Source organism: Passer domesticus, chromosome 11 (assembly GCF_036417665.1).
Source record: "Passer domesticus isolate bPasDom1 chromosome 11, bPasDom1.hap1, whole genome shotgun sequence".
In the NCBI taxonomy this organism is placed as follows: Eukaryota; Metazoa; Chordata; class Aves; order Passeriformes; family Passeridae; genus Passer; species Passer domesticus.
Window position 1 is genome coordinate 6,282,550 of NC_087484.1, and position 237,996 is coordinate 6,520,545.

General features: G+C 44.0%; 1 protein-coding gene and 1 long non-coding RNA gene across 10 annotated transcripts; one reads left to right on the forward strand and one right to left on the reverse strand.

The window, feature by feature from the left end:
• The first annotated feature begins 71,262 nt into the window (after nucleotides 1-71,262).
• On the forward strand, nucleotides 71,263-207,902 carry LOC135278667 (calcium-activated potassium channel subunit beta-2). 9 transcript variants are annotated; one of them, XM_064385303.1, is made up of 6 exons: nucleotides 113,492-114,117; nucleotides 159,015-159,163; nucleotides 190,576-190,686; nucleotides 196,958-197,128; nucleotides 199,596-199,791; nucleotides 205,810-207,902. In XM_064385303.1, exons 2-6 carry the CDS (start codon nucleotides 159,084-159,086, stop codon nucleotides 206,092-206,094), a joined length of 843 nt encoding a protein of 280 aa, XP_064241373.1. In that variant the 5' UTR covers nucleotides 113,492-114,117; nucleotides 159,015-159,083; the 3' UTR covers nucleotides 206,095-207,902. The 9 variants fall into 9 exon arrangements, with proteins under 9 accessions (XP_064241378.1, XP_064241377.1, XP_064241373.1 ...); XM_064385305.1 differs by lacking the exon at nucleotides 113,492-114,117 and adding an exon at nucleotides 155,863-156,894 and having other exon boundaries at nucleotides 196,979-197,128; XM_064385302.1 differs by lacking the exon at nucleotides 113,492-114,117 and adding an exon at nucleotides 155,865-156,894.
• LOC135278669 (uncharacterized) lies at nucleotides 161,399-164,401 on the reverse strand. The gene is made up of 3 exons (XR_010346125.1): nucleotides 164,278-164,401; nucleotides 163,939-164,015; nucleotides 161,399-162,312 (listed from the first exon to the last, which is right to left on the reverse strand). It is a non-coding gene; the product is annotated as an uncharacterized LOC135278669 (long non-coding RNA).
• Nucleotides 207,903-237,996: the final 30,094 nt, after the last annotated feature.

Below are 237,996 nucleotides of genomic sequence, written 5' to 3' on the forward strand. Positions count from 1 at the left end.
GTAAGAGAACACCTTTCCACTTGCAGCCAAATGTAGCCAAAGAGCTCAGTTTCCCTTACTGCCATGGCCTCTCTCCTGCAGCTCCAAGCTCAATTACATTCCCCTCCCATCTCCTTCCAGCAGCTGCCTCACTTCTCTCTGCTCATCCTCACCCCAAGCATGTGCTGAAGACGAGGTGTTTGGTGTGTTGTACAGCAGGAACACAGCACAGCATAATGGTTCAATATCTACAAATATTTCTACCATATTTCTCTTACCAAAACCTCACAGTCTGGCTGATGCTTACTCCAAGATACAGTGACCCTACCCCACCACTGTGTCCCTTCTGGCACATGCCCCAGCAGAGAGAAATCAGTTTTATTCCACCATACACCCCAGAAATACAGATGCTCAGAGAAATCTTCAGCAATCTTGTCTCTCAGAAATAGCATCTGGCACCAAAACTTCATTCAGAGGGAATTACGAGCTCAGCAGAAAGGCTGAAGTCAGAGCCTCAGAGCTTAGTACGCTCTCTCCACCCAGGAAACCTTTAAATCCAGCATGAGTCTGCCAAGCCCATCACTGAGGGCTTAAATCCTGCTCACAGGTAGCTCTAGGCAGTTATAGCTGCTCTGCTCCTCATTTTAAATATAGATGTATAGGATTTCTCCTTTAAATTTCTGTAACCTATTGATCACAGTGAAACCTGTGAAAGGTAAAAACACAGACCATGGTGGATCCCCAGATAAACCACCTCAGGATGGGCAGGACCAGAGGCTGCAAGAGAAAAGTTGGGGTTTTGGGGATTGTACTTGGAACACAATGGGAGGGTTGCCAGGTTTGCCAGGGTGAGACCAGTCCTGGTGGTGGAGGTCCTGTGGGGTGCATGGAAGTGGCCAAATGCCTTTGGTTCAGGACCTCTAGCACTGTCAGATGAAAGGGAAAAAACCTGCAATATCACAGCCTAATTCCCCACTCTGTGGAGAACATAGGAAAACCAGAGATGACATAGCAGAAACTGCTCATGCAAACCTTCAGTGGGGGCTGCCCTGGGATGCTGCAGCATCCTGGGCTCTCAGCAGGAACCTGGGTGCTGCAAACCTGTGAGCACCAAAACCAGCCAGGGCTCCAGTGCAATAGATATCACAGCTGAGGCTCGGGGGTTTGACTTTTACTCAGACACGTCCAAATTGTTTTGATTCACTGACTTCTGGCTTACCCAAAAGGTAAAGTTTAAAGGTTAAGTGAAACAGCAACAAAACCAAAGCCAAGAAGGATTCTCATTGACTTTTGAACAGGGTGAGGGAGCACTGATTTGCACCAGCCCTCCAGAAAGGGAATAATTGTAAATAAACATCCTCCACACCTTCCTCCCACACATGCAGGCAGACACACTCTAAGCTGCTATCTCACTTCATTCAGCTCCAACAGCTCCCAGTTTCAAGACAATTAACCCTTTTATTATTAGTTCCAATGTATGGCATGCTGGCATTTTGCTTTTCTACCCTGAATCTTCTAGCTCAGGGCAATTAACCTTGCAGGATGAGGAGGGAAGCCTGAAAGGAGATCTCTCAGCACAGAATGGCACTCAGGCAGTCCATCCATCACGCAGGGACACAGGAGCTCAGCTGGGGAAGCAGTGCTGTCCCTTCACTGCATGCAGAGCCAGCACCAACGCAGGCTGGGCTGCAGCCAGGAGCCACTTGTGAGGAGCTGACCAACCTCCAGGGACTCAGGCAGCATCATATGTGCCCCTACAGAGCACTGAACACTTCTGTGGATGCAACACCCCTTTGAACTCTAAAATCCCCACTCCTGACAGCGTTGTCTATTTAGGTCCTTTTAGCCCAAAATAAGCCCTATGGCAATGAGCATTTCTGGGGAATAAAGGAGGCAAACCTGCTTCTCACCTAAGCTCAGCAGAACCTGTCTCTGCATTTCACTTCTCTCTTCATCACTGTTATTGTTCAGAGAGGTGGGGCCATGCAGTCAACGCAGATCTGGGAGATATTTTCCTTCCAAAAGAACACATTACTGCACAGCCACTCCCTGTCCATCCAAGCTGGCTGTCCTGAGCAAGGCTGACCCAGAAACAGCATCAGGGGCTGACAAGCTGCAGATTTCCCTGTGCCACAGAGCTGTCCTGCTGCAGCAAAGAATTTAAGTTTATTTCTCCTGTGGGCTTTTGTTTCCACTTGTACAGCCACAGTGAGGGTGCTGGGCTTGGCTGCAGAGCTGTGGTGCCTGTGTGAGCACAGCTGGGAGCTGAGATGGGGCTAGGGACCAGAAAATGCTGAGCCAGGGTTTTCCCCCCTCTGTGCCATGTGCCACTGGGACCCAGCCTCTCCACGGGGCAGGGAAATGCTCAGCTGCTGTTATGAAACACATGTGAGAATGGGTTTGCTCCACAGCCCAGTTGTGACAGCCTTGACCTGCTTTGGAGGCATCCCGGCTCTCTGCCAGGCTGGTGAATCAAGGCATGCTCAACTGCCAAGTGCACCAAACATCAAAGGAAATGAAGCTGTTCCCATGGAACTCATTTTGCTCTCTGGCCACGAAAACATTTCACTAGAGCTTCCCTTTGAAGAGGCAGGCAGTGAGGTGTAGCAGGATCCCCAGCAGCTCCTCACCTCAGCCAAGCAGGGCTTCACCTCCTCTGCAGTACAGACCAAAATGTCTCAAAATTATTGTGAAAAGTCCTTTGCAAATACAATAGGAATAAATACAAGAGAGGTAAAAATGGCTACAAGAAGGGGAAAGGTAGTAAAAGAATTAAGGCCATTTGCAAATGGTTTGAATTTCCAAATAAATTCCTTGCTGGTTGCCAGCTGTCTGGGTCCTGAAACTTGGCATAACTACAACAGACACTGAACTTGATACAGACATTTGGTTCCCCATATTAATCATGTAGAGTAGAAATAGAATACATCACTTTTGTGTTTGCCTCATCAGCTAAGGCTTTATCCCCATTAGACTTAATGGAAACCTTCCCTTCACTTTCCTTGTGGCCAGTGTTTCAGGTCCAGAGCACAGCTCTGGACTGTGAGGAAAAATCCCAGGCACCTGCATCCTGACAGAGAATTTCCAGCAGTTCAGGCTGATCTCCTGCACAGTCAGGGCTAAAGTGGGCTTTGTCTTTACAGAGAAATCAGACAGAAATCCCAAAAGAGCAAAGGAAAAGGACATCAGAATCAATGAGCTGCTTGTGCTGGAGGGGAGAGCAAGTGGGTGGAGGGAGAGCTGGGGAGCTGTGGGATGGCTGGTGCACCCTGGGCAGTCAGGACATCCCTCTCTCAGGGAGCATTTGCTGGACTGGATTATGTCAAGTGAAGCAAAATGGTCCCATGTGACCCTAAAATGTGTTAAAAGGCCAGTGCACATCACTGTGGTACAGTGAGAAAAACCTTTTTGAGTACTGCCAGCCTTGCCCACTGTGCAAAGCCAGGAGGAGAAGAAGAAGTGACTCATTGCAGCATCTCTCCTTTCTCCTTCAAACACCAAACACACACACAATTACCCTAAAACCAGAAAGTATCAGGGGGTTAGTATAACAATACATGTCTCATGCCAGTATTGTTCTAGAAATGTCTTTTTTCTTTCTTTCAGCTACTCCCACAGGGCAGCAAGCACAATACATGTGCATGCATCTGGTGTGCCACAGACATCACAAAATGAGTCAGGTCCTCAGCTGGTTTTATTCAACTTGGCTGTCCTGATGGTTTTAATATTTATTTTTTTATTATTTCAGTTCTTCCTTCCAAACACTCTCCCATCTCATATTCTGTATGCAACAATAGCACCATAATATCTAATTTTATCATAAGCATCTCTGCAGTATCTCACAAAAGAAAAATAGATGTATAGATGTTGCTGACAAAGCAGCTGTGTCTGACTGGCATTTTGTTTAACAATTCCTGACATCAGATTCCAAATCCTACCTTCGCTTTCCTATATAAAAAGAGTTTCTCCTTCCATTCTGTTTATCTAATACACTAATCCTGAAAGGGTGTTTTTGAATACCTTCATGCTGGGGGTGGATTCTCAGGTTATTCATGGCTGACACATGAGAACAAGTCCCTTCCCCTGTGCTCACAAGTCTGCACATAACATCACTCCCCTGCACCACTGATCATTTTGTCCCATTAAAGTTGCTAGGGTTTATTCTCCTGCTGGATAGAAACTCTTCTGATTTCCAGAAAGTGAGGCTTCTCCTGGAAGTATTAATTCCATGTGTAAAAGGGGGTGTTTTGCTTAAAGTTTTTGTCATTGTTCTGGGGGGGAAAAGCAGTTTTATTTAAAAGATCCCAGATGACTTTGATTTCGGTTTCATGTTGCATTCCCATATCTGGTGGAAGCCATCACCTCCTTTTTCTGACCTAGAGAATTGTGTTGCATCTGGCCATGCTGCTGCAAAGGCCTCACATGTGTTCCATCTTACTGAACAAAACCACTGGATTCTTGCAAAATGTTACATTTTGCTCCATTCAGTGCATCCCGACACAACAACAGTCTTACCAACTCAGATCAAAGATAATTCTAGCCCAAACCCAGTGCCTGCCTTACTGTGACCCAGGAGCAAACAAAGATAGAGGAAAAACTAATTTTTCCTCACTAGACTGTCCTCCCTTCCAAATGTCCGCCACCCAAGGACTTTCTGGATGTTTCCTGTGAAGTCAACAAATAAAGTCCTGAACAAAGAATGCCACATTCCAACTGCATGGAAAGCATCAATTCCATTTGGTGCTCCCCATCTTCATTCTGCTCCAGAGCTTCCCTGCAACCAGTCCCTGCAGAGCAGTGCCAGAAAGAGGGGCTCTTATGGCAAAGTTGCCACATGACTTCATGACTCAGTCTTATGGCAGCATCTCATGACGGAGTTAGGGTGACAACATTCAGTGTGGCCATTTGTCACCCTCTAGAGGTAGCTCCTGCCACCCCTAGCTCCTGACAAGGCCCTGGCAGCTCCCAAGGACAGGAGCTGCTCATTCATAGCCAAAAATTCCAGGTTTGGTCTCCTGGTCCTGCACCCATGCCACTGCAGGGTATTGTTCACAAAGATCTGCCTTCCATGCTCCACACAGCAAATACTGAAACACACTATTCCTCAAGATCCTGTGGAAGAAATCTGCTCTTATGACTACTCCTATCCATTACAAAAATCACAGTGCATGTCCAACTTTTGCCCCCACAAATGAGCTCCCATGGTAATCATAAAATCATCTGATGGTTTCCTGTTAATCTGGAGTGACAGATTTGATTTCTGTATGCAAATACTGGATCTGGGGTGGGGGGAAGCCAAATTATAAACTTTTCCCTATGTATCAATCTATCAGAAGTGTGACAAATAGAAAAAGAACTGAAAAATTCTCCATGAGGTTTATCTTACATGTGAGTGTATAAAAATAGGCCAAAATCCACAGGAGAAGAAGGAAACAAAATCCATTATCATCCTTTTCTTACTTCAGAAACCATTGCAGTGGTGTCTGAAAGCACAGTCCAATGTGTTGGGATCTCTATGAGCACAGAAGGCAAGGACAAGTGTTGGTTTCACATCACTGAGCTAGAGGCTGTGACACCACTTCCTGGGGACCAGCACTGGCCTCCTGCTCCCCATTTGTACAACCCCGATGTGTTTCTCCCATTTATTGGACTTAATTTAAAGGGAGAATCTAGACAGAGCCAAAGATGCTCCTGTTCTTGAGGTCACAATGCACCAAACCTCTCTGCTCTGAGGCAATCCCCAGATGAAGAGCACAGACTCAGCAGAGTCCAGCTCTTGCTCCCAGAGGATTTTTGGTGCCAGCCCATGGCCTGGATCTGCAAAGCCAGCACTTCCAGCATCCAACCCACCAAGGAGCAAACCTCCCACAAAAGCTTTTTCCTCTCCCAAAACCTGTTATGGAATGAAGTGTTTTCCACAATAAAGCCTGGTCAGATGTGCTGCCATGACCTGGGACACATTTCTTGCTTGCCTGTGACCATCCCCAGCCAGTGGGGAAAGGACCAGAGGCTGGCTGGCAGCAGGGTCGTTCTCTCTGCCCCACTTGGCTTTGTCCCACGGAAAACCCTCGTGGGTGGGAGGAACACTGAAAATCAGCTTACCAAAGGGCCACCAGGAACCACTGCAGGTGTGGCCAGAGCAGTTTGCACAAGATGACCACTGCATTATGCAAGTTGAACCGAAATACTGGTCAGAGGCAAATCTGTCAATCTCCTTGTCTTTTCCAGTGTTTCATCAGAAGCTTTCTGCTGCTGGAGAACCATCCAAAGAGTCAGGGCAGCCTTTGGAGTGCAGCAGAATTGCATAACTCCAGCTATCACACACATGTCTGTGCCTGTTTACACAAGAGGGGAGTCTGGTCTTGTGGTTTCAAATAAGCAACCAGCAACTGATTCTGAAAGATTGTTGTTTTATTCTCAACATTCTGAGAAGTCAGGTAAAAAAAAAAACAACCACAAACTCTGGAAATCAGGTGAAGAAATTCTCTGCAAAACCTGCAATTTCTGCAAGAAAAAAAAAATTGTAACACTTGGCTCCAGATCTCACTTTCCCTGGACAGCCAAGTGATAGCACCTTCATTAAATTCAGCAGCACATTTCCACCTGGGAAGAAATGAACCACTATTCCATTTAAAGGGGCAGTAAAAGAAACATGCCTTTCCAATAAATCTTGCACCTCTATTCCCCTCTACCCCATTAAAAAACATAGAGCAAAAAGAAACTCTTAAGCATTCACATATGAGATGTGAAGGTAGAATATTAAGAAGACACAAAGTTGCTTTTTTTTTTTTCCTAATCTCCAAATTAGTAAAAGGATAACTCCTGAACACTGACTGTAATCCAGTGCACTTTCACCTAACCCATTTAAATCCCCAACTCTTCTGAAGTGGCTGGATCTGCATGCTCCTTTTAAAGGGTTGTTTTGAAATGCTGAAGGGTGTTTGTTCCTCTACATGAATAAATTTAATATTTCAGTTGCATATATTCCTTCCCCCCGACATTGTTGTTTGGGATTTGCTTGGGAATCCCAGAAACAAGGAACACTACTTCAGTCAAACTCCTCTGGAAGGGTTTCCCCCATCCAAGCTCTCTGTGCAAAGCCCATTTTGGCATCAGCAGCTCTTTCAAAGGAAGCTCTCACAAAAACTGCATCTCTGCTGGGAGCAGCAGACTGGGCTGTGCTGGGGTGTTAAATAGTTCCATCATTATGCTGTCTAATGCCTTCTTTAGACCAGGCTTGTCAAATATTTTTGACATTATGCATTTCTCTCATACTGACAAAGCTTTGGAGCTCTTGAAGCTTGTCAAACAGCTGAGCTGAGCTTCAAAAGTGAACTGTGAATGGAGGTGCTTATCCTGACAGCCCTGCTGCTCACTCAGGCCAGCTCTCACCTTTCTGCACAGCTGCTCCCTCCAGTTTTTCCTACCACAGGTAACATGTTTGTGTGGTTTTTTACACTTGCAAATATAAAAGCCACAATAAGAATCTCAGTTACAAACATGATGAAAAAGTCAGAAAGGGAAGATACAGCAAAAATGGCACCTCTCCCAGACAGCTGTAGGACAAACGCTCTCTGTTGAACTGCAGTCCAAGATTTGTTTGGCATGATGAATAAGATCTAATGACAGATGATTAGTATCTTAAGAGCAACTCCATTCCTCCTACTTACTCCATGAGTCTAACAGAGCTGACCTTTTCATAATTCCTGGTAATTTTCACATTACATCCTGAAAACACAGCTAAAATGAGTGTGCTGAAGTGCAGTGTGGGACCAGAAGGGACACACCAAGCAGGGAAAAAGTGTGAGCAAAACGTGACAAATTACTAATCCACACCTTCACAGACCAAGTGCAATTTGAGATCCTGAGTGATGTGTGTTTGATGGATTCAGCTGAGCTGTATCAGACAGAATGGGCTATAATCCACTTTAGAACTGTCACACATTAGTTGATAATGCTTAGGAGAGGATTGGTGGGACAGAATGACATGATAACAGAATTACCTCCATTGCCCACCTTGCACAAACCACAGATTGAATTCAGATCAGAACACTGTTCAGGACTGTTCAGGACCTCATCATAACCTTTTTTGTTCAGAAATCACATCTCAGTTTCTTTTTTTTTTTTCTTTTTTTTTCTGGCCTGCCTGACATTTAGAAAACTTTGAAAATAAAAATTGTTTAGGGATGAAAAAGCATCATTCACTTTGAGATTTCTAGTCAAAGGAGGTAAGGAATGAATTTTAAACTAACAAACATTCACTTCAACTAAAAATTTCAGACTTGTAGTTTGATGAATATTGAAATGAAACATCTCAGTCATTCTGCCTTTTTTTTGGTGACAGGTTGGTTGGAGCTTTTATTTCTTACTGAAGTATTATCTGAAGCTTATATTAATTTTCAAAATATGTTGGTTAAAGCAATGTTTCATTTTTCCTCCAAAATTATCTTGAAATTACAACTGCATTTCATGGGGTTTTTACTCCATAGGCATCCTATATTTCCAAGAGGCACATGGGAATAACAAAGTTGAATGTAGGTTGGCAGTGATAGGCCAGAGATGCAAATAACTTTCTATGAATTTCTGTAGCCCTCAGGTTTATGAGAAGGGTGCTGCAGATCCTTTCCTCACACACTTGGAGAGTTCCTTACATGGGCAACTTCGGCTTCCAAATAGCATTGCCCATGTCCAACAAGGACAGCTTGTCCTGCTTGAAAAGACACAAAGCTGTAGCTAAAATAGTTGTGTCAAGAGCAACCAATTGATCAGGTCTGTTTATTTCAGCTTTAGTTGCTGGATCTCTTCCTTCCCATCTGTCTTTGTGAGCATCTCCTCCTTTCCTGTCACTCCCCTACTTTCCTTGGGTTACCTTCACCCATTGCTGGTGGAAATTGGACACAGGAAGAAGGGTTGCTGGCAAAACACAAAATATCACAGGGCAGGGGTCTGTAGAAGAAAAAAAAGACTTTTCTGTAACTACTGTGGTACTCCTTAACCACAGCATTAATCCCAGCCATGCAGCTCATTTCTTCCCCCACTGCTCTCTTGAACTGTTCCCATTTGGATTGAGAGTTTGTCAAAGGATGGATTCTGTTCCTGGTTTGGGAAATGTTAATGCAGGGTGGCCTTAATAAAACAGTGCCAAAGCAGTTCACCTCACATCCTCTGTGCACAGCTGTGAAGGGCCAAGAACATTTTTGGTGGTGTACAAAAATAATGAAGATAGATGTAGTTAATAAATAGGTAAGTTCGTTTTCAGCCCTCTGAGCTCCTCATTTTCTTTCAGCATAAGCCCATTTTTTACAGCTGACTGCTGTGATCTTCCAAGGGATGTGCTGATGTGGCTTGAACCAAGTTAATTTGCTTCCTTTTTCTTTTTTTTTTTCAGGATTTGCAGATGTCATCAAAAATAAACAGTACAAAGAGGGGGGAGAAAGAATAGGCAATGCAGAAACTGATTCAGAAACTAATTAAAATAAAGCATAGTTCTCAAAAACTCTTTAAATTATTCAGATGTCACAATCCAAGGAAAAACTGTTCTTTTCTAAGCATTCTGGTTTTTTTACCTTCCTCCTCCCTGCTGAAATAACTAATCTAATTAAATGTTGAAGCTATCTCCAAGTGAATTCAGGTTAACACAGACATGGCTTGGGAGGCATCCAAAGATCTCCAAGTTATAGCAGTTTTGGAGAGTTAAGTGCTTTTTTTTTTTTTTTTTTTTTTTCTAAAAGTGATGAAACTCAGGACTCAGGAACTGAGGGGTGGGGGACCTGGTACAGCTGCCAATAATCCCTGCCCTTGGTCAAAGTTCCAACAGCACTGTACAATGAAGGGAGCAGGTCCAGCACATCTGGAGACTTGGGCATGGTTTATGGCTCAGGGATTTACAGCCCCTTTCTCTTCACTTGCCATGGGCACAGAGAACAGAGAGGCAAGGAACAGCTTCTGCTGCTGCACCACTCCAGCCCCTCTTTGTCCGTTTGTGTACTCCAAAGAGGATCAGATAAACACTCAAGCACCACTGCCATCACCTTGCAATGGAGGTACCAGGCAGAGGGATGCTTGTTCAGCTTCCAGCCACGACACTCAAACTGCTCTCCTGCCTCATTTGTTTGCAACAAGCAACAGAAATTCCAAATAGATAAAACTGCAGTGGATCAGTGAGCTCTTCAGAGTGAATTCCTAGTACAAAGGGTGTTTCCACCAAGATGGCAACTTTCCAAAGCCTTCTCTTCATTTCACATCTCCCCAGCAGGGAATGCAGCACCCCTAAGAGCAGCAGGGCAGGTCAGCACTCACCCACCATGGCAGGACCCCTTCTCCTGCCAGACCATGGGTACAGCTGAGCTCTGAGCCTTTTATACCCCCAAAAGATCTTCAGTTTTGGGTGCTGAGAAGAGAAAAAATCCTCTACCTTGACCTTTTGTATCTATGTGAATATTTCAGGGAAACACCCAAGGAAATTGCTGTTTCAGGCTGGTTGTGGGGATATTTGTGCTGGCTGAACCTGCTGGCAATGCCTTAAAGACTGCAGCAGATCATAATTCTCACTTAACCTACTTTATATCGCCAGCAATTATCACTGCTGCTGGTGCACTCCTTCCCTAACTTACAGAAAATACCCAAATTCAGTTACTTTGATGCTGCACCTCATTTTCAGCCGTCCCAAGACATAACCTCCAGCCTGGGGCTTCCCCTACCTGAGGAACCACTTCTCCCATCTCTGAGTGCTTTTCTCAGTATTCTTCTTTGTTTATCAAAGTGTGAATCCTCCACCCATTTTTGCCCCCAAACCCAGCCCCTGCCCACAGGTCCTGAGCTTCCCTTGCCCAAGAGCAGAGCTGGGAGCAGTGGTGTCTCCTGCTGCTGTTAATCTGTCATTAGTGTGCCATAAGTCACACAGATATACTGCAACCATTACAGAACCTCAACTGGGTGGAAAAAAAAAAAATTGCTTTACTGTCAACATAAAAACTTTTTTTTATCTTCATTGACAGTTTTATTTAGAAAAATCTCAGCCATATTTTAATTTGGCTCTAATGATATGTCTCAGAAAGCAGCGTCTGTATGTTAAAGTTTACTGCAATAGCAGCTGCTAATTTTCTTTTTTCCACTTTTTGCTTTTGTTTCACAGATATTTTTTAAGAAAGGATGCTTCTGGGGTATTTTTGTTCTTGTGAAAAAGCACATTTTTCTGACAACCTTGCAAACTGGCTAATTGTCAATGGTTGGTAAAGATTCATCCATGTTACCATCATCACTGGAATTTAAAAGGGCATATTTAAATCTTTATCTAGGGGAACACCTACAAATTCACTTCACAGAGAGAATGTTACACTTTTTAATGGAATACCATCCTGCCTTTGCTCTGTGAATATCTACCTCTCAATAACAACAAAACCAATGACTTGAAGTCAAAATTCAGGGGGCTAGGGAAGTACTTTTGTAATCTGTAGTTTCAGTGATCAGTCTGGATGCTGAGAAAGGAGGCATCACTGATGGTATGAAATCCTGTTTTCTGAAAATAAGGAAAAGAAATGAAGGCATCCATGCTTTTGAGCTCATTCTGTGTTTTCTCCTGGTAGGTTAGCCAGATTTTCCTGGTTCATGACCACAATGAATTCATTCATGCACGGGCAGAGTACATAAAACAGCAGCCAAGGCTCTCTATTTAGCCAAAACCTTTCTGCCTTCCATAAAGTATTTCCTTTGGAAATATCAAAGCTTCTGCAGGGCTCAGCTCTGGGATTTTGTGAATCAAAGTTAATAAAAATCCACAGGCTGGTAGAAATCCTTGCTCATAGAAAATGCCTTGCAACAGGCCAGAGCTCTGCTTGTCCCTCCCTCCAGCCACACCAAAGAGCTGCAGCAGTTCCCTGGAAAAGCAGGCTGGAGATGGGGGCATGGAGAGAGTCAGCAGTTTTGGGGTAGTTCCCACCACACCAAGATCCATGAAAAACCCTGAAGTGTATAAAAATTAACCCACTGCCCTCTTTCTTTAAAAGCTATGCGTGGCACCATATTCTTGGTAAAAAAAATTGACAGAAAACCCCCCAAAACAAAAAAAAATACAGGCTGTCAAATAAATACTGTTGGTAAAAGAAGTTCCAGAGGGATTGTGCTGTCTTTGACTAGACATGGACAGCAAGAATGGCAGATGGATTGAACTTCTTCAGAATCTGGCTTTGTTTGTTTTATTTTAAATCGTAACAATATGAAACTGATCTTCCAAAACACTTTCTTTTTTCTTTCTGAAAGATGAAACCCCAGAGCAAGAATATTTGTGCTGGAAAAGAAGTTTCTCAGATGAATAGCTTTGTACAGATGAGGATAGAATTGCCTGAAATAGCTTTGTTTTGAAACAATACATTGTCTCACAGGAATTTTAGACATTCTTTACGAAGGCAGCACTTGGCATTATATTTCATGCCTTTCAAAGTATCTATTTTCATAGGAAATGAAGGAAAGGGATGGGAACGATGTTTTCCACCAAACTGACTTTGTGGTTGTAAGGAAGATGCTTAAGAATGGACAGAAGAAAAAATATTATATCCTATTCATCCCAAAAGGCAACAGGAAAAATAAAGAAACACTCTCTCTAGATTATATGCATGAAGAAAGATTTTCTTTGAAGAAAGTCTTCTCTTTATTGCTGAAAATATATTTCAGCTTGACTGATGAATGTGGGAGAACTGCATAGGTGAAATCAGGAGACCACAGCTGAAAAATATCACACAAGGGTACAACATTCCATCAGCTCAAATATAGTCTCTAGGTTTTCCTAGCAGCTTCTTTTCTGTGTCAGGCATGCTTGTTAAGCCTTTTTTCTTTTTTTTTCCCGGAGAAAATGTCATACAGTATTGTTTGGATATGAGACCTATTTACAATGCCTCCAAAATGTGAAGGGTCTGATTTGGTGGTCTGGTTCATATCCATCTGTCTCTAAGGTCCAAGGTACAAGCTCCAATAGCTTTCCCATAGCCCTGTGGATCCACTGTTGTGGTCTGGATTCATCTTAGAATTCCACCAGGACTCAGATTTCACCTCTGGGTCATCAAGTCAGTCAATCTCCTTGTGCTTCCATCAACTGTTGGAAAGCACCACAAAGAAAATTTGAAAAACCTATCAGGTACACAGAAAATTCTCTTTCTGAGCTGCAAGCCACGCAAATCCATCCTCACACAACACAATGTTTTTTCACTTTGTAGCTTATTCCTGTTCACTACCATCTTGCCAGAGGGCTGGCTCACACCTCAGCCTCCCAGCTTCGTTTTCAGCTGGTAGTTAAATCCATCATTCAAATAATTTTTCATTTGCATATTTCTTCTGAAGAAAGGTCCATTGTGGGCACATTATTACTCACTCTCTATTTCCAGTATAAATTTTAAGTCACCTCTTTGTCCCTTGTGCAGCCCACACACTGACGCAGCATCTTCTCACACTTCTCTCCCACACAGGCAGCTCATGAAATTACACTCCTAAGCCATGAAGGGGATGATGGATGGCTGGCATTTCTCTGTTTCATGCAGGACTGGCTTACTCAGAGGCTGGTAAGAGAAGCTTTAGCTGGCCCAAGCACCATGCAAGATGCACTGGCTGCCTACATACAGATCCTTAATTGCTTAAAGAGTTGACTTCACAAAAAATATTTCTTTGACAGACAGCTCTACAGGCAGCCTTGGGCAAGAAAAAGGTCAAGGAGCAGAGGCAGCTGATTGCCATCTGGAGCTCAACACCACCAATTCCTCATTTGGGTGCTGGAGCTGCCCCAGGAGCACTGCCTGGGGGGGTGTGTGCCAAATCATCAGTAGAAGGTTCCTAGAGGATACAGCTGCTGGAAGAATTCACAGAGAGGTGGAGGAGAGATTTCACCAGGGAATGGGAAAAGTAGAGCTGAATGTGGTATTTGTGCCCTTGTCAGATAACACTAACACACAGTAGTGGAAAAATAGCTGTAGAAATCTGTTTTTCCACTTGTCCCTGCACATCAGTAATTATTTGCAGGAAATCATCCTACTCCAGACACGCTGGTAAAATACAGCCTCAGCCCATCTCACTTTCATGTTGGTTTTTTTCTTTTCCTTGCCAAGGTGTGGAACACGAGGCCAATAAATCTGCCTTGGAAAGGAAAAAAACTATCTCAGAGAAGCTGCTTCATCATCTTCCTTCTGCTTTTCTCTAACAGTCAGTGTGGCAATATCCGCTGAAGTTTAGAAAGCATTATTGTTACAGGATGTGTGGGAACCACAAATACCATTTGAGGCCAAGTTACAGTAAATCCTATTCTTAGTGTCATTAGTGGAAGTGCTTCCTTCTCGTCACAGAAGCAAACAAAATGAGGTCCATTAATTTTTCACTGGTGGAGCAGTAAGGAGGCACTTTAGAAAGGGGGAGGAAGGACTCCAGTCAGGGACCCAAGTGATTGCAGACCTTGGCACATTGCTGAGCCCAGAGGCTGGAAACCAGTTCTGTCTGTGAGGGTCCACACCAGAGTTCTGCTTGTTTCTGTAAAATATCTTAAATACAAGCTCAATTTGAATCTGTAATTATGTTTGTGTGAGCATGATAATAGTTATTAAGGCCAAGTGCTACAATAAGGCAAATCATTACTTCTGCCGTTCCTGGCCACTATCTGCATTACAGAAGAAACACATTTTTCTAATAGTTTGAATATAATAAGACATAAGACAGTAAATATTTAACTTGGTCTTAGCGTTTACACTCCCTGGACTTGGTATTCCCCTGATTTATGCCAAAGTGAAGTAGGTTCAAATCCATCAAAATCAATGGAGTTAAGCTAGGGTAAATCAAGCCCTCTATTACAAAAAATCAATTTTCCATTTGTTTTAATACCATTAATTTAAATGAACTCACTTGATATTCTCATATGTCTGATATGTACATGCAATTTATGCCAGGAGTAATCCTGGGCAAACCTGGGTGCTTAGGGCTGCTCAACCCACTCAGATTTGAATTACTATTTCTAATAAAAGTAGTAACAGGATTTATTTTTTGATCTTTTATACTGAATCCAAGAGCAGGACATCCAGTTAACTTAAAAACAATCTAGTAGACCTCAGCCAATCAAGCATGTTATTGTTGCCCATCTCCTTTATCTCGGGCTCCACCTGCATTTTCATTTTTAACTGCAGACCTATTGGTAGCAGGGCTTTGAAGGCTGGAAAAATTGTCACTCAGAAGTCAAGGGCACAGACCCCACTTCTGAATCTGCCTCCCTGCTTTGGGGGTTAAGTCTGACTGCTCCCTTGGTCTTCCTTGTCAGGGTTCTTGCCTCAAAAAGTCACCAGAGCATGGTTCCAGGTTAACTGGATCCCATATACGATAAAAGAGTGAAAAGGGCTAGATTTCATTTTCTAGTTCTTGAAAAATCCCATATACACTGGCAGTGTCTGAGCTTGAAAATACACTTTGCTAATGCCACTGCAGAAAGGAGACAAGAAAGCATTACAGGAAGAGACAGGGCTAAATAAAAAGTGGTAAGAACCCTCCAGAGAAAAAGGTAATGTTCCAAGGAGAAGATGCTTTCTTTGGTTTTTGATTTCTTTTTGTTTTTCTTTTCTTTTAAAACAAGAGATGCATATGGGGAAAAAAAGTGATCAGCATGGCTTGCTGGCCACTGGGTCAGAGCGAGAAGGGCAGTAGGAAAGGTCATGTTTGCCTCCAGGTCCTGGGCTCAGCTGGGATGGGGGGTTGATTTTCATGGAGCTGAAAGACCTCAGTCACCCTGCTTTTGACCCCTCTGGAAATGTGGAAATTTAGTCCCTAGGCTCATCTCTGATACCTGCTCCCTTGAGCATCAGACCTGAGGAAAGGATCGTGTGGGGAATATTTCTCCTCCACTGGCCCCAGGCAGTTTCTCCAGATGTCTTTTGTCCTGTGGCTCCCATGAGGGCAAGAGCCACGGGATGTCTCATTCCAGGACACACGTGTATATGGAAAGGGACAAAATCTTACACCTAAATCCACATTACTCAAATGGACTTCTTCAAAAAGGTCACTCAGTGCTGCGTACAGGGCACTGACAGGTAACAAGAAGCATTGTCTTTAATAAATAGGAGATCTAGTCCCCAGAAAAGTCCATTCCTTATTGCTTCACAATGTTGTTGTGAAGATTGATAGTCACAATAAAAAAAATCTTGGCGTGTCTGCATTTTCTTACATACATTAGGTAGATTAGCAGGATGCTTCCAGCAGAAGTTCCATAAGCAGAAATAAATTATGGTTTATGTATCTTGTGAGCCGCTGGTATTAGAAGTTTAAATATTTGATCAGACACATACATCTTTACATTTCTTCTCCTTGGCTGATAAGGCAAACAGAGGGTAGCCAACAGGAACTGAAATTAAAACAAAGACCCCCCTTTGAGACATAGCTATGGAGAAAGGGTGAGGCTCTGAAAGGCCGTGCCAAGACCTGAAAAGTTCCTCTTAATGAACCACTATGAATTAAAATTCCCACTGGCTTTATGAGGCACCAGCTAAGCAACGGCACCATAAACAAGGGAGCATGTTTTGGGGGGTGGACCCAGTTCTTTTGGCTGTAAGAAACACTCTGAGCCTGACTTGAAATGTCTTGGCCTCCTGCAGGAAATGTGCCCAAGATTTTGCCAGTGTTAGGACGTGTCAGTGCATCGCTACAAGGACAAGGACACGAGAACAGCAAAGGCAACAAGCAGAGGAGAGGACGGGGAAATTAGTTGTGAGAGACGAGGGAAAAGGGAACAATAAGGAAAGAAGAGCAAATTAAGAAGGAGGGGAATGAAAGCAAATGCAGGAAAGCTGCTGAAAGGGGGCCAAGGAAATCATCCCCACACGACTGTGTGTTCATTTCCATCATTGTTCTGCTCTCAAGTCTTGGTTTCCAGATTGTGCATCACTTCTGGCTGCCCAGAAACCCAGCCCCAGGAGAAACAATGCAGCTGCCTGGGCCAGTGGCCAGGATGCTGTCTGCCTAAGAACATTTTTATTGAACTTGAAATTACAATTCTTTGTTTCTGAAAATGTAACATTTGATATAAACCCAGCGTGCTGACCTATTCCTTTTGAAAACGTAGAAGTCATTTGAGTTTTAGATCCAGCTTTTGATTAAGAAGCTTTTAAGGGAAAACCTCAAAAAGATTCCCATGAAAATTCCAGGCCAAACCCATTTTCTGGCCTTTAATTTCCAATAACCAGGGAGGAAACAACAATAAAAGCAGGGAACAGAGACACTATAAGTAACTTCCACAAGATTATTCATTTTCCTTAATAAGGGTCTTTAACAACTTCTCAACTCATGCAATAGATAAGCAGAAACAAATCAAGAAATTCAATAGAAATAGGAAACAAATGGAAAACTAAGAATAAAAATAATTTGATAAAGAACTTGGTGAAGGGGGAGAAAATGAACTGATTTCTCACTTAACACTGCTGCCTGGGGTTTTTCTGCCCTTCATGGGCCATTTCTTTTGCCTATGTCTTTTTCTATGACAGAAGTATTTGGGTGTTGGTGGAGCTCTCTCTTTTCCTCTGGGGATGAGCTGGTACAATAAGGAGTCCAGTCCCTTTCTGTGTCTCATTCAAAGACACAACTAGAGACCCTTCCATCACTCATGTGTCTGTTCTCTTTGAAGCAGAGATCCTGGAAGGAACTGGCAAAGGGATGCTGCGGGGAATCAGAGTAGGGAACATCTTCTGCTAAAAATATAATACAGACATGGAAGAGATCATAGCAAAAAATGTCTATATCTGGGGTTGGTTCTGTTGCACTTTTAAATTTGGATTGCAGCTCTCCTTTGTGAAAGACCCCCCCAATATGGAGAAGAATCTGGGGTTTTTTTTTGATTTTATGGTTCTCCAATCTTGGCAGGTCTGTTCAGCAGTAGTTCTAGATCTGCAGCAAGGGATGGTGTGATTTGCACTCTTAGATAAGTGCACCTTACAGTATTTCTACACGTTACCTTCCCTGTATTCAACACCATTATTTTAGAATTTAAAAAAAATATCAGAGCTAGGTGATACACTCAAAATTAACAATGACTTAATTAAAACACCACTCTTCTGCTGCCTTTCAGTCTGAGAAAATGCTCCCACTCTTTCATGCCCATCATTCCAGCAATTGCTGGGGCTTTGTTTTAATGATGATAATCTGTTGCAGCTCAGACACAGAACTAACATTTTCCCCCAGACACCCAGTCATTTCTTTCCTTGTGTGTGTGCTTTATTTTTTATGGGGCCAGCTGCTTTGTGATCAGTGAAATGTCAGAAAAATCATCTTACCATAACAAAGCTGAAAATAAAATATTCAAGGAAGCAAACTCCCATGGAAATCTTTAAAGGCCTAACAAGGGAGAATTCTCATCTCTGTGCACACGGGTGACTCACTGAAGTAAATGGGAATTACGTGTCTGCATCAAAGATTTCAGTATGAAGAGCACAGATTTTCTCTCAGCTTTGGCCTTTTGGAATGAACTCACAAACAAGTTTTGATGAAGATTCTAGATAGAGATAGACTTGCTCAGTGATATCAGCCCTGAACCAGAAGGATTTGAGGGAGGTACAGTATCATCCTGTCAGGATTAAGTGCATGCTTAACATATTACGTCCTTAAATGCTTTTTATAAATCGAGTGCTCACATTCAACTGTCCAATTTAGAAATGGAATGAATGACACTTAGGGGTCAATACAGGTGTGTCTTTGCAAATACAGAGGTTAATTGACATAAAGCTTGTTACAACATGGAATATGGAAATAAAAGCTGTTTCTGTAAATATTGCAATTAAACAGAATGTTGTTTTTCTAATTGTTGGAGAAGAAAGCCCCAAATTACCAGGAGGAAAGAAATTAGAGCAAACAGATCTGCAGGAAAATAACCCCATGAAAAATTTACAAAGATGTACTCATGATGCACCAAATTATCCTCTCGGGTTTCATAATTCTGCAAGCGAGTGCAATTAGTTAACGGTGGTGTTGTTATAAAGCTGCACACTGTGGCTGCCTGGCTTTGAAACTGCTCCAGAAACCAAAGGCTGACGCTGAACAACCATTGTGTGTGGGTATTAGGCAACAGGAAATCTGCCTGATGATAACTGAGTTATACCAAGCCCTGCAGCAGCCACTCAGACACTGTGTCCATTTAATCTGCAGATGGCAAAGCAGATACGCCATTCACAGCTGCATGCATGAGGATATGACATCTTTGTCTATATTAATCTCATGGCTGGCTTCACATGACTCATTCAACCTTTTCTTCTATTACATGAAAGGGAAGTTAACTAGCAAGACCTCTGGTGATTTTTAAATAGGTCCAGCCCTGCTGTGATCTACATTTCAAGCAAGAGCTCTTCCCCCTGTTCCTCAAGCTCTCATTCCTTGCAGTTGTGCAACTCCACAAATCCCCCGTTTGTGCCATTAGCTCATTCCCAAAACAACCTCTGTAAAGCACACAGGCTGTGATGCCAAGAATACGACAAGTGGGTCAAATGTACTAAAGCCTGCAGTGGGGGAGACAACCACGGGCAGGCTTTGTTTTCCCAGTTATCAGCAGGGAGATAGAAGACTTCAATATATGAACAACCTTAATTTGAAAAAAGAAAAATCTGCAGTATCTCTGTTCCACAAAGATAAGCTGACAGCCAAGGCAAAACATGGTTATGCCCAGAGGCAGCAGGAGCAGTGTAACAGGCTCCCCTGCTCTCCTCATCCTCTGTGGCAAGATTAGGAAAAACACCATGGGTTTAGCTCCAAGTGGTTCACAGGGGAGCTCTGCTGTTCAGAGTAGCTTGATTTTGAGATCTTGTGCTCTGCTTTTCAATCAATATTCAGAAAAATACATCTTCAAAGTGGAATATCACTGGGGGGAAAATATCACACTTTTCATCATCTTTTCCTGCAAAATGCAAAGAACATTTTCAAGGTCTGAGGATGTCCACACAATAGTACTATTTTCAGTTATTCTAGCTCCTTCCAGCCTCAGAGGAGATTTTGTTTTGAAGAGCAAGAGACATTCCCCTCAGGACTCTCTCCTCAGAGAAATATCTCCTAGAATTAGGCAGGATACTGAAAGTGAGGTGCAGTAGAGAAGCAGAGAAGCTGTCATGGTTGGCAATGGACATATAGACCCCTCAGGGCAGGGGTTAGCTGAGGATACAAAATTATATGGGAAAAAACAAAAGAAAAAATCTTAAAGCATTTTCATGAGGAAAAATAAACATTTTCATGCTAAATTCCTATTTTGAAGTTCAGAGACCACATTTTTTCCATAATAACCTCATTCAGCCTTATGCAAATAAAAATAATTAGAGAAGAGTGAAATATTTTCCCCATAAATGCTTGTCTCATGTGGGCAGAAAGCTCCAGTTGCTTACAGAAAAGCAGAGAATCCAGGGTCCAGCCATAATGACCATGTTTCCAAGATGTTCTTGTTTGCATCTCTCTGCTCCATTAACAGTGTGCTGCCTGCTGAAAGCTGAGGCAAGTAAACTCAGGGAACAAGTTATCTGTAAAAAATAATTTGTGGAGAGAACATCTGCTCCACAGAAGTGGAACCAGGCTCTAATGAAATGTTTTAAACCTCCCAGATTAGTACAAAGAGCTGCAGGCTTCTGTAAAATATATATCGTCTCCACTGTTTCTGCATGTAAAAAGCAAATAAATACTTAATAAACTTTAAAGTATTTGAAGATGTCCAGATTCTTTAGGAAGGTTAAATTAAGCTTTTCAGGGGCTTTTGATGATCAATAGCTAGATCAGCTCTGTGATTGAAGCAGGCTCACTAGCTATGCTTGAGAAGACTTTTAACTTCAAAGATTGATGTGCTTAAGGGATAGTGAAAGAAATTACTTGTTAAAAAAAATAATCTCAGCTCAATCAGTAAACTTTGATGGACAGCTGTGTTGATCTGGGAACTGAATGGCAGCAGCCACATTTGTAAGTTATCAGGTGTTTAAAACACAGGGGAGTAACTAACCTAACCTCTTGCAGACCTGGGAAACAGGAAACCAGTGGATATCCTTGGACTTTGCCAAGTGCATCTAAAGCTGTGCCAGATTTTGGTGGTCAAAAATGCAGAGCTTCCCAGCCCAGACCCCTTGTATGGAACATATATGTGTGTATATATGTTAATGTTTTCCTATTTTCTTAAAAAAGAAGAGCAGAGATGCTGCTGATTATTCCTGAAACTCTCCAGTGACAAGAGCAGTGCTGTCCCATGGCAACCTGTGCTTGCAAACATCTTCACCTCTCCCAACCCCCAGAGCACTGAGTTCAGAGAGCAATTCCCTTTCCTTTAGCAGACCAATGCTTGTGGCACACAGATGAGCAGTGGTGCTTATTCCTTAGGCCAACTGTGCTGTTACATTCTTATGTGCATCAGATGCAAAGTAAGGTGTGATACCAGATTTGGAAATCATGAAAAGGCAAGGGGCTTAGAGGATGACAATAGAGACCACAGCATTAGAAAATTTGTTGGCACTTGTTTGTGCTGCTGGTTCCTCTCAGGAAATGCCACAATGTGGATACAGAGATGGGCACTCACATCTCTGCTAAGCAGGGGCAAAGGTATTTCTGTCAAACCTAGAATTTGACATTTGGCAAGGGGGTAGCCCTGGGTTGAATTCACTGCTTGCAGCTCTGGCTAAAATTATTTGTCATCTTACCAGGAGATAAAGCAGCAGTATTGCCATGAGATAACCACATGGTTATTCTTGTTTGCAAGGAGCTGCTGGGTTCTTACCACCCATCCATTCAAAGTTACTGTGCAGTGTTGCTGAAGATTACCCCAGTCAATAACCTGTCAAACCTGCAGCAAGCCCCTCACCACACAATTCACTATCCCTGGAGGGATACCCAGCAAACAGGAGCTGATCCCTCCTTTGGAAACAGCATATCACTGAAATCTTGTAATATTGCACTAAGAAAAGCAGAAATGCACTTGAAATTGCTTTTCATCCTTTTACAGTGCTGCTCTTACCTCTTCACTCCACTGGTAGGAAATGGACATTGGCAGCCACTGTCAAACCTGACAACAGAATTAACAGCTCTGGTAATTAGCAGGAAAAGCCCCTTGCCAGGCACAAAGCTCAGACTGTAAGGTGATCTAAAGAACTTCTTTCCCCCCCAGGGCCAGAGTAGGAATAAAATCATAAAAATGGTGAATTGCTTAGGATATGAAAAGAGACAGCTGAGCTACAAATTTTAGCTCGGCAGATTGTAGTCAGATGTGCTATAAAGACATGGCTTAACCTGTACCTCAGAGCTTGTTAAAGACAAAGCAGGCGTCTTAGAAACCCAGCAAATTAGATATACTGCAGACAGTTAACAGGAATAAAGGAGGTTAAATGGCCACTAGTCACACTTTCAAAACCAGAGGAGAATTTAGCACACATCTGAGCCACGTGTTTGAACTGGAAAGCATTCCCCTTCAGATAAACAACACTTCTTTGGATTGCAGAAACTGAAAACTCTTCCAGGTAACCTGATGGTGATGATTTTTTTAAATTTCTTTTTTGCTGCAAGGAGGAAATATGGCCTTCTAATCAGCTGCTCTCACAATTAAGAATGAATGAATATCAAAGCAAAACAGGAACATGGAAAAAGTATGGAAATATTCTTGAAAAATGGCAGACTACATATTGACCTAGTCTGCAACTATAACTGAAAGTTACAGTGAAATCCTCTTTCTGAATAGCTATAAAAAATAAATCAGAAAGTTTGCTGGCAAACTAGAAAGGTTTTGTCCATTTGCAGGCTTGAGGGCTACACCATATCGGGGCAGCCTAGAAAAACCCCTTGGAGAATATGCATGGAAAACACAGTGATTTAGCACCAGGATTAACATGACATAGCAAAGCAGCACAATGATACAAACACCTCCCCTCATTTGTAACTAATTAGACTTTGGATAATACTGCAAATCATTATTTGTTCAAATTTTAAACTAACTCATCTTTGTATTTGAAAGCATTATTTTTATGTATGTTAATACCAAGCAAGAGAAGCAATTCTCTGTGTCAGCAGCTACTGTAGAAAATAATCAAGGAGCCGTTGTCCCTTTTGTGCTTCTAATCTAAATATACAGAGAAAGCACTGGGGAAAGGAAATGTTGTTATTCCCACCTTAGAGCTGGAGAATTGAGACAGATAAGAACTGAGCAATTTTCCATCCTTAGAAGGGAAGTCTGTGTCAGAAACTGGGACAGAATGCAAATTTCTACAGCTATTCTCAAAACAGGTTTGTTGGCATAATTGTTTTTCGTCTGCACATGTTGCCAAATTCTGAGAAACGTTTATGGAAAGCAAACCTTAAATATATGTATTCAGCAAAGAGCCCTTTCGTGTTAAGGCAGCGGATGGAGAGAGAGATTCTGTGCAGCTGATTTCAGAAAATGATAAATACTGACAAAAGAAAATGGAAGAGAATGCATGATCCAAGCAAAGGAAACACACTTGTGTCAGATCACGTAAGCCCAAACTGCTGTGCCTGTGTGGAAGGTGATACCCAAACACAGCTGGGTGGTCTCTGGGCAAAATATCAACTCAAGTCACTGAACTCAGCAATGTTACTGCAGAGAGCTAAAAGCATTGTAGTTAAAAGCACTGATTAACAAGGTGAGATCTAGATAGAGGGGGGGGGAAATGACATACAAGTGCATGGGGGTTTTGCTGAGAAGGAAATCCTATAAATTCTGAGTGTCATAAGCTGATAGAAGACAAATATAACAAAGCCACACATACGTTGTTGGTACCCCACTGAAATAAATGGGTTTCCACCCTCTGGTAGAGATAAAATTTCAAGATTGGGTGTGACTAAATTCAAATGCTTTGGGATTTCACTGAGGAAGACAAAATTACAGAGTGATTTTGCTGCAGACCACAGCCACAATACTGATGTAGTTTGACCTTTTATTGAAACCCTCTCCAGAAAAAAAACACACTGTGCTTGATTCCAATGTCCAGATTTGGAACAAATAAAGCTATTTTATTAGGAGCAATTGGGTTAAGTATAGCACTTAAAGATACGTCTCGAAGGATTGCCTACTCACAGCTCTTTTCTGTTTATAGGATAATAATAGTGGGTGGATTTGCAATTAGGGTTGCATTTTCCTAAGATTTTAAATAAAATACTAATATTTATGTGCAACTGCTTCACTGCTCTTTAGAATCCAAGTGGTTTGGATTGGAAGGAATCTTAAAGATCTCTGCCGTGGGCAGGGACACCTTCCACTAGACCAGGTTGCACAGAGCCCCATCCAACCTGGCCTTGAACAATTCCAATGACATGACAATCACAGCAAATGGGTCCATTGCCTCACCACCCTTCGAGTAAAGAATTTCTTCTCATATCTAATCTAATTCTACCATCCTTCAAGCTAAAGCTGTTCCCCCTTGTCGTATCACTTCATGCCCTTATGAAAACCCCTTTCCAGTGTCCTTGCAAGCCCACTTCAGGTGCTGGAAGGCTGCTGGAACATCTCCCCAGAGCCTTTTTAGCTGTGCTATTCCCTGAATGCTTATGATTTTTCATCCCATTAAACAAAAGGAGACCAGGTGGATCCTTTGTGTGTCTGTTCCTGGCAGTGGCTGACTCAGACCCGAGGATGATGGGTGGCTTTGCTCGCCCGCCCGCTGTGCCCTATCAGATCTTCCTTGTGATGACTTTGCCTGATAGACTCAGCAGAGTTCCTCCCAGGATTTATCAGCAAAAGCAATGTCAGAATAAGACCCTGTGCACTTCTGCTACAGCCTGTGGCAAAAACATGATTTCCTATTTGGGAGTTCCTAATCTATCAGACATTAATTAATGGTATAGACTGTAGATAGAGCACAGTTGAACAAACTCGGCAGAGAGGAATCTGAAGCCACTCCAATATCCCGAGGGCTTTTCATAGCTCTGCCCTCCTTACTCAGAAATGTCATTCTCTAAAGTAGGTCTTACATCTTTAGAAGATGAGCGTGGGGAAAAGCTCTCATCTGGGATACAGAGACAGTTTCAGGCAAAATAGCAGGAGTGGCTGCTCTAGTTTGATGAGGGTTTCCTCATTATATTCAGTGCATTTCAAATGTGAGAGTTTGGTTTTGTAATGATATTTCACATCATCTTTGAGCCTCCAGGGGCTGGATGTAGGATTTCAGAAATAAATATATTAGCAGGAACAATTGCATCCTAGGAAAGAAGAAAAAAAAAAAGAAGTTACAGCTTTCCTGATTGATAACTTCAATGTGCCACCTACAAAGGCTTGTGTGTCTCTGCTCTGGAGTTTCCCAGGCTCTGGGGTACTTCAATTAATTGTCATTTATATAGTGCATCCCTTTCTCAGGGGCAATGAAAGCTCTGACTCAGGAGAAAGTCATGAGATCCCTTTCATCACTTGGGAGCAGAACCTGTGACTAAAAAGCATAATATTTCACTAGGGTTTAGTCTCATCTCTGAAGCACATTGTAACAGGCAGCACACTTTGCTGCCTAGTTTTTGTTTGCTGACTTCAGGACTGTACTTCAAAAGCTCCCTGTCCTCCCAATAAAAGTGCTATGCCTGTCTTTTATCATGTCCTTTGTTGTAAGGTTTAGCCCATATTCCCAAATGGAAGATGAAGAGTAGGAAAACTTATTCAGCATGACAAAACAGTCATTGTGTTATAAAAAGTGTAGTGTGTATGTAAGTGAAAATGTTAGAGAGAAAAACTCCTAATAGAGAGCAAACCTACTGAGATATGCTTTTCTTCTAACAGTACCCCTGCCCTAAAACAGAGAAAAGAGAAACAGGAGAGACAGGTAGAAAGGAAAAGGCCCATGCACGTCCAGCTTTAAGGAATCCTGTTGAACAGGGTTGGAGGTATGTGACAGGACATGTGCCTCATCTGCTTCTCATTAATCCTCTACCCTCAGCTCTATAAGCCTCATGTACCAACTTTATTGGGTCAAAGAAAGCAGCTAAAATAATCTTTAAATAAATAAATGTTTTGGACAAAATATTCTGTATTTGTAAGGTGCTTTATTAAAAATGCTTTTCCTTGGCTGATTCCTGCTCATTCAACTAATTATTTTGAGGCATAATAGTCATTTGTAGTTTTATCTTCAGGATACATTTTTGATTGAGTTTCAAAAGGTAAGATTTTAATAGAAAGGCTGTAATCTCAGGATTATTTATGTCTCGCTATGATTAAAAAATTTAGTGTTTGTATGTAGCAAGCTCAGTCTAGTCTTAGTGCTCTTCCTGGTGAGAGTTACACAATACTCATACCTACCTCCTAGGTCTGATTTCCTTAACAGCACTTTGGACTGGATTTGCATCAGCTAATTAGTCATTCCAGAGCAGCACAGCAAGTACCTTTCAATCCTAATCTCTTTTTGTGCAATTTACAGTGGCATTTAGTCAGAGCAGAGCATGAATATCTTGCTATGCTACTCTGAAGAGCTACTCATGCTTCACGTAGTTTTTGTCCCTTAGCAGCCTGGTTTACCTGGGCTCTGATCTGCAGAGCCCTGGCAGGAGGGCACACCCCACCCCAAGCTTCTTGAGAAAGAACAGCTATTGACTCACAGCTGTGAGTCAGATATGGGGAAAAAATATTAAAAATGGCATGATTTCAGGACCATCGGTGGCATTGTTTGTCATAGCTCTCTATGAAGCTGCTTTATCCTTTTTCCCTTCCTTCACAGCTGGCAATTTAAACTGGCCTTTAGTCCCAAAAATCCTCTTATTTATAATCTGGTTGGCCTTAATCTACTAACTCAAGCTCACGCTGAATGATTTGTAAAATGTACAAAGCAATTTTTAGGGGCTCCCACAAGGAATTTTGTTCTAGTTTGTTAATTTTTCTGTATCAGGAGCACAGATCTCTGTGGGTCTGAGCAAGTTAACATCCCTGGTACTCACACACCTATGTTAACCTGAAGTGTCTCCAGCTTAAAGAAATTTATCTCTCTCACTTGCTCATTTTACTACTTGACTTCAATCAAAACTATCTCCACTGAAGTCATTCTAGAGATTTCATTTCTCTACTTAAACACACCATCTATCCTCACTTGTACCACCTCCCTCCTCCTACTCATTTAAATGGGCTGTTATAGCAGGGCAGATTAATGTCACCATCGTCTCCCTTGATTTAAATGGTGTTTGATTATATCTGTCAGGATATACTTCTCTCTAAGTATGTGCTCTTGCCCGATGTGTTAATCTGATGGAGTAAATGGGCCTGGAGACATGGCCTAATCATTGCACAACATTAAATAGTTAAGGCAAGGTTCAGGCCTCCAGGTACAGACTTGCTGTACTGGCAGTCTCTGCAGGCAGAGGAAAAAGTGCCAGGTCTTGATGATATAATGGCCAAAGCACAAAAGAAAAGCATGAGGTAGTCAGAAAATACCACATTTTCTACATTTTTACATCCATCTCTTTCTCTCTTTTTTTTTTTTTTTTTTGAAAGCTGCTTTTCCTGGACCTAAGAAGAAAAATTAGATGTTCACCCTAGAGCCAGTCTCTACACTCTCCTGAGTGAGGACAGACTGTCTCCTCCTTCAGCAGAGACAGCAGCAAGGTGAGGGGAAGGGACACGACCCTGGCAATGGGAAAAGCCCAGGGAAGCAAAGCAAGGTCTCCTGTTTTAGGCCAGACTTAACTGAGGAGATCTGGACTCTCCCTCAGAGCAGCAATTATTTTTGTTGGCACACAGTGTAGGTGGTGCAGTGCAGGCTCCTTCAGGCCTTACCAGTATTCAACCATAATTAGGCACTCTATTTATATCAACTTCATCAGCAAGGTTGTCCAGTCTAAGAGTACATTTCCTATGGGAGAATCTCTGAAAAGGTGGTAGAATTCCATTATTTCCTGAAAACTCCATAAACTTGGGAGTTGGTTTTAGTTCCAAAATAGAAAGCAAATCTTCAATCAGCAGAGGAATGGAACTTCAATATTTTAAACTTTCTACGTTAGTTTTTGCTTAAATAACAGTTGAAATAAGCTTTTGAGACAAATGCTTTCAGATGAGGAAACTCATTAATAAAATATTGAAACAGACTAATGACATTATTGAGGGTCTTTTTGACATTTTTATTCTATCATTTTAATCAAAGTTAAACCAAAGGCATTCTGGTCTAGTTAAAAAAAAATTAAGTAGAGGAAGTTTAGAAAATTCATGCAGAAATTTTTCTGGAAACTTGAGTAGGAACTCAATGCCATTAAAATATACAAGTTTTAAAGAAAACCCCAAAATAAAATTAAAGCCAGAGCAACCCCCACAGTACTTATTTTGGATTACATCTTTTGGGACAAGAGCATTATATTATGAGATTCTCAGCCTCAAAGACACATCCCCTACCACAGCTGTGCTGCACACCTCCATGGCTCTGCTGACTTTCAGGTTACTGCATTTCTCACCTACACAAGAGTTCTTGTCATTACTTCATTTCCCACATCTCAGCCCAGGGTCAAACCCACTGAAAAGCCCCCTACCCAAAACTGTTTCATGCCTGACAGATTCATGCTGTAAATAGGGAAAGAAGGGAATAACATGGAGAATAGGTTTCTTCCTTTAAATGAATACATCACATAAGGATAAAAATCTTCTCTGCCAGAAAAATCTTTCCTCACATTTGTGATAGGTCACAAATGAGGAATTAAAGAAACACTGAGCATGGATGATGACATGAAGGCTTCCTAACAGCAGATGCACTCATTTTTTCCTTAGCTGCAATTTTATGACTAAGCATAATTTATGAGTGATAGTAGAAAGGAAACATAAAGCTATCAGCCTAATGTATGACTGAGGTCCAAAATGCTAAGAGATAAATGCACAGGGAGAGAAGAAAGTCTAGTCTGGGGAGGAATTGTTCTAGAGCTCTCTGGTCAGGGACTTGTTAATCAGTTTTTTGCCAGCTGACTCAGTATCAAGTGTACATACTACAGAAGCAACCACCATAACTTCATGTTTCTCTAGCCCCTCCTTTCTAGATGGATCATTATTTATATACACTTGGCTGTGGGCTACATGTCCCCTACAGGAATTTACAGTCTCATTTTATTCATGATGTTCTGTTACTGCAGTGAAAAGAGCCATTTATATCTAGAGACAGGCAAGCAGTAAGAGTAGCAAACAATGGGGGAGGCAGTGCAAGAAAAAAAAGCAAAAAAAATCAGGATCCCAGAGGTTTTATGTACTGAGAAGTTTGGGATGACTTTCTCTAGCTATAAACATTTACTTCAGGGTGGTGGTTTATCATGTTATACTTTATATCAGTACAAATCCTTCCTGTGCATATTCCCTATGTTCATATTCATTGCTCATATTCATGAACATTGGATTTAGCCTGACCCAGTTTTCCCCCCAGTGTGGGACTGTGGTTATCCATAGGCTCAATATCAAAGGGCACCCACAGCAAGGCACTGCAGGACACTCCATCCCCTGCCCAGCTCTGGTGAACAAGGCAGTCCTGCAGCTGTGGGAGAACAGATGGAGCCGTGTGGCCCACGCTGCAGCTGGGTAAATGCCATCAAGGAGTGATGACCACAGCCAAGGAGGCAGCCCCAAGCCACAGCCAGCTCTGCCTCCCCCCCTAACTGAGCCAGGCCCTCAGCACCCCACAACAACCTCCCTTCTCCACAATCCTTCATGAGTTATGCAGGGGAAGAGGAAGAAGTGATACTCCAAATAGCACAGAGCGTTGAAATTCCCAGCCCTCAACCTCTTGTTTTATGTTTCATTACCCATAACAGCCAGGCTTCCCAAAGACACCTGCAACAGAGCAAGAGTAAAGTGCTTTCCCTGTCTCCTGAAATGAGTTTGTTTGTTTGGGTTTTTTTAACCAAGAGGGTTTATTGATGGTATAAATGTGAGGGAAAGTGCTACTCCTAATTACATCCTTATAAACGAAGGGGGTTTGGGGAAAGCAGGAAAAACACATGGAATTAGAAGGGCTAGAAAGAAGGCTTGAAAGGGTCCCCCTTTCTACAAAGAGAAGCTTAATGGCAACAGGAAAAACATTGAGAGAGAAAATCCTGTAGCAATAGGAGCAGCAGTGATTCACCACGTCTAGAATTAGATCTGTCAGTGTTATGCAAAAGCCCACCCATCCATTTACTATTTTTCATTATCATCATCAGCTCATCCTGGTAAGGGGATACTGGTATTTGCAAGGCTGATACACAGCAATGATTTCTGGTTAACCAATCAGGCTTAGCATCATTTACATTGCTAATCTCACAGAATGCCTCCACAAAGATATTTTACCATCCTGTATTATTTTGTTTACATCTTGTATCCACCCTTTAAACCTTAGTCCTTTCACACACTGGCTGCACAGTTAACCATGCAGGCCCCTGTGTAGCCAGTACTACATCATTAATGCACACATGTAGTTGTGAGCTACTGAAAGGCATAATATTCCCCATGAACATGGCCCTTAGCTATTTTGACAAAATCCACAAAGAAAAAAAAAAAAAGATACCGTAGTTATCCCACAGAAAAAAAAATGTTTTTCAACTAGAATGAGACTTGCCTTCAGCCACAAGCCAAAATATTTTTTCCTGAACTATGTTCTAATGCTGTTCTTTACACAAACATTGATTGTGTATACAAGATAATAAATGTTGGGAGAAAGTTTTTAGAATTGTTCATCTGGAATGAAAGGTGGATGTTTCCTAATCAAAATAACTGTGCATAGAGAAACGAATGAAAGGAAAACAAACCCAGCCATTATCCACACTTGGCCTCACGAACAAAGTGCTAGGCTGAGCCAAGCACTGGTATCAATTTTCTTTGCTTAATGAAAAGGTTTTCCGAGATGTAGTCCTTTCTGCTTCACTGTGGATTGACAATGCATTCTGACCTAATGGAGGCTGATTACTGTTTCCATTATGCAAGGCTGACAGAAGCAATATTTCTTCAAACCACAACCTGTTGTTGAGCACAGAGTTATTGTAGTGTGACTCTGGGCTACAAAGGCCTTTTCATATCACATGTTCCTCATCTTCTTTGAGGCACCACACGTCCTCCCACGTGATGATGGGAAGACCTGTGGGGCTGTCCTGCTGTCACTGCTGGGATATCATTGCTCAGGATTAAAAATAGAACCATGTGGAAGTTTTGGTTCAACATGAAAACCACATGTGACCCATACTTCAATTCTCTAAAGACAAAAAAGCACTAAGCACCACAATTGAGAGATTAACCAAGTGGGAAGTCCTCAGCTCCTCCTCATCTCCCCAAGGCTTAACTGAGCACTACCAGAACTGGCACAAGAAACCACATCCTTCTTGCAAAGCAGCAAAGAAAAATTTAAACTGCAGTACTGTGTATGTCTTGTCCCTGTCCAAGAGCTGTTTCTATTTGGAGGATTTGGGAATTTACCAAAGCAGGGGCAGAGTCTGGGCTGCTCAAGCCAGGCCTGTGCCCAGAGTCATTACACAGCCCTGCCACTGCCTCCTCTCAAAGCCACTCGTGCACTTGGTATTTTGTTTGCATTTGCTGATCACATGCGTCAGTGATCTTTTCACCATCCACATGTCACAGCCTCACAGCTAAGGCCAGTTCTGCCAGGCTCTGATGGCACACTGGATACTCATTTTGCTGGGGGCACCGTGGGCTGCACATCCCAAGGGGAGCTTCACATGTCCCTTCCCTGCACAGCAAGCCAGCCTGGCCAATGCAGGCTGCAGTTAACCCACAGGACTGGGTGAAGAACCAAACCAGCAGGCTGCTGTGCTGGCACCAGCTGCTACACAGCAATGTGTCCTGGGCACCAGGGAGAGTGGGAACTGAGGAAAAGTGATAAGCTTGTGGAAAGGCTTTGAAGAAAAACTCAAGGTGGAAAGCTTGGTACCAGAGGCAGAAGAAAGTGTGTTCAAGGGAAGAGCAAAGAATCCAGCATGGCCCAGGTCTGCGCTGTCACTCAGAGCTGCTCTGAGGCTGCTCAGTGTTTTACATCCCTCTTTCAGCATCAGTGTGCTGGGCAGACACTTCAGGAGAGACCCTCCACAGTGCTTTGCTCTTGCCCATGTGATCAGTGTCACTACAGCTTGTAGGAACCCTCAGTGTCCTCTAAATTAGATGCATCCTTGCTAAACCAGCTGTGAAACACGCTTGTGCCTGCAAAGCCTCAGGAAAAAAGGGAAAAAAAAAAAACCGACAGAAACTGCCACCAGCATGAATAGAAGCTTTTTCCAAAGAATATTAAAGGAGAGCTAACATGGTTTTCACATGCTGGGTGGGGAGGCCTGAGTCAGCTTGAGGAAGTGGCTGTCTCTACACCACCTCAAACCACTCAGCCTCTGAGCGAGTCCTCTCTCAGAGAGAACAAACTAACGCTGGAATACATTCCTTAGGTTTTGGTGTATGCATTTGCTCCCTGTTTGGATTATATTCCCCCCAGTTATCTGCTATCAGAGAGACCTCACAGCAAGAGGCAGAGCACAGCCAGTGCTGGAGGGCATTGCCTGGACCCTGTCCCTGTGTCACGGGCAGCAGAACCCCCCAGTCACAGCTCTCTCCAGCCTCTGCTGACCCTCAGAAGAACAAAACATCTGTGATTGCTTGGAGGATTTCTCCCTACACTTATGCTGTGGCCAGGGCTTCACCTGCCAAATGGTGTGTTGCTGGGTGCTGGGATTTTGTTAAGCTGCTCCCAGAGCAAAACCATTTGTTGCTTTTGAATGAACATCTAGAAGAGTTGTTATTTCAACAAAACCAATCAACCAACCAACAAAAAAAAATCACAAAACAAAACAAAACAAAAAAAAAAAACTAAAACCTCCAACCAATAAAAAGAACCAACCAAAACAAAAGAAAACACATTGCCGCATGTGATTATTCTTCAGTAACATAACTGCTGGCATGGTGCCACCAAAGACACAGCAGCTGAAGGGCAGAACCACATGAAAAGCCAGACACCAATCAATTACCAGACAAAAGTCATTACTTGTGGACTCCTGGTTTTATTTTTCTGGGGACCAAAGGGGATATAAGGCTCTATAGCTCTATGAACTACAGATTTTCACACCAGGTTGGTATTGCAGGTAATCCCCCACTGTTAATTAAAAGACACTGCTGTCCTAAACTTGGCCAACACAAGAAACTCCCACTCTTTTACAGCTCTGCACAGCAAGCAGCCACAGAGAGGACAGCACCTGGCTTTTCCACGGGCCACTTGTCACCTCCCCTGGATGTGTGCAGCCAGGCTCAGCACCCAGGGGTCCAGCTTTGCCTGTCAGTGCAGCCTGAGGTGGAGGGGTTTCCCTAAACACTGCCATCCCCATCCCCTGAGGAGTCACTTAATGGCACCCATAAGCAGCAGCACAATGGCCTGTCTGTGGAGGTTTCCTGCTCAAACTACAGAAGGCAGAGAAGGAAACCAATGAAGTGACCTCTTTAAAATCGAGCAGAACCACGGGTAAAACCACAGCCCTCCCTAGCTCTGTGCCACAGATTTATTCCTGGAGCCACAGACCACAGCATTAAGTTGCTTGACTTCAAAAGCTGTGTGGGTGAATAAGAACAGCAACTCTTTCTAGCTCCCTTTTGCCATGTAAGATAATCCTGGTATATCTCACACATCCTTGAAGCTTCCTGTCATTTGGCTGGCTTTCCTGTATGGGATACTTCTGCTTATCTGTTCACCACCTTTCCTGGTGCTCAGGACAGACAGTTTGGGTTGTGAATTATTCAGAGTGCTGTGCACAGTGAATACGAATTTTGTTTGCCATTCTTGAGGTACTGAGATCCCACATCAGTGTGGTGTAGGAATCAGCTGTGGGCAGATATGGATAGCTGTGCCTTGCCATCACTCTGCAGAGCTGTGCACTCTCCTAAAACTGACTGAGAGTGGCCCATGTAATGCTTTTGTCAAGGAGAAATGTGCTTAAAAACAATTCCATAAGACAGGCAGCCACACTGGTATTTGCATATTTCTATGCTTCATTTAAAAGGATCTGCTATATGTTGTGGCTTATTTTCCAGGCAAGGCTAAGTCTGGAATATATATATATTTTCCTAACTCTTCAATTTGTAGCAATTTCACTCTCCTTCAAGTCCCTCCAGTCTGAGCACTGCTGCTGCAATAAGCTTCCATTTAAAGGAGCAAATAAGTGGCACAGCCCCTTGGAAACTCTTACCACAGGTATTCAGGAAAGAGCTGGCAAGAGCCCTGCTGCAGCTCACAGCCCCCCTGGGGCAAGCACAAGATTGGCACAGTGCAAAGCCAAGCCAAAAAAATTCATAAATGCAGATGAAAAGAAAATTCAGCATAATCCTTTTCCAAAGCCGATCCTTCATGAATCTTGGGGATGCCAGGCTGAGCACGGGCTTGGCTTTCTGCTGACATTCTAATGGCTGATAAGACTTTGGCACACCAGCAGCAGGGAATTAGCTGTGCCTGCAAGACACCTCCAGCTGCATCTCACATAACCCCAGCAGGAAACTTCACTGCCTGAAAGCAGCACTACAGCACCCTCAGAAAATGCTCTGCTCTACCAGGGGAGAACTTTGGGTCATGGAAACAAAAACGTCTCCACGTTTTCTCTGGAGAAACGTGCTGATTATGGCAACAAGGCAAATCAGGAAAGGGTGCAGCAGAAACACAGCGAGCACCTTGTCTGCTGAGTGCCCACAACCCTCCTGCCACACTGACTGCCCACCAGTCTGGGGGGTCCCACCTCCTAAAATCTGACTTTCTTTCATCTCTTTGCAGATTAGGCTGTGGCTCCCAGGTACTGGACACTGCCTGCTCTCTGGTTATGCAGAGGAGCTTCCTCAGCACTTTACAGCAGAAAGGTTTTTTGATTTTTTTTCCTACATCCTGGTTTCAAACAGAGTTTCAGCTTCTAGCCAGGTTTATTTCTAACAATAATAGCCAGATCCTTGTTTGCTGTAGATGATCATCTCCATAGAAAATAAGGATAACACCTGATTGAAGGTTGTGTTTCAGGAAGCAGTATGATCTGACGTCCAACTCAGATCTGATCAGGCCAGGATTTGGAGATCTTTGGGTAGAAATTATGCATTCAAATTTCTGTCAATGTGGTTCTTGACTTTTAACCATAGATTCCTGTGAAAATCCAAGCACTCTTAGACTGCATGATCTTTAATCACATATTATTTTAAATATCTATTACTTGTCATTTCCTCTTTTGGATCTGTGCAGAAACAATTGTAAAGAAGCTCCCCAAAATCAAGTTAGTACAAACCTATGCAAGCCTGTTAGCTTCTAAGTGGCCACGCTGACTTAAATGCAAAGTCTCCAGCTGACTTCATGGGAAGCTGAACCAGGTCAGTAATGAAGGCTGTGAATTCAGATTTGGTTCAGGCACACAGAAGTTCAAAGGCTTGTCTAGATCTGTTGAATAAATGAAATCACCAAGACTTTTGCACTTTGCAAGAGCAAACGCTACCATAAGTCTTGAAAATGAGGATACTGCAAGACAACCCTTCTGACAGTACTCCTGCTACACTGAGAACTGAAACAAGAAAGGCAAAAAAGGAAGCATTTGGTATAGAGGTGAACACAATCTCAAAAAGAGGAATTTTTTCCCCCCTTCCTGGATGCTCATCTTTATTTTGCTTCCTTTCTGCATTGACTCTTTTCATCAAGAGAAACAGTATGCTCCTCTCTGCTTTCTCCTGTGATAGCCTTGCTCCAAATTACAGTCTTAACCACATATATTATTAGTTACATGTCCATGGCAATCAGCTCCTGTCCTCAACAAAAGGCTTCTGCTCCCCTATTAACAACATTTCATTGCTGCATAGATAGATACAGAATGACAAAGGCATATGAAATAATGAACAATTCAATGAAAGCCCCTTGGATTTTCCTATTCTGCCCACAGTACAGGACAAGAATGAGGAGACATTTCATGAAATTAGAAAGGCTGCAAAGGCTGATACAGATTAAAGGGAAGACTTTTCCTCTTTAAACATGGTTTATAACCAGTCTGTGAAATTAACTGCAGCCTACTCAGAGCAGGGGAAGAACAAGATCATATTTTCCATGTCCTTTTTTTTTTAATGTGGAATCTAGTGACATTCATATCATCAAAGCTCGTTTTGAAATAAAGCAGCAAGGAAATATTTTAGTTAAAAGGAAATATGAAACAGGAGGAATTGGTCTGCATAAGGCCGTTGTGGGAACTTTCAGTTTTCTGGCTGGATTAACAATGGGTTTAAGTGGAGGAGGAGGCTTAGAATAAGATGCTTGAAAGACATTCCCCTGGAGGGAAGGGTGAGATGCAGATCCAACAAGCCAAAGCCCTTCAGATGTCTGGGTAGGCTCTGGAGCAGGAGGGGCAGCTCTGTCTGTCCCGCAGTGGGAAGGGTGGCTGGGGCAAGGCAGAACTGCCTTGCTGAGCTGAGGCACAGGGTGAGGATCAGGAACAGGGGACACTGAGCTGGCACTGCCTGGCCAAGAGGGGCTGAGAAGGCAGAGTGTTGAGCCTCTGTCTTCCATTAGCCCTGGCCAGAGGCAGCCAAGCCCTGCACTGCTCCGTGGGCTGCAGTTTGCCAGACAATCCCACCAGTGCCACCTTTATCTCTCGGGAATCTGCACTGTGCCACACGGAGCCCAGCACCTCTAATCAAGAAAATTAAAGGTTGCCTTTCTCTCTGTAAATGTATCAGTGAAATTTATACTCAGATCCACTTGTAAGCTTGTTTCTGTGCTATAAAACCCCAGTGCTAACTTTTGATGTACCTCATGTATCTCCTGAGAGCACCTTCTTCCACCATGGCACAAGCACCTGTCCTGGCTGGTCTCTTTGGGCAGTGGGACAATGCAAACACCATGCTGGACTTCCCCACCAGCTCCTTTTTGTAAGATGGAAATCTCATGGTGAATTACTCAAAGATTCAAAAGCTCATTGCAGTGGCTTAATATCCACTGGCAAAATTAAAAGTGATAAGGGATGTTAATCTTCATGCTCCAGGGTATAAACTAATTACCATCTGGAGTCACAGGAGGAAGCTTTCCTCTATATACTGATACAGCCTTTTACTGTTGCCTGGGAAAATGATGAGTTTGGAAGAGGCTGTTCCTCTCTCCGATGCACTGACCTTTGTCAAAGACTGGATTCTCGGCTAGTGGATCAATGGCTTATTTTGGGATGACATTCCTGTGTTGATATATCACCTTCCATTCAAATTCGTCCATTTGATTTAACATCCATTAGCAAGGTAATGCCCCAGAGCCTTGTATTTGTCAAATTGTTTGTTTACCCTTTTTATTCCGGAGATTAGTGCAATCTTACATGCAAAGTGCAAGTGAACACATTCATGGCTCTGTAACTCTGGTCTGAAAGGTTCCTGCCCTCCCGGTGCCTTTTGGAGGCAGCAGCAGTGGTGACACTGGTACAGACCCAAGCCTTTTATCAATGAGAAGTGTGGCAGGTCTATTTGTTTGAGCCCTTGCTGACACCCACACTCTCTGTAATTCAGTCTGACAGATTGAGGCCATGTTCCAAATCTCACAAAAGAAGCAGAGGCGGGTATTGATTTTTCTGTTATTGTTGGCGATTTGCTGCCTCATTCCTTTAACAAATGAAAAAAAAAAATTAAAAAAATCTACATGTAGTAAACAGGAAGGTCACAGCTGCTGGTTGCAGAGCACAGAGTGCTGCTCCCCCTATTCTTCTCTGTCTCTCTGAATCAATGGGCATGTTCCACAGACCTTGAGCAACAACACTGGATAAATATGAAAAAATGGCCATGGTGCTGCTTACAACCCAGAGTGACTCAGGAGAAGCATCTTTCACACTGTGACTTTGAGTAACGCTCCTGAATCTGGAATCAGAGTAACCCTTGCTTCTGCAGTTTTTCCTGCACCAACTCTGGCGTGGAGAGAGCCTTCAGGTTCAGATGGACACCAGGCCCCTCAGCACACTGTGCCCAGGATTAACTCTAACTCAGGTATCATTTGTGAGGCCCACGCCCAGTGCAGATCCTACACAGATGAGCTGAGCAGTGCTGGCCACATCCCGCACTGCTCCAGGCACCATGAGGTCAGCTCTGCCCGGGGGCATGCCCATCCTGGGCATCTGCTGCATTTGTTTGGCAAGCTGAACATCTTGTAGCACCTTAGACCTGATGTACAAAGATGCTGAGGTACCAATCTCCCATCTAAACCAACAGAACTCAAGCCCTTCCCTAACCTATTCTGTTATTCTGTTTCTGGGAGCTTTCTAATCTCCAAGCATACCAGAGTAAATAAAAAGATAGATGTTTATGCATCTGTTGCTTTTATTATACATAATCCTGAAACGTTCAGGATTTCCCTTTTTACAGCTAATTCAGGACAGAAATTGTGCAGATTCAGGTTTGAACTCCTGGACAGAGTGTGCTTCCAGGTGTGGAAATAATTTGTAGTAATTCTCAGTAATTTATTACCAGTGCCTTCAGATTTCTCCTAGAAGATGCTGAATGCTGCTTTGTGTTTAGCACTGTGTTAAAAAACCCAAACAAATAAAACAACAGACAGTTTTAGTTGCTCAAGTTTAGCTGGTTTTGTTTCTTGGGGAAGTGGGATGACGTGGAAAGGCTGGACTGCTCCCACATATCCTCAGTGGAGCAATAGATACCAAACACAGAACACTTTAATGGTATGTTGATGCCTCTAACATAATTACAAAATATATCAGAGGTTTTTTAGCAGCCTTTCAGACTTTAGGAGCAAGCAGTAATATCTTGGTGCTGTGAGCAGAGCCATTTTCACTATCACAGGGCTCTGACAACCACCTTCCTACGCAGTTTGTCATGCTGAATGTCACTAATACCATCTGAATACTGATACTGTTCATGACTTTTTGTTATGCTGCATGTAAAGATTTTATGTATGTAATTCAGAAAAGGCATTGATAAATAGATATAAATCTTTGGAGAGGCTACTGAAAAACCTCATTTAATATCACACTGATGTCTGTGCTGTGTTAGGCTTCAAAAATATTTTGTACCCTTTTTATGAGCTCAGTGAGATTGCAGTGATTGTTCTTAAAGACGACTGAAAAACACAGCAAACTCCTGGGAGCACTGACATAAATCTGGAGTAACTTTGTTGCTTCTGATGGAGCTACCTGTGCATTACTGGGAGTGTTATTCAGCCTGGGGATTGTATCATACCTGCACTTACCAGTGAGAAGAAATATAGCTGCTTAGCTTATTGCATGTGTTTGCACTTTTCTCTTTGAAATCCTTGGCTTCCTTGCCAAAACAAGTATTTTCCCTTCTCCATGGGAAGTGTTGTGTAGTGCCTTCTTCTGGCACTGGCTCTCAAGGAGCATTTTCTGCTGTCCCAGAGGATGAGAAAGGAGCCAGCAAAGGGGAACCTGCTCCTTCGTGGCTCACTGGTCAGACAGAGGGAAGCTGGACCACCAAAATCAGCAGGAATCCTTATTTCTCTTGCTCCTGTCACTGGCTTGAACTTCTGCAGCCTTGCTCCCACCAGCTGGCTCCGTGAGAGCAGGAGGGCAGGTCCCTCAGTGGCCATTCTGCAGCTCTGGCCTCAGGGCAGCTACAGGCTGGGCAAACATCTGCTCCAGCCAGCAAACACTGGGGGTTTGCTTTCACCACTTACACCCATACCTCTTCTACTGCCCTTTAAAAGTTTTGCATTATTATTTTTACATTTAAAAATAAGTATGATGCTTTCAAGGAGATGAATCTATGCTCCCCGGCAGGATGGACTGCTCTTTGAAAGGCATGAGCTTTACTTGCCACAGAGGCACTGCATTTCTGTTTTGGGCACCCTGGCCTGGAGGTGATAATAGTGTTGCAGCTAAGGATGCTGGCACATCGATGAATGCAGCTCATTATCACTGCTGCAGGCCCAGGAAAGGGAGGGTGAGACTTTGCACTGCTTCCATTAAGGCTGAGCCAAGAGGTCACTGCAGAGGCCGGAGGGGCAGGATCTCACCAGGCTGGAGGAACAGGCAGATAGTCCCAGCACCAATGCCTTCAGCAAATATCAAAGCAGAGAGAGATGGGAGTGAGCATGGAGGCACAGAGAGGTGAAGTGATTGACCCAAGGTCAAAGCAAAGCTGTTTTCCAGAGCTGGAAGCACAGCTCTGCTGAGTCCACCCGTGGAGCTCTGCTGATACCCCGAGCATCTTTGCCATAAGTGAAAGAAATGCCTAATTTGACAGTATTTATATTGTGTACAACTGTAATGGTGAACTTGTCATGGCAAATTTCTTGGTCTTATATGTGATATTACTTCTTCACAATACTCATATTATTAGTAGGAATGCCTTACAAATGCTATTCATGATATACCTGAGGAGCATGATAAATAAAACATAAATGGAACAAACACCCAGGAACATTAATGGAGAAGGCTGTGGGACTTCAGCTACCCTAGGAACTTTTCCATTTTTTCTCACAGAAATTGTTTCCACAGGTATTTTGATTTAAATTGGGCTGAAAGGGAGGAAAAAAGAAAGTTTAATCAGAGGATTGTCAACAAATTACTCGAGTGGTGGGCAGCATCACTACTCACAGTTTTATAAAGTATGTGTCCTTCCTACAGACAAATTGTTCCAGGGCTATCTGGAGAAGGGGAAAGGGAGAATAAAAAAAAAAGACCACTAACAGGTACAGTATTAAATTTTTTACTTTGTTTTGAAAAAAGGAAATTGCTAGGAATTTTTTCTTTGCTGGTGTAAAAACCATAAACTGGTACAAAACAGGATACAATGCAGCATTTACACCTAATTATCACACAATTTTCCTCATTGTTGGGAGCTTATTAGAAAAATGTTAGAAAAGTTGTGCTAACCTAAAGAAGGAAAACCATGGAAACACTTTCTGCTGTAATAGATACAATCACTGATAAAATAGACACAATCACCTATCAATTAAGCAGTTGAAGAGCTGTCAGCTTTGCCTTTTGACTTCTCTATCCAAAATCTTGCCTTTCAGCAAGAAGATCCAGCCAGGGATGAACAAAAAAAAAATTGCTTGTCTTGGTGCAGTGAAAATTTGTCAACCTAAAGAGAGTTTTCCTCCCCAGATTAACTCTTGTGAAGACACGGGAAGAGGTGCAGGATGTCAGAGAGAGGTAACAAAGCCAGCCAGTTCTTTCTGCACACCTTTGCTTTCTCCCTGCCCACACTGCCCTGACAGCAGCATCATTTACAGTGGGAGATGAGCCAAGGGATGGCAGGGCTTGGCAGCTTGGTGAAAGGGGTTTTAGGGTAAGTTTTGCTAAACAAGTGATCCTGAACAGCATTCCTGCACTCACAGTTGCATTGCTGACAAGCTGGTGCCCCCAGCAACCCGGAGGAGTTTGGAAGCAGAGGGTGGCAGAAAGATTCATGTCTGAAACAGTCGCGGTACTGTGATATAATGATGACTGCACAGGTTCTTTTAATCAAAAAATTAGGTTTGTTTGTTCTTTTAAATAAACCACTGATTCAAGTTCAATAGTAAATACCTTCAATACCACAAGTGGCAGAAGAGATGGAGAAAGCTGGCCCAGAATACAAAAAGCATTGTAACTAGAAGCAAATTAAGTGCTTATAAATTGATAGTGTTAAAGTCTGGGGAACAGTAAATGAGGAACACTCCAGTCAGTTATAGAAAGACTTAGATCATTTAGAAGCTAATAGCAAAGACAGTTCAAAGCTGACAAACACAGAATAATGAGGACTTTTAAATATCTAATACTCTCTGTGAATCTTAAAATGCACAGATTAAAAAGGTAGGGAGCTCCAAAGAGACAATCTAAGGGTTGTTTTGGGGTTTTTTTCTGTTCTGGAAATGAAGAACAAAATGCAAGTGTTTCTTGGGAACAAGTATGTTAAGTAAGTGCCCTTACACTGGGGACAAGTTTAGCCAAAACAGTTAAATTGTTTAGTAGGTAGCATAAAACCTAAGGAGAACAGCAAGAATAATTTAGAACAAAATTATTTGAAATCATCAGAAGTAGGCATCCTGGTTAGTTATGTATTCTTTAAAATTGTAATAATCATCTGAATTCCTTTGCAGATATGGCCTTCAGGAAATTAGAAGTCACATTTCATATAGAAGTCAACATACTAAGGAGTTCATTTGCTTAAATCATCCTCTACAGTGAGACTAAGGCCTCTGAGTTGCTTTAGTGTTTGGAAAACACCACTTTGTGCCTCAAACCCAGTCCATAAAAATCACACCCTCCAGTTCACTCTGCCAGACCACATTTCAAATTTAAACACACTCTGTGTGAATGTTCAGAGAGTATCTTTCAAAGTCTACAAGATCTTATTGCTCATAACAGAAACAAGCAGATCTACCATCACTTGGCAGGTGTTTAATTAGGTGTTCTAATGTTTTCTTTTTTCCTAAAATCATGTTTCTTCTGAAATGAGACAGCTGACACGTATCTCCCTGAAGATCCTGGCTCTTATGTGGCTTTTCCAAAAACATAAACACCAGAGTGTCTCCAAAGTAGAGCTATTCCACAAAGGTTAAAAGGTGGAATTTTCACAGAATCTTCTGCCCTGTGAAATTGCACTCTGGAGCTGGCTCACCCCTCTCCAAGCTGACCAGCCTACTCCTACATCACAGAGAGGAGTTCAGTGACATCTCTGAACAGCTCCAGTGCTTCTCTAAAGCACTAAACTGGTCCCAGAATCACAGCCCTCCCTGGCCTCTGAGCTGCAGAAAACACAGCAGCTCCATGCAGCCAAAATAGTGGCTGGTTACCACACATTAAATAACATGGATGAAAACTTTACTGAGCTCCTACAGCACAGCATACAAACTTGGCCAACAAACATCACTAAGCTTTGCTTAATAATCTTGTAGCATTTGGCAAATATACTGTTCAATGAGTGCCTTATAAATTTAATAACTTAATTTTAAACCTTCCTTCGAGATATGCAGTTCTAAGGGTGAGCATGTGTTTTATCATAAGATATGAAAAAACCCAATCAAATGGAGTAAGTGATTAAAGGACCTCAGAAGCTTTAAATAAAAAGGAGGGGAAAAAATAAAGAAAAAAGTCAAGTAGACCTAATGAACACGCTGGAAAATGGTGCTGAAATTTGCCTGGAAATGGAATTTTTAACCATTTTGTGGACTAGACAATATTAGGATGTTATCTGCAGGTATTTAACAGTCAGTATGTCTGTGTTGTTATGTCATACATACATGAGATGCATCAATATCAATGCAATCAATCAATAAGATATAGGGCAATTTTTGAAGGACTTCACACTCCTAGAAATAGTCTTGCAGGTACTGAAAGGACAATAATAAAAAACTGTGCTGAAGTTGTGAAGGGAACTATCTCCCATCAGCTGGTCATCTTGTTTTCATTATGTAGATGAGAAAACCTGAACTGGAAGAAGGATAATTAAGTAAAACATCTTGTATTCAGGACAAATTGATGAAAAATAGATGCAGAAATAGATGTAAAGAATGGCTGACCAAGTTGTAGCATGGTAGGTCAAAAACAAGAGGAAACAAACCTGTAATTATCAGAAGCACAAAATGTAATTCCTATAAAGTTTCAAAATTCACCAAAGGGATGAAATAAAGGCACTGAGTAACATGTCCTTCCAATTCTCAAGTGAGTCACTGGAGAACAGATTAAAACTTAAAGCTAAGTATTGAAACTGAGAGAAAGAATAAGTAGATTTTTATAGTTTTGTTCAAGAAGGGAGAGTTAAACTAAAAATACAAGATTAAATAGGCCATGTAACTGCTGCTGTAACATCACATTCAGAAACCCCAGTGAATTAAATAACTATAACAGAAGAGACATCCCGTGTTGCAGGTGTGTTGTATCATGTTCTCAGTTGCTACCCCTGGCCCTAACACTACTCATTAATCTCTAATGAGCCATCTCCTCTCCCCAAACACAAGGACATGGACAGCTCAGAGCATCCTAAATGCTTTGTCCATCTCTTTGCCATTGAAGTACAGCCCCTTCCCAGAAATTATGATGATGCAATGCAAGGATCATATGCTAGGATGGAGGAGCATGCCAGGAAATGAACATATTTTCCATAAGGAAAACTGAAGGATAAAAGTCTCATATTTTTTAAATGGGAAAAGCTGATTTTTTTTTTCCCCACCAGGAGACTGAAGCTCTTTTGAATCTTTTCAACATTTAGGTATTATCCGAAATCCTTTTTAACCAGTTTTGCTCTAACAGACACAGAAATGAAAATTGAGACAAAGATATCAACTGATGGCCCAGACTGCCCAGTAAACAGACCCCCTAACCTGGGAGATCTGCACCTCAGCACATGAATAATATTATTTGTTAAGAAACATCCACACAAAGGACTTTCACTTGCAATATCTTGTCCAGGTAACCCACTTCTGGCAGCCTTACAATACTTCAATTTATAAGGCTCAGAAAGCTGAAGGAATGCCTTTTGAATATCCCTGAACTGGTGTTGGTCTGTGTGAAATCAATAGGCAGCATTCATTTAGCTGGAGGTTGAATCCCCGCCAATTGTGACTGAACGGGAAGGTCAAATAAACACAGATATTTCAAGATTAAGGTTTGGAAAAATTAATTGACCTTTCATACTCTTCTCTAAAATTTAGTTCTGGGACCGAATAAGGGGAGCTGGTGCTCCACAGTGACTAAATCATGTTGCTGGCACATGAAGTTATTGCCCATAGCTTTAATTTAAAGAATGATGCCATCAAGGACTGAGCACAGACATAAACAGGCTCTGTGGTTTCCCCACAGTCATTCATGTTTTCCAGCCAGTCCAATGGCTTTTGGAGAAGAGAGAGGCAGGTGCCATGTCCTGTGTTGGACAAATAACTAAATAAGTGACTGTCATTGGCAAAGCTCTGACTGCTGCTGCATTTTCATTTGGTATTGGTACATGCATATGACAGAGCAGTCCTTGCCCACAAGGGTTGGCCACCTAAATAACAAGGAATGGGGATGAAAATGCAAAAATATCTTGCCCCTCATGCTTGGCCTTGGTCAAACATACCCATGGAAGCCACACCTGGTCTTCTGGTCTCAGATGTGCACCTCCCTCTCATCACAGAGAAGAAAAAGATGAGCTCTCTCTTCAAAGAGAAATCAGCCCCAATTACAATAATTCAAAATTCCTCAGTGAAGAGGAGCTTTCTGAACCTGGGCCAGGCATGAAGGACAAAAGAAACCCGGTGTGCATAGTAACTGTTTCACAGCATTCCTTCAAAGTTTCTCCAAATGATCCAATTTTTCTGCTATTTATCTGTGCAAGAAGGAAAATACAGCTCACCTGAGCAGATTATAGTTTTGCTGCAGGATTAAGACTTTAAGCAAGTCTTGTCATCTTTTATTAGGCATAACCTAAGAACACACTGGTAAGGCATAAACTGCATCATTGCTAGGTAACGTGAGATTATTCAATTATTATTATTCCAGTCATCATCGTGCTAGAACATGTAGAGATTTAAAAGGCAAATACCATAATTATACCCACAGGAGAAACATGTGTAGGGGTGTCCTTGCTGGGTTCATAAGTAGGCATTCTTGGCAGGTCTGGTTTCTATATGAAATGGTTTTTTTTAAAGAAAGTGCAGCAATAATTCAGGCATTCAAACTTCCAGTACCACTTCCTTCTTGTAAATATGCAAACCAATACATTAAGTATAGGTGGTCTTATCCCATCTCATTTATTTTAGAAATCCTAACAAGGCTACAGTGTGATAGTGATCTTACAGATTCAGGGTCTGAGAGGTGAAGGGAGAAGCTCACTTTTCCTACTAATAATCAAGCATCACTTGTTGCATTTCAGTGGCTCTATTTGAATGAAATTCAGGTCAGGAAGCTGTGGGAAATCAATGAAACTCTGTTTCAATGAATTCCTGAAATTTTGGATGAGGGTGCATTTGTGCAGAGTTCAGCCCAATGCTGCCAAGGGCACAGGTTGTGTCCAAGACACAAAAGCAGGAAAATAATTTCTCCTCATCTTCCATGACCAGCAATTCTGTCCAAAGGCTGATCCCAGCACTTGGATATTTCTAAAAAAGAGAAGTATAGCTCTTCCAGGTTGTTGTGATGCCAGTCAAACAAATGCCAGTAGTTCTGGTCACACCTACTGCCGCCCTTGCTTTTCCCTGATGTTTGTAGATAGTTTCAGTCAATATAAAACATCTTTCCCCATTTAATCCATCTCTCTGTTGACCTCTGAGCAACCCCAAATTGGAAAGGTATTGGAACCATTTAACATTGCAAGCAGCACAACTGCCCAGACCAACTTCTAGTGAAGAACCAAGCGGAAAGGTTTAAAACACTCCAGCACTCAACACCTGGGAATATTAAAAAGATCCCTACTCTAGAAACTCTCCTCCTATATGACATGTTAATGAGAACCTTAAAAATAAATGGACTTGAATTTTAAAGGCCTTTGAGCTGCCCCTGGAGGCCAGCTCAGCACCCCCAGTACAGTTTGTTATCTGAGAGTTAACAGCAGGAGCTGCACTGCCTGGAACGGTCATGGAAGAGTCTGGAGCTGTTCTGCTACAACAGGAGGGGAATCAGGGATAATTACAGGCTGAATGAGTTGCATAATACAGTGTGCATCCTCAGCAGTACATTGTGTCCTGATTACCAGCACAGAAGCTAGAGCTGCACTGATATTATGATTTTAAATTCAGCTGTCCTTTTTTTCTTTTTTTTTTTCCCCTAAGAGACTGAATGCAAGAGGCAGGAACAACCAATTCCAGAGATGGAAAGGAACAAAAATTGGTCAGGGGCTCAGAAAGAATAGTATTGTCTTCTGGCTGGCAGCCTGACAGCCACAGATTTCTGTGCAGTTCTGTGTCTAATAAATAGGTGGAAAGACCTTTGAACAGGCTGGATGCCTCTCCTAAGCTCTTCATTAAAAGCTTTAAATTTCAGGGCACCACTCTCCTCTAGTATCCAAGGGGTCAGGAAACCTACTTTCAGTGACTGCTGCCCATGGGATAAATAATGGCAGGTCCTGGCAAAAAGAGAAAGGACGAAAAGAAAGAAACAGCTGCTCAGTCTGATGCTCAGAGGCTGCAAGGGGAGGGATTTTAAAATGAATGTATAACCTGCCATGTGCTAAAATGTCTAAATAGGCTTTGGGTTCAGTTCCAGATCTTCAAAAGGAATGTTTTCAATCATGTCTTTACAGGGGTTTGAAACTTCCCATTAGCCTACTCCCAAAATGATCTTTCTATTCTCACCTTCTAGAGAGGCTTGTCCCTTGCTGAACATCCTCTCTTCTGGAACTGTCCCCACCATCTGGACAGTTTGTCACAGCCATTTTCCTTTGGTTTTCATGCAATTTCTCACTGTATTGCATTGCAAGTTGATTAAACTAATTTACCTCCTTCTTATGTTAACAAACAATTTTTAGTGAAGTCAGGGCTTCCTTCAAAAACAATTTTCCTTTTCATATCTTGCTGTATGTCAGATGCCCAGATTTCATTATTTAATCACTTCTGATGGGAAAATCAAAGGCATACAGGACTGATAAAGCTGAATTTTCCTCAGAAGCAAACATCAAAATGTCCCACCACTTGTTTGGCACAGACATGCAGGTATATCTGAGTATTCAGATCCAGGTGTGTGTATATATAGATATCACACACTTGTGATCACCTTGAATTTATGCTCTCCAGAGTAATTCTTCTGAATGTATGTGTTGTGTATGGTATTCAGGTTGATGTATACAGTGTAGAATTTTAATTTTCATTCTGAATTAATTAAGAATTAATGACTACTTAGAGTGCTAGTCAGGTCTTAAAATGCTATTTTTCTCAAAGGAAGGCAGTGGCAGAATAAGTCAACTCAGAATAGTACAATTAGATGCAGCTTCATGAAAAGCATGAAGAGTTCAGCACATTAAAGGATATTATTTTACTGAGCATGTTATATGCAGCGAATGAACCTTTTGTACGTCTGCAAACCATTTAAAATTAATTTATTTTTCATTCTGTCTTACATATTGTATTAGAACTTCAGCTAACCAAGTACCCTTCATTTCTTCAGTCATTAAAATTAATATATTGCCATAGTCTGAAGTAGAGCTGGACCTAGAGTTAAAACAGCTTCCAGCATTGCACAGCAGAAATGTTCTGAAGGGATGCAGAGCCCCGTGGTCATCATTTCTCCAATGTACTACCAAGTGTTACACCATTCCCCCCTCTCCATGGGAGGCTAATCAGCAGCGAGGAGGCAGTAAGGAATTTTAAAAGAAGCCTGGTTCAGCAACATTTCTGCTGTACAGGACTCCCTGTGGGTGTGTTTCTTGGGCTGGCAGTTGGAGAGTGTGAAAAGAAACTTTCAGCTACACGAGATATTTGCACCTGGGAAGGAGCCCCTGAGGCAATCCATCTTCCTTGGCTGGAGGTGAGGATAAACTAAACTGGGATCCCGAGAACCACGTTATTCCCACTGCAATCTCCAGTGAGGATTATTAAGCACTGACAGTATGCTTGTCACCCAGGGTTAAACGCATCCCACGGAGAGGAATTACACAGCCCCATATGCCACGTTGCCAGAGCCAAGCAAATATTTTTCAGGCAAATATTTTATTCACAAAAAAGGGCTTATTTCTCAACTGAAGTGATTTGCAAATGCAGATCAAATTCACTGAATTGCCTCAGTGGTTTAGTAAAAGAAGGGAAAACAAGCTTCTAAAAAAAAAAGTGCATATTTTAGTTGGGGAGTTTGAAACAACAAGTCTCATCTTTCTGTTTTGTATCAGCATTATTTCTTTTGCATAAGATATGCCAAGATCTCTGTAAGCACAAGCCTTCCCTCCCTACATTTTTGGGTCAAAGCTTAATTTCACATAGAATTATTTTCCAAGGTTTGTGGGTAAAGAAGTCATCTTTATTGGAAAAGGCAGTTTCTGTTATAGTTAGAATACCCCAATGTTTTGGGACCTGATCGTAATTTAGGTAAGTGTAAAAAAATATTTGTTCAAGTGAAAACTGCAAGGTTAGGCCAGTTTTTACGAACTGTGAAACCAAGGTGCTAAAACATGAGCTGTGTGTCTTGGGCAGAGAGAACATGAGGAGAGAAGCAGAAAATGAAAGAACATCCACTGAGATCCTGCAAGAAACAATATCACTGCTTTGCAAAAAGCTTCAAAAATTCCCAAGCCAGCAAGACAATTCCCATCTTAAAAATTAGGAATGTTCTTACCCATATTGAGGCTTAAATGTGCTAAGGCTAGGGATGGGATTTGGGCTAATTTAATCAAAGACAATGGGAATACAGAAACTGTGCATAGAAAACAAGGGCAGCAAGAGACAATCATAATAACAGAGTTCAAAACCCTCCAGGAGATGAACAGATGATGCCAGTCATCAGTGGAACAAAGGAAAAAAATGAGATGAAATTTGAGGGGAAGAAGCATTTTTACAGCTCCAGCTAAATAAAATCTCTAACTCTCCTACAGCGTGTTAATGTTTATTGAGCAACAGAAATACAAAGAAAAATGAGACAGCGAGGTTACAGCCACCCACAGCTGTCCTCGGGTTGTGCTTGTAGGGATAAAAGATGAAGTGGTTTAATACCTTCTAATGAGATTGAGTCATCCCACCTCCTCTCATCTGTGGCCTTCGGATCAGCACAATGGCAATGTCCTCACCTCAAGGATACCTACGCTGCCACAACTTTCCATTGTGGGAGCAGAACACTCGGGAGGGAAATCAGATATTCCTGCATCAGACAGGCAGTGTGTCTGCACTGCTGAAAAGGATTGTGTGGGGTGGGAGCCTGGAGAGCACAGGACCAAAGCTGACAAAGCAGAGGAGCCCTCCCCACTTTACAAACCCACTCACACCTGGGACTGGGGTCCTGGCTGGAGATACAGCCTGGAAATGCAGGCTTGGACACGAGTGGGGATGCAGCCATGAGCAGGAGACAAAGGAGAATCTGCAGCAAAAGCAGAATTTATGATAGTCACCTCCTTTATCAAGAAGATCCCCAAAACTCACTAACACCTATTTTACCACACCACTTCTTCCATGTCAGCCCTGGGGCTTGAAGTCAGCAGGAAAGGTACCTGCAGGTCCCATTTTAATTCATGCTCAGAAAGCCCAGAAACACCAAAGATACAAAGATATATTGTTTTCATTCCATCCTGCTATGCATGGGAACATAAATTTTGTCGTTCTCTGATACATCACCATTCCTCAAGAACCCCCACTCATTAAGTGAAAAGGGGGGAAACCATTTGCAGAAAGAGCAATTAGTCAGTGCTTTCCTTAGATATCCTCACTTGGAAAAACCTCTCAGCCTTTTCCCTCCCACCTCTCTCAAGGCTGAGCTCTGACAATAGCACTGCTTGTTTCCTTGTACTCTTAACTAGAATATGGGACATCACACAGCACTTGCATGATTCATGAGGAACACAACACACATCTTCGCTTTTATGAGCAGCAGTATATTGTTGTCATTTTACAGATGCAAAACTGAGATGCAAGGGGATTAAAAGGAAAAAAAAAATTCCCTTTGTTCCTTGCATTTTTGGGATAATTACTTTCCACACACATGAAATTATGACAAGGCCTTAGAAACAGACTTTTGGTGCCTGGTGGCAGAAGGCTCAGCTGGATGGGCTCCCATACATCCTTGGGCTGTCCCTGCAGCAGGGAGGGCAGGCTCAACACCAGAGTCCTGAGGGACCAACCTCCACGGGGCTTGGGTGCACACAGGAGCACATTCTCTGGCACTTTGTTTAGATACTGAGAAAGCATCTCCAGAAGGTTCCCCATGGCCTGCACTCAGCATGAAGGCTGAGTGTGAATGGGGGATTTGGTGTTCCCAACGCAGGCAGCCCCTCCTCCCATGGGGCAGACAGGTCAAGCTGTGGTGTCTCAGCATTCTGTCACTTTATTACTATCAGGAGATGTTATCAGCTACCAAGGCAGCAAACCCAGTCCTTCCCTTAGAGGTGATAGCGTTGGAGTGAATGGCTCCTAAATATCTCCTAAAAATCTTGAGTGTAACTTCTACTTTCAGTCCAAATGATTAAATCCTGGTGTGATTAAAAAGAATAAAAGCCATAAGTAGTTGCAGTCAACCTCTCCCATGATGGAAAGCCAGTAAATGTTGAAAGATGCATGTTCCAGTTTGGGTCCTAAAACAAAGAACAGCACAAGGTTTGTGACTGAAAAGGGTCTATGTTTGCCTCTAAGCAGGCACCTTTTTCAAATTCTAGCTCCTCAGCCCTACTCACTGATAAGCTCTGATAAGGCACTGTCAGCTCCTCTGAAATGCATTCAGAAAAGAGCTAGAAGCAGCAATATAAGCATGAAGATTTATTACCAGATTTTGACTTGAACTGGGCTTGTCATTTTTGTCCATGACAGAGAGGATAATCTTCTGAGAATGGTAGAAGGAAGCACAGATCTGAAGTAGGGAAGGGTGCTTTGTGACATGTTTGCTTTTCCTTTCCTTTTTCCTTCCTCTCCTCCATGAGGACGTGCACCCAGAGAAGACCACAGCTCTCCAGACCCACAAACCCTGGCATCAGAAGAACTCCTTTGTCTTCACACAGAGAGAGTTAGCTGAAGTGTCTGAATGTAAATACAATATTTTATAGTACATGAAGAAACATCTTAGCAATACCAGCAACTGTCTGATGAAATGTCACTAAAATCATCAGCATTCATCAATGTAAAATAAAATTTTAAAAGGAAGAAGAGAAGAAAATTAGACTAAATATTTATGAATTTTAAGTGTATCTGCATTCAATTCAGTTGATTTCAGAAACATGGTTATCAATAGACCAACAAAAGTTCCAAGTGAAAAAAATCTCACAAGATATGTCCAGAAAAAGGTATAGTGCCTCTAGATTCACTTAACCTGGAATGTAATACAATTCTTACTGGAACAGATGGCCAAGTGATGTCAATTTTGGATTACTTTCTTTCCTGAAATAGAATCTTATCTAGATATGCAAGTGCAATCTTTTGGGGATCTGCTTTTCCCTCCACTTGGCCACCCTCCCCTCTTTACAACAGGTTTGACAGGAATAATGATTGAAAATTTTCTTGGAAGCATATTACTCTGTGAAAACCTTGCCCTCCATATTTTCAGAAAGTAAATTTTAGTCATAAGGTGGGACACAAAAGCATTAGACCTCTAAGGTACTGAAACTGAGTCCAACTTCACTGAGGCTTTCAATTTACAAAGCCCACAAGCCAACTCTTTGGTTTGTGTTTTTCTCCCAGTCTTGATTTCCTCTCCACTGCCTTCATGTTTTCCATCAGGGAAAATAAAATGCATCCCCCAGACTTCAGTTTTGATAGAACAACTCATCTAAAAACCCCAAGGTCAATGTCAAAAATCATACCTCATATGTTTTAAGTGCAGTGGAAACAACTGTGGCAAAACATTCTCCAGCCACGGCTGTGATCCAAACATGAACTGGGGCAAGGCTAACTCAAAACAGATGACAGGAAATAGTGATATGTAAATAACAATAATGTGAAGAGTGCTTTATGCTGTCTGTGTTGAGAGAAATGTAAGCAACCAGTCCATTGCATTTTCGGAATTTTCCAAGTTTCAACCTAATGTTTTACTATCAAAGAATATTTACCATCTGTGATGTGAGAATTTTAATCAACTAATGTCCCATTATAAACTGTGTTTTTGAATATGACTTTTTAATAATTTTAGCTGATCAATATATAGATTAACACGACAATCCTTTATTGCTAAATATATTTATATTGATATCAATAGTATGGGACTTTGAGTGTCTAACCCTTTTATATATCTGTATTACTTGATTGTCTAATTCTGTAAAACAACAAACATGAAGGCAAGTTGTCATTAATTTGGAAAGTAATCTGGAATCCAATTCTTTCAGACAATTTATTCCCCAAAATAACTCCCACAGTTTCAAATATTTAAGAACTTCAGTGCTATTTCATTCCAGGAGTGAGTTCATTTGAAGTCTTTCTTTTAAAGCAATGTATATTGGCATTGACTGCTCTGAAATTAGTTTAAGTTAGATCAGAAATAGACCTATTGCCTATAAAAGTCTTATCTGCTATAGATCAGTGGTTAGCTCATGGTTACTGGAAAATATTTCTCCCTCCCTCTTTAATCCTACTCTAATTAGTTTTCTTACTCCTTCTTTAGAAAATAAACACAACATAGAAAAGTAAAAACAAGAAACAATTAAACTCCCCCACCCCTATAATTCTGCATCAGTGCAGATTCCAGATACTGTGACCCAATTCCCTCAGGCCTTAGATCCAGGAGTAAGACAATTCTTTCAACACAGGTCAAGGGTCTATAACAACAATGCTGCTGGAAGGGGCTGTAGCATGCACTGTTCAAAGTCACCCAAGCTCCAATGAAAAAGAAATATTAAGAGCCAGATTAAGGAGTTTTTCTGAATTTAAGGTAGACAAGAATCTGCCCAGAATGAACAACAAATCATTTGTTAATTCCCTTTCAAATAGGAATTGCAACACCTCACGGGTTAAATCTGTTTAAATATGATTCATTCTGCTTTTGCTAAAAAGCTATTTTCCATCATCTTACTCCTCGTATTTCCAGTTCCGTGTGGGTCTCAGCAGATAATGAAAAATACAAAATGCCTTTTTCTTTGCTTGGACTCAAGAAGCTGAAGATGTCCTTGGCTCAGAGCACCCAGCCCTAGATTACCTGTTACCAGCATGTGGCTGGGACTCAAGTTTCATCTCTCTCTGCCCGAGCAGTGATGATGTGGATACGTGCATTACTTTAACTGTCTTCTTAGTCATCTTGGTGATTATTTTTTCAGATACACAATACCTGGAAATATGCTGGGTTTTCCTGATAATACATTAAAATAAATTTGCCTGTAAAAGTAGCGCTGAAGTTTCCATTCCAAGCTGATAGCAATCACACAATCTAGGCCAGGGTTTACATCTGGGGTAGACCAGCCGAGTGCTATTTAAATCTAAAAATATATGACAATTTATATCAGTTGAGAATCAGACCAGCTGTTTTTAATGGGGTTTCATTTGAAGCAATTAGAAAATGTAAAGTTGGAAATCCTATCATCTCGTTAGTTTTCCAAGGGCTATTATCTAGTCTATATCACTTCTAGAGGAGTGGAGCTCTTCTCCAATTACTCATTCCTAATTCATATGCCAGACTCTCCAAGCTTCTCCCTCCACGACTTCGCAGGACACAAAGAGAAGCTGCTGCATCACCTAGTGGCTAAAGCAAAGCCTTCAGAGGAGCAAGGACACTGCTGAGAAAGGGCTTCTTCCCCCCGTGCTTCTGTCTCTCTCTCTCACTTACTTTTATAATGCACAGAATTGCAGAATTGAGCTTCTTTTTTAAATTTTTTGTAGGAGGGGTTGCATTTTTTATTTAGAGTACTAATATTAATGAAAATCTAAATATATGAAAATAGCTCCTCAGTGGGAAATATGTTCTGTTACAAGGTAGAAAGCAAAAGTTGCCACACAGAAGAGGAGTCAGGCAGGTCCTTCCCAGTTAAAGGCTTCACCTCCCGACCCCAGGCATGGCTTAAGCCACCAGAGCAGAAGAAAAATGTTTCTCCCCTCAAGCCCAACACTAGGGCTACTTGTGTCTCACAGGTTATTCACCTAGTCCACAAAACTGGGGTCATTTGCTGCACATGAATTTTCCTCAAATAAATCTGAAAAAGAGCCTCTACAGAAACCGTGTTCAGCACTATTTTGAATGCAGCTCAAGGACAGACTTTTTCCACTATCACAGTGGATTTGAACAGATTGTCATAACACAGGTAGAAGAAGAATTTGCCATACCATAACTCTGAGTGCAACTATTAAAATAAAAAGCTGAATTCCATATTATTGTTGCTAGAGAAGCTGAATTACATATTATTATTATTATTAGATATGACGGAGAGTTTTTTCCTCAAAGTGATTTGCAATGAGAAAGAAAAGTCAATTAAGCAAACCAAAAATACCCCCAACAAAATCAGAATTTGCCAGACTGGAATTTGCCTTGGGAAGTACTTCCTGGTCTCTTCTCCCTGTTTAGTACTTTGTGGAAGCTGTTAAAGGGAGGGAGCATGCATTAGACCACATTGCAAAACCATCTAATCCTGCACTTGGATGGAGGCAGGAGACACCTGAACTACATTTTCCCATAACATTGCACTGGATCTAAACCAAAGGTAGAGTATTTCTACAGTACAGCGCTCTTCAGAACTCCCTGTTCATAAATTTTTTCAGTATTTATTTCAGTTCAAGACAAAAACATGGCAGAACATCAGAATTTGCTATGGGTAATGATTTCCAGTGTTGGCACAGCTCAAATAATATTTATATTTTACAGCACAGGTTTTCTCCCAGAATATTTTAAGTTTCAGTACTCTCAGAAGGACAGGACAAGCATTAGAAATTCACAGACAATTATGCTTTTTTGATATCTTAATTTTGATAGTGACCCAAAGCATTGTTACCAAATACAAAGTGAGGAACACTCTACCCACGTAAAAAGTTACAAGTTACCCAATACAGGTGGTTGGCTTGGTTTCTTGTCACTATTTTTCTCCCTTTAAGTGATAAGGAAAAGCAAAGAAAACCTCTAGGAACTGTGTATCCTAGAGGAAAATTAAATTCTTCCATAGACAGGCCACAGCATAAAATCTTTTGAGCACCAAGAACACTGCCAAGGAAAGTTTTATATCCTCAGTGAAGATTGTTAATACCTGTGGTATTTTCAAGCCTGACACCTGGAGCTCCATGACACACGTCAGACATTCACAGCATCCCAGGAAAGCTGCCTGCACAGTGAAGTCTTTGTCAGACACTTCCTCTGATTCATGTTCTCTACGACATGTGCTTATATCACTGTTACTCTGGTTAATAACCTGACCCTGAAAACTGGAAATATACCACAAATCACCACCATGGAAGAGCTTACGTCTCAACTTCCTGACTGGATTCAAAGTTCAAATGATAAACTCATCAGTGGGTGTACTGCTTTCTGTTACCAGTGCAGAGCTATTAATCTTCCAAAAAGAACTGCAATGACTTACTCCGGATGATAACTTTGTGATGGGGAAAGCAAGAAAAATTGTATGGCAATCACGGCTGACCCCTGCCATTAAAATGCTATTTAGCAACTCTTCAAACCAGGGCTTCAAACCCAGTGGGCAGCTGGCCAACAAGATCAAAGTCAGTGGGAGTTCTGCCCGAGTGAGTTAAGTGTTAGTAAGTGCCCAAATAAGGCACTTATCCAGAATGCAAATATTTCTTCCTTATTCAGCATGTGGAATTCCCATTGATGTAAATGAAAGTACCATGTGTGCAGACAATGCAAACGAAATCTACAGCGTGGATCAAGGGAAGGAATTTTGCCTGCAGTGTTACGAAATCTTAATCATTCATCCAGCTCGAGAACCCCAGGCTGCAGCAAAAAAAATGTTGCACATATTCTGTGTGAGAATCACACATCCACCATCTCAAAACCTTCTGAACTGGAATAGGGCTGTTTTTCAATTGCCAAGCTGAAGAAGTGAAGAAACTTGATGGGTTTTGCACGGTGACAAAGAATGAGGTTTATCAAATAAAATAAGCTATTCCTTATTTGTGAATAAAAGTGTCAGGATATTTTTTAATGACCTTCGCTTAGTTCTATACCTCAGAAATGCAGGGTTTCTAATGCTAATGTGCAGGCACACTGACTTTAGCACCACATTTATAACTCTTTGAACAAGAATACAGTACCCGCCTCTGTGTCAGTCCTAGAGGACAGAAATACATAATTTTAGTTCACTTCCCTGATATGGAAATCAGAAAACTTTCTCCCCTGTGGCCGAGTTTCAGAATTAGGCTTTATTTACAAGTAAATCAAAGCTTGGATGGACTGAAAGACACATCATTCATAGACAATGATTTTGCTAGCAGACCTAATGGATCTGGACAAATGACAAACTGACTGAAATACATCTGTAACTAAATGGCTGAGATGTGAATCATTATCATTCATGGAGGTCAGACTACCCAGGCTTCAGCAGTCTTCTTCTGACTATTAATAGTCTTGAAAATGTTTGCAAATGCCCCAAGTTGCATGTTGCTCTCTAGTTGTCATTCACCATTTGCTACTCCCTGTCAAAATGTTTCAGTCATTAAACCAGAGAGCAGAAAATATACCACATGCCCAATCACACATTGTGAATAATAAGAGTAGACAATTTGTGAGCAAACCCAGAATCAGAATAGAATTCATGAAAACAATTTAGCAGACATCTGAAAAACAGATCTCTTTCCAGACAACAGCAGTGATTTGCAGGTTTCTTCTTAATTAAAAAGGGAACAGTTAAATCCATCAAGCTTTGTGTTTTGAAAAGTGCTATTATTATAATCCTAATATTTCATCTATATTTCTGCTTTCAAAGTGGCTTTCAGGAGACTACTCAAATTTACCTTTTCTGTTTCGACAAAAATAACATTTATTAGGAATTCAAGTTGAAAATGCTTATTGAGAACATATGACAAAATACATTACAGGGGAATATTGATTATCTCAGAACTAAGAATTCTATAACCAGAAAATGCAAAGAAAAAAAGTTAAATATTACAAGAAATACAAGTATGTAAAGATAATGAAGATTTTGATGGGATCAGCTTTAATTCTGCCCATCATAATTTTTAAAACACAACCTGAGAACTGACTGCAAAACTCACTGTTCAATATGCACTATGCAAAGTGGCTTGGAAGCTTGATCTCTCTCAGAGCCTTTTCTCTTACTGAACAAGCATGCAACCATTTTGTACCAAAGGCAGATGTGACAGTCCAGTTCTGATTTCTCCCGAAGTCACACAACAGAGTTAAAAAGAGCTATTTTTGCAAGCATTCCTAACACCAAGTCTGACTATTTGCAGAAAGCCCACCCAAGAACAAAGTAAATGCCTCTGAAGCACTGGTAAGTGGGATTTCTTTTGGGGTTATCAGCAACACAGCTCCTACACAAATGGAGTAAACCACCACAATGCCTGGGCTCTGCTCATTGCTCAGTTTTCCTGCTTGTTTAAGGATTGATATTCTCATGGCTTCTCCTTGGACTAACATCAGCACATCCTATGGCAAAACACAGCATTAGACCTTGATAGTGTGCAAGATGCAACATAAATCTGCATTGCCCACATCTGTTCTCATTCCAGACCACCCCTTTCCTGGCACAGTAGTTTTGCAGATGATCAGATTCCACTTTCTGTGTTCTTGGTTCTCATTCTAGACAGAATTTATTTCTCTAAAGAACATGAGCACAAGGCTATTTAAGCCACAATTAAGCCCTCAGAAATAGGCCCTAAGTGATGCATAGGCTGCTGTCAGCTCCCTAAATTCCACCCTATGTAATTTCTGCCATCACCCACTCACATTATGTTATTGTCTACGGCTTCAGAAAATTGCTACTAGTGCATGCATAACTTCCATTCAACAAAGAGCCTCAATGATTGTTTTCTTAAACGCCCTCTGAGCTTCCCATATTGCCTCTTGTGCTTTTACAAAGACATTTCCCCAGTATGAAATCTCTCTCCCATCTTGTTTGGGAAGGAGCATGATTCAGAGTTCACCCCGGAACATCTCATCAGGGAGAAGGGATTGGCTATGCATCATTTCCATTCCTAACACTATACTGACCTCTAGAGTAAAAGTGCTGCACACCTGACAAATCGGCTGGGTAGAAGGAGAGAAGAAGAAAGCAGGATGAGGTCTTTCAGAAGCTGTCTGCCCCCAGGACAGGGGCCAGGAGCCAGGCACTGGCACAGCACAGAGCCCTCGGGGCTGAAGCAGATCTGGTTCAGCAGATCTGGTCTGGCTGTGCCTCATCCTTCATGAGCAGGACCAGGAGTCTACAACCCCCCACGCAGCATTTTACACTTTGATTCACATCCTGAGGATTAGAAAACTTCAGGCTCATATAGACTGGCAATGGTTCACACAGCTTCAGCTCTTTACTCTCATTTTCACTTTTCAAACAATGGTATTTTAAGATCTGAACATGTTCTGAGCTATATCTCCACTAGGGAAAACAGTAAAAAATATGTTCACAGTTTTCTCTAATGATATCAATTTCCTTTGCCTTCTCTTTTCCTTTTTCTAAGCACTCAACTGAAATATTGATTACAATATTTTTCAAGCTTGAGTGAGCTCTCTTCAGGAAAACTTTTCAAGGCTTCAAAAATATATTCCAACCAGACTCAGCCTGAAAGTAGGCTTTACTTGTCTTCACCTGGATTTCTCCAGGAAACCTTTATGGACTCTTACTGGTAAAGTATTGAAATGTGAGCAGAAAACAGCTGCTTTACACCATATTGACTGGACTGTCTCTTAGGTATAGTCAAGAAATAGCAATGTCTAAGCACATTACTAAGGCTGAGAGACTCTACTAAGAGACACATGGCTCCCATTCAGGCTCTGGACAGCCCACAAGAGCAATATGGACAACTCCTGCCAGTTTCAAGAGCTGCCCACAGAATTAGCTGGCTGAGTTACACTGTCAGCCAAATGCCTAAAAATTTCATTTTACATCCTGAGTACAAAGTTCTCTGGACTTTTGAAGCTGTCTCACAATCAGTTAGAGATATTTGGGTGAGATGGATCTGCACAGTGAACACCTTCAGCAATTTACAGCAGTTTCTCATATCCAGCAATAATATTTTTTTTTCTTTTCCAGTTTAAGTCAGTTATTTCTGCTCTCTTGCTCCCTCAGGTGATGTCAGACCAATCTGTTATAAACAGGTATAGTCACAGGCAAGACCTCTGAACTTCTGCTGGCTGGAAGGCAGAAAGCCACTTCCTTTGATCTTCTGCATTACTGCAGCAAAGCTCAGAGTAAATTTTAAAACAGCACTAGTAAAAGTTTTTCTATTAAAAAAAGATTCTCTAAGAATTACATTGATACTTTAAAAACCCTCCCAAGCCATATATGGCACTGCAAAAAGCCTTTCTATGATTTTTAAAAATAGCAACTTCCACTGAGACGTTAAATGAAAGAAAAACCTCATGCTTAAGATTTCAAAAGGTACACAACTTGTGCTGATTTTCTGCATTAATTCCCTTCAGGATCAAAAGCAGTGTGTACTTTCCCACAAAACCAATTGTCAGTAAATATAGGTCAGCATTAAAGCATTTCAAGCAGCCAGGAGCTAAGCAGGAGCAGCAGGTGAAATGGCAGGGCCACAACCAGCTTGGTGTTAAAGCACAGGGAGCAGAGCTGGGCAATAAAGGGTAAAATGGGTCTCTGCAAAAAGGTTTGTTTTTTGGCTTTTTTTTCCAGACTACACCAAGCAGCTGGATGGAAGCACCTGGCACTCCAGCAGAAGGGGCTCAGTAGCTCAAGCTGAGAGCATTGTGCTCTGTGGGAGCAGGCAAGCACAGCACCCCCAGAGCCCAGGCTGCAGTCACTCACAGCAAAGTCAAACACAGGTACTCACCCCTCTGCAGCACTGCTGGCACCTCAGCTGTCCCCAGGGCCAGAAGAGGAAGGCAACAAGGAGAATCAGATCCCTCAGGGACAATCCCCCTGACTAACACATCCTTTGCACTCACAAATGCCTCTGAAGATCCTTTCAGAGCTGTAAAACCTCTCCTTGAAGATCTTTTTGGGCAGCTAAAGATGATCCCATCTTTGTGCTGCAGGGAGAAACTGAGGAGAGGCAATGCAAAACAATCCCTCACCCTCTGCAATGGGGCTGCAGGTGCTTTGGGTTAATCTTAAAGACTGGAAGAGAAGTCAATATCAGCCCTCCAGGTGATGGACCTCAAACTGCATTTTGTTTATTAAGGGGATCCATATCTGAAGCAATACACAGAGTTCTTCTTTAAGCCCATTTTTGGTCCAGCTCCCAGCACTGTGTGAGCCTCCAGCAGTCCCAGGGTGTCTCTGTACTCGGGTGCTGACATCTCCCAAGCCCTGGCACACACTCAGGCTGTGGGGACCATGGACAATTGGCTGATTATGGCAGATGGGGAGCAGCAGTCACCCTCAGCACCTGAGTTCAAAGACAAGCAGCTTTGAGGGCTGGTGGGGTGTCCCTGCACCACTTTGGAGTTACACACACACAAGGATGTGATGCAAATTTCACCTTCAGAGAAAGCTCACAGCAGGGTCAGTGTGGGGACCTGGCTTGCACAGGCTGCTGAACATTGCTGAGATGAGGTATCAGTGGTGGAGCAGCTGCAACCTCACCTAGGAGGAAGCCACCAAAGCCTGCATTTTGTTTATGTTTTACATGCTACCTCCTAAAATAAAAATCAATATGTGTCACACTAGTGATGTTTAAATGGATAATTCCCTTTCTAGTGAACTGATGCTTCCCTTTGCCTGCATGATAAACAATTCTGGGAACTCAAAACAGGAAAAGACCTTAGAGAGAAGATGAGAGGTGCTCAAGAGACTTGAGGTACAAGAGGCAGAAAACCAAACTCACTGGCAAACTGCTCAAGGTCAAAAATCAATGTACATTGTCAAGATGTGTTGCTTTGTTTTTTAGTCCCAGTGTGTTTATGTGATACCACACTCTCCATCCCCCTGAAAATATACAGAATATGATGCTATGGTGGGGACTGCTGCTGCCACAGACCGGCCAAGGGCACTCAGGAGATCCTTTTGCCCCTGCAGGGGAAAGCACCCACATCTCAGAGAAGTTAAAATGTGTTTGACATCCAGGGCAGTCACAAACTTGTTGTTTTGGCTACACAGCAGTTCCTCTTCAGGAATGGGTAACAGCCATTTTACAATGTCATTTCTCAATCAGTTTGCACAGGCTGCCAGAAGAAAAAGTCAAATTCTCTTCCAAAAACTCCCTCTGCTGCCAGCTCCTTTCTGTACCAAAACAAGCATCTGTCTGGCCAAGATTTCCCTTTGTAGTGTCAGCTTTAACCTAGATCACTTTCTTGGCCTCCTCTGAAAAAGCAAGAAGGGACTGTGTAGGATGAGGGACAAGAATGGGCAGGCAGCAGCAGCTCCAGAAGTAGTGACAGCTTTTCATTACTTTGTATGTTTGCACAGTTATGGCACAAGTTGCATACCATTCTTGGATGAATAGCTAGAACTTCCTAAATAAGGATTACAAGTGATAAATAATTAATGAAATAACAGATAATACATGACAGGCAGTTAATACCTTTTCTGGGAACAAACGTCAAATAATTCAATTCCACTGAAAGACAGAAATTTGTTAAACATGTATGTGAGCAAGAGAAGCCTGGTGTGCACATCTGAGATGAATCAATTAATGATCATGAATGTGGTCAAGATGCACAGTCACTGAGGACTGAACTAATGTCATTTGGACAGGAGCAGTGCTTTTGTGGCATTCAAACAGTTCTCTGAAGGTTTTATGGAGTTCCAAAGCTTTGTAGTGTCAGGCTCCTCTCCAACTTTTGGAAGGCAAGTATCTTGAAAAGTTCAGAGGGAATAGGGGGAGGCAAAGAAAGGAAGCAGTGAAGAGGGGAAAACATAAAACATCATGGAATGGCCACTTTTTTTCAGCTCAAAAGAATCTGTTGGGTTAAAAATGGCAATTTTCTCATTGTACCCTGAGGCTTGGCTGCCAGAGGTGTGAGCTCTGAATCCAAGACTAATCCTCTTTAAAACCACACAGAGGATAGTGAGTGCTTATAGTGACAGCCATGGGAAGAAATTTCCAGGAATACTTTGAAACATTACTGTTTACTCCTCACTGTGTGAACAGAGAGCCTGTGAACTAAACTTCCACAGAGACATGCTTTGAAACAGATTTGAAACTCATGTTTTTTGTCCTCACCTAACTTCTAGTAGAAGCTGAACTTTATTTGTAAGAGAAACTAGTTTGGGCCAGCTTCAAGGCCCACCAGATGAAAATTAATGAAGTCTCTCACTACATCAGCTCAGGGCTCAGCCTTGAGGGCAGATTTTCAAAAGGTTCCAGGGAAAATTTCAAGTGATCACTATCCCTGGGTGTTACCAGAAATGCTCAACACCTGACTAGGGGACACCTGGCACCCAGGCTCAGACTGACCCTGAAGGCCGAGTTCAAATTTGGCCACTTACTTGGGAGCTTATATGGAAATGATCTTCTCTGCAAACCTTGCCTAGGGCAAGCAGTGCTCTGTACAGCCTCAGAGATCTGCCAGCTTCCAGATTTGTCTGGGTTCCAAAGACATTACTCATGCAAAATTCAAAGAAATTAAAAATAAACAGAAGGTAAAATAAAATGAAGACACAACATTACCCCAGCTATATTAAAACCTGACTCAAACTGTTAACAGCCCCACCATATTTACTGATTGTCAAACAGCATCAAGTCACTATACAGGCAGAATTGTTTGTGGTGTAAATATAAAAGGGTATCCCAGACAACTGTAGCATTCCCTATGGCAACATCCTGTGAACTCTTCAGAAAATGTAAATAAAAACATAAAGTCATGTCACTGTGCACAAAAGCCCTGCAGAGTGGATGCCCTACAGATACGAACTGTAATAATTTCTTCTCCTGGGAGCCTTGATGATTTTCTTCCCACAGCTTTTTGTGTGTGTGTCTGAAAGGAGTTTCCTTCATTTAAGGGCTCACATTCTGTTCTGGAGCTTGTTAGTGCAAAGGAGACAAGTCTAATTCTGCTAATCCTTGCTGTGAAGAGAGTCAAACAACATTTCCTATCTGCTGCCAGTATGAAACAAAATCACACTTCTATCAGGTTCTTGATACTATCTCACAAGATAAACTTCTGTTGCTAATAATATCTGACACTTCTATGTATGAACACACCAAAAATACTTCAGAACAAATTGATCTCTGGTGTAACTGTATTGAATTTACTGGAATTAAACTAGAACTAGGCTGGCATGTTAGGGGGTCAAAGCAATAAGTCAGAGAGGCTCTTTTCCCCTCAGGCTCCCCTGACAGTCAGGGTTAATGGTGCCAAGCAGAGCTCCCAACACTTCCCTAGAGCCACCAGAGGCTTGAATCAGGATTACACAACCCTGAGAGGGAGCAGTTTTCCTTTTCCTTCCTTCTCTTCCTTCTGCAGAAACCCGGGCAAGGAAGAAGAGCTCAAGCCAGTGTGGTACTCTGATTCCTCATTCCAGGCTGGGGCATCTGAGTAGGGTGTGCATCCTTTTCCTGCTGATAATTAATACAAACTCCTCCTGCCTCCAGTGGAGAAGATGAGAGACAGAAAACTGTCAGAAATGCTCTGAAATTGGGAGCAATGTTCTGCAGATATAAAGTTTGCTCGTCTCACTGCTGACCAAAGACATTTAAAAAAATAAAATTCTCCCAGGCTTCATCTCCATGTCCTGGAACCTCTCTTGCCTGGCAGTAACAGCTCTTCCTGTGCCAATAAGAACAGAAAGATCACATCAATCTCCTGAGGTGTGCATCTGGCTGAGGTATCACTGGGTTCTGGGGGAATACTCTTGGTTTGCAATTTATGCATCGCCTCACAAGGGTTCATGCAGCATTTCATCATAAATGGCCTGCTCAAAGTAGACAAACCCAGGAACTGCTTCCTTTCTGGCAAGGTGTTTTACAGTACAATGTGACTTCAGCAGATTGGAAATTATAACAGCCTATAACCATCTTCAAGGCTGCTCTGACACACAAAAAAGGTTTTATTTTATACATCTCCTAAGTGCCAGGACAGCAATTTACAGACAGCAATTTACAGAACGTTCCTGCAGCTCCTGCAGACAGCACTGTGACTTCAAGAAAATCTATTTACAGCACCTAAGGGAGAGGGAAAGGCCCAGTGGCATGGAGCCTGTGTTCTGGAGCTCATCATGCAGCAAAGGTGTGAGACACGTCCAGCCAGAGATCCCAAGGGTTTGGATACCTGGCAAGCAACTGCAAGCAGCTGAGCCTGGCCTCCACTGACCACAGTGTGAAACTGCCTCTTTGGAGGAACCCTAGCCTGAGGAGTGTTTATGTGATTGTATCCAAGAACAAAATCACCAGACCTACACATCACAGATAAATACACACAAAAAAGTAGGTGAGACAATTTTTTTTCCCTGGGGCATTTTCCATTAAAATATTAACAAAGTGACATCAGCATAAAGGAACCCCAAGGTTCTACAGGAATGGGTCATGCACACCCCTGAAAAAGGAGGAAGGCACTGAGGAGGCTGCAGATGCCTTTTTGTTTCAACCTCTGTCTGCAATGATAACCTTCAGTAAATGTAGGTGCTCAGACAGGCACATTTGAGCCAATATTTGCTCATTTATTGTTATATTTATTTGGCAATAAATGGCAAGAATATGACCATTATCAATGGATAATACTTCTATGAAATGGCTGTCTACTAAAGCAATTACTCTAGAAGCAGATATTTTATTGTGTATAATAATTAGAAAATATCTGTTGTTGAAATAACCTTTGTAAAAAGAACATTGCAGGCCCAGGTGTCCCCTGTTGATGTGAAAGGAAATCCCTCATCATTGTCACCCCAAAGAAAAAAGCACAGTGAGAGAATGAGTGCTTGGATAAGTGCCCATGTCTTGGACATACCATATGGTATCCACGTCTTCTTGATGCTTTGGTTGTATTAAAATGTTTGTGGCACTTGCATGAGCCACATGGAACCTCTCAGTGCCATTTTCAGCCCCACAAAAGGACAATTTGGAAGTTATCCAGCATAAACCATGATGGCAGTTTGGGGCTGCCATTCCCCAGTGGCCAAGGCTGCACTAACTTGGGGCAGAACTGCATTAACCTGTCCCACCCCCACTACCCTGGGGCTGCCCTCCCTGCCCACCTCTCACATGTGCACTGCACAGACATTTCAGTCCACAGATGGAAAAGCACCTCCTTGGAACAAACAGGAAAAAACAGTGGAACAAGGCTTAGAGGCAACAGGTTCACAAGAAATTATACCCAAAAACTAAATTCCAGAGATGGAAGATGCACTGGGACAGCAAAGTGAGGTTGAAAGCAGAACCACAAAGCTTTAAGCATTTAGATCAGCAATATTGCAAGGGAGAAAAGCACAAAGACAGTGTCAGATTCAAGATGAGGTCAGAAAAAAATCAGCTTTAGGATAATAAGAAGACACAGCACAGGAAAAAAAAAAAACAACAAAACCAAAACGGGAAGAGACTACGAAGAAAAATCCACTGAAGATCTGACTAGACCTTGGTGTGCTGCAGATCTCAGTTCCCAAGAGAAGGCACATGCAATGGAAGTGCCTTGGGTAGGAATGCCAGGAGGCTGACAGCAGAGCCCAGTACAGAAATTAACTCCTGGCAACAGAGCTAAGGACAAGAACATTTCCCTGTGAATAAAGGACAGCCACGGAGGTCACGCTGAGCATAGAGGCCCAAGGAGGAAAACACATGGATTTTCCAAGGCATTAATAGGTCTTTTGTTTCCTTTCCAAACTCTTACACTGGCAGCAATCACATACCCAGTTGCATCTATGCTAAAAACATAAAGGAATTGGGCAATAACACCCAGTTATCTCAAAGGGATTTGGTCAGGTCTGCTCAGGTTTTTGTATGCTAATTGCAAGAAAATAGCAATCTTAAATTCTGTCCTGTTTCTCTGGGAAGGTAAATATCAAGTTTGTTTGTTTGTTCTCATATTGTAGCTGATGTTTCCTCTCATGTTTTCCCATGGTTTACTCATTCACATCACAGACAGCTTGAGTTACAGGATTCAGTTTCCTCCCTATTAAAATGCAGCCCTTGTAGGGTGGAAATTGCAAGGAGAGATCTTGCACAGCAATGCTGATTAAAAGTTTGCAAAACAAGGTGCAAAATTTACCTGGGCAGGCCTCCTCCAAGGTGGTGTTGCAAGAAGAGGTGAGTCTAAGCCATCAGGATACTGGGTTTGGTTTTCACCTGAGCAGCACACACCAACTCACATTTAGGCCTGGCATTGCTGAAATTTGGGATAACAGACACTACCCAGAACTGCTTCCCTCCCACTCCTACACTGCCAATGTTTCCTTCCGCTGTCAAGATAGATAGACAGACTAGACAGACACACAGACAGAGCTGGGAGGGACTCAGCAAGGATCCCAGTTGAGTTATCTGCTTTTGGGTACAAAATCCCAGAGTGAATTTGTATCACCAAAGGGAATTTTAGTGAAGTACTGACTGGGTTTGGAAATATGCCTTCCCCTTCCCAATGTAACCCAACAGTGTGTGAGTTTAAGTGTTTTTTATCCAGAGGAGGTGAGGCTACATCTTATGACCACTCAACATTGTTCACAACCTCCCAGGAAATTTGGCTTCATGAGGAATCACCCAATATCTTAGAATAGCCTCTGGGCCAGGGTCACTTCTTTAATCTCAGCTGTTCTAAACGTTATTTCCATGAAACACATCATTCCTTTTATGAACCTAATCCCTGGAAGTGTTTGCTTGGCTGCTTTTGCTGCTCTTACATGAAACAAACTGCATTTTTAAAGTTCTGGTTCTGGGTCCTGTTTTTTATGAGAAATGCTCAGGAAATGTAGCAGAAACATGTTATTTGTCAAATATAATTTCTATATGTCATGTTTATATGTCATTTGTATATTTATTTATGGTCTCTTTCCAGGTTATGCAAAGGTGGTCTATCCAATAGAGTCCCAACTGTGATTTTTGTTTTAATTGGTGGTTTTGATGACACGTCATGTCCTCAAGCCCACTTCATTACATGATTTTTATGTAGGTCACATTTAAACTCTCAAGGGTGGATGGCCCCAGAAACCTCCAGAGAATTGTTCTGACAGCAAATTCTCTGTTAGGATTTTGCAGATTCTTACAAATCTGCATTTGACTATCCTCACTATCTATTTACATTCATTTTAGCCAACTGAAGATTTCCTTATTATTACATTTTTGTTTCTGTAAGGGTTCTTAAGACTAATCAAACATCCCTTAAATTTTTAGAACTGAGCAGATGGGGCTGCCCTGGAAGTTATCCCTGCAGGTAAGGCCTTCCAAGGTGTTCAGAGTTCTCATGGCTCTTCCACATTTTAGCATGCATTTGGATCTGCTGCCAGGAGGATTTGGCACCAAAGGCATTGAGGTGGGGCTTGCAGGGGGATACATCCCTATCCTGCACAGCATTCCCACCTGGAATTAGGGCATTACATCAGCCCTTTCCACTTCCCACACTCATGTTTTTAATACTGCTCTCCCTGCTAGAATCCCCTGTTGACAAACCATAAAACAGGAGTGGAGAAGAGGAGCAAGATCACTTATTAACATGCAGAAGTCATTAGTGAGGATACATATCAAATAAAATTTAGTGGAAGGGGAAAGTAAATTAAAACTGACACCAACAGATGTTTATGAACAATGGACAGAAAAGAGACTGTAAAGATTTATTGTGTCTCACACAACATCAACAAGAGATGCACCAGTGAAATTAAATGGCAGCAACCAGAGGAAGGGATGATAGGGAATCTTTTTTCCCAGAACATATAATTAATTTGTGATGCATCTGCTATGAATTACTATGAGGTCAAGTTAACAGGACTCAAAACCATTCAGCTGTTTCTATCAATAAGAATATCCAGATACTTTAAACCATGAATAAAATGTAAGAGGGAATTTCTGTAAGTGCTGAAACACAACTTCTATGCTTCTCTGAAAGCACAGATAGTCAAGCACCACAAAACTATCATGTGAAGGGGATTTTCTTGAAGAAAAAGTGAAGTGGAGGGTGTTCTGGGTCTGTCTTTTAAATACGGAATAAAATATCCTGAAAACAGATAGGGGAAGAAAGGTAAATGGACATACTTAAAACATCAAAAGTCAAAGGCAATCCCCAGAGGCAATACAGTGATAAAAGAGGAGTGTACACACTGAGATGTAATTATACAATTAATTTTAATTAATTAAAAAAGCTAAATATATGTCCCGTTCGAATATTGATAAAATTAATATATAGAATTATACAGAGAGGGGACAGCAAGACAATTTCAGTATTTTGAGTAGTAACCAACCCCTGGATTGACTGTAAACCTTTCCTTATTGTACACAGAGCCAGGTTTGGTACCTAAGAATTTACCCATGCTTCTGGCAGTTCTGCTTTGATAAAGAGGAAGAAAATATTTTGCTTCAATGGCCCTCTGAAAGCCAGTAGCTTAAATATAATTGTGCTGAATGTACTCCCCTGATTTTCCTTCATAAGGTGACCAGCTCTGTGAATAGTGAGAAAGCAAAAATCCATTGCTGGCAATTACTCCAAACAGCTGTACCAACAAATTTATATGCTGGGAGGCTTGTAAATGATGTTCTACCATTAACCTGGCTCAATTATTCAGAGTTGACACGTCAAGCTTTCAACCAGCTACAAAGGCAGCAAGGCCAGATGCTCTTTCTGAGAGAAAATTATAAAGGAGGGGAAAGTGTGCTGTCATGTCACTCCATGTTGTGCCAGGCCAAAAGGAACATTCTTAAAGGAATAATCCAAAAAGACTAAAAAACCAGGGTTCTATGTTCTTCTAGAAGTCTGGATTTATACACAGGGGATTTAGTGGTGTAGGTCAATTGTCCTGCCCCTCCAAAATCAGTTCTCACCTCTTGTACAGTGTTTTCAGTCCTCAGTCTTCAACCCTTGGCCAGCTGCTGCTCTAGAGTTTGCACAACCACTGTGTTGCAGGGGCAGATGCAGGGTACTCCTGCCCAGGGAGCAGCTCTCAGCTTGAACACAAGCAAGCCAGGGCTGGGGACACTTCTGTCCCTCCTGAGCCTGTGTCCCAGGGCTGGGGACACTTCTGTCCCTCCTGGGCCTGTGTCCCAGGGCTGGGGACACTTCTGTCCCTCCTGAGCCTGTGTCCCAGGGCTGGGGACACTTCTGTCCCTCCTGAGCCTGTGTCCCAGGGCCATCCCTTACCTTGGCAATGTGGATGGAAAGGCTTTTAGGTTATCTCATGGCTGATAGAACCTGATACAGGAAAACTCCTTCATCTCCTTGGAGGAGATGCTGACTGCAGTTTTCAGGGAGCACCAAGGAAGGGCACAGGCACACCTGCTCCTTTGGGGAGATTTGGGAACCAAGTAGATTCAGGTCTCTTAGTATTCCAGATGGGAAGCAGATGACTCCTTTCTCCCATGAGCTGCCTTATCACCTCATTATGAGCTGTGTGTCTCCTCACATAATTCACAGCTTTTAAAAAGTCCACCAGCCCATGGAGATGGAAAACAGCAAAGCAAGATGTCACAGGGTTACAGGGGCTCAGGGGTGGGGCTCAATATTACATTTCATAGGATAGCTCCTGCAGCAGTTCTTTCACACCTCCGTTACTGCACACAGCATTTTCTGGCTCTGTGCTCAAGGCAGACTTCATTTACCCTGGTGAATGGAATCTTAATTTCTCTCAACCTCCCTGAAGTAGTTCCAGGTTTATTCTGAGGCAAGGGAAGAACCTGATACTGGCTCTTGGAAAACAAATGACTTTGCTGCACCCTGGGAATTTTCATACACAATACATCCATCAGGTTTCCTTTCTGACTAACATTTGGCAAGATGTACCTGTCAATTTTTTTTTAATTCAAACCAAATTGTTTGTTATTTCTTCCAAGCCACACATTGACTGTCAGCACAAAAGTTTCCACACTGCCCCTGTGGGCTCACACACGTGGCTACCCTATGACCCACACCGAGGAGCAGCCCTGGCTCTTGGAGAAGCTCAAATCCACTGAGTCAAGAATGTGAAAACACAGCTGGGCCCAGCAGCTTCTGCTGCTGCAGTAAATCCCTCTGCCCCTCCACACATCTCCCTACCCTGAAAGTCTTTAGAGGTGAAATCGTGAGTTTTCCTTCTCACTGCAGTTCTGGTTTGGCACTAAAATCCTTCTCGAGGCAAGGACAGTTTGGCATATTTTCCTCATCTGCCCATCAAGCTCTTAAAAAATTAAGTTATTAATCATCTGAACATTCACCTCTGCTGCATTTGCTGGCCAGAAACTCCCATATGTGGTTATTTTAAATAAGACTCTGCTTCTGGTGAAGACTTTTGAATTAAAAACAACCCTGAAGCATGGACAAATGCACCTTGTCATAATTACTGCTTAGCAGTGTATTTTTAAAGCAGTCAGCTGAGCTTCTAGTTTATATTTCAATAATTTGCTTACTTGGTTAAAAAAAAAAAAAAAAAAAAAAAATAAAAAACCCACATTCATCACTTAGTTTATCTGAGGTCTCTGAGGTCTCCTCTATAGCAAAGCCTCGCTTGCAAGAAGGAAGAGAAGTTCGCAGCTAAATTGTTTTGTAACAGATGTATCGATGGAAAAAGTTACTAACTGGGAGTGTTCTCTCCTTCCGAGTCTCCCGTTGCTATTAGTGCTGCTCTGTAGGGTGTAGCTTTCCTCTTGGGCTTCTGTGTTTGCTTTACGTGTTGCTTTCCTCTTCCTTTTGCTCAGGAGCCTTTTTACGACCTGGCAAAATAAGCCTGAGCAGCAGCACGGAGTCTGCAGGACAAAAATGAGCCTCTGCCTTAAATATCCCCGAGACAAATGGAGGTGAGTAAAAACCACCCTGGGCTGGGGGATTACTCTTGGTTTGCTGTTCAGAAGTTATTAGCAACTAGGACTTTGGATTTGTTTGGGGGTTTTCCCCCTGTTTGGCTGCGGTGTTGAGAATTTAACCGAAGTCAGGCATGGAAATGTAGTGGAGTTCTAACTGCATCCAGGCCTTGGGTAGGGATTACAGAGTTGGTTGGGACAGAAGTCCTTTGAGCAGGGATTCCTGGGCCTTCCTGGCAGACTCAAGCACATTTTCCCTCCTCCTTTCCCCTGGTCCTGCAGTGTCCCTGTGTTTGTGGCTCCCTGTGCACTCTACACCTGATGAGAGCATTTACCCTGCTCCCATCACCTCCTGCACCTCATATATAATGCAGAGGTTGTATTTGCTCAGCTGTATTGAATCCTGCTATAAAAGCAGGGTGCAGAGGGCAGCTTCTGGATGCACAGTGAATCTCTGTAACTAATAAAATATAGCACCTGCCCTGCTGGAAGTGTCAGTGTGAAACCAGACTTGACAGGGTAAGTGATCCCAGCTCATAATCCTGTAATGCTGGTACAGCTTGGTGGTACTGGCATAAATGTGGTACTGAGAGCTAAACTGGACTTTGAGATAAATTAAAATGGTGTCTTTAAAGGAAAATTACTCTGGATGGGATTTGATGACACGCAGACCTTTTACTCACAGGGTTGTCATCCTGGCAGCTGGGTGGATGAAAATGATTCTGTGTTGTACAAACAAGACTCCACATGAGTCAAAAATAGACAATTAAAGACTTAATATTCTTGACACACCTTCCTTCTAAGTTATCTTTTAAGAATCTTGAAATTTACTGAGATTGATTTTTTTTTGTACTGTTCAATGAGTATTTCTAATATCAAACTTTTAGGTTATGTTAATTTCGCCTGCACACCTATGTTTTGTTGGTCTCCCGCTGTTTTTTCATGGGGTTTGGAGCCAGGTTTCCCAACTCTACTTCCAAGAAAGAAAACATTATTATTTCCTGTTTGCTGATAATTCAATCTTATGTCTATTTAAAAGTTTTCTAGGAAAATACTGTTAGCAAACAACTGTAGGTCAGAGACCACAGGGCTACTTCGTATATGAAACAGAATGAACATATTCCTAAAATATTTGATGTAGTGCAGAATCAACAGACAATTTTAATAATGTAGACTCAATGAATTTTTAGATTGGTTTCCTCTCCAGTTCACAGAGGGCAGACACTTTTCCCTCATGTTGTAAAGTACCGGAAGGCAGAGTTGTGTATTGGTGCATGAAGGAAATGTAACTTCTGGGGGGACTCTGACTCAGCAAGGGTGTTAGAGAGGGACAGCCTCAAACTGGAGATATAAAAATTGTCTTTCTGTTGGTCATTGCCTCTGGCTTCTCCCTCCTGTCCCATGCAGACCCAAGGTTCCTTCACCCTGACTGGGTGTTCATGCAGTGCTCTGGCTTTATTCATCCCTTTCCACAGCAAAGGGTTCCCTGCAGCTGATGAAGAGTTCACATGTCTGTACCAGAGCTGACAGTGTGACTGCTCACTGGTTTCATGGAAACTCTGAGTTTAGCTGCCTTTTTGTTGGCAAACCCAGGCCCAGACAGCTGAGTCACTCCACACAAAGCAGCAGCTTTGAACATTTGCTTTTCCAAAATTTGCTGTCACCAAGGCTTCCAGGACACTTCTTGCTGCAGAACTTTGCTTTTCATATGCTACACTGAGACAAAAACACAGGCAGCCCCACACTTGGTGCAAGGGAAGAGAAAGAAAATCCTGTGTGAGGAACAAACCCAGAAGGGAGGCCTGGATTGTGTCTAAAACCTTGAACCACAGACAGAGAGAAAAGAATTTAAAATAATCTAAATTGTTATTTTCACAACTTGGTTTTATGTAAGGGAATATTTCTACTGGCTTTTCAGTTTCTCTTTTTGAACAGCTTGAAATGCTGCCCACAGCCTGTGTAAAATCTGAAGGGGCAGATTTTGGGCACATAGAAATAACCTATTGCAGCCATCAAAGCCACATCAAGGTGATGTAGGACCAGTTACCCCTTCTCTCCTGTGCTCTCAGCTGGAGAACAGACCTTGGATTTCTGCTGTGAGCTGTTCATGCTCACAAGTCCTTCTGCTACTGAGTTATTCTAGCTGGCTATTACATTAGTTATTTTCAACTATTTCAATAATTATTCTACTCTGAAAAAAAAAAAGCAGAATCATGTGAATTGCAGAATCCAGAGGTTAAGAAAAATAGCATCTGAGAAACAGTACACAAAATATCCACCTGTGAAATAAAAATGTGCTGGGGAGTCAGTGGAGAGTGAAGGGAAAGAAACACCAGAGCAGCCAACTAGAAAAAAGAAAAGGCCAGCATAGGACTTGATAGTCACAGGAAGATCAAAAATAAAATGAAACTACTTTGAAACCTCTCAGCTGGAATACATTTCAGAAGAGCCACCTCGTCTCAAAGAAAGCTGTCAGAATAGCAAATTGAAGTCAGCAGGCAAATTCAAACAGGAGATGTCTTAAAAACAGGAGAAAACTATTCCTATAAGTAATACTTGACATGTCAGGAAGTTAAATACTTCTAAAAGAGAAATATTGGGAATGGGCAAAAACTGAATTTGAAAATCTTCCATCCAGTGTTTTACTACCTGCTGCTGGAGATCTGACAGCCATTTAAATTATTTCTCAAACTCATTAAAAAAAAAAAGGATTGCTTTCCTATCCCCTCAATTAGAGAAAAATCATCACATCATTTTATGTTGAGAGTTAGTTGATGAATGTCGTGTCATATATCACTGCCTCTGTATCTGACAGGAATCAAAGCAGACACTTTGAAAGGCAAGTGTCTTTGAACTGCTAATTATGCTTAACAAAGAAAGTGTTTCACATGTTGCTTCTTAATGAAATTTCTGCTTTTACCTAAAAGGTTTTTCTCCCATCTTATTTCTGGACAGCATGAATTTATGTTGAAACTAACAGTAATCTATTTATTTCTGATTATACTGGGATGTTTTAAAAAGTGGGGGAAATCTTCTGTGTTTCTTGCATAACCAAAAGTTTCTGGAGATTTGTTGAGAAATAGTGGCAAAGGTGACTCCCTGGTAGATGTGCTTCTCTTTTGGATGTATGGTATTAAAGGCATCTGTGAATGTTCTGAATGTGAAAATAGTATTTTAGCTCAACTCCTCTAACCCCAGAAATTTCTTCTTTCTCAAATTTCTCTTTGGGGCCTTATTCTCAGAGCAGTGTGAAATACCCCAACAAAAGCTACACACAGATAAATCTCCTCAAACAAGAGCAATTCTCAAACAGGAGGATAATTTGTAGGGAGAAAAAGATAACAAGTGGTGGGCCAGCAATTTGGCATTGTCTCTAATTCCACCTCATTTAAGTACTTTGCATAAGGTTCAAAAAAAAAGAAAACAAATATATAAACAATAAGTAAATAAATAAATAAATAAATAAAATCAGCAAAACCCAAACAACAAACACCCAGATTGCAGTGCAATGAGTCCTCAGAGCCTCAAATCTTTTGACTTATATCCTTCTCTAATCTTAAAGCTTCTGAAGTGATGCCAAAAAGTGAAACTCTACAAGTCCTGGGCTAGGAAGCGAGTGGTGTGTGTCTGCTCTGCTTTGATCTGCCAGAGAAGAGATTGTTTTTCTGGTCAACATCAAGCCAAGTCTCTCAAATTAGGAATCTTCTGTCTAGGAAAATACTGGAATATGAGGCTGTGAAGTCCCAGTAATGTAGAGAGCTGCTGGTAAATCAGGAATTGATGGTAAACCTGCAGTACCTGATATGAATCAGTAAGTTTTGTACTGTTACTTTCCATCACTGGAATCATGGATTTTCCTGCTGTTAGCCAGACCAGAATTATTTTTTTAAAGTATAATATTCTCTGATTTGTATTCCATGAAGTCAAGAAGGGAATGAAAGATTTGTGCTAGCTCCTCAAATTGTAAGAGACAATGTAAGCTCAAGAGTGTTGATTCTCATTTTCCTTAAAACTACTTTTATAAAGCTTTACATATACAGGCAGAACAAAAATGACAGTCAGGCCTGTTAACTACTTTAGAATTGCTCCTTTCCATTGCCAGTTTGTCCCACACACTCCTGAGGTATGCAGTTTTGGAAAAATTCTTAAAACATAGAAATAGTACAGTTCAGTCAATTGCTGCTCATCAGTAAATAAGAGCATTCAGAGGCACTGTCACACAGCAGAGCCTGGGATTAGCTCTCAATTGCCTCCTCTGTGAAATCTCCCTGCTGTTTCCTCACATCCATTCACAAACATTCTTCCTTTCCACCCACTCACAGTCCCTACAAGATTGTTTAGGAGCTCAGCTATTTTACCGGGATTAAGATGTGGACATTAGATATTAAAAGCAATTTTAAAAATCCATAATGTGCTGGTGGTATCTTTAAATGCTTCTCTTGCTCTGGCACTGACTGGTATGAGCTCTGTGATGGTGCCAGGCTGACAGCCCTGGTGGGATGCTGGGTTGCAGGAACAGGTTTGGTGCCATTCCCAGTAGGTCCAGGGGTGAAGTCCCTGGATTTTAAGTGTGGAAGAGGCTCCCTGTGGAACGTGCAGCAAACTTCTCCCAATGACTGTGGCACTGAGCCTGGGGAGTTCCTTTTGTGGGGCCATGTTTATGCACACAAAAACGTGTGTTGGTTTTGTGTGCATAAACATGGCCCCACAAAATAACCCATAAAAGTGTGCTCAAAGATGAAAAGCAGAAGGAAAAGAGGAGGATGAACCAAACAGGGAGTTATTCCAATTTTACCTTATACCCTGGGAAGGCAAAGAAAGAGGAGAGTAACCTCGATGAGATCACTGATGAGCACTACCTGAGAGCTGCTCAGTGTGTGCCTAATCCCTTTGGTTCCAGTTGAGGTATTAAAGGCAACTGCATAAGTACTTCAGACCAAAAACCCCACCCAGCCAAAATTCATCTATGCACATTACCAATAACAATCCCACAGGCAAATGTTAGCCTGTATCTTCCATTTCCCAGTCCTGAGATCTGCATGTCCCCAAAGGATCAGCGTGATTCCTGATTGCATTGGGTAACCACACGTGGGTATTGTACACCAGATTAACACCCTGGAGAGAAGCTGTTGGCTGAGCAGCTCTATTTTTCATGAAGAACACCTTTCACTTTATGCCTAGTGGAGTGATGTGTGATTTGGGAATTCAGGAAATTATTTTGGAAAACAGGTTAGGCAAAACAGAGAAGTGGTGCAGGTAAAGCTGAACCTGCCATGGGGCAGTAGATGGACCAAGTGACCCCTGAGGGGCCTCCCAGTCTTTCTTTTCTATGATTTCTCTACCTTAATGCTTCTGTCTCACTAACTGGACAGCTGGCCCTGTGTCAGTCAACAAACAAGACAAATGATGGAGGCTGGCTTAGATGAGGCCAGTTTGGACAGTTTTGTTTGCACTCATGAGCAGCCATGAGCTCTGGAGGAGAGCTAACAGGCTCCATGCATGGCCAGTTGTTGTCTGTGTTTGCAGACAACTGAAGAGCTGAAATCTCTCCCCACAGCAGAAAGGTTGTGCATACAAAAAGTATCCATTTCACAGCTTCTGTAGAAGTTGCCTACCCTAGTCTGTGATACTGCTTTTGTGGCACATATTCCTCATTGCATTAGAATTCCTGTCACAATATTGACTTTTAAATGAGGGAGTGGACTTCATTTATGTGTTTGGAGGAGGAAGTTTTAAAAACTACTCTAAAAAATGTCAATTCCTGACCTTATCCTCCAGCTGAGCCCTGAGAACTTTGGTCTCTTTTGAGAGGCTGCTATCAGCGTGCTCAAACATGAGCCAGGTTAATGCAGTTAACCCTGAATTCCTGCTGGTGTCCTGGCCTTGCCTGCCTGGACAGTTTCAGGTGTTGAGGCTGCTTGGAAATGATGCAGCACTGGTCTGTGTGTTACTGGTAGCACTGGGAAAAGGAGCAAAGGGAGAGGAAACATCACCCATTCCACTCTCACCCACACAGGGTGGAATCCCTTGCAGCAGCAGCTCCTGCTGACTCCAGTGATATTCCCCTGAATCCTATTTCAATGCATTTACTGTGCTCAGGAGTTTTGTTAAGAGATTGAAAGCCCTGGATTTAGAGCTATCACAAAGCAAATAGTCTTGAAAATAAGTGTATTTGAGCAAGAAGAGCCAAGTCCTCATCTGGAGAGGAAACTTTGATCTCCTCACATCAGCCCTTCTCCAATTTTCAGTCTCGATTGTACACAGGGGAAACTTTAAGATTTATCTGAGTCAGAATACACCTGAGTTTTAGTTCTTTCACTGCTGAGAAATATGTACAGTTGTTCCCATTATTTCAGAAGGGTTGGTTTGTTGGTAGTTTTTTAACATCACCCCCTGGTGTCTTTTAAATTTTTTTTTTTTTTTTGAAAGGCTCTTATTTTTGCATCTTAGGAGTCACAATGAATAAAAACCTGTGAATGCAATTCAGTCCAGATCCACGTGTTGAGTCACAGGCTCCTCTTCAGAACGTGCAGGAGTCAAGTCTTGTCCTTGTAAGGGGATTGGCAGTAGCTTTGGAAAGATCTGTCCTCTTTCCCAGTTTGCAATCATGAGCTGTACTTCCAGCTCGCTTTTTATACAAAAGCAAATAAACATTTTATCTGCAGGCATCAGATATTGTCTTAGCAACCATCCCTGTATCTGTGTGCAGCTGCACAGGGTGGGGAAGGAGGCTCTGAATTTGTGATATGGTCTGAGTGTGTCTCACACTGTTCATATTCATGCTACTGTTAGGAGATCCTTTTCTTTCCCTCTCTCTCATCTTTTACTCAACCCAAACAAAGCCAAACAAGTGCTTCCCACATCTATCATCCATCACGTGGCTGCTCTTTCATCCTACCTGTGCAGCATTTTCAAAATCAATGCTTACATTTTGTCAGTTACTATTAAACTGTTTTTCAGTGCTCTAAATCCCTTGGTTTGTAGAATGCCCGAGCTAATGAGGTGAACAGAACCAAACCATTTCAGGCACTGCTGGTTCAGTGAGACCTCAGCTCTATCCCTGAGCTCCTCCTCACTCTGAAGAAGAGCTCCCTTTGCCTCTTGGAGTACATTTCTGACCTTTGCCTCCTTTTACCTATTTGAAATATGTGGTTTTGCCATGCTCGGGCAGTATTGCCTCACAGAGCCAGCCAGGGACTTCTTTGTGCTGTCCTGGGGGTAAATGTCACCCTCAGAGCCTTATCAGCACACCAGACAGACACACACCTGCATTCCCCCTGCCCCCCCCCCCCCATTAATAAGGTGAACATTATTACACATTTTGTTAAGCCATAACTACAACAGCAACCTTAGGCAGTACAACCCAGGCTTGACATTGATCCTAATCTAAAGGCAAAGCTGTGCTCAGGCAGGACAAGCTTTCAGGTTTTGATGGCTGCTTGTGTTTCCAGGTTTTGGTGAGGAAAAGATGTTGAAAATACAATTTAAATGATTTATAATTGCCTTTCGTGGTTCCAGATAGGTCAGATAAACATGGGAGTGAATTTGTTGAGGAAAACAAGCTGCCATTCTGAACAGCTGGAGGTTTAGCCATCCCCAGAGCAAAGTCCATCAAACCCAGAGATGTGGCACTCTGCCAGACTGCTGCATGTGTGTCACTTTGATGGTCACACAGGAATGACCTCTGGGCAGGAGGGGATTAATGATAACTCTCTGAAGCCCCAAGTGCCTCATTTTTGATCTTCCTGTGGCAGTATATTTCTTCCATTTTCATTTTGTTCTCAAATCTTCACTCTTCATTTAAACCCTCTAAGGAAACTCCTTGCAAGATAGATGTACATTACCCTTTCAGGAGAAACAGAATCTCTGTCAGAAAAATAAATACTGAAATCTGTTTAGTAATGCCCCTCATGTAGACATCTCTCTCTCATCTTCTTTAAATATTAGTTTAGAAACCAGCTTTCATTGACAGAAATTTAATTGCCATAATCCAGATAGCATGGAATATTTCTGTAGTGATGCTCTAATGCTAATTTGCAAGAATGGGAGAACATTTGCCATCCTAACAAATTCCTTTTGTCCTTGGATGAAAGAGGCAGCAAAGACAGTGCCCCTGGCTAAGTGGAGACATGAGATAGATACCCACAGTGCTCTATATGTGAAGTCTAGTGTTGGAGATGTTAATAATTTTCAGTTTAACTCCTACAGAATTAAAACTAAAGTTTTATACTCATTTCCAAGAAGAAACCTGCTTGGAAATAGCCTGACTTGGTGTTTTGAAAGATGGCAAAGATTACCTCTTCATAATGACCTTGGAGATGTGGATCCAAATAATGATATCTGGGTATTTATACAAATGGTTCTTCTCAGAGCTACCCATCACAGCTAATTTTGCCAAATACACATGAAGCTTATAAAACCAGAAACATCTCCTACTTAATCTGAATCTGTCCTTGAAAGTGGATGGAATGAGCCCTAAATCCCAGTCCAGCAGCCTAATGTGAGACTTAAGAGCCACCGTGTGAGGTACAAGACTTGGTGGACACTGTTAGTAACTACAATTAAACTCAGTGTGCAAACCCATGTGCTGCTGATAATGATAACACCAACCAGCCTGGACAGTATTTCTACATCACCCTCCTCCTTTTCTAAAGCAGTGGTTTAGGGCTAAAGGTGTGGGTGGAAAAAGATTTCATTTCATTCCCCAGGCTTGATACAGGTTCAGGGCACAGTCACCATGATTCACACTCCTCACTTGTGGTTTATCCCTGTTCAATCCAGTCCTAACTGGTGTCTGTGAATCTGACAAAGACTGTCCCATCTCACACAGCCTGCAAGCACATTCCAGACCCACCAGGAACACACTGCCTTACCCTGAAGCCAGAGGTGCTTGGGCAGAGCTGTATCAACCCTCCTCAGCTGCCAGAAGGAAGTTAAAATGAGGAAAAAGGCTCCTATAGAACGGCACAGAGCTCAAGAATTGAGTTTGTCGGCAGACCATGGTGAGACAGGAGTGCCACTCAGCCAGCCTCCCCAGCCTGGGGACACTGGGTGCAGGACCAGGGGCAGGAGACAGGACAGCTGCATCACTCTGCTCTGCCCAGCCTTGATGTTCACCTTGATTGTCAGGACCAAACAAGTCCTCTGCCTGTGAACCCCAGAGCCCAGGGAGCAGATCTAGGCCAAAGTGAGAAAGCAGCACCTGACAACATATTTGCAAGGACTGTTGTGAGTTCTGCACAAAAATTGTTTGTGGGGAGCAAAAACAGATTAGCATCTAACCACTGGCTCTCTGCAGAGTCACCTTCAGACCAGTCGGGCACAGTCCTCCTTAATCTGCCTGCATTTCCAGAGCACTGATCACTATGTATCTTTGCATCGTGGCCATCCATCACAGCACCAGATTCTCATCTAAATACTGCCAGCAGCACTGTGAGCAGCAACGTTCCCTCCTTCTCCCTCTGCATCTTATTATTGCAGTTGCTGCTGGCAAAGGAAAGGAAAGTGGCTGTGTCCACAGTGACATTAGCAGAACTGTCATCTTAATCAGTGCTGATCCTTTCCCCCTCATCCCTACTTCTCTGCCTGTTCTCCTTTTTGAGGCAGCAGAAAATCTGTGTAAATTCACCATTGTGCACAGCCATCCAGGAATCCTGCTGGTGTTCCATGAAGCCTCTGGTACCTGTCTCCAAGTCCATATGCCATGTCTCCCTGGGCCACCAAGCACCCCAGGCAGAGCCATTGCCAGGCCTCCCAGAGGCCAGGCTTCTCCTGGACAGCAGAGCATCCCTGGGAGCAGCCAGAGCAAGGAACCCCTCTGCTCCCTGCAGGTTCCTCATCGCAGAGGAAACAGGATTCCAGCAGCATTAAAGGCAGAGCAGGGCACAAGAGAGGCTGGGTGCTTTGACAGAGACCATACTGCAACCAAATAAAGTTGTAGCAAAATTTTCCAAATCCTTGGGAGCTGGTTTGTAAATAGTCCCTAAGCAATTCCATTCAAACAAAATATGGTTTTCCATTTTGGAAAAGAGCGGGTAAACTTCCACTAGTGGTGCAACCCTATTCTGCTCACTCATCCCACTGGGCCATTATGGAGAGCAGCGTGGTGTGTAAAGGGTGTGTAAATTTTGCATTATAAAAATATAAAATATCGCTGCAGACAATACTTCATAATGTGAACTGCAGAGGATTCACATGAGGGAACCCCTCCTGGGCTCCAGGTACCCCATTAACTCAGGCAGAGCAGACGTGTGAGTAGAGAGCAGCTGTATTTGGGTGTACAGCTGTAAAGCATGAGATACACAGGCAGCTTGTTTGGTATTTTTGTTTGTGTAGGGTTTAATTTTTTTTAAAGACAGCTTTCAGAAATGGGGACTTATTTTTTTCTTCCTCAGTTCACCAGGCTGATACACAATTCATGGTGTGCCTTGTTTGATAGGTGTCAGTCAGCCAGAATTGGATTTCATGTAGCAAACATTAATAATGTACTTGGAGAGGGAGCATCAGAGCAAAGATAGATATCCTTGGACAGCTAGCATTTCAAAAGTTTCAGCATCCATAATCCTCCCTCTCTGTCTTATGTCCTGCACATTTAGGGTGTGGTGTTTGCACACCCTTGTCTCTCCCTGCCCCTTGCCAGCTCATTGCAGTTCTCAGCCTTCTGTCAGTGTCACTCTGCCCTGTTGTCACCTGACATTCCCTACAGTCTGGAAAGGGATTTCAGTGATCTGGCCCATTGTATTCAACCTGCAGAGCAAGCACAGGCCAGGGGTTTTGCCTCCTGGTCTCTCCTCCATGCAGCCCATCTGAACCACAGCCAAGGCACAGCTTCTGCCAGGGGCAGGAGGGATCACGCTCAGGGGCTCAGCAAACTCAAATATTGTCTTTTCTGCAATTTCTCCCATCCCAGAGTAGATGTGGCCTGACACTATAGATGTGTTCCTTATACTGTTAATAGTTTTTCCCTATAAACTTTCTCTCCTTCACTGTGTCTCCATTGCTCCTCTGGCATTATCTTCTTTGCAAAGCAGTCAAGGAAAAATTAAGTACTGTGTTACTGTACCAGGTTTTCCTAAGATTTTGGGGGTCAGAGAAGGAAAGGTTTGTTTCTTCCCTCCCATGACAGAATAACCCCCTCCAGGCAGCACTGCAGCACTAGCAGGTAACTGCATTTCAGGAGAAATAATTCCACCTGGTCGATATTCCCACCAGCCCAGCTGTGGAGAGCTGGTTGTTTAACATCTCTAGATTGCATAGTGATATCAACCTAATCAACTCCTGTCTCAATTTTCAAATCTCATTGAAAACCATACCTTGTCTTCCTCAGCAGTACTGCCTCATTTTCCTCTTCCACTGAGCTATTATTTAATTCACTGGCAGTAGCTGGCACTGACTGGAACACAGTTCACAGGGCTGACCTGGAGCCACAGCCCAGGGCTGAACAGTCCTACAAGCTTGGACAAAGCACTGTGCCCCTGTTTCCTCATCTTTGCCATAAGAGTAATGTTTCTGCTGCCAAGAGAGGCTGGAATAATTATGCTTTGGGTATATTCAATGCTAAACACTTCTAGCAGTCTATTTATCACGTTTATAGAGTAATGGCTTTCAGGAATAAGAGCTTAGAGAATAGCCCTGTAGTTACAGAGCTGGGCTGGAGTGCAGGAGAGCTCCTCCTGGCTCTTAGGAGAGACCCGAGGCAAGGTTTGGGCTTAAACTTTTAGGATGGAAAATACAACCTTTTCCTCTATGAAGGCTAAGTAATTCCTATTTGTGAGTTTGCAACCAGAGCAGTTGCTGTCAGTTTTTAAGTGAGTTGTCACTTGTACAGTTTCAGTACGGATTCAGTTTATAAGTAAAGGACAAGAAGGAATAACTGCAGTTAGGAGAGGATGTGCAGCATTTGGTCAATATCTGTTCCATGTATTTAATGAAACCTTGCACACCAGAATTAATTCAATGAGGGAAATGTCTCCCAGAGCCATTGCTGACTTCAGTAGTCATTCATGACATTGAACAAGACAGCTATTACTTGTGTCCCTTTCACTGAAAATAAGGAGCACACTATCAGATCCAATGAAAAACCAGAAGGTTGGGTCCGTTCTGCTTTGACCCCAAATCCTCTGGGACACTCTTTGCCACAGCCCTGCAGTCCCTGGGACCCGGCAGCCCCTCTCCAGCCCCCTGTGCCCCTCCGTGCAGACCCCCCTGGGCAGGGCTGTCCCTGGAATCCACCTCTAGGTGCTGCTATACTACCAGCTATGGATTTCCCGGCAGGAAAAACGGGAAAGGCATGGCAGCAACTTCTTCCCCATGCAGGAGGAAACTGCAGCAGTTCTGGATCACCAAAATGTGCCTCTTTTCAAAGCGTGGTGTTAATTCTTGCATAAACCAGCACACCGGGCACAGCTACCCCTCCACATCTCCGGCAGGGACAAGCTGAGCATCACCTTCTGCTTCATGTTTTGACTGAGGGACAGCTGCAGTTTAGCTTTTCACACAAAGGAAAAAGAAGAGGTTAAACTGGACTAGTGGTATTGTCAGGATAGGAGTTAACCCTGCCAGGCCAAGGGGAAGGACACAAGTGATTTGTCACAGACAGCAGCAATGCACCTGGGGCTGACTCTGGAGAGTGAGGTTTAAGGCTTCAGGCATTAGCAAATTAGCATTTTGCCTAATTAGATATTGATCACTATCACAAAGCATGTCATGACCACTGTAAGCTTACCACAGTGTGATGGAAAATTAGAACACGTACCAGAAAACACATTAATCCCTTCTCCTCCAGGAACTTTACTCAGACATTTAGCCAACCTGCAAGTCCTACCCTGCTGGTTCCTAAATGAGTGACAAATACTCCCTCGTTTCCCAAGGGCAGCCTCAATTTTCCACTTTATTGCTGTACAATGATTTTCACCTTGCATTAAGGTAAGGTGTTGCTCCTCCTTTCCTGATGCCCCAAGGGACACAAATTTAAGGTGTTCCATACCCAGCTGATCCCGTGCCAGCTGTGCCAATCGAGGAGGAGGATTTTGTCTCTCCACCATGCATATATTCTGTATTAATTGTTTTCCTGTGTGGGTCCCATGCTGTGCAGGACTTGGCATGAGTTCTTTGTGGCCAGAAGAACCCTCAACACCATCACACAAATATGGTGTTAGCATGGTAACAGTGGGTACCAGACCTCCCTGTCCCTGGGTAATGAGAACTATCAAAGTTCACATTGCATCCCTGGTAGCACATGCAGGCTTACATAAGTGATTTATTCCTGGATGTACTGCAGAGAAAGAAGCAAGAAGACTGTGCCTCTAATAAGTTTACCCTGGTTCAGGTAGTCTGCAGGACCTTTCTGAAAGTGCCCACAGGACACTGTATTTCCTTTGAAACATTAATCTCAGCTTAGGGCAGAGATGCTGTGTGATCAGGCACAAACCTTGGAGAACAGCTCTTTAATTTTTCCATCTGGGAACTCTCCTTCCAACAAGTGCTTTTAATGCCTGTGTGTGATCTCTGGTGGTCTTTGCATGCTGAAATGTGAGAGCTGTGTGCTGCTGCTCAGAGGATGGGAAGGCTTCAGGCATGCCATCAGAATTAGCTGGGTGGCAGAGGGCTGTGCTAGGGTGCAGTGATGGGAGCAACCAGAATGTGCTCTTCTGGAGCATAATCCAACACAGGTGATCCTGAGACACAGCAGAAAAAAACCTCAGGGGAGGAAAAGCCTTGTTAGCCTTGGGATGCTTAGCTCTTGGCACTTCATACGGAAAATAGTGCCTGGCAGGAATTACAGATCCAGCTGCAGCAGTGTCCAGGCAATCCAGCAGGAATATCAAACTGTGGGTAAGAGGTACCCAGATACACCCAACAGCTCTGCATGGAGATGAACCTACAAAAGAATGGCCCCCACCCACTGCTCTGCCATGTCGAACCATGCCCTAAATGAGAAATGGTGCTGGAGAAACAGCAGGGAGCAAGAGGCACCTTACAGCTGCACAGCCTCTATACCACAGGCTGTGCAGCTCCCTGAAAAAGCTCTGGGGAACTTCCCTGCACCTGCTGGAGAGCCGAGGTCTCCATTTCTCCTTTCCCTGCAAGGAATGATAACATTTGCTCCGAGTCACTTGTGGGGCTGTGATGGAAGCTGAGCACTGGGTGGGGGTCCCAGCTCTCTCTCAGTGCCTCTCTTGATGTTTGGGAGCTGGCACTGCTGCTCCCAGAGCCACTGCTGGCTCCCACGGCTGCCATGGCCGACTGAGCCTTCAGTGCAGAGCAGCTCCCCCACAAAAGTGCATTTTGCAGCACTTCCCTGCAGCCCAGTCCAGAGCCATGCTGCTGCCCTGCCTTTGCCAGCCCCCTCATTCCTGTGCAGTTTCACACAGCCTCCAGGCAAAACTGTCAAAGCAAAGTGCAGCTTCCCGGTGCTGAGCAGGGAAAAGGCACCTGGGGAATCCTGACCTGATGCCAAAGACCTCAATGCCTACAGAGACATTAATGCTCCCCACAATGTTCTGCTGTCCCAAGATGGGCATTGCTGCCCTGACTGACCCAGCTGCCATCTCTGCCCAGGCATGAAGCCACTCCTGATGAATAGACAGACAGGCTTTCCAAATATTATTTTGTATAGAATCAGTCTTGACTTCTCACCTATCAGCCAAATCTTCACACCTCCCCCTGTGTGAACAGACATACCCCAGCTTCTTTGCATTCAGAACTGGAGTGTTATTTCTAATTTTTATGGTATTTGTTGGTACTGCTGCAGGTGTTTGGGGGTTGAGTGAAGAGGAGAGAAGGCAGTTTATGCTTTTCAATACTGGAGTAGGATGTGTCTGTGGGCAAGTTCTGCATCTAAGGCAGTGTTACTGATATCTGGGAGGTCTTTTTCTGGAAAAGAATGGGTAGCAAACCCTATCTTCTTAAGCACTACAGGCATTATCTCTTGCCCTGTCTTGCAGTACCTCCTGTAATTAGCTTTTGCATTAGAACTCAGAGTCCATTTTCTGTGTCAGACAATGCCTCAGCAAATTTTGGCTAAAGATTGAGGATTGGTATCTGTGGGAATTGAGCCAGAATTTACAGCAGAAACACAGGTTCTATTTTTCACTGAATTATATCTTAGCAAATGTCAGCGGGTGTGATAATTACTTGCTGGATGAAATATACTTTTTTAATCATGTCATTTGTTCCAAAACACTGTTTCTAGTATTTTCTCCAAGGGTTGTTTATTAATGACACCTCACAAGCTGAGAAACTGGGACTTTTCCCTTCCAGCCCTGAACAGGAATGAAGGGCTGTGTTTGGGGTTGCTAACTGAGACTCACTGCCAGCTTCCCTAAAATACAGATACAATAATCTGCTTTTATTGCAGCAGATGCTCTTACAAGACCTCCTGTGACTCTGTGTTACTTGTGGCCAATGATTGCCATGAGCTACACGGTGCAATCAGAGGAAGGGCTGTTGAACAAGCCCAGGCTGTTGAGCAAAGCCAGGCTGTCCCCCTCGAGTGCTGGTGGCATCTCACCACCTCACACTGGTGACCTGGTGGCAATCCAGCAAGGCAGAGCCTGCCCAGAGCCGAGTGCAGCTTCCCTGTAGCTGGAAAACATTTTCAGTCAGAAGAACAATCTCTGCTAAAAATGGATTCAGGTCAGCTTTTTCATTGCTTTCTCTCAGGCAGGACATTCAGTGATTTGTCCTAGGCTGGGAGCACACTTTCTCTGCCCAGGGTGGACAGGCTGTTTCCTTTATCAGGAGTCCCCTCATGTCACACATGTCACAGCTGTCTTTCTGGCCCCTCTGTGTTCTGCATTCTTGTATCAGCTTTACTTTTTATTGAGTTGATCCTTAAAATCCCTCTCAGCATAAAAATCTAACAGTTGACACCATGACAGGGTGACATCTGTGTCCATCTCAGTCAGAGACAGCTGAACCCTGCTTTAATTTCTTCCTACCCCCCTCTCTCCTCTTTTGCCCTCTCTACCACTGAGTGTAAGCTCACATAACACAGAGGCTCAGTTCAGAACTGAGGGAAAAAGATCAAACACACATCAGTTATATTTACTGTAGGTGAGGAATATATTCATATGACAAATCACTCATTCTCTGAGAACAGAGACTGTATTCAACATGGGGGGAACCTTCCCTGTGGACATGCCAGAGACTGGGGCATCCACCACAGATATTTCAGGCTCTCAGAGGCTGAAATTGGGTCTGGCATTAACTGTGCTTGTTGGCCCAGTCTGTGAGCACTGATGTAAAACAGATGCTGTGCCACCTCTCAGTCACAGACATTTTCTGTCAAATGCCTGAGATCCAAACATATGTAATATGGGGTCTGGTTATGCTTCAGCATGTTTTCTAACAAATTATTTCTTAGAAATAAAGCACTAAACAAAGGGGAATTATAATGAAACAAGACAACAAAGATAATGCCACTGTATGTATCTGGAGTAATGATGGGGCTAGATCAGATAATGAAGGTGTAAAATGGATAAACATTGGCACCTCTAATACCCATAATAAATTCTAGGACATTGGAAAACTGCATGATATCAACAAATAAACACTTCATAACACTAACAATAACAACCTCATAGAAAAAAATTATATTTAGAATGATAGTCATTGAAGGAAAGTGTTCCAAAATGCAGAAACCACTACAGGACCACATAAAATGGATATTTGCATCATGAAAAAATAATCAGAGCCATTCTCTTGCTATTCCTCAGCTTCTTTGCTTACTCTGGTATCTCACAAAGCACCTTTTGCTCCTTTGGTTTTAATCCTCACACGTGCAATGGGGGTGACAACTGCTAAAGATAAGAGTGACATTAATTCCCATGGCTTTGGCTTTAACAAACTCTCTGCAGATCCCTCTGCCTGACAGGCAGGAAACTTTGTTATAACAAAAGGTGTCATGCCACTTAAAGGTCCATGTTTATAATGATGGGGGGAAAGGAAAGGATCTTCTGTGGGAGCATCACAGGGGAGGACGTGGAGCACAGGGAATGGGGATGGCATTGCTGCTGCTCTGCCCACTTGGTCCTGTCTCACCCCACACGTGATGGAAGCAGCAGAGGGGACAGGGAGGACAGCAAACTGCAGCATGGGTGCCCTGGGCTGGCAGCCTTGCAGGGCTCTGGGAGCTGCAGCCACCTCTGCAGCAGCAGCGCTCAGATCACACTTCCAGCCCACTGGCTCACAGAGCAAGGGGATGGATATATCTTTCTTAACCATCCTCACCCCAGAGTTTGCTGTTTGGCCAAAATTAAACCAACAAATCTGCTGAGGTCCAACAGCCCCAGATTTAGCAATATATTGTAATAAGCTGTACCAGCTCTGCAGAGTCCCTCTGGATGTCACCGGGGATGAAGAGCAAAGGAGTGAGGCCAGATATCAGTCAGCATTAGCAGACTAATAACAGTGTCTCACAGCAGGCAGGGCTGAGGCTTATCCCTCTCCTTCAGAGCTTCCTCCTCATTCTGCAGCAAGGGAACCGAGGCACAGCAGTGGTGTTGGCAGAAGAGATCCCTCTGACTGTAAGGTCATCCCCCAAGAGCAGCAGCCCAGCTTAGTGCCCAGAAACCAGCCCCAGCCCCAGGCAGGTCTCCTCAGCCCTGTCCCCCTGGAGGAGCAGTCAGAGCCCACCCTGCTGTCACTCTGGGCTCAGCTTCCCAGCAGATGTGCTGCGTTTGCAAGCGATAGCCATTCCTGTCATATCCTGAAATTAATTTCTCAGACAAAAATCTGCTTTATTGGGGATGAAAATGAGCAGCAGACCCGTCAACACAAGCACAAGTGTGTGGCCAGCAGGACAGCAACAACATTTGTGATTAAGCAGCCTTTCCCACTGTTCCCTTCCTCCACATATGATAATTTAGTTATGGTGCCATTTTTCCAAGACAACCAAGTGCACATATTTTTCTCTTTTTAGTTGACTGCTGCAGAGTGGCTACACTTGAGAAAATTAGTTTTTATCATTTTAATAATCTAATTTTCATAAACCTTTTAACGCAAAAACAAAAACTACTTAACGCACAGCAAGATAATTAATATTGAAAATAGGCTCTGCAGGGGAACTGTAGTACCTGCTGCCTTGCATTAGGCTCCCAGAATAATGAATTAGCCAGGAACTTTAAGTAAGTTTGTAGGAACAACATAAACAGAGCCAACACAAACACCACTTCCACTTGATTTAGACAGATCACATCAAGAGGCTGCTTAATATGTTGATAGCCTGACTTTGAGAATAACTTCACCAGTGTCCCTGCTGGAAATGCAGTGACTCTTAAAAAACAAAGTCATTCATATTCAGAATTCCCACTCTAGAGGTGACAGCAAAAAATGTAATTACTTACATAGCCTGAAGAAGAGAATTTGCCTTTTCCCTTACCCCACAAGCCATGATGGAGTGAGGGAAGGGTTTGCAGCTGCAACAGAGAATGGGGCAGACTCTCTCCTCACCCCCAGGACAGCAGTGGCCAGTTTGGACCAGGGGCCCAGGATGAAGCTCTCTGCTGCCCTAAAGGAGTGGTAAAGGTGGATATTCCCTTTCCTGCAAACAGCAATTTTGTTTGGGTTTGGGGTTTTTGTTGTTTTGTTTTATTTTCATAGAGTGTGACAAGAGATATCAACTAATCCTTTCTGCTAAACGCATCTGCCCCTAAGCAGTGTCACATAATTCATTCATGCTGAGAACCAGGCACTGCCAGCAGACACTGAAAGGGCCCTTAAATGCCAAAAATAATGTGAGCACTTATAGAACACTTAATAACTTCAAAATACTATACAAATATTAATTCATTATTTAAGGAAATAAATATTTAAGGAACTAATTACTGACAGCAAGAGGTTTATTGCTTTTTCTGAGCATCAGGTGTATTCCAGGGATCCTTTGAAGGACCCTGATGAATTTGTTGGGGCTGCAGCTTGCTCTGGGGGGGCGTTAATGGCTGATGCTTTGGGGAGGGAGCCCAACCTTAGCTTGTCTGTCCCATAGGAGGATGTTCAGCTTAGGAGGACCCTGTGGCAGTGGTCCCTGTCCTGACCCAGGTCCTGCACCCAGAATTCACACGGGACCATTTCCAGAAACGACCCCTCCAATGTCTCTGGCAGCCAGGATGCACAATCTGCATGATTAATAAGTGTGCAGGAAAAGTTTTTTATCTGCCACAGTTACAGTCACTTCACGAGGGACTGCTCAAAGGTGTGAGGTTAAAACCCTGTGCTGGAATAGGAAATGGTGGGAGGGGAATCAAACAAGAATACAGATTCATTTAAAGCTCATCAGGGAATGATAAGGATAGGAAAAAAATCAGAGTGAATTAATGCTGTCAAAGGGTTTAAAGGGAATATGAAAAATTCTTATTATATGAGTATCGGGGGAAGACAAGCACAAATCCTAGACAGATGATATGTCCATTAATTAGTAAACTGAAAGTAATGATGACTAGAACCTATCTCTAATGAGACAGATAAAAGAAATGTGGACAATTCAGAAATGAGAAAAAGCCAATAAAACACCTTTTCTTAGTAGCAGATGAGAAAATACTTCAAGGAAAATGAGCTGGTACCTAAATCAGCTGAAACAGATCAGCCTATGGTATTGGGGGAAGTGGTGAAAATGCCATGCTGCATGTGATTATTCCTCCTAATTAGCCACCAGAAGACTAAGAATTAGACTAAAGGAAAGGCTATATAGACACTTTAAATGAGAAATAAATTATCCCAGACACTATTTTATGAATACCTGCCTAATACCCTTTCTAAACTAATCATCATTGCTCTGGAAGGTGGTGAGGGTGAGGAATACAAAGGCAGGTGGCACAATTAGGGCATCAAATGTTCCTTGCAGGGGCCCCTGGGTGGCTGCAGTCCCTTGTGGCAATGGCCACTGCTGCCAGCAGCTCAGCAGGACAGGGAACAGACAGGGAAAAGGACAGGAACAGGATAAGGAACAGGACAGGGAACAGGACAGAGAAAAGGACAGGAAACAAGATAAGGAGCAGGACAGGGAACTGGATAGGGAAAAGAACAGGGAGAAGGATAAGGAAGAGGACAGGGAGCAGGATAGGAAATAGCAGGACAGGGAGCAGGACAGGGAACAGGATAAGGAACAGGACAGGGAGCAGGCTGCTCTGCAGGTGGTGCTGAGGCAGAAATAGCAGCACACAGCTCTCTCTGGGGTCTCCTGGGTTTTCTCACCCCAAGAAAAGGGTTTTTGCTTCCAGCTGCTGGAAGGACCACAACCCTGGAGGGAAGTTGCACCCCAGGTTGCTCTACAGGATCCCAACATTTTGGGGCAGAAGTCACAAGTCAGTGTTTTCACCTGGGCTTGCATTGGTACAATAATGACAGAACTACCAGTTAGCTGAGCCCACAGTGTAGAATGAGCACAACAGTGCCCCCCAAACACCCTTTTTTGGAGGTGTTGACACATCCAGCTGCCTCAGCCACAGCTCTGGTCAGGGGTGTTTGGCACCTGAGAGCTGGGCCCAGCAGCACAGAGCCTCCAGCATTGCCACTCTGGCAAGAATAAATCTCACCAGACAAACTTGATTGCTTTTCTGATAGAAACAGAAAATTAACAGATGAAGGGAATGCTGGAGCTGTAATATATTTGCATCTGAGCAGTGCATTTGATACTGTGCGTCATGAAATCTTTCTAGAAAAATTAATTTAAATCAGCTTGAAGATCAACACTGTCTTAATTGAAAACAGGCTGGAAAACCATAAAGAGAGGCTGACAGGGAGTGGCAAAGCATGGAGCTGAAGATGTAGAAGAACCACAAAGCTGACTCTTAATTTATATTTAATATCTGCACTGTTCATCTAGAAATAGTGAAGGAAACAACGTTTTAATAAGATATGCACATGAGATGAAACTAGGAGGAATTAAATCCTCCACAAAAGATGCAAACAGACCCAGAGAAGATCAGCTGGGTCAGGACAGTATAAAATGCATTCAGGATTAGTTACAGAGCAGGAGACTGTGACCAGTTTTCACGTTTACTGGAACAAACAGATCATTAGTTTTCATTGGTAGGAGGAAAGAGGTTTGGGTTCATAATTTTGTGTGTCTGCATCTGTGGATGTGAGTCTTGGGAGACTGAAAGCTTATGAAAATCCACTTCTACCCCAGCATGTTGTACAGTTTGGATATTTTCTAAGTTAGTGACATAAGGCAGGATTTGACTTCCTCATGGGTGACATTTTCAGACTGCAGTCTTCAGGACAAATGTCCATACTCAATAATATTTGCCAAAAAAAAAATAGAATTTGCCCGCTAAACATCTGAAACAGAACAGTAGGGATTCCATCTAGTCTTTTCAAACTTGTGGACACAAGTTAGAACAAGTTAGAACCAAGTTAGAAATGAGCTATGGCAGCAAAAGGGCAGTGCAGTTTGGGGCAGCACTTTGTGCTCTTCTGCTCTTTCTACACCTGGAACATTGTGCTCAGTTCTGGGAAGCTCATTAGCAAGGAGATATTGAAAAATTGTGGTGAGTTCAGAGAAGAGTAACAAAAATTATCAAGGGGATAGAGAGATTCATTTATAAAGGAAGATTAAAGGAACTAAATCAGTACTGGAAGAACTGAATCTGTAATACACTCAGAGAAAAATGGCTACAGAGAGATGTTACAATCCAGTGCTGAAAGGTACAAATGCCAAAGACAGGGAAAATTAAGTGGTGGGGGGTAAAAGGAAGTATGACAATTAGAAACTAGAAAGGGAAACAGATTAAAAATCCAGAAAGAATTCCTGACAAGGGAACTCTCATGTGCTCCAACTCTAGAAGTTAAAATGAAGAAAAAGCCAGAAGATGTGCAATGCAGGGTGATCACCCAGTCTCCCAGAGAGCCAGGAGATCACCGTGCTGCCCCCTGCTCTCCCTGGGATGGGCACAAATCCCCCTCTGGGGTGACATGAGAGCAATGAATGTATGAATATGTATGAGACCACTGTGCACTGTGAGCTGAGGTGACAGTACCATTTCCTTCATGTATTTCAAACTTCCTCCAGTGAGCATTTGTTCAGGATGGAGAATTTGGATTCTGGTCTCTGGGTAATTTCCCCCTTGATTATCTGACAGATTTAATGCTTGGTGGTACCATGGGACCAGACACACCTAGAGGTTTTCTTCTCTGTGTAAAATTTCCAGTTTAATCTCCCACACTTACAGCCACTTGTCATCACCCTACAGCAGTGCACCTTTGTGCCAACAGCAGAATTCCTCTGTGCCTTGTCCATGCCAACACAGACCCTTCTGCAGGATTTCAGCCTCCCCAGGACTGTGTGGCTGATGCAGCACAGCAGCTTGGCTTTCTCATCTATTTTGTTTTCCTACATACATGGTATTGCTTTCACTTCTCAAATATTGATTAAGCCAAGCCAAAGCCTTGTACTAATCAGTGCAGCACAGTTTGCATTGTTGTACACGTGAGCCCTCTGTCACTGGCTTTGTAAAGCAGCACGTGAGCTATCTGTTTCCAGAGTGAGACAAGGGCTGCATGTTTTAGCTGAGATCAGCTCTTATGTGCTCTGTATCACCTGCACTCTCTTCAGGAGTAATTTTATGCACATTAGAAAATGTAGTTTGTTCCTCCCCCACTCCTAATGATAGTTAATTAAACTAACTCATGTGAAGTAAGCCAACTTCCACGAATGATTGAGCAAAGAGAAAGGTTGGATGGCTGCATATCAACCTTGGATATAAGCTAATAGATCAGAGGAAAAAAGTGGAAATTAATTAAATGAAGCCATCTTTGGGAGTATTGTTTGCCCCCTCCCAAAAAGTAGCAGTCTAAAAGGAGACACTCTTTTAAAACACAGAGCTGAATTCTTCTGTCTCTTGCACCAGGTGAAACTCCTAAAATGAGCAAAACTTGTAGGGAGCTTATCTGGAGGGGAAGCACAGCCCTGCTCTGGGAACAGTGGCTGCCAGTGGGGTGAGCTGTGCCTGCCTGGTTCCCAGCAGCTGTCAAGTGTGAATTCCTGATCTTTGCATAAAGCCGGAGATGGAGTCAAATGACTTTGTACTACTGTCATTTGTATTCTGCCTCCGGATGCTTTCATTCCTCTCGCTTTGAGTAATATTTTTTCAACCTTGTCTTCCCATTAAAATTTCCTCTTCATTAGAGAGCATTTCAATATAATTTCCTCCTGAACCGAGCTCAGGGTACAGCCCAACTAATAAGAATTGCATGATCTGCATTATTATGCACACATAATCCATTATAATTGAATCTTATTCCACTTTAATTGCACGTGTTTACAAACACTGCAACAGATTATGTATTTTAGTTGATTGTGCCATTAATGATTGAAAAGTCAATGCTATTTTGTGTTAAACCCATTTTTGGCTTGCATAACTAGTGAAACAATATAAAAGTTCTGGGGAGTCACAAGATACATTTCTAACTTTCTCTGTTTTACTTTTAAGCGTTGAGAAAAGTTCTCCCCAAACTGAAGCCATGCATCTTTAAAATTGCAACGCTTTGTATCATCCAAACGATGTTCAGCCTTCCAGAGTTTGGCAGGATTTTAGTTGAACACTTGGTCTTGGTTGAATTTGGAAGCTAAAGGTACTTTAGTGACACAGACTTTGTTGTTTGCTGTGATTTACAACAGCCCCACCACCCACAAGCTGAGTGCTTCTGTATTTCCAGAGAAGAGCTTTGCACCCAGAGCTCACCCATTCCTGAGCAGGCTGAAATTCCCGAGCAGGCCCCCACTGCCTGACTGGGACTTTTGCTTTTGGGCAGTGAGATAAGGTCAGCAGATGCAGAATTATTAAGGAAATGGACCTCCTGAGACTTCAGATACTGAAGAGAATTGGAAAATTTGGCAGCACACTGTGCTGTTTTGGTGCAAGGTCAGTTAGATAAGGTCAGTCAGGATGTTAAATCTAGCCACTGCCTAGTTTGTCATCACATTTTGTTACAGGAACAAGGAAGCCTGATAGACCAGAATCCCCAGAAGAAAAAATATGAAAACCAAATCAATATTTTTGAAAAGATTAATAGAAAATTAACTTCTTTTTATATGCCTTTTCTCAAATACATTTACCCCATGTAGCTTTAACAGAGACAGGAGTGCTTTATCTGGGCTTTGTTCAGCTTTTCCCCACATATGTTTATTCTGCTGCTCTTTCAGCCTCTGTGCAGGGCATTTCCTCACCCTAAAATCTGTCCTTCAGACATGAGTAACACCTTGCTGAAGATACTGACAGGACCACCAATTTTAAGCATCTTGCAAAGAGTCCTCAAAACAAACAGCAAATTTTTGTCACCAGTGCATCACAAATCCAGTGGCTTTCCCTTGAGCATCCCCTGATCCAGAAAGTCAGTAATTGGGAACAGACTTCATGGCCCCAAACATGCATATTGACTTGTTTAAATTACATTATAATTTAACAAAATACTGCTATGCCAGTGTAGGAGAAAGGGTTTGTCTGAGTGGAAGACGGGTTTGGCAGAAATCAAAATGCAGGTGATGTGCTCAGCAACCTCAGGATGTGATTGTTTATGTCTTTGACAATAAATAATACATCACAGGCACTGAAAAATGGAGCTTCACAAAAGTCTTGTGAAGTAAATCAGCAGCTGTTATCCAGGACAGAGAGGGAGATGGGGCATAAAAAGGTTAAGGAACTTGACCAAGAGGAAACAGCAACCTGTGGCCACGTCCAGCTCCTGGGGTGCCCTGGTCTGTGCTGGGAAGCACAAGCCCTTTCCCTCCCAATTCCCTTTTAGCTACCAACAGCAAAAAAATGGCCACTAATAATGCATTTGGATACTGAGTTGTCAGGAGGATGTGAAACAATGTGAAATTAATAGTTTTTATGCTCTGTGATGGATTTACAGAGACTCTCAGAGGCTTTAATTTGGACAGGCTGGGTTCTGCCATGCCTTATTGTTTCATCTATTGGATTTTTGATAAATATAAAGCCCTCCAGTGGGACTGGGGATCTGAAGGGTTTTGGGGTGGAATTAAGAAATATGGTATGATTCTGTGTTTATACCAGGAAGGCTTTTGTTTTGTGCTTTTAGGGATTTGGGCAGGAACTGTGACCTTGTCATTAATTGTTGTCCATTATGACTCAGAACAAACTTACTGCATTGTTTAAACTGTTTTCTAGACATCACAAAATGTTTAGACATTTTGTCTGTGTTGAAGTGTGAGATTCTGTCCACCTCTACACAGCTGTGTAAGATTCTAGATCAGGAGGTATGCTGGTAATGCAGATGTGATCTTGTAGATGTTTATGCTTACTATTATTTATGGCAGTTTGCTGTGATTTGAAAATACTTTGGGCTGAATCTGGTTAATCCACGTAGCCTGCATGCAGTAAAGGCAGGATTTCATTGTCTAGCTGCCTTACCCTTTCTTCCTTCCTCCCCTGCATGGATGACATCCTGCTGCCTCCAGATCCCTACTCTACTCTCAGTGCTAAGTGGCCACAACCACAGTGGGCATTTCTGGTGAGGTTTGCACTCAAGCCAAGAATTTTTTGGGCATTTAGGGTAGAGTATGCCAGCATGCCCTTCTGCAGTCAGGAGCCAGTGCTGAGGAAATGCTTTGATGAGAAGTGTGGCAGAGGTGAAAAGCACCACTATTTCTGCAGTCCTTTCGAAGGAGCCCCCGTGGGAGCTGACATTTGAAGGATTCCCTGCGTGTGGTGAGGTCTGCTGTCAGCCAGGGAAGCCAGGATCCCTGAACAGGCTCACGGGTGCTTTGTGAGGAGCTAAAGCTTTTGTTTGTGGGGAGCAGAGCTCTGGAAGGAGCAGCTCTGTAGCCACAGGAGAAGAGCTGGCACAAGGTCAGAGCCTTTAGAAAGGTCAAAGAGAAAACAAGCCATGCATGCACTGCCTGTGTGCATTTGCATGCACGTGCATATGCAGTTAGGTCCGTGGGTGTAATTAACTCCTGGTTCTGGGTGCATTTGGAAAACAAAGTGTCAAGTTGCAGAATACACCGTCCTCCTTGTGTAAGCATAACTACATCAACCTCAAAAGAAGAAAGAGGAGGGATTTAAAGCACTGCAAAAGGCTGTATTGAGGCTGGATCCCTTGCAAAATCCTCGTGCTAAATCAAACCTGCTTCAGTTAAATAAGCTCATCCACTCCTCCATCATACAAACTATTAGTTTTTGTTCTCAGTACCGAATAAAAAGGTCAGAAGTATTATCACTGGTTTTAACCTGTCATAGGTATTTGCTGCTGTCCTGAGATGTGTCTGCCAAGCTTCAGGACCGATGCAATTTTTATGCCTGAAGGTTTGTACATACAAACCTCTGGGGGTGGGGGGTGGAAATAAACGAGTTATCTGACGAGTTGGCACAGTCTTAACTAGTGTTGAGCAGCTGGAGAATCTGGAAAGCACATCAGACTTAGAGTCTGTGGGGAAAAGAGGAAATTCTGCACTTACCAGAGTCTTTCCATAAAAGGAACAAATTAAAGGGAGAGGTGAGCAGGCAGAGCACTTCAAAGATGGGAAGTCTGCAGACAAGAAAGTGTGTTGATAAGACCATTAAAAGCCAGCTAGCAGAGTGATTAATGGAACAGAATTGCCTTTTGGTTCTTGGGATGAGCAGACAATTGCATCCCAACGGGATCACCAGAGATCTGAGCACAGAAGTCAAAAAAATCTGCATTTATTCTCACTGCCCTCCCAAAGAGCCCTCCTTCCAGCAAACACTGATAAGCTGAACATCCCAGATCTACTGGGATTTTAGCGGGCAAGGTTCTTGGAAGAGGAAAAAAAGCAGAGCAGTGCGGGAATAGGATTGGTGGCATGCAGAGCTTGAAGAAAATATCTGAGGAGTTCCTTGAGCAGAAACCTGGATGTGAGGACAGCTCAGGTCCCAGCCCCTTCAAGAATTCCCTGAAGTCCTTGGGAATGCCTGCAATGCAAGCCCCATGGCCAGGCTGGGAGGTCACATCTCAGCACAAATGTTTTCTGTCCCTGCAAGGCAGAGTGCTGCGAGCAGCTTTGAGCTCATAGCCAGGAGCAAATGGAGGGGCTTTCAAGCACCAGAAATACCCAACGATTAACTCAGCAGTGACTGAAATAAAAGAAGCGTCATGCATGGAGGAATATTTGGCACGTTTCCAGGCCTTAGCAAATACAAAACCCCATCAGTCTAAAGAAGCATTAGGAGTTTATGATGTGGAAATAACTGGCTGGTGTGTGACGCATTTCCAGCTTATGGTGAGCCATCCATTAGAAGGAAATGTTTTAGGCATTCTGGGGCTGGACTCAACCTCCCTGCTACAGGCCAAATGCCGTGGACATGAGGCAAGTGTTTCAGAAACAGAATATGCTGCCATGTGCAGAGAGAGAAGAGATCAGGGAACATTAGGCATAATTACTTCTCAGCTGTTTAGTGCTCAGATGAGGTGATGGGGAAAAGTCTTCTGTAGCAGCTGAGTTCAGGCAGTTCTGTCTGCTGTGGTGATACCTTTGCTGGCGTCCTCTCACTCTGAGGCACCCTCTGGATGCACAGAAACCTTTTACAGTTTGACCATTTGACTTGAAGAAACACTCAGAGTAAAAGGGGATCTGCAGAAATGGCAGGAGTGAGTGAACTGTTCTCAGTGCATCTATTTTAGCAGTAAGGAAAAAAAAGGGTGGCTTGGTGGCTTAGTCATGTGCAGCAATCAAGGTCAGCATGACCTTGGGTTTGAGTAGCAGCACTCCATCCTCTCCAGTGGAGTCAGGGAATGCAGAGCATTCCATGGACACCACCAGGTTTTACAAGTATCTTCACAATCAGGAAAAATACTTGCTTTACCAAGGAGCAAACTGAAACACAAGGAAATGCCCGAGAATCCAACAGCACATCCAGCAGTGACAGACCATGGTTGGTTGCCAGTCTGTCTCTGCAGCTGCATTCTCCTTGGGAGTAAGCTGGGGGAAAGTATCAGTCTGTCACTGACAAAAGAGGACAATGAATCCTTCATCAGAGTAACTCCAAATGGTATTCACAAGCCTTACAGCAATTTCCTTAATGGGCACTTTCTGAAGAGTGTTTCTCTAGAGAACTTCCTCATTGGAAGAAAATCTTAGGTTGTTTCAGGAGGGCAAGTCACTTCCTTCCATAACCTTCCTTCCTTCCTGGGGGTGCAGGAGCTGCCCCAAGGTGTCTGCATCCTTTATGGTGGCAGCAGACTCCGCAGTGAATCTCTGACTCCAAGAAATGCTGCCTTTCATACAGAGAATACAAGACAATGGGAGCCAAAACCCAACTCAGTCAAGCTGAAAAATGGGCCTGTATCTAATTTTTTTCCTTCTTTTAAACACTAATTTTCTGTCCTCTGGGTCTTTTTAATTCTTCTCTCTGCTATTTTTGTCAAAGACAAGATTTGTGCTTTTTATTTGACACAGTCTTTTCAGTTCCTCTGGGAAAAAAAATAAAAAAAAGGGAGAAGATGTGGATATATCAGTGCCAGCTACAAAGGACTACAGGGAAGATTTCTCTGCAGGAGAAGCTCTGTTAGGTGTCACATAGCACCAGAGGAAGGGAGGTTTGGTCCAAACTCTTTACCTGTGGACAGCATTTTTAACACTGTGATATTAAGAACCTTCCCAGAAGAAAATGTTCACTCTTCTCTCCTGGAGTGCCAGGACTTCTCAAATGCATATAGGATCTGCACACTCACACTTGTTTCCATTTCAGACAATACCACCTGGTCACAGTGCACTTGCTCTTTATGGCCTTTATGAAAGAAAATGCCCAGACATTTTCAGGAACAGAGTCCCTTTTGCTTCCTGACTTGAATATCCTAGTAAATTTATGGGCTTTGCAAGAACCTTCATGCTCAGAAGGCATGGTCTGTTGCAGGAGGAGTTTTAATACCAAATCACAGAACGTCTTCAGTTGGAGGGGACCCACAAGGATCATTGAGTCCAACTTCTGGCCCTGCACAGGACACCCCAAGAACCACATCTTGTGCCTGACAGCCTTGTCCAAATGCTCTTGGAAGCCTTGGGGCTGTGACCACTTTGCTGGGGAGCCTGTTCAGTGCCTGACCACCCTCTGGGTGAAGAATGTTTTCCTGAACCTCCCCTGACACAGCTCCAGCCATTTCCTAGGGCCCTACTGCTGCTCACCACAGAAAAGGGATCAGTGCCTGCCCCTCCTCTTCCCTCAGAAAGGGGAAACTGAGGTGAACAATTCCTTGACTGGCAATGTTGCTGCTCCCATCCCTCCTCTGAAAATGTGCCAAGAGGCACTTTCATGGGCAACATGACATCTTAACCATGCTTTACATGAGATAAAGAGACATCTACCTTGTGCCAGTAGAAGGAGAACATTTCCCCATGAGAATGGTGTCATTCTGCTGACAAGCATCACTGTGGCATGGAGCTGTGGCATTTTCCAACAGAAATGAGCAAGCCTAGCTAAAATACCAGAGCAGCCTCATGACCTGTGATGGTCCAGCACAGCCCTGACCTGGCTCTCACATCCCTCCCTGTGCCTGGGTGTGATCAGCAGGAGGCCAGAGCTGGGCTAGCGCAGCCCTGCAGGGCTGGGGCAAGAGGAGCTGCTGGCTGTCTGCAGGAGCTGTGCCTGAGCCCTGTGAGCACTGCCTCTGAGCAGCACTGCAGCAGAGCAGCAGCCCTGCCTGCAGCAATCCTCTCTGCACCTGGGGATGCCACAGCCCTGCCAGGACATGGCTGGGTTCAGTGCTGCTCCCCGAGCACAGCAGCAAGAGCTGGGGTCACCTACTGGGGGGCTGAGGAGGAAACAGGGAGAAGAACTGCCCATGCTGAGCTGATGCCTGCCTGCTCCTCCTCCTGCTGTTTCCTGGGAGCTGAGGATCAGACCAGTTCTATTTTCAGGATTTAGATAAAAGTTTCAGTCGCAGGTCATGACTCCCTCAGTTACAAGGGATTCTGACCATTTTTCCTGCGGGGTGGGAACAAGAGAGCAGCTGCTCTGCTGTGCCTGCCAAGCTCTGTCCTGCCTGGCTGGAGTGCCCAGCTCAGGGAAAGCTGCTTCCTTCATCCAGAGGCCATAAAGATGCTGACACCCACAAACGTGCACACCGGGGAAATTCATGCATGGTCTCCCAGAGCTGGCTTTTAGTATATATTGTCTGTGCTCCTGCTGGTGCTAAGTCTCTTCCCTGTGCCCTCCTCAGACACTGCCTTGCAAGGCACAGGATTGCACAGAATCACTGCAAAACTGGAGATCTCCTGACAGGAGCAGAAAAACAGAGGGCTGGGAGAAGGTTCTGCACCACTGAGCCCAATTCCTGCAGTCACAGGCCATCATTCCATAAGATCCCCTTCATCCAGCAGTGAAGCTGTTATCATAAAACTGGTTTTACCTGGTTTACAGTTTACTTTCTTTACTCCCACCTCTTTGTCAAGAGGACTAATTTAATGCCTCATTCTTCTGATGGCTGGAAATCTTCCCAAAATTTCCAGCTTTCTACCCATTTGTTCTTGTGTCAGTGCTGTTCTTGAGTAGAAATAGCTCTTCCCACCCTCCAGTGTTAGCCCTCCTCCCAGCTGCATTTGTAGACAGCAGACACCTCTCAAAGCCATAGAAAGGAAAGGCTGCATTTGCTGCACTTCTCTGCAGCTGTTTCTTGTTTTGATAGACCTTTTCTGAGTTCCTGTGCCAGGACTGACTGCCTGGTGCTCCAGGTAAGGTCTCATCAAGCCCTGGAGCAGGGGTGTTCACTCTGGATGTCTGATGCATCATCACAGACTCACAAAGTCTCTTGGGGCATGCCAGAACATCTGACTTCACTTTTTTCTCTATCATTTTGAAAGGATAAGCCCCATTTCACAGAAATAGTGCATGTCAGGATTCTCTCAGCGCCCAGCATTGCCCTTCACACGATCACATCCTTCTTCACTCTCCCATCTGTCCTGCTGCAGCCTTCAAGTCTATCCCATTTTTTGAATAGTTTTCTGAACTTCCACTATTGTGCTTATCCACCCGAATTTCACCTCAGCCACAAGTTTTGAAGCATCTCTTTTGTGCCAAGAAAATTAGAATCATAAATGCAACCAAACACTCCCACCAACCCTAAAGGGACACCAGGTTCACCACTACACCCAAACTGTCCCAAAATATACTCTCTGTAGTTGTCCAGACATTTCCTGCACAATTCCACTAATCCCTGTTTTCTGCAGTTTGACTAATCCTGTCACCATGTCAAATACACTGTAAAAGTCCAGAGAGATTAGATCTACTGCACTGCTTTGTTAGGAAAATCAATTATCCTATCAAATAAAATCATCAAATGCATCTGACACAACATTGCTTTGGTAAAGCTTTGCTGCATTTTTTCTTTCAAAAAGAAGTCCTTTTGCCTCCTGAAGCTTTGTATAACTTTGAGGTCAGACAAACCAGCCTTTAGTCACAGAGATCATATTTTTCCTTTAAAAATATACTAAGTGAGGACTACACAAAGGGGTGACAGGAACAGTGACAAAGGGTGACAGGAACAGTGCCCCATCTGGAGCCACATTCCATACAAATTGGCTCTAGCAAAGCCACCAAAGCAGAACAGCACCTAACCTCTATTACCAGCCTTTCTACCTTCTTTTTAAAAATGTTTGAGATTTTTTACATGATTTAATTCAAAAGAGGTTGGAAATCATGCTTTTACTGTGTCAAAGTACAGACTCATGGGTTTAGAAGTCAAGCAGACCAAGTTCCAGAAAAATAATGTAAGACCTGGATTTTCACAAGACCTGTGGAAACAAAATGCTGAATCTTTTCCTATGGCAGTGAGAAAAATCTCTTCTTTAAAAGAGGCCAGAGAATTTGAAAGTGCACAGAAGCAGGTGATTAGAAATGAAAATAAAATTGTGACTATTACTGTGTTTTGTTTGGGTTTGATCCAAAGGCTTCTGGATGGTGAAGGTAATGGGCTATTAGATGTTCATATCCTCCTGGCTGGAGATCTAATTGTTAAGCTTTTCCATATCCTTTGATCACCCATGGAAAAGGACCTGAGTTTGGGGACCTGGTGGGCTCCTATGTGTAAATTTATGTCACCAACTTATATTAACAAAATTTTAACATGTTAACATATTCTGTCTCCCTGTTTCCCCTGCTCCCTTCATCCTCCCCGCTGAGGACCTCTGTGTTCCTGCCTCAGTCACGGCAGCTTTTTTATTTTTCTCCCTGAAACGTGATTTTCATGATGTCCCTCCCCCTCAGGATGGCCAGATGTGATTGCAGTGCCAGCTTTTCATGGCTCTGGTGTGTGAGGAAGCCCTAAGGAGATCACCAGCCCACAGACCTGCAGTTTATGTGAAGAAGGGGGCAGAGAAGGGTCGAAGGCAATGAGATGGAGGGGTTTCAGAGCCAGAAATGCTGTGGGTTTTGCAGGTCATATCACATCTTTATGATCCTTTTTCACGTCCTCATGCCTGAGAAAGAGTCTATCAGTCATTGCTTGCTCCTCTACTGCTCCTTTCCTCAGCACAGCCCTCGGCCAGGGCTCTGCATTCCCTCCTCCTCAGTTTCAGTACCCACTGAGAGCTCTCCAAGCCAGACTGCGCAGGTCTGCAGTGAGGTATTTTTGCTAACTGTTTGTACAACACACACACAATAAAGATGGCAAGATAATGAAAATTAAGAAGAATGAGGACATTTCGCTTGAGCTGTTCTAGGACCATCTTAAACAGCCTTGCATGGGTAATTTACCTCGTACTGCTATTAGAAAAAAGTAAAATGGCCAGTGACTGGAATTAGAAAGGAAAGTAATGAAATTCAAACATGATTATTATCAAAGACAGGCTCTAATAGGATACCAGAGCCCAGCTGAAAGTTCAGACAAATTTGAACTTAGTGGAAAAAAAAAAAAAACCCCACTTAATTTTCTGTTTTACAAAACAGTTTTATGAACCTAATAAGGAAATTTTAGCAAATCTGATCGTGCAAGGAAAAAACTCTTGTTATAAATAATCAAACTCAGAAATTGGATGCCAGCAAAGAGGAAATTTCCTTCTCATTTACATTCTTGTTAAACCACTGAAATCAGAAGAGCTTCAGGAAAATTTAAGACTTCCTTTGTAAAGATATATTGCTTGACAGTAACAGGGCTCATACATTTAGATGGTTCTCCCATCATACTCAAATATTATTGAGTGTTATTATTTAATGGATAAAAGACCTCTGGGGAAAAATCCAATATCAGGATTGAAGTTTTTCAAAACAAAATGCATTTGTATATCTGGAGATAGGAGTTAAGCAGACAGTACTACTTATACAGTAGAGAATATAACATATGTATCATGCCACGTACATAAATGCAGAATCTTGATCCTCTATGTCATTAGAAATAGCTATACTAAAAATTAATGGCAGGAAATTTCTTCACATCAGATATTCCAAGGAATATTCTAATGACTAAAATATTGAGAGTTACTGAAATAAAGCACATAAATAATACCAAGCACACAATGTCTTTTTGTTCAGTGGCTGCACTGCTCTTGACACAATAGAGCAGTCCCTGGAAAAGAACCCTGAAATGACTGAGCTGGCCGAAGCAATTAACACACACAGTTCTTTTCCCTGCAAGAGAGGACAGAAAAAGCACATCTGCTTTTGCACCCAGACGTGTATTCCTCGCTGTGGTGTGTGGGACAGGCATCACTTGCAATCAATGCAGCGCCACTGGGTTCCTGCTTGGCTCCACACCAATGCTCCTTCATGCTATCCTGCACTCAGCCATGCCAAACTCTGCCCGACACTGGCACAGGTGGAGCCTCTCCATCCACTGCCCAGGAGCTGCTCTGTGTTTACACAGAGATGAGAGATTAATCATGTCACCACTTCTTTACCCCTTTGATAGGTGTAATTTGAATTCCTTCTGTCTTAAAATCCTATCCTAACAAACGCTGAAGTGTCTCTGACCTCAAATATGAATGCAGCCCCCATTTTGGTTCTGCCCTGAGTTTTCTAACAGAGACAATAGAGCAGCAGTGATGATAGCACAAATATTGCCCACACACCCACACTATTGCTCACAAGGATCCTGCTCTGCCAGGCCAGTGGCTCCTGTTTGGAACTGTCTCACATATATTTCAAATCCTGCAGGCTCAGTGAAGGCAGGAGCCTGTCACTGGTGAAGGGCACTGAGCCTCTCATACCCCACAGTCTGGGGAAGTTCCAGGGCTCTCTTTGCTGGGAAAGGCTGTGCCAGGCTCAGGAGGGAAGCCTGGGAAAACAAATCCCCATCACAGGGTGCTTCACACTCCAGGGCCCTCCCTGGCTGCAAGGGCAGAGGGAGCCAGGCCCCCATACCAGGGAGCATCTTTCACACTTGACAGGAGCCTGCCACAGCCTCCACAGCTCCAGAGACCTCCCTGCTCACAAGGGCTTCCCAGCCCTTCACATCCCACTAAACCTGATCAGAGCAGAGGTTCTGTCTCAGACCAGGAAGGACAGAGGTTCTTTGCTGGTTTGGTGGATTCACTCAAGTTGGGTTTGGGGAGACATCTGACGATCTGTTATTCACCTCTACTCTGCAAATAGCACAATCTGTCTGGAGAGCCAGGCAGGCTCTCCAGGGAGTGGCCTTGGCTTTCCTGAGGGATTACACTAGAGCTGGCTGCTGAGGGTGACCCCTACTCAAGCCCACCAGCCTGGCAGGGGTTAAAGATCCAACTGGGACTACCAGGAGAGCAAGAAAGAGCCAGTGAGCGTCGCGGCAAGAAGGGGGGGAGCTGTTTTAGTCATCTGTGCAAAAATAATAGTGACTCTGAGGGGAAAAAATCCAGGTAAATAGACATGGTGTGTGAGATAAACGAGACCCTGGGGATGTTTGTTCCTGCACGACCAGATCCATCATGCCTCCCCCAAAGGATATTGCATTTCCAGGGACTGGGGTTTTTTACTCCTTTACTGCACCAAGAGGCATTTGAAATCTGGGCAGGGAAATCAAGTGAAGGAAAGCATCCTTCCTGCAGTGGCTGTGGCTGGGAGGAGAGGGGATGAGAGGAGTGAGCCAAGGGTTAGAGAAGCTGGGTGTGCCTGTGTGTGTGTGAGGCACATCAGAGTGCCTTTATCCTCAAACAGAGGCAGCAAATGCATCCCTGATCCTGTAACATCCTGGTCACAGTGCAGCTGGGACATTAATTAGAAGTACAGACTTCCTGGGACTGCTGTCCCAGGTCTCTTCTGTTCCCACCATTGACACATCGCTGGTTCCTGAGGTGTGAGGCTCCAGCTGGGAGCTGCTGCCAGAGGGGTTTGGGTATTGTTGGAGAAATTCTCATGCAGTGAGGATATGGCCCCTCATCCCAGTAGGGATGAACTCCACAGCTTGCAATGCATCTTCTGTGCCTCTCTCAGAGGCCAAATTTCGAGTCAAGGTTACTTCTAAGACTCCAAAAATAGAGCAAGTGCAGACAGAAAAACTTAAATAATCTTCTTAAAACTTCTCAGAGGAAAGAAAAGGTCAGATTACAGGGGTATCTGTCAACAATTTGTTCCTTTTTTGTTGTTGTTGTTTTAAAAACTCATGGAAGTGGAGAAATAATGAAAGATTACCTCAATATCCATAATGAGTATAAAATCATTTCAAGCAGATGTAAACAAATACCATTAGGTAATTAAAACCAGAATAAGTGACTGGCTAAATTCCTCTAGAGTCCACTTCAGCTTTTGATGATACATTGATATTTTTGCATATGCAGAACTGAAAAATTCATTAGAGAGGATGGAAAAAAGAAATTAGTTTTATCAATGAAAAAATGTGTGTTTATGCCAGAGGAGTATCCCTGTAGCTTGTCTTGAAAGCAAAGATTTATCATTTTGCCTATTTCCTCTTGGAAAGCCTCTGCTTAGTTTCCAAATACCATTTTTCCCCAACTAATTTATTCGTAAGCACATCCTGTGTCCTCAGCTGCTGTGGTGATGGGGAAAAGGTGGCAGGTTTGTACAGGCACTGTAAGATTTTCTTTATGGGGAAGAAATAACTTTGTACAAAACCTATATATATGTGGAGACGTATGTTTAGGACCAAATGTTATCCTCAGAGGTATAAATCCCAAACAACTCTGTTTCAGTAAGTATAATCAAACCCCTCTGGTCACTCTGCAGGAAAACTGAGAAGAGATTTTAAGCTTTGGTGAATATTTGGTGTTCACAACCATAAATCCTGTGCTGGTGGATTTATGTGCCACTCTAGGCACCTGCTGCAGAATATAGATCAGGAAAATTAAAAAGTGGCATCTTGTGTGAGGTTTCTGCTGTCCCTACCAGCAGGCATTTTCTCCAAACAGGCTGGGCTTTGAATCCAGCCCAGGCAATGTCCCTCCTGCCCCCTGGCTGCTGTGAAGCTGCCACCAAACCCCTCCTTCACCCTACAAACAACCCTGCACTCCCACAGCATCTCCCATGAGAGTCTGTGGTGTTGTCAGAGCCAGAGGACACCAGGCACTGTGCCTTCATGAGTGGCTGTGTGTGGTCACAGCACCAAACACCCTGTACAAGAGGGAGGCTTCTCAGGCAGTTTTAGGCCCTTTCTCTTCTGAATTTAAAGTTCATCAGCAAGACAGCAACAATATAAACTTAGCAACACAGAATTTCAGTCATCCTGTCCCAGTTCGCAGGCTCACAAAGGAATTTATAAAGGCAGAGGATTATTCTTAGTTTACAAGCAGGGAAACTGAGGCACGGTGCTACAAAACAGCCTCTCCACAGTCCTGCTCCTGGCCTGGGCTTTTACCTGTCTGCTTCTGTTATTGCTTCACTGAAAACTCCCTCACTGGGGCATGGCAGAACCCCCTTCCCTCCCCCTCTGCACACTCCCTCCACTACTGGATCTTTCCCACTTGATCTTCCACTCCTGGAGTGCAGAGCTCAGTACACAGCACCAAATCATCAAAGAAACCCAGAGAGGCATCTCACTGATGCAAAGGACCTTTCAAAAGGGAGAGCACAGAAATAGAAGCATGAGCTTCATCAGACAAGTGACTATTCCACCAAAGCAAGGCAGAGGCAGCTGAGTGAAGAATAAAAGGAAGAACAGATTAAAGGAGATACTTGAATCCTGAAGAAAGGAGAGTTCTGCATGGTAGATGATTTGCAGGGGGTGGCAAGAAAGGCAAAGGAATTATCTAGCAATATTTTTCTAAAATTGCTGGAGAAGTAATATTAAGACAGGAATAGGAAAGTGTGGACAGAAAAAGCAATCCAGAGTTGGAGAAACGGCCAGGCACTGTGTGTTAAATCAGAAAGCATCTAAGTGGCCAATTTGGTGTTTCTGTAAAAGGTGAATGGCACAATGCTTTATCTGCCACAAAGCTGGGAAATCACAGCAGTGTCGATTGGAGCAGTGCTTCAGGAAATTATTGAACAAGAGAGAAACAAGCTCTGATCATGGCATTCCAGGAGAGGAGTAAATCCACAGAATTGCACACAGGGCTTAGGCCAACGTGACCTGCAAATGTCTGAGCACTAATCCGTTGCTTAACAAATGGGAAAGCAGCAGGCAGCGATTGCTGCTCAGCAGAAGTGCTCAGAGCAGGAACCATCTCTGCCCAAGAGTCTCACACAATATCAGGCTGAGAAAGCACTGCTACTGAGAACCAGGCTGAGCAGAGTAAAACTGCTGAAGTGTGAAATCCTGTTGGAATTACTCAACAATCACACTGGAGACTGGCCCCAGCAGCTGGGTGTGCATCCTCAGATACATATTTTACCAGCTTTAAGCAGGAAACATTCCCTGGGCCCAGCAAGCAGCATTGTGTAAGCAGCCTGTTTTGTTGGGTTCTGGTTTGTTGCTGTTCAAACTTACAGTCAATCCTCAGTGATTTGCTGAAGAGGATTGGGCACACTAGAAATCATTTAATTGCATCATCTCTACCAAAAGAATTCGATAGTTTACACCACCCATTGTTGTGAAAGATGATCAGTGAGCCTGGATTTCCCCTGCAGGCAATCACAAAGGATGCCTGACCTGTATCTCTGTGGAAAGCGTAATAAAGTCAGTGGTGTGGCCTCTGTTTGCACCAGCAGAAGCAGTCTAAAGAGGAAAAAAGGTTTATTCTGGTGTCTTTGCTGATAACTGTCATAGATATGTTCCAACTCTGCTGCTCCTCAATACCTCAGGACTAGATGCTGTTGCAGCATATGAAAGCTTTGATGTTTCTGAAAATTAGCTCTGCATTAAGATATATTTGCTCCAGGTAACATCCCAGCTGGCAAATATTAAATAATTGGCACATCTAGAAGTGCAGGAAAACTGTAAGCTCTCAAAGATGGAGTGGAAAGTTAGGGTTAACCAGCCTTTATTCTTGCCAGCAACTCTACGTGCTCTGTTCCCCACGTGCCCCTGTGAAGTTTGAAATGCAGCAGATGTTTGATCCTGATCTATCAGCCTCCATATAAATGAAGGTGGAATTAGTGAAGAAGGAGGCAGAGTAAAGTTTGCCAGAGAAGAGCAAGAAGATTTCTGACACCTGGGCAACTTAATGGTGGCAGATGGCAAAAGCTGAAGGCAAAGAGAGGGAGAGATGTGCACCAGCAGCTGGTGCACAAATGGGGAGTAGAGAGGCCTGCACTGACACTGCACAGGCAGAATTTAATACCAGCAGTTCTGTAAGAATGATAGTGTGAATATACAAAGAGGAGCCTGTGTTTTAATTCAGACAACTATCGTTGAAAGTACCCGATGGATTGTCAGCCAAGGAGATTTTCACAGCAAGAAGCCATCTATTTGCATCAAACACTGTCAGTCTGCAAAACAGCAGCTTCTGGGTCATTTAACCACACTCCAGATGTAGTTATTTTCTCTTAGGCAAGCAGCTCAAAAAGAGCTGTGCAGGAAAAAGGCAGAGCTGGATATAAAGGGGGACAATCAAGCAGCATGTGGAAGCGATTAGCCAGTGACTGTGATGTAACTCAGTTAAATGAACACTTGGGTGTCCTGTGGTTCTCAGCATGAGACTGCAAGACTCTGGTCAAACACGGGGTTGCATTCACACAGGTGCTGCTTGTTCTGCTACAGGGAAAAGAAGGGAAACCAGGTAGAGCTGTAAATCTGGGGAGTGACATCAACAAGGTTTCTTGATATTTTTACATTTAAATGATGGAGGTGAGATTAATACTTGTTCCCAAGATAATTGTTAGGAATTTATTTTCCCCCACCCTGGACTCATCCTTTTTTGGGAATAGCTGCCCTCTGCAAAAAAATTCAGGTCTGAGTTCAGGCTCCACAACAACCAAGAGTATCTAGATGTGCATGACAGAATTCAGCCCTTTCTGGAGGATCCTTTTTCCTGCTAGACTGATTTCAGTGACACTGTGATTATACATCCTGAACACAGCCTGTTACCTGTCGAGCACACCACACCTGCAGCCCTGCCAGGCTAATGCTGCACTGAACACTGACACTCTACAGAGACACCCAGCGTGGAAGAGCCATCAGCAGATCATTCCTGCAATTCCTTTAATACACAACTCACACCAAGTATCTATGGATTAGTGAGGCTGCCTGCTGCTGTTTCAAAAAGACTCAGCAAGTGGGTAGAAGGAATGCTGTCTGATAGGTATGCAGCTTCAAAATATACTCATACTGTTCCTAGAGAATTTGTGACCACAGGAGGAGAAAATGTTGTTGTTTGTGCAACCTGAAGCTTTAATTGTATCATGTTCATTCTTTTGCAAGTAGAAATGCGTATTTGTAACTGATACTTACACTTTCTAGTTACATATCTATAAAATTCCTGTTATTATGAGGATGACTCATAATGAAATGATGCATTAGTTGCTCTGTTCATTATATTATTTGGCATACTTCAGCATGCAAACTGCAAACCTCCTAAATTCCTCCTGTCCTTCATCCTCCTTGGCCATTTTCGAAGTACTGGTCAGAAACTGACAAAGGCATTCTAAATTGTTGCACTCCTTTGCAAGCAAAGGGTTTTCTCAAATAGGGCCCACTGCTGTACAGCTGAGCAGCAATTTCCTCTCCTACAGAATAGGATTTTGCTGATGGAAGGCAGAGTGAAAGCACATGTGAGCCCTCTGCTTCCCTGGACAGTCCCACTTTACAACATTCATACAGGGCAGGAAGACAGGGAATTGGCATGCCTGATAGATCCCCACTCCACTGCTCCCTGTATCTTCTCTCCAGCAAGGAGCAGATTGGAGTGCCAGAAAAACACAGCAGCAGGAGAGCCAGGATAGGATAGGGAGTACAGCAGTCCCATCACTGGTGGCAGCTGCTGTTGCTGCTCAGTGATTAGAAAAAGCCTGAGGAAAGAGGGAGCATCATGGAATCTCTCCCTGAGACTGTCCATGTTAACAGATCAGCCCCAGAAGGTCTTTCTGGTCATTCCCTGCCTACGCTGCACACCTTGAACAGTTTATTCCCCCCTTCAAATACCACCCAAGGTAAGAACCTCTCCTCTCCATCCAGTCACACAACTCACAGGCAGCTGTCACCCCCTGACCCCCAAGTCTGAGTGACTGTAACTTAGTGGGAAGGACTGAGGCCTCTGGGATCACCCTGGCAGAGAGGTCCATGAAGGAGGGGGAGCTGGGAGAGCTTTTTATGAATCTTCTCATACTCAGCATACACAACTAGGGAATTGTGGGGATGGGAGGCAACCACCACCTGCTTTAACCTGGCATTGAACATTCTTGTGTACAGTTCAGCACTGAAATCTTTCACAAGATCATCAGCCAAGTCAGGACTCCTAGACCTGGGTATCTCCAACCAGAATCTTATGTCTCTTGAACTGCTGTGTCATCCCACTTATAAATTGATGGCACAGTGAGACCCTTACTGAAACAGAAATATATTCTTGCTACAATGAGAACTTTTCATTTCTTTTTCTGCCTTAAGGTGAATGAAGGGCACATGAAAGATGCAAGATAGGTGACACAAAAAAAAAACTTCTTTAAATTATTCAGAAAGCAAGTATTGTTCAGTCAGCCCTACTATCCATCAGCATGTAGCTGCCCACCTTGAGATTCCTGCCTACAAAATTCAAAGTCCCCTTTGCTGCCACCAGTTCTGGGAGAAGTTTGATGTGCTAATAATACCCCACTGTAAAGTGAGAAACAAAACTGGAGCCTTGAGCCCTCTCCTCCAACCCACTGACTGTGTAAGGAGCAGTGGGTAAAGAGGGAAGGGAGGGTGTCCAAGAGCAGCAGCAAGTGCAGGCAAGGGGGAAGCAAAGAGACCAAAGGCAGCTCTGGTGGGAGCAGCACTGATTCAGAAGCAAACATCATGCTCACGGTCCCTCCAGATGTCCCCACCTATGGCTGGCTTGCACCAGCAGCAAGCTTGCTGCCACTCATCATTCCAGTGAAGGCCAATGCAGGAGGAGGAGAGACCAGTGGCCCATGCTATGCACAAACACTGACTTGCTGTTTGGTAAAGCAAATCTTCCATTAGTGCTATCCTAACCCTTTCTTTCCCAGGGTCTGAGGCAGCCATTGTTGGGGTTTCACTGTGATCTGCTTTCCTTCTTAATCTCTCCCAACACCATTCATTTCTCAGGTGTCTCCGGAATGGTGTTTTCATTTAGAGCAAAGGGCTGTGAGCCAGGTGATACTAAAAAAAACCAGGCAGGAGTGGAACAAGCAATGAAAGAACCAGCTCCTCATTTGCTCTGTCCCAGCCTGCCTTGGCTCCAGGGTGCCTGCCTGTCCAGTCCTTCAGCCCATGTGTGCCATTGCTGCTGGCAGAGACCCCTCTGTGCTGGTGGCTCTTACTTTTGTCCACTGGGGACCATATGGGGATCAGCAACACCAGTGGTAGCAGATGTTAACAAGCCTTTCTGCATCTTGGGCTGGGCTGGTCATTAACTGACCACCAAAAAGAAAGAGGCTCCAAGATCTCCTCAGGGCACAAATATCTCTGAGCTGGGCTTGGTGATTAACACAGCTTTACTGAAAACAGCAGTGTCCTGTAGCCTCTCTCACCAGCTCTCTTCAAATGCTGTGCTTTGGTCTCATTTCTTCTGCCCACCATCATCCCAGGTGCTGCTTACTTAGAAGTTTAGTCAATCTACAAACAGTATTTTGCCTTTTGAGAAGCGCAGTGTACATCTGTGTCTTCTGTGCACACAAAGCACAGCACGGTCCCTTCATCCCCCTCTTTCTCTTAATGCCACAGCTGCCTCACAGAGTTTTAAGAACTTTCAGCTTCCAATCGCTACTTCCACCAAGTCCTGCGCCAGCCTCAGCTTGCGGCGGGGGCGGATGCTGCCGGCTCCGCTCGCTGCTCGCATCAGCCGGGAGAGCCACGGCACCTTCCATTCCCGGGAGGGATTCTCTCTTTACTTTCAAAACAATGTGTGAAAGCCTGCTCTGCAGAAACAGTAGCCTCAGTAAGTTCAAGGATGACTGAAGCCGTTTCCTCTCCCAGGGAGGTTTAAGAACTACGGAGGGATGAATGGAGTTAGACCTATCGCTGCGTTCCTAGCAGCCATCCTATTACAGCCCTGAATAAAAGCAGGAATGGCATGCCTAGCCTAGGTTAATAAACCCTACGGAGTGCATGCCTAAAAGCACTACGAAACAGCCTTAAGTCAGCTGGAGAAAACTAATTTCAAGCATGGCTGTCTAGTGTTCCTGTCATTCCTATTATCCTCCCAAACTATTTCAGACATTTTGAGCAGCGAGCACTAAGCGATGAGTTAGCAGGGGTTGTGGCATTAATGGTCCGAAAAGGTTCCAGCACCGGGAGGGAACGATGACAGCGCTCCACAACCGGTGGCGGTTCGGAGGATTCCGCTGGATCTCTGCCTGTCAATAAGCGGGATTCGCCTGGGAGGAAGATGTGACAGCTCTCGGAGGTAGGATTTGCGTGGCAAACAAAGGGAGCTGCTGCTGCCCGCTGCCCGCTGCCCGTGCCCGGCTCGGCCAGGTGCGGCGGCAGCGCTGGGGAGGGGTCGCTGCCCGGGGGAGAGCCGGGCGTGGAAATGCTGTGGATAGTCCTGTGTTTTATGGCTGGAATGCCTCCAGGACAAGGCGGCTCAAGCCCCGCTGCCTGCTGAGTGTGCATTCCACGTTGTTCTTCCCGCGGAGTAAAATGCATAGAGGTCATGCGAGAAAACACTTCACTCCTTTTCTTCTACCAGCTGTTTCTGAGGTGGGAGAAGGGAGAGGGGAAAGCTGCCCTGAAATGAAAGGGGAAGAGGAAAGCTAGGGAGCCTGTAAGATGAGGGAGACATCCTATTAATGTGTAAAATGTGTGTGGAGTGCCACCGATGTCGTTTGAAAGGGGGAAAACATTCGCGGGGGAAGGTGGTGGGAGGAATTTTCCGGGTGAGGGACTCCTTAGGTTATAACCTATTGCAAAAGAAGGCGTGATGTGTCCATCCATTTTGCATAATCAAAGCTTGCTCTGCACTGTTGGCACTGTTTCGCTGGACGAGAAATGTAGTTTCAGAGAGAAAAAGGCACGATTTCCTCCCGTGGCACTGCCAGCCCCCTGACACCCTCCTCCCCCCGAGAAACCAGTGGGGAAGGATGAACACAGCCTTTAGCTGGATGCTGAAGGGGCTGAGAGCAAGGGCTGAGGGGGAGGATGAACACTCAGTAGGATAACAGGAAGGCTTCCCCTGGAAAAAAAAATCTTGTTTCTTCCCAGCCAGAAGTCCAAGAGGTGATAGGCAAAGTTAAAAGCTTCATGTACTTTTTTATGATGTGCCAGTTTAGCATCACTAGACAAGGAAATGTCCAAACATCAGAGTCAGGTCTGCGTGGCCAGACAGGGCAGTGGGGTCTGCACAGGGTCCTGGGCAGGGCTGGCTGTGAGTTCATGGTTTTGTGTGTGTGACCCTCACCAGGATGAGCAGCAGGGACATAATGAATGAAAATCATATTTCTATGCATATGCAGAGCCCTGATCATTCGGTGTGTTTGATCTGAGCGTGATGTTCCCTGGGCTGATGAATTGTTTCAACTTGTTCATTAAAGTTTCATTTCCAAACAACAGAGGGACTTCAGAGTGAGTGGTATTTAGGAACAATAAAATGTTCTGCATGTGGAAATGCTTCTCACAGGACCCATTAAAAATGCACGTAAAGAAGCTGAGAGTCACATCTTGCAGCAAGAGGTATGGAGTCACTTGCTGTGCTAAATTTTCAAATTAAGGTTATGATACCATTTTAAATCTACTTTAATGTGGGTGTCACTAAAGATACTTTACAATACTGTTGCAAAAAAAACTCAGAGCTTCAAGAATTCTGTTAGACTGATTGTTTTCATTAAATCTTCATCAGAAAAAGAATTCCTATATAGCTGAGACTTACCAAGTAATTTGAATTTACTTATCCTAACTAATGTTCTCTTTAAGGAGAACCTCGGTCTGTTATATTGTGTTGTAAATAGGTCGTGATATAATTCTTTTTAAAACAAAATACCAATGACAATTTAACAACAAAAGTGCTTTCAGTCTAAGTGAATACTGGTTGTGCCAAAAAGAAGCAATATTGGATCAGAAATTGGTAAGAATTCCTTTTAAGAAACATAAATATTCCCCATTTGATCCAAGCAAGAACTTTTCAGTTAACTGCATTACTTTGCATTGCAAATATGGGGGGAAATAATTTCAACCTGTGTTATGTACTCTACTGAGTACATAAAGATAACAGTGAAAACTTTCTTCCAAAGAAATTTTTGTAGCAGTTTGCAGTATGGATCAAAGAGTTATTACACAGAGATATAAAATCTGTGCCAGAAATGAGCAATGCCTGTGGAAATCAAGTATATGATGTTTTTTCTTCTCCATCTCACTTTTGTCCAGAAGCTTAGACAATTTTTTAATTTTTTTTTTTTACTGCGATGCCTCTCTGAGAGAAGCGTCTGAAGAGGTAAAACCATGAGGAGGTGGGAGACTGTGTTCAACCTGTGCCCAGGTTATCTGTGAGACTTGGGCAAATCCCTCAGCATCTCTGGGAAAAGGGCAGTGCAACAAGGCTAGGGTGGTAGTGATGCAATGGAAATACAGAGAGTGGTGCTCAGGGAACGAGGCTGAACACAGGGCTCCAGACAGGGCAAAATGCAAAGCCACACTGTGCAGCAGAAGGAGATCAATGTTTCAGGCATTTTCAACTGTAAAATATGACACAAGGCAAATCCTGTGATCTAAAACTAAATCTGCTCTCAATACTATCCCAGAACAATTGTCCACTTGGAAAAACTTCTGCCAGGATCAAATAGCCATTCATCTGAGAGCCTGCCAGAATCTGCCATCATTCCATCAGTGGGCAGCAGATAGTGAAGCAAACCACATCAGACTGATTCTCTGTGCTGAGGAAGGATTTCCCTGCTTTCTGCAGAAGCTCAATGAGTACTTTTTGCCATGAATCTCACTTGCCCCTTCTGTTATGAATTGCCTGTGGAGGTAATGCAATTTTCTAATTTATTTATTTGATATTATTTAGGGCTTTCTTCAGCAAACAACTTCTTGGCTTACAGATCTTTTGGGAATGGCAAATGTTTGCAAATTTATACTGTGTTGCTTGGTTCAGTCCTGTGGTGTTCCTTGATTAGCTGACTTGTGCAGCTAACAGGCAGAAAACGAATTGCAAATTTCACAACCAAGTGTTCTGTTTCATACTGGATTTCCATCACACTCAGTCAGGTTTAAAATTCATGTCTTGCAAGTATTCATACCAGCAACACATAAGCACTGAAGTGCTCCCACCAGACAGATGTGAGAGCCAGGTTAAACAGCTTTCAATTTCATATGAATATTCATGGAAAGTGTTTGGATTCCTGCAGCTCTGTTAAAATGAATAGTTGGCATCATCCATCGTGCACTGCATGGGCCATTCTCTCACAGCACTTGCCATGTCCCCATGGTCTCCCCAACTCTCCAGAGTAAGGCCACAGTGCCAGTGGAAACTGTTTGTGCAGCCAATTTAGAAGGAAAAAACACCATCATGGAAATTTCTAAATTTTCCACATTATAACCTCTCCTGTTGTGCCTGTCTTGCACATTCTGTGACATGAAGGCAGCCAGCAGGGAGGACAGCAAGAGAGCATCAACAGTGAGGCAGTGAGTGCAGGAGAAAACACTGAAAGAGGGGAAAATAAGGGAGACTGGCAGAAGGAGGGATCAGTGGTGGCACATGGAGCAGGCACAGAGGAGGTAGGAATGGGAACAGCAGGAACACCTAAAATACAAGTACAATTTTTAACAGTGAATTTGGGTCATTAACCTCAAGGTCTATGGTCCTACCAGACTCAGCCCATGGCAAGCCCTGGTGATATTGCTCCCAATCCTTCCCTGTGCTCACCAAAATTGCCACCAAGCAAGGGGGTGACAGAGTTTACTTTTTGTCAGGCAGGAGACTGTTAACATGCCATGGAAGAGTTGTGAAAATGGCCGATGAGAAGAAAACTAACACCTGATATATGGTTTAAAAACAGTCAAAACCAGTTGGGTGAAGAATTTCTGTCAAATGTATTTCCTCACAGACACAAAAAAATTTCAGCTGTCAAAACACCAAGCTCTTTTACTCAGAAACAAATCAAGGGGAGAAGGTTATAAAACATGAATACATTTGCCTTTTGAGATATTTTTGCACTGTACTTATGTCATATAGGAGGAAACCTCATGTCTCCCACCGAGTGAGCTCTATTGTCCACGTACTTTATATAGAAAGTCTGGTGTGAGCTAAATCAACAGGGTTGCTAAGACTTCATAGAGGCAACCAGCAGTTACACCCCCATCAGATGGCCCCTTTTTACCTTTCCAATGATTTTAAAGTCCAATGATCCTAGATATCCTTTTTCATTCTAAAAATAGAAGTGGGACTAAATTGCAAGTGCTGTGAGTCACACAGTAGAGTCACTACAGGCAACACATGTGTATTCATATTCTGTCAGGGCACACGTAACACCAGACTGATACTGCCTGGGGAGAGTAAGAGAATGAGGAGAATTAGAGGAACTAAAATCTGAGCAAATACAGAGAACCTTTGCTAGGACAAAAATTGACTCAATGTAGTCTGGTATTAAATCCCCACTTGAAATTTCCCCTAGATACTGTTAAAACTCCTATTACATCTTCAGATACTTTTTGTTTCTTAATACAAAGCTATCCTGCTACCCACAAATAATCTTCATCTCTGTTTGTGCCAAATGGGATGCCCCAGCCATTCACAAGTACCCAGGAATTTTGCCTGAATTCAGTGTTCCTCCCACTCTGTGCCATTGCATTGTCCTGAATCAACCACTGCCAGAAGGGGTTTTAAGACCAGAGGAGCCAACAGAATATTTGTCCACTGCCCTGCTTCCCTTCCAGAGGCTCAGAGTGAAGTTTCATCCCAAAGTGATTCATGTCTCCAAGGCTGCCATCCTGCTGGGACCCCTCCATCTGGCATTGTCCCTTTATGCCTGTTTAGGTGTGATACCAAAGGAGGGACAAGATAATTGCCTGCCTTAAAGAAGTGCTGCAGAAAACATCCCATATCCTTGGTAGGATTTATTCATGGGCAAGCTATTTTCCACCTCAGCAGAGTGGTGATCCTCACTGACAGCCATTAGTTATTTGCAAATTTAGTTAGGCATTATAAATGTCAGGCTCCAGGGTGCATAAATAATGTTTCAGAGTAGTAACCTGAAATAAGTCAAACTAGGAAGGGTGAGAAGATCTGGAGTATGGTCCCTTTGGGACCTACTACCACTTCTAATTAATATCTGGTACTTAAAGCATCAGAGCCCATGGTTAAATCAAAGTCAGAGGGAATAAAGGAATATTAAATCCTCCTGGAGACCCATGTCCAGGTGCTCCTCAGTGCAGCTGCCAAATACACTGCCTCTCTGACCTCAGTCAGGAGTGTATTGGGTTTTTTGGGGGGACAGCTCAGGGCATCCATCAGCCCAGGGCTGGCACTGCCCCTTGTTCTCTTGTTGCCTTCCCATTCCCATCTAGCCACCCACTCCTGCACCTTCCAGCCTCTCCTGGCCCTCCAAGCTCATGGAACCTCCTGGAAAATGTGCTTGACTCATGAGGGAGTCCACTTGGGAGCCAACAAACTCCAGAGCTGGTGCAGGAAAAGCAGGAGAAGAGCAGAGCCAGGTGCAGGCACAGGGAGCAAGGAGCAGCCACAGTCCTGGCACAGCTGAACACCCCTAAATTGCTCTGCCCTAATGACCTGCACAAACAGGCTTCAGGCAGCCACAGGCTGACCACAGCAATGTGTTGCAGAGCCCAGGACTGGCTGGCTGAAGGGCAAAGAAGGACAGCAGTGTGTCTGCACTCACTGCTCTTTGATCCTCAGGGCTCATCTGGTTATTGATGAGCCATTTTTAAGATTATATATGGAATTCCAGAGCTGCTGTTGTGGTGATAGGGAAAGAATTGATTCAGCTGTGAAAACCTGTGGAGATGGTGTTTGGAGGGCTCTTGTGGTTTGGCAAAGTTTACTGCTCTGGAAAATAAGAGTTTTGGAAAGAGAGTCTGAGTGGAAAGTGTCACATTAACTAGGACATCTTTTTATTCCTTCAACAAAGAATATATAGTTCAAGGCTTAGGGAGCAATAACCCATGGAAGGAACAAAGGAAGTTCATTTGTAACCATAGCCTTTTATTAACTGGAGAATATGCAAAAGAAAGGTCCCCTGACTCTTGAAAACCACTCTCAGTAATGCCTCAGGATATATAAAAATTTCAGATAAATTCCTCCTTTTTGTTTGCTTCCATATAGCAAGTTGATCTGGATGCCACTCTGCTCTTTAAAAGCTTTGCTGCTCTCCTAATTATTAATTGCATGAAACACATATTCCCCCATCTTGCTAAAAGCACCACGGGACAAACTCTGGATATGAAATATCCGAAGAAGTCCAAAGCAAGATCTCTTTTGGTTAAGATGATCCAGTATTTTGTGTGCAGCTGATTTGGAAGGATTTTGTCACAGGTAAACAAGCTTTGGGAAAAAATTGCTTTTATCTCTCCTTGCTTTCTGTTTTAGTCATATTTCAAGTGGATTAGTATAATCTTTCCTCGGCCAAACTCCACAGCCAGTCTATTCCATCATTGTTCTAATTTTATGAAAGGAAATGACTGAAAGCAATTAATTAAAAAACTCTTCAGAGATGCATATGTGGATGTGCTTTTTCTCTAAAAACTCAAAAAAAACCCCCTCTGCATTTGAAAACAATTTAACTGGTGCATTAAGCATGATCAGGATGTCTTTGTTAGGTGCACCTACCTTTTGATATTTCCCCACATAAATATGCTCGTTGTGTAGAGGTATCTGCAGTAGCAGCCCAGTCAGAGAGGAGCCCCTGTTAAAGCAGGCTTGAGTTTCAGGTGGGTTTTAATTTTCTTTTTTCCTGTGTGATAAAGTTGATTGATTTCAAGTGAGGAGTCTTTCCCTGCTGGGACCTGAGCTGTCAAAAGTCATCACTGAACCTGCAAAATTCTGTCATAACACCAGAAGCCCAAACTCTGCTCCAGAACCATCAGAGTTCAGGGAAAATCCCCAGTAACTGACAAGTGAGGTTTTCTCAGCAAACATATTCTGCCAGACTGAACCATTATTTTGTGCACACACAGGCACCCACCTGGGGCACAGTGCTAACACAAAGAGTAAACTCCGCTGACATGAGTGAATTCATCATCACTAAGGTGACACAAGTGGCTTCACACTAAAACCTTGGACTAGGCTATTCACAAACCCTTCAGATCCATCAAAAAGGCAAATTCCCACGTTGCAAAGTGTGTGGAATCAAATAAAACCTCTAAATTTCCTTGAGTTCAGGGGGAGGGATAAGTCCGAGCTCTTGACCCCAAAGCTGTGCCTGCCCTTAGTGAAACATCTGAGCTGTGAATGCAGAGAAGTGCTGGCACCCAGGGCCAGTGCAGAGGCTCTCCTGACAGGGCAGAAGAAGTTTCCTCTGCAGAGGTGCTCCTGCTCTCTGGTGAGTGTTCATCCTCAGAGCCAATGCAGCAGCCCTGCTCATCTGCAGGAGCTCTTCCCAAGGCAGTTTAAATATTCCTAGGGAGGTTCCTAGAAGATTTAACATACCCTGCTTCTTTCTTTGTGAAAATTTGAAGAAAAGGTATTTTTCTGCCCTTCTTTGCTTTTCTCTTCATTTATACCCTTTTCATCCTCCATTAAAACATGTTGTTTTTCTATGCTTTCCACTCTCCATTCTCTTCTCTCTATTTAAAACCCTCACACACCACAGCCTGCTGGTCACTAGCCAGGTATCCAGATGGTATTTCTGCACCACATTGATAGGTGCCTTAGAAATAGCAGGAAGAGAGGGGGGGGGAAATATCACTGAAGACTTCAGATGCTCTTTTTGATAAATGGCAATTGTAGATCTAATTAGCCAGTTCCATCCTTTTGAGAAGCTGGGGAAGAAACAACAGTTGCAGTCCCACAGAGCAAACACACCAGGACACGTCTCTCACTGTCAGGTTTTAGCTTTCCCCTCAGAGCAGTGTCAGACAATGTCCATCTGTCCATCCTTCTTCTGTGAGAGACACCAGGTTCTGCCAGGGCTCGAAGGTTTGTCTCAGAGCCCATCACCCTCCTGCCTCAGCACCGCTGCACTGTGTCAACTACTTTTATACAGACAACTGGCTTCCAGAATAAAGAGCAAACACTGCTCACCTTAATTGCATGAGCATCCCTCTGGCAGTAATCAGGCTAATTGCTTCAGTCAGGCCAGCAGGACTTGGCTCTAAATCAACCACCAAAATGATTGTAGCATAAGTGCAGGAGTTCCTTTACAACTCCAAGGCCCACTTGTTAAACATTATTTACACCTCAGAAACACTGTTTGTCTCTTCCATTTTATCAGGAGAAAGGCACAAAGGTGCCAGAAGCACCTGTGGGAGTGGGGGGCTGAGCCCACCCCAAATGCAATGACAGGGGAGACAGCTCTCCTTCCCCTTTGCTAAAATGCCATGAGAAGTGTGCCCTGGGGAGCTCCCAGTTGCATCACGTCTGGGAATCCCAACATTCCTCCCAGGAATGGCACAAATCTGCAGAGAAACCTGCCAAGGGAACCATTGCCTGAATCAGCTGTAGCTGCAATGTTACAGCTTAAAGCATGAGGTAGCATATCCTTGAAAATATTTAGCTTGCCCAATAGAATGGATAGATGCTCTCGTTACCTGCAGAAATTTCTAGGGGTTGTCTAAAATCCTATTAAGCAATTAGTGTGCATCCTGTGGCAAATATTTTAGCATAATACAGAAGTTCCAGCAGATTCATTTTAGCAGTTTGTGCTGGAGGGGACAGGGAGTGAAAATCCCCAGAGCCAGCTGGTACACTGTGCTGGCCATTCCCAAACCAAGGGACCTGGGAGAGGACCTGACTGGAAAGGCTTAAAATCCCATTTCCAGCAAGAGGTATGTCGGATAGAACCAGCTTTTGAGGGTGAGATCTTCAGTCTGTGTTTTAGAGAGCTGTGCCTTTTGAAAAGGACATTTTGGCTGTTTCCATACCCCAGTCTCAGGAAGAGCCCAGGCTGGGCTGTAGATTTTGGTTGTCCCCCGTGTAGGGTGTGACCCACAGCTGGAGCAGGAGCTGCCACTCAGCTCCACAACCCTGAGCTCTGGGACCTGAATTAAAATCCCCGTGGTTTATAGAGTGCAGGGACCCTGAGGGTTGGGGTGGAGGTGAGCAAGGGGACAGGGGAACCACATTCAGCACCAACAACCTGCCTTGGTCCTGCTGAGCTGCTCAAATCCCAGTGCAGCTAAAGCTTCTTTCTAAGCAGTTCCAGGCTGCTGCCTCCCCTCTTACAAAAATCTTTACACGTCTCTAATCATTTTTACTGTCAATCTCTGCACTCTTTTTATAACCATTTAAGACTTTATGAGATAGGATGACCAGAAATGAAAAAAGATTCTGAGGATAGAGCACGCAATTGATTTATGTTAATGGCACTGTAATAATATTTTCAGTGTTTGATTTCTTTTTCATTCTGTACACAGCAAAAATGATGATTACTTTTCTATACATCTTTCATTTATTGAACCACCACTTATGCTGGGCTACACAAATTTGTTCTCAGGTCTGTTTCCAAAGCAGTTAAAATATAATTAATTTAAAATCTGCCAACACATAAGAAGTTGAGGTGATTCTCTCCAATCAATCTTACTAGAATTCATCAATGAATTTCACCAGCTGTCATGCTTCTGGTGCATTTGTCTTTGTAAAGCTCCTCTGACTTCACCAGCTTTGACACACTTAACAACTGTTAATGCTAAAAAAAACTCCCACTCTGTAATTTCTATTGAACCACATCATCAGCCTTAGAAGTCCCCCAGATGAGCATGAATAAATATCATAGTCACCTGTGACAGCATCTTTAATGATTTTAACATTTTTTACAGCGATAAATTTCATCTCTTATGCATAAGTCAGAAATACAAAAGAGAAGTGTGCCAAGATATGTTGGAGTTTATAAAGGGAATCAGAGAATAAATGTTGTTGCTTAATTTTGCTTTCATAACAGATTCTGTCTTGAAATATTAGGTGTCAAATCACCTTACCCTAAAAGGATTAGAATATGAAAAGCACCTCTCAGTGGTGGGGGAATAAACCCTGACTATTTTTGTGATGGAGTTTGATAACCTAGCAGAAGGGATTACACAGGACAGTGTCAACAATAGCCAGAGACTGAGCATAAATAGGATTTTAATCTTGTTTGTCAGCTAAAGATGAACAAAAACCAGCCCAATTCCCACCTCAAAGTTGATACAAAATCCAACACAAGTATTTCATCAGAGGCCTGACAAAGCCACTTGCCTTTCTTCTATTTATTACAAGGTGGTTGTGGCCCTGCCTTATTCTGACTGGTGGGAGGCAGAAATACAATATCACAAATTTGGGATCTGTTGGAAGCTGGAAACACCAACAATAACATTTTATCTTCAAAGAGTTGCCAGAATTAAGGGCTACATTTTTCAAAGCAGCTCACCATCAAGACTGTCTTCAGACCTCCCTGGGAAGCAACTGAGAGCTGGGGCACTGGTCTTTCATTCCAGCTTACCAAGAAACTAACAGCCTTCACACCTTCCCTGCAGACTGAGGCGTGGGCAAGGGATTTTATGTGAAGGGATTTCACAGTTGCAAATGGTGTCACACAAACCTGTTCTGTAGGTGTCACCTAATACCCAAAGTCTCTTTTTTTGGGATGAAACCCTAGGATTATTAAGTGCTGCAGGCACAGGAGTCCATCCCCAGCCTGAACGTGCTGAGCTCTGAGGCTGTGCAGCAGCCCTGGCATGCCTTCATGCATGATACATAACACAGAGGAGTTCCCCAAATAGCAAGTACAATTTTAGCTAATTGCCATATTTATTATTAATGTGTGCGACACGGCAGCCAATTAAAGCCTCGTGTTGAGCCAGGTGGAAGACAAACATGGAGCCATAAAGACCAATTAAATGCATTTAGAAGGTTGCACATGAGTGCAACATGCAGCCCAAGAAGGTGCTGGGCCACAAGCCAGTGTGGTGTGTGGACAGGGGGGGCTGCACAGACCCCAGCACCTCAACATCACACACACACATCCTCTCTGCCTGCCCCAGCCTCCTGGAAAAAGATTGCTGAACTCTTTGGTGTGAGCAGCAGAGAGGAATGAAAGATGGGGACAGTAGCAGTGCAAATGAATTGCTGTATCACAGGTACTGAAGGATGATTTTGCAGCTCTCAGAGGCTGGATGGGTGATAAGTAATGCCCTGGGGTGGAGAGAGGGAGGGCAAAGTGGGCCAGGAAAGTGAAAGGCAGGGGGATAATTAATTAGAGACTACACCATTTTCTAGCTCTTTCTGTCTGGCAATTTTTTTTCTGGGTTGTGTGTTTACAGCATCACAGTAACAGGACCATCAGCTTTTCTTTCAAAGTGCTGGTTACCTGCCAGTAAATTGCACTGTATAATAGCACAAATACAGCAGAATGACATTTTCATTCATGAGATTTCATAGTAACTGCAGAAACAAACCTTCCCTCTCTGAAGCAGTGACTGCCTTTCAGATTCTCAAGCTCTCATTTCCCAGGATAGCACTTTTTCCCTATTTCTGTGGTTTTTCTTATGTTTATTTCTGGCTTTCGTGTGCACATGATGAGGAAACGTTGCTTATCCAAATGGAGTTCCTTTTTCTCTCTAAATCATCTTTTAAATCTATAAGCTATTTTATTGCCAGACATGAAAACACAGCTACAAGTTACATGACAGCATCTCCCCAGCTCCTCAGATTTCAGATGTGTCTTGTGCTGTGGTATCTCATTCACTAAATCTGTGTGAATAAGACAGAATATGTGCTGTAAAAGAAGTGTTTTATCATAAATTAACTCTCATTTCTTCATTCATATTCTAGAGATATTGTTAAATTACTTCACCTTCTGCTAACTCCTGGTTGTCTTTGCTATCTATCCTCAGAACTGAAAAATCAAACTAACAGGCTGTTATATGTGAGAAGTAGTTTTTCCTGTAAGAAAATGAGACATAAAAATAAATGCTGAAACCAATAAACTTCAGAAAAAGCAAAGCTACAGCTGTCATCCTTATCATCAAGAATGGCACAGCTAAAAATGAAAATCCTCAAATTCAATGTTCCACAATGCCAGGTGCTGACTGTACCAGCCCACAGGAAGAACTGACCTCTCCTCAGTGAAGGGTGTGTGCTTCAGCTGAAAAGGTGTCAGAGGAGGGATTGTATTTTCTTATTTGAAAGCAGATTAACAAAGACACAGAAAATTTGCCTGCATTGTACCAAAACACATAGGAAGCCTAAAACAAAGTTAGCAGTCAGTCTCCCAAACCCCAGCACAATGACTAAACCCCAGCTGATGTCTCCCATATTAATGGAATCATGCCCATTTTTGCTTTATTCTCCTGGGTCAGTGCACCTGGCCACCCAAGTAAAACAAATGCTCTGCTGGATGCAATCCTGCCTCCAAAGCCAGCCAGCAACAGCCTTCTGGGGAAGCTACAAGAAATTCCTTAATTGGTAAACACAGGATAATCTATGCCAACAGTGGTCCTACCCCAACAGAGATTAACTTTAAGTCTTGAAGCATGAATTTTTATGGAGTTCCAAAATTTAATTTGTTAGTGTTAAATATTATTATCCAAAGTGCTCTCACAGCCCGCAGACGAGTCCATTCCATCTCAGGAACTGCACTCCCATGCTGAACCATTCTGTCACCTATTTAATTAGCACAATTACCTGTGATGGACATTAGAGGATCACGTGAAACGCAGAGGTTTATTGGTTAATTAGCACCACAGGTTAATGAAGGAGGAGAATGGAGAAGAGCACACAGATTTTTGGCTGGTCCCAGTATTCACAAGTGAGATTATAGAGGAAGGTAAATAACACTGAAATGCTGCCAGCCTCGTTTCCCTGGATTTCTGAATTGCCTCCCCTTTGCTGTTTCCATGCCAAGCTTTGAATTGCTTTGTGCCCAACTTCATACAAACAAATTTGCAGAAAATTCCTTTCAGAGTCTGACTTAACACTAATACGAGCAACAACCAAACATGAAAATAGTGTGTTTGAGCAGTTGGGCTATGGCTGCTCTTTCTGTGATCACTTAAATGTGGAAGAGAAACAATAAAGCCAGATTTGCTTTTATCTCATCACTACTAAGCCCTGGATTTTGCGTAAACAGATACCAAATGCACCTAAACCTCTTAATCAGCCTTTTTGTTCTTTTTTTTTTTTTCTCTCAAGCACACAAAACAAAGCCTAGCTTTGGAGTAGGAAGAAAGGGAAAACTTCGTTGTGTCCTTACAGGAATATTTGAACTCTTTTTTCAAGGGTCATTTTTTCCCATTAGAGCTCCCAGAAAATACATAATGCTGCAGTGGAGACGAACTGCATCAGGCAGCTGAAGGAGATCTGTGACCACAAACCCCATGTGGAAAACTCGCTATTTTTATATGCACATTTATAAAGTTTTTATCAAACTAGTGGGAACCAAAACACTTGTTTTCCCCCAAGTAACTGAATTTACAAGGATGGTGGACAAGAAAAAGGGTATGGCCAAGACTATGAACATGCTTTCTCTTAGGTGCCTCACTACAGACATACAGATGTAAAACAAAAGTGAAAATGAGACAAGGATTGAGGCAGAACTGTGGTGGTTCAGTGACACCCCTGTCCAAGGGGAGGCAGGGACAGCTCCCAGCCATGTTCCACAGATCTCAGAGAGTGCAGCACTTCCCAAACCATTTCCCTTCCACTCCCCAGCCTGAGACAAAGCTGTGTGTCATTTACCCCAATGGCAGCTGCAGCTTATTTGGGGACAGCCCAGTTTTTCAGATTTGCACTTACACTTATGGACATTTAGCTGTTCTGTAAACAGGTAACAAGTTCAGGTCAGGCCAGGGCAGCTTCCTTCCCTCAGTTAAACTCCCCTTGCAGTGAACTCACTCTTGGCCTGAAAGCAGCCTTGGCAGAGGGGCTCCAGTGGCAGCAACTCAGTTATTTCTGCCCTACGAGATACACAGAACTCCCCAAAAGTTGTGCTTTTTGTTCAAGAGAACAAAGATGGCACAAGTCCCTTCCTCACAGGCAGTAATTTGACCCTGCTATACAGCCTTTAAAAAACATCAAACCATCCAAGCAAATCCCCAGAAAAGCCTTTTCCAGCTTCTCCTTCAGTGTTAGATGTGTGAGCAGCACAACTCCGGTGCCAGCAAGGGATGGCTGAGCTCTGCCTTGCCCCCAGCACTGCTCTGGCTCTGGCTGGGATGGAGCCCAGCTGAGGAGCCAGGGGTGCCCTGCACTGGCCACGTGTCACAGCCCAGCTCCGTGTGGTTCTGCCACAGCAGACAGTGACTTTGGGCAGTGCAATCCATGCCCCTCCTGCCAGCCCAGCCCTGGTCACTGCCTCACTGCTCTGCTGTCACTCTCCCTGGCACACACTCTCAGAGGCAAGGGTAAAAGCAGATCCCTTGGGTAGAATTATCCGTCTTTCTCCTTCCATCCCCTTTTCCCTCGTTGTGTCCTTCCCCTGACCACAGTGAGTGAACTTTAGCAGCACATGCCCCAAGAAGGTGGGTGGACATTTATAGTGCCACTCAAGGTAAGTCAAGGCCTTCTATCTTTCAGAACAATTTGCCTCGCCAGCTGTTCACTATCAGGGTTTGCTCCAGCTAAGATTCTCCAGCATCTAAATGTCTGAAAAATGCAGTGCACTTCAGACCTGTTCTTTTGCCCTCGTTAATCCCAGCTAGCAGTGGAATATACAAATATTTGCAGTCCCTCCAAAGTTTCAGAGAAGGTGATAAAGCACAGAGCACACAGGGCAAGAAAATCTAAGGACCAAAAAACCCAAACCCCACTTTTAGGCAGTGTCAATGCAGAGAACGCAGATGCAGGGAATGGGTCTGGGCAGTTAAATATTTCCTCTTTTTTTGGGCAGCAGCCTTTCCTGCCCAGCCAGCACCATGAAGCTGACCAGCAAGGAGCACAAAACGAGTCCCTAGTGCTGAGGCTGTCCATACAAGAATAATTGCAAATACAGAACAGCCAGAAAATGGAGTTGGCAGCATGAAAATGTCAGTTCAGAACTCAGTGGGGAAAAAAAAAGAAAAGTGTAAATCGTTCATTTTTAAGGACATGACTAGTCTCACTAAGAAGTACATTTAAAATTAAATTATCTCAACTACAGCAGAGAAAGGTCAGTTAATCCTTTTACTTGGAGCATATAGCTATTCCCTAGGATGTATTTTTTTCTTGTTCCATGCAAGTTTTTGCATCAGAGGGGTCCCAGTCTTCAACACAATTAAAAGTTATTGAATTTTCATTTGCACTGCTGCTTTGTTCTCATCTTGCTGGAGTAAATGCAGTTTTCAGCCCCTCTCCCCCACAGCATTAATTTTTCCATTGGCTTTATGGAAGCCATCAATTTAATGCCTGGATTTTCTCATGATTTAAAAGCATCATCTCAGTAACGTTGTTATCTACCAGCCATATTTCACAGATATTGGGAAAGTGGTTTATACTGATATCTTACTTAGCATCTGGCTGACAGGACAATTGCAGGGAAATATTGCCAGAGATATAAGGCCATTTTGTGATAAATAATGAGCTTTAAAGCTTAACAGGTTGTTTTCTTCAGAAGAAATCACAGCAGTTCTCCAAGGCACAAAATAGCCACTTACCATACAAAGGCTGAGATGGAAAGTGCTCCTTAATGCATTGAATAAATCCTAGAGGGTGACCAAGGAACAGCTTTGTTCTGACCTGAAGGTTTTCATGGCTTCTTGAATTATCTAATTTGCCTGAAGTGAGTGACTGCTTCTGGGAGTATATGTTAGCTAATAATGCATTCCAGAGTTATTAAGGTTTATCATGTAAATCTTTATTTGAATGCTTTTAAAATGCATATTACTTTCTTGATAAACTATGATGGCTCCTTAGGAGCCATTAATACAAATTAGGGTGCATACCAGATGTAGTAGAAGGCCTTATGAAAAGTACTGATTCCACAAGCAGAGTAATCAGCTTTTAAATTATATTAAATACTGCAGCTGTAATGTTTTTTTCCCAGTCTCAGGCACCAGATTACTTCTTAAAAAATATTTTTTTACTAAATTCATTTCCTCAGATAAAAGCCCAGTTTTCAGTTGTGCAGCCAGGAGGTGAGAAGTTAGAGACTGACAAATTGCAGGGAGGGGAGGACAAGCTCTTTTCATTTGTACCAGTTAGAATTCCCCAGGTACTGTTCATAAATAATTTCCATAATCTAAAATATGTATTGCTTTTGATCAGAAACCTCCAATGTACATGCAGAGCAGACTTTCTTGGTTATTATTCTTACCTCCAGCTCCTTGTATTTGGTGCCTTTTTACAACACAGCTACCTCAGCCCTGCATAGCAAGTTCACTGTGATAAATTCATTTTCCATAGTCATAGTGGTCTTAGGTTTATTCACCACACCACTGTTGCAAGCATCATCCCCACATGGAAAACCCTACCCTGATGCACCTCAAATGAACAGGATGATAGGAAGAAAAGTTGCATTGACTTAGCTAGAGCCAGGTCAAATCACAGCCTCTCACCTTGGCCTCCTTCAAGCTCCTCCAAGGCAAAATGAGGTTTTGAGCCAGGCACACTCTGCAAGGCAAAACCAGGGGCTGTGGAAACCAGAGAGTTCCTGGGGGAATGGTGAAAACACTAGCTCAGCTATAATTACAGATAGCTTGTCTAGGGCAGATATTTGCCATGAAATAAGAGAAAAAATCTGAGTAAATGCCCCAGGATCTGCTCTGTGCTGGATAAAGTGGCCTTGTAACCACTGTGAGTGGCACAGGACCTTCAGAGACTGGTTGGCACAGGTGGTGCCAAGGAGGATGAGTTCATTTGTGTGTTGTGACAGACAGAAAAACTGGATAAAAATTGCCTTCATACAGGAAAAAGACTGAAGGATGGGTCCCATTTTGCTTTTTTAATGGAAAGCTCCCCAGACCTCTCCATGGAGTGTCCTCACAGCTCCATTCCTGCACCCTGTGCTCCCATGGCAAGCATCTCTCCTGCCTGGGTATGGGGTAATATCACTTTGCAAACTTCCTCAAGGGCTTGCAAAATATTGCTGGGATCAAGCTAGCCATGAGAAATGGTCAAGAGAGTAGCACAGAGAGCTTCTGTAGGAACTTGGGGAGCCATAGGGTGCTGCAGCACTCATCCACCCTACATGGTCAGCTAAATTAACAGGGGCTACTAGCCAGGGAGAAATCTCTTTCTGTTTGGCAAACACTATTTTCTGATCACCACTTACAATTTTTGCAAGCTTCTGTAGTGTCACAACTTGGTACCAGTTATGCATTTGAAGACAACCCACTGGAAAAAAAGCTGTTGGCATTCCCTGACATATTTCTGCTCATTAGGTTGCAACAGGTAGCAGGGGACTATGGGAAGAGTGTTTGTTTATGTGTTAAATCTGCAGGTATCCATCTACAAAGTCCTTTATTCATCAGTGATATATCATGCTGCTGTTGAGCACATCCTGTACACACAGATAGATCTTCTTGACAGACTAAGACAGGCAGGATTTGGAGAGAAATTCTGCTTTTTAAAAACAACCTCAAGCAAACTGCCCATATCAGATTCAGTTTCCCTTGTTTATGTTTTTGAGCCCCATCTCCACCATTATCACATTCCTACTGAAACCTTGTGGTTTCAGACTTTGGCAAGTTCTGTTGAAAGATAATTGAAACACATTAAAACCTTTTTCAATGGCTCCTTATTTCATCACAGATCAAGTGAGACTATCTGAAGGATTATTTTCCTTCCCTGCAGCTCTTACCTCTATTATTTTCTTTCCTGTAATGAACCTACTTGGTCTTAGTTTAAACTTTTAACTTTTCACACCCTTTGCACAAAACAGGTTTGGTTTTACTGTGGCAACCACACGTCAAAGGTAGGATCTTTTCTCTGTCTCTAGAGAGAGAAGTCTCCAAACTTCTGCTTCTCTCTCCTTTAAGCAAAGATTGAAACACATGTGGCAGCAAGGATTGTAAGATCCAGTTCCCACAGATGCTGGTGTGAATTGCTTCTGTGTTTATGAGTAGCACTGGACAGAGGAAGCAGATGCAGAGTCAGATCAGCTCTGCTCATCTCCCAGGTGTGGGGTGGATGGCCCTGGATGTGCTCCAGGCACTGGGGCACTCAGCAAATGCTGTCACAACAATGCTGCACTTTTATTCTGTGAACAGCAGTGTGAGGCACCAGCTCCCTTGATGCTCCTTGCACAGAAAGGAGCAGCACTATGAAAGATTATAGCACAACTGGGGAGTATAGAGAAGGTGATAATTTATAATATAACGTCCAGAAATAATGTGTGTTCATCTGTTCCCATAAATGCTGAGACACCCTCAGAGTTTGTCATTTTCTGCACAGCTGTAGTCACTACACAGTCACACACAAAGGCTTTCAGCTGCCAGCACATGTTGACATTTCTGGTTTGGTTTTTTTTTTTGTTAAACTGAGCAAGCATTTGATCAGTGTTCCATTAAGCCAGGCCTAGGAGGTGGCTTTGGCACAGGATGCCCCTGTTGCTGCCGTGTCCAGTGGCTGCAGTCACTGGCGTGGTGCCTGTGCTCAGAGGGGCTCAGTGAGGCAGGCAGCTGCAGGCAAACACTGCAGGGCTGTAAAATTAACACCTGAGTGGTGGGGAGAGCATGAGAGCTAAAAATACTCCCTGCCAAGCTTGGAGCTTGCATTAGGCAGATTTGGTGTCATTTCTTACCCCAGCTCCAGGCTATCTCCTCCCAGCACCCGAGCCAGCCGTGCTCAGCCACTGCCCTGCCAGATTTGGAGTGGTCACTGATGCTCCTTTTTGTGGTTCTCCAAGGGAGCTGGCACACGAGCAGCACAGCTCCAAACCTCTTGGGAAGTGCAAGCAAAGGGCTGATAGGCACTTCCCCACCTTGCTTTCCAGATCTCTCCAGGTAGATCAGCAGCAGACTGGAAGCACTTAAATCCCACTTCCACACAACTCCAAGAGGGTAGGAGCACTGGAGAGAGCAGCAGAGGGAGAATTACCCTGCTACACACCTAAGATAAATACCATTTAATAGGCTAGAGACACTCAGAACTGTGTGCAATGGGCTTTGCCCTCCCAAGAACACTTCATTTAAAGTAGATTTTGTGACTATGGGAGGGCAGACAGGTACTCCCAGTGTATCACACTGAGACTGCTCTCAACCACAGCAGAGAGCTAAGAGTGGTACAAATTCAAGTATAAGCAGCAGGCAAAAACTAAGTTTCATACAGAGAAGAGGTGTAGTCAAAGAGCAATGTGTTAGGGAAGCATTTTGTTTCCTTTCTCTGCAGTGCTGCTGTGCCTGTCATTTAAAATTTTTGAGAGGTGGAGTTAAATTTACAAGCAGCAAGGACATAGGAAAAGTTGATAATAGCCATGGGCTCAGTCTATTGGGATTGATCCTGCCTGTGATTGAGCTGCTTTCCATTAAAAGGCTGACAGCAATGCTGGGTGTTTGATTTACCCTTCCAGTATCAGGATTTTTTACCCAAACCTCCTCTCTGTTCTCTCCAGGCCTGTTAGATTATCTTTCCATACCACTTTTTTCCCCCCTTGATTACTGTAGAAATCCACAACAACATTAGTGTGTAGCAATACACTAATCAAGCAGAAGCAAAAATTTATTGAGCAGTCACAGTGATCACAGTGTCCCAAGGGGATTTCTGATAAGCCAAAAAGGTTTTTTACACAGTTTTAGAGCTCCCAGAAATGAACTTAAGACATTAAAAAAATTCTACAGAGTTGCTAGTCACAGCAGTGCCTGGCAGCCTGCATTGATTTTCCTGAGTGGGTGAACTTTCTTTCCAGAAGTGCTCACCCAAAGTCAGGTTGCTGCAACAGTCCCTGAGGAGATGGTCTCTCAGGAGGGCAAACACTGTCACTGTAGATTACACACAGCTCTCCTCCACCTCAGACCTCTGCAGGCTGCATTCCCATCCCCAGAAAGTCTGGTCTTTTCAACCCATCTGAGGTATTTCTATTTCTCTGACCTGATACCAGTCAATTCACTCATCAAGAGGTTTACAATTCACAAAATCACAGAGTATCCTGAGTTGGAAGGGACCCCCAAGGACCACCCAGCTCTTAGATGACTGGCTTCCCCTCAAGCTAAACATCAAAAGTTCATCAGCTATTAGTTGTTTTAAACAAAGAAGCCAAAATCCTGTTAATGTTTTCCTGGGATTTCACAGGACCTTCTTTAAAGCTGTCACTCATCAGAGTTCATTTAGGCATCTCCAAAGCAGCATGTCCAGGTGTCTCCCCAGCTGACCCACAGGCACATGGGCAGTGCTTGGGCTGGGAGAGGACCCAGCCCCAGCAGGGACAGATCTCACACCCAGATCTGAGCTCAAACCCCACAGGTACCCCGTGGGGCCAGGGGCTGCAGTGAACTGCAGCACTGAAGGGAGGAAGGCAGGCTGGAGCCGCTGACTTCTGTCCAAGAACACCTCCTGCACCTGCAGCTCTGCTGCACTCCCCTCTGGGGTTGCAGTCAGTGCAGGGAAATCATGGAAAACAGATCACTGGGGGACAAGGAATGAGTGGAGCCCATGAAAAACTGGGACCAGGTACCTCCCTGAGAGAACCAGTGCAGAGATCAGTACTGGGCAGCTCCAGCCTCAGCAATCTCAGGTGATCTATGGCTGAAGCCTGGCGTGCGAGGCAGCCAGCCAGCACGGGGAAATCATTTCAGCTCAGGGTTATTTCTATTTTTAACATTTCTGTGCTTATTTCTGCCTTTCAAACAAAATGCACTGCAGACAGCTACCTGTGCACTGGATTGCAGAGGTAACTGGGGTGGTTTCAGGTGCAGGTGAAGCTGCAGGAGGAGGCATTTCTTAAGTGGGAAAAACCAGTGATAACCAAGGAAATCAAATCACTTTTACCCACCTAGTAAATCCCCCTCCAGGCAGTTCTGGGACAAATTAGCAATGGGTTATAAACCCCAGAAGTGTATTAAGAAGCCTACATTCCATCTGATGATTTTCAGGTCAACTCTTAGAGATTGACATAAGAAAATGTTTTATTGGCCAAGTGTAAATATTTCTCCCTCCAATTTTTTAACATTGTTACTCCTGACCAAGGAATAGTTGGCAAATAAAGCAGCTATAAATGCTCTTATTCAGGGGAGAGGGTTCACCCAGGCTGTTACTGCAGACAGCTACGTTGTCGGGAGTAGTTAGCAGTAATGAATAATTAATGAATAAATAATGTATTTGTGTCTCAATACCCCAAGGTCTTTGGGCACCTTCACAGAAAATAATTAAAACAATAGATTACAAATAAGATGACAAGTCCCCAGGCAAGTGGATGTACATAAACCCAGAGTAATGGAAAAACAGAGAGGACGTGGAGGCAGGAGCTCGCAAGTTCTTGTGCTTTGCTCTACAGAGCTCACAGCTCCTGGTGGTGCACTGTGCCCTGCCCTGGCATGAGGAGAAACCAAAAATATCAGCCCAAGCAAGAAATATTCACAAGCATAGACCAGTGCATGACACTATCACTGGCAGAGAGCAGCCCAGCAGCAGGTTATACACAGGTACCTCTGGTCTTTGGGGTAGCCAGAGCCACCCCAAACACAGCCCGAATTGGGAATTCAGGTGAGCAGCCTCTGCTCCCTGCTGTACACAAACACACGGGCTGCTTTTCAAACCCCCTTCACACCCACTTGAACAGCAGGATCTCCTTAGAAAACACAGCAGTCTAAAAGCACCTTTTTCCAAACGACCCAAAGAAAGGTTTGCAGCTATCATTTGAGGAGCCACAGGCATAATATTTAAATAATTCACTGATCTGAATGGTTATGAGGAAAACATGGAATGAGCTAAGTCTTGGGGAGCAGAAGGGGAAATTGGCTGTTTGCAATCTGGAGCACCTCTGTCCTGTCTGTGCAGATGCTCAAAGAAATCTCTTCCCAGATTTTTATTTCTCTCTTGATGGTGCAGTAGAAAGGTTACTGGAATCTACAACCTGATATTATGTACTTTCAGTTATTTGTGGGCATTGTGAAACCAGTATTTCCCCACTGCAGAGAAAGAGCATATTTGTCACTTGTGCCCATATATCCAACCTGCAGCATTACCCCTTTCCACATTACACTCCCTATTGTACAGCAGCTTGGCAAGGCTGCCACTGCACTTCATCTTAGGTGTGAGCAGAAATCCCCCACTGACTTACACTCAGTGATACATCTGAAAAGCCACCCCACAGGTCTGAAGAGAGCTCAGCCTGCCCTATGTGATGGTATGGGTGAGGAAGGTGGCAAAGCCTGCAGAGCTAGGAGATGAGGCAGCTTCCTTCAGCAGTGCCCACAGTTAGTTCAGCTTCAGTTAGTCGGGAAATTTCACCTTGGTTTTCATTGTTTACCTCATTCCATTCCCTATTACATTTGTAATTCTCTCAGTGAAGCTCATCATTTCGTTTCTCCATTGTTTCTGAACTCCTCCCCAGGGCTCAATGCAGCGATGGGGAAAGTGTGAACAGCCTCACGAATTAACACAGCTCTTGCCAGCACCAGTGCTCCCCCAGCTCCCGAGGCAATGACTTTTATAGAGGGGACAGAGCTGTAAGCCTTGGCTGAACACCTGAAAACCTCTGCAGAAAACCAGGAGCCAGATTCCACCTGATCCCACAAAACCTGCCATGTTCATTCAGAGACATTGGGTTGGTGGGAATTGTGTGTCCCAACCTCTGCCTGGGTTTGGGGTTAGAGCTCCCCTGTCCCTGAGCTGGAGGAACCTCAGTGTCCATGTGTCACTCCTTCCTCCCAGGGTGACCCAGCACAGCAAGGTGGGTTACAGAGCCACCCTTCAGCAAAGAAAGCAACTGCTCGAGGTGACACTGCCTCCCTTCCTCCAGAAAAGCTCAGAGTAACGGGAGCAGTTATGTCCCTAGGCACTGCTAACTCCCAAAATTAATTTATAAGAGACTTACTGAACATTTAGAGATGACCTATGAAACCATCTCCAGCGCCAGTGAAGTCGTGGCATGGTGGGGAACACTTTGCCATCAGGTGGAGTTTCCAGCCAGCCTCAGCTCACCCACCTGGATGGAGGATGCTGAGTGCCAGCCACACCTCACTGCCACCAAAGTGAGGATTTAGGAGCACAGCACAGTTCCAGAAAGGCTGCCATGTCCTTACACTTGCCAGAACATAAGCTTGGGGTGCAATAAAGCACATGCTGTTGGGTTTAGAGGTGCTCCCTGTTCATATTTGAATGTTAAAATTATTTTTAAAGAACTGTTTTATGTCCATGGCCTGGAGAATTGGGGTCAGTACATGCTATAGCTCTGAAAGGCATAAATAATTACTGCTTCAGAGCTGTTTAATCCAGCTGCCTCCAATAAGGTTTTTGGTGAGTTTTTGTTGTTGTTTAATTGTTGTTGTGCTGTGCTTTGGTTGGGTTTTTTTCAGTAGATTAAAGGGTTATTTCTGTTGGAAACAGACATCTTGGTAATACTGAAAATGAAATGTCCTAAATCAGAGCCTAGGAATGCATTATTTCACACACTAGCTACTGAATGATGAATTAATAACAGTATCTCAAATACATCTTCCATCAATATGCTTATTCAGATTCCATCAGCATTTAATTAACATAAATTATATGACATTAGGAGGATTCAGGCAGTCATCAAAAAGAACAGTTCTCTTGTAAGCTACTGAAATTCTTGTGGTTTCTGCAAGGCAGCAGTTTTTATTTTTATTTTCCTCTAGAAATTCATCACAAATCAAATGTTTTCACAGCAAATTTAGAGCCGACATTTTCCTGATTTTCTGAGGACGGGATATTAGATCTCTGGCTTTGTTTCAGGTGTTCTAAGTTTTATGCCAAGGACTAGCACTTGTACAAAGGAAGCATTGGCAGCATCTAACTGCAGAGGGACCTTCAGCAGTCCCTATAACTCTACAGTGAGGTGCAGCATCAGTAAACCACACAAGCCACTTTTCATTTAAGCACCTAAAGTCAAGAGAAAATAGTTATGAGTGTCCTAAGAAGACTGGGTTGGTTTTTTAAACTCTCATAACAATATGAAGGTGTTGCTGTTCTGCCTTCAGAAGCGTGCAAGGGAAAGCACAGCCAACCCAGGAATGGGAAAGTTCAGGTGCTGGAAGTGTCAGCCAAGTGACCAGAATGAGGAGGAGAGAAAGAACAGCTGTAGTCCCCCATTGGGCTGAACAGCATCCAAATGCTCATTTGCAAAAAGAAGGGAAGCAAGCACAACAGGCAAGAGTGAAAATACAAGGACATGCAGGCGCCTGATGACAGAAATGGGGATATCAATTTTCTGTGTGCCTTTCTGGGGCTAAGAGAGGGAGATGCCTGCTTTAAGTTATCACAAAGAACTGAAAGTTGGCAGAGTCAAACTAATAAAAACCAATTTGAGTAAAGTATCAACTATAAAAGCTCATTTTGCTGTTGTTTTTATTGTGGCTTGTGCTTCTGTTTAATTGTATTCTTTTGTCCTTAAGTTTTATACAGCGAAAAAAATTAGTCTGAAGAGATGTGACAAAGCAAAATATTTTATCCTGACAGATGTGGTTGTTCTTTAAACTAGGACAGGGGATTGCCAAGAAGTGTCAGCTCCCCAGGCTGTTACTCCAGGGAGGCAGGCAGTGCAGGGCACCAGCAGGGATGCTGCTGTGCAGGCTAGGATGGCAGAGCTGCACGTGCTGCTGGAAGCAGTGCTTTCCAAAACACTGTGAAAGTTTCCTAGGTGTAGTAAAGAGCAGATCCTAGCCCCAGAAATCTTTGGGGGGGTTTGTAACAGGGGGCTGACTCTCCTCTGCATCACATGAAGGAGAAAGAGTGGCAGTATAAGTAAATGGATTCAATGCATACTGCAAGTGGTGGGGAAAAGATGAGCCCTGCATTCCATTACACTGTTCTAGTCCATATAATCCACTCCAAATGACTCAATATAAAGCTCAGTATCCAACAGCTCTCCCTGCTATTGTTATGAGTTGCTGCAGAGTGACAGCACCAAGCACCCTCAGTCCTTCAGCAAGCAGCTGCTCCCTCTCCAAAGCTTCCACAAGGGACCAAAGAGGAAAAGGGAGATAATAACAGAACAAAATGTTCAGGATTAGGCAGCAAGTCAATGTCTGAAGCAGGAATAAAGCCCACCCCAGGTCCTTGCTGCCCCTGCTGTGTGCAGTGGGCTCCACACCTGCCCTGTGGTTCCACTTGATGCAAGATGCTGTGTTGGGACTCCAGCACTAATAACCACAATTTCCACAAGCATTGTGCAGGTCTGTACAGGCTGGGAAATAAACCAGCAAAGGGGAATAGAGTCTTGAACAGGACACTTCTTCCCTGAGGTGGCAGAGATTGTGTGTGCCCAAGGAAAGCCCAGAGAGGCAGTCCTCAGTTTTCAAAGGGTGCCACTTTCACAGCCACACTCAAAGCAGCTGTGGGTATTTGTGGAGCCTCAAAACTCTGCCCACAGAATAAGTCATATTTGGGTTTTCCCATTGAAGAAAATCACTTGACGTGTTTGAGCCTCAGAGGCTCAAAGGGGAACTGCAGGACCATAATTTTTATGTTGCTATTCACTTCCATCCCATCCTTTTTCATATCCACAATTTAAGGGCTCAAGAGAAATTCTTCAAAAACAGTAATAGTGGTCCTTAATCATCCTCCCACCTTAAGATACTATTAAAAACAGGAAAGATGAAACTCTTATCCTTCCTTCATCCCCAGGGCAACAGGTACCAGCTGTATGCTTGCATGACCCACACTCTTTGGGTTCACCTTCACACCACAAAACACTCCCAGAAGCAGAGGGAGCAGCACAGGCAGGGGATTGGGCACCACCAAGGCTCTGGCATTTTTACAATAATGACTGAGATTTTCAAAGGGGAAATAAACTGTCCAAATCTGATTCTAGCTCAGTGTGAATGGGACTCCCAAGCTCTGGGTCATTTTTTTTAAAACATCCAGATCAGAATTAGCAACAAAAGTATTTTCCCTTTTTTATCCCCCCTTTACTTTTGCATTTTCCATTACACAAGTAGGAAGCAATACTGTACTATAACAAGCAGCCAGAGCTAAGCTGAAACACCTCTCCTGCTATAATCCCTCCCTTTCAGTTGTTCATTTCCTTTTCTCATGACATTCTCAAGAGGATTATTAACAATAACTGGGGACAGATATCTTTTCTGTCTCTAACTTTGTAATGGGTAAGTTTTCCCTAGAACATATTACCAATTTTTTTTTTTGCCAGACATCCCCCTGCCATGCCCCACTCCTCAGGAGCAGTGGTATTTCCAGAAATTAAGTTAGCTCCACTAACTGCATTATACCTTCCACTCTTGACAAACCACCCTCCATTGCCTTAATGTTCCCATTATATTTGATACATTGCATCACTGTTCATTTACTATGGCATTTTAACTTAGGTTTAGATTATATATCACTGGTGGAGCACTCTGGGATAAAGGGCAATGAACGTTTTAATTGCCTGATAAATTATTAAGGACACTCCTTTAATTGGGCAACGTGGTGTTTACATCTTTGAAGCAAACACTTATGGAATCTGTATGGGTGCAGATTTGTCTAAACACACAGCCAGCAGCCTCTAGCTCCCCTTGAGAATAATAGTTTTATCAGGCTATTAAAATAAACACCACACAGGATAGATTGTACCAGATGCCAGGGGAGATCAGCAGCTGGAACAAAGAGATGAGGCTCCATCAAAGTCAAAGGAGGTGCATTGACTTACATCAGCCAAGGGACTGCTCTTCCACAGCCAATGGATCTCGCTCAAAGCGAGGTAAAATAGCAAAAACCTACATTTTCCACTGCTTTAGCTAACCTAGTTCATTTGAACTGAAATGGGTCACAGTGTACCCACACAAGGAGTTCAGCAGCAAACCTGACTTCAGAGGGAGCCCAGGGAAAATGCAGCTGGGGAGAAAAAGTGCATATTGTGCTAAACAGAGCCTGCTGTGGCAGAAACCTGAGCTTCTGGCTGCTTCTGCATGCAGGTCAAAAGTAAAACATCCCCTGGAAGGACACAGCCTAGGCAGCCCCTTCCAGCCCACAGAGAAAAGATGGGACAATACAGCTGGGAGGAAGCACAATACTGCTTGGAACCTCTCTGTCCCCAGCTTTTTCTTCTGTCTGTTCATCTCTGTACTTTGAAACTGGGATTTCTTAAAGTTTTGCCACATCTCTTCTTTCCTGAGCTGTGTGAATGTAAAAGTATTTGTTGCATTCTTTCCAGACAGATGCTATGCTTCTTGCTTATTAAAATAGAGAGAAGGGAGCAGATTGTCTAGGATGAAGCTTTATGCTTCTTAGGAGTGTGGAAGAAATGAGCTTTTTAGGATAAGTTAACATTTCAAAGGTGTTGCATATCTATTTGTTATCAGTTTTTGGCAACACAGAGGGCCTGAGCTCAGTCCCTGCATGCAAAATAACACTGTAATGAATTGTACTTTATCTCACTCTGACTTGACCCCTGCAAGTCAAGTTCTGCACAGGTTCAAGGTAAAGAGGTTCCAAGCCTGCAGGGGACAAAGCCACTTTTATTTCTGTGACTTTGCAGTGGCTCCACTTACAGCTGGCTTTGGAGCAGTGTCCCTGTGATTCAGGGCAGTCCATGCTGGGCTAAGGGGCAAACAGTGCACAGATCCTGTGGGGAGGGTGAAGACAGAGGAAATAAACCCATAGCACTGCCTGTTTTAGCAATTTGGGTACAATATCCACTGCTTTCTTTAAAGGGCACAGGCAGACAGTCACAGCAAGGGCAGGTGAGAGTCACAGCACTCGTGTGAGATGAGCTGAAGACAGGCAGCACCTCCACCCTGCAGATGTAATGGGGAGCCTCTGCTGGAGTCCCCTGGTGCACTTTGGGACCTCCTTCTCTCCCTGAAAATGTTTTCACTAGAATTGCAGAGCACTGGGGCAGCTGGCTTTCACTTTACCTAAGGCTTCACTCTCATTCCTCTATGACCAGAGGACAGCAAAGCACTTTGACAATAAAATACATGAACACACATGTGCCTTTACATGCACAACGTATGTACCTAGACACACCACTTTTCCTAAGAAAAGATGGCACTTCAGTCTCCTTTACCTGTCAAGAGGTCACTGTGTTTTGCTGGGGTAGGGACCCACCCTGATGTCAAAAACAAGTGTAGATGGAGAAATTCCTCAGGTTAATGTTTCCAAACAGATCAATGCACAAATGCCTGTGGATTGATTTCCTGGAGCCTCAACCCCACATTAGCTCTTCAGGACAATCCTAATCAGCCATGGATCTATGGAAACAGGATTGAGGCTATTACAGTTTCCTCTCCCACCTTCTCCAATTCTTCTTCTTTTTACTTTCTGCCAGACTCTGGCTGCTTGGGCACCTCCTCCAGTTCTGAACCAAAAAATTCTGCAACCAAAAACATTAGTCTGACTTAGGAAACTGTTGTGAAAAGTCTGAGCAACATCGAAGCAAAAATTCCGCTGAAAAAATTCCACTTGGAGAGAGTTAGTGACAGCTTCTGCAGCCTGTTGCCCGTTCTTTCCCTCTCTGCACATCTTTACAATGAAAACATATCTAGAAGGGTCAGGAGCAGAAGTGTGTCATCTACACTATCTGCAGGGATTAGAAAACTGGTATGAATTATCCCTTTCATTAATTACTTGATCCTACCTAATCCCCAGTAGATGATGCTGACCTCAATAGACCAAATCTAGGTTTCTTGGCCTACACAACCCCTTTACAGTGCTTCCTAGCTCCCACTGCAGAGATGCTTTCTAGCTGTACTACCTCCTTCCTTGCTTTTTCACTTGCTCACAAGTTCCATGGCTCATCCACTGTGAGTCCTGCCAGCTGCTCTGGGCAGACCCCAGCCCTTCTGCACCCCTCAGTGAACTGGGTCTGTGTGCCACACTGCCCCAAGACATTATAAATCCCCCAAAAAGGACAAGGAAATGTCTGATGTGTGTGTCACTCTGAAAATTCAGGGAGATTTACATCCTACTGCACGTAAAACCCCAGAGAGCTGTGGGCTGTTGGACATCCCAGGCCAAACCAACACCAAAATAAGGGCCCAAAACTGCAGCATGAAGGAGGCAGCACTGGCACCAAGCCAGTTCTAAGGGATACCAGCCCTGTGACGTATGCAAATTGATTTTTAAGCTTAGTGGCTACTTATCTCCAACAGCAAAATTACATTCAATTAGGCTTGCTAAATAATTAATGGCAATGCATTTGATGTGGCAGGAAGTTCCAGCAGTGAATCACCAGCGTTTCACATCACAGTGCTGACAGTAACTTGGGCTGTTTCTTACACAGAGACATCTTTCATTGTTTCTTTCGTTGTTTCCACCATCCACACCCAGCCTCACTGTCTCCTCTCACCTAGGGCTTCATTTGAAGGGATAAAAGGCATCTGCAGCCCTGAGGAGAAGGGCTTGGGAGTGTAGATGGACAAGGAGTTCCACATGACCTGGCAATGATTCTCCCCCTCTGTTCTGCTCCCCTGAGACCCCACCTGCAGTGCTGCACCCAGCTCTGGGATCCTCAACATGACAAGGACCTGCTGGAGTGAGCCCAGAGAGATGCTCAGAGGCTGGAGCACTTCTTCTAAGGATACAGCTGAGGGAGTTGGGGTTGCTCAGCCTGGAGAAGAGAAGGCTCTGGGGACACCTCAGAGCTCCTTCCAGTGCCCAAAGGGGGCCTAGAAGGGAGCACAGGGACTTCTGGCAAGGGAACGGAGACATGGAACAGGGAAGAAAGGTGTTAAAATGAAAGAGAACAGGTTTAGAATGGATATTGAGGAGTAATCCTTGACCCCGAGGGAGGTGAGGCCCTGGCACAGGTTGCCCAGAGAAGCTGTGGATGCCTCATCCCTGGAGGTGTACAAGGCCAGGCTGGATGTAGCTCTGAGCAACCTGGGCTAGTGGGAGGTGTCCCTGCCCATGGCAGGGGTTGGATCTTTAAGGTTCCTACCAACCCAAAATATTCTATGAAAAATAATTGTTACTATTGTGGTTTTTAGCTTAAAGCAATTTAACCATACATGGAAGCAGGATTTACTGCTGGATTTTTCTCCAACAATGAAGCTCTGAAAATTTTTTGTAATTAAGTGATGCAGAAACACTATTTAGTCATGCAAATGAAAAGAGAATTAACTGTAAAGCATTCTGAGGACCATGAACTTTTTTTGCCAGAATTCATAGCAAAAGATTTTTATTGTCAATCAAAAGGCACAAACACTTCAAAACTGTCCTTTGTGTGTGTGCATTGTTGGGAGAAGGGCAAACAAGACAGAGTAAACATTTTCTGCAATCTGCAGGATACACAGGGCATCAAATAGGGCTGGAAGGATGAAAAGAGTTTTCTGAGAAGCCTATGAACAGATACATAGAATTACTATTGCAAGCTGAGAGGGAAGAAAATTTTCCATTCATCACTGAGGCACCCCAACCTTTACCAAATCCATTCTTTTGCTATCTCCTTCACAACACCAGAGCAGACTTTCAAAGAAGAAGATTTCAGCAAGCAAGCTACAAAAATTCACTCTGTTCTGCTTTGCAGTCTGAATTATGTTTTCTCTTGATGGTCAGACAAACTGTTTTTCTCCCAGGGCAAACCCATTATCACTCCACTAAAGCCTGGGTAAGCAATCCCAGACTTGGCCCAAGACAGCCAAAACTTAGCTGGCTCCTGGTCTCAGTAACTGTCTGCTTTGGCATTTGAAATCCTTCTCAATAATTGCCTTTTTAAAGACTTGTATTAATACACAGGGAACCTAGAAACACGGGCTGGAGCATGTTGGATTAGAAACTAAGAACCTGCAACTGTGCCTCCTGTTAGCTGGATGGTTTTGTTTATTTGTGCCATCATGTTTTACACCCTCCCCTGCATAGTGGGAAACACGAGCAACAGCAAAGCCACTGGCTCCAGTCCTGCATGGCAGTATATTCCTCTAATTTGGTTTTACACCGTCTTTCAAATGCAGCCTGGCTCCGTGTCTGTTCCCAAAGAACGGGTAATTCCATAAATATGTGGTACCCCCTCCTCAGCTACTCTTTTTATCTGGAAATACCAGGAGCTGGGGCCAGCAGTGCCAGCCTCCAGCTCAGGGCACCCACAGCACTGCCAAGTCAGACTTTTGGGGTTCTACACACACACAGAGGTTTAAATGCCCAGCAGAGGTAGGGAGGGGGGAGATCCACTCCACACTGCACGTGCAGCACTTCCCTCTCTGAACTGCAGCATTTTGTAAACAGTTCAGCAGGCTGTATATAAAATTTGAGCTCTCTATTACCCTAATCTTAGAGATTACTGCAGACTCTCACATTGCTGAGGATCAAAGATGAATAGCCATTTTAACCTGTGCTTCCACCGTGGCTTTTACAACGCGAGATGTAATGACCAGGTGCTCAGCTGGTATAAACTGCTGCAACTTTATTTTCTCTGCTAGCAGTAACAGCCAGTTCACATCGTCCAAGGACTTCTTGCAAGGTTAGTATAAGACAAAGCTGGTGCAGGTCTCACTAAATTCTCTAGCTTTTATTCTTTTTTTTTTGGTTTTTGCTGAGATCTCCACTGATGCAAAACAACTCAGTAAGATATTGTCTCTGCTGCAAACACTTGAGTTTGTTGACACATAAGATCAGCAATAGATACTTTAAAAGAAGAAATACAAAAAACCCTTCCACCATTTCCAGAGTGAAGCTGGCACAGTGGGAGTAAGATGCAGTGGTCCTGCACAGCACATGGCAAGGAAGGAGCACAAGCACTAGTCCCAGGTACAGGCTGTTTCCAAATTCCTGCTTGTCCCTGTATGACACAGCCACAGCTTCAGCCCAGCCAGGGAAACAAGGTCACTGTCATCATAATAGCAAGCAAACATTGAAGCTGTGGGTGTCTCCATGAAACAAACCCTGATGCTCAAGAAATGCCCAACTGGTTGGGGGTGGCTCAACAAGCAGCAGCATCCTCTATAATGAATGAACCAGTTGTACTCTGCACAAAAGCCCCGCAGAATTTGGTTTATCTCTTGGTCTCCAGTTCAGCCTAGAGCTACAACTGTCTGTGAAAGCCAGAGAGGAACCCAGCTCAAAAAGTTTTGAAAGGGAAAACTGTAAAACAAAGCACACAGGTGTTCTGAGAACCAAGTGTTACCTGGATCTCTGGTGGTGGAGCCAGGTGTCTGCAGTGGGGCTCAGGCCCTGCACTGAGAGCAGGCAGCACACATCATGAAAGACTGAACATCAGAGGTTAAAAGATCATTGCAGGAGGAACACACACATTATAAAAGAGTTGGTGAATTAGTCAGAGACTGGCAAAAGACCGGAAAGGCTGGAGAACACTTGAGCACGATGCCGAAAATCCACCAGCCACTGAATGGCTCTGCTGTTTTGCCAGCTAAATGGCTATTCACACCACTAGGACCAAGAGTGACAGCACTAACAAGATTCATCACACAGCATCTACTCTGGACTCAATGAAGAACTGCCCCAATAAAAACCTGCCAGCTCTGCTGATGTATATTATTTTTATTAGAACAGCCTCTCTGATAACCACATTCATTAGGAATTTTAGCAATTCATTTCTTTGTGAAAACTTCTGTGTATGAATTCAGCACAGACAGATGTGAATGGGAGCTTTGGAAAGACAGCATTATACTGATTCAGAGCTATGTTTGTCAGTGGGTGTAGCAAAGAGAAAGGTTTAAAGTAGTTATTTTTCTGCAAAGAACATTTGTGAGTGAAATGGTAAATTACTGAAAAGCCTGGGCTATCACCTGAATTTGTATTTAGCCTCCCACTTAATTCCAAAGTCAGATGCAACATGGGGACACTGAGGCCATCACCTCAGGGTGCAGTAATTAGTATTCTTCACTTTTCATTTTTCCTGACCAAGATCTCCACATATTCCAAATTAGACACCAAACCAAAAGCAAGGAACTTTCCTGATGGCAACTCAGTGAAGTAGGAGCAGGATCCAACATCCCTCCCTCTGAGCTTTCCCACCAAAGCTGTAGAGTCAGGAGATGGCAGGCTTGGCTGTGACAACGAGTGACATTTCCCTGCCAAGACTTGGTGAGCAAGGGTGGGGAGCTGCAATAATTGTCACCTCCCATTTTCTTCCCAATGTGACAGTGCAGAGGCACAAAAGGAACAGTTTTCCCCAGCTGTCCCAGTGGGGGAAAGCAGCCAAACAGTCCCTGGTACATCCCCTGTGTACAGAGACCTCAGAGTGCCTCCCCATTCCCATTCCACAGCCTGTCCAGGACTTGGCTTTGTGATTCCTGCTTTGCACAAGCACAGGGTGAGCTCCAGCCTGCAGCAAAGCAGGGATGGAGAAGAAGCAGCAAAGAAGTCCTTCTGGGTGCAGGACTTCCCAGCAGCATCTGTCCCAGTCAGCAAAGCTGCTCCTCCAGCTCAGACACACATGGTGCACAAAGCAAGGTGTCAGAGGTGACCACGGGGACAAGGTGACACACACCTCTAATGCACCCCTCCACACCACAGGCTGCTCCATCCCCAGGCTGCCCTTAGAAAAGGGCATTTCCAACCTTTTGGGAGCTTTTGGGAATGCCATTCCAAGCATGCAGAGTGAAGAAGTTTCCACACCTGCTCATTCAGCAGCCTAAACCCAGCAAAAATTTAGAGTCCATGCACAGTTTCAGTGTTATCCCCTTGTGCCACAAGATGAAGCTTTCAGCAGCAAGGTCACACAGAAACTCCCAAGTTTGCCATGTAACATCATCTCACTCCCACAACAGTCTGACAGGGCTCTCAGAAAAGGAGCAGCATCTCTTGTTTAAGTCTGTGTGCGTTTATGAATTTCTCAGCTCTCTGTATACACAGAAGATTGCATCATACTTTAAATGGTCAGGAATAGGAAATGCAACAGGCTTTGACTTCTTTTCATCCTCACAGCAGAGACATTCACTGTGGTGGTGAGGGTCTAAAATCTACCTAGTTCTGCTGCTAAACTAGGGATATAATTAAATGTAGAGGCACACACTGTGTTTGTAAGCCATGAGCCATCAGTCTGACTGTTCCCCAGTCTCTACCAAAAGCCACAGGTCAACTCCCAGCCCCTCCTTTTCCCTGGACAGGGCTGAGGAGATGAACATGCATGAAACAGCAGTAAGGTATGCTGGAAAACTAACATTTCAGGCCAGTAAATCCATCCTCTTTAACCTGTGAAGAAACGGGTTTAACCTTGGGATGGTATTAACACAAATCTCACGGTATGGGCAAACAGCAACTTAACTTTAGTGAAATATTTTTATCCCTAGATGGCCAGTCTTGCTAAGTGATATGTCTAATTCTCCAGAGGGACAAAGACCAGAAAAATCTGCAGTATGTTGTTATTGCAACAGACAGATGAGGAAAATCCCCACACAGACCCAAGAGCCCATCCCATGCAAGGCGACACAAATGATGTCAGAGGTAGCAAGTGCCACAGTTCATTTAACCAAAATTCTGCTGGAACAGCAGGAATAAGGGCTGACAGACGTGCTCTCCTAACAAAAAGTTCATCGTGGCCTCTGTGGAAATGAGGTGCCCTTCCCTGCACCAGCTGGTAAATGTGAAGAGACAAGGGGAGCAGGCAGAGCAGAATTCTGATTGCATGGAGCTGGGTTGGACAGGGGTGCTACATCCAACTTCACTCTAATACTTCAAAGTCCTTCAGAGGCATTTTTAAACAAAAGGCTAAAATGCAAATCTCAGCTCTTGCCAGCTAGAGAAGAATTTTCTACAGCAGCCTCTGAAACATTAGGCACGTTATTATTAACGTTGTGAGAGAAGTGGACATTAATTAATGCTGAATTGCAAAGAAATTCCAGTAGTATCACATATTTCACTCCTGCTGCTGCAGCAATGAACTCATTATGAATAAAGAAATTAAAAACATATATCAGAGGGCACAATTAATGGTCTTCCCCTTATTATTAACTGTGAGCAACTTATACCACCAGACTAGAATAAACGAGGAGGAACGTATCTCAGCTTTTGTTACAGGATAAGATCACAGCCCAAGGCACATCCTTTGCTGAGAACAAAGTGTTTATCAAGTGACTTCAAAGATACTCACTGTGACCTTGAGCCAAACACTTTATATCTGCCAACCAGCAGGTTTTCTATCTACAAAACAGTAACAGCAGCTCTTACCTCCTGCAAATTCAAAGTTTGGGGTGTGAGGTCCTCTTTTCTTCTCTGTCCTTGCACAGGGGATTCTGTAATAGTTGTGAAGACCCTTAAGACTCCTTCAGCCACAGCAAGGGGACAGTGAAATTACAGCTCAAGGTGACCTGTGTGGCATTTAGGAGCAGCCCTGCTGGAGGAGGAGCTGGGGTAACCAGAAACACTTGGACAGGGTGGCAGAGAGCACTGAGAAGCCCAGAAATGGGTGATTACAGCCAAGCAGGGGAAAATTGGGCTCCAAGAGTCCGAGGTGAGCCAAGACCAGCTGAAGTGGGTGAAGCAGATCCAGCAGGATAGGGTCAGTAGATCAAAACTCTGCTGCCAGGAGGGGAGGTGACACTTTTCTTGTGAAGGTGTAGGATTGCACAGTCATCCCTGGAGAGGAGCACCAAAGCCACGGCTGCAGAAAGTCACTGATGCTCCAAGGACACCCGAGAGCAGCCCAGCTCCACAGCAGACCTGCCCAGGGACACCAGCTCTGCTCCTGAGCATTTGCCCATTCCCAAGACATCTGTCACCTTGCACATTAACCCAGGCTGACATTCAGCCAGGCACAGCTGCAGCTGCTGTGAACCTTCCCTGCAAGTTCCCATGCCAGATACTTATTTCAGTACTTCTTGCTTTCATATCTCTACTATTTTTACTATTTCCATCAGTCTTTTTGTCTTGAACTGAACAGTTTGCCTTCACATTATTTCCATCATTGCTCTGCCCATATCCAATACGTGTGTCAGTGACGGCAAAATTCCATGAAGCTTAACTAAATCCATGTTTTCTGGTAAACAATAGCAGCGTGTCCCCCTGTTCAAAGAAAATTATGAGAGATTTATTAATGTAGCATCAAGTGAATTTCTGTTTTATGTAATTATGCATTGAATTTAAAAAGAGATGTCATGCAGGCAATCTTTAGAGTCATAATAGACAATCTGTAAGAAAGAACAAAGGAAAATAATGTTAATAAAACATTATGCCCTAAGCAAGAAATAGGCTTCATATATCAAACATGAGTAAAGATAGTTATTTGATGTAAAATGGAGGTGTGACCTTGCTGCAGAAGTGTTCATTACCTAACACTGCAACAAGCAAATTAATGGATTTTGGAATGGTGCAAATAGCAGTAATAATAATAGTCATTTTGGTTTCTGGCATTTGCTTGCTGACAGCCAGATTTAGCACCAAGTGGTTTGTGTATTTTTTTTTATTTTTTTTTTATGAAAGGGATTGCAAATAGAATTCCACATAGCCTTAAAGACACTACAGAGGCATGTGTCTAGTGCAAGGGTACTGATGAGTAATCAAGGCTTTACAAATCCTTATATGCCAAGCAGTGGAACCCAAAAACAAAAGGCTGGCTGCCAGAAGAGGATGTGCTTTACACAAGGACACAGGTACACGTAGTACTCTCAAGTACCCTGACATTCCAATCCCTGCATGGGAAGGTGATGTTTATGGTTACTATGGAAATTACAATTTCACATGCATTTTGCACCTGATAAATGGTGATAAACAATTAGTCTGTTGATGCTGTTTGAGGGAACTGCAGCACTGCTGGGAGGTGTAGAATTGTCAGGTTGAAACATCCTCCTCCCTGCAGAGAGTCCCTTCCTAAGTGACAAAGGTCCCTTGCTAAGTGACAAAGTGAATTGCCTCCTCCAGTAGGTCCCAGTTCAGTTCTGGCCCTCCTGGGCTGGACTGTTGCTGTCCAGAGCCCTGCTAGCCAACAGGGCACCACCCCAAATCGTCAGCCAGAAACTCCATCTTCAGCAGCTGCTGGAGAAGGTTTGCCCTTCCCACCCCCTCAGCCTGTCTGCAGAGCACCAGGAGCAGGCCACAAGAATAATGTGCTATTCCAGGTGAAAATTTACTGCAAGAGTGACTGCTGCTCCTGGAGGAGCTGGACAGATAGGGAAAAGCTGATGGCACTGCAGCGATAGAGACAGCACTGAAGCACACTGCCCCAGCTGAAGGATGTGCTGCCAAAATTTACCAAAGGGAGCAGGAAACACTGCACAGGGGGTTTTACCCCATTAAACCTCACAGAACCTAAACTGGGCTTTAGGAGCCACTTGTGATGGAGCAAGTATTCTGTGTGGACCTGGCAGGATTGCCTTTGTTTTTCAACAAAGATCACAAATAGATTTCTAAAACACTTTGATGTGTTTAAAACGGTGAAGTTACTAGGCAAGTAGGTACAATAAAAGAAACATCTCTGCAAATGGAAAACCCCCGAGCATATATGCCTTTCTAAATGCTATTGGAATTTAAAGCTCTGATAATTGCTTTGTAATGTAAGCAATTGCATTATGAGCATGAACACCACAGCCCATGCATCACCACTTTCAGCTCTGCCTTCAGTCATTTCCCTCAAAATACACTCTGATTGCAATAGGCTAAAATCTAACTCATGGCAAGCACTAAAGAGAGTTCATTCAATGGACAAATCTTGTTTTTCTGAGGTTATCTGCTCAAGACTGGGAGAGGAGGAAGCCCTGCACTGTGGGGCAAGGCTGGGCACCAGCTCCAGTGCTGCCAGCTGGGAGCCTGTCCTGGCATGGCAAAAGAGCTCCAGTAACATTTCCAGAGGGCACCAAACACTTTTAGGTGTCTACACCGTGATTTATTAGAGACCACTACAACAAGGCAACTTTTCTAACATAGAAAATGTCCCTCCTCAAAGTGAAACAAATTACAATGGAGAAGGCTGAAAACAAACCTGGCTGCACCTTTGCAATCTGTTGTTTCATTCAGACTTGCTCTGAATTTAGCAGCCTCACGGGCTGCCTCTAAAATATATTTAGTCAGCCCTGAGTTCTATGCATTTCCCATTGCCCATCACCACCCAGGCTGATGTCCAGCTGCCCACAAAGCCTCCTTTCTCCAGGGGCAGCTGCCAGGGCAGACACAAGGATCTGCCTTCCTCCCCTCCACCTCTTCTGTGGACTAGAATACACAGTAAATCACAAAAAAAACCACCCAGCTGCATCAGGGAGGGAATGAAATGAGAAGGGAAATTGCCTGAAGGTGCAGGAAAGGCTGGATTTGGTACATGGGATCAGCAGCTCCCCAAAGCTGGAGTAGGATCTCCATGGTGCTGGGCTATAGGTGACCAGCCTGTTGCTGGTGGGTCCTCCCATGAGTTTGTTGCTATGCTTTACAAAGAATTTGGGCTGAAGCTGTGTGGTGGGTGCCTGCTGCTGGCTTTCTGGAGTGAAAGTTTCACAAAATAGCATCACAGTTTGTGAGCAGTGGCCTGGAGAGGAAATGCTGTGTTTTCTCTGTGTTAAGGGCTCTGAAGCATTTAATTGAAAATCTTTAGCAACCTTGTACTTAGGAAGAGGAGCTGGGAATTTGACAGCAGATTTTTGGTGTCAAATGTGTGCCTTTTGCTATTTCTGGGGAGAAAAAAAAAAAAAAAAAAAGAAAACCAAGCCAAACTGGCCAAATTGTGACCTATCCAGCTTTGCAAATACTTGTAAAGACCTGCTCAGACATGGGTGCCAAATTCTGCAGTCAGGCTTGCTCCCAGATGTTCTTACCCACCAAATCCCAAGAGGGGAAACTTCCTCTCCCAAGTCCTCGAGTCTGGGGACAAAAGCAAAAACTCCTTTTCCCCCTGTCCTTCCAGAAGAGCCATCCCAAGTGCATCCCACAGCTCTGAGCTTCCTGCTGGGTGCTCAGGACTGGGAATGCCCCACCAGAACTGGGGAGGTTACAAGGGCTGCACTGTCCTGCCACAGATCCCAGCACCACCAGGGATCATGGAGCACCCACCCTTGGGACAGGAATCTGTTTTAAGCACTCCTGTCCCCGTGTCCCAGACCTTTTGGCTGCAGTTGCAGTGTTACCACTTCTGAGAGTGCTGCAAATTTCTGTACTTTCAGTTCCTCAATTACATTGATTATCACATTAAACATTCCTGGTACTACAGGAACAAACTAAAAATAATAAGCTTGTATCTTCCTAATACAAATGAAACCCATTTGTACTACTAAAAGTGTAGCAGGTTCATTGTTTCACAGTAATGAAGCTTTCATCTCAAGAGACTCAATTCGTAAAAAATACTTGCCAAGGCTTTGCACGTTTTCTTTTTTTTTTAAACTGCCATTAACAGTCCTTTAAGTTCATATCTTATTCAGCATTAGACCAACAACTGAAATAAAAGAGAAGAGACACAGAAAAGCAGAAAAAACCACAATCACCTCTGGTGACAGGGACCCCACATCACCCTCAGCCAGGGTCAGTGCCCACCCAGGCTGAAGGCACTGTGCACCTTCCCCTGCTATAAATAGCTGCAGACACCTTCGTTCCACTTCCCAAAATAGAGACACATTGTAGAGGAGATAGGAAGAGCACAACACTGTACATAAGCTCTGTTTTTATATCTATAAATGTCAATTTGTAACCAAACCCAGGCAGGGTGGGCAATAGCCCAGCTGAGGAGATGCTGTCTGCAGGGAAGCCAAGGGAAGGATGCAGGCACCAGGTGGGGGGTGAGGAACCAGCAGGTTTTGATGCTTTTCCACTTCTCCCCATGACATGGCCCAAGACACAACACTGCCATTAAAACATATCACATAAAAATTGAGATCTGGCTGCTCCAGAGGTTCAGCAAAGGTAAAGAGTCCGATCTGCTTCAGGTCTGCTGGTTGTCTCCATAGGTCAGGTCTGGCTTTGAGGGAGCATCTCCTGCTCCAGAAGAGTTTGGGGGAGGGCTGGGCATGGCACCCAGGCTCTGCTCTGAGGCTCCCCCAGGGGAGATGAGCCCCTGCTACCCCTGGGTAAAACAAAAGTGATCCTGCTCCTCCCAGTCTGGTGGCTTCTGGTGACAGAATGGCACTGAGTGGCAGTGCTGCTGGACCTGACCTCTCTCCATCCTTCTCTCCTTGAGGGGATCCTGGAGATGAAGCCAGCCAGGACATGCCTGCAGACATCCCTCCCATCAGGGGCTCCATCTGCTTCCCTCCCACCTAGAGGCACAGGCTCACAGACCTGGTAGCAGCAAAGGCTTCCAAGCTTCAGGAAGGAAATTTAAAGGCAGGAGAGAGGTGGAGGAGAGGCTTTCCCTTGTAATTTCTCTTCAAGCCTGAAACAGCAGTACCTGACCCCACACAGCAAGGTCCCACCTGCCCATGCCAAGCCTCAGCACCCACAGTGGCAGCAGGAGAGCAGGGAGGGGAAGGATGAGCATCAATATCCCCTTTTCCTCCTGAGTGATGTGGAAGTCAGGCCTTGCTTATCAGAACTTTGATTATCTAAAAACTCATCCCTTAACCAGAATGAGGTCGTGTTCCTGACATGTTCAATTGCATCAAAAATCAGCTTGAATATATCAGCCCTCATTTATCAGAACCAGTTTATTGTCACTCATATTCCTTAATAAGTGTAGGTCTGAGCACTCTTGGCTTTGCTGGTATGGGCAGCACATTTACAGTCAAGCTTTTTCCTGCTAAAATTAAAGACCCTGAAACCACAGGTCTGAATCTAAGCAGGGCTGGATCAGCAGAGTGCTCCAGGTGCTGGAACTCCCCTGCTCAGATATTAGAGGGGCCACACCACCTAATGGGAACACAGATTTTGTCCCAAATTTCTGACATCCATGGAGTATGGTCTCCTTACTGCCAGAGCTGCCTGGAAGAGCCACACTCCAACTGCTGGTGCTTCCCAGGGCTGGGCAAGCTTTCACAATGAGCTCAAAACCCTCTCACAGGAATGGAAAAACATCTCACGGATTTGGTGCTTTCTTGCTGTTTGTAGTGATGATTCAGAGGAATTAGTGCCATGGAACATAAGGCAAGTGAGGAAATACAGAGAGGGATGTGGGTTGCCAGTGTCTGCCTTGTGAACCTGCCTTGCTATTCATCCTCTGCTCACTTCTGCCAAGGGGTGCTGGGAGGGCATTGCAAGAGAAATCTAGGGCTGATATTAATTCCTGATCTATCTGGGAAAAAGGACTGGAAGCAGTTTGGTTCCACTCATTTAGAATTTGATGTCCCCTTCACTCAGTGCCACAGAAAGCCCACCCAGAGCAGGACAGTCCTGCTGGCACAGACAGCATGCACAGGGAGCTGGAGCTCTCTGCCTGTAGGTGCACCAGACATGCACAACATGAACAGTCACCTCCAGTCCAAAACCATTCCCTCATCCCTGAGGAACCCCAGGCAAATCTCACCACAGAGCTTCCTGGCATCCTTCTCTTACACTGGCTTTCTGAGCACACTCACTATTTCAAACACAGAGTGTTCTTAGCCTCCTTAGCCTTGGATCAACTTTTCCAGCAATACTGATTCCTAGGGAAAAAAAAATCTTCAGTGAGCACCTTCCCTGCAGCCTGAGCAAGCTCCAGAGCCCAGGCAGCACTTTGCTATGTGTGAGGAGGGGGTCAGGCAGCAGGGGCTCGTTACCAGAGCCAGAGGGCAACCAGGCAGCATCAAAGACACCAGGCACACCTCCTGCAGAAAGTCACCCCGTCTCTGAATCTTTGTACTTGGCAATCAGTCCCACACAGGGCAGAAATCTGGCTTATTAAAGCATGAACTGCTGAGCCCCTCGTTAAATGCCAACCTCATCTTCTCCTGGGGGATTATTTACCCTGCAGATGGGGTTACTGACCCCGGAGCAGCAAAAAGGATTTCTAGCAGAGATGAGGCAATTGGGGCACATTTGCCATCCGTAGGGTAATACCATGCTGTCTCACAGAGAGGCTGCTTCCCACACACATCAGAAAATATCCAGTGTGCACACAAGGCATATGTTTCTGTATAAGGTATCTATATAGTGTACCTCCTCTTTCTGCTTTCACTGTGTTTTATCTTTAAATTGGGAGAGCTTTTTAGTAGCAAATCATCAGAGAGGAACTGCTAGTTACCAAGGAGATTCTCTGATGAATCAGAGACTGACTGTTATAAGACCTAGACAGGCGGTAGCTTCTTAATTTGCGAGACCTTACATTTTAAACAGGGGGAAAAAAGATCCTCTCACAACTAACTGTGGACCTCACCAGCAAAAGCTGCTTTTCTTTTTGCCACAGAAGCAAACAACAGGAGCGCAGCATGGGAAAGCAGTGAGCAGCCGGAGACGAGCGGGAGCGCCTCTCCAGCACGCTCTTGACTCAGAAAAGCAAACACCACCCAAGGACGAAGTGGTCCGATGGAGGTGACTGAGGCAAAGGCTGGGAAGCCCCTGATTTCACACCAGCACGGGCAAGGGCACGCAGGGATGAGCGAGCACTGGAGAAGGAGCCGCACGCCTGCTCCTGCACAGCCCTGACACTTTGGGAAGCAGAAGGTGCCCAGCCAGCGAGGTCTGCCTGGCCACGGGCTCAGCACAGCCCTGGGACTGCCCCAGCCCTGATCTCCTCTTGCTGCCTGACTCCTGCAGCTTTCTTCCCAGGAGCAGGTGAGAGGGATGAGCTTTGCCAAATGACAGAGAAGGCACCGACTCCACACGGAGCGTCCTGCCCTCATGGAAATGGCCATCATGCCCCGGCAGAGTCACGGCAGCCAAGGATGCGCAGGCAGAGCGGATTTCAAGAAGAGCTTTTATAAATGTGGGGAGAACAAGGAGCTTCGTGAAATAAAGTTTGGAGAGAGAAAGCTCGGCTTTTTTTGGGTTGACTTTATTCAGAGGGTCTTCACACCCACTTCCTTCTGACAGCTTGTTTCTGTGTAGTTGCTGAATTCTGGTGCTTTGCCTCTATTTAAAAACCAAAAGTAATTAAAACTTCCTGGGAACTGTGAAAGCAGCAAGAAATACTTGGACACATTGAGAGACGAGATATTTGGAAGCCTTCTGCTGGTAGATAGGCTGTTTTCCCAAAGGTGGCAGCTACAGAAGTTCGTAGATGAGAGGGAAAATCTCCCTGTCGCATCCCATTGAAATCTCCATTTTAGGCACTGCCGCTCCTCTGCTGCTCAGGTAAATCTGATTCTTATGGGGGGAAGCTGCTGGATAGGCCAAGGCATTTGGGACGGGGTCAGTGGAAGAACTTAGGGCAGTGCTGGGGAGTGGAGAGTAAAGCATGTATCAGAGCACATGCAGGTTTGACTGCCAGGTGTACACTGGAAAGGATTTCCTAGAGTGATTGCATCTGACAAGGGGCTGGCACCAGCCAGGCTTTAACCGAGGAGTCGAGTGAAGGGCATTTTATTAGTCAAACAGTTTCAAGTGCTGCTCTGAGTTATAAATTACATTTGCTCATCTGAGGAATGAATTCGCTGTTGGTAGCATTTGTGGGCTGGAGCTAGAGGCTTACAGTAACGTCTAACTGATGCATATTGTGATGTTTCAACTTATTAGTGTACCCTGTGGACCTCATTTGGAAAGCAAAATGCTCTAGAATGCTGCAATAGAGACTGAAAACAGCATATGGGGTAGGGAAGGGACACAAGAAACACTCTCTGACAGCAAGCTGCCCTCAGAACCACAAAGAAAAACTGTCAGGAAATTCCAGGCTGTGGCTCAGAGCCAGGGGGGCACTCACTGTCCATCCCCTCCAACTTCACACACAGGAGCTCATACAGCATTCACTGGCAGTGCTCCCCAGCTGTGTCAGGCAAGCTAAAGGTGCAGGAGTAACAAACTAAAACAGGCTGCCAGCTTTAAAGCACTTATTGGGAGTTTGGGTCTTACTTGACTTCATATTCATGATCTTTATTTGTAGTCATGCATATGTTTGCATTTAAAACAGGAAAAATACTGAGGAAGCTGTAACTGCACACAAACTTCCCATTGACAGAGCACAAACTTCCACACTCTCCCCAGCTTCCAAGCTACATTACAGCAGTGCCAGTACTCCAGCCCTGGGCTGACTGGGAATATCCATATTCCTCAGAATGCATTCAGGGTTTGTTTGTCCAAATGTGTACAAGCAGCAGAAGCTGCTGGAACAGGAACTGTATTATACACGATGATTTTCATCCAAGAATAGCCAACAGGCAGGTTAGGGATTTACAAACAGAAAAACTAAGGCAGTGAGAATTTAAATAATTTGGATAAAAACTTGAAGCTGGATAGAACAAGTGTCCAGATGGGAACTTAAATCTTCACTTGCACTTTGTAATAACATAATCTGGAAAGCTTTTGATGTTGCTTGCCTGTGATTTTTGCTGCACAGTGCTGTTGGTCTGAGCACAGGGACCAGCAGTAGCAAAGCCCCTTGTGGTGTGATCCCTGGGCTGGAGCAGTACCTGCATTCTGCATTTGCTTGTGAATTCTGACTGCAGGAAATGAGTAGGAGATTGGTCTGAGTGGTCTGAGCAGTGGCTTTGGAGTTAGGTTTGTCACCACAAACATTTGCCTGTTTGTGGTGAATAAGGTCAAGGAAAGAGGTGAGGATTCACAAGGAATGTAAACTGCTAGGGGAAGGGTGATTTCCACCAAGCAGTGGGGCTTGACAGCACATTTGGTCCCTCCTACCAACCTGGTGTGGGAATGAAGAGAGATTTTGTTAGATAACACTAAAATACAAAGAGACTGAGAGGCAGAGCTTGCTCCAGACCTCCACACATTCTTACATGGTGTTTCTGGGCAATCAGTTATTCTCAGCACACAGAGTGTCTGTTGCTGAGCACGGAGTCCAGGCACTGGGGAAACTTATGAAACAGCCATACAGATGAGCTCTCTGCCATAATCTACCCAGTCCCACTGGAGGAAATCCTGTCTTTCCCTAGGAGCCCTTCATTGCCCCACTAGAAATCTTATTCTCCAGCAGCCCCTTGGCAGGGCAGATGGGTTTTGCCTCACAGGGATGCCCTGCACCAGCCTCAGTCACTGGGTCCTCACCACCCAAAAAAGGTGTGTGGATAGATGCCACAAGGTATTTTCCCTGTGTCCCCAGCATGGTGCCCCAGCATTGCCCATCCTAACCTCAGCCATCACCCCAGGAGCCCCAAGACTGCAGTGGGTTGACTCAGCCAGGTCTTGGAGCAGGACTGAGGACCAGCCCAGCACCTCCCATGCCCTGGAAGGCAAAGCTCTGTGCTGGCACAGCAGGGAGGTGCAGGATCATTCCTGACAACCTTCTCTGAATGACCCAGATTGCATCACCGTGCTCTGGAGGGAGCCTGCAGCCAGTGCTCTTCAGATGGGAGCATGGGATTTACAGCATGGGGCCCAAGAGAGACAAGGAGCACAGCCATGGCAAAGGAAAGCAAAAGGCTCAGCATCCTTCCCACCTTCAAAGCTGGTAATTGTTTCTTATTTCCCTTTCTACTTTTGCTTTTGAAAGAGCTGGAGAAGTTACTTCTCTGTGCTGCTTTGCATGCCAGGTGCAGACTGCTGGGAGAGCCCAACACCAAGCACTGAACCTTCCAGGTCCAGTGCCTTTCAGGCTACTATCCAAAATGCCAGAGGCAACCCAACAGGCTGGAACATTGCATGTATCCAGAATGGACCAACATCTCTCCCCTTTACACTTCAGGACCATTTGGTAGGGCAGTGTGCCCTGAGCCAGATGCAGGATGTTGTGCCAACAGAGGGCAGGGATAGCAAAGAAGTCTCCTGGTTTCTTGCATGCTTGTTCAGAGGCTGCCAACAGAAGTTCTGATGCTTGCAGCACCCTGTGGGAGAAGAGCAGGCACAGGCAGCAAAACCCAGTCTAAGGGGTCTGCATGAGCTCCCTGAAATAATGCTTGTGGGGGGACACACCAGGAGTTCCCACTCCCGCAAGAGCGTCCCTTTGGAGCACTGCAGCTCTGCAGTGCCTCTTGGGCTGCACAATCCTTTTGGCTCATGCCATCTAGTTTAAATGCAACAAGCATCCTCCCCACGCAGGTGCAAGCCACAAGCACCATTATTCTGGACACAGGAGCCACTTAGAGCAACACTGCCTCTCTCTTAATGGACAAGAGGCATCACAGCAGTAGCTACACCATGGACCATTAACTTACTGCCTGGCAGATTGATCCTGGGCTTTAACATGCATTTAACTAGAGGTTTAGAGCAGAGGTATTGCAGTGCAGCTGTAGAAATGCACTTTTACAGGACCAGCTTTAGTGCTGGTTGAACTCTGTGGCAAAGCTGCCTCTGGCTTCTGTGTGTGCAGGCAAACACTGTCAGGTGGAATATGTGGTTGTTAACAAAAAATATGAGGCAGTACAGCTTCATTAGGTGTTTTTCCAGAAATTAGGCAGAAAATTACTTAAATGTCGTTTATGTGAAACTTGCCCGGTGCAGAACTGAAGATGTGCACTTCTGTGGCGGCCCCACAGATGCTGGTAACCCTTGTGCTTCAGGCACACTGATATTCCTTGCTGGGCTCCATCCAGATCAAGCTGGCTTCACTTAGCACAGCACAGGCACATACCTGTCTCTTACTGCCCAACCAGCATCTCCCAGCTGCACTCTTGGGGTGTGCAGGAGGGAAAGGAGGCCAAATTTCTATATAATACCTGTCAGTTTAATTACAGCTTGCTCAGCAGAGCCTTGCTCATTTCTACAACAGGCCAGTTGTACCCCTCAGCTTGTGTCCAGCAGCAGTTATTTTCTTCCTAATATCAATGGAGATTTTAAATTGCCTTTAATTGGAGCTTTCAAAGATCTCCCTGTTTCTCAGCAATTAGCTTCTGTACTGGGTTTGAGCTGAAGAGTAGCCCTCCACACTGGAAATACAACAAGCCTGAAAATCTGTCCATTTTTTATTCTGCTTTAATTCTTAACTCTGTTGTTGATGTGCAAAGGCTGGTGAGGAGACAAAATGCATCCCATATGAGGGAAGCACAAGTGAAAAACCTCAGAAATGTTTTAAGCCCATCCATGTCCCACACACATGCTTACAGTTTGGTTTGTTCTGCTTAAAATTGAAGTCTGATTCTGCTAATGACACAGTTAATTATCTCTGAGTGAAGGAGCTGTGAGGTTTTAAGGAGCATTGGACATTTCAGAGGCAGGGGAGCCTGTTGGGAAGCACTCCAGCATTGCCAGATCACCTGATGGGTCTCAGCACTGCAGGTCAGCTTCAGGAGGCAAAGGTCATTCCTGGGATTTCCTGTCAGCACAAGGTCTTAGTGAGGAAGGAAAAGAGCTTTCCCCCCTCACCTCATCTCCAGCCCTAGCAATTCCCACTCAGCACATGTCCATCCTTCTGTGTCCCCCAGCTCTGCCATCCTTATTACATTTCCCACCCAGGCCTTATTCTACCTCCCCAGCTGTCCTCAGGTTAAGGCACTTCATCTGACACTACAAACTGCCTTATTCTCACTCTCTTCCCACCCCTCTGCTCTCCATCCCATGGCCTCTGCCCTCTGCATTGCCCCCACACCAGCTCCAGAGCTGTTATGACATCTTATCTGTGCTGCTGATGGGGTACTTCCAGCACCTCAAAAAATCCCCCCAGCCAAATTATTAAAACCATTTAATACCACATCTGACTGGTACAGGCATTGAACTACTTAAAATAATTTCATTTCTCACCAGTTACAGATAAAACAGACCTTTTTTAATCATTTTTTAATCATTAAGATATGGCCTGATGTGCGTTATGAGATTATTAACAGCCCCAAAAGTGAAATAACAGATACAAGACCAAAAGATAGATCATAAGTGTTCTCAGATGCCTGTAGATTAATCATTTTACATCTCCATAGGAGCATTCATCAAGACATTCCATTATCACAAAGTCTTAAAGCCACAAGACAGCTCTATTCCCAGTTACAGCTTTGCCTTTCCTGTAGGAGGCTGAAGAAGGGAAGGAAGGCACTTGTTTGCCTCCAAATAGAAGATAGTGGAAAACATGGAAGAGGATATAGAAGTTTTGATTCCTCATTATTCTGTTTCACTCAGTGAAAAAACAGTGCCTTGCTGTGTCTATCCTCCACAGCAATTACAGAATTAATATTGCTTTTAAAGCATTTTTTTCTTCAGTGCTTTCTTGAAAGCACACATCCACTCCTGATCTCATGGGCTCAAAATGTATTGTTGGTATTTTTGAAATCAATTGCAAACTCCTGATCCATAAAAATAAGCAACACCATGAGCAAAACAAGCACAGGTGCTGCTGGAAAGTGCAGTCACTGCTCAGAATCTGAGCTTGTGGTTGCACAGCCAGAGACAGAAACCCACAGCCTCCTTCCTGCAGCACGGGGGCCAATTTCCCTCCATTTGGGGTTTACAGAGATGCCCACACAGCAGTCCCTGAGCTCTGTGTGCCCTATGGAGTGCTGTGAGTGCTCAAGAAGCAGCACAGCTTGGTTTTAATTGCATAAGCACACAGCTTGCTCAAGCTCCACTCAGGCTCACACTCGAGGATCTGAAGAGGTCCTTGGAGCAGTCACAGCGCCGGATGCATCCGTCTCCTCTGCATGCACACAAGGCACTTGAAGGCTCCACTCCTTGCTCCTGGGGCACAAATCACAGCATTTCCTTTTATGCCTGTGACTCAAAAATACCAGAAAATTGCTGGTGTTGGAGTGGTCAGGAAAAGCAAAGCAAAAGTTGGAGCAGGAAGGCTCTACCAGGATTCGCTGTAAAGCGTCGGATGGGTCTAATCATCTCCTCTGTGTCTTTACAACCACACTCAATGCAGAAGCAGTACACAGGGCATCAGCAAGCCACAGCACTGCTGCCAGCCCAGTATCTGCAGGAGGGACCATTGTGTCACACACACTAACACCATCCCAGACTGGGCATTTTTGGTTTTTTCTGTTTGCACCTGACACGAGCACCCAGCCACGCTCATAAGTCAGTCAAAGCACCTGCCGCTTCCACAGGCAAACCCATCATGTGAGACAAATGGTTCACTTGTTCTCACCATGGTTAATGGCCATGAGGCTGAAATTTCAGTTCATGCCAAGGAATACAATAATCATCAATACATTATGTCCACAAATAACCAGAGAAGTCTTGAGCTGTGCTACGGACCAAGGATGGGAAGAAGACTCGTTTATGCCTCAGTTGTTTGTGATCACTCCAATTGGCTCCCTCTGAATTACACTTAATGAGTTATTGCTGTAGCCTAACCCAGAAGAGCTCAGTGGCATGTCATTAGATGTGCTGTCTGACACCACAGACAGCTGCTGCCACCCGAAATTGCCCATTAGAGCACATGCACTTGTTCAGCTCCAGGCAGCACCTTCAGAGCTTGAGCACCAGGCCAAGAACAACCAGATACTCAGGTCAGGCAATTAGAACCATTAAAAACCCTCTAGTCAGGCCTGTGCTGTGAGGAAAGGTTGTTTGTTCAGGGGAGGAAGTCAGCTGGGAGAAGGGAAAGCCAATCCCTTGTCCCTGATCAGAAGCATTACAGACTGGAGCTCCCTTTTGTGGGAGCATGGCCAAGCTATTGCTTCTTCAAGGACCTGGCCAAAATCCAGCCCTTAAAGAGCATTATCAATGGCATGTTGTTAGGTGTCCTGGGGAAGAAGATATTACAGAAATATGGGCTATCATTCATTACTGCTGCCAATTTTATAGGACAGATGTCAGCATAACACAGCCAAGGCCTCACATTTCTGATGCCAGCAGGAGCTCACAGCCCTGGAAAAGCAGGTCAGGGCCCCTCATGCTTGGCACCAGCTGGGGACAGGGCCACCATTGAGGGTGACCACAGACAAGAGCTCAAATGCCCTGCCAGAGCTCAAATCTGTGTGGTTTTATACCTTTCCCAAAAGTGCTTGTTCTTCCTCCACCTTTAACTGAAAGCCCTGACTGTGCATTTCCCAGTGGGGTGACTTGGTGCCCACATGTATCCTCTGGCTGCACCCTCATGTTTTCCCCCAAGCTGCTTCCCCATCAGGGGTGTCCACAGGAGCTCTCAGGCTCAGCCTCACGCTGCAAACCATCTGGTACAGGCAGCATCAATCAGCTTCCCTCAGGCAAGGTCTGATTATTAACAGTGGAATTTTCCAAATATTGACTCATTTTAGCCTAAATAATCTCATTCTGTTGTTATTGCCTACAAAGCTGGCTCCGCTTCATCTTCTACAATACTTCAAAAGTGACTTAGCTACATCAAAGATATCTCACATGTGACAGCACCAGAAGCAGGGCAGGTTTAGTGCAGTCCATCAGCCAAAGTGAAACTCCCAGGCCCCCATCTGCTCCTGTCAGACAGTGATAGGCATAAATCAATACACTCATTCCTGCACTCTTTTTCCATGACTGTGTGCCTACAACAGGAAGGCAAGCACACACATTGAGCCTTATTCAACCTTAATGTAGACCACAGTGAACAAAAAAAGTGGCATCTTGTTGCAGTATAATATACACTTTTCACCCCAGAGGCGTGCAACACAGGGAGTAAAGATATTTTAAGAAACAATGTACATATAAATGGGAAAAACTTCAGACTACTGTACACAGTACCTTGGAACACAAAGAGCAATTTTCCACTTGCTTGCAGCTCCCCATTCTTTGGTCCAACACCTCTTGAAAAAAAAATCTAAAAACTCAAAATTTCTTCAAAACATCTCACAAAGAAATAACAAACCCCCAAAGCTCCCTCTCTCCTGGGTGAACTATTCCTCTGCTCTCCATCAGCCTTGATCATGGGCACCTGGAACCCACAAGCACTGAGCTCATGCTGGGCTGATTGCTCTGAATTGCCACGGTTTCATTAACTTCAACAGATCCCTGATGATAATCAGTGTCAGCTGAGGATGCAGGAGCTGTTTCTGCTATTTGTTTATGAGCCCAGGCAGTGTTTGGAGAGAGTAGATAAAATAAAATGTTATTTCTCTTATTAAACCTGAATTCGAGAGGGTGGTAGCTACAGTTAACTTGCTTGCAAGAAAAAGGATTTGCTTTGTGACACATTGATTCTACCTCTGAAATTCAGCTATGAGGTTTAGCATCCATTTGCTTAGAACAACTTCAAGGAACAGCAAGCAGGAGGTGGAAGAGGTTTTGGATGTTTTCCTGTTGCTAAGGAAACTTCCTCTGTGGTGGCTCTGTGCTCACCCCAGCAGGGTCACTTGGGCTTTGCTTCTCTGAGTAAGGGGTGAGTCATGGCTGGAGAGTAAATGCACAAACTTCCTAAGGCACACTTTATCGTGTGCTTCCACTCACAAGTGAAAATAAAGGTTATTAGCAGTGGTTCATAATAAAAACCTCTAGCAAATCTATATGAATACACTCATTAGTAGTCACATGCTTTACATTACCAATTGTATCTAACCTTTCAAACACACAGGAAAAATATTTTTTTTTCCACACATTTTTACAGGTCCTGTCAGTGTTAGGGTACATCATGCCAGAAATATCTTGATGTCACAACGCTTTGAACAACACTGCTTTCTAGTTCCCCTCACATGACACAGCCAAAATCTGAATTACTCAACACCAAAATTTCTAAAACTACAATAGATTTTGCATGTGAGGCACTAGTGGCCAACCTTAGGTTTCAATTTGCTGCCATATTGATTCCAAAAGAAGAAAGGAGTGGTTATTAACCTTTGCCAAACCAGCTGGGTGTGCTGACATACAGGAAGGTGCTGGAGAAAGAAAATGTCACACACACGACCATTTCATATTCTCTTACCTGTAAATTTTATTGTCCCTTTACACCTTTGTGCACCCTGTCTCTGAGAAGCCACCAAAGAAATAACTCCTGGTTTTGTATGTTTGTTTCAGGTTTTTCACGTCTTGATTTTGTTTCTGCAAATGGTGATGAGTTTGACATAAGAATAGGTGTTTTTAGGCTATCATAAAGTGTGGATATTACAGAGGCCCATTACAAGGTTTTTGTTAATGATAAAAGATATTATATCTTTGTACTTAAGGCTCCATCTGAGTAATCATCCAAATGCTTGCTTGAGTTTTCAGAGCTCAACCTGGGCTTCAGCATGACCTGAAGCTGTTCTGGTGTGCTCACCAGAAGTCTGAACCAAGCCCTACTCTTCTCCTTCTTGATGTTCTTTGAGCCAGACATCAGCAGCTGGAATTTCTCATCTCAGTGTTTTTGTTCAGCAACCTCATGGATCCCCTAGTTTGGGCAACACCTGTTCAGTATTGCCCTGGAATAGATCAGGAATTAATCCCAAGGACCTGGCAGAATGTCTGAATAATCAAATAATCCATCAAACTGTACTGACCTGAAGAAATGAGCATTCAGTGACTTGTTTAACTCCATGTGCCTTCCTGCAATGCAGGTTTCATCTTGTTGGGGTGTTTGGAGGACCCTCACAAGAAGCCAGGCAGGTTTTATTTTGTGAATATAAATCACTGGGAAAAAATGGTGAGGGCTGAGCTCCTGCTGTGGAGCCTGAAGGCAGTCAGAGTTTAAGGGTTTAGGTGCCTGGTCCTGTCCTGCTTGACTCCTGGCCTCTCTGCTTTAGTAAATAATGCAGGCTGATGCCTTTCCTCAGGCACATGGCTGCTTTCTCCTGAAGCCTTCTTACAGAAGTTTACAAGTGCCAAGATAAGCATTTAATCCTGCAGGGCTTGTGTTCAGCATGGTCAGACATCTGCAGGAGCACTGCTGCTCATGCCAGAGCACCCACCCCAGCAGGACAGCTGGGACAGCTCACTCTGTGACTGTCTGACTGACTTTAGACAGCGGGTTTGGAGACTAAAATTTAACTCAAGAGACTCAAGTGAGCATTTGGTTGATTTGGGACCTGCTGAGGCCCTTTGATATATATCTGACTGCCTCCCCCAGGCAGGCTGCCTTGAAGCAAGTCCTCATCATTCATTTTAAAGGAGACATTTAAAGAGAAGACATTTAAGGAGACCTGCACTACATTTGGGATTTTAGAGCCCTCAGAGCCCCCAGGCTGGACAGTCTTGCAGTGCTCCTCTCCTACCTCTGCTTTGCAGCAGCCACCAGACCAGGGAGGATGCTGGATTGTTATTGACTTGAGGATCTCAACAAATGCAGTGTTGGATCTTAAGGGCAAGGGTCCTCCACACTCCTACAACATCCCCTCTGCAAGACGTGCGTTGAATTTATTTGACAAAATCTTTTAATATTTCACAGAATCATTTAGGCTGAAGAAGATTTCTAAGATCATCAAGTTCAACCATAAATCCAGTACTGCACAGTCCACCTCGAAATGTCCCTAAAATATTTACTATGATCCCTACTGTCTTTTGTGAAAATGTACCTTGGCAAACACTTACCATAGTTCATTTACCCTTGATTTTATAGGCCTTGCCAGGGACATTTCCTATATGCTATATTAGGTGCCTCCATTTGCCATTTCCCCAAACATCTAAACATTGATAGACCTCTATGTAAAAGCTTCTCAAAAGTAAAAGAATGAGTTTTAATATTGCTTCTCATTAGTTTAATGGGAGGTTTGTTTGGTTTTACAGTAAAACAATTGCTGAGGCAATTTATCAGCCGCACAAACATAACATTGTTATGGCTTGGATAGAAAAGCTTACTGTAAACCTTTCCTAGCTGAGCTGTAGTACCCCCTCTTAAGGTTAGAGGGTTTGGCATTAGGACTCCAAATTATGTTCCAAATTTTCAGACATTCCAAAGTTTGGGAGGTGAGATGAGTTAATACCCAAACCTACCTCTGCTCTTGAGGCAGCACCTCCAAGTGAGGCCTGGTTCCACCTGGTGAACCTTGGCTTGGACAAATTATAAATTTATTTGCTGCCTCCTGTGAAACAGCAGGGAGATGGAGATGAATATCCACAGCATTCAGCCCCACAGACCAGGGTGTTGTTCTTTGTTTCTGGAGCTAGATAAAAATCCATCAGCTTCTGGGGAGGAAGCGGATGCAAGGGTTAATAGGTCAGCAGTGCCACAAGCTGTTCTGCCTGCCATGATGGGACTCTTGTGGGAGCACTGCTTCTGGTTTTGTTATTTTGATATTTCTGTTATTTTCTTCAGCCTATCTGCAAGAAAAGGTCTAACCTTATGTGATATCAGTCATGTAGTCTCAGATGAGACCATGTGGAAATGGTTCATGCTACATCCATGCAACCACCAGAACATTTTGGGTGTGAAGATTCAATGACAATTCCTCAAAGGCCCTTCCAAAATGTAACCCAAAGCCCTCAAGTGAACCTTTGACTTCCAATCCACTGATTATATTTCTAATTATTTGTAAAAAACAATGACTGATTTCTGAACCAAGACTTTCTGAAGATTTAACAGCTTGGCATTTGAGCATCAGTGATTTTGTTTCACTGAATTTTCCCATCCATTCTCTCAACTAGATGTTACCTCCCAACACAGAGCTCCAGGGCCTGCCCTGTGTCATGAAGAGCCAACAGGCAGCATATGGTGACATTGGGAAAAGGCAGTAAATTTTCACATGTTGTTTGGCCACTGACTGCAGTTGTACATGGCTCAGAGATGAAATCTTAGAGCAAGCTCCTCTGCCCTCCTACCAATACCTGAATCATACAGCAGGTCTTGGGTTACATCCAGGGCAGCCAGAAAATTGATCCCAAAACCAACCTAAATTCCTTTGCAGACTTCATGCCTCTATTCTCCAAAATGTGACTTGCTCTAAAGATAATTCCATTTGCTTCCAGATTGCCTTAAAAAAACCTTTACCTAACTTTGACCTCAAATCCTTCTGTTCCAGTAAGGGCTGAGAGAAGATTGCTCTTTAGGACTTCAGCACTTGTTAATACGCCTAAAGAGATTACTCAAATCTCCTAAACAAATATCAGAATAGATTCTGGATTAAGCTTGGGTGCTAAAATGACCTTGCTGATAAAATCAGCATCATCAAACCTCACAGATTGAAGAGGGAAGCCTGGGATGCAATTTTGACTCGGTAGCTATTATCATGGTGAGTTATCAGACTGCTCTGCATCTCTCTCCCCCTATCTCTAATCCTCTTGCAATATTCCTTGGGAATAGGTACGAGAAGTGTCAGATCTTCCAGATCCTCGTGGGAAAAACAATATACTGAGGCAGTCACTGGGGCTATGCACCACCCACTCTTTTCTTTAACTAACAATATTTGCTTTTCCCATTTTGGGTATTTGAGTTTTCTGGTTTGTTTGGGTGTCAGCACAAGGCTGGTTTGTGGAGCATCCCAACTCCTGTATTGTTCAAAGTGCCACTGATCAGATGTGGATCCAGTTTTGTGCATTTGGTCAGGCATGTTGGTGTACCCTGGGGTCCAGCATGGACCATCTCCTTTGCCTTCCACCTCTGAGTGATTTCCCCTGTTTATGAGTTATCTGTGTCCTGTGTCTCTGTGCAGTTTCCTTTGTGTCTCACTTGGGTTTCAGAAATAATAGTCCTGCAAAGACTGATGTCAATTTTGGCCTTGTAACAGATTTTTTGAGGACTAGGGGTGAGCTGGTGAGGTTTGTGTTAAGTATTTTTGTCATTGTGTTGTGGCCAGGAATGAATCCCAAAATTTTCCCAGGAATCTGTGATGAGCATTTCACAAAAGAGAGGTCATTACATCACTTTCAACCTACATCTCTTCTGTTGGCGTTCTTTTACTGCTCTTCTATAACCCCCTCAGGTTTCTGTGCAAAATCTCTAGTGTCTGTAATGGGAAAAAATTTAAATCCAATAAGAATTAACAGGCTATTTTAAAAAAAATATTCCTTAGAGGGCAAAGTCCATTACGACTGAAGCATTTACATTTACTTCCAAATCTCTTTACCCAATTTTCAGTTTAATTTAGTCATTTGCTAATCCTAATTTTCCAGCACTCTGCTTACAATATCTAACTGAATATCATTCATGTGGAAACACATTAAATTTCTGCCACAGACTGGAACTTGCAGCCTCTGAACTCTTCTCACTTTGCTACTCAACTGTCAGCCTGTAATGGTGGGTCTGACTCCCTCTCCTCACAAACATTTTAGTCACCAATCCCTTCCTGAGCACTCTGCTCCATTTCTCTGGCACTGTTGTCCATTATGGCAAAAGTCCCACCAAACTTCAAGGACACCTAATGCAGGAACACAAATTTTTCCAAAAGATTTCTTCATACGCTATTATTTGGGTTTCCTTTGGCCTTAAATAATTTAATACATTTCAATGTTGACAGTGCGGTGTGTCGTGCCTAGAAATAGCAAATAGCTGTACCGTGTCAAAATACTGGAGTAGTGTGGTTTGTGCACAGCAGTCAGGACTGAGAACTGTGTGTTGCACACCCCTGACTCCCCAGTGAAAGGATGAGTGGTCTGGTTTTGTGCCAGTGAGAAGGGCTGGGTTTGAACAGGCAGATCCAAAGGCTCTGATCCCATCACACAACCACTCCAGGTGGAGCAGGGCTGGGACTCTCTTCTGGCAAAGCACACCGTGCAGGGGCCATGGTGAACCTGGCCCTCTGATCCCAGCTGGGCTCACAGGGATCAAAAGTGCCTGCAAGGACCCCAAGCTGAGGCTGAAAGTGCATCTCCAGATGAGGCAGCTGGGAGACACTTTGTGCTCAGTGGTGCTGGCTCCCTTCCCTCCACAGCTGCCTCATTCGCTCTCTTCAGGGGGTTAGATTTCTGTGAGCTAATTTAAGGAGAAAAGCCTTTTTAATCCGGTATCTTACAGACTCAGAGTATGTATATTTTTATATTGTGAATAAAATATTAATATTAAGCTCTTTAGGCAGGGACTTTGTCTTCCGAGATCTCTTCAAAGCCCTTAGCATGCTGCTGGTATTACAGGTGTAAATACTACAAATAATATAATACAGTTTGGATCTGAGGGAGATCTGTTTCATTGGGAATGGGCTCACAAAGTGTATCTCTTTGTTGGACAGAAAAAGCTCAGCAATGAGGAGGGCTTTCCCAAAAGTTAGTACTGAGTCTTGACCTGGAAGAACTTGGGGAGAAGAGCCTGATTCAGGAACCTTTGATTCAGGTTCCCTCATAGTTCATGAGGCTCTTCTTGCTTTGGTTCCACCAGCTGGAAAGGGACAGCCTGCCCAAGGAACAAAAATACAGTTTAGCATACAGAGCACTCATTTGAGAAGTGGGCAAGAGCTGTTTAACCCTGCCAGAAAACAGCATGTAGTAGCTCAAGGCAGAAAGGGAGAAGGAATTCCTTAACCAGATGAAGGCAAAGAGAGGGAAAAGGACTTAAGAAAGTAAAATCTTTGTAGAAAAGAATGTATTATTAGCTGAAAAAGTAATTTAGCAGAATAGTAATGTTCTCATACCACTGAGCAAATCTAATACCAACTCTGTAAATTTAATAAAATCACTGCAAAGGCAGAGAAGTTCAAGCTGAAGTGCACTCTTATGAGGCTGAGGCCAATGCCCATTAAGTACAAAAGAAATACTTCATCAGCTTCAACACCAGCTGGATCAGGTGTCCACTGGATTTGCATTGTCAGTGGCTGATATTGTCTCCACAGAGTAATCCACTCAAACTCGCCATGGTGATTAAAGTAACATCTAATTTCCACAACAATACAAGCAAATTCTCAGTGTGGAATAATAACATCCTTTAGATTGGAAAAGACCTTTAGAATCATCAAGTCCAGCCACTGACCCGGCACTGCTGAGTCAACCACTAAACCATGTCCCTACATGACTCCTCTACATCTCTTTGAAACCCTTCCAAGGATGATTATTCAACCACTTCCATGGGCAGGACTTGACCATCGTTTTGGTGAAGGAACTTTTAATAATAGCCATTCTAAACCTCCCCTAGCACAATTTGTGGCCATTTCCTCTTGTCTTCTTGTTACTTGGGAGAAGAGACCAACCCTCACCTTGCTAAAACCTCCTTTTAGCAGATCATAGAAAGCAATAAACGTCCCCTTCAGCCTCCTTTTCTTCTGGCTAAACACCTCCAGCTCCCTCAGCTGCTCCTCACAGGACTCATGTTCCAGATCTTTTCCAAGCTCCCTTGCCCTTCTCTGGACATGCTCCAGCCCCTCAAAGTTTTTTGTGTAGTGAAGGACCCAAAACTGGACACAGCTCTGGACGTGTGGCCTCACCAGTGCTGAGAACAGGGGACAATCTCTGCCCTGGCCCTGCTGGCCACACTACACAAGGTGAGATGCCATTGGCTTTCTTGGCCACCTCTGACTCCTGTTTGGCCAGCTGTTGACCTGTACTCCCAGTCCTTTTCTGCCAGGCATCCTTCCATGCCATAATCCATGTGGAATTCTGCAGGCTGCAATGTTCATGGAAAACTCCAGCCACTCACTGATATTTCACCCAGCTATCTTGGTTTATCACTTTTTGCAGGTCTCAGCAATGTCTCTTGGTTGAGTGTTCCATTAACTTTTTCACCTCTTATGTCTTAAAAAAGACCAGAAGTAATCTTAATCCCCCTTATCTTGCTGCACTATTATCTTGCTGCATTCCTGGTGCCTTCCCACAGAGACTTTCTGGAGCTGTGTTTTTCAACTTAGCCCAAAACTGGCTTGGAGGGAGACAGTGCAAAGAGTTATTTGAACAAACTAGAAATATAAATTAAAGTCTTAGTTTGTTCCTGATTTAAATCTGATTTTAATTCAGATCAGATTAGAGTGGGGTTGTTTTACTGCATTTTAAGAGAAAAGAGCATTTCTCTTTGGAGGGAGATTGATTCCTGTTAGATCCTCTCTATAGGTTAGTCCCTTGGGTGATCCACACACTTGGGCCTGCTGGGACCAGCAATTAACCCAAACCTGTCAACTCTAGAAAGAATTTCACCATGACATCAGTGATGTTCTTTTCCCTGAGGAACTCAGGGTGACTGTAATGAAAAAAGGGGGTATAAAATTGGCAATTGTTTAAATAAAATTGACCAGGAAGAACAGGTAGAAAATCTACTTCCTTTAGCATGGGATTGAAGTAATTTTGTGGATAATACATCTGTAATAGTTTTCTGTATTAGTAAATGCAGCACAGAAGCTTTCAAGTTCAAAGCAAGTCTCAGTTTATTGCTTCAGAAAGTGCAGCCCAAAAGCTACTGATCTATTTGTACAGATAAGCACCCCACAGAGTTATCACAATCAATGCAAACACTCAGGCAAAGATGCAATGCAAATAATAAATAAGTACAGACTTAGGAAATAGAAATGTAAGACTTAAAACTAATTGAAATGCTAACCTAAAGAATAGCTCTTTATGTGCATTTCTTCAAACACAATTCCAAGAAAGGGAAAAAGAGTGCAAAAAGTGGTAATTTCAAGGTGGTAGCCAAGAAAGGAGATAAGCAGCAGCCAAAGCAAAGGACATGGACAAGGGCTAGGAAATGGTGAAAGCAACACTAGATTTTTTTTCTATTATTTTTAATATATGTCAACTTAAAATGACTTTGTACAAAACAAGGTGTAATTTTGTACCCATGTTCTTTTTTGAGGCCAAGAGAAGCTTTGACATGAAACCTGTTTCTGTTTTGCTAAGCCATTTTCATCTGCTTTGGTTGTCTCTGAATCTGCCAAGGGATGGGATGGGATGGGATGGGATGGGATGGGATGGGATGGGATGGGATGGGATGGGATGGGATACCAATCTTTAAAGTACATATCAGCCAGTTCATCAGGTCAGAATTCCTGCTGATGACTGTATGGTAGGGTTTGGGTCATGGTTATCCTGAAATCTTGAAATTATTTAAATTCTTCAAGGCCTTATGAATTCCAGGAGCTCCAACTGGACTGTGCTGGGTACAGCAGTAAAGAAAGGCCATTCTCAGTCCTAAATAACTCACAACATGCTCTAGCTTCACATCAGGTGTAACAAAAGTATACAGCCAGGTTCATATGAAGTGTTGCCTCACCCAGTTCAGTGCATTACATCTTACCCTACAAAGTAAATCCCAGCTGTGAACAGCCCTGCTTTGCTTGGTTTTGAATGAGGAATGGCAACAGTGTGGTCACAACAGATAGGTCACAACACCTATCTTTTCATCTCATCCACTTTAGTGTTAAGAGTCTGCAAAATCTACAGTAATTACCAGCTAATAAAAAATAGTTTAAGCTGGGAAAGCTGAGTCCTTCAGGGGAAGTTCATGAGGTATTGACAGAAGGAATTAAACTATTCCTTGAAACAAGAAATAGGCTCCATTGCTGTCCCAATGCATAGAACAGACATACATCTTGTGCACTGCTGCTGAGAACATCAGATGGGAACAGCCCTGGCTCATCCCAGGCTCACCCCAAGCACCAGGTGCCTGCTCTCCCTGTGGGCAGCCTGAGCACACCAGGAGCGTGAGCAAGCAGGAGTTTGGCACCAGGCTGAACTCCAGAGCTCCTTGGTACAGCCTTGGTACAGCCATCTCTGCAGAGGTGACAGGGCAGTCACTCTGCTGGTACAAACTGTGAGGCTGGCAGAGGTGCCCCAATGGACACTGACCCCGGGCAGTAACAGCCAGGAGAACAGATCCCTGTGATGGTGAGACAGAACAGAGTGGGGAGAGGCAGCAAACACCAGGCAAATGGGGAAGAAGAGGAGAATCAGGGGTGACCTCAGGTTGCCACGCACAGTACGTAAAATAAACAGGGCAAATTACACTCTCTTTGACAGAGAACATAATTAAATTGTGGAGCTTCTTGGCAAAAGACCCAGTGAAAGCAACAACAGGAGATGACTTGGGACAAAGACCAGCTCTGAAACCTGCCAAGCACAGGATACCAGGAGGGTCTGAGAGGTCCCCCAGGCTGCTCACAGCTCTCCTCACAGCTTGGTGCAGGTCCATCCACACCTGCTGTTCCTCACTCCCATCCCCAAGCACCCATCAGCAGGTGCACAGCACTAAATGTGCTGGACCTGAGCTTTCATCCAGCTCCAGGTGGAAGAAGCAGAGAGCCCAGGCTGATGTAATTCAGCTCCACTGAAATCACACCAGACAGTCCCAGAGCATGGGAAACACCACTGAGTTTCATACATGGTCCAGAGGGCACTCAGGGAAAGAAAGACAGAGAGAGGGTCAAAATTCAAAAAACATTTTGATTAAAAAAAATGTATTGTCAAAATATCAATCAGAAGCCAAAATTTGGCAAGATCTGCTCTTGTTTAACCTTCAGCACGAGATCAGGTCTCAATCTTTCTATTCTTGGTAACAGCTGATGAACACAGTGAAACAAGGTATTAATAAACATCTGCCCAGATCTTAGATTAATATGGAGAAGAATTAATGGAGGTCTTAGCACATTCATATTTTCTAATTATGGCAGATGACTTTATTTATAGAAATAATAGAGAGAATGGAAATTGTCACTGACACCATGTCAATATACGTAACCAAATCCAATCATTTAATTGCATTACATTTGGCCACGGACTCCCATCAATAAAGGGCTCTCCTTAGTCAGAGCAGTTCAGTGGTCACTATGTACTTTATGTTAGAAAGCTATTAGGATTAATTCTATTTTCAATGAATCATGAGGAAAACAAGTCCTCTTGGACATTCCTGTGTGTCTTTGCTTTGGGGGCAAAGATTTCCACCACGAGAGGGGAAGGCCACTGCCCCTTGTGCAGCTGTCTGATTTTCATGCTCATTTCTGGACACACTTTGCTTCCAGTCCCCAGAAGCATCCAAAACAATGGAGCAGCACCCAGACTCAGCTCTGTTTCAGGTGTCACTGGCCATGGCTAAGCCAGCCCCTGCAGCAGCTCTGGCTCGTGCTGTGACCGCTCTGCTGCGATAAAGAATCACCAGTGCTTCCGTGGGAACAATCACACCACACCACTGAGATAAATAAAGCATAATGGTGAACCTTGATATGTTTACACCTCCTAAGAGAGGAGAAAGAGGCCTATAAAACTCCCTCTAAAGGAGCCAGGGCTGTTCAGTTCATTTGCAGCTTGATAGGTAAACCCTGCAGCCTGTTTTTATTGGGACGTGCTGGTGCTGGTCTTAGAGAGCAGTCGGGGTTTAAGGAGGTTTTGGATTGAGTGGGGCTGTTTCTTGAGGGTTTAAAGTACATTTCATCATGTTCAATTTAGACAGGTAGCCAGGGAAATTTGGATCTTTTGTCCCAGGAGCAGGGAAAAGTAAAACAAGTTACAATTATGGTGCCAAACAGTTTGTCACATCCAAAGCATTGCTAGTAATTTTGCTCCTTACACATTGAAGGAGATCTGGAGTGATGCTGAAAAGCTGAGAAAGTCCTCTAGATCTCTCTTGCTCTTCCAAAATGTGTTTCCTAATCTGCTCTGGTCTTCTGAAGCTATCAGTCTGAATTAATGAAAACAGAGCAAGGGAATGGTATAATTTCTATTAATTATAGAGGCAGGTTTGTGCAATAAACAGAATTCATATCCCTACAGTGCTGCTTAAGTACCTATAATTCAGCTGCCCTGCTCACAACTGCAGCATCTTCTTCACGTTGTTTTACAAATTAGCAAACCTGGAGTCAGCAGCTGTGTACAGTGTGATGACATTTAGTTTAACTGCAGGGGATCTGATCTGCTGAAATCCACGGGTGGTCTTCCAAGTGCTGCTTTTTGCTGGGATTGAGTTGCATCTCCCAAATTAAGTGCTCCTAGATCAGCTTAATGTTCTCCATAGAAATGAAAATATAGACACTTAGGGAATAGTATCAGTTACTTATTGTAACTGCTGATACTCTTCCAAGTGCTGCCCAGCTAACACTTGGGGGATGCCCTTTCCAAGATGAGCAGAAAGAGGGGTCAGGGCACTGCTGGAGCCAGCCTGACCTTCCAGCTGGTTTGTATTTACAGCAGGATACATGGAATAGGAACCCACACAGGGATATCTTTGCTCAGTGACCCATACCCCACAGGAATTTATTCTGTGCCTCCAAATCTGCAGAACAGAACTGGATGTGCTGTCTCCAGCCCTTCCTCTCCCACTGCCAGTGTTGGGGTCCTCTGGGGGGACTGGCAGCAGCAGTGGGCTGAATGAGCATCCTCTGTCACACCAAACCTGGGACAACAGAGCCTCAGGAGGACCTGGCTGCTGAAACCACTGCTGCTCCAGCTGTGATGAGAGCTGGAAGTGAGAGCTTTGGAAGTGGAAAAAAAGCGAAGCTCCTGGGGACATAAAGGAAAGCTGGGAAGGTGCAGAGGAATAGTAATTTTTGTTCCACTCCTGCTTTCTACTTTCCAGATTAAATAAACTTTGCTTTTCTCTGCACTGAGTGAGAGGAAGCGAATTGCTGCTTCCCATTCAGCAGCTGTGTTTGACAGCAGAACTCCTGCTGCAAGCCCAGAACTTTGCACCAGCAAACTGGTGTGACTGGGGAGCACTCTGGCAGCTGAAACACTCCAGCAGCAACGTTTTCCAGCCCTTTTAATGTGCCAATAGCAGACCACTTTGGGTGAAAACGTGTTTTGATAGCGAATGACTCCACCAGGCTACAGAAAAAAACCAAAAAGGCACTTCTCTGAGCTATAGTGCAAAAGGTTGATTTTTTTTAATCGACTACTCACAGGGCTGCTGGTGTTACATTTTAAGCATCTGACTCAGGCAGTCGAGTGGAAAGGTGATAAAATCCTTGACTTTGATTGAATTTCCATTGTGGCAAAATGTAAAAATAAATACCAACACTATGAAGAAATAAAAAAAGCTACTATTGGACAAAATGTTCCACATCACTTTTTAAAATCTATACAGATACTGAAAAAAAATTTCTCTTTTTTGCCTCACATGAAGGTCAAAAATCAGCTTTCAAGCATTCCTTCAACACGCATTATGTTTAAATACTGAACTGCCTGCCTGTTTAAGGAGTGTATTTCTTCAATTACATCCAACATTAGTGCAGCTGTTAGGATTTCCCAAAGGACCACTGCAAACTGAAGAAAAGCCTTCGTTGTGCTGCTGACAGGCTCTGTGGCAATGCTCTGGCCCTTTGCTTGCTTCTGTATTCAGCTTCTGACCTCACAGGTGTCAATAAGAAGAAAATCAAGTACCCAGTCTCTTCTGAGTACATATCAAAGAGCACCGAAATGATGGACTTCATTAAACTTGTAGAGAAGCTTAAAAAGAAGAATTTTTGAAAGCAGTTCTAGTGTAAGGTAGAGCAGCAAGTATGGGTGAAAGTTAAAACACAATAAAAATGCAGTTCCTGATAATATTTACTCTTATTGAATTACCACTATGAAATCAATAAGGGATAAAAGCCCTCTGAACACATTTGGAGGAAGACTACCAGCTTTTATTCACTTACTGCACTGTATTAGAGAGAAAGACACACGCTTTACAACAGGAACAGGCATGAGCAGGGCATTAGCTGACACCTTCACAAGTTACCCTCCAGGTATGTCTGCTTAAATAATCCAAACAATGTGAAGAATTCAATTACCAGCTTTTAGGAGCAAGGTAGTAGTGTGCTGAGAATATCTCCATGTGAAAAATATTTTTGGTTATACTTCCCTTAGCAGCCTCCTCAGTCACAAGCTCTGCTGTAAAGCACCTTTCTAATGGAAATTGTCTTCAGGATTTCAAGGTCAGTGTGACCACACAGCTTTTCTGCATTTTGATTCAGATGTAATCCACTTGATTACTGAGGCTCAGAGATTCTTAAAAGAGATGGAACAGGAAGAATACCCATAGAAACATCAATCTGGGTGAAAATTAACATGTAATTGTTAAACTGTCCTAAAGAGCAGAGAATATAGACATAACACATGTGTTCTGATTTTCAGCATCTATTTCTTTGTTTCATTAATGGCAGTATCAAATTATTAGTAACAACCTTTTTCTGTTTGGGAGAAGGTGGGTGAAGGCTGGCCAAATGATGGACACCTTAGAGACAAAAACCAGGGAAGGTGAGATGGTGCAGGCTGTACCTGTGGCAATTATTTGAACAAATCCCATCTGTGTGGCACTGGAGGATAGGGACATGCTCCTGCTCTCTGGGCAGGTCTCCCATCCATCTTCAGTGCACATTTTAGCAGGCAGAATCTGTTTTTAATCTCCCCTGTGACATTTGGTGTGTTAGGACAGGGATTTCTGCCTTGATCCTGGTGTTTCCTCTCATTCAGTGGGCAGCAGCGTGTGGGGTCACTGATCCCAGGGAGGTGCCACAGGGCTCTCCAGCCTGGGAGTGTCCCCAGGACAGAGGTGGGATGTTCCTCTGGCTGTGACTCACTGGTGGTGTGGAATGTTGAGGCTGCAGCACATGAACCACATCGTAGTTTGGGAGGTCCTTTGCACTCTGGGTGCTGAATCCAGCAGAAAAACGAGATTCCCTGGAGCCTGGGAAAGGGGCTGGTGCACAGAGCTGCTGGACAAACAGGGGAAGTTTTTGCTGAAGGAAGGTACAACGTGTGTGGACCTCACACATCCACACACAAGGACATGTGGACTGTCCTGGACACTGCCCTGAGTAAAGCTATAGGAGGTGGGTGTAAGAACCCCATCTGACTGAGCTGCCCATGCACAGCCTTGAGGTGCTCCCCAGCAGCAGTGGGGATCAGGACGACGCTGAAATAGTGGGATTTGGAGAGTTTGGAGACCTGAATTAGGACCTTTCATGGATCTGCAGCCTGCCCTGGTCAGAAATGTTGTCAGGTGAAGCCACTTGTGGAGGAGAAGTTGTTCGGTGCCAGACCTCCCACTGACTCTCCCAGAAAGTCAATTCTCTCTGGGAATCTTGCACTGGAACTCCAGAACTGAGATGAATATCTTCCCGGGAGCTATTACAAAATAACTTCCCACAAATAGCCCAGCAACCCAAAATCTATCCCTGCATTCTGACAATTTCAGTGTGTTGCCAGCTCACAGCTTTGCTGCCACCAATTCCTTAAGGCAGTTTTGCCCAGCGCTGTTGAAAAGGAAAACACTCATGTGCCCCGGGGGAAATGAAGCATGGAAGTCCCGTTATCACTGACAGAAGTTTTGTCTCTAATTCCCCATCTGCTCTTCTGAATGCTAACCTACAGTGCTGGCACATCAACTTAAATGATAAATAAGGATTCCAAGCAGGAAGCGACAAAATATTAGTCAGATAGGCTGGTGGTATCTGCAAAAATGTGGTGTGGATGCTCATGTTTCACAGAAAAGAAATGATAGGACAAAATAATGTTGTTCTGTTACACCAATCAAGGGAAAACGCTGTCACAGAATAGGACAAAGTAATGGTCAAAATCAGATTTATGTATTATTTTATCTTTCATACATATAGGATACTCCACAGTACCTTCTCACTATTCTTATTGTTATTTATGTTTAGCAGCTCAGTAAAATAGCACACAAGGCAAGAAATCTGTGAGGAGAGTAATAATGTGATGCACAGTGTTAACTTGCTTGTTTTGGAAATATCCATTTATCTTGGTTAAATAGAAGCTTGGCCCAAGTACTAAGCCAAGCAATCATGATTAGGGAGAGAAAAAGACATTCACCTGCTTGGAAACTCAATACTTTTCAACAGTAATAGCACTGCAGTGACACTGTTTGAAGCTGGATGCTTGCAGTAATTAATATAGATTATTGTCATGTGAGGAATGAAAGCATCTGTGACTGCTCCGACCATTGCTTTCATTTCCAGACCAGTTATAAGACCAAAAATACACGGGGTTTTGGTTTCATGGACGTGGCCCTTTCACTGTTCAGCATGCTCCACTGCCCTCAGAGAGCAGCAGAGATTTTGTTCTCATTTTTGGTTCAAAACTGCTTTGAAGGCATATGCACACTCTTCTGTCTTAGAGAGACTTTAATTTTCTTCTTTCTCACTATCTTTTTTCCTGAAAGAAAAAGAAAAATTTTTCCAAAGAAAAATTGGTTTTATGCTAAAAATTATACTACAAGGACACATCTGTAGAGATTCATAACTCCTGAGCTATTGTTTACCAAAGAGGCTGAATCTGCATCTGTATCATCCAGCCTACCAGGCATGAACTCATCTGCAGAGCAGGTGCTTTAGAGTTTACTCTGATTTTTGACCTCGGGGCTGGTGCAGCACTGGGCTAAGCCCAGTCATCAGCCTCTTCTCAGCAGTCAATCGACTCCTCAGCTCACCAGATTTCCCATCCACCCCATCCCAGCTGCCCTGTGCATTTCATCACTGCCTCACTGCAGTATGCTGCTGCTCCTGCTCTCTCCTGTGCATCACTGCTCTCTTTTGGGTTGTGATCCTTGTCTTTCTAAGACTCTGCCTTCACTTAGTTTCTAACTTTCTCCCTTGCCTTGCTCATCAGGCTGGATTTGACTGTGTCCTAACCATGAATGTCTCCACTAGAAAGGCTTCCTTCTTCTCGCACTGGAAATGGTTCTCTGGGGCATGTAGCTGCCCAGGAGGAATTAGACTTTTTCACTGTTTTTCTAGTCAGCCAGCTAGCTTCTGTCCCTGATACATGGCTTGGACATCTTTACCATCACTCCCAGACTATCACAGAAGATATCTGGTCATGTATGAGCAGAGGTCCCCAGCTGGTAAGCATTAGCTGTGTTTGGAGGCCATTAGAAATATGATTTCCACATTATTCCCTAGAGCTGTTCTATTTTGCTATGACTAGTAGAACTGCTCAATGGAGAGAACTCCCTTCCATTCAATTACTATCTTAATATTGAGCTCATTGCTAGAACAACAACTCCTCATCACTAATCAGCAAAAAGCAATCAGGCAAAGCAAACAGGGATCTCCAGAGGACACGGGTGTGAGTTCAAAGGTCCACAGAGTTGTAGCCATGTTGCACATGACTTAGACTCAAGAGCCAACAGGCAGCTGCACCTACAGAATTACATTTAAAAAAATAAGGGCATAGACATATTAAATTCTGTGAACACTATGTGAAATGGTGCAGGAAAAAAAAATATGTCTGGAGCTTTTCTACAGCATTTGGGCACAAAATTTTGTTTTGTGAATCTGAGCAATTTATCATATTCAACTAAGAGGGCTACAGATGGTGAAGTTTGTGTTCTGAAAGGATGACAAGCCACTGCAGAGTGCTTATGATGTCAATTTTACCCTTTTTGTAATAAGACAAAGAGGAAAGATGCTCATGAGAGCCAAGCTGGGTGTTTGTTTTTACCAGAGATTTGCTTATTTCACAGCTCCATGACTCAGTATCAGTCATATTGGATATTCCAACTGTCTTTTCCATCAAGCACTTCCTTAGTTTCAAGGGAGACAAGAACTTGCTACCCAGGGTCTGCCATAACCAGGTTTCTAAGCTGATGTGTCAGGACTATTCACAACCTACCTGTGGACATTCCCCTGCATTCAGAGGTCCCCCAGCAGGTCCAAGAGACCACATGTGATGGAACACAACGGCCAGTCAGATGGAGACACACACTCAAGCTCCTTCTGTTCCTCCAACCCAGCAGTTTCTGACTTATAGAGCTCAATTATCGTTTCCTTGCATATGTCAGCAGATTTAATACAACATTTTCCACTGACAGACAGAGAAATTAAACCAGCAGCACACAGCTGAGTAACTTCCTTGAATTTCCAGGTCGCACTGGCAGGGCTGATCCAGCACTCCCAGTCCTCTTCCCTGGTCACTTTTTTGAATCAGGTCTTTTAGGAACTTGCCTGCCAAACACAGTGCAGAAGTGGTTGTCTGCAAGGGTGAAGGAGCTTCACACCAGTACCCAAAGCAGAGAGCCAGTGTCCTTACTGGGTGAGTAGTGCAAGCAGGAGCTCGTGTCTGGACCAGGGATGATGCCAGGGAAGAGCTTTTGCAAATCACATCCTTGCTGTGCTCTGAGTCTCTGTGTCACCCCTGTACCCTTGCAGAGGTCTCTGGGCAGAGGTCTTTAGTGAGATGTGGCAGGAGAAGCTGCAGCAGTGGCTTTGTGCTGGTGCTCACTGTCCATCTCTCAGCACACAGGTCTGGCCAGCTGTGCTCTGCTAGATGCTCATAAAAATTAACAAGACTAAGAGCAGAATGCTGTATTTTACCACAGAAAATAAAGTCAAACAACCGCTAAAACTGGGAAGGGGAGGAGGGAAAGGGGAGCACAGAAGACAGACCAAAGGCAGCAGAAGTGCTGTATTTATTTTCTAATCCTATCTCTTTTAGTGTCTGTGATGAGCGCTGTAACTAAAGGAATCTAACTGAATTAGAATTTCAATATGTCCTGAGCAGATTGGAGCTGTTTCCATTCATGAGCAGCACGTCCCAGCTGTAATTGCCTGCTTGCTTATCCACATAGCTCTTTACAGCTAATCCAAATGCAGACTCAAAAATAAATAGTGCCAGAGTATTCACTTCCCGCTGGGCAGTAGTTTGAGCTCTCCTCTGCCTTTGCTTTGTTCTGGCTGCTGCTCTCCATGGCTCAGGGACTGACTCAAAGGAGATAAAGGATGATTGACCTGCTCAAGGAATTAGGTGACAGAAAAGCCACTCCTGCCCTATCTGCCCTGCCGGTTCGTGCCCTTCCTCTGGGTGCTGCTTTGCATCTGTTTATCTTTCTCTGCCCCCACCTCCCTCCCCAGCCACATCACTCATGCAATGTGCTTCTCCTCTGTGGTTTCCCTAAAAGCTGCTGGTGTCCTCTGTGTCCCCAGCAGCGCATCACCCTTCCTCTCCCTGGGCTCCTACCCTCAAACACACCATTGGTATTTTAGTGCTGAAGTGAAGCTCTCTTAGGGACATTTGAAAGCCATGTCCTTCTCAGATCAGCTTCTCTGGAGGGGTCTAAAGCTGAGGCACAGTTGCACAAAGCTGGAAGGGGTGTCCCCAAGGATGGGACTTGGCACAGCCACAAAGCAAGGCTCTGCCTTTGCTCTCTGGCACAGGCATTGTACGTGTCTTGGCTCTCCTCCCTCTTCACTGGGTGGAAGGTGGTTGTCCACCATTTTTAGGCTTTTTTTTTTCAACTACAACCACCACAGACTTCCTGAGAGGCTTTGACTCAGTCTCAGCAGCCTCTGTGCCTCTGTTCATCACCTCTAAAACAGCACTGGCAGTGCTCTGTTGTTTCACACTTTGGGGTGTAAATCCTGGGTGCCTCAAATGGCAGTGGTGAAAGGACATAGGAGACTGAAGCCAGGTCACTTCAGCATAGTCAGAGGTGTTCAGCTCCTACTGTGCAACAAATTACCTTTAAAAATAGATTTATTAGTATCCAAAACAGTATCCTTTAAGATCTGGTGAAGCAGGTATCCACAAAAACTCAATTTTTTGGGGGGAGAAGATAATTTCCATCCTGATGGCCATCAAAGAGGCTGAACTTGGCAGGGAGCAGTGTCCCTCCACTCCATCTCCTTTCTCCCACCCATCTCCATTTCCCACTGGGTTTATCAGGGCACAGCCATGAGCCACAGATCCTCTTCACTGCCACCCACATGCTCTTACCAGCCAGCCTGGCCCAGCTCCTGTGGTGCAGTGCAGCACCCAAGGTGATCTATCCCTCTGCAGCTGCAGAGGACTGTGTTAAGATTTAAAGGAGAGCATCAAGTGAGGTGGTGCAGCACTTTCACTGCCTTTCTCCTTACCCCCAGGATCCTTCTCCATCAGTGTAATACTGCCTGGTCTTTGGCAAAGCTGATCTCACTATAAAACTCTCTTGGCTCAGCTGGATAAAAGCAAATTGCAGGGAGGTGACCCCACACTTGCCACTGCTACACCCCTTTGCAGAGCCAACCCCATTTTACAGGCAGATTGTGCCCTTCTCTGAAGCCAGGGAGCAGCTGAGATGATGAATATAGTGCTTGTCCAATGTGTCACTTTCTACGTAAATTCAAATTCAGCACAGAAAGCTAAAAATGTTTGCAGAATCCTGACAGGCAAAGTGGACAATTATGTTCAGCTGCTCCTCACAAACGTTGATCCTCACGACTGCAACGTGCCAAGAGAGGCATTGCCTCGTGCCTGGACTGCAAACTCACCAGCACCAAAACATGAGGGTGGTAACAATGGCTGGCTCTTCCCCTCATGCTCTGCCACCTGGGCATGGTCTGAAGGTGCCAGGTGCAGTGGTGGCACCAGCACCTCTCCTGCACAGATGAGAAAACTGACTGCTCCAAGGAAACCAACAGGTCACCAAACAAGAGAAGCTGTGAGTCTCTTTCTTGCCTCCAGCCCCCTCCTTTGTAACTGACCTGGGCCACAGGAATTTCTTCAAATTCGCTGCTTCAATCAGCTAAATCAGAATAATTGAGACTAAGTGTGGCCAAGGTGAGTGAAACAAGTTGTCACTGGGATAGTAATGTATAGGACGAGACACTTGGAAAACAGATACGGAAAGAGAATTGGAGAAGGAAGTTAAAGGTAAAAAGATCCTGAAGAATAAAGGCTATAAAGTCTACAGACATGCTGGATGGACTAGGAAGGTAGCTGCTGGGAAAGTGGAAGCCTAGGGATGTGGGGTATAACCAATGGCAAAAAAAAAAAAGCTTTTTCAGAACAAAGAAAGTCAGCACAAGAGAGAAAAACATCATGGGATGGAAACCTGGAAGATTCACAGGTTACATTTTGAAGTGCAGACATTGTTATGTATCCGGTACCACAGCCTTCCTGAATGCTTCTTTTTCTCCTGAATATACTGGAAAGAGGGAATTAACAATTGTTAAGGGTGACTTTAAGTATTAAGAAATGCTGCCTTAGAAAACATACCCAAATGTCACTGTGTTCCACACTCAGCTAATCTGCACCTCTGTGTGATGGCTCCAGCTGTCCCCGGCAGCCCCACTCTCTTCCTTTGGACATGGAATGTCCTGGACATGCCTGTGACATGGGAAATCCAGCAAGAGCACTCTCTGTCCGGGTTGTCTCCCTCATTCAACTCAAAATCTGGATGGAGAGCTCAGCTCTGAGCTCTGAGCTCTGGGGAGGTTTTGGAGCAGGTCAGAAACAGAGGTGAATCATTAATGAAGCATCATTAACCATCAGCCTTCCCATACTCTTGTCAGGACATTAACACCAGCTGCCCACTGTCCATTTTCCCCTTGCCCAGACTGAAGGTCACTGCTGGCTGGGTTAGCCTGGTACTACAGCTGGGGCTCCTGAGAGGCTGCAACAAGAGCAGCAATCTGTGTCACTCTGCCCTGCCCCTGTCCATCAGCTGTGGAGCAGCAAAGCTCCCTCACAGGGGCACAAATTCACCCTTTGGTGTTGCTTTTGCTGCTCCTCCATTCAGAGCTGCTGCTGCTGTCAGAGCATTAAATGTTCCCTGAGTGGTGACTGTCTTCTGTTAATGCAGATGCATTTCTTTTGTGAGTTAGCTTAATTGTGTTCTTGGTGTGTGTTTTCTGTTGTGTTTTGGATGCAAACAAGGGTCCTTAGTCCAGTTCTTTTATTATTTTAATACCAGGACTGGAGACCTGCCCTGGATCATCTCCTGAATCAAACAGGAACATCTTAATACAGTAGTTACTTCCACCACTCTGCCTGGGAAACTTCTCCATGCTCTAAGACACCTTAAAGCCAGACTACCCTCCAGTCAGGCTACACTTTACATTAAAAATTCAACAGACTCTTTTATTTACTCTCCCATCCTTCATCACACACCACTTTCCCTGTTTTCTGGCTCATCAAATCCATAAGAGAACATTCTATCACCAGACAGAAGCACAGTCTTATACTAAATAGGTCTTATACCTATTTGGACATAAAATCTAATTGTTGATATTCAGTAAATTCACCTCAAAGTGAACAACTGTCTTCTTGCAGGTTGTCTTTGATGTCTGGCTTCAGCCTCTTCCTTTTCTCATGGGTGATGGTGGGTGGGAGCATTCAAAAAAGGCTGTATTCAGGCATGGGAGAGACCAAATATTTCCCATCACTCAACAGCCACTGACCCATCTGTCCAAGAACTGGCACTGGCTGCTGTGGGTGGCAAGGGGAGAGGGTAACATGTGGGCTAGCAGGAAATCTTTGGGGTTTCCAGAGAACTCCCTTGGGGTTTGAGTGGATCTTCTGGCTGGGAAATACTGGGATAAAGCATCCAGCAGTTTTCAGCATGGACAGTGGGGGATGTGGGTGAATTCACAGAGCTGAGATGGTCAGTGATTGAATCTTTAGGTGAATGTTCAGCTTTTGTTGCCTTCTGATGAATCAGGGTGTCTTTTATGAGGCAAAATTAATGCAAGTGCTTCTCTTTTTACAGTGGCCACACTGCCCAGGAAATGAAATGTCATAAGGGGAAAAAAGCTCATTAGTTTGGTGCTGTAAATGGTTCTCCAAGGTCTCAGAAACCCTGTGATTAACATAAACATAGGCAGAGGCAATTACAAGCAAACACACATATAAAACCCAGCTTTCCATCTAAAAACATGGTCTGCAACATCTCTCTTTGGCTGTTCACAGCTGTGGTGACCTAGAGGTAAGGGACTTTTCCTACCAATCATGACACAATCTGAAGGCAGAGGAAGGAGAGCAGCCAGCCCAGGGTGAAAGTGAGGACAACAGAGTAACACTGGGTATGTAATATAGTCCCCAAGGCACCAGCTAAGGGATTTTGTGATTTACCCTCAGAATTACATCCCTTTTTGGAGCAATTTGAAACAAATGCTACCCTGTTGTGTCTTCTTGACACTGAAATCCTCAATCAGGTGGTTGCGTGTGGACATGCTGATAGTCCTTAGGACAGGGCAGAATAGTTATAATTTTCTAAGAGCTGTCTCAAGTCTTCATCTTGCAATGGCTGAAAAAGTGGACGTCTTGTCAGGTTTTCTAGTGAGTTCCATGAAATCCACCAGCAGGTAATGCTAAAGAAGAGGATGAGAACAAGAGAAGGTGGGAGCAGTGTTACAGCATCACAGACTCCTGTGTTTGTATCAGACTGTGCACTCTTTACTCTGCATCTCTGCCCTTAGCCTTGAGCTATTTACTCAGAATAGACCCAGATATGAGGAATGAGTTGTGTTTTGCAAAAAGCAAAGCTTGGCCTCCTTGTCTGTCACTGTGGCAACCGTGCCAAGAGACAACTGCATTGATGCCACGTTGTGTAAATAGTGCAGGAGACAGAGGTGTCCAGGCAAGGTCAGGCAGAGAGGCCAGAGTCCCACCCAGCACCCTGACTGGCAAAAGTCACCTCAACTACAGCAGTTTGTGGATAGCCTGCCCTATAGGTGTATCCCCCACAGAGTCCTGGCAGTCTGAAAAGCAGCTTGAAGCATCTCTTCTCCACTGTTTTTAAGGTATTTTTGTGACTTTAGGTGCTCCGTCTGTTGAGGCAATAACACAATCCACTCTGCATGCAAGGCTGGCATCCTGCAGTAACGAGTTGCACAGGCTGATTACTTGTTGCATGATAAAAATAAGTTGCCAGCAGCTGACTCTGAGAAGCCATGGGGATAAAAACCAAGAAAAAGTAGTGTTATTTGTTTTCCCAGAAAAGAGAGAGGGCACAGTGAAGGAACACAACTCACAAAGACTTACCCAGCAGGGGAGAAAGGCATGGGAGTTTGACTGACCTGGTGGGGCAGAGCATGCTCATGAAGATTGCAACTTTGGAGGTTGTAAATCCTCCAAAGGCCTTCAAAGAAAGGTCCTGGGGAGTTTGTGTTGTTGCTGGTGCACAAAAGGTTTTTACCTAATGTCTAACCCCTGCCTAAGGGAACCATGGACTTCAGTCACTTATTTGACCTTTGGAGCAGTGCTATGATGTCATCAGTGTTAGAATTTTACACAAAATTAGGTGTGCAATTGTGTGTTAAATAGCGGTAGTTAGCTTGGATTGCTCAACTAACGAAGCAGGCAGCTTTAAAGCTGTCACATATGGACTGCTCCAGGGCACTGGCACTACGAGGGAGCCTGAAATCACTCCGGCTTCACTGGGAACAGAAGCATCCCTTTTCCTCCTCTGGCATCCCCTCAGTGGGACAGACCCCCTCACCCAGCTCCCTGCCCAGCAATTTGCTCTGGAGCTTATAAATCTGGGTCCCTGCCCAGGGAGTCCTGCCCAGGTGTCCCTGTAGGCTCAGAAAGGTGGCAGAAGCTGCAGATGACCTCTAATGTGTGCCCAAGTTTTGCTTAATTAAGAAAAGGCTCTCTAATAGCATTCACCACCATCTCCTGATGGCTCTGGGACCACTCAGGCTGTGGCAGCACAACCAGCCAGGCTCTCCTGTAGTGCATGACATCCTAAAGAGTGCAATGGCATAATTTAAATAAAACATAATTTTATTTTCATCATTAAGGGACTCAGCCTGGAGCAGGCTCAGTCCAGCATGCAATGTGGCCCCTGGGTGGCTGGTCTGACCCCTCCTGCATGGCTTGGAGCAGGAGCACCAGCTGGGTGGTCACTGTGGTGCTGTCTGAGGTGATGTGGGTAAAATCTCATCCAGCAGTGTGAGGATTTGGCTCAGGGTCTTACAAGTGAATTTTCTGACCAATATCACTATCAAAACACTTAGTTGTTGGCTATATTAATTAGATCCCAGCAGATGCTACTTCACCTTCTAAACTATAGTTATTTCAGGGAGGTAGTGCCTCATCTTGTTGTTCATTCCCCAGTACTTAACTACAGTGGTTGTATGGAAAACCAGAATTGTTCTTGGCATTCAGACTGCACTGATCACCACAGAACCAGGGATGGGGCTGGGGGAGATTCCCCTCCTTCCTCCTCCCTTCTTCTGGACCACCTTCTTGTCCAATTTGCTGTTCACCAGTGCAGCAAAAGTCTTCATCAAATATTGCCACCTCTTCTTTTAAGCAACGTCCTTGTCTGCAAGTCCCAGTCCCGAGCCAGCACCTGAGCAGGGCAGCAGGATCCCAGCAGGGAGTAGGTGGCAGTAACACCAGTTTGGCCAGTTTGCCCAGCCAGCTGTCCAACCAGGGTGAGAACTGGGCCTGGGGCTGTGTCATGGCTCCTGTGCTGGGGGCTCTGGGCTGACTCCAGCTGGAATGCCCAGTCCCTCAGCACCCATCAGCCTGTCTGCACACTGATGGATTTTGGCTCCTGTCCATGTCAGTCTTCCCTTGCAGCCACCTCTACAGTATTTAAGTATTCTCCTGGTTCACCACTATGCAAATATTGAAATTAGCCCTTTGCATGACTATGGAGACAGTGACATTAGAGATTTTCTCAGATCGTGTGCCTTCTCTGCTGACAGCATCAGCCATCAGGTTTATTTTTCAGTGAGCTAAAGAATGGCCCCCAGTGTATGAAAACTTCACAATGAACTATTTGGTTTCTGGATTTTTTTTTCCCCTTCAGCTTGTATCTGAATGCATTAAAAACAGAAAATGTTGTGCTGTGAAAGAATGCAAAATGCAGCCTTCACAGGAATGGCCCAATTCTCAGAATTCAAGATTTTTAACTGAGCCTCACTAAAACCAGAAGAAATTAAGAGGGGAGCCATAGCCCCACTAGCAGGTCCAGTGTGGCCTGAGACCCTGAGAGAATGCAACAGAGCTCATGACCTGAAGTGAAGCAAGGAAGTCCTTGGGCAAGGATCTAACTGGCCTCAGGACAGTAATTTCTCCATGGGAAAAGATATCTTTGTCATATCAGTTACATTTCCACAAAATGCTGCATTTACATCTCATACATCTCATACTGCCCTGTTCAGACACCTTCCCTGAGAGCCTCACCCTGCAGGGAGCTGCAGAACAACCAAAAACCTGTAATGAGTGTGGATGTGCTGAAACAATTGCCATTTTGTCCCCAAAAAAATACTGCCATAAGAACACTGGACACAGCTATTACCTTTTATTGAACTATTGATGATTTCTTGCCCATGGTATGAACCCTTTGCAGCATGGAGCAGAGCTAAGCCTGACCAGCCAGCCTCACCCTTTGCCAGTGGGGCTAATGGGGTTTATTCTCCATTCCAACACACTGGTCTCTCATCCCCATTATTTTACATCTCACCTCAAGTTAAAAAATGTCCATCCTCAGAGCACAGGGGGCATGGCCACGGGAGATCTGGCACACTGGATATTCCGTGCTCTGCCATGTTGGATGGACAGTGACAAAAATTATCCCTCTTCCCCCAGGTCCTTCCATCGTCCCACTGCAGCGAGCAGAGCCAACACTGGGCAACCCTCTAAAATGTTTATTTGGACCAGTGGCCGGGGATCTACATCTTACAGACATGATGAGAAAAGGTAAAGGCACCTGTGCTGATTGTCTCTTATGGGTTTGCATATTTGTGAGTGTGGCTTCTCCCCAGTGGTGGCACTGGAGAAGTGAGGGATGCAGAGGGTGCTCTCCCTGTGCCCACAGCCCTGCTCCACCAGGAGCAGCCCAGGGGTGCCAGGGTTACTGTGCCAAGCCAAAGCAGAGCCAGGGGGCAATGCCAGGGCCATGGCCAAAGTCTTCCTAGCTCTCAGACATCAGCAGCACACCATGACCATCTCTGATTCAGGTTTAAGAGCACACTAACCCCCAGCCACAGGTGTGCAGCCCCAGCCCCTGGGAAGCCTTCATGCTTTTTGCAGGTGTCCTGCCTCCAGCCACCAGCCACGCTGTCCCCCAGGCAGATCACTGCCCCACAGAGTGTTGCATGTCACCATGATATTTTCTGAAAAATCCCTTCACCCAGGATTTTCTCCTGGGAAGCTGAGAAGCTTCAGCTTCTCCCTGTTTTGCTGCTTTGGAATGTGGTTTTGGAACTTCCCAGCACGTGATTTTTTTAATTTAATGATCAATCCTGGTCCAGCTGTGTCACGACTCTCTGAGTCAGTCACAAGTGTTTATTATTCATTCTTTCTAGCCTTCTGATGTATCCTTTTTCTACCTTTTAGTATAGTTTCAGTACATTTTTTTTAGTATTATATAATATCGTAATATAATAAATTAACCTTCTAAGAACATGGAGTCAGATTCATCTCTTCCCTCGTCCTGGGGACCCCCGCAAAGACCACAGCTGCACACCTGAATGATGTATCCAGCTGCCAGAGATGATTTCTGGTTATACAGGTGCAGGTGTGAGGATGAGCCTGTGTGCATACATTGCACAGTAGCTGGGGGCTGTTCAGCTGCCTGAAAGAGAGCTGGTGGCTCACCAGCCCACTGGAGTGGTGTTGCTGGAGGGAACAGGCTCAAGGAGACAGAGGAATAAATGAGTTACTGGATCTCCCAGGAGCAGGGAAATGTGCCAAAGAGAAGGGAAAGGAAGGGGAGGTTTGAAGTCCACAGACAAAGGCAGTGCTCAGTTGGGAACAAAAGAAGTTAAATATCAATGATGAAATAATAATTGTCAGTAATACTCAGACTCATCCTTCCAAAATCCCTCTCCTTTGTAGTAGGATTTGCTGGACAGCTTGTCTTGTCACAACAAGGACACATTTGCCTTTCTTTTCTTTCCTCTGCCCCTTTCCACCTCTCCTTCAGTTCCTCTTGCAGTCACTATTAAATGTAATCACAAAAAATCACACTCCAGTAAAACAAAGCCAGATATCAATGTATCTACAGTGCCAATTAGCAAAACACACTCTTCAGTAATTCTAATGAGACGTTACTGTTGGCATCTGCTTGGGAATCTGCACTCCTGAATTCTGGCAGCAGAGCTGCCCTCAGGACCCTGAGATTCTTAGGAGAATTGGCTGATTCTCAGAATGTTTCTGCAAAGGTTGCATAGGTGTTCAGCTCTTTGGATTATCTGATCCCAAACAGATATTTTGAAGACAAAAAGACCAGCTTTGCAGCATGAACTTTCATTGGAGCTGGTTGTCTAAATGCTTCCTGTACTTCTGCCAGTCTCTTCTTTAATTGAATTTTCCCCAGGCTAATGTCCTTCTGCATTAGAACACTGTCATGGTCCAGGGTTGGACACCTGAAGGAGATATCTGCCCACACTTTGGGCTGGCTGGAAGCTCCTGATTAGCACAGCCTTTGACTCTCACCATGCCTTGGAGCTGGGCTTATTAACTTGGGCTGAGGGCTCACCAGAGTCTGGTCAGTGCAAATCCAGGCAGAGCTCATTCCTGCCTGCCTGCAGAGACAGGGAATAGGGAGCAGGATCTCTGTGCCTACACACCAGCCGTGGTAAATTCAGATATCTTGAAGCCTTGGGGTGGGTTTATTTCCCAAGAGGTTCTGTAGAGCTCTACAGAAGGACTTCTTTGTGCCTTGTGAGTGATTAATAAAATTCAGGAGGGAAAGGGAGGAAAAGCTGGAAATAAGAGAGTGCTGATGGCAGCCTGAGGACTGCAGAGGAGAGGTGTGAATACAGAGCAAGTGCTGTTAGTGGGAGAATCTCATCCTCCAGTGTCTGGCAGTGATTTTAACACATGTAAGGTCACCAGTGCCATCATTACATCAAACAGGTGGTGCCTTTCGAGAAATTACTCACCTTAAATGACCCTTCCCCAAGAATTTTGTCCTTTAAACTTCAGACAGGAAGATTGTCACATGGATCAGCGAGCTTGTCACCCAACATGTGCTACAACCACAGACTTTTGAGGGGTGGCACCACAATATTAACTGTGCTGCAATGAGCCACTTGCTCTAAAGGAATCAGGCATCTCTGAGGCACTTCTTTTGCAGGATCAGCCCCACAATATCTGTATTTCATTGCTGTTTTAGCCATCAGCAATTCCTCAGCTGCCACATTTTATGCTTTGGAAAACTAGTCGAGCCTTCATTCTTTCTCAGTTGTCAAAGAGGTTCTCCACACCATTGCAACCATTGGAAAAACAAAGCACTGGCTTGGTTTGGTGTGGTTTGGTTTGGTTCAGTTTTGTCCAGCCTGGTGAGAAAGAGGGAAGAAATTGAGTGAACAAATCTGTTAATATCTATAAGAATCCACCTACAGCCATCACTGAGTCTGTTCTGAGGCCTCCAGAGATATTTCCTGTTGCCATAGGTCTATTAGCAAAAACTGGTGCAGCCAAATATACCTGTAAAGAAAAATGTAAAGAAGGTGGCTTCTGAGCAGAAAAATCCCTGAACACAGGGAATTCTGCAGATAAGACGCAGGAGTAATTTCTGACCATTGCATTCAAGGATTTCTGATATCAGTAAACACCTCACCATGAGGTAATTTGAGTGACATCTGCATAACAACTGTGATATCAGAGCAGGGAATGTGAATTCAAAGTCATTCTGAATTATTCAGGCAGGCATCCTTGTCTGACTGCGTGGTGCCAGAGGAGGCAACGTCCCCCTCAGTGTCACACCATGGTTCCTCTGCAAGGGGAGGGCTTTGAAGGTAGGTAATCTGTGTTTATTTGAAATAAATAAAGTAATCACAGGTGCCTGGTTATTCCAGCTTTCCCATGAGGACACTTGGCACTCTTTACAGAGCTCTTAGTGCTGCTTGTTCTGGAGCAGGAGGTGCAGAAGGACCTGCTGACCACATTGAGGGGGATCCCTGCACTGCTGCTGTGCAGGGACACGGAGAGGGAAATCTGCCTGTCCCCAGCAGAGATCTCCCCTCTGGCACCTGAGCCTGGGGAGACCAGGCAGTCTTTATTCTCAGAGCAACTTGGAAGAAAGGACAGGGAAATTTAGCAGGGGAGAACTTCAGTTTGGAAAATATCAAGGGCACAAAGACCTCTTGTCCTTGGGAATTGCTTCCTATTAAATGCCTTTGCAGAGGTCAGGGAGACCCCGTGTTCTGACAGCTGGGGCCTCTTTAAAAACCAACAGCCCCCCCGGATGGCATATGGGGAGTTATCCCAGGGAACCACAAGGATTAGACGGAGTCACTTCATGAGCAGTGCCTGGGATGCAGCAACCTGTACTCAAACACAGCCCAGCAGGCAGCTGGCTGTGGCTGTGCAGCTCTGGGATCCAAAATCAGCCAGCTAAGCAGGGCATCATTCCAGCTGACCGAGCAGAGGGAGGCCCCTGAGCTGTGCCAAAAGTTCACAGGTACACGAAGCCGCCCACCCCACAGAGCTGCACGCTCATGGGCAGGGCACTGCTGCTGCCCCGCTGAGGGAGGTGCTGAGACTGCTCTGCTCTGGCCAAATGCTGGCCAAAACATATTGTGTTCCCCAAACCAGGGCTCTCAGGGGCAGAAATGTGGAGTTCTGTAGCAGCAGACATTCCCAGTATCACGCAAAGAGAATTGGCACCTCTCCAGTGCAGGCACAAGAGTGAGGAGGAGGAGGATGAGGAAGGGTTGGTCAGTGCTGTCTCCTGGGCTGTGGCAGGACTGCTGTCATGGGCTGGCATGTGCCACACCACCACCTATCCCAGCAGGGCCACCAGGCTGACTCCTGGCAGGGATTCAGGGGCAAAAAGAGCCCAGTGAGGTGCACCAGGCTATCACTTTGCTGTTGTTCGGCGCTTTGAAAAGCGAATATTTACAAAGGAGCAATGGAAGATGTGCTCCAAGCCTGACCTCTGAGGCAGAGCTTTCTTTAGTTTTATTTCCTACAATAGGTGAGCTTGGAGGATGAACCTGGCAGGTGGTCACTGTCACCTTTGCCAGGTAACTCATTTTCACTACACACCCTTCAGTCCCTCCTTTTTGTTACCTCTGATGGTGTGTTCCTTGGCTAAAGCCATGCAAAGCACTTGTAACCAATCTCAATTAGTAATTTGTTTTCAAATTGTCCATTTGTATCCCTTTTATGTCCAATGACATCAGTGAGTGATTGCACTGGGCCTGTTTTATGCCCACACGTTGACATAAGTTATGCTGTGTGATCGTTTAATGTGCTGGAACTGCATGACAATCTCTGCCTTCCTGCCTGCTTCCATCTGGGAGCAATGCAAATCCTAATGGCAGCAGTTAAATACAGTTTGATAAATAATAATAGAAGAGTAGCATTAGATTATTACTCTACATTACTTCTTTGAATGCAATTGCATCTGCCAGTTTACAATATATATTTTTTTCCAAACAGCAGATGAAACCTTGACAGGCTGAATTACCATTTCATTTCCAAATAGGAAAATACTGACAAGCTCTAAAGGATGGTTTTGAAGAGAAACCATGGACACCTAAAGATGTAAACTACAGCTGGATAAAAAAAAACCTCAAGGGTTGTTGGGTACAGGAGACTATTGACTGCAGTACTGTCTAAGCAAGATTTTTGCTATAAAACCCCACACCATATGTGCTTTTCCTGGCTATGACTCATCATCTAAACAGAAATTCAATTCCAGTCTCAGAGAGTCTATGATTAAACATATTTTTTGCTGTTGCTTCTACTGTGTTTATGTATGATTTCACATCTGTCTTATCTCTATTTCTTTACCCTCAATAGCCAACGTAAGTTCTCTGGTTGACCTGACTCAGTGATTTTTATTTTTTTTTTCCCCACGGGTGAGTGAAACTTGGTGGCTTCAGCTGAAAGGAGTGGTGGGTTTGCTAGAGGCCAAAGTGACGTTGATGTTGCTCACCTGCCATTTTGCAGACAGTGGAAGAGGAACTTCTCCCACGTGTACTACTGTGTCCATGTTATGGTGGTGCCAGGGCTCAGAGGTGCGCGGTTCACATGCTTCGGGTGCTGCCTGGATGATTCTAAAGAGCCATAACAGAAAGCACAGGAGATTTTGACCAGCCTCAGGTCTGTAAGTACATTTTAAACCCACAAAGTTTGAGTGTGTTTGAAATGTACTCAAATATTTCCTTCTCCACCATTGTGTCCTCATGACCCATTGAATCATCAAAGGCTCGGAGATGAAAGAAGGACTTATGGTTAGAAAATGCAAAGGACTCTCTGCTGAAGGGGGAATGGTTTGTTGTATCTTCTTTTTCTCTTTTTTTTTTCTTTTTTTTTTTTTTTTAATCCCAGAACAAATAGCTCTGGTGGATAATTCTCTGTGAGGGCTTTCACTGTAATGAGTAACTGGACTTCCAAAAAGCTGTTTTATGAATAAAGTAAATAAGCTCCCAATCAAAAAAAAAAACCCACAGAAATCAATTGCAAAATCCCCATAGTGTTTCATAAGATTTGAGTCACACTCTGGGCGGGAAATTGCCCAAACCAATAGCCTGTAGTGAATCAAAAGAGAGCATGGTCCTTTCAGATAATATTAACGATGACTTTCTTCAGGCTGTTTCCTACATGTGGTAACATAAGACTTGTTACCCTATTCAGATGGAGAAAAGACACCTCATACACCTGGATATCTTCTGGTGGCCTGAGATGGCACTGGCAGGTCAAATGCACCTCTGGGATAATTCTACTGAGCCAAAGAGGCTGTACCAAAAAGTGTTTACTGAGCTGGCACAAGTGTCTAATATTTGTATTTGCTGTAAGGGGTTTTCACCTTTTCAGAAATGGCTGTAATTTGTTTTGGAGATGAATAACTTTCCACCAGGTCAGAGTGAATCTGTTGGAAAAGGACACCAGAGGACCTTTAAGCCTTTCTCTCCCATGAGATGGGTATGGAGGTGGAAGTGCCCACCCTGTAGAGGCTGCATTGATGATTAAACATGAACTTCACATAAGAATGTATTATTTTCAACCTCAGAAATATTTACCAAAAAATCAGGGATCACGACCTACTGGACAAAAGGAAAACAGTGACAGCCCTGAAAGCTGGAGAGGACCGGGCCATTCTGCTGGGGCTGGCCATGATGGTGTGCTCTATCATGATGTACTTCCTGCTGGGAATCACGCTGCTGCGCTCCTACATGCAAAGGTAACTCCATGGCTGGCCCTGCTCTCACACCCCCTGCTGCAGCTGACTTCATCTGGCTTGTTCTTTTGGTGTTTTATTAAAGGTTTTGATTGTTCATGTGGTCAGCACAGGTCTAACTCTGCACTTCCTTACCTCAGTGTAAATTAGGCACAGCCACAGTGAAAACAATTTGAGTAATACTGGCATAAAGTGAGGGAAGAATTGGAACTGTTTGACAAAATCTCAATCCACAGGCTTTAGACTTGGCACAGTTTAACACCAGTATAATATCCATATCAGCTGGCCTGCAGTCTGCTGAACCATGTAAGCTTCTCAGGGCTGCTCCTGCAAAGCCCAGACTCAGGACAAAAGAGCAAAAAACATTTTGCATCCTTGAGAAACAGTCCACTTCTAAATGAAAGATGGAGAATTAATTTGGGAAAGAAATCAAGCTCTTTGTAGCACGTAGTTTTCCATGTCGGTTATTGCTTTCATTTTAACAAGTGAAATCCTTATGAAAGATAGTAATTTGCTGAAAGCAAAAGACCATCTTCCATCATTCCTGCACTGCACTTAATTTTTCTGAGGCTGTCTCTGGCTTCCTCCTCTGCCACCGAGCAGAGAGCTTGGCCTGTGATTCATTAACAACATTTGTAATCAGTTTTCAAGCATCAGCCCTATTTAAAACCCAGCACAGACTGCAGTAAGACTGTCAGTGGTGGGTTTTTCCTGCCCTGATTGGTGGAGTTAAGAGAATGAAAAATGTGTAACTGGGGATCAAAATATTAGTCTGCCATGCCCCAAACCACGCTAAGGCAGGGGCACATACCTGGAACATTTTGGGTTAAACACCAGAGGCTTCTTCTTTAGGCACAGCAAGAAGTGCCTGGAGCTAACTGGTGTGAGCATCCTCAGTTATACTGGTGCACCTGCATGAGGATATTCCCTCTTGACCCTGCAGTGATAAGGAATACAGATGAGGATGAGCTGTACTAATTTGCAAGCATCTTATTTATGTGATAAAGTTATTTGTCCCTTTTTAAATCAAGGCAAAATTTTGATTTTGAAAACTGAGATCAAGGCCTGTTAAGTATCCAAGAGCATTTGCTATTCCAAATTGCTCTCCCTGATCTTTCAGCAATATCAGGGTCAGTTGCAGAGGCTGCTAAGGTCAAAATTGCTCACGTGGAAAAAATTGATTTATAGTATATGATATGTGAAAAAAAATTGCTAGATGATATCAAAACACCTCCAAAGTATCAACTATTCCATCTTCACAAGTCTGTGGTAGGTAGGTGTTACTTTATTAACCCCCTGCATGAATAAAACAGCAGCCAGAAAGGTGAAAGTGAGGAGAAGACAACCCAGGAGCCTTTGCTGTCACTTTTTTCCACACAGACAGATTTCCTCAGGGGTTATTCTCCTTTACAGCAATACCTCTCCAACAAATACTGCCTTGGAGGGTGAAAAAAGCTCTTTCATTCAATTTCCCCCCAGAAAACATAGCATAATTTAATATAAATGTAAAACTGAATATACAAGCAGAATTACTGCTTAAGTAAAACAGCAATGGAATTAGTCAGAGATCTTTTTTTGCTATGCAAAGCCCCTCATGGGTTTTTTGAGGAGCAAGCAGACCCTCACCCCCTTTGTGGCAGGGCAAGACAGCCACCTTGGGGTGAGCTGAGGGGCCGAGCACCATTAAAGGGGAGCCCTGGGTGAAACCTCCCCCAGCCCACAAAGGGCTTTTTGCAGAGCCCTCAGTGTGCCCTTTCCCCAAGGGAAACACAGCTGTAGGTTTTTAAATAAGTGCCAGTGAACATTGCTAGTGCACAGCCAGGCTCCATCGTTCCAGTTCTAGCCTCTGGTGAATTGGAGATGAGATTAAATCCTCCAGAAAAGTTACAACCACTGACTTAACTCAGAGGAAACCGAGCAAGCTGCCACTAGGAAAAGCTCTCCTATAGGCAGGGCTGCAGGAGAGAGCTCCTATGTCTTCATGTATATGAGAATCCATACTCTGCTAATTCAAAATTGTCCTCCCAGCCTTTACTTTAAATTGACCTGGACTTTGAGTTAACCCTCAAGTCTTAGCTCAGGTGTCTTGTCATGCAGCACCGTGTGTGTTGTGCTCTCCCCAGCACAGGCTGCTCAGTTTCCTTCTCTCTCTGCTGACACCCTTTCAAATACACCTTCCCCAGCATCAAAGTTCCAGTTCACTTTCCATTTATACACAGGCATAAGTGAATAGGGTAATTTTGTAATTGATTTTGGGTAATTTTGTGCCCAAAGGCTAGATTTTGGGTGCTACAGGATGAAACTGTCTGTGATGTGTGACATGAGGCAGCCCAGGCTTTGCTGCAACACGTAGCCTCTCCTGCAAGATGCCCCCAGTATATCTCTGATGGGAATCCTGAGATGGCTTTAGTGCTTATTTGCCTATTCTTGCCATGCTCTAATGTCTCTTTTTTTTTTATTTCCTGCTTAGTGTCTGGACAGAAGAGACTCAATGCTCGCTTCTCAATGCATCCATCACAGAAACCTTTAACTGCTCATTTAACTGCGGGCCAGAGTGCTGGAAAATCTCTCAGTACCCCTGCCTGCAGGTGTATGTTAATCTCACCTCTTCTGGCCAGAAGCTTCTACTCTACCACACCGAGGAAACAATGAAAATTAATTCTGAGGTAGGAGCACAGAATAAAATTTGTTCCTAAATGGGTTTCTGGAGGGCTTCTCATCTCATTACATCCATTCCTCACTTTAAAGCGATATAAGGCTTCCAGCTTCTTCTTCACTGATAAATACAGAGCACAGAAAGCAGAAATCAGTGCTCACATGTCTGGAGAGGGGCAACTTTCTGCCTCCATCCATCCCACACGGGGTGCTGTGCCCCAAGGGCTGGAGCCTCCCTCATCCTTTTCAAGAGCTTTACAGGAGCAGGGGATCACCGAGCACTTGTCACACTGATATTCTCATCGAGCCCTGTACAAGTCACTTCCCACCCAGGAATGGCTCCCCACGACAGTGAACACCCCTAGAAATGTGCAGGGAGCATCCATGTGGCAGTGGGAATGGAAATGGCACCATTTCTGCAGGGGGTGGGGAGAGAGGAGAGCCCATCTCCACCTCTGGTGACAAACTCTGAGCCTGAGCAGCTCCCCTGGGCTCAGCCACTGCACTCACCCTGCAAAGACCCCAAAAGTTTGCTGGGTGGGGGGTGCCAAGGTAAAAGCAGCAGCATAAACATAAAAGGCCTGGCTTTGGGGTGTCAGTAAGATAAAGAGTCTTTACAGCACAGCTGCTCTGATTCCAGACATTGAGCTAAGGGAATTATTTTGAGCAAGCCTGAAGAATTTCGTTCCTGCTTCTGCAGGTACAAGTTCCAGCATTACCCCATGCAGGTGGGATGGAGAGAGCTCCTGTCTGGAGGCTGAAGGGAGGCAGCAGATGCAGAGAAGGCAGCAGCAGCACAGCTGTGGACCTGCCATGGGCCGTGCATCACCCCCTGCCTTCCACAGGGAAAGGAGAGCTGGGAACAGGGAAATGCCCCTCTCCCCACCTCCCTTTCTTTATATTAACAACTCCTGTCTCCCTGAGAGTGCAAACTGGAGGGAGCTGGGACACAGTGGGATGATTAGACTTACAGGTGCCAGATTTCCTTTAACTGCTTGGTTATCCAAGGTCACTGAGCCCCAAACTTGGCAAAGCACACCTAGAACAGCAGATCCCTGGATCAGGCTGCTGACAAAGTAACCTATTGTGTTTCTATTTATGGCATCTGTTCAGTAGAACAAATTAATCCTGCATATTAAGATGAAGTGATATTAAAATTAGTCAAAGTATGGCATGGTTGCACTAGGCTGCTGATTCTGCTGGATAATTAACTCTCGTGGCTGGGAGATGGAGTCCTCTGGCTCTGAAGTGTGAAATGGAGAAGTTTCCCCTTTTCCCCCTCCACTCTGGCATCAGTGCAGGAAGAGGCACTCACTGTCCATGAAGCCTGAGGCAGGACAGACCTCACTTCCTGCTGAGGCAAAAGCAAAACCGTGATGTTCATGCCTCAATTTGATTAAAAGAGATCAGATAAATCTCTATGCTCCACTGACTCAAATAAATAAAGAGATTCAGCATAAATCTCCACATTCTTTTATTGATCATTTTTGCTTACTGAAATGGACTTTGAAATTCTCCCAGATGCCACCTCCTCTTAATTTAGTGTAGGCACAGTTAATACTTCTCCAGCCCAAGGTTGTTTTACAGGTTAAGCTCTGCTCTCAGGAGGATTCCTAGGTTTTCCTGACATGCTGCTGGCTATGTGACCTGAATACAAAAGCAGTTTTGAGAGGAAGTTTGCAATGTCTATAAAATACCTGTCTTCTTGCTCATGGCTCAGATCAGCAGAGTTTTCCAAGCTCAAATCAACACAACCAACCTCAGCACTCCAGATGTGATTTTCCTCTTCCCTGGCCAGAAAGCATCTCCATGCAGCAGGGATGACTGCTGATGCTCCAGCTGGGTGCTAACCTGTCCCTCTCCATCCATTTACTCACATTTGTGTTCTTTGTCTTTACCTTTGCCAAATAAACAAAAAATGACCCCATGCCAGGCTCACTGAGCTCTGACTTTACTGGGGAACAACACAGGACACAGTCCTGACACTTTCAAAAGGTGACACCCCTCCACCAACCTCTCTGCTTTGCTGAGCACCACACACAGGGACAGAGCAGCACCTGGAGCCTGCCTCTCTCTTCTCCCCACCAGCCAAAATCCACTCTGATTTTAAATAATGGTTTATCCAGGAGAATTGCTGTCTAACCTGGCTGTCAGCTCGGAGGGTGGAGTAAGGAGTAGGTACAATTTATACTGAGATCTACAGCATGCTGCTGCCAGCCTCTGGTGGGAACCAGTGGGAAGTCAGTGGATATCTGTCAAGCTGCTCAAGTCTTTCCAAGAAAAGCACATAAGATTTTTTTTTTTCTGGCTTTTCATTGCTCTTGCTGTGCTTACTTTATCTCCAGCCTTTAGGACAAGCCCAGCCCCTTGTCAATACCACAGGCAAAACAGTTTAAATGCTTCCATGGCTTCACTTTCCTTCCTCAGCTGCCAAAGGCTCTAACGGCCTCTGCAAGAGATAAATCAGCCACAGAGCCAGGCTGTCACCATGAGGAAGGGCTGTGGTAGTTAAAGCAATTAGAGAGGCCCCATTTTGATCTCACATTATGTAATTTTGACTCTTTTCATGTCATTGGAGCTGCTGCTGATTTGTATTGGCTCTCCGTTAGTGAGATAACGAGAAGGATTTAATCACCAAAATCAGCTGTAACTGCCTGGGACTCAGAAATGATGTGGATTCTCAGGGTTTCTCACTGAAGACTCAGGTGTTTATAATCCAGGAAGGAGTTTGCCTGGAGCAGGGAGGGGAAGCAGAGGTGTTCAGCTGTGGATTCCAGTAAGGAACTGGAGAATTCCATCTGGAGGAATCAATTCAGGCCAATTCAGACACAGGATTCCTCCTTCAATCCTTCTCTGAACCTGTTGCACTTTCCCATAGAGGTGTAAATTGACATCCTGACCACTTTCTCACAAAGATTGCCACAGCACATCCTGTCTAGGTTTCCAGGCTCAGCTTGGACACCAATCCCAGCCACAGACATATGATGAGAGTTGTGTATTTCACTGCCCAGCCTGAACTGGGGGCTTTTCTGGCAATGGCCTTTTTAGTGTATCTTCACTGATTCAAGGGAAACTGCCTCCAGCTCTCCTGGAGAAATTGTGTGATCTCCATCCTTGGAGATATTCATAACCTGACTGGACAAGTCCCTGAGCAGCTCTGCACTGAGCAGGGTACTGGACTGGATGTGTCCAGAGGTAGCTCAGACAGAATACCTACCCAGTGCTTTATGTTAGGAAAGTAGAGATGAAAACTTTAATCACAACTTCTATTTGTAACTGTCTGATAGATCCTTCTTGTGCTCAGATTGCAAGGAACACAAGAATCACCTTTCTTATGCTGTATCACAGAATCTTTGCCTGAGGTAGAGCACCAGACATTGTTTACTTGCAGATTTTCAATGTTTGACAATGCAGATGTGCCAAAAAACAGCATAGATATAATTGTCTACATTCACAGGTACAGCATAACAGTTGCACATATAAAATTCCTTACCAGGCATTGGAGAAAACTATTGAAAATTTAAACTATGGAAAGCAAAGACAGCATCAATACAATAACAATCCTGTTACTGAGTCTTCCTACTTGTTTGCCAAACACCTATGAAAAACAGCCCTGGGATCTCACTGGGAAAGCTGAGATGCTGAAGGAGGCCAGGAGCACCCCACAACCAAAATTTGATGTCCTTGTGCTGAGGACCAAAGCTAAGATCAAGATGTTTCCAGGGTCTCAGGAGAACCAGAGTGAGGCAGACGGCACACAAAGGGCACACACACCTTGGAGAGCATCTGGGAGACCACAGCCTGGAGAGAGATGGCTTCAGCACAGGGAGTCTGGATGAGAGGCAAAATAATTCAGCTTCCCTTGCACAGCTGCACTGCAGTTTCATGCTCCCAGACCCTCCATCATGGGCAGCCCAACAGAGCTGGGGCTCTGTGCCTGCAGTGCAGGGAGCAGCTCAAGTTCTGCTTCAGGTGCCTCCTGAGAGCACTTGGACAGTACTTGGACTCACTGCACTCTTGGGATATTTCTGTAAACTTAGAGCCCAGGAATCTTTCATCCTTTCGGCTTCTACATATCTTCTGCTTTCTGTCAATGGGAAGTTGTACTTTGCAAAAGTAGCCAAGTTCTTATTTAATCACTTCATTCAGGATACTTCATGGGAATTCCAGAAACAGAAATGAATAGCAAAAAAAAACAACAAGAAAAAAAAAAATTCCCCCAAAAAAAAAAACCACAACACAAACCCATTTGAACTGGAAATATTGCTGTTATGACAGTAATAATTTACTAAGGGAAAATGAGGAATGCTTCACTGAAAAATTCCCCCTACTCAGTAGATTATGATCTATTAAAGACTCGTGGGCACTGGAAGAGGGCTCGTGACTTTGGACATTTAAGACAAATTTGGTCAGAGTACAAGAGAATGTCCTATAGGGAGCAGACACGCACCAGCAGCAAGATGGATGAGATCTTAATGCTCTGATATTTTTCATCTCTAATTTCTAGAGCTCTATGAAATATTCATGATGGCAGTGTGGCCACACTCCACCATTAATGCTCCAGTCTGCTGAAGCCAGACAATCTCTCTGCCACGATTCAAATCATATTCTGTGTTAATAACTTGCCAATGAATCAATCAAATCCTATTATGAGGTTAATCCTTTGATCATAATTAGGATTAGAGATTTGTTGCAGTATGTTTAAAAAAAGAATTCACGACACATCACAAAAAAGAACAGAGGGACGTTTAGAAAGTATGTACATTAAAACAAAAATAATCAAAACCCATGGGTCGCATTATTTTAATCAAAAGCACCTTCTTTCCTTTGCAAAACTCACTTTCTCATTAAATTATCTGGGGCTACTTTAGGTTCTCACCAGGACAAGCAGCCTGCTGGGTCCTCCCCCTGCATGTCCAAGGAAAAGTCAAGCAGCAGATTTCCACTCCTCCTGAAGAAGTTAATCACAATCCTGTGCAGGTGTAGACCAAATTTCAGATTTGGTGGGGTGTAAGTGCATAGAAGAGAGAAGGAAGTGAGAGGCCCCAGGCTGCTCCCATCAATCACCTTCCAGACCAGCAGGAGCAACAGCAGGTTGAGAGGTTTCTAGGTCAAAAAATTGTCCAGATGTGGCCTCAGTCCTTGTGTCTGCCTGCCACTCACCAGCCCACACCAGCTCTGGCAGGGAGTGGTCAGCAGAGCCCAGGGCCACTGTCCTACCTTTCCCATGGAATATCTTCAGTGCATGGACTCCATAAGGCAGTTTTTAAAATAACTTGCCTTTAGTATTCTGTGGAAATCTAGGTTGCAACTGTGCTAGATAGAGCCACACCCAAATCTTATTTCCTTTGGGACTAAAACTGAAAATCCAGGATCATCTTCAGTGGAGAGGAACTGTTGGACTTATGCTGGGGTCAAAAGCAAAAGCCTCACTAAGAGCCACCCTGGCAACCAGGTTGATCTTCAGCTAGAGGCTGTCAGTAGGAAAACCTAGACCACTTTGTCTAGACCATATGTCTAGACCATATTTGTCTCTAGCTAAGGCATTACCCCCATGAGAATATTTGTGTAAAGGTCTGTCCTCATCCCTCTCCCCTCTGAGTGAACTCCTGTGCCCACTGTGATCACTTTGATCCAAGCCAAGTGACAGCTAAATACTAGATTTGTATTTACAGAAAGTCAATTACCCATCTAACTGCGAGCGTGTGCGTGCCACTTAAGGTGAAGAGGTACTTCATCAGTTCTATTTTTGCATGTGTAAATTAGCAATAATAATATATTCACCTACCTCACAAGGCACTGTGCAGATTAAAGCATTAATGTTTGAACAGCACTTAGAGGTGCTCCAATGGGAAATTCTGTAGATGTGCAAAATATTGAGTTTTGCTGTGATAAATTCATTATTAGCGTAATAGTGTTCCACTCTTGTTGTGAAAAGCATAATCATCTGGAGATTTCCCCACTTGCCACCTGCAAACAGACTCTGTAACAGGTTTGGAGACGTTTTTCTCCCTCTGTTTTCTCCCCAGTGTTCGTACATCCCCAAGTGCGGGAAGAACTACGAAGAATCCATGTCGCTGGTGAATGTGGTGATGGAAAACTTCAGGAAGTACCAACGCTTCTCCTGCTTCTACGACCCCGAGGGCGTGCAGAAGAACGTGATCCTGACCAAACTGTACAGCTCCAACGTGCTGTTCCACTCCCTGTTCTGGCCCACCTGCATGATGATCGGTGGGGTCGCCATCGTCGCCATGGTGAAGCTGACTCAGTACCTGTCCCTGCTCTGCGAGAGGATCCAGAGGATCAGCAGATAGGAAAGGACACTCCTCCGGAATTTAACCACAGCGAAAATACTGTTTTTTCTCATTCTTCACCAAAGAACCTTAAGTTTGTAATGTGCAAGTCTGGTATGAGTTCCTTACTATATTCTTCTAAGTAGAGCAATAATGCAAAAGCTGTTCTATATGCAAACATGATGTTATTATTATGCAGACAACTGAAGAAGTTACTGTTTTGTGTTGACCGTCTCTATGATCTTGTTTTATGCTGGGATTAGTACTTTCTTTTCTACAGCCAAGATAGGGCTCAGTGTGACCATTGGCCAAGCTTTAGTCAATTGATGTTTTCGGTGTAAAAGATTCTGGGGAAATTCACTGCTGGACAAAGGGCAGATGACCACTTGTGCATCATTGAGGTCTCACACCTGGCTCAGTCCATTGGATGGATTTGTGGCTTTGGCATTTTAAATACTGGCTGCAGAGGAGGGGGGGGAAAAAACACTGATAAGGGTTTTTTTTCATGGTAAGATGGCACAAAAAGGATGTATTTTGAGGTCAGGTTGGGATAAACATACAGTATTTTCATCCTCAGCAGGACTTGGTGATGCTTTGTGTTTGCTCCCTCAGTTCAGAAGTCAATTGTACCCTATGGTGTTTGTAAGGTCTTTTGGAAAACACTTTGGAGTTTTATTTTGTGTAGTGCTATAATTTTCTTCTGTCTTATCAACATAAGTTTTGTCACTTGCAGAAGCTGTAGCCAAAAAGCAAAAAAACACCTTGTTCCATTTTGTATTCTAGTCTGAGCCCTATTGATGGAGGTGGGACCAGAACTCCTTATGTAAAGGTTTATTATTCATTTGTCTTGTATTTGCTACCATATCACTGTAAAGAAAAAAATAACACTATCAGCTATTTTTTCATTTTTTACTTCCAACTATTTTAGATTTTTTTACTTGATATATATACAGATATATATATATATATATATAAAGAAAAAGCTATATTATATCTAGTTGTGTATTGAGACTTGTTATGGGAGTTTTTTTCATTTGTTTTTACCCACTGGAAAATTAACAGTACAATTCATGTATTTGTAACCTTCATCCTTGAATAGTATCATAACACAGAGAAGCAGCACTGCAGGATCTTATCCAATATTCATGATGTTGTTTCAGTCAAAGGTCTCTGTTGCTGTGACATGGGAAATGACAAAAATCTCATCCAATTCTATGGCTCTATTAACTGAATTGTTAGATAATCGTCATAACACATTTGGAAATCTCTCCTGACCTTAACTCACCATGCAGTGCTGGCTGACATGAATTATGATTTACAAGACCCAGTGCAATGATTTATTGGAAAAACTGAGAATCTGGCTAAATTGTTGTTCTATCTGTCAAATATTTACCACAGTATACTCGCCAGTTTAATTTCACACACACTGTAGTCACAATTTCTGAAAAATTTGTTTTTATTCCCCCATAGAAAACAGTCCTTCCTATGTTTTAAAGACACCTCTCTCAGTTCCTCATGTTGCACCCAGCCTGAAGGACAAACACAAGGCACATCCTGGGAGCAATCCTGTGAACTCATTATCCAATAGCTCAAAGAAACCATATATAGGCCTACTCAAACCAAGAAAATAACATTTTTCCCTTCAAAAAGACTGCAAATCAAGTACTCTGTCTAGTTCATCTAAATATATATATAAGTACCTTTCCTCATCATAGCATTAAAAATTTCAAGATGTTACAAAACAAGTCATGCAAGTGTAATGTGAGCTGTAAAAAAAAAAAAAAAAAGTTCTCAGCAGTGAAAATAAACCTGCAATCTTGTAATCAGTAGTATAATTTTCCTTAGGTAATTAAATTCCTGGAGGGTGGGGGGATAATGAAGGTTCCAAAAATATGTAATAAAAATATTCAATTAAATCTTCCAGATTTCAGTATCTACTGCCTTCAGATCTGGCTTGTTTCATCAAACTGCTTTCTGTAGCTTCCATTACCAAGAAAAGAGGAGTGCTGGTTCACCAGGGAGTTCACAAGTGTTCATTTGCAAAAACTCCTTTTTGATCAATATGTTGGAACTGCAGGAGCCAGCCCTGGGAGATCTGGGAGCCTCAGCATCGGCGGGGCTGGGCTGTGCTGCCAGCCACAATTCCCAGAGCAGGAATGCTGCAGGGCCCTGGCAGCACTGAGGTTTCCACACCTCCACCAGCACTCGTGCTGGCCATTTGCACAAAGATTTACGTGCCCTGTGACATTTCTGGTGCCTCTGTTTGTGTATTTTCCCTCGGTGGCAGGGAAGCTGATTGCTCCTGACATTTACACATCAAACGCTGCTTTCAACATATCCTGCCATAAAACATTTCACCAGAGCTCCTGTGGGTGAAACATCTTGCTGCTGTTGTAGGCTATAATCATTTTGTTGACATTAAGGGAGAGATCTGTGGGATAGCAAAACAACTTGAGTAATTGGATGGAGTGAGGTAAAACAATAATTTTGAAGGGAATTATCCATCTGATCCCTGGCACTGTTAACCCCCTACTGAAGTGTTAGCACTGCAAATGGGATTTTTGATGACTCCTGCTGCCCCAAAGAGAGGTGGTGTTTCAGCAGGGATGTTAGTCTATCTTATTTCTTTCTCTGCTCTATTTTAATAACATGTTTGCCCCTGCAAAAGGAATTGATGCTCCTACAGGCAGCTCAAATGCATGAGAAGAACATGTCATGCACTTCAGCAGCCAGGCAAACCAACCCTTGTTTCTAAGACTGGCTCCCACTCTTCCCAGCAAAAACATTTCCTGATGTCCCAGCTGGGCATTTGGGACAAACCTGTCCTGGAAAACCCTGGAAGGGAGAGGTGCAATATGGAAAAGGTTGTGCAGCATTTCCAGACATCAGAAGCTTATGACAAGCACCCTTGTGTGATTTAAAATGATTTAAAACATTCATAAGTATTTCAGATACCAAATTCCCGTGGCCTTTTAGTAGTTGTCATTTTCTTAATTAGATTGTATATGTCAAGCCGTATTCCTATTCTGGAAGATCTAAATCTGAAGCTGAAGTGTGAACATCCTTGCTGTAATACTCTGAAATTTGGCACCTTGCAGCAGATTTATAAATGTCACCAGCTAGGACAACAGAGAGTTTATTTTGATTTCGTTTTCTTCATTGAGGAGATGTCAATTTATCTCACAGAATGTACCCAGTGGAAGAATACCTGTCTCCAGGGTGAGCTGGGGTGAATGCAGCAAGGAGAGAGGGCTCAGGAAACACAAGAAGAGGAGAAACATCTCAAGGAGACACAAAGGCAGTGATTTCCCACCTGAAGGACAAATAGGGAATAAAGTCCCACCTTGTGACTTTCTCTTTTTTTTAAATTTTATACACAGGATAGGAGTGAACTTGGGTAATTAATTTTTTTATTATTTTTGAAAAATAGGGTTGGGGTAAGGGTTAAGAGTTAGGTTAGGGTTAGGGGGTGGTTAAGGTTAATGCCAGTTCAATGGAAGAAGTTGCTGAGAAAGACCTGGCTGGTGTTAGTCTGTTCCAGGAGGATTCCTGCACTCCTTTGACTGTCAAACTTTGTCCTTACAGCAGTACAAACTCTGTCATGAGTGGTGTTGCCCATTTAATACCACCTTTATCATTTTTCAGCTAATTTCCCTTCTCATACAGTCATGCTGGTATTAAATTAGCTCCAGGCATTCAGGGGTGTTATCCAATATCTCTGCAGCAACAAAATTTTTCCATAAAAAAAGCATCTTCTCTCCATTAGCCACTACACTGCTCATCATCCATCAAAGATTTGGGAAAATCCCTCACTTTTCTGCCCCACTGAGCACTCGTCACTTCCCAGCACTGTTTTACAGAGGAAAACCACACACAGTTTTTTTGGAGTTCCCAAACATCTCCCAACTGAATACAAATTTTGCCAAATTGTTTTTGTCTCGCAGGCTAGAGTGAAAAGCAGGAGTAAACTTCAATTATTTTGTTTCAGTGTTTTGAAAACAAAATGTTCCCATTTTTTCAGTTTGAACTGAAGATTTTAAAATCTAGGGATGAGGGAAACTTTTTATATAGAAAATCTTGAAAAATCATAGTTAGAAACATAAAAGCTCTTCTGAAAGAGGAAAAAAAAAAAAAAAAAACCCAGAACTTTATCTGTTCACTTAATATTTTGAGGTGAGGGTTTGTGGGGTTTTTTGGTGAGGTTGACCAGCAAGGTTCTTTCATTGTTATCTCCCAGCCAAACTGGTGGTCATCTCAGGGATGACCAGGATGGAAAAGCAAAGCACAGCACCTCCCTCAGAGTGTAACAGCTACTGAATGGAGATGTTTGTGTGGACATACTCTGGGATTAAAGTTAAATCCCAGTGAACCACGAGGGCGTGAGGCTGCCTTTGGCCTTTGGCCTTTGGCCCAAAGAGGCCACTTTTTGTCCTTGCCAAATGTAAAACAAACTTCATTTGACACAAAGGGCTTCTTCATCCTTCAGATACGATCTAAAAAAAAAAAAAAAAAAAAAAAGAAGAAAAAAAACATCAGCAATACTGCCTGGTGAATTTGCACCAAGATTTTTTAAATAAATCAAATTTCTCCAAGCACTGAAAAAACAAGTGCTAATATTAGCAGAGCCTTCCATACAGCCTGTCTACTTTTTCTAGTTCTCCATTTTCATAGAAGGAGCTGGCAGGTGAGTATTTATTTTTAACAGAAGTCCATTTATTTAGGTAAGAATTTAGTGTATTTCATTGCCTCGTGATTTTATTGTAATAGAGATGCTCATTCTAAAATGCTTTTCAAGCTCTACTGAAACATGCCTATTTCCAGGCAGAAGCTCAGCAAATGACTCATAAAAACATGGACAGAGATGGAGGCCCAGCTCACTGAACACATAGAAAAGGTTTGTTTAATTTGGAACTTCAAGAAAAGCAGGTGAGAGTCAGGAGCATCTCCAGAGGCAGTCAGGCAGGTCAGATTTAGGGAACCATATAAATTTGTGTTCATATCCTTCAGTATAGCACAGAAGGATCAGACACTGTTATAGGTTGCAAAATAAAAAAAAAGAAGTACAGCTTTTTTGTCCAGGAGTGTGCTCAATTTTCAATACATTTCAGGAAAAAATGTTAGGAAACTGCTGAAACACTATGGCATTCAGTGCACACAAAAACTAGCTTCATTTATAAAGATGCAGTTTCTACTATGCCTTTTTTTGGTTTTGGGTTTGTTTTTTTTGAAATTTGGAAAAAATGCAAAAGCAAAATTTGAGCCTGGAGTGATCTACCACTATCTCACCTAACTCTTTGCATTGACCTAACTTGACTTTTTTTCAGGTTTTTCAGTCTGCAGAATATTTTAAAGATTTTCTTCCCATTCACACCTCAAAAAAATATTGTGGAATTGAAAACGTGCTTCCCACTCAGCTCTGGCTAAATTCTCTACCTCTCCTGGGATAGGTATTCCAATATTTCATATGGAAGGTGTCCTTTCCTGTGGCAGGGGGTGGAATTAGATGATCTGTAAGGCCCCTTCCAAGCCAAACTATTCTATGATTCTCCCATGTGAAAATGCGTGTGAAGAAGGTGGGAGGTTTCATTTGCTCTTCCCAAAGTCTCCACCTTGGCAATTCTTTTGCATAACTGCAGGTGCTGATGTGTACTGGTTACCAAGCATTTTTAACAGGCAGCCACCTGCACAGTGAGCTCCTGATCACAAGCAAAGGCTCTGCTGGGCTGGGGCTGCTGAGCAGCTCAAGCCCCAAAATCCAGGGGGCAGAAGGGAAGAGCACCTTGGAACCCTTCCACGGGGAAGGTGCGTGTGATTTCAATCACGGGGCACTTAAGCTCTCCGTCGAATTCATCAGAAATTAAATGGGAAGCACAGTCTGATGACTAAGCAGCAGCACCTTAATCACTCCCCTCAGAAGCAGGAGCTCAAAGCCATTTGTACAGCTGAGCAGGGCAGCGAGGGGCTGCAAACACTGCAGAGGCTGCACAACCCAGCCCAGAGGGAGTCTGGCTGTAATCACTCACCCCTTGCCCGGCACCACTTCCCCGTGTGCTCAAAGACAGTGGGGAGGCAGGTTTGTACCAGCAGCAGCACGTTTGCCATCGCTGGCAGCTGCCTTTCCTCCCCAGCACGTGCTGGCTCCCAGCCCCACACAGGGGTTTCTGTGCCTCAGCCTCCAAGCACAAGACAAGATCTCCCACCCGAGAGCAAAACAATCTGTCCCAGAGCAGGTTTTCCCACAGCATGTGAAGTGCCACTAATCCAAGGTTTCTGTTAAACAGCCACCAGGAAGGAGACGGAAAGACAAACAGCAAACATGAGTAAATGAGATGCTCTGCTTTGCTCGGGAGAAATGAGGATTATCTGCTCACACACAGGGGTTTCCCAGGGCAGGAGATGTTCAGGGGCCTCATGCTCTGTTGGCAGACACATCAGGTTTGGATATAACACCCAGGTTTTCATTTTAGGGGCACAACACATGGCCTTTCACAAATCCCTGCTTCCCAAGGAGTAGCAGCTTACTAGGCCCACTGAACCAGATGCTAAAAGTTTTGAGTATTCAGTATCAAAACAGAATTATTCAAATGCCATCTGGACACATTGCTGAGTGATGTGCTGTATGGGAGCTTGCTGCAGCACGGGGTTGGACATCCCAGCACCTGGTAGGCAAGTGCCCAAGGACAGGTCTTGTCACAGGAACAGCTGTGATGGACTTGGCTGTGAGTGGAGAAATTGGTTAACCTCATTTAAAAACCTGATTTTCTGCTAATACTCCATCACACTCCATTTTTCACTCTTTTAACTCGAAGCATCCAGTGAAAGACATAGAAGCAGAGCTGGCAGAGCTATCCAGGAGGCTTTCCCCTGTTAAAGAGCACCAAAATTAAAACTGGCATTGGAGGGAATCCAGACCCTCTGCTGTCAAAACCAGGAGGCTTTACCTGATAACTTCAAACAGAAAGTTAATCCTGAGCCAGGAGAGAGGGACTGCAACCCAAATTAGAGAAGGGCACAGGGGAGACCAGGCAGGTTCAAGTGTCCCTGTCCCACCAGCACGTTGTGCCTTATCCTCAGCACCCAGGGCTGTGAGGACAGGTGCACAGGAATTTGGGAGGCACTGACTGCTCCTGTTTCTCCAGTGCCATGCCATTAGCTCTGTGCCACTCAGCAGTGACCTTACGAAGAGAAATCATCTGCAGTCCCAGATTTCCACTGCTGTCCCTGGCAGTCCTTCATCCTGAGCCAATAACACTCTGGCTGCAAATAGCAAATTAATGATCTAGGAAATCGGTTGTTCCCTCGTACCCTTTCAGAGTCCTCTCCCACCCCTCCTGGCCTCTCTCCAGGTGAGATTCTTGGCCATGCAGATCAACACATGGGGGAAAGCAGAAGCAAAGATGAAATTCCATCTACTTCCCATCACCAGAGCCGTGTAAACTGGATCAGAACTAACCCATATTCAGATGCTTGGGCAAGGAGACTTGGGTAGCAGCAGCCCTTTGAGTTTGGTGCTGACCACCACCACCAGCAGCTTTTTATGGACCCATCACCACCATGACTCAAGGTCTCAAAGGGGACAGTGAGGAAGGAGCATCCAGGGCCCTCTCATGCAGTTGCTGGCCAATGACACTTGTGCTGAGCTGACCCACACCCCCAGCTCCCAAATCCTGCTGCCCCATACCTGAGATAACCCTCAAACCTTCCACACCTCACACCAAGAGCAGGACAGGAGGTGGCAGTCAACTCTGGGCATGCCACCATGCCCATGGAACAAAGTCCCAAATGTCACTCATTTCTTCTACATCTGTGGTGCAGATCTTTTGGTGATGATCTTTACCCTTCAGTGTGCCACTTCAAGGTTCACAAGGCACCCTGCCCACTGCAGAGGCTCTGTGTGCAGACCCAGGGGTGGGTTTGTCCTCTTCTCCACTTTGTGACTGGGAAATGAGCAGCTTTGTCCTTCCCTCGAGCCGCTTGGCTGCTCAATACTAGCCTGACAATTACTTCCAGCCTTGGATAAAAATCTCCTGCCCTGATGCTGTTAAATTATGTAGAACAAGATTATAATTACATCCTAAAAAAAAAAAAAAAAAAAAAAAAAAAAAAAAAAAAAAAAAACTCCCAAACTCTATACTTAAAAGAACATTATTCAGGTTGCAAAAGCAGGCACTCCAAAGTTACAGAACACCAGAAATAGAGCTGCCTGAACAGCTTCCATGCTGCACACTTGTATAGATGCATGATGGCACAGGCTCTAGCTCTACAGGGATGTGGCATTTTCCACAGAATCCCTGAGCCTGCCCTGGTGAATGACCTTCAGGCAGGGTCACAGCCGTGGTGCCATACAGGCAGAGCAAGAGTGGAACAGGGAGATCTGCCTGCTGTCCTTCAGAGGAGAGCACTGCTGAGATGTCTGTGAGGCTGGAGAGGATTAGGTTGAGGGAGGCTGATGGAGAGCCTTCTTTTCCCCAAAATACTGTGGATCTCTTTCCTGCTCAACTCTGCCAAGATTTGGTGGAACCACCAGGCTGGGGCAGAGCAAACCCTGGGCTCTGCCCTGAGCAGGGCTCAGCTCACCAGATCATCTTCCTGCTGAAAACAACTTGAAGGAAACATTTTGAGGGTCAGCTCCAAACTGATCCTCTTCAGACATTTTTGACCCATGGGAAGCAGGGCCAGTTTGCTATTGGTTTTTTTAACTCCTTTGTGTCAAAACTCCAGAAAATCTGTTGACACAGAGATTCTGTAGCCACAAAAACCCACATTCCTCCAATTCATGCTGGCCTGCCCATATGCCAGTCCAAAGGTCAGGGTGTCTGTGCACTCAATAATGTTGAAACTGGACAAAGTCAGCCATCAGCCCCACGACAGACCAAATGCTGCTCCTCTCACAATGGATTCTTCCCAGACAATACCCACAAAAAGCCATGAGGGTCCACCTGGATTTACCATCAGTTTCCAGCCAGCAGCAGCCCTGGTGAACTTCACCGTGTTCTATGAAAATGTGGAGAAACACAGTAAGGCAAAGCAACAATCAGGAAGAAATGAAGCAAAACTAATTGCCTTACCTGGGTTGTTTCAATTTTTTTTTTTTGCTATGGTGACTTCAGCATCACTGTGGAACAGACTTTCTCAATGGTTCTTGTTCTCTGTGACTTCTTGTTTGGGTTTCTTCTACATTTGTTTTTAATCTACCAAAGTTTCTGCTCAGTGATTCCAGAATATCTCCAGCACAGGAAATATAAAGAATTAATGCAACCTCAATGCATAACACATTTGCACTGTGTAGCATCTCCAGTTTCTTGGGAAACAAGTAAGTGTATGCAAGTTGCAAATACTTGAGCTATTTGAACTGAAAAAAAAGAAAATTAATTACATCTACCTTCTCAATAATTCACAGTTCTGTGGAGGATGAGACAGTCTAGATATGGGCTATGTAGCAGTTCAAGAGTTTCCTGTGGAAAAAAAAAAAAAAAGGAGGCAGAAACCCAGAAATAATAAATCCAGCAAAATTTTGTGGATTCCAGGACCCTGTTTTCATAGAACAGTGACACAGAAAACTGTCCTACAGCAAAATGTTTGTCTGTCCCATCTGAGCCTCGACGCACACAGCAGAAACTGCCTCAGTTACCAAAGTAAGCACCAGCCTCAATGCCAACTTAATGGCTGATTTTCCATAAAAACAATCATTTTCTTAAGAAAAGCCTCTCTGCAGCCTGAAGCACGAGACTGGTGGGGTGTCTGAACAATTTTCCCCTGGGCTGAATCCCTGCAGGCTGGGAAGTGCAGAGGTACAGCCACAACACCCCTGTATGACCCACAAGCCACCAGGCAGAAAGTTCAACCCCTCAGCCAGGTGCAAGGGGCTGTGTTGTCTTGCCAGGCCAGCTTGGGGTAACACTTAGAGAAGATGTAGATATTTGCTTGGGATTTTTTTTCCTTTTCTTTTTATTTTCAGGGTTTACTTGCAATGCTGTTTGTCACATCTCTGCAATCTCTTTGTACAGTATTCATCTTCTCACCAGCGATGAAAGGCAGCACCCTTAAGGACTTTTTTCTGGCCTTTTAATTGAGTTGTTTAAACTGATAGATTCAGCTGGGGAAAACTATCTGAGAAGGAGTGATGATTTTATTAAATAAAGAGAGATCATGAGCATCTCTCAGGCCACAGCCAAACCAGAGGAGCAGATGCTGGGACACTGAACCACTCTCCTCTCCAACTGCATTTCTGCATGGCTAAAGATGGTGAGGAAAGGTAATAGGGGCACAGCAATGCCTTGAATCAGCACCTGAGAGAGCTGGAGCACCACATCTGCACGTTCAGAGGGTCTATTATAAGATGGCCTGGCAAAATAACAGACAAAAAATTTTACTACCTTCCCTTGCATAAATACAGCCTGTAAATATATATGATTGTGCTAATGGGTGAAATATCTCTCCCCAAATTTGGGGACTCACTTTCATTGCTGGAGGATGACTCAAGCAGAAAAATGCTTGTCTATCTTGCAGAAGGGGTTTACAGCTAATAAAGGCTCATTCCACAGGGTGTTATCTGGAAAAATTAGCAATAAGCAAATCCAAGCTTAGAACATCATGGTTTGGAACAAATTTTGTTTTCAAAACCTACTACAACATCTGCCTGCTACCAGTGAGTGTACCCCAGGGCCAGGTCCTGCTAAGGGGTTCACAGGCACTATCCATTCCCTCAGACACCATCTTTGGCAGTGCATAGCTGAAATCCAGGCTTTTCCAGCCTGTTCTGGCAGCCAAACCTGCTCTGTTCCCTTGGGACAGACACCAACACTCTCCAGCTCAGTCTGAGTTTTAAATAACCACATGTGCAAGACCCACATTAGACCCAGGCTCACAGTCACAACGCAGCCAGCCTCCTGGGATCCACCAAACCCCACCTCAAATCCTCATTTTCCCTCTGGTGCTTCAGTTCACTCAGTGTTTTCCCCTGTAGATTTTGATCCCTTGTCTTCCTTCCCCTGTATTTCCTCAAGTGTTATTAAGCATTCCAGCAGCTCCCAGCCCAGATCAGATTTGCAGGGAAGCACCAGCTCCTGCAGAGCAATTCTGCCTTGCTCTAGCAGAGGAAAAATCCCTCCTGCTCCAGCCAGACCTGACACTCTTAGCAGAGGAACACTGAAATACTGAAGTACATGAATATCAATCAACCTGAAGCAAAAAATGAATTCCCTGAAGGAGCAGCACACTTCCTTCCTCAGAGAGCTGCTGATTAGCAAGGTTAATTGTGTACCTGCCAGCAGCAGCCGTGCCTTGCAGGGCACAGGAGCTGACAGCAGCATCCTGGCTGTCCTTGGGTGCCTGAGCACAACCTGCCAGGCTGGACTGGGAATTTGACTCAGGCAAGCCAGAAGCAACTGTGGCTTCTTGAACAACCACTGGAAGTCTTCTCCAGTAACACATCTTTCTGCAGGTGCCAGATATTTCTCTCAGAAGCAGAGCAACTGATTTTTTCAGCAAAATAGTTTGCTATCGGATAATAATATTTCTTATCCCAGAATTTCCAAAGGTGGATTGTGATGGTATCAAAAGCATTTTATCTTAAAAGATACAAAGAAGGCATTTGATCTCTTCAGATGAGGATTTTCTCTTTGAAATTCAAAGTAACGTATTTCTTACTTCCATTTACTCTCTATTGTAAACAAATCAAATGTCATTTTGGTATCGAAATCAGATATCACCCAACTGTGGCACTGGCACTAAACTGAATCATCACATTGAGAGAAACCACAAACCAGACTGTGGTGTAGAGAAACATATTCCAGGCTCCAGCTACAGCACCCAGAGCAGGTATTTCATGCTCTGAACACCCCAGAACACACAAATCTGCTGCTGGGCACAAGGGAAAAATTTGGAAAGTTGCAGCCTCTGGGAATGTGGGAATTACAGGGCAAAAGCACCATGGAGAGAGAGAGAAAGAGCAGGGGAATGACTGCTGTATTTGGCCTGGGAGACCTGAAGGACTTGCCTTTGTCGAGGGCAGTTGGTTTTGGTGTGGAGCAGAACCTGCAGCAGAAACAGCTCAGCAGGGAAAGCTGGCTCAGATCCTGGGTGATGGACTGGGCTTGGAAGCTGAATTGGGTTATTTCAGCTTCCTCGTTGTCCCTTGAGCAGGCCAGGGCTAGAGCTGGGTGCTGCAGGGGTGTGATGGGGGAGCAGCACATCCCAGCCTGCCAGGGAGCTGAGCTGGCTGAGGGAGAGGGGAAACTGAGCCTTGCCCTCCTCAGGCATGGGAAATGGCTTTTTATCTTACAGAGGCACAGGATCAAGCCAGGTGCTGAGCTTGCACCCTTGGAGTCACAATTTGCCCATGTCTGTGTGGAGATGAACCTTCTGGGAGGGTTTCAAAACACGGGCTGCCCTGCCCAGCTCATGCTGTGGTGTGGACTCAGGCAATGGGACGTGTGTGGTCTGCTCTGACTCCCTGAATTGATGTAGAAACAACAGGTGCATGCAAAACTCAGACTCTGAAGGGCCCAGAAGAGCAGGGCTATGTCACAGCAGTGTTTTTAGAGGCTGCACTAAATTCATTCTCCACTCAGGCCTGAGATCCTTCCCAAGCACAGCCCCATTTGCTGAGCAGAGCTGGTGGGGCTGTGCTGGGCTGACACCCCTCTTTAGCAGCATCCCCCTCAGCCTCTGCATTCCAGCTGTGCTTCCATCTGCCACACTGCTGCCACTGAGCCACTGAGCAGAGCAGCGGGGCTGGCAGGGACCTCTGAAGGAGGTTTCCACTCAGCTCACTGCCTAGCACAGCACAGGGACTCTCTTCTTCCAGATCTCAGCAGCAGCCAGGGCAAGGCAGCATCCAACACAGCTCCTGGAGGAAAAGAAAATTATTTTCCAAAATAAATAGTAGGAAAAGAGCTGTTTGAAAATATCTATTCTTAAGGTATTCTTATAAATAACTTTTTTTTTTTTTTTGAAGATGGAGGAAAAAGTAGAAGTTGGGTAACTTTACCTAAGCAGCTGGAATGTTACACTGGATCAGCACTGCCATTCAAGATGAAAATCAGCAGCAAGCTCTCCCTTAAAGAAATAAGTAATCCCAAGGCAGAGATAAAATTGGATAATGAATGTCCCATGTGACACTGATAAAGAGCAGGCTGGGACACAGCTGAGCCTCTCTTAGTCCAAGTCAATCCCATTGCTTTTCTTCTCTGTTTGACATTGACATTTTTTGCAGGCGAGGTGTTGGAGCAGCATCCATAAAGCAAGATTTCTACATGAGCTGGGCTGTGGTTCCTGGCATTGCTGCAGCATGTCCCAGGCCCTGAGAGCTGCAGATTAGCTCTGACATTGCTCATTGCTAGGAGCCCTTCACAGCAGAAACACCAGGAATTTAATATACACACCTCAGTCAACTTACCAAAAGCATTCAAGATGTTTAGGTCATTAAGCAGCAATAGAGAGTAAAATTAAAAAAAAAAAAAAAAAGCTTGCACATCATTACTATTAGCTGCTGTCTGCTGTTTCCAAACAAAATGCTGCAGAGCAAAGCCAAGGGAGGTGTGAAAAGTGGAGAGGGGAAGGTCATGAAGGGAAGAGCAGAGCCAGGTCTGTCCCTCAGAGCCAGGGCACATCTGTGACCCCTCCTGCATCCTCTCTGCTCACTTGGTTACTGGGGGGTGGATTCAGAGCCCAAAGAGCAGACAGAGACCCCAGCACTCCCAGAGGCAGGAGAAGGGCAGGTTTCCCAAGGCTGGCTCTGCCACTGCCCCTTCCTCCTGACTGACACAGCCAAAGGTTTTTCTTGAGCACTGGCTTCCAAGTTCATCCCAAAAAAAAGCAGAAGTGGCCTGGAAAAGATGACCCAGGTTGTGTCTAAAGACTCAGGTACAGCAGTGGTAAATACTGGATGTACTCACAGCAGGTACTTCACACAGCCTGACCTCTCCTCCCTGTACCCCAAAAAGCCCCAAGCCCTCTTTGCCTTCACAGCACTGCTGGGTAAGGCTTGAGCAGGCAGCTGAGGCTGTGAGTGGTGAAAACCAGCACACAAACCCTGTCTGGCCACCAAAATGAAACAAAGAAAGCCCCTGCAACATCTGTCCAGGCAAAAGATTTTGCAGTATGTCCCACATTGGCATTAACTAGGCTCAAGCAGCTGAGAAAAAGAAAACTTCAGTTTTCCTGAGTAAAAAGGCAGAAATATGTTCTCTTTTTCTAAAAACAAAAACAAAACAAAACAAGACCACAAAAAAAATCGTTTAAACCTTTTAGTTCTCATCCCTTTTTGTAAACTAAAATCTCTGGTTGGCAGATCAAAAGCAAACCATCCTTTAATGGAGAAAATGAAAACTCCCTTAAAACATGTTTCTTTCCTGTAAAATTTCAGTTACACTGGAAAAAAAACCCCTGTGATTCAGGAGAAAAAGGGGTTCTAAAAAAATTATCATCAATTCTTCCAAGGATGCTTCAAAACTTTGCCACAGCCAAGGTAGCTGTGCTGTATTCATAACATCACATGGCAAAAAAAGGTGAAATATTATGAAAGCCTTTGAGTAAATAGTCCAGAGCTTCAATTCTAAGCCTGGCCTTGACAGCACACACCCTGCACAAGTCACTGCCCTTCTCCCCCATTTCACCCCACAGACCTGTGGTCCCTGCCCACCCCCCAAACTGCTGTGCAGCCCCACAGTCCCAGAGAGCTGAAGGGTTAACGTGAACATTTGGGTGTTTATTTTGAGTAGAGCACAAAACCCTGACAGGCCATAATTGCAGTGTTGATAAGCAGGGAGAGAATATTTGATGTTTCAAACATCACATGACTAATTGGTGCTGGAGCAGATGTGTGTGTAATTTGGGGATGCTGCAGCCTGTCACAGGCTCAAGCAGGAGGAGGAGGGGGCTCTGTGACCTGTGCTCCTTCCTCCTGTGGTGCACCCCAGCCATGCATCCCCTGACACCACCAGCACAGGCTGTGACCTTCCCCTTAGTGCACTGAATGAGCAGAAAAGTGAAGAAATAAACACCCATTTCCATTCTTTGATTTTCTTCTTACATTGGATTCTGCACAGAGCATTATGAACACCCCAAAAAAATGCTGATGTTTTTCAGTCATTGGGCAAGAGAGCACTGAGAGAATCCTCAGAGGATGCCCTGGGCTGTGGAGACAGGTTTCTATAGCAGTAAAACACACCCTCATTTTCACATTCAGCACAGCGAATTTTCTGGTTTTGAGCTAAAGATGATAGCCAGGGATGTTAGTGGTCCCTATAGCAAAGAGCTCCAGGAACACCATGAAGCCCAGAGGGTCAGACCCTGGTGGCACTGCCAGCCCTTCTGCACCTTTCACAGTGGGCTGGTTCAAGTCAGAGTGGAACTTCATGGTCCCTTTTTCCCTTCAACACCTTGGGATATCTTTCCACACTCATCCAGTTGGGATGTAAAGTGAGTTTAGGTATTTATTTAGAAAGGGGTGAGTATTTCATTGCTTTGAGTCTTCTTGTTCTTTTCCCTTTCTCTCTCTTTGTCTCTCCAGTTTTCCCTCTCCAACTCTCCTTGGGAAAGGTCTCCCAGCTTTCGGAAGGGATATGAATTTCACAGGCTGCTCTATGATACATTGCTTTAGAATCACTTTTTCCCTCTGTAGTCCAGAGGGAATTATGAACTATATTTAAACCAAAACTTGGTGTGATAAGAGCTTTTAATTACTATGTGCAATGTGTGTACCAGGGTATGGAGTTTGACTCTTTTAAAGTCTCTTTAAGGAAGAATTAACATGTCTGTAACTGCTCATGAGCAAAAAAAATCCTGACATTCACTGGTGGGAGCTATTTGCCACATGAAGGCAAAGAGAGTGCAAAAGAGAGAGTGTAAGGGATGAGCATCTGACCCAACCCAAGCTGGGATGGGGCCAGTGAGTTCCCACAAAAAGCCCAATATTCACCACAGCACATTTGCTGATGCCAGAGCCCCCCAGCACTGACCAGAGAGCCCAGTTCTGAGACAGAATTCAGAATTCAGAATTTATAATTCTCCTCCATTTGCAAATGTGAGTCTGTTCACACCATCCCAACCCAGGGAGAGATGGAGAGAATGAGGCCAGCACTGGGGCACTACCCCAGTGTCACAGACACTTTCTCTAGGACAATCTATTAGCACTTCCATGCCCCTGCAGCTCCCCATTCTTCACAAAAACCTTTGGTGTCACACAGGGACAGAGCTCCTCCCTATTCCCAGAGCTGCCACACAGCTCCCCCAGGACCCCAACCTCCCAGCAGCTGGATGCAGCCAAAACCACCAAACAAAAGGGCACTGACAGACAGGTTGTGACCCACCAATTAACAGCAGGTTTGGCATCACAAGAACCTCTGGAGTGCCTGAGGACCCCCAGGCTGGCTGGGACATCCTTACCTAGAGCCTTCAGCAGTGCTGATGGACTCAAACCAAGAGCCTAGAGCTACAAAAGTTTATTAAGGAATTCATCTGCCCTGATGTGTTGTCAGAAGACCTTTTCCTCCAGCAGCCACAGCAGAGCACCACAAAGAGCACCAGGTGAAGCTCACTCAGAGCTCCAAACTCACTTCCCCCTGTCAGGAATGCGGTGGGTACCTGAGGAGCACCCCTGGGAACAGCAAACAAGGCACACGTGGCTGAAAACATCTCAATGTGGGGGTCATTATTTCACCTCCTGCATTTTGCAAAGCTTGCTGTTTTACTGTAATGATGTTTTGGCTACAAACTGCAGAAGAGGGAAATGATTACGGGTTTTGCTATCTCTTAGAATTCAGCACAAGAGCCACAGAGCAGCTGTGGCTGAAATGATGAAGTATTTATATTGCTGTTTTTCCATCACAGGTGTTTCCTGGCATAAAAAAAGATTCCCTTGCACTGCAGTAATGTGTAAGTGTACACTGATCAGAGCTACTGGCACCTGATCTCACAGCCAAGGGGAAAAACAACTTGCAGGTCATTTTCTATCCATATATTTATAAGCTCACCAGAGTTACGTATATGATTGTTGTTTCTATGCCTCATGCAAACAGCAAGAAGGGTTTATTCCCCAAATTATTTTCCATCATGATATTTTCACCAGTGACTTGCTGTGAGGTAAATCTGGATGTCTCTACATAGATTTAGGGAGGAAGAAGGAATTTTTACTGTTTTCTTTTGGGGGGAGGCAGGGGGAATACATGGTGTGCTGTACTTGACACTTTTTTTTTCCAAGGGAAAACAGTAAATTTTTGTAGGAACCGTTCTGGAGTAAATCCACTGTGACTGAAGGTGAGATAATTTACCACTTAATTTAAAATCCACTAATATTGATTTCTGAAGGCTTTTCCTCACCCAGGGCTGCAAATCAGGTAAAACACTGTCAGGGCCTAGTCCTGACCTAATTCGTTGAAGTTTGTGCAAACTTAAGCTAAAAACTGAGCTCGTGATGGTTTAGAAAAAGCCTAGACTGGAAGCACAAAACAAGCATCTTGAAAGCAAAATGAGGTTTAACTACAGCTGATGATCCAACTTTCAAGCAGATAAATTACTTTGCAAAAAGACTGGTACAGCCAAGCCCCTTTTCATTTACAGAAAGCTAACTCAATCAGTTCCTATTCTTTTTAGATAGATCTGCTGGGTGTAAATGAATGTGTATAATATGTGGACCATTTATTTCCAAGAACATTGCAGTGAAAGTTTCTTTATGGATTTGCTGCAAAATCCTAAGTAAAGAAAAAAAAATCAATAGAAAGTATCCACCTTTCTTAAAAAGAAAAGCCATTTTTCACCCCAAAGTTCAATTCATTTTGCTCTGGCACTTCCTGACTTTGATTAAGAACCTTTCAATGTTTGTGCAGGGGCTTTCTTCCAACCTCCCTGGGAGAAGTTTTAAGTTCTTAAGCCACGGGGGTGTCTACAGAACTGGAGAGGCTTTGATGGGGTGTGGGGAGAAATCACAGAGCTGAAACCCATCTCTGCAGGTGAAGGTGGCAGTTGTTTTATTGTTCTTAACTGGGCTGGGGGTGCCCATGAGTGCATTGCAGGGTCAGCTCCAGAGGCTGCACTGCCCCCAGTATGACCAGTACACCTTTGGTTTGACAGAGTGAGGAGGATGGACCAGCCCAGTCCAGCCTGTGGTCACCAGATCCCTCTGAGCTTGCCTGCAGCACCCTGACTTTGAGACATTGTCTGAGGCTTGGAGGCTTTGAGGGCATGGCAGAACTCATCCTTGAAGCATTGGTGCAAATCCTGAGGCAATGAGTTCAACAAGGGTCTTGGGAGCAGAGCAATCCACTTGTCTCACTTAGTTAAATGCTTTGCCTTGATTTGGCAGAGGAAAGAGGCCCCAAAGGTTTTGGCAGCATCTGTCACAACAGCACTGGGCAGCACGTCTGCTGTTGCAGATCTAAGCATGAGTCAGTCACTGGTGCTTTGGGAGGAGGGTGGGCACCAGCAGAAAGCAGGAGGCTGTGCCAGCTCCTTTTCCTCTCTCTCAAGGACTAGCTTGGCTCAAACACCATCATTAGCTAGCAGAGTGGAGGGTTTTCATCACCTGGCAGCTGTGAGGAGGTTGTTGTGCTCACTGGGAAATGAGACAAGGCATGGGATGAGTGGGTTTGTGTTTCTGGGAGCTGCTCGCTCCCCTGTACCTTCCCCCAGGCACAGCACAGCCCCTCACAAGGGCTGGGCTATGAAGGGGCCAGAGCTTGTACGGAGAGCAATGCTCTGCCTGGGTGCTGGGGTGTGTCTGCACGACAAGGGAAGCCAAGAGTGAGAGCACCAAACAGATCCTGTGCTGGTAGTGAGCCTGATGTTAACCTGTGTCTGTGTGCAGAGGGAATGGAAAATGTCAGGCAAATGCAAAGGCACCTGCACCTTCACCCCATCCAAATTCAAGGGATGGCAGATGAAGCAGGTGCCTACACATGCAACATGTAGAACCTGTCTCTTCTAAAAATGCTTCCTTTTTTTTTCCCAAAGAAAGACACAAATAACTTCAGGCTGAATAAATATTTGGAGAGAAATATTTTCCTTAATTTCTTGAGATTTTCTTGACTAGAAAAAAATCCACAAACTCATTATTGAAAAGAATACATCTTACCTTTGATAAAACCCTTTTCATTCTTTTTTTTTGGTGTTAAATAGAAGGTCAGAAGAGAAGCACAAAGGAGCAAAGGATCCCCTGAGATAATTTTCAAACCCAAATATAAGACTTGAGGCACTCTAGACATTGTCAATATGGAAGTCAGTTGTCCACAAATAATATCATGTAACTAATTAAACATTGTTCCTCTGCTGTTATAAATGAAGATATAATTGTGGTTTTTAGTAACAAGTGTCTGCTATCTGATGGTTTTAGCTATCTCTGGGGTTGGGGAGCATAGATGTCTCAGATTAATTATCAACCAGCTTGCAGATTAATGTGGGAAAATGTCTACCCTGGCCTTAAAAATGTCTGACTACTTTACATTAATTGGCAGTCAATTAAATTGTGGTAAAAAGTGCCCAGAGTGGACACACTCAGAGGAAAAGAATTCACTCTGTGTGCTGTGTATGTTAATTTAAAATCACTATAACAGCCATTTCAAAGTAAATTCTCTCCCAGCGTGACCAAGGATTAATCTTCATTCGCATTTCAAGGGGGATAAGTGCTCTGCTGTTAAATAAAGCCATTTTTCACTTTCCCAAGCTAAAGCAAGAGCTACGACCTTTCTGTCAGAATATGTACCACATTTTGGGGTTTTTAAGTGACCAGTCTTTGAAGTTCCCCTCTGGAGACTCCCCATCAGACCTTGTGATGTCACTGGAAAACCCTACACGGAGTGTGGATTTCCCCTCATCCCCTCCTTACCTGTGGAAGGCAGGAGAGTAACTCAGGGTTAGGGAGGAAACTCTCTCCTCTTTGATGAGAGGGCTCCTGTGAACTGAGCACCAAGAGTTCATTTTTCCCATCCTGCTCAGAAAATCAAAGAGCCCAGCAAATAAAGTGTGAAATAAGAATTAAGAGCCAAACAGGGGACTGTATGTATTTTATTGCAAGGATTTTCATAGGGACATTAAGGGTTGTGCTTCATTGCGAACTGTTATTATGAACAATATATGAATTTCTTTTAGACCATTTTCTTCTTTCTTTACCTCAAAAAAGAGAGGTATTAACAATGCTCTCAGCTATTAGGGAGTCACTTTGTGCTGTCTGAAATTAATGTAAATTGAAATCAGAGCCTCAGGTGCTGAGGTGAAATTTGAAGTTTTCTGTGATGTGAAGAAAAGAAAGCTGAAAAATCTCAAGGATACTCATCGAAATGGGCCATTTTATCTGCATGGCTTTTCTATTTTCAGAAGGCAGCAGAGGTGAGATTATCACAGCAGCTAGGAGAAGAAACAGAAGCTTCATTGAGCTGGCACATCTAGATAAATTAAATCCGGTAGTGAGATGTAAATGTATAAAGAAGACAGCAGAGATGGAGGGGGGGAAGTTGTTTCTTTCCTTCCTGCCCCTGAATCCCCATCTCCTGCTTTGACAGGCAGTCCAGGCTAAATGGCCACAAGAATCACAGAATGGTGTGGGTTAGAAGGGACCTTAAAGATTATTTATTTACAATCCCTCAACCATGGCACCCACTAAATTGGGTTCCTCAGGGCCCTGTTCAGCCTGGCCTTGAACACTGGGGTGCCATGCTTGTATTTTGTGGCAGCTCACACCATCTGTCCTGCAGGAAAAGCCCTGCTTCTGTCCATCTTTACTGATGTGGTCACACCAGACCGTTCTGGAATGCCTGAAGCGTGTCCTTCAAAGTGCAGCAAAGAGGTTCATAAATGAGACTGAGATTCCTCCCCAGGAGCAACACAGGCAAGCTCCATCACACTTAGATACTTCTGCCTTTTAATTAATGCTAATAGGTTAGTTCTGGTGTGGAGCAGCCTGCCTCACCTACACGGACCAGGTGCTGGCAGCCCTTGAAAACCCCCTGGCTGCACTCCTTCTTCCAGATGCTCACTGGATCCAAGAAAGTGAAAAATATAAATTAAAAGGTCACTTTTCCACATGGACAACGGCTATCCTTGCCAAGAGGGTCTTCTATCAGCTCAGATGAGGAAAATGGAGAGAGGAGCTGAAGTACAGAGCTCCAAGGGGAAATACTCCTCACTTCCAAAGAACTTTCTGCCTGCCTCTCTTTCCCACATGCAGAATTAATTCAAATGTACCACGTGATTGTAAAACACAATATATAAAAAACAGTCAGCAGTTTAAATAGTGCAAATGTAATATAAGCTTTGGGGACAGAGGAAAATATGTGGCAGTCTGAGTTTTCTGAGTAGAAAACAGACCTTTCCAGAGGATAATCTCTATTAGATTGAGGAGGGATGTTAAATTGCCAGTGCTAAGCAATTTTCTGATCTGAGGCATAGGAGGTTTATAACAGCCCCATGTGCTTTGGTTTAGATTATTTGGTCTGTTTTGCTAGCAAATATCACCATGTGCTGAGCAGCTAATTTTCAGCAAACCTTGGTAGAGCCATCAGGGAACCAGGTTTGTTCTTTGCTTTAACTTCATCAAAACACTTTCATTCTTTCTTTTTTTCCTTTCTTTTTTTTCTTTTTTCTTTTTTTTTTTTTTGACTGAAGCACAGCAAATACTCTGATGCCAATCTGAAGAAACAATCTTGCACAGCAAACACAAGCTCCAGTCCTGTGCCAGGTCCCCCTTGGCAGGTGCTTTGGAGGAGTCATGATGACACATCAATCATTTCCAGCTCCCATGGTGCCTCCTCAACATCTTCCTCAGTTCCTTGATATACAGAGCTTGGAGAGGAATAAACCCAGCATTATTATTGCTGGCTTTCCAACCTGCAGCTTCACAGCCACTTATCCTTTGCTCCCATGGGCTGTAATTTGCCTTGTGTTAATTTCTGGGCCCCAGCCCAGCTCCTGGGGAAAGTTCACTGCATGCCAGGGTCGCTCCAGCCCTCAGCATCCAGCACGGAGGGAAAAAGGAGGAAAGGCTCACTTTTCTGTGGATGTAATCACATTTCTGACACATCCAAGTTATTCCTTTGATTGGAACAGGGCAACAACCCAGCTGTGCCGTGTCTGTTGTTTCAGGAGATTCTCCTCCTCCTGCTGCAATATTTCAGAGAGCCTGTGACCATTGGTGGACTTGTCCAAATCCCTGGCTCTGGCTGCTGCCCACGATCCCACCCAGCCTCTGTGAACCTGGCTCACTTGGCAGAATTCAGACAAACAACAGGGCATGGCTGTGCTGTGCCTAATTGATAGTAATGTTAAAAGACTGATTGTAATTTGAATGCTAATTAAGGAAGATAGTTATTGATTTTAATGGGAGACAGAGCAGGCTCTTGCACATCTACCACATAATGAGGAAGTACTGGGGCTGCTGTCAGTGCTGGGGAAACAACCACAATAATAATGTGCTGAGAAAAACGCAGCTTCCTCTTGATAAACCTTTGACAGCGGCAAGAACGGCACTAAAAAAGAAAGGATTTCTGTTCCCAGCCCTGGGAAGTTAACTCATTTCTTTCTGTATATTTTACTATAGTTATAACACCACTTATAAACCCCAGTAAACACAAATATGGATGTTATGAGGCCACCCACTACTAAGTTATGGACAACTGGAGAGGAGCTGAAGTACAGAGCTCCAAGATGCATGTGTAAAATGTCATTCTGTCCCCACTCACACCATTCAAAATTCTCAAATTTTTGTACAAAATTTTGATTTCAAAATTCTTTACTTTTAGTAGGTTTGGTGTGATCTGAGGTCAGCACGTGGTCCATGATTTCAGGCAAATTTAGAGAGAACATTATTTTACAGTGACATTTGGAATTAAGTATGTAGTTTACAAATGTCCTTCCCCAAAATTCAACACCATGAGATTTTTCCTGTCGTTTTTACTTCTCCCAATTCATCTCTGATTTATTGCTCCTTTTTTTAATAGCAGAGTGGGAGAGGAATGGCATGTTCAAATTCCACTCTATCAAGGTCCTCACAAATAAATAAGAGCTCAAAAATCCATAAAATTTGCCATTGTCTTTCAGCTACAAAATCCATGTCCCATGCCAAGAATTACCACAACAATAAAAACTTCTCCATCTTTATTGCCACAGAGCATATGATTCATTGCAAAGCTTCCCAGGAATATTTGTATTTATGCACATGACTCCATGTTGACAAGAGAGAGTGGAAAAATCTCCAAGCCCCCTCTTTGGCCAAATTGGATTTCACAGTTGAATCCTTGAGATTATATTTCGATTTTCAATGCTGGTGCTGGCATTTTTATGACAGTGGCTCTGGCTTATTAACAGAGCACGTTGAAACCAGCTTGGTGATTTTCCCCTTCTTCTTTTCACTCTGTTATACCAAAGAACATTTATTACTTTTTGATAAAAGATGCACACCCCTCCCTTAGGAGAGGGGCACTGAAGCAGGATGAGATGGCTCCTGCCTTTGTCACTGTCTCCAGAGTAACTGGGGAAGGGCAGGAACTGGAGTGTAATCATTCAATAGAGTGACAAAATACAGGGCTGAAGGAAAAAAGCTTAGATTAAATATTTCTTCGGTGTCCCTTATGTCTTCATCTATTTCTCAAAAGGCATTATGTGCAAAGCAGAAAATGGTATTACTTTCTTGTGTTAATAGCAGAGATGAATCATCTAATGCCATTCAACAGTTGGAACTAATATCAAGATTCAGGTTTCACAGCTGCCTGTAAGAGAGACTAGAAAAAGTTGCACAGATCAAAAGATGTTCATGTTTTGGGGAAGGTCCTTCTCCAGTCCCTCAGTCTGTGACTTCCTCTGATCTTGGAAATTGAAGCTCTCACTTTAAAGCCTTCCAATTTAATTCTTCTCCTGAATGCTAAACATCCAGAGAGAACATTTTCAGCACATGCAAGGAGGGCAGTTTGGGCTTGCTGCCATATAGTCAGTCTCCAAAACCCCAATAAAACCTTTAGGAGGATGGTGACAGGATCCTTGAGGGTGCCCAGAGCAGCTTGTCAGGCCAGCAGCAATCTCCTGGCATCACCATGAAAGCTCCAAAGAGCCTGGTGGCTGCTAAGGGTGGAGCCCACCTGCCCAGCCTGCCAAGGAGTCACTAGCCAGGGACCACCTCCCACAGCCCACCAGCCCCAGGGACCTGGCAGGGTCTCCATGCACCTCTGGGACATTTGGAGGATGTCTGGGCTTTGGAAAAAGGCATAAGTACATCTACTGATAATGTCAGATTGTTTCCAAAGATCTGTGCTTCTTTGGAAGGTGCACTCAGGGTTAGAGACTGAGTGCCTGGATGGTTCTCTCTCACCTAGAGGCTGCCCAGCCTCCACAATCCCTGAACAACCACATGAAGTGGCACCAATTTGTTGGTCTAATAAACGAGCCCATGGAGAAGAGAGAAGCAGGAGCTGCTCCACGTGAGGTTCAGCTGCTCCTGCTGCAGAGGGGGCACTCCAGCTACAAACTGCCACAGCCATCTGTGTTTCATCCACCTGCAAAACCAGTCAGCTTTTTTGGAAAAAGCCTGGATGTGAGTCCACGAGGACATTGTGACTAATCATGAGAGGGGAAATGGAAGAGCACTCAAAAGGGATATGAGTAGTAGCATCTCCAGAGCAGAGGAATTAATTGCTTGCATCCCAGTTCTCTGCAAGCTGTGGAAGTCAGCGTGAGGGAAGGATGCCCACATCTCACAGAAGGAAGGTGTGTAAAGCCAGGGTCACCTTTCACAGCAAAACTTCATAGAAATTAGACGACAGCCCAACCGTGCTAAGAGTTTCTCCACATCAGAGGTTTTGAATTGCGTCAGAATAATTCCAGCATCTGTAATTAGCGCTTCCATTAAATCCTCGTTGCTCTCATATTAATTTCAGGAGTTTGGAACTGTCAGGAGCATTATTAAGGGATGCTATCCTTGTCAGGAGCTGCAAATAAAATTTGAGCCTCTGATTAAAAGTTTAGGGCAGCCCTCATTATTTCCTGCATCAGAAGAGCAGTTTTGGGCTACCCTTTCAGTCAGTACTGCTTCGTTACGGAGGGTCTCCAATTATTTCTGCCGTGGAGCTATTAAAAAAAAGAGACAATTTGTTTTTCACATGCTTCTTGGTGCAGCCAAATACAAAAATTCCCATTTGTTTTCAGAGCTGGAAGGACACAGTGGCACTGGGAAGGTTCTGGGAGAAGTCACTCTTGAGTTTTCCAAATTACCTGCCTGGACCAATGAAGGCACTGGGAAGTACAAATCCCACATGAATGGGGATTAACTGCCCCTCTCATTAAGAGCCACATCCAGGATGTGGCATCCAGGAAACACACAATAGACTGGGGGCAAACACATCAGGGACATGTGTTTCCATGGGATTCAGTGCAATTATTTTGGCTTTAAAAACAGCCCCAACTTCCTGACTCTGGATCCAGCCATGCCCCCAACACACCCCCAGCCACAGGCACTTGGGATTGGGGCTTGTGGGTTTTGGATGGGGACAGGCATAATGTGGAAAATCAGATATGTGAAATTTCTTATGGAAAACCTGGCCACCCTGTGCTATAAGGCTGCACTGCCTGTGTGCTGTTTGCATACACTGAAAATCAGGTGTACAGGCTGAAGGCAAGGCAGGCTGGGCTGGTGCCAGAGCTGGGCTGCTCTGGGCCTGAAATCAGGGCTCAGGGCTGTGCACTAGAGCAGCTACATGGTCTTCAGCCAAATATTTGTCAGGAAACAAAAATTTGGATGAACTTAAGCTCATTACAATCTCCTGTCAAACTTGTGTAATTGTTAACATTGGAAATGGAAGTTTGAAAAGTCAAGATGCCTGATTTGAGAAATTACAAACAAAGATTTTACTCCAGGAGGATGTTTTGGTTTGGAATTTATGCATTAGTTCTTTAATACAAACTCTTTCAATTAAAATATCCCCATGTATTTGGGGAGGGTTGAAAAACATTTACTAAACCTGATTTTTCCATGCATACAGACAGTTGACAGCATTTTTTTTTCTTCATGGGCAGTAAATAAAGAAACTGACTCAATCCAGTGAGCTGCAGCTGCTTTTTACTTTGTCTGAAGCTGAACATCACTGAAGACCGAGTTCTGTATTCCCCTGGTTACTTTTTAATTACATTGCAATAAAATTGCACGGAATCTAATTTTGCCAGACAAAACCCAGGGACTCAGTGGAAGGTGATGGGGGTCCAGCTATTTCACACACTAATTACACCAGCACCAGTCCTGAAATACTGTGCTATTTTTATTCATTCATGAAAAAAAAAAAAAGCTCTCTCATCTAGATCTGAGTGGCTGCTACTTCATTCTCAAAAATAGTCAATGCACTCTTCATTTCCCAAAAAACAGCTGCCCTCTTCTGTTTCCAGGGAATATTACTACCTTTCAAAATCCTAATGGGCGTGCTGTTGAAATCAAAATAAAATGCCATCACTCTGCCTGCCTCGAAACAACAACCCAATCTCAATAAAGCCATGCCACCTTTCTTAAAACCTCTGAAAAGGTGGCAACATTAAATAGGAGCTTAAAACATGGGTCTAAGGGGGGAGCTGCTCGTGGTTTCTAAAAGTATGTCTGCAGTGCCATCAGGAGGTGTGAGCACAGCATAGGAGGGCTGGGCTGAGCTGAGGCCAGGCAGGGTGAGGCACTACAGCCACCAGGACAGACGGACACCGGGGCGTGGGTGTGGGGGGAGGCATCCCACGTGCCCCTTTCCGGGGACAGCAGCATCCCGAGAGCTCCAGGCACTTGTAAGAGTGACCAGAAGGTGTTGCCACCTCTGTTGCACCTCCAGAGCCTCGACCCCGCTGGGGACTGATGGGAATTCTGCATCCTGGAGGCTCAAACACATGGGAACATGCAGTCTTCTAAGGAACTACAAGACTTTGGTTTTTTTTTTTTTCTCTTAATTTTCTTGAAGCCAATTAGAAAAACCACAGCCTGAATCTGCAGTGGGTGAGGACACCACAGCCAAGCTGCTGGACCTGCAGGGAGGTGGCAAAATTGGAGCCTGAGAAGGTGGATACCAACTAATGTGAGGTATTTTTGAAGTATGAATTACTGTGACCCATTTCCACCAAAACTGACCTCAGTTCTCTATTGTTCTCACTTTCCCAGTTACCAAAGGCATCCCTCCAGGTAATAAAGATTAAATGCTTGTTAGAGAATTTCAGGAGGGTGACTTGTCCCCTCACATGACCATTGCTCACTCATCTCCTCAGCCCCATAAAATGCATCATAAAAATGCCTTTTTACTGCCTAGTAAAGAAGGTTCAAGTGTATAACTGCATTTACATGAATGTTCAGGACAGTCAGATTTGCCACTTACGTATTACACCTTGAATTCTATATTTTTCCTTGAAATGGGAATGAATTCAGTCATACCACACTTGGTCTTTCCCCAGAGAGTCAGGAAAGATTTCACTGAGACAGAAAAACATAATGACTTCACTAAGGTCCCATTAAAACAAACAAACAAACAAACCAGTGGCTCAAATAGGTGAAGGTGGAGCAAGCAGCTGTTCCCTGTTCTGTGCTCTACAGGAAATCTGGGCATGAGGATGCTGATTAAACTGGCCTCTTCTTGTGCAAGTGGAAATCTTCCAAGTAATAGAGCCTGCCTGGACTTTGGTGCTCCAAATGAACAAGACTGCTCCCCAAAATACTGCATTTCAGCACCAGTTCAGCTGCATAGCAAGAACCTCCACTGCAGCTGGTGCTTAGGGTTTAGAAAGGTACTGACAGAAAAAAAGGGAGAGAAGCCAGGTGGCTGCACTGCTCCTCAGCCTGGTGCTGGACTGGCACAGCCCTGGCATCTCAGAGCCCCTGTTTTGTTCTTCCTTCCATGGGCTCTCCATCCACATCACTTCCACATTTCCCTGTCAGCAATACATTTCCATGCTTTGAGGGTGTAAAAGCTGAACTCTTTGGAAAGAGCCTCAAAGCACACAAAGCAGATGAAGAGCTAACACTCTTTTAGCCCTTCAAAAGCCTAATTTCTGCAAGGTGACAATTTGCTTTGGTCATACAGCAAGTCTGTGGAAACAAAATGCTGCAGACAGAATTTTTTCACAGTGCTCCAGCTGTATTGGGTTAAAGGCAGCACCTCCAACATAGATAAGTAGTTTCTAATAAACAGAAATTGGAAAAGCTTCCAGCACCAAAACAATATTAAAGACTGAATCTTTCTAGGAAAGACATGTGATATTTGTCTGGCAAAATTGCCACCAGCCATTTGATGCTATAATTGTGAAATATTGAGTTTTATTCCAAATGCCAAGAATTAAGTGATGCTCCTGCATGATGTGACACAGCTTCACTTCCTTCTGGAGGAAATCTAGATCAACTTCAGTGGCACCTGCTGAGCACAGGGTGACCTCAACCAGTCTCTAGAAAGACACACAAATATTAGCACTTTGACTGTGGCACTGCAGCATTGAGATGAGCTTCCACATGATGATGATGATGCTTGAAGAAGAAGATGTAGCTTGAGATTGAACCAGAAATGTACCCTGGCAGCAACAGGGGAGTGCAATCCTTAATTTTGCTGTAAGCAGTTCACACAATTCCTGCTCTCTGCAGGGGATTGCCCTGGAGAGTTCTAGCCAGGCCCAAAGGCTACAGTTTCACCCACTGCAGTTGCACAACCATATGCTGATGACTCTTCTAGGGTTAAATCATGTAAATTACTGACTTGCTTGGGGGTTTAAACCTTGTTTTCAAAGATAACTTGCAACCAGATTTACAGAAATGCTACAGCAATTTAAAATGTCTGCTGGGGTTGATGAAAATACCCAAGCAGATTGAGATGTCAAATGTTTTTAAATGTTACTCGTGACCTATGCTGGTCTTGGGTCTCAGGATTGGCAGGATCATCCAAGGGAACTTCAAATTTCTGTTTGTTTCTATTCTTGTTTCTTCCACTGATTATTTCTTTCCCTTCTGGGATGTGTACATAATATTCTCTTTAAAGTATGACAGCCTGTGATCTGGACCCAAGGTGTATCTTTGGGTGCTCATAGTTTAGGGATGCATGCTCTGATTTGGAAGACCTGTGCAGTATTCACTGTGGGAATATTATGTTGTATGCCAATGACAATAAATGCTGGCTGGCATTTTCCAGCTTCAAAGCTCTCATGAACCATTGCAGGGAGCTTGGCTGCTCATCCATTTACCATGCAGTTTGTTAAGTGGGCAGCCTGACAGTGGCAGTACCACAGCTTCATTTTCTCCTAACAGCTTTAGACAGCATTTCTTAAATCAAGACAAAGGCTTTGAAGTCAGTGAGTGGAGAAGGCAGCACTGGCTTTGTTACAGCAATCAGAAATTCAAGTTGAAAGCATGTATGCTAATTGCCAAGACTGCTGCCATATAATTAGCATATACAGTCTGTACCCAAATTAAGAACTCCCTTGAAAGCTTATTATGCCCTAATATATCCCAGTATGTCTATACCTATAGCTGTGCTCTGCCTCACCTTTGCATTTCTCAGCAGCTGTGAGGAGCTGTGTGAAGATCAGTGCTAATCTGTGTGAACAAGGTGGCTGCAGAAATCTGTCCCATGTGCCAGACACTGGGCAATGCCTGCCAGGAGTCCAAGCTGATGTGACTGTCCACCAAGAGCCCTGATAAGAGGTGAAGTGCTGCTCCATGCAGCCACCCTGATCTCCCCATGCCTCTCTCTGTCCTGTTCATGCACAGCTCCAGGTATGTGGCCAAATCTTACATTTTAATAATGGTTGTCACGCCTTCTGTGCTAACAACAGCCCACCCCAAGGACACGGGCTTTACCCAGCCTGCTGCCTTTGTGGGAAGGGAAGCAGGGGAAGGAGCAGCCTGCTTGGCTCTGCAGAACAATCCTGAGCCTCCTGCAGCTTGTCTGCAGCTGCAGATCAGCCTCAAGGAAAGGGTAATGCAAATGGTCAGCAGTGCAGCGCAGATTTTATCAGACTTTATTTCAAGGGTATAATTGCAAGTATGGCAGCTGAACCCTCAGAGTGTGTTGGGACTGTGGGACTGGCAAAAGACAGATTGGAACTATCCACAGCTGCCTCCCATTCCTCACTTTTGTGTGCCTAGGGTCACCACCACCTTGAAAACCTCTCTCATTTATATTCTTTTTCTGATACCCCTTGTCTCTGTACTTTTCAACAATATACACTAGAAATTGAGGTTTGCAAAATAAAAATCTTTGCTTCATGCGAGTAAAAGTTAAATCAAGGTGGTGTTCTGTTAACTGCACTTCTGTGACTGTGACAAGGCAAACCAAAGATACACTGGTCAAAAACAGAGCCTCAAAGACACAGTCACTGAGAGGAGGCACAATAGGAGGCATGAGAAGCATCCAGCCCTCACTCCTGGGTACCTTGATGCCAGCTGCAGGCCAGCAGAATGTATGGCAGCCCACAACCCCACCTGACATAAATAAATGCAATATCCTGCAGATGAAGGGCTTTGCTCCTCTGTCAGACCTTGTTCTTTCACTCAGTGTCTTTGTACCTTGATACTGCAAAACAAGCCTTAGATTAATACTTTTTTAACATCTTTATATGTACTGCAAACACCTGCCACATTCCCTGTCTCAGAAAATACACTGTGGATAATCTTCCTATCTCTTTTTACCCTCATGTAATTCCAGTGACTTTACACAGCTCTGCTCCTGTTTCACTCAGGTGGAGAGGTGCAGGAAGCCCAGTAGAGTAAGGCCAGTCTAGAGCACATCATTCCCTGAAGGATAGGCCAATAAATCCTTGATATTATCTGTTACAGCAGCTTATTACTATTCAAAAAGAGAGAAGCATCCTTCACTCCAAATGCTTTAGGAGAACTAGAAATGGGAATAAAGGGAATTTATGTGAAGGGGACATAAATGAATACAGAAGAGCCTCCAAACCTGCACTCAGCAAACCTGCATCCTTTACAATCCTCCTAAAAGCTGCTGTTTTTCCACATCTCCACTAAGGTTTAATGGCAGAAGCAATATTGGAAGATCTCTCTGTCAGGATTCATTATTTTTAAGCCACATGCTAAAGTCCTAGTGCTTTCTAAAGCCACTACATGAACAACGAAAATCCAACCACTATTAATCAAATTGGTTTTAAAATCCAGTCATTTTCATAGTCCTGGGAGCAGGGAGGCTGGATGGAGAGGAGGCAGGGACAGCAGCTTGCTATTCAAAAGCATTGAGTTCAACCTTCCATTTCACCCAAAGACGTGGTGGACAAATCATTTTCCCCCCAAATTTTACTTCCTCAATTGCAACATGTTACAGGACAACAATGTGAAATCCTTAGACACCAGGGTAATTGTAGAAGCCGATGGAGGGCTAATTATGCTTTCAAATTACACACTTAATCAATGATTTTCATCTTTATATGCTGAGTAATTCAGCAAATGCCTGCGACTCTTAGTTAGGTAGCCCAGGTATCACTATGGTTTTTGGCTGTACCAAATTGCTGTAGAATTGGTATAAAATACAATTACCACATGTAAGTATTAAAAAGACAGTGCTTTACCAGAGAAATCTGATCATGGGGACGTGCTGCTTTGTAGGGGTTTGGTTTCCAGGATGACCAAACACAGCCTGGATAAACATAAACAGTGAAGGGCTGGGCTGAGATTTAACATTAAACTGCACTTACAAGTTTTTATGACTCTATTTACTGGAAGAGAGAACACAAAGCCTCCAGCATTTCACATTAGCACAGAAGTCACCTAAGCACAGAGGCAGCTCTCATCCCAAAAGGTAAATCAGGATAATTCCACCAGTGTCAGTGTTCTCTGTAAGGGCTGAATGCCTGGAATAAGAGGGACACATCCCAGTTCACAGCTGCTTTCACACCCAGATCCGTGCCCCAACAGCAGTCACACCCCAAATGCCTTTGGTGTGCCCCCACCCAGGGCACTGCCCTTGAGGTCACCAGCTCAGTGCACCAACA

Bases quoted from the DNA above. Each gene is read 5' to 3' on its own strand.
- LOC135278667 (XM_064385303.1), top strand. From the start codon at position 159,084: ATGGGGCCCAAGAGAGACAAGGAGCACAGCCATGGCAAAGGAAAGCAA. The intron at 159,164-190,575 runs GTAATTGTTTCT...CTCTTCCCCCAG, and splicing joins CCTTCCCACCTTCAAAGCTG to GTCCTTCCATCGTCCCACTG. The intron at 197,129-199,595 runs GTAACTCCATGG...TTTCCTGCTTAG, and splicing joins CTGCGCTCCTACATGCAAAG to TGTCTGGACAGAAGAGACTC.